Source organism: Pituophis catenifer, unplaced genomic scaffold (genome assembly GCF_029215685.1).
Source record: "Pituophis catenifer annectens isolate HBS135680 unplaced genomic scaffold, rPitCat1.0.hap2 SCAF_4, whole genome shotgun sequence".
Lineage (NCBI taxonomy): Eukaryota > Metazoa > Chordata > Lepidosauria > Squamata > Colubridae > Pituophis > Pituophis catenifer.
In genome coordinates, this window is record NW_027256884.1 from 119221919 (window position 1) to 119483370 (window position 261452).

The 261452-nt window shown below is 43.2% G+C and overlaps 11 protein-coding genes and 6 non-coding genes across 25 annotated transcripts; 11 read left to right on the plus strand and 6 right to left on the minus strand.

Moving 5' to 3' along the window:
* The first annotated feature begins 217 nt into the window (after window positions 1–217).
* On the plus strand, window positions 218–23022 carry WDR73 (WD repeat domain 73). The gene is made up of 8 exons (XM_070944001.1): window positions 218–330; window positions 9517–9584; window positions 11027–11115; window positions 13220–13308; window positions 17088–17155; window positions 18900–19064; window positions 20622–20993; window positions 22530–23022. Exons 1-8 carry the CDS (start codon window positions 218–220, stop codon window positions 22769–22771), a joined length of 1206 nt encoding a protein of 401 aa, XP_070800102.1. The 3' UTR covers window positions 22772–23022.
* Window positions 5244–7030, minus strand: LOC139316411 (transmembrane and coiled-coil domain-containing protein 5B-like). Its single transcript, XM_070943123.1, has 2 exons — window positions 6861–7030; window positions 5244–6168 (listed from the first exon to the last, which is right to left on the minus strand). Exons 1-2 carry the CDS (start codon window positions 7028–7030, stop codon window positions 5244–5246), a joined length of 1095 nt encoding a protein of 364 aa, XP_070799224.1.
* A 1257-nt stretch (window positions 23023–24279) lies between the features above and the next one.
* Window positions 24280–25185, minus strand: LOC139316830 (transmembrane protein 191C-like). The gene has a single exon (XM_070943670.1). The coding sequence runs from the start codon at window positions 25183–25185 to the stop codon at window positions 24280–24282; it is 906 nt and encodes a 301-aa protein (XP_070799771.1).
* A 4282-nt stretch (window positions 25186–29467) lies between these two features.
* On the plus strand, window positions 29468–45876 carry LOC139316831 (high-affinity choline transporter 1-like). Its single transcript, XM_070943672.1, has 8 exons — window positions 29468–29642; window positions 30448–30561; window positions 33008–33163; window positions 35400–35548; window positions 37122–37265; window positions 38948–39101; window positions 43068–43285; window positions 45343–45876. Exons 1-8 carry the CDS (start codon window positions 29468–29470, stop codon window positions 45874–45876), a joined length of 1644 nt encoding a protein of 547 aa, XP_070799773.1.
* Window positions 45877–58013: 12137 nt separating this feature from the next.
* Window positions 58014–70281, plus strand: VSTM5 (V-set and transmembrane domain containing 5). Its single transcript, XM_070944002.1, has 4 exons — window positions 58014–58104; window positions 66082–66414; window positions 69637–69774; window positions 70200–70281. The coding sequence occupies exons 1-4, from the start codon at window positions 58014–58016 to the stop codon at window positions 70241–70243; spliced, it is 606 nt and encodes a 201-aa protein (XP_070800103.1). The 3' UTR covers window positions 70244–70281.
* A 1380-nt stretch (window positions 70282–71661) lies between these two features.
* MED17 (mediator complex subunit 17) lies at window positions 71662–86710 on the minus strand. The gene is made up of 12 exons (XM_070942903.1): window positions 86426–86710; window positions 84617–84783; window positions 83453–83672; window positions 81651–81787; window positions 81465–81549; window positions 81069–81221; window positions 80379–80509; window positions 77723–77907; window positions 75771–75908; window positions 74621–74738; window positions 74187–74346; window positions 71662–72776 (listed from the first exon to the last, which is right to left on the minus strand). Exons 1-12 carry the CDS (start codon window positions 86664–86666, stop codon window positions 72568–72570), a joined length of 1944 nt encoding a protein of 647 aa, XP_070799004.1. The 5' UTR covers window positions 86667–86710; the 3' UTR covers window positions 71662–72567.
* A 2104-nt stretch (window positions 86711–88814) lies between these two features.
* CUNH11orf54 (chromosome unknown C11orf54 homolog) lies at window positions 88815–103640 on the minus strand. Of its 2 annotated transcripts, none has more exons than XM_070944005.1 (9): window positions 103575–103640; window positions 101705–101798; window positions 98779–98877; window positions 97366–97439; window positions 96142–96243; window positions 94470–94646; window positions 91847–91996; window positions 90375–90491; window positions 88815–89132 (listed from the first exon to the last, which is right to left on the minus strand). In XM_070944005.1, the coding sequence occupies exons 2-9, from the start codon at window positions 101760–101762 to the stop codon at window positions 88959–88961; spliced, it is 951 nt and encodes a 316-aa protein (XP_070800106.1). In that variant the 5' UTR covers window positions 101763–101798; window positions 103575–103640; the 3' UTR covers window positions 88815–88958. The 2 variants fall into 2 exon arrangements, with proteins under 2 accessions (XP_070800106.1, XP_070800105.1); XM_070944004.1 differs by having other exon boundaries at window positions 103527–103615.
* Window positions 103641–103785: 145 nt separating this feature from the next.
* TAF1D (TATA-box binding protein associated factor, RNA polymerase I subunit D) lies at window positions 103786–112878 on the plus strand. The gene is made up of 7 exons (XM_070942904.1): window positions 103786–103817; window positions 105269–105322; window positions 106447–106840; window positions 109188–109363; window positions 109850–109892; window positions 112028–112231; window positions 112788–112878. Exons 1-6 carry the CDS (start codon window positions 103813–103815, stop codon window positions 112097–112099), a joined length of 744 nt encoding a protein of 247 aa, XP_070799005.1. The 5' UTR covers window positions 103786–103812; the 3' UTR covers window positions 112100–112231; window positions 112788–112878.
* Window positions 112555–112627, plus strand: LOC139317318 (small nucleolar RNA SNORD5). The gene has a single exon (XR_011600450.1). It is a non-coding gene; the product is annotated as a small nucleolar RNA SNORD5 (small nucleolar RNA).
* An 8-nt stretch (window positions 112879–112886) lies between the features above and the next one.
* Window positions 112887–138636, plus strand: LOC139316284 (uncharacterized). 8 transcript variants are annotated; one of them, XM_070942905.1, is made up of 16 exons: window positions 112887–112972; window positions 113768–113909; window positions 116980–117770; window positions 119299–119349; window positions 121627–121686; window positions 122191–122710; window positions 126963–127048; window positions 129488–130666; window positions 130765–131149; window positions 131258–132320; window positions 133323–133405; window positions 135325–135572; window positions 135680–135758; window positions 136177–136233; window positions 137838–137920; window positions 138340–138636. In XM_070942905.1, the coding sequence occupies exons 8-10, from the start codon at window positions 130482–130484 to the stop codon at window positions 131345–131347; spliced, it is 660 nt and encodes a 219-aa protein (XP_070799006.1). In that variant the 5' UTR covers window positions 112887–112972; window positions 113768–113909; window positions 116980–117770; window positions 119299–119349; window positions 121627–121686; window positions 122191–122710; window positions 126963–127048; window positions 129488–130481; the 3' UTR covers window positions 131348–132320; window positions 133323–133405; window positions 135325–135572; window positions 135680–135758; window positions 136177–136233; window positions 137838–137920; window positions 138340–138636. The 8 variants fall into 8 exon arrangements, 1 of the variants encoding a protein (XP_070799006.1); XR_011600362.1 differs by having other exon boundaries at window positions 129488–132320; window positions 137841–137920; XR_011600359.1 differs by having other exon boundaries at window positions 129488–132320; window positions 133323–133390.
* LOC139317310 (small nucleolar RNA SNORA8) lies at window positions 119725–119862 on the plus strand. The gene has a single exon (XR_011600443.1). It is a non-coding gene; the product is annotated as a small nucleolar RNA SNORA8 (small nucleolar RNA).
* LOC139317309 (small nucleolar RNA Z40) lies at window positions 124927–125002 on the plus strand. The gene has a single exon (XR_011600442.1). It is a non-coding gene; the product is annotated as a small nucleolar RNA Z40 (small nucleolar RNA).
* Window positions 128202–128337, plus strand: LOC139317313 (small nucleolar RNA SNORA18). The gene has a single exon (XR_011600445.1). It is a non-coding gene; the product is annotated as a small nucleolar RNA SNORA18 (small nucleolar RNA).
* LOC139317312 (small nucleolar RNA SNORA18) lies at window positions 135971–136106 on the plus strand. Its single transcript, XR_011600444.1, has one exon. It is a non-coding gene; the product is annotated as a small nucleolar RNA SNORA18 (small nucleolar RNA).
* A 669-nt stretch (window positions 138637–139305) lies between the features above and the next one.
* On the minus strand, window positions 139306–196260 carry CEP295 (centrosomal protein 295). The gene is made up of 29 exons (XM_070942907.1): window positions 196186–196260; window positions 190994–191120; window positions 188316–188516; window positions 188039–188163; window positions 184611–184704; window positions 182549–182662; window positions 180075–180215; window positions 175744–175927; window positions 174190–174348; window positions 170818–171051; window positions 169500–169606; window positions 166714–166881; window positions 164687–164787; window positions 163566–164550; window positions 161286–161466; window positions 160358–160510; window positions 159275–159505; window positions 154994–155073; window positions 153927–154074; window positions 151562–151786; window positions 150572–150726; window positions 149222–149363; window positions 147233–147876; window positions 145811–145936; window positions 144134–144251; window positions 142173–142373; window positions 141757–141853; window positions 140710–140809; window positions 139306–139488 (listed from the first exon to the last, which is right to left on the minus strand). The coding sequence occupies exons 2-29, from the start codon at window positions 191093–191095 to the stop codon at window positions 139441–139443; spliced, it is 5364 nt and encodes a 1787-aa protein (XP_070799008.1). The 5' UTR covers window positions 191096–191120; window positions 196186–196260; the 3' UTR covers window positions 139306–139440.
* Window positions 154386–154467, minus strand: LOC139317315 (small nucleolar RNA U2-19). The gene has a single exon (XR_011600447.1). It is a non-coding gene; the product is annotated as a small nucleolar RNA U2-19 (small nucleolar RNA).
* Window positions 196261–198203: 1943 nt separating the features above from the next.
* CMTR2 (cap methyltransferase 2) lies at window positions 198204–203737 on the plus strand. Its single transcript, XM_070944006.1, has 2 exons — window positions 198204–198274; window positions 200463–203737. Exon 2 carries the CDS (start codon window positions 200481–200483, stop codon window positions 202770–202772), a length of 2292 nt encoding a protein of 763 aa, XP_070800107.1. The 5' UTR covers window positions 198204–198274; window positions 200463–200480; the 3' UTR covers window positions 202773–203737.
* Window positions 203738–261452: the final 57715 nt, after the last annotated feature.

Consider the following 261452-nt stretch of genomic DNA (forward strand, 5'->3'; position numbering starts at 1 on the left):
CGAAGAAGTCACTTTTTGACAGTCTCGGTTAATGTTGGCCCAGGACCGGATCGCAAACCCCCATCGTCCACAGCCCAACGCGCAAGCGACCCCTGCATGGCCGGGACGGGCTCTCTGCAGACCCCGCCTGGCCACGCCTGCAAGGACCAGCGAGGGAGGGGGGGTTGGAGAGAGGGGGGCGGAGCTTGAGTCCCCGCCCCGGAATTCCCCGGAAGAGATGACGTCACTCGTTTCTCCAAAGGCTCACATGGCCGCAGCTGCTTCCGCGGCGGCGATGGAGGAAGAGGAGGAAGAAGAAGAGGAAGCATGGTTGATGGACTCCCTGAGACTGTGAGTCGCCCTTCCTTGGCCCCGGATGGGAGAATGCAACTTCCGTCCTCCCCAGCCGATTGCGCTCCCCCACCTGCTCCAGCGCGATGGGAGTTGCACCTCGTAGACTCTGCGCTGGAGAGGCTTTTGCAACCCTTTGCATCTTTGCCTGAGGAGGGAGGGGCTCTTGGGGGACGGTGAAGCCTGCCCCTCCCGCCTCTCCTCCTCCCCACCGACTTCAATCCCTCATTTTAGCCAAGCGGGGTTTTCTTTTCCAAACTCAAGCAATCTTGGATCCCTTGAGGAGCCGTTCCATGGGCAATCCTGAGAAAGAACAGGCTGGTGGGGTGAGGGTGGGAGTGGGGGGGATGTCTGTTGCTGGCTTTACCATTGCATTAATCGTTGCAGTATTGTTGGATTTAGAATTTATGTATTTGTCAAACATGTACAAGATAACAGGTATAAGTATAAACATGGACATGAGCATAGGAAATGAGTCAGGGATAAAATCCAGCAGGTTCTGATAGGTTCTGGAGATCCGGTAGCGGAAATTTTGAACAGTTCGGAAAATCGGCAAATACCACCTCTGGCTGGCTCCAGAGTAGGGTGGGAGTGGAGATTTTGCAGTATCCTTCCCCTGGAGTGGAGTGGGAATGGAGATTTTGCCGTATCCTTCCCCAGGAGTGGGGTGGGAATGGAGACTTTGCAGTATCCTTTCCCAGGAGTGGGGTGGGAATGGAGATTTTGCAGTATCCTTCCCCAGGAGTGGGGTGGGAATGGAGACTTTGCAGTATCTTTCCCCAGGAGTGGGGTAGGAATGGAGATTTTGCAGTATCCTTCCCCAGGAGTGGGGTGGGAATGAGGATTTTGCAGTATCCTTCCCCTGCCACGCCCACCAAGCCACCCCTACAGAACCAGTAGTAAAAAAATATGGATTTCACGACTGAAATGAGTACAAATAAATGGGGACAGTAGGACAGGGTGCAGGAGACTAAAGCACTGTTATTAACAGTGCTGTTCTTAACATCAGCTGCCTGCAATTACTGCAAGTTCAAATCTCAGCAGGCTCAAGGTTGACTCAGCCTTCCATCCTTTCTAAGGTAGGTAAAATGAGGACCCAGATTGTGGGGGCAATAAGCTGACTTTGTATAAAATATACAAAAGTATGAAGGCTATTGCTTAACGCATTGTAAGCCGCCCTGAGTCTCCGGAGAAGGGCGGCATATAAATCAAATCAAAAAAATCCCCAAAAAAATGGTAGGCACGCTGGTGCGCTTATGCACGCCCCCTTTACGGTCCTCTTAGGAATGGTGTCCACGGTAGACAGTTTAAGGTTGAAGCTGTGAGGGTTAGAGCAGTGGTCCCCAACCCCTGGTCCGCGGACCGGTGCCGGGCCGTGGAGTACCTGGCACCGGGCCGCGCAGCGGCCGGAGGACATGAACGCTGCAGCGCAAAGGCTCCTGGGCCGTGCGCAAAAGCTCCTGGGCCGTGCGCAAAAGCTCCTGGGCCGTGTGCAAAAGCTCCTGGGCCATGCGCAAAGGCTCCAGGGAAGAGAGCCCCGCGCAGGTACGCACGTGTGGCCCAAAGCCCCCATCCCTGCGCGCGCTCAGCGGGCCACGGTAAAATTATCAAAGGCTGATTGGTCCGCGGCGATAAAAAGGTTGGGGACCACTGGGTTAGAGGATGTAACAACCGAGTCAGGTAGTGAAAAGTGATTTATTCTATTCGGTAATATGTATTGATTTACTTTTCTAAACGTTTAAGCTTAGTAATACTTAATTTTTGCCTTGGAACAATTATAATGCTAAACAAGCAAGGCAAAAAGGCAATAGCTGTGTATAACCATGATGATAATGATAATCCTATTCATTCAATCAAATCCTGTCTATGCACCAGTTGTATTACGAGACCGCCTTCTGCCACCAGTAGCCTCTCACTGGCCAGTACGGTCCCATAAAGAGGGGCTCCTCAGGGTGCCGTCAGTCAAACAGTGTCGACTGGCGGCCCCCAGGGGGAGAGCCTTCTCTGTGGGGGCACTGCCATTTGGAACGAGCTTCCCCCGGAGATACGGAGGATCCCGGATTTATGCACTTTCCGCCGTGCCCTCAAGACCTTTTTATTTCAGCAGGCTGGCCTGGCCTAACTTCCTTTTAATTGTTAATTTTAAATTTGTTTTAAAACAATAGGGCTGTTTTAATTTGTATGGGCCAAATTATTTAATGTGCCTTTACATTGTTTTTTAAATTTTGTATTATGTGTGTTTTATCCTTTGGCTGTTCACTGCCCTGAGTCCTTCGGGAGTAGGGCGGTATATAAATCCAAAATAAAGTAAAATAAAGTAAAAGTATAACAACAAGTATAACAACTATTGCATTGCTTGCAAATTTGGCTGTTTAAATGGACAAGCTGCTTAATTAATAAATAAATATCTCCAAAAGAAACCATAAAATTTGACAGTAAGGATATATATTGCATAAAATATATGCAATGTATGTTATCTTCCAACATCAGATGACCATTTTCATCCTCCTGATAACAGATCATCCTACAAGATAACAGATATAGGTATAAACATGGACATGAACACAGGAAATGAGTACAAATAAATGGGGACAGTAGGACAGGGACGATAGGCACACTGGTGCGCTTATGCACGCCCCCTTTATGGAACTCTTAGGAATGGGATGAGGTCCATGGTAGACAGTTTAAGGTTAAGCTGTGAGGGTTTAGAGGATGTAACAACGGAGTCAGGTAGTGAAAAGTGATTTATTCTATTCGGTAATATGTATTGATTTACTCTTCTAAACATTTAAGCTTAGTAATACTTAATTTTTTGCCTTGGAACAATTATAATGCTAAACAAGCAAGGCAAAAAGGCAATAGCTGTGTATAACCATGATGATAATGATAATCCTATTCATTCAATCAAATCCTGTCTCTGCACCAGTTGTATAACAACAAGTATAACAACTATTGCATTGCTTGCAAATTTGGCTGTTTAAATGGACAAGCTGATTAATTAATAAATATCTCCAAAAGAAACCATAAAATTTGACGGTAAGGCTCAACAATTCCATCAGTTCAGAAAATGAATAAAGCTATGTTACTTAACCATGTGAGTTATTGGATAACAGCTGATTAAAGGATGGAAAACTCTATAAACTATTTAAAAACCTGACATCCTGTACGCAGGGCTGGAAGTCTTATGAATATCTACCCTTAAAACACATTATCCAGAATATGTAAAAAAAAAAAAAAAAAAAACCCTACAGCCATTTGTACAGTCAAATGTCCAAAACGGAAAGGTGACTCAGATTATTGTGGATGAGAGCATCAAACGTGAATTGAACCTTGAAATAGATGGAGCTTTGATTACACTGCCATCTTGATTTTTTTTTTAACCATGCCCTGCAGATATTTCTGATTGCCAGGGTGGATATTGGCAAGGATTTCCAGGTCAGATCAGTACAGAGATTGAACCAGACCTGCTAAATTTCTCTAAATATCTAGTCCCCATTAAAACTGGTATCTCGCAAAATTCCATTTCAACTATAAATGATGTTGTCAGCTGCCACTTTATGATTGTGTGTGCTTCGCTATGATTCAGTGACAGACTGCCACGAACTCTGGGGAATGGAGAAATGTAGCAGAGAAAGCTTGGGGGGAAACGAAAGTAAGTGCTGTATCTTCTCCAGATGCTGCTTCAAGGTCAATTGGCATACCAGTTGCATACCAAACTGTGCCTGGACCCTCCATTAGGAAAACATCTTGCCTGAACCTCATTTGTTGCCTAGGGATAAGTAATGGGATGTAGCTAATGTGGGGAAAAGTTGAATTTAGGGATTTTGACGTGCGATTCTCAGATCTGGCTTTGCATTACTGCGATACGTTTGACTCAGCAGCAAAATCCACTTACCTTCGCTACTGGTTCAGGAATGGGAGCGTACGGAAGCACGTGCGTGCACCTCTTCTGCGCATGTGCAGAGGGTCAAAAACAGGACGTAATGACGTCCTGGCGGGTGGGGAGAGCCTCCCACCGCTGACGCTACTGGTTCGCGCGAGCCAGATAGACCCAGCCGGATTTCACCACTGGCTTGACTTCTAATAAAACTATATACCCTTCTCAACAAATGGAGCCAAGGATTATTTCCATTTAAGAGTTTAAGCTGGGGCAGGTCTGACAGATATGGAGTTGCCGGCAGATTAAAAAAGCAGGACACAAAACAAATAAGGCACATCCTTCACGATCAACCAAAGTCTTCAGCATGCAACAGAGCATACTAGAAGAGAACGAGCAAGGGCTAGCAGCACGTCGTGCCTTCATTCAACTGGACAAAAAGGAAGAAGAGCTTTTGTTCTAACCGGATCCTATGAGAACCAGGTTTGCTCGCCAGGACTTGCTCTTGAGCATATTTTCTGCCCTGCTAAGAAAGTTGCACAAGGAAAACATGCAGGATTCATTATTATTTTTTTTATTTTTGACTTCCTTTAACTAATCAAAAGCTAATAGAAGGAAATGAAACAATAGAAAAAAGCAGAGTCATTTATTTTTTATTTATTTTTTATTTGATTTATATGCCGCCCTTCGGAGACTCAGGGCGGCTTACAATGCGTTAAGCAATAGCCTTCATACTTTTGTATATTTATACAAAGTCAGCTTATTGCCCCCACAAACTGGGTCCTCATTTCACCTACCTTAGAAAGGATGGAAGGCTGAGTCAACCTTGAGCCTTGGAGAGATTCGAACCAGCAGTAAATTGCAGGCAGCTGTGTTAATAACAGGGTGCGTAGACCACTGTACTATCAAGGTTTTTTTTTTTTTATATACAACTATAAATAGATACATACACATGCACACACACACATATATATACATATATAAGGGTTCAATATGAGGGTTCTTCAAATATACAACGCAGGATTCCTTTTGCTTGTCAAAACGGTAAAAGGGCATCATTTCTCCAGTCGAGATAAGGGGAGAAATGGTGGACAAGTCTGTCAATGCTCTGGTCACTCAGGAGCACCAAAAGTGTGTCAGAGATGAACAGCGGATTTAAAAAGTGTGTGTACGCCAAGACAAGGCCAAGGAATAGAGAGCAGCCAAACAAGAACATCATCAGAATTTTGGCTGCCGCCCATAACCAATGCAGAACCTTCCTTTCCTTTGACTTGTCCCCCATCAGCCTGGTCTCCACTTGTTCGTGCATCAGGGTGCCCGTTGGCAACTGGTTTTCCTGGTCCAGCCTCACCAAGGAGGCCTGCTGCACACAGAGGTCCTGTTGGTTCTGCAGGTCTTTGATGCGCTTCCTCCTGTTTTCTCTGACTGCCTGAAGATTTGTGACTTTCTCCTTCAGTTGGCTGGAATGGATCCTCTCCACGTGGTAGCTGTGCTCCATCTTAGCCAGTTTATCCTCCAGGTTACGCAGGTACTTTTGAACCTCCGACGGAAGGTTCCGCATCTCCTTGAGGTTATCCTCTTGGGCAGGCTTGTCGTCTCTGAAGAGGGCCACCTGGCTGGTGACGGCGTGCATTTCCTGGTTGAGGTCTTCGTTGGCTTTCACCAAAGACTTGTTCTGCAGTGCTAAATCTTGGATCACCGTGTTGGCCTGCTCCAACCTTTCTCTGATGTCCTCCACAGTTATCTGCAAGTGTTCTATGGTGGACTTAAGGTAATCCATTGTGTTCCGGAGAGATTTCTGCTGCTCTTTGATGCATTCCTTGTCTTTGAGGAACATCTTGTTCTCAGAGTCCAAGCAGGCTAAAGTCCCCCTCAGTTCTTCTATCTGGAGACGGAGACTTTTTTGGGTTGCTGAGATGTCATCCAGGGGTTCTGTCTGCTTCCGAGTTGTTTTCAGGATGCTGGGTTGTTTGAGAAATGGAGAGACACAATCACACCCTCTCCTCAGTCCTGGGGGTGGGGGTGGGGGTGAATATGCTAAACTGCTTTGATGCATTCCCTTTCTCTCTTTCTTTCAGCCCTATCCACCTCATAGAGTTGTTGTGGTGGGGAAAATTGGAAGAGGAAGAAGAATTAGATCAGGGTGTCAAACTCAGTTTCATTGAGGGACGCATTAGGAGTATGGTTTACCTTGGGGTGGGGGGGCGTGCAGGCATGGGTGGCTGGGTGGGTGTGGCCAACTGAGTGGGCATGGCCAGCTTGATGCCACTCACTGGGCGTAGCTGACTGGGTGGGTGTGGCCAGCTTGATACCACTCCCCAAACTGCTGGCTTGTTAGGGTAGACCAGGCCAAAGCCACGCAGGCCCAATGTTTCCTCTTTGCAGTGAGTAGATTGAGTAGATTGAGTTTGTAATTTTTTGAACTTTGGTGATAAAGGTAATGGGCCATGTTGTTGAAAACAGTTTCAATTTCTAAAGATAAATTTACATTAGTAGATAAAGACAAAGAATGATTAGTTTCAATATTTAAATCATTAGAGTTTACAGTAATAGAAGGCTGAAATGAGTTACTGTCAGCAGAGATAGGTAATTGAACGTCAGATTGCTGATTGGAGTCGTTTGGTGTGAGAGAAGATGTTGCAGATGATTCAACGATAGGAGGAATAATGGAGGTGATGGTTGTAGTTTGATTTGGAAGAGCTGCTGCAACGGCGTCGGCTGCTGTAGAAGGTAGGTTGGCTTTTGATGCAAAAGCTGCAAAAATCGTGTGAATTTGTTGTTTGGACGGGGCATCTGTAGTGTTGGAGGCGGCAGCGGCGGCATCTTTGGCGATAAGGGGGGAGTGAGGCGGCGGCTGCAAAGACTGAAAAGGATCTTTTTACATTGGAAACAATATTGGTATCAGTAGAAATATATGCAGCTGCTGCAGCTGCAGCGGTATAGATGGGGAGGTCAATAGAAAAGTTCTGAAAATTTAAAAAAAAAATTGGGAGGATTCGAACTCGGTGCTCTGGATGAAGAAGGTAGGGAATCAGTCTGAATATCTCCAGTTGTGGGGTGGGTAGTAGGATGTATGGGGGTAAGGGGGTGGTTGAGACCTTGTGGTCTGAAGTGGTAGACGTCATTTTGTTTAAAGTGTGGTCATATAAATTGTCGGCCATTTTGTGGAGCGCGTGGTGGAGTGTGGGGGGCGGCCATTTTGTGGGCCATTTTTGAAGCCATGCTTTCGGGGAAGGTGGAAGCCATATTGGAAGCAACAAAGCCAATAGGTGGGGAGGGAGGATTTTTAATAAAATGGGTGTTTAAAAGGTCAGTCTGGGAATCTATGGGTTGAAGCAAAAAATTGTCGCTTACCAGGTCTGGTGAGGTTGAAAGGGTGTCCAACAGTTCAAGAGTCCTTTGAGGAGTCCAGCCTGCATTTAGCAGGCCTGTCGCATGTAAAGCTTGATATAAATGCTGTTTTGGAGAAGCTTGAGAAAATAAAAGTTGGTCTGAAGTTATAGGGTTGGAACAGACAAGGGATTCAGAAGGTTGAAGTCCTTGATGATAGTCATACGATATGATAGTCATTTCACCTACCTTTGAAAGGATGGAAGGCTGAGTCAACCTTGAGCCTGGTGAGATTTGAACTTGCAGTAATTGCAAGCAGCAGTTGTTAATAACAGTGCTTTAGTCCGCTGTACTACAGGCTCTTTATACAGTTTTGGTCACCTCACTATAAAAAAGATGTTAACACTCTAGACAAAGTGCAGAGAAGAGCAACCAGGATGATTAGGGGACTGGAGGCTAAAACATACGGTGAACGGTTGCAGGCACTGGGCATGGCTAGTCCAGTGAAGAGAAGGACCAGCAGAGACATGATAGCAATCTTCCAATATTTGAGGGGCTGCCACAGAGAGGAGGGGGTCAAGCTATTTTCCAAAGCACCCGAAGATCAGACAAGGAATAATGGATGGAAACTGGTCAAGGAGAGATTCAACCTGGAAATGAGAAATTTTCTGACCTTGAGAGCCATCAACCAATGGAACAGAAATTGCCTTCAGAAATTGTGAGAGCTTCATCACTGGAATCTTTCAAGAAGAGACTGGACTGCCATCTGTCAGAAATGGTATAGGGCAGTGATGGCTAATCTTTTTGCCGTCACGTGCCAAAAGCGGGGGCAGTACGGGGGGGCCACATGCCCGTCTGCCCACAGCCATAATTCAGTGCGCCCTGCCCCCCTGCGCTACCCCCGCTTTTAGCCCGCGATGGCCTGGGGAGGGCGATAACGGCCTTCCCCACCCCTCCCGGAGGCCCTCCAGAGGCTGGAAACATCCTGTTTTCCAACTTCCTATGGGCCCGGAAGGCTCGAAAATCACGTGGCCGGCACGCGCATGCACGCTGAAGCTGAGCTAGAGCAATGCTCGTGTGTCCACCGTGCCATAGGTCCGCCATCACGGGTATAGGGTCTCCTGCTTGGCAGGGGGTTGGACTAGATGACTTACAAGGTCCCTTCCAACTCTGTTAATCTGTTAACAGGGATGCTGTTATGGCTGTAAATTTGAGGACTGGTCATAAGTGCCTTTGTTAGTGCCATTCTCATTTTAAAGAGTTGTAATTAATTTAATTTAATTTAATTAATTCAATTTATATGCCGCCCCTCTCCGAAGACTCAGGGCGGCTCCCAATACATTTTAAAAAATTATTATAAAAAACATTTAAAAATTAAAAACATTAAAAACTCATTCACGCCATTCATGGCTGGATCTCGCCAGATCACAAGAGCGAGATCAACGGCCCCAGGCTTGCCGGAAGAGCCAGGTCTTCACCGCTTTTCGGAAGGCCAATAGGGAGGGGATGGTCCGGCCCTCAAGAGGTAACTGGTTCCAGAGAGCTGGGGCTGCCACAGAGAAGGCCCTCCCCCGCGGGCCCACCAGCCGGCATTGTTTAGCTGACAGGACCTGGAGGAGACCAACTCTGTGGGATCTTACCAGTCGCTGGGAGCTATGCAGCAGAAGGCGGTCTCGAAGATACCCTGGCCCTGACCCATGTAGGGCTTTAAAGGTAATAACCAACACCTTGTAAGCCAAGGACTACATATAATTATCTCCCAACCATGGCTCTTGGGTGCTTCATCCCCTGATGGCCTTGCTTATTATTGCGCTCTTCAGACAACCCCAAGGTTTGCAGATTCAGGCGACACTCCCCCTATTTTGGCCTTAAGATGGAGCATTGCTGCCTTCATTGGGACACTAGAGTGGGGCAGACCATTGACCTATTCCTTTCCCCTTCTTGAATGTGCCCTCCCTCTCCCCATTCATCTTGCTTAGATACAACGACCTGCATCTCTTTGAACTCCCCGGGCCCACCAGAGTCATCGAATGGACAGGAGACCAACGTGAGTGACCGTTCATTGCCTTTCAAAGTTTGACTTGGATGAGTTGGGGGCAGCTGCGGTGGGGAGGGTCTCCTGAGGAGGGTTTTTTTTCCCCTGGGCTCCACATTTCCATGCCATGGAGAAGGATCGTGATTTCCTCTAGGACAACCATCAGCCTCTCTGGTAGAGCAGATGAGGAAACCAAATTTGTGGGAAGGCTGAGTTGAATGTCGATGAAGATTCTCAGTCATCCAGGCCAGGGGTGGGCAAATGTGGCTCTTTTACAACCTGTGGACTTCAACTCCCAGAATTCCTGAGACAGACAATTCCTGAGTCAGCCAAGCTGACTCAGGAATTCTGGGAGTTGAAGTCCACAGGTTGTAAAAGAGCCACATTTGCCCACCCCTGATCCAGGCCATAGTTGTCCCAAAGGTGCATTTTTTTCAAGAGGCCAACTGGACTTTCTGGTTTTTTTTTTTTAAGACGTTTCGCTTCTCATCCAAGAAGCTTCCTCAGCTCCCCACCATCCAGTCAGAACTGAAGAAGCTTCTTGGATGAGAAGCAAAACGTCTTCAAAGAAAAACCAGAACGTCCAATGGCCTCTTGAAAAAAATGCACCTTTGGGAAGTCTAAGTTGAAAATAATTGCTCCAATGGGTTAGGTAGGGAGAGGGCTTAGAAAAAAATGTGGGTTCTCAGTAAATACAGGTAGTCCTCAACGTATAACCCAAAATTGGATCCAGAATGATTGTTGCTAACAAGGTATTGTTAAGTGAGTTGCACCCAATTTTATGAACTTTTTTTTTTGCCCTGGCTGTTAAATGTAATCCCTGTATTGTTCATTGAGTTATGCAGTTGTTAAATGAATTTGGCTTCGCCCACTTGCATAGCTGACTGGCTGGGAATGTGAGGACTTTTTCAGTGCTGTTGTGACTTCGAATGGTTGCTAAATGAATGTTTGTAAATTGAGGATTACCTATAGCCGTGATGGCGAACCTATGGCACGCGTGCCACAGGTGGCACGCGGAGCCATATCTGTCAGCACGCGAATGTTGCCCTAGCTTAGCTCCAGTGTGCATGCGTACGCCAGCCAGCTGATTTTTGGGCCTTTCGGGCCCACCGGAAATCGGGAAACGGGCTGTTTCTGGCCTCTGGGGTGGGGGAGGCTGTTTTGGCCCTCCCCAGGCTCCTAGAAAGCCTCTGGAGCCTGGGGAGGGCAGAAAACAGGCCTACAAGGCCCACTGTGCCACCATGGGCCAAAAGTGGTGGGAGCGGGGGGGGTCGTGTGTGCATGCACGGGGGCGGGTACATTGAATTATGGGTGTGGGCACGCGCACACTCAACCCCCCGCACTCCCCCCCCCGCTTTTGGCACGCAACGGCAAAAAGGTTAGCTATCACTGACCTATAATATGGCTGTTTGCCTGTTTGCAACACTGAGATTGATTGTGATGTTTCTCTCCAGGCATTTTTGTCGCTGGATACGAGAATGGGAGCAGGAACGAAATTCTGCAGCTGCTGCTGCCTCCGAGGCTGCTCGCAAAACAGAATAAGGTAAAGTAGAGATCACAGTGGCAAGGTTGTTTGCAAGATGGTGGCTCTCCGGGGCAAAAGTGTCCTGTGGAACTCACCTCCACTAGATGTAGGGACTGCTGTTAACTAAGCTGTTCCCTTAGATGGCTTTTGAGGGAGATTGGATAAATTCACCCAGGATAGAGAACCCAATATCTGGATTTGCATTACAAGGCGGTCCTCGGCTTACGACCGCAATGGAGCCCCAAATTTCTGTGGTTGTCAGGATAGTTATTAAGTGAGTTTTGCCCCTTTTTATGATGTTTCTTGCCACGGTGGTTAAGTGAATCACTGCAGTTAAGTAACAAGGTTGTTAAGTGAGTCTCGCTTCCCCCTTGATTTTGCTTGTCAAAAGGTTGCAACGGGGATCACGTGACCTTAGGACACAGCGACGGACGTAAGTATGAACCGGTTGCCAAGCATTTGAATTTTGATCCCATGATCATGGGGAATGCTACAAAGGTGTTAAGTGTGCAAAATGGTTGTAAGTCACCTTTTTCGGTGCCATTGTAAGTTTGAACGGTCACTAAAGGAATTGTTGTAAATCGAGGACTACCTGTATATAGGAAGTATAAGAAGACAGAAGCACCACCACAAGCTTAGCTGCATCCCAGAGCCTCTTGCCTGCCCTGACCCTCTCCAAATCTGAGGATTACAACTCCCTTCATGCTGAATGGTTATTGGTCCAGTGTATAGCCCAGGGTAGATATAATAGTCCTCATGGTCATGTGATCAAAATTTGGGCACTTGACAGTGTGGTATTTATGACAGTTGCATAACTGTCCATATGATTTCTGTTTGCAACCTTCCCAACTGGTCTCTGACAAGCAATGTCCGTGGGGGAAGCCAGATCCACTTAACCCGCAGGTGAGTCACTTAACAATGCAGTGCTTCACTTGACCATGGCAAGAAACGTAAAATCAAACGTGACTCGCTTGTCAACCCGCTTGCTTGAATACAAAGAGTATAAATTATGGTTGATTTTAAATTTTGATATGGATTTTAAATTGACAAATTTTAAACTATGGGCCAAATTTAATTATTTTAAATTTATTTTTAATTGTACTTTATGTATAAATGTTTTCTTTTGGCTGTTCACCGCCCTGAGTCCGAAAGGAGAAGGGCGGTATAGAAATTTGAATAATAAATAAATAAATAAATAAATAAATAAATCAGGGATGAAGTCCAGCAGGTTCTGGAGAACCGGTAATGGAAATTTTGAGCACTTCGGAGAACCAGCAAATACCACCTCTGGCTGGCCCCAAAGTGGGGGGGGAATGGAGATTTTGCAATATCCTCCCCCCTGGAGTGGGGAGGGAATGGGGATTTTGCAATATCCTTCCCCTGGAGTGGGGTGGGAATGGAGATTTTGCGGTATCCTACCCCCTGGAGTGGGGTGGGAATGGAGATTTTGCAGTATCCTTCCCCCAGGAGTGGGGAGAAATGGAGATTTTGCAGTATCCTCCCCCCTGGAGTGGAGTGAGAACGGAGATTTTGCAATATCCTACCCCCAGGAGTGGGGAGGGAATGGGGATTTTGCAATATCCTTCCCCTGGAGTGGGGTGGGAATGGAGATTTTGCAGTATCCTTCCCCTGCCACACCCACCAAGCCACGCCCACAGAACCGGTAGTAAAAAAAAATGGATTTTACACTGGTTTAAATCCATCCATTCCCCCACCATTCAGTTAGAACCAAAGAAGCGTCTTTTCTGAGAAGCGAAACGTTTTCAGGAAAAAAGCCATGCAAATCCTGTTGCCTTTTGGAAAAGCACCTTTGGGACAACCTTGCTTAGCAACAGCAGTTCTGCTCTCAGTTGTGGTCATAAGTCAAGGATTGCCTGTACTCAACCGTCCCAGTGATCCAAGGTTGTCTCTGCTTCTCTTTTCCACAATCAGCTGAATGCTACCAGGGAGCTGGGCACTAGCCAGTAAGATCAGCAGGGAACAGGCAGTGCAGATGTTACCTTTTCCCTTTATTTTTTTGTTTTAAAATAGTTGTGGCCAATGTTATTTTGCTGTTCTGGTCTGTTTTATTTTCTTTCAATATGACGAGTGGATCCTTGGATTTTTGTTTTTGTTTTTGCAGGGCTTATGTCCGGAGAGAGATTTCAAGGTTGAAAGGGGTGGAATCTGTGATCGGCCCATCTACAGACTCAAACATGTCCCGGGAACCAGGTAGGAGGTTAAAAGCCTTGTTGAGGACATAAGTTGAGTTAGGAAGGCCTAAAAGGAGAAGCAAAAACTATATTTAAAGGAAACATTACTGGCCCATTGACAGCCGACTGGAGCACTAATCTGGGCCAGAGATGTGGTGTTCTTGTCTTTATAATTTTTTTAATCAGTGCTTTTTATTAGTTCATAATATAAAATACAGAAGCAAATAATAGGAAACATAGGAGAGTGAAAAGGGAAGAGAAAAGTGTAAAGAAGGGAAAAAGAAAGAAAAGGCATTGACTTCTGACTCCCTTTGGTGCAGGAGAATAAGTGACGTTGAACCAGTGGTGAAATCAAAATTGTTTTTACTACCGGTTCTGTGGGCATGGCTTGGTGGGCGTGGTGTGGCTTGGTGGGCATGGCAGGGGAAGGATACTGCAAAATCTCTATTCCCACCCCACTCCTGGGGGAAGAATATTGCAAAATCCCCATTCCCACCCCACTCTGGGGCCAGCCAGAGGTGGTATTTGCCGGTTCTCCGAACTACTCAAAATTTCCACTACCGGTTCTCCAGAACATGTCAGAACCTCCTGGATTTTACCCCTGCGTTGAACATCAACTTCTTACTTTTACATAGTAGTATAAACTAGTCAAGGGTGGCTCAGCGGCTAAGACTCTGAGCTTGTAGATAGAAAGGTTGGCAGTTCAGCGGTTCCAATCCCTAGTGCTACGTAACTGGGTGAGCTCCTGTTACTTGTCCCAGCTTCTTCCTACCTAGCAGTTCGAAAGCACGTAAAAAATGCAAGTAGAAAAATAGGGACCACCTTTGATGGGAAGGTAACAGTGTTCTGTGCGCCTTTGGTGTTTAGTCATGCCGGCCACATGACCACGGAGACGTCTTCGGACAGCGCTGGCTCTTCGGCTTTGAAACAGAGATGAGCACCGCCCCCTAGAGTCAGGAACGACTAGCACATATGTGCGAGGGGAACCTTTATCTTTACCTTTATAAACTAGCAATTTCTGTAACAACACATCTAATCAGTAAAACCCAAAATCAAAGTTTCATTTTTTCCCACCTCAAGCACAAAATCCAGAAGCGGTTTCCAAGTAGAAACAAAAGTATTTGTGTTTTTATTTTCTTTGATCAAGCGGTTAATTTAGCCACATATACCGCTTCACAGTGCTTTTACAGCCCTTTCTAAGCGGTTTACAGAATCAGCCTATTGCCCCCAACAATCTGGGTCCTCATTTTATCCACTACGGAAGGACGAAAGGCTGAGTCAACCTGGAGCCTGGTGAGATTCGAACTGCCAAATTGCAGGCAGCCGGCAGTTAGCAGAAGTAGCCTGCAGTACTGCATTCTAACCACTGCACCACTGCAGGTCTCATTAGGACAGGGGTGGGCAAATGTGGCCCTTTTACAACCTGTGGACTTCAACTCCCAGAATTCCTGAGACAGCTATCTCAGGAATTCTGGGAGTTGAAGTCCACAGGTTGTAAAAGGGCCACATTTGTCCACCCCTGCATTAGGATACTAATGTACAATCAAACAGAGACCCGAAAAACCAACAATCAAGGCTCTCTATAGTATTTATTTAACACTGTGCACTGTAGGAACTCCTACAGACAAAAGAATGCACTCATATTGATATATTTCAGAAAAGGAGGAGAAAATGAAACACTCACACATATACATACCGTATTTCCCTGAAAATAAGACAGGATCTTATTTTCTTTTGACCCCCGAAATAAGCTTTTATCACCTCATGGCTGCGGCTGGTCATCAGCTGTTCACCCCTGAGGCCGTGCACACGCTTCCAGCCATGCTTCCCAGGACTCTGCACCATGCCGTCACTGCGGCCACACTGCAGTGACCGGATGTCCCGTCACTGCCATCGCCTCCCTCTTCTTCACTAATGGCTTTTGCGGCGGCCATTAGCGTGACAGAAGGGGCGTGGTGGTTAGGGTTGCGGGAATGGCCATTAGGTAAGGGCGTGATGTGTGTGGGGGGCATTTCCCCGTCTCCCTGCCCCCCGGCCTCGCCTCCTCACCTTGTGTTGTTTGCAGGGCAAGCAATCAGAGGAAATGGCGGGGACCGGCTGCGCAGGCATTTAAATATTTTTGGGGAGGGCTTATTTTCAGGGGAGGGCTTATTTTAGTGCATGCGCTCAAAAGCCTGATTGGGCTTATTATCTGGGGAGTTCTTATTTTCAGGGAAACAGGGTAGGTAATAGATGATGTAAGCATGAACATTTATAATCAGCAAGCCTAAAGTTACAGGTAAATAACAGTTCATTTAGTGACCGAGGTTCAGGGGTGAAATGCTCCCGGTTCAGACCGGATCGCCCAATCCGGTAGCGATGGCGGCGGGTGGTTCAGAGAACAGGTAGTAAAAATCCCTCCCCACCCCCATGCCCAGCTGAGCCACGCAATCATCAGAGGTTTTTTATTTTATTTTTAAAAGCATTTTTTCTACAATCTCTTCGGCCGAAAAAATGCTTTTAAAAGTAAAAAGAAAGCCTCTGCCGATCAGGCAAGTCAGCTGGGATTGTCAGAGGTTTTTAAAAGCATTTTTTTACAACCTCTTCAGCCAACCTCTGACTTGGCCACGCCTACTCAGTCATATTACCCCACCACCACCAAGCTACACCCACAGAACCGGTAGTAACAAATTTTACATTTCACCACTGCCGAGGTTACAACGGCAATAAAAAAGGTGATTTAGGATTGTTTTTCACACATACAACTGTTGCAGCCTCCTCATGATCACGTGATTAAAATTCAGATGCTTGGCAATTGACTCGTATTTATGACGGTTGCAGTGTCCTAGGGTCATGGTTGAGCACCTTTTGCTACCTTCTGAAAAGCAAAGGCAGTGAGGAAGCCAGATTCACTTAACAACCTGCGTTACTAACTGAACAACAGCAGTGATTCACTTAACAACTGTGGCAAGAAAGGTTGCAAAATGGGGGGGGGGAAATTCACTTAACAAATGTTTTCATTTAGCAACAGAAATTTTGGTTTCAGTTGTGGTTGTAAGATGAGGACTATCTGTGCTTCCCCAGCCTTCTGCTGTTACTAATCTGAAGCAAGAGTTGTAGTCTTCATAAAAAGAAACATTGCCATAGAAGTTTTGATAAAGCGTACAGAGAAATAAGGACTCCAAGGTTACCTCAGTTACCGCAAATTCTTTCTGTGTGTCTTATCTGTTTTCCCTCATACTCATCCTGGTTCAAGGATACCTAGCATGAATCTCCATGGCCCTCTGTGAATTCAATAGACACCATGTCAAATCTTTCTGGGGCCTCTTCAGAAGGTCACCAAATTCTCATGTTTCATGGGATGGAAGTGAGTCATTATAAAACAGATAAGTTGCTTTCCCACTGTTTTCTGAACTCAAAGCTCAGGTTAATCTGAAATCATTGCCACGTTCACATGTTTCTGAATAATATTGGCCCTAGTGACTCTCTGCCGCGTCATTGCCTTTGGAATTCATTGCCACAAGATCTGAGGATTGTTAAAGCTTGGATGGCTTTGAGAGATGTGGAACCAAGGAAAACCTACGTTGGATCTTAGTAGGCTGGTGTGTTTTATTGTGTTCTCATCAACATCCTGACCCGCCAATTCGGTTTAGCCTTGTTTATAGCAGCGTTTCTCAACCTCACAAACTTTTAAGATGGGTAGACTTCCAACTTCCAGAATTTTGGGAGTTGAAGTCCACCCATCTTAAAGTGGGTCTTTTGTGTTATGGAGAAGGAATTATTTTCACTGCTCTGTTTCTTCTTGATTTGTGCTTTCAGCTTGTTGGTAACCAGTGGGCCACCGGACAGCATGCTGCAAATTTGGCGAATCGAAGCAGATGAAACAGGTGTGCGTCCAAGAAACTACTCCACTTCCCAACTGGGTTTCAACTTTGGGATGGCCAGACCCCACTCACAGTTTGCAGGGACAAGGACGAAAAAGTTTTCTTGCTCCCAAAATTTAATTAGTTGCTCTTCTAAAGAAGACACTCCGAGTCCTTTTCCATAAAGTAAATTCCTCACAATTGTTAGCATAAACCAGTGTTAGAAACTCGAAAATGAGTGGACTTCAAGTCCCAGAATTCCCCAGTTAACTATGAGACACACTGGCACAAACAATGCTAATTCTGTGAATTTTGAAGGAATATCTGGGTTGGTGAAATTGAATGAAAGCTACCTTTCAAAAAAAAAAAAAACCCTTCCTGAAAGAAATTTTACAGATTAACAGAGTTGGAAGGGACAACCTCCCGTTCTGTTTTGATGATACAGAGGTTTGATGATGTTCGTACATTTCTGACATCTTTGCCATCCTTTGAAGACACACGCACACAAAACAGAAATTGCTTTTCCTCTTACCTTCCTCTTATAATTCTTGACTTAGAGACAAAGGTGCAGCTCACCAGTGCTCAGAAGCTGGCACTTTTCTCTTCTTCTTTTTTAAAATAAATTTTATTTATATATTTTCTCTTTGTATACAATATGTGCTTAATGAACAGCGTACTGTCTGAGTCAGTTTGTTTACATAACTCCTAGTTTCTTCCTCTATTATCTAACCATTGGTAAAACAAGTCCCAAGTTCGAAAATATTCAGTGCCTTTTGTTTTATCTTCAGTGTTAGTCTATTCATTTCTTCACAGTCTAGTATTTTTTAAATTATTTCTTCTGTGGGTATTTCCTCGTTTTTCCAGTATTGCACAAATACAATCCTTGCTGCTGTCAAAATATGTAAAATTAAATATACATTCCCTTTATCATATTTCTCTGGTAATATGCCTAAGAAAAATAATTCTGGTTTATAATCTGTATGCTGCCTTAACAATTTTTCTAACCACGTATGTATTTTCTTCCAAAAATTTTTGGTTTTGGACATGTCCACCACATGTGATAATATGTACCCGGAGTTTGATTACATTTCCAACATTTAGTGGACATGTTTTTAAACATTTTGGCTAATCTGACCGGTGGTAAGTGCCACCTATAAAACATTTTGTACAGGTTTTCCTTATATGTAGTGCCAGAGGTTGGCACTTTTCTTGATGCTTTCAGCCAGGCACCCAGTAGAATACCCAGGAGAAAAAGGCTGAGCTACAATTTCTAAAAGGAGAGAATTTGGAGAAAAGCTACGCTTTGGAAACTACAGGCAGTTTTTAACTTACAATTGTTTGTTTAGCGACTATTCAAAGTTTCAGTGGCACTGAAAAAAGTGATCTACAACCACTCCTTGCAGTTATGACCATTGCAGCATCCCCAAAGTCACGTGATCCAAATTTGGATGCTTGGCAGCTGGTGTGTATTTATAACAGTTTATGGTATCCCAGGGTAACGTGATTGCCATTTTATGACTTTGCCAGACAGCTTTCGACAAATAAAGTCAATGGATTTGCTTAATGATCACGTGATTTGCTTAACAATTGCAGTGATTCGTTTAACAACCATTGCAAAAATTATGATAAAATTGAGCGTGTCTTACTGAACAACTACTTTACTGAACAAAGGAAGTTCAGATCCCAATTGTGTTCGTAAGTCGAGGACTACTTATAACGGAAATGAAGTCTTGTGGAAATCTTTATTTCTTCCTCTCCCCCACTCTAGATGTGATTAAGCTGCTGAGTGTCATCTCTCCCACAAAGACAGAAGATACTTCCTGGTCCAAAATTGCAACCAGCTGTGCCAAACCGGCCTGCGTCCTCCACGGGCAAAGAATCTGCAATCTCCAAAAGACGGAAATTGAATCGGAGAAAAGTCCTTGGGTGGCTGGTAGGCAGTTTGTTTGGAAACCCTCTTCAAAATCCTTGCATAGGAAGAGAGCTTCCCAAAGGGTTAGAAATAGAGAGAGATACTGGTTTTTTTTTCCTATTTCTGCTCCTCATTTTAATAATAATAATAATAATAATAATAATAATAATAATAATAATAATAATAATAATAATAATAATAATAGCTGTCATTGTATGTATATACACAGTATACCCATACAACAAAATTCACTTAACACCCAAAGACCAGGTCCAACACACATAACAATCCCCAAACACACCCCCACCCACCACAAATTCCCCACCCCTAAACCACCCAAACATCCACACAACAGACCAAGTAATACTATCCAACAGCTCACTGATGGTGGCCCTTTAGTTCATTGTTGAGTGCAATTATAGCTCTGGGATAAAAACTATTCAGAAAACGTGTGGTCCGAGTTTTAATTGTTCTGTATCTTCTGCCAGAAGGCAACAGTCCAAAAAGATTGTAAGCAGGATGGGAAGAGTCTCTGAGAATGTTATGCAACTTCCTCAAACAGTGAGATTCGAAGATGTCGCCCAGGGCTGGTAGCTGAAGTCTGATGATATTCTGGGCAGTTTTAATGAATCTCTGTAGAGCTTTTCTGTCCGCTACAGAGCTGCTCCCATACCATGCAAGAATGCCGTACGTCAGGACACTCTCAATGGTGCTGCGATAGTAGGACAGAAGTAGATGCTGAGATAGATTTATCTTCCTGAGCATTCTCAGGAAGTACAGCCTCTTCTGTGCCTTCTTCACAAGCATGTCAGCATTCATAGTCCATGAGAGGTCCTCCGAGATATAAATGCTTTTTGATCTCAAATTAAAGTCAAAGAAACAGGAAGGGGATTTATAAATGTGTGATTTATAGATTTGTTTATTTATTTGATTCTTATCCCACCTTTATTACTTTATACTTAACTCATGAGAACTAACTTTCTTTCTCCTATTTTCCTCACAACAATCCTTTGGGGTGGATTGGGCTGAGAGAGAGTGACTAGGCCAAATCATCCATCCGACTTTTCTGCCTAAGGCAGGACTAGAACCAGAGGGGGTATTCAGCCAGTTTGGACCATTTGCCCGAACTGGTAGCAGAATTGGGCCTACCCGCCCTGGCATTATGCCATCCTACTTAGGCACGTTTTTGAGGTCGGGCATGCGCGGAAGGTGCGCATGCAAGCATACCACTTATGCGGAAGGCAGGCGCACGAACTGGGCACGCACACGCACAAAGCGGGGCAAACCAGTAGTAATATAATGAGAAACGCTGACTAGAACTCAGAGTCTCCTGGTGATTGCCCCAAAGACATCCAGCCAGTTTTCTCACCTAATGTGGAACTTGAATTCACAGCCTCCTGGTGATTGCCCCAAAGTCACCCAGCTGGCTTTCATGCCTAAAGAGAGACTAGAACCCATCGTCTCCTCATGATTGGCTCAAAGTTACCTTTTTTGGGAAGGCATCATGTGAACTCCAGTTTCTCGTGGAAGAATTCTCTCTCACAACCCAACTCAATTCTTTCTTCTTTCCTCCTCCAGCCTCTGCCAGCCCTGATAAAATTGCCAGTCTGGACTTCTTGGATGAAGCCACCGCTGTGGCGTGTGGTACCAAAGGGCAGCTATTCCTTGTGGATTTCCGGCAACAGCAGGGGATTCTGGGAACTCTCGAGGAGGCTCGGACCCCTTGGGCCCAGGCAGAGGGGCTGAGCTGGTGTGCAGGAGTCGGCTCTAAAGAGACGCCACTGATTGCCCGTCTCTCCTCGGGTGGCCTCGTTGTGTTGACGGACATCAGACACCCTTCCAGCCCCCTGAAAGTGGCCCAATGCTGCGTTCCCATCCCTAATCTCTGTGGGACAGAGTTCCTGTCCATCAGCTTGGCTCCTGTACTAGCCGACAGCCTGGCGGTGTCAGGTAAGCCGTGATGGTTCTTAATCTTTGCAATGCCGATTGCTGCCATAATCCTTATGGAGTTGCATCAGGGTGAAATTCAGCCGGTTCTATCCGGTTCAGGTGAACTGGTAGCGGCGGCTGCGGGAGGCTCCGCCCACACACGTGGACGTCATGATGTCGCTTTTTTACGACATTTTAAGCTTCTGCGCATTTGCAGAAGGCTTTGCGCATGCGTGGACGACTGAGCTGCAAGGGTGGTTGGTATGCAAAGGGTAAAAGGCCACCCCAAGGAGCAACCTATATGAAAATCAGGCACAATTTGCAGAGGGGCTCAGCTGGGTCATGTCACCTGTGGGTCACAACTTCCTTCCCCTGTTGTCCCCATAAGAACAACTCTATGAGGTGGGTTGGACTGGGAGAGAGGGACTGGTCCAAGATCACCCAACTGGCTTTCATGCCTAAAGTGGGACTATAATTCCCAGCCTCCTGGTAATTGGTCCAAAGTCCACCTGGCTTTCATGCCTAATGCAGAACTAGAAGTCACTGTCTCCTGGTTTCTAAGCCAGCACCTTAAACCACGGGGGTCAAACTCGCGGCATCATGTTGCCATCACATGATGTTTCACGACGATTTTTCCTTCGCGTAGCTGGGGTGGGTATGACCTATGTATGATGCATCCGGCCCACAGGCCGCCATTTTAACACCTCTGCCTTAACCAATAGATCAAATGCTGCCTTCTCTTGCTTTTTTTCCATAACCTGGGTTGGGACTTTGGGTTTAATAAAGAACCCATTTTTTCCACACTATTTTTCACTTATGTGCCACCCCCAGCTTCAACCCACTTCTCTGTCTCTCCTGCACCCTTCCAATAAAGCATTTGACCCAGCTTGCTGGGGGGCAATAGGCTGACTCTGTACACCTCTTAGAGAGGGCTGTAAAGCACTGTGATGTGGTATGTACCTTATTTTTCGGAGTATAAGACGCACTTTCCCCCCAAAAAAGGGGGTGAAAATTTGGGTGTGTCTTATACATAAAATGTAGCCCCGCCCACCAGTGGTGAAATCCATTTTTTTTTCTGTGGGCGTGGTTTGGTGGACGTGATATGGTTTGGTGGGCGTGGCTTGGTGGGCCTGGCAGGGGAAGGATACTGCAAAATCCCCATTCCCTCCCCACTCCTGGGGGAAGGATATTGCAAAACCTCCATTCCCACCCCACTGTGGGGCCAGCCAGAGGTGGTATTTGCCTGTTCTCCAAATTACCCAAAATTTCTGCTACTGGTTCTCCAAATTGCTCAAAATTTCTGCTACCGGTTCTCCAGAACCTCCTGGATTTCACCCCTGCCGCCCACCCACCGGCCCCCACCCTTCTGCTCCGCCCCCTCTCAAACGGAGCTTTTGGTGGCTGCAAATGCAGCCTCTCAAGCAGAATTTTTTTTTTCTTCTTATTTTCCTTCCCCCAAAATAAGGTGCGTCTTATAATTCGGAGCGTCTTATACTCTTAAAAATATGGTAAGTCTAAGTGCTGTTGCTATTTACTTGCATTTCTCATTTCTTCAAGGTTTTGACGCGACCGTTCAGGTCTACAACACACAGGACTGGGACTCCTCAGGGCAGGAAGCCAAGCCGGTGTTCATTCACAAAGGACACATCTTCAGCACCCCAGGCAAGGATGGGGGCAGTCCGATGGTCACCACCCACACTTGGCACCCTTGGAAGCCCCAGACATTACTCTCGGCTGCAAGCGATGGATCGCTACACGTGTGGGACTGGTCTGACCCTCGAGCAAGCGAGCCAGTTTGACACCCTCCGGCCCCCCTCCCTTGGAGACTGCCCTCTGAGATCCCCTGCAATCTCCACCCTTCATAGCACATCCTGGAGTCTCTGGATATAATGATATTTGTGAATAACCTTGGGAAACAGAAAGAAGAGCTGTAGACTAACCGACAGTCAGATAAAAGGTAGTTGAGCCTGCAGCAGGAATGAGGCTGTGCAAAGCATCTCAAAAGGGACCCTCTCTAGTTTCATGGACTGTAAAAGCGAGGGGGGGGGGGTGTTTCAGGGATGTTGTTATCTTGCAAGATGGTTTTAATGTAACCTAGAAAGAAAGAAAGGAAGGAAGGAAGGAAAGAAAGAAAGAAAGAAAGAAAGAAAGAGAAAGAAAGAAAGAAAGAAAGAAAGAAAGAAAGAAAGAAAGAAAGAAAGAAAGAAAGAAAGAAAGAAAGAAAGAAAGAAAGAAAGAAAGAAAGAAAGAAAGAAAATATTTCTGGGTACGCCTCTTATTTGGAGTACCTTGCAAAGCTGACCTCAGTCTTGCAGGTCTAAAAGTACAACAATCCCTGTCCCACCCCTCTTTACAGTCCAAGAAATTAGGGAGGGTCAAAATAGATCAAGAGGGCTCAAAGAGGCCATCTATGTCAAAATTGAACAGCCTTCTCTTAACAGAGGGGGAGGGAAATGACATCATCAATCTACAACACAGTCCTTTCAACAGTTCCAAGAAGGCTTCACACCCATTAGCACCACTCAGGTGACCTTAGCAACTCGCTGAAAGGATGCAAATGACCAGCTGTCTGCCAGGAGTATAAATCCTTCCATTCCCCACCATCCAGTCAGAGCTGAAGAAGCTTCTTGGGTGAGAAGCGAAACATCTTCAAAGAAAAACCAAGGAAGTCCAGTTATCTGTTGAAAAAAAAACACCTTTGGGACATTCAGTTTGAGATAGCTAAGATTCCCCAAATTTAACTGGTACTATAAGCAGATAGGTTCTCTTGCAAATGATTTCATCGAGTGAATTGGATCCTACGAGAATTGGGGAAAGATGCTCCCTTTTGTGCATCTTCTCCTCTCACTTTGGAAAGCTGTAGAACAGTGTTTCTCAACCTTGGAAGCTTGAAGATGGGTGGACTTCAACTCCCAGAATCCCCTGCCACTGCTGCTGGCTAGGGGATTCTGGGAGTTGAAGTCCAACCAAGGTTGGGTGGACTTCCTGGGAAGTCCACCCTTGAAGCTTCCAAGGCTTCCAAGGTTGAGAAACACTGCTGTAGAAGGAAAACACAATGTTTATTTTTGATTGTCTTTAATTAAGCAAAAGCCAAAAGAAGAAACAAGAAAACAATACAAAGAAAAAAGATAGGGCCAACAATGGAAAAAAGATCTATATACATATATCTATGGATTATATGTTTCCAACCCTGGAGACCAAGACACAGAATCCATTTTTGCTGTCCACCAAATTCAATTATCAGGTATGCTCTTCTACTTGCATCCTAGGGAGTAAGTCAAGGGAGAGAGAGAGAGAATTTCATTTCTCAAAACGGTAAAAGGCCATCGTTTCTCTGTACAAGATACGGGGAGAAACGGTGGACAAGTCTGTCAATGCTCTGGTCACTCAGGAGCACCACAAGTGTCTCAGAGATGAACAACGGATTAAAAAAGTGAGTGTATGCCAAGACAAGGCCAAGGATTAGACAGCAGCCAAACAGCAACATCATCAGAATTTTGGCTGCCACCCATAACCAACGCAGAAACTTCCTTTCCTTTGACCCGTCCCGGGCCACTCCCACCAGCCTGGCTTCCACAAGTTCATGCATCAGGATGCCCGTTGGCACCTGGTTCTCCTGGTCCAGCCGCATAAACGTGGCCTGCTGCACGCAGAGATCCTGTTGGTTCTGCAGGTCTTTGATGCGGTTCCTCAGGTGTTCTCTGGCTCTCTGAATAGCCGTGACTTTCTCCTTCAGTTGGCCGGATTGGGTTTTCTCCACACGGTAGTTGTGCTCCATCTCGGACAGTTTATCCTCCAGGTTACGCAGGTACTTGTGAACCTCCGACGGAAGGTTCCGCATCTCCTTGAGGTCATTCTCGTGGGTAGGTTTGTCGTTTTTGAAGACGGCCACTTGGCTGGTGACCTCGTGCATTTCCTGGTTGAGGTCGTTGTTGGCTTTCACCAAAGACTTGTTCTGCAGCGCTAATTCGTGGATCGCCATGTTGACCTGATCCAAACTTTCTCTGATGTCCTCCACAGTTTTCTGCAGGTGTTCCATGGAGGATTTAAGGTGATTCACTGTCTCCCGAAGACACTTATGCTGCTCTTTAATGTATTCCTTGTCTCGGAGAAACTCCTGGTTCTCGGAGTCCAAGCTGGCTATGTTCTCTCTCAGCTCCTCTACCTGGAGACGGAGATTCCTATTGTTTGCCGAGAGATCCTCCAATGACATTGTCTGCTTTTTCTGATCTTGCCCCTTTTTTAAATAAATACTAAATAAAATAATTTTGGAGTCGCTTTTCTTCCGATCCAGGTATTTTGAACTGGGTCTTGCGGTGCTGCTGTCCAACAGAATCAACAGTGCTAGAAATGTTGACATTTGCCATGGCAACCTCCAGCCAATGAGGTTAGGAGAAGCCCATGATGTCATTAAGAATGGCTGCTTTGGCTTCGACGTGGAGTTTGGAAAACAACAACAGTCATCCTACACATCAGGGCCCGGCCCTTTAATTCATTAGTAAATTATTAAACAGGTTTTTGCAAGTGAGACATGCATTAACTTCAACCAAATCTAGTCCATCGGAATCGCTTTCTGTAGGCTTTGTTACAAGCCGGCTCTATCATGCTAACTGAGGGATTCTGGGAATTGGAGTCTAAGGTTGTAAAGGGCCCATAGTTGCCCACCTCTGACCTAGACAAACCCCTAAAGATGGCTGGCTCAGGAATAGTCCTACACATCCAATACCAACCATCTTTAGGGGTTTCTGTGGATCAGGGGTAAGCAGCTATGGTCCTTTTATGACCTGTGGACTTCAACTCCCAGAATTCCTAGACCAGTATGGCAGTTGAATTCAATTCTGGGAGTTGAAGTCCACAGGTTGTAAAGGGGCCATAGTTGCCCACCTCTGACCTAGACAAACCCTTAAAGATGGCTGGCTCAGGAATAGTCCTACACATCCAATACCAACCATCTTTAGATGGTTTCTATAGATCAGGGGTAAGCAACTATGGTCCTTTTATGGCCTGTGGACTTCAACTCCCAGAATTCCTAGACCAGCATGGCAGTTGAATTCAATTCTGGGAGTTGAAGTCCACAGGTCGTAAAGGGGGCCATAGTTTTCCACTCTGGGTCTAGGTTGTAAGTCGTCAAGTCGAAATACGAGTCACATTTCCAACAAAAAGTTGCCTTTGAGATACACAAACATTATCGAAAAAAGAAGTAAGGGTCCAGATATCCGTCTGTTTTAAGGACAGTTTGGTGTTGGAAGGACAATATACAACAAAAAGGGTAATTAGCATGCTGTCAGGTGCAACTTTGGAGGGTAAAGCTGCAAGGTTGGAGGGTATATTATGAAGAAAATTATCCTTCTAACATAATTGGTGATCTTGGTGTAAAAAGCAAAACAAAAAATAAACCAGGCCCAGTTGAGATCTCTGAAAGGCACAAGAGATGCTCCTTACAACAGTATAGTTTGTGGTAAGAGTCTTAGGCGGGGCTTAAATCATAGTTCTTTGTTTTCTGTGTGAAGGAAAAAACAAGAATTTAAGAGTCAATGAATAAAACAAGTAACTCTATTGACCTATAGGGGATCATCTGAGACAAGAGTGTCAGGTGTAAATTCAACAGCAGGACTTCAGACAGTTGTAGGTCAGAGGTGGTATTCAGCAGGTTTTGACCAGTTCTGGAGAACCGGTAGAGGAAATTTTCAGTAGTTCGGAGAACCGGTAAATACGACCTCTGACTAGCCCTGCCCCCATCTATTCTCTGCCTCCCAAGTCCCAGCTGATGGGGAGGAAATGGGGATTTTGCAGTAATCTTCCCCTGGAGTGGGGAGGGAATTGAGATTTTACAGTGTCCTTCCCCTGCCACGCCCACCAAGACATGCCACGCCCACCAAGCCACACCCTCAGAACCGGTAGTAAAATATTTTGAATCCCACCACTGTTGTAGGTGTCACTCTCAAATAGCACAGTCTAGAGAGAAAGTCCTCTATAACACACAATGACCTGAAAAGAATGGAATAGAGCAGAATGAATGAGCTGGAAGAGACCTTGGAGGTCTTCTAGTCCAGCCCCCTGCTTGTAGGAAGTTAGCACCCACCCCTCTCCTAGAAGAATGAAATATTTTAGGAAATATTAAAAAGGCAGAATATTATATTTCCTATATGAGAAATGGAGAAACATGGTTTAAAGACAAAGCAGCTTCCTGCCTCCCTCCCCCCACCTTTGTCAATGGGCGATTAAGGCCTCAGCCAAGCTCGCTCATTCCCCCCCACCTTTGTCAATGGACCATCATCAGCAACACAATAGGACCCATCTAGCAACAGAAACTCCCCACATGGCACCTGGGAAGATTACATCAGCCAGCAAGGCTAGCTAAGACCCCCACCTCCTGGGAGTCTGATAACCAATCAGGATACCCTTCCTGGGCCCCAGGAAGTTCAAAGCTCAGCGAGAGTATAAAACCCAGGGAGTCGCAGCATCTCTGCCCTATTTCTGTTCAGGAACTCAAACCATGTGATCCTGCCCACCATTAAACCATCTTTCCAAGCAGTCTCCATGTTTCCAGTGTCTTTTTCCCCACTTGGGGCTGAACCCAGAAGGATATTTCTTCCAACATGCTCAAGCAGGAAAGCCTATACTATTTCACATAAGAAAAAGTAGACAGAGAGATTGAAATACAAATGTCTAGTCAGTCACAAGGACCAAGTGACTGGCTAGAAGTAGCTTCTACTAGACCTAAGGATGAACAGTCGCAATCCATGTCAGGTGGATCTGCTGCAGCCTTCAGAATGGAAGACAGGTAGTCCTCCACTTACAACAGTTCATTTAGTGACTGTTCAAAGTTACGGCACTGAAAAAAGTGACATGACCGTTTTTCACAGTTACCTTTGTAGCATCCCCTACATCAGTGTTTCCCAAACTTGGGAACTTTAAGAAGTGTGGACTTCAACTCCCAGAATTCCCCATCCAGCATGGCTGACTGTGGGATTTTGGGAGTTGAAGTCCATACATCTTGAAGTTCCCAAGTTTGGGAAACACTGCCCTACATGATCACGGGATCGAAATTTAGATGCTTGGCACCCGGTTCATATTTATGACGGTTGCAGTATCCCGGGGCCATGTGTTTCCTTTTGCAACCTTTTGACAAGCAAAGGCAACGGGGAAGCCAAATTCACTTAACAACTACGTGACTAACTTATCAACTGCAGTGATTCACTTAACAACCATGGCAAGAAAGGTCGTAAAATGGGGCAAAACTCACTTAACCGATGTCTCACTTAACAACAGAAATTTTGGGCCCAATTGTGATCATAAATCAAGGACTACCTGTACTGAATCTAGGATCTAATTCCTCGAACTTTCTACACGGGAGAGTAGTATTTGAAGAAGGTCTATACTTTTACAAACACCCAAACTGATCCAATCCAACAAGTGCAGTTTCTTGCAAATGTTTAACAAGCAAAAAAAAAAAAAGAAGAAGAAGAAGAAGAAAAGAAATTACAGCAGAGAACCATTCCACACAAGCGCACCTAACATAATTTACAATTTGAGGTGGATCAGAAACTCAGTCAGGAAAAAAAACTGGGAAAAGAAAAGGAAAAAAATCCATTATGGCTGGATACAATCTCATTTTTTTAAAGAAAAAACAGATCTAACTTTCTCCACTTCATATAAAGAAATACCATGTTTTTCAGAGTATAAGTCGCTCCGGAGTATAAGACGCACCTTAGTTTTTGGGGAGGAAAATAGGGGGGTGGGGAAATTCTGCCTCTGACCTTAGCCGGGTCAGCTTCAGCACATTAGCTCACTGGTTGTGAGTGCGTGCGTGCGTGCTCCTCATTGGGGCTGATAAGCAGCTTCAGAAGATCAGCTGATTGTTGTAGGGAGCCCCATTGAGTCAAGCAGGCGAAGCACGGAAGCGGTAAGACAAGGCAGCAGCTGTTCCGGGTTGCCATTTTGGGCTGCGTGCCTCGTGTTTTCAGCCTCCAAATGCTCCGTTTGAGAGCCGTTCAAGGTTATGGGGATCGGCAGTGATGTGCTTTGGCGATCCCCGCAGCCTGGAACGGCTCTCAACGGAGCGTTTGGAGGCTGAAAACGCAAGCCATTGTCTGTGGCAATCTCTGCAGCCAGGAAGAGGATGCGGGGAGGCCAAAGGGTGGGGGCCGGCGGGTAGGCGGGGCTACATTTGGAGTATAAGATGCACCCAAATTTTCAGCCTCTTTTTTTTGGGGTGGGGGAAGTGCGTCTTATACTCCAAAAAATACGGTATATTGGTGGATGAATTTGGAGCAGCCAACTCAGCAGCAAAAGAATGATCCTTATCTAATATTTAAAGACTCGAGAGATTGTTTTGTCTAGGGAGGACACAACTGTCTTTATCACAAGGTCACAGTTCTACTTCCTGGTTTGTACAAGGCTAGGGAGCATTCTGTAAGACTCTTCTGAACGGCTAGCATCGCTTGCTAGCTCCCCGGATCCATTTTCAGTCCATTCTTGAGATTTTATGAAAAATGGCATTGAATATCAGTGGCTTAGTAGTTCTGCTTTTATTCTATGCCCTGACTTTAGCTATTGGAATATGGGCTTCTCAGAAAACCAGACAGAAGGAACATCAGAAGCCCAGTGAAGTAGCCATGGTGGGACGCAGGAACATGAATTTTTGCATTGGGTTGTTCACGGCAACTGGTAAGTACGAAGGCTTCAGAATGATAAATAGCATCCTTTACTCTAATTCTTACTTTGGACTGGGGTGATATGATAGCAAGTGTTGCTAGATATAAGGGGCTGAAACAAAGAAGAGTAGAGTAGAGTAGAGTAGAGTAGAGTAGAGTAGAGTAGAGTAGAGTAGAGTAGAGTAGAATAGAATAATTTTATTAGCTAAGTGTGATTGGACACACAAGGAATTTGTCTTCGGTGCATATGCTCTCAGTGAACATAAAAAGAAGGGGTCATTATTCCCTGAAGCACTTGAAGGCAGGACAAGAAGCAGTGGATGGTAACTAATCAGGGAGAAAACCTGAAAAGTAAGGAGTAATTTCCTGACGGTGAGAATAATTAACTAGAGGAACAGCTTGCTTTTAGAAACTGTGGGTGCTCCAACACTGGAAGTTTTTAAGAAGAGGTTGGACAACCATTTGTCTGAAATGATATAGGCTTTCCTGCTTGAGCAGAAGACCTCCAAGGTCCCTTCCAACTCTGTTATTCTGTTATTCTCTTACAGTGAATGCAGGGCTGGTGTGCCAACAGGAAATGATCTACAGCAGCTTTAGTCAAAATCTGGGGATTGGGACCAACATGCTTTTAATCATGAGTGATCTGATCCTCCCCAGCTGACTAAGAACATCCCAACTTAATAACTGCAGTGATGCACTTAACAACTTACCTCGCTCAGCAACAAAACTTGGGGACTTTGGTTGTAAGTCAAGGACTGCCTGTAATTATCCATGTATCTTTTATTAACTTCATTTTCCCTTTCCTCGGTTTCTTTCAGCAACATGGGTTGGAGGAGCTTATATCAATGGCACGGCTGAAATTGTCTACCACCCTTCAAAAGGACTGGTGTGGGTTCAAGCTCCGGTTGGCTTTGCTTTGTCTCTCCTTGTTGGTAATGATTTTACCGTAAAGGATTCTTAAGCTAAGGGGTGGAGTGGGGGACAAATGAAGAGATACTAGAATCAAAATCACGTGAGGTACTAATAAGGTAAAAGTTCCCCTCGCAGATATGTGCTAGTCGTTCCCGACTCTAGGGGGCGGTGCTCATCTCTGTTTCAAAGCCGAAGAGCCAGTGCTGTCCAAAGATGTCTGGCATGACTAAACGCCAAAGGCGCATGGAACGCTGTTACCTTCCCACCAAAGGTGGTCCCTATTTTTCTACTTGCATTTTTTAATGTGCTTTTGAACTGCTAGGTTGGCAGAAGCTGGGACAATAACGGGAGCTCACCCCGTTACGCGGCACTAGGGATTCGAACCGCTGAACTGCCAACCTTTCAATTGAAAAGCCCAGCGTCTTAGCCACTGAGTCACTGCATCCCTATGAGGTACTAATATCACTCTATAAAGACTTAGTAAGACCACACCTAGAATACTGCATCCAGTTTTGGTCACCACACTATAAAAAAAACAAAAGATGTAGAGACACTAGAAAGAGTGCAGAGAAGAGCATCCAAGATGATTAAGGGACTGGAGGCTAAAACATATGAAGAACGGTTGCAGGAACTGGGCATGGCTAGTCTAGTGAAGAGAAGACCAGGGGAGACATGATAGCAGTCTTCCAATATTTGAGGGGCTGCCAGAGAGAGGAAGTGGTCAAGCTATTTTCCAAAGCACCTGAAGGCCAGACAAGAAATAATAGATGGAAGCTGATCAAGGAGAGATTCAACCTAGAAATAAGGATAATTTTTCTGACAGTGAGAACAATCAACCAATGGAACAGCTTTGTCTTCAGAAGTTGTGGGAACTTTATCACTGAAAGCTTTCAAGAAGAGACTGGATTGCCATCTGTCAGAAATGATGTAGAGTCTCCTGCTTGGGTGAAGGGTTGGACTAAATGACCTACATGGTACCTTCCACTTCTGTTGTTCTGTTCTGTTGAAGGTACTTAAATATCTCTCCATGTTTAATTTTACCTCAAGTTATCTACTCCAGTTTGTGCATTTGTCAATGATCAGAAGCAAAATTTCATTCGGTTGGAAAGTACACGAGTGGCTTCCATCCTTAGCTCAGAATGATAGAATATCTCAATAAAGGAGAATATTTGTATCTCAGGGTTGAAATGAGGAGTCTTCGGTGCTCTTTGAGCTTGGTTGTTTTATTGTGGACATTTTATTATCCGAACTAGGGAACATCATCAGTGCTAGTACAGAATGGGGTTTGTTGTCAATTTACTGTATATTCTAGTGACTTACCCTGCCAATGTGGGGGAATTCTTTGGTTGGGCTGTTTACTATTAGCTTGTTTGGCAGTTCCTTGATTGATTGACTCCTTTGTTAATAAATAAGACTTCTTATGGAATAAGAGGGAACCTGGGGTACACTCGACCTGTCAAATCAGATGAGATGAACAGAAATACTTGGGGAGTATTCAGCAGGAAATCTGATCTTGTCCCTTGCAAGATAATAATCACCATCTTGTACTGCAAAAAAAGGGGTGCAGAAGGCTGGCAGTTTGAGACCCAAGTACGTGCAATGGGGTGAGCTCCCATCCTTGCCCCAGCTCCTGCCAACCTATTAGTTTGAAAACATGCAACTCCAAGTAGTTAAATAGGTACCACTTTTGTGGGAAGGTAACAGTGTTCCGTGTGCTTCGGTGTATAGTCATGCTGGTCATATGACCACGGAAATGTCTTGGGATTTACATCTGGGTCCCTCAGGTAGGAAACAGAGATGATTACTGCCCTCTAGAGTTGGACACAACTGGATAGTGCAGGGGTCTGCAACCTTAAACACTCAAAGAACCATTTGGACCCGTTTCCCACAGAAAAAAAAAAACACTGGGAGCCACAAAACCCTTTCCGTGCCTAATTATTTCTTGAGCGGCCACAAAACTAGCATATATAGTTGAATTAAACATTCAGTTTTTTTCTGAAACTGTTCTTTTCTTGGATTTATCCATGGTTGGCCTAACGGGGGTTGAAAAACTCAATAAATTGTGTGCTGGCGGGTGTAGCACATTGGCGGTTGTGATGCAAATTTTGAGTGACAGGGAGTTGCAGCAGAGGGGTGAAAGAGCCACATGCGGTTCCAGAGCCGGGATAGAGGAAATATTTACCTTTACCTGAACTATTTATTTTTAATTTTTTTATTTTATTTTGAATTTGTATACCGCCCTTCTCCCTGAGGACTCAGGGCGGTGAACAGCCAAGTAAAAAACATCAAGTACAAATATTAAAATACAATTAAATATATATATATATATAAATTTGGCCCCATTAATTAAAAACGATAAACAAAACACTTAAAAACACTTAAAAAATTAAAAAAAACTATGAAGCATTATGATTCCTTTCATTTCATTAAGACAACTGATTGTAATCAACTTTTTTTAAAAAACAGGAGGGTTCTTCTTTGTCAAGCCAATGAGAATGAGAAATTACGTGACACTGATGGATCCAATCCAAGAGATGTATGGGAATGTGATGGGCTGTCTACTTTTTATTCCTCCGTTAATTGCGGACATATTCTGGTTTGCTGCTGTTCTTGCTTCTTTAGGTAATATTTGTGTCTTTCACCTGTCTTGGCAGAAACTAAATTTAGCCACCTGGAAACCAAGGGAAGACAGCTGAGATTAGCTTTCCATCCTATGAATGATTTATTGATTAGTGAAGGCATGTTCAGAATAACTACTTTAACTGTCATCCTCTTTTAACTACCCCATAATCCCTTGCAGGGCGGAGTCTGGGCAATTGAATGGACCTAGCAAAGTGTTTTAATGGCCAGATGTCCTTCCTGTCACCAATGCGGAGTTTTGTTCAGTTTATATATTCTCAGTGTGCCCAGAGAGAGAAATATCTGCTTCTACCTAGGATCGAACTCACAGCCTCCTGATTGTGAGGCGAGAGCTCCACCTCTAGGCCTCCACACCACTCCAATAACTACTTTAACTGTGAACTGAGGATATTTGTAGCTCCAATCTCCATCTGCTTCACATTTATGAAGTCTGGTATATAAACAGGAGATGAGGAGATGATGAAAGGATTTCCTTTAAATAATTTAGAAACACCACAGAAATCTGTAATTCAAATTTAGAGGGGAGGTGAAAGCACTTTTACATATACAGAAACTAGAATATCAGAAGTTTTAAAAGTACTTTATTTCTAATACTAATATTTTAGAGGAATATTTAGTTACGCTGAAATTCCTCCCTGCAGTCTTGAGTGTAAGAATAGTTTTGAATAGCATACTTGCCGTTTTGTATAAAGTATGAATATGCATTCGAATATTTCATCTAAATTCGCTCATTATGACAACCGTTTTAGGAACGGAGATCATAGAACCGTGATGGCGAACCGAAGGCCATCTTGTGGGCACATGAGCATTGCCTTAGCTCAGCTCCAGCTCGCAGGCATGTGCCAGCCAGCTGATTTTCGGGCCTTCCGAGCTCAGGGGAAGTCAGGCAACAGGCCGTTTCCAGCCTCCGGAGGGCCTCTGGGGAGGTGGGGAATGCAGTTTTCGCCCTCCCCAGGCTCCAAGAAAGTCTCTGGAGCCTGGGGAGGGCAAAAAACGGGCCTACTGGGCCCACCATAACATCACGTGCCAAAAGCGGGGGGAGCTTGGGGGGGTCATGCATGCATGCATGCATGATGGGGGAGTCACGTTCACACGTGCAAGGGGCAGGCCGCATTAAATTATGGGTGTGGGCATGCGCGTGCGACCCCCCCCCGCACTCCCCCCCACTTTTGGCACGTGACGGCAAAAAGGTTAGCCATCACTGTCATAGAATATGATGTCCATTTAACCTATGAAAATAGAATTGATGTGTGACTCTTTGACACCAGAGATTCATAATTCATAGATAAAACCTGGTCCCCTCCTAATGGGTCAGCTTCACCTTCCAGAATTTCAGTGGAATGGCCAAAGAGTGATAATCCTAGGAATAGAATTTTTATAACAATGACTATGCTTTTGTTACAAATGCAAGTTATTTTGTCTATCGTATAAAGGTAGTCCTCGACTTACAACAGTTCATTTAGTGATTGTTCGAAGTTATGACGGCACTGCAAAAAGTGACTTACATGACCATTTTTCATAGTTATGACTGTTGCAGCATCCCCAAGGTCATCTGATCAAAATACATGGCAACTGGCATGTATTTATGACTGTTGCATTGCCTCGGGGTCATGTGATCAACTTTTGCAACCTTCTGACAAGTCAAGTCAATGGGGAAGCCAGATTCAATTAACAACCATGTTACTAACTGAATTGCAGTGATTTACTGAACAATTGCAGCAAGGTTTGTAAAATGGGGGGGGATTCACTTAATAACTGTCTCACTTAGCTACAGAAATTTTGGGTTCAATTCAGTGGTTGGTTTCAAAAAATTTTACTACTGGTTCTGTAGGTGTGGCTTGGTGGGCAGGGCATGGCTTGGTGGGCGTGGCTTGGTAGACCTGGCAGGGGAAGGATGCTGTAAAATCTCCATTCCCACCCCACTCTGGGGGAAGGTTACTGCAAAATCCCCATTTCCTCCCGATCAGCTGGGACTTGGGAGGCAGAGAATAGATGGGGGCGGGGCCAGTCAGAATTTTTACTACCAGTTCTCCAAACCATTCAAAATTTTCACTACCGGTTCTCCAGAACTGGTCAGAAGCTGCTGAAACCAACCTCTGGTTCAATTGTGGTTTGTAAGTCAAGGACTACCTGTAAATTAATATATTTGGGTAAGAGAAATAGCATTGCACAAAATGTATTACTGCATTTCAGTAGTAATTACTGCATCTTTTCCTAGAAGCAACCATGAAGGTCATTTTGGACATCCAGGGTTATGTTGCCATCATTCTTTCTGCAAGTACGGTGATATTGTATACTTTGCTAGGAGGTTTGTATTCAGTGGCCTATACAGATGTGATACAATTGATCTTTATATCCCTCAGTCTGGTAAGTTCCTATTTTGTTATATTACCCCACACTTGAACTATTGGGACTGACTGAAAATCCAGAAAGAAATACCAGCATACTTTCATTGATTATAACAGGATTTGTCAATCCTGACAACTTTAAAATACAATATATGGACTTCAACTCCCAGAATTCCCCCAGCATGCTAGCTTACATAGCTTACAGTTGCCATGGTTGAGAAGCGCCAATCTATGAGATCCCAATAGATTACAAACTTTAGGGCATGCTATTCAAGGAATTGGGAGATAATCTGAACCAATAAAGAAGAATATTTATAGCTCGGGGTTGAAATGAGGTGTCTTTAGTACTCTCTGAGCTTGTTTTTTTTTTTTCTTTCTTGCAGATGTTTCATTACCCAAACTATGTTCCTGATGATGTTACCAAGTTTGGATAATGAAGCATCAGTAAGAAAACAGCTCAGAAATCAAGGATAATCTGAATCAGTGGTGGGATTAAAATAATTTAACAACTGGTTCTCTGCCCTAATGATCAGCTGGGTGGGCGTGGCCATGGTGGGCGTGGCCAGGGGTGTGACAGGCAGCACTCAGCCTCCTGCACACACCCCTTGTGCCTCCCTGCAGCCTTCTGGGAGTGAAAACAGGCTGGGGGAGTGCTGCACCCCTTGCACCCTGTTTTGGGCCTAGTAGGCCTCCCTGCAGCCTCCTGGGAGTCAAAATGGGGTGAATGGGGACTCCTGGAAGGGGCGGGGTGGGAAGGGGCCAGCCAGCAATTTAACTACCGGTTCGCCCGATTCGGCCCAAACCGGCTGAATCCCACCACTGATCTGAACATTCAATAGCGTGAACCAGTGGTGAAATGTAAAATTTGTTACTACCGGTTCTGTGGGCGTGGCTTGGTGGGAGGAGGGTAATGTGACTGGGTGGGCGTGGCCAATTTTTTTTTTTTACTTTTAAAAGTATTTTTTCTACAATCTCTTTGGCCAAAGAGGTTGCAGAGAAAAAAAATGCTTTTAAAAGCCTCTGATGATCAGGCAACTCAGCTGGGATCATCAGAGGCTTTTAAAAGCATTTTCTTCTGCAACCTCTTTGGCCGAAGAGGTTGTAGAAAAAATGCTTTTAAAAGTAAAAAAAAAAGCCTCTGATGATTGCGCGGCTCAGCTAGGCATGGGGGGGGGGCTGCAAAGATTTTTGCTACCGGTTTACCGAACCACCCACTTCCATCGCTACTGGATCGGGTGATCCAGTCTGAACCGGGAGCATTTCATCCCTGGTCTGAACCCCATAGAATACAATAGAGCACTATACATTGAAAAAGGGACACTGCATGAATAAAATAGTGAGGTAGCCATGATACACTCAGAGTTGAGACAGGATCTGATTTAAGTGGGAGGGCCAAGTACAAAGAAGTAGGTGGAGTCATAACACAGAAGTGGGTGGGACTAAGACACGAAAGCAGCAAGTGATGTAGTTTCAATTCATTTACATTTTTAAAATTCAGTATCATGATTGTAGAAGCACACGGCATATTTTGATGACCAGAAATCCTTCAGAAAACATGTTAATTCTAATATTTCTGTTTTTTTTGCCACCAGTGGATTTGTATCCCTTTCGCCATCATGAACCCTGCTACAGAAAACATTTTTTATACAGCTACCCACAATATATCCCAAGCCCCTTGGACAGGAACAATAGAACCAGAGTTTTATGGAAGATGGTTTGATGATTTCTTATATTTGGTAAGATCTATTCTTGAAAGGGATGGGAAATTGGGGGCTTGGTGCACTTACAGTATTCAACGACAATAATAAAAATAATGGTTCTTCTAAATTAAGGGCAAGATATGTTCTTCTCACCACAAAGAACATGATTGATTGATTGATTGATAGAAAAGATACGTGGGGTATGTTGCTGATATGGTAAATTCACTCCACAAGAAGTGATTAAAACTAAATAGTAGTGTAATATAGGCAGCATGCCTTAGGTCCAGGTGGCACACGGAGCCATATCGGTGGGCACACGAGCATTGCCCTAGCACAGCTCTGGTGCGTATGCATGTGCCGGCCAGCTGATTTTCGGGCCTTCAGGGCCCACCAGAAATCGGGAAACAGGCTGTTTCCAACCTCCGGAAGGCCTTCAGGGGGTGGGGAAGCCCGTTTTTCATCCTCCCCAGGCTCCAAGAAAGCCTCTGGAGCCGGGGAGGGCGGAAAACGGGCCTACCAGGCCCACTGTGCCATCGCGTGCCAAAAGTGGGGGTCGCGTGGGGGGCAGATCATGCGTGCATGCGCGGGTGTGTGTGGCACATTGAATTATGGGTGTGGGCCCGCTCGTGCGCGACCCTCCCGTGCTCCCCCTGCTTTTGGCACACGACGGCAAAAAGGTTAGCCATCACTGCCCTAGGTAGTGTTGTAGCCCCCTAGCGGCCAGTGGAGCTGGCAGCAGATTCAGGCAGTGAGGGGGTTGGGGAGGAACATGGGCCAGTCCTGGAGTTGGCTCTGATGAGGGCGCTGCGTTGGAGGCAGAGAGGGGACCAGGGCCGTATGCCAGTTATCAGCCACCTTCAGAGGCAGACATCAGTGAGGCAGACGAACAGCTGAAACCTGTTCCCAGTGTGCGCATGCGCGGAGTTGCCAGACGAAGGGAACGGCTAAGGAACAAGGATCGACTTGGGAGTAAAGCCACAGTGGACGGTGAATGGCCCCTCTCACAGGAAATAAAGAGGAGCGAAAGGGGAGGGGAGTTTGCAGGAGACAGTTAGTTCACTTAATTGGTTCGTGACTCTCAGAGACTTCTTGCCAAGTTTTGAAGATATCAGCCTGGCAGCTCTCCAAGCCAGATAAGGTCTGTGACTGTAAATTCTCCCTTGAAAGACTTTGCTGGATGTGAATGAGAGGAATTCACAGTAACTTAATAAAAAGGGGGTTTTGTCGGGACAAGGAGTCTGCTTCATGCTCTTGGGAAGCCTAGGTCAGAACAGGTAGTTGCAAAATGGAAAGGGAGATACACATGCAACCCCTTCTCTTCTAGGTGGCTGGAAAACTGCTTTTCCACAGGACATTAAGAAAAATACACTTCTACATTAAAGATGAAATGCAATTAATAATGTCAGGTCTGACATAATGTGCATCAGGCTGGGATGAGGTGCCAACCTAAGGTGGCAGATGTTGGAAGACCATTTCTTTGGTTTAAGGAAGGCAAATGGAGACCAGAAATTCTAGAATGATCCAGAGAGAAAGCTATGGAGATGCTCCATGAGTTGTCCATCATGCCTTATGTTAAATTATGTCCCCAGAGTCATCCCCATTCTTAGGTTAAAGGCAACCTGGTTTAAACTTAAATTTTGACTTTTTGGCTAAGATCAAGCCAACAGTCCTATCTTGTTTTTATTTCAGTTCAGTTCAAGATTCTCCTTTCCTTCCAGGTGCTTGGGGCCATCCCATGGCAAACCTATTTCCAGCGAGTTCTCGCAGCTTCCTCCCACAAAGAAGCCAGATTAATTTCCTATTTTTCTGGACTGGGCTGCTTCATCATGGCTATCCCTTCTGTATTGATAGGAGCAGTTGCTGCCTCCACAGGTAACCATGGCTGAACAAGAACTGGAAAGCCAGAGCCACAATTTGGGTGGTTCAGTCCAGGGGTGGGTTCTAAATTTTTTTACTGCCGGTTCTGTGGGCGTGGCTTATTTTGTGGGTGTGGCTTGGAGGTCATGTGACGAGGTGGGTGTGGCTAGCTGGTCAGAGTCATTTCTGGAAGGTCCTCGCACTTATGACCAGTCCTCGCACTTACGACCCGACTCATTTGTTTGCTTTTAACACTGATCAGCTGTAGGACGGCCCTTTGAAACCCCGCGGCAAGAGTTTAAACAGTATTTTTCCCTCTAGTCATCAGCTGGGATTCAGGAGGCAGCAATAGATTGGGGGTGGGACCAAATAAAAGGTAAGAATAACGTGGGTGGGGAGGGTGGGAGGGCGGGGGGGAGAACCGGTTCGGTGACATCATATCATCACCGCTACCGGCTCGGCCGAACTGGACCAAACCGGGAGGAACCCACCACTGGTTCAGTCTCAGTAATGTTGTTGCCATACTATGGGAGGGTCATTCCTCTATGTCGGTGTTTCTCGACCTCAGCAATTTTAAGATGTGTGAACTTCAACTCCCAGAATTTTCCAGAATTCTTCCCCTATTCTTGGAGTTGAAATCTTTACATCTTAAAGTTGCTGAGATTAAGAAACACTGTTTTGAATAAATGTTGAATAAACTCTTATAAACTACACTATCTACCGGTAGTGTAGATTGCGGGGGCGGCCATCCACCTGCCCAGGCTCCATGCCGTCCTATTTAGGCACGGTTTTGAGGCTGGGTGCATGCACGGAAGACGTGCGCATAAGCAAAGCGCATGCACGGAAGGCCAAGCCCATGAGTAGAAGGTGCGCGCACGGAGGGCGAACCAATAGCAACAAAATGTGAAACCCACTGCTTGAGCCCTGGTATAAAAATAATTATTAATACAAAACAGTATTACATACAGTATAAAGGAATATGAAGCTGGCTTTGAGGAAGCTAAAAATACTTCTATTACTTGGCATTAGTTTTTTTTTTCTTTGTATTTTTAAATCTCAATTTAAAAAAACAGGATCAAGAACATAGAATCTCTGAGAGAACTAGCCTACTCATTACTCCTCTGGTAAACTCAGAACATTTTTTGATTTTTTTAAAAAATTAATCTTGCTTTGTCATTGCTTTCACTAATGAAAAATGTGGGGAAGAAATTACACACATTTCACATGTGCAAATTCCACATTTCAAAAAGGTTTCCAGCTTTTTGATGCAGCTTTGTTTGATATGGTGCACGAGTAGTAATATCTCATGCGAAAATGCTGGTGTGTCATCAAGGGTGGGCTTCAAACATTTTAGCAAGGGGTTCTCTGTCTGGTTGCTGGGTGGGCGTGGCCATGGTGGGTGTGGCCTAGTCGGCCTCCTGCACCATGGTGGATGGGGCGTTTTTGCCCTCCCTGGGCTCCAGAGCTTTCCTCAAGCCTCCGGGAGGGAGAAAACGACCTCCCCAGGCTCCGGAGGCCCTCTGGAGGCCAGAAACAAACTTCCAGTTGTCAGGGTGGCAATTAATCCCATTCTGCTTTGGTGTAATTGCACCTTGATTAGAGAATGGATCGTGACCTTTCCTTGAAGTATACTTTAAGAAAATAAACCCGAAGATATGTTTTCTAAGAAAAACTCATTTATTTGTTATAAAGAAAATAAAACATCTTACTAGCTAATTAGTTACATCTTGGCAAAGCTTTCCCGGCCACCTCTCCTGGCCGGAGAACAAAGGAAGTTAGAAGAAAGTGAAAGAATGTGGACATGCGCAATTAGCTTAGAGATAAGAACTTGGCAAGCTACGGTAAGTCTGAAAGTTCAAAAATAAGAGCTCATCTGGTAAATACAAAAACGCAGTGACACCGGTAGGCCCATTTTTCACCCTCCCCAAGCCTCCACGCGCACCCTGCACTTACCTGCATCCAAAACAGGCCGCATGGGGACTCCTGGGAGGGGTGGGGTGGGATGGGCGAGGCAGCCAGGAGTGGGATTTGGGGGTCTCCAAACTGCACAGAATCTTAACTAGAGGTTCTCCCAAAACCCTGTGAATCCCCAGCAGCCCACCTCTGTGTGTAATCAAATTTTAGCATTCTTGACATAATCTACATGCTCAAAGGTACAATTTCATGTTATCTGGTGATCCTGTGAACTGTCTATCATTTTGTAAAAATAATTTTGAGAAGATGCTTAAGCCACCATGCATATGGTCTTAGATAGCTGCCCAGAAACCTGCTCAATGTGTATATAATATTTCACAAAATATATTTAAAGCAGCATATTAGAAATATATTAAATATTAAAACTACTATACCTCAATCAATAAAAGAAGACCATAAATAGAATCACTTGCATCAAAATAGAACTTCAAAGGTCACCTTGCCCAGCTGAGCCCATAAAGAAGCTAAACTTTTCGTTCAAATATTAAGGATGAAGTATGAATAAACATATATTTAAACAACTGTAACCTTGACCCTAATTCAACACTTCTCTAGTCAAATTAATTCCCAAAATCAAAAAATGATTTTTTTTCTCCTTCTCTTGTAAGAAATCTAACAATGTCTTTAAGTCAAAAGAAATTTATTCCTGTCCCTGTTTTGTCTCTTAGCAAAGCAGTCAATTCTTGCCATTCATTTCAAAGTCCATACTTCTATTGTGAATAGCGTATATACCAAGGGTCTCCAACCTTGGCAACTTTAAGACTTGTGGACTTCAGGAAAGCTGGCTGAGGAATTCTGGGAGCTGAAGTCCACAAGTCTGAAAGTTGCCAAGGTTGGAGACCCCTGGTATATACTACAGGTAGTCCTCAATTTACAACCACAGTGGAGCTCAACATTTCTGTTGCTAAGGAAGATAACTGTTAAGTGAGTTTTGTGCCCCATTTTACAACCTTTTTTTGCCACAATTGGTAAGTGAGCCACTGCAGTTGTTAAGTGAATCAGGCGGACTTTGCTTGTTGGAAGCCAGCTAGGAAGATTAGAAATGGGTGGGCAATCACCCAGGGACAGTCCAACTGTCATAAATACGTGCCAGTTTTTTGTTTTTTTTTAAATTTGATTTATATGCCGCCCTTCTCCGGAGACTCAGGGTGGCTTACAATGCGTTAAGCAATAGCCTTCACACTTTTGTATATTTATACAAAGTCAGCTTATTGCCCCCACAACTGGGTCCTCAATTTACCTACCTTAGAAAGGATGGAAGGCTGAGTCAACCTTGAGCCTGGTGAGATTCGAACTTACAGTAATTGCAGACAGCTGGTGTTAATCACAATGCTTTTAGTCTGCTGAGCCACCAGGCCCGGTTGTCAAATGCCTGACTTTTAATCAGTTGTTAAGTGAATGCGGCTTCCCCATTGTCTTTGCCTGTCAGATGGCTGCAAAAAGTGATCACCTGATCCCAGGACACTGAAACCAGGGGTGCTATTCAGCAGATTCTGAAGAACTGGTAGCGGAAATTTTGAGTAGTTCAGAGAACCGGCAAATACCACCTCTGGCTGCCCCCAGAGTGGGCTGGGAATGGAGATTTTGCAATATCCTTCCCCTGGGATTGGGGAGGGAATGGGGATTTTGCAGTATCCTTCCTCTGGAGTGGGGTGGGAATGGAGATTTTGCAGTATCTTTCCCCTGCCACGCCCGCCAAGCCACGCCCACCAAGCCACACCATGCCCACCAAGCCACGCCCACAGAACCGGTAGTAAAAAAAATTGAATTCCACCCCTGATGACAGGGGTGTCAAACTCCTGGCCCGCAGGCCGGATGCGTCATGCGTCGGTTTAGCAAAGGAAGAAAAGTCACAATACTTCATGCGATGCTGCCGTAACGACACGAGTTTGACACCCCTGGCATATAACAACCTTAGAGCCGATGTCACGTATAAAAACAAAGCCCACCGCTGATGGAATTCCGAAGCAACCTTTGAAAATGACACTTCTGTGTTTCCTTTTTGAGACTGGAACCAGACCGACTATGGCCTCCCCACCCCGTATGAACGAAACGAGTCCGCTCTCATACTTCCGTTAGTCCTTCAGCATCTCTGCCCGATGTACATCTCCGTCGGTGGTTTGGGTGCCATCGCAGCCGCTGTGATGTCCTCTGGAGATTCTGCTCTGCTCTCCGCCAGTTCCATGTTTGCTCATAACATCTATAGGAAAATATTCCGGAGAAAGGTAAGGGGTGGATTGTTAACATTTGTCTACCACAAATGATACAGGAACATTATTATAGCAATAGCAATCGCACTTAGACTTATATACCGTTTCGCAGTGCTTTTACAGCCCTCTCTAAGCGGTTTACAGAGTCAGCCTCTTGCCCCCAATAATCTGGGTCCTCATTTTACCGACCTCGGAAGGATGGAAGGCTGAGATAACCTTGAGCCAGGTGAGATTCAAACTGCCAAATTGCAGGCAGCCAGCAGTCAGCAGAAGTATCCTGCAGTACTGCACTCTAACCACTGCGCCACCGCAGCACTATAGTTAGTTCTCGACTTACAATCATTCATTTAGTGACTGTTCCAAGTCACAATGACACTGAAGAAAGTAATTTATGACCGTTTTTCACGTACGGCCGTTGCACCATCTCCCTGGATCTGTTATATCAAAATTCGGATGCTTGGCAACTGACTCATATTTATGACGTGTTGCAGTATCCCAGGGTCATATGATCACCTTTGGCAATCTTCTAACAAGCAAACTCAATGGGGAAACCAGATTAATTTTACAAGTGTGTTACTGATTTAACAACTGCAGTGATTCACTTAACAATGGTGGCAAGAAAAGTCATAAAATGGGACAAAACTCACCTTACCACTGACTCGCTTAGCAACAGAAATTTTGGGCTCAATTGTGATTGTAAGTTGAGGACTACATGTAGAGCAGTGTAAGAGAAATTCCTTTTTCAAAAAAAGTATCTCCTAATATTTAAAGGTTCCTCGATAATCATATAACTTTTGTGTCTGAAAGAATTTAAAATGGTCATAAATGTTGCATGTCGTCCCTAATCTCATAAAAAAGAACGGCTCTACATTTTTTTCAATTCTTTTTTCATTCATAAAAATGTGCACTAATTACAAACCTGATGTGTATAGGTAGACCTTGACTTCTGACCAAAATTGACCCCAAATTCCTGTTGCTAAGCGCGCCGGTTGTTAAATGGGAAATCACTACTGAACTTTTTGCTCGAAACAGAAAAAAAATGAATTCCTGACTTTCTGTTTGGCTGATTAGACTAGTTTGTTATGGAAATGGCTAGTAATTCCTAAGTATGTAATGTAAAAGTTAAAGCTGTAAAACATAACATATTTTATATTTTATTGCAATGAAAATAGTTGGAAGTCAATGCCTCCTTTACTCTATACTTCTTTCCCTTTCTTATCCTTTCTCATGTCCTTATTATCTTTACTTTCATTTGCATTTACACTTCTACAATTTCAATCAATTTTTTTAAAAAAATGGTCATTAATTGGAAGCATGGCAGATATGTTAAACCCCCAACCTGCAAAATGGCAGTGCAAAGTACCACATTCAAAACCCTGCCATGTACGAAGGGGGAGAGGCTTCAATCACAATACCACAACTACCTTCACACAGGCTTTGATCCTCTCCTCTGGGCACCCAGGACTAGTATGTTCATTACACAGAGGTGCAACGAGTCTAGTCATGCAGTTTGAAACTAATTCAAAATAAAGAGCAAGACCACATAACTAGAAGCCTCAACTTTCCTTCCAATTCCTTTCTTCTACTTTTCACAATTTCCTAGTGCAGTGATGGCTAACCTTTTTGCCGTCGTGTGCCAAAAGTAGGGGGAGCGTGGGGGGGGTCGTGCGCGCACATGCCCACTCCCATAATTCAATGCACCCCACTGCCCTGCACATGCCCGTGCAACCCCCCCCCCGCACTCCCACACTCCCACACGCGATGGCACAGTGGGCCCAGTAGGCCCGTTTTTTTTGCCCTCCCCAGGCACCAGAGGCTTTCTTGGAGCCTGAGGAGGGTGAAAATGGCCTCCCCTCCCCCCCCCGGAGGCTCTCTGGAGGCTGGAAATGGCCCATTTCCTGACTGTTTTTATGAATGAAATTATAATTTTCTAAAAGTGTAGAGAATCTCATTCTTTTTTATGAGATTAGGACCAAAACGCAACATTCTGCCTGTTAATGAATTTGCACCTATTTTAATTTGAAGGGAATTCCCCTCCCCCCCTTTCCTTCCTTCTCTTTGATTTCCTACAGGCAACAGAGAAAGAGGTCCTATGGGCAATGAGAGTCTCCATGGTGGTGTTTGGGATAATTTCAGCAGTTCTGGCTTTCTATTCCCATTCGATTTATGACCTTTGGTTCTTGAGCGGAGAGCTAGTATACACCCTCCTCTTCCCCCAGTTGTGCTGTGCTCTGTTTCTTCCCAGCACCAACACCTACGGCTCCGGGGTTGGGTTCTTCCTTGGCTTTCTTCTACGGCTATTGGCAGGAGAACCATCCCTGAAGATCTCCCCTGTGATCTGTTACCCGGGATGCTCGGGGGTAGAAGGTGTCTCCGTCCAGCTCTTTCCATTCAAGATGGTCACCATGCTGATCACGCTACTCACCATCTTCTCCACTTCCCATCTGGCCAGCTTTATGTTCAAGAGCGGAATCCTTCCTGCTGAATGGGACGTCTGCCAAGTTATTGTGGATGACGCCGTGCCCGTTCCCTTCTCCTGGGGAGAAAGGCAGATGGATGTGCGAAAAGATCCAGAATTGAGAGCAAGCAGAGGAAAGCGGTTATGAAAGATATTTGACGGTATCATTCTTCCGTTACCACCGATTGTTGGGAAGCTCCTTTGAGCGGTAGGAAGAAAATATCCATCTGGTTCAGTTCCAAGCTGGAAACATGGAGGCTGATTGGAAAGATGGTTTATTGATGAAGCAGAACCACCTGTGATTCTGGGCAGCTGACAAAATGGAGTTGAGAGTGTGGGGGAGTTATATCTTCTTTGGGCTTTGTATTTGAACTTCCTGTTCCTGTGCAAGAACATGCCCTTTAATATTCTTTTGGCTATTGTCAGATTCCTATGGGGTCATGTAGGGGTCATAGCTGGCTCTATAGGCAAAAGAGGAAATGCAAATCCTAGGTGCTTGTCTGAGCTAAGTTTGGTTGAAGTTTGGACTGCTCTGAAAGGGTGTTGGGCAATTCTATTGTGGCTTAATGGCTTTTGCCCTGTGTTGGATCTTGAGTGAGGGCTAATCCTGTCTTGAATGGATTACCAAATCTACATTTCTAAAAGCTGCCTCTTCAGTGTCTGCTGGAGCTATTAAGAGAGGCTGAGTCGGTTTCCTGCCTCAAAATAAGAAAAATGTTTCTCCATTTTTCATTAGGGAAATATAATATTCTGTCTTTTTAATATTCCTCAAAATATTTCATTCTTCCAGGAGAGTGGTAGGGGCTAACTTTCTACAGAGCAATGAAAAAAAGTTGGCAGATAGGTCAGAATTCAAAATCACAGCAGTGTCTTTACATTATAGCAGCTGAAACACTTTTGCAAGTACCTCTGATTGTATAGCTGAGCTCTTTATACACCAAAAACATTAATTTAGATGTGGTTATGGAAGTGCTGCTTGCTGTTTTTGTTGTTGTTGTTGTTGAATATTTATTTTACTTAATATTTCAATTCTGAGGCTACCTGACTCCATAGTGATTCTGGCAGTGATTGTCTTACAATTAAAAATTTAAAAGAAATGCATGAGGAAACCACAGAGAATGTTACTCTCCTTTGATCCTTGCAGGGAAATCATACAGAAATAGCAACACTGATTACATAGCACATTTAACAACCCATTCTATGGTCTTTGTTGTTATAGTCCAGAGTCCAGACCCTACTTTATACTTCCCAACAATTAGAAACTATATATTGGGCAGCAAAGATCTTCGTATCAACCCAGTCATCAAAACCATCCTTACATTTTTAATAAATCCATTGAAAAAGTACAACTTGCCATAAAAATGTTCCCAGGTTGCTCCATTCCATTAGGATTTTGTGTTACACTTGTATAACTATAACAGTGTTCCACAACCGTAGCAGCTTGAGGATATGTTGACTTCAATTCCCAGAACTCCCCAGCCAACATGTCTGGCTGGGGAATTCTGGGAATTGAAGTCCACACATCTTCAAGTTGCCAAGGAACGTTATTAAAAATGTAAGGATGGTTTTGATGACTGGGTTGATACGAAGATCTTTGCTGCGAGTCCCTGTTGTGGCTCCGTCCTCCGAGCCTATCTTATCGGAGGGAGAAGGCTCCGAACATGAAGGAGAGGAGTCGGCCAGGCCTCCCTCTCCAGGCCCCTCTTCTCTGGCACTGCCTCAGGTGCCGGCCGAGGAAGAGGAGATTAGCCAAGAGTCAGGTGTCTCTGATGATAGTGATGGAGGTGATCTGTCGTTCCTGGATCCACGCCAATGAAGGCGTGATAAACGGTTGCAGTAGTTGAGGAGGCGTGCCAGGGATTAGGCTGAGTCACTGGACCACACCCCAGAGACTATATAAGAGAGTGTGGTGGCCATTTAAGACTCTGTGACGGACAAAAACTAACTCTGGCTAGTCACTTTGAACAACGCTTAAATCTGCCGAAGGTTTCTTGTTTTGAACTGGACTATTTGCAAACTCTGCTGAAGGTTTCTTGTTTTGACCTGGACTATTTGCAAACTGTGTGTATTTCTGTTTATCTGGTGAAGGGATATTAAGTAAAAGCACTTGGCAGTCAGTGCTCGTCTTGCTGCCAAGTTTTTGATAACAAACTGTGCGTGCCAAGTGCTTCCTTTAACCCTCAGCTGGCTGTGTGTGTGTGTGTGTGTGTCTGTGTGTGTGTGTGTGTGTGTGGAGACGGGGACAGAACAGTCCCTGGGTTTTATGTCCTCTCTGGCTTTGAACTTCCTGGGCCCCCGAAAGAGTATCCTGATTGGTTGTCAGACTCCCAGGGGGTTGGGGTCTTAGCTAGCCTTGCTGTCTGATGTAATCTTCCCAGGTGCCATGTGGTGAGTTTCTGTTGCTAGATGGGTCCTATTGTGTTGCAGATGATGGTCCATTGACAAAGATTGAGTTTCTGCCTCTGGCCCATTGACAAAGGCTGGGGGAAGGAAGATGGGAGCTGCTTCATCTTTAAAACATGCTTCTCCATTTCTCATCCAGGGAAACATAATATTCTGCCTTTTTAATATTTCCCAAAATATTTCATTCCTCTAGGAAAGGGGTGGGTGCTAACTTCCTACACTTTCTCATATTGTTTCGGATCTGCCCATATCACTGAAGTACAAGTACCATTGTAGGAAGTTAGCACCCACCCCTCTCCTAGAAGAATGAAATATTCTAGGAAATATTAAAAAGGCAGAATATTATATTTCCCTGGATGAGAAATGGAGAAACATGTTTTTTTTAGGCAGGAAGCAGACTCACTCTTAATAGCCCCCACCCTCAATAGCCCACAGCAGATGTCAGCACTTAAGAGATAAAGAGATAGCTAGGTCTATTCATAAGCAAATACCCTCACCCAAAATCCAACTAAGATAGGATTAGCCCTCTACCCATCTAGCAACAGAACTCACCACATGGCACCTGGGGAGATTGCATCACCCAGCAAGATTCAACCAAGCCTGGGACTCAAAAGACAACCTACAAAGTTACCCCTGCATGGCCCCATGTGAGTCTGACAACCAATCAGAATACAAGCTCAAATTCAAAGCCCAACAGAGGGTATACATCTCTCTCTCTCTCTCACCCATGTGCTTTTTTGCCGAGGACCTCAAAACCATGTGGTCCTGCCCACCATTAAACAATCTTTTCAAGCAGCCTCCATATTTTCAGTGTCTTTCTCCCCACTTGGAACTGAACCCAGATGGACATGTCTTCCAACACCGTTTTGTCAATGTACATTTCTCCTTCCTTCAAGAGCAGACATTTTTATGATGGAATCTTCAGCATTTTCTCAAGGTTTCAAATCTGCCATGACACCCCCCCCCAAAAAAAATATTCAAATTGGATATTCTGCTTTCATTGTCATTCCAGACAGAAAATTTAACAACAACCACTCACCCCCTCAATTTCCAATGTAACTTTCTGGATGCATCCTTTTTTTACTTACAACTGGTAGAGAATATCCATCCATATCCTTACAATAATGAGAAGCGCATTGATCTGCCATGCTGTTCTTCAAAATAACATACCAACTTGGAGTCTTTACTTTAATGCTTATAAGCCTCACGGCTGACATCAGGGAGACCATGCATTTTATACGTCTGTTCTGAGCAACCCATCAAAGTAACCTGTACATAAAAATGTTACGTTTCAGCAGCCTACATTTTGTGGTTCAACATGGATATGTGTGTCTAAAAATGATCTTCTACAAGAATCTTCTGATAAAGCACAATATGAAAAAAAAAATCCTTCTGCCAACAACGTGAAAGGCAGACAGTTTAAAGTAAGGTAAAGGTTCCCCTCGCACATATGTGCTAGTCGTTCCTGACTCTAGGGGCCAGTGCTTATCTCCGTTTCAAAGCCGAAGAGCCAGCGCTGTCCGAAGACGTCTCCATGATCATGTGGCCGGTCTGACTAAATGCCAAAGGCGCACAGAACGCTGTTACCTTCCCACCAAAGGTGGTCCCTATTTTTCTACTTTGCATTTTTTACGTGCTTTCGAACTGCTACGTTGGTAGAAGCTGGGACAAGTAACGGGAGCTCACCCCATTACGCGGCACTAGGGATTTGAATCGCTGAACTGCCAACCTTTCTATTGACAAGCTCAGCGTCTTAGCCACTGAGCCACCGTGTCCCTTTTAGACAGTTTACTGTTAGTCTAATAAAATAGTCTCAAACAGTAAGCTGCAGACAGTTTACTGTTAGTCTAGTAAAATAGTCTGAAAGCCAGATATTGTGTTAATAAGAAGATGGAAACTGCCATCTTTGGGTAAATTTCTAATACGCCATGTGGCAGATAAGAGCTTTTTGGCTCCTGTTAGTCTGATGCTCTTTTCTAAGTATATTCTTAATTCTATTATTAATGATTTCAGATCCCCAGAGAAATTTTAAAACCTCACAGGATACAAAGGTGGGAGGAAAACTGAGCTGCTGATACCTAAAGAGGGGAGATATAGAAGAAGTGGAAATACAGTTCCTATTTTTGTTTAATTCTGTGTAACCAAACTAAAATAATAATATAACACAGGAAATATGAAAAAATATAAAAAATATGTATACTGGATTAAAGCACACATTCTTTCACAATTAATAAAAGACTCTTACTGTCAATATTCCTATGGCAGGAACTTTAATAAAATCAATTATAAATTAATAAAAGACTCTTAGTGTCAATATTCCTACGGCAGGAACTTTGAGGCATATCATTTTTAGAAAATACAGTCAGGTCCATAAATATTGGGACATCGACACAATTCTAACATCTTTGGCTCTATACACCATCACAATGGAGTTGGAATGAAACAAACACAATGTGCGTTAACTGCAGACTGTCAGCTTTAATTTGAGGGTATGTACATCCAACTCAGGTGAACGGTGTAGGACTTACAGCAGTTTGCATATGTGCCTCCCACTTGTTAAGGGACCAAAAGTAATGGGACAGAATAATAATCATAAATCAAACTTTCCCTTCTTAATACTTGGTTGCAAATCCTTTGCAGTCAATCACAGCCTGAAGTCTGGAACACATAGACATCACCAGACGCTGAGTTTCATTCCTGGTGATGCTCTGCCAGGCCTCTACTGCAACTGTCTTCAGTTCCTGCTTGTTCTTGGGGCATTTTCCCTTCAGTTTTATCTTCAGCAAGTGAAATGCATGCTCAATGGGATTCAGGTCAGGTGATTGACTTGGCCATTGCATAACATTCCACTTCTGTCCCTTCAAAAACTCTTTGGTTGCTTTTGCAGTATGCTTTGGGTCATTGTCCATCTGCACTGTGAAGCGCCGTCCAATGAGTTCTGCAGCATTTGGCTGAATGTGAGCAGATAATATTGCCCGAAACACTTCAGAATTCATCCTGCTGCTTTTGTCAGCAATCACATCATCAATAAATACAAGAGAACCAGTTCCATTGGCAGCCATACATGCCCACACCATGACACTACCACCACCATGCTTCACTGATGAGGTGGTATGCTTAGGATCATGAGCAATTCCTTTCCTTATCCATACTCTTCTCTTCCCATCACTCTGGTACAAGTTGATCTTGGTCTTATCTGTCCATAGGATCTTGTTCCAGAACTGTGAAGGCTTTGTTAGATGTTGTTTGGCAAACTCTAATCTGGCCTTCCTGTTTTTGAGGCTCACCAATGGTTTACATTTTGTGGTGAACCCTCTGTATTCACTCTGGTGAAGTCTTCTCTTGATTGTTGATTTTGACACACATACACCTACCTCCTGGAGAGTGTTCTTGATCTGGCCAACTGTTGTGAATGGTGTTTTCTTCACCAGGGAAAGAATTCTTCAGTCATCCACCACACTTGTTTTCCGTGGTCTCCCAGGTCTTTTGGTGTTGCTGAGCTCACCAGTGCATTCCTTCTTTTTGAGAATGTTTCAAACAGTTGTTTTGGCCACGCCTAATGTTCTTGCTATCTCTCTGATGGGTTTGTTTTGTTTCTTCAGCCTAATGATGGCTTGCTTCACTGATAGTGACAGCTCTTTGGATCTCATCTTGAGAGTTGACAGCAACAGATTCCAAATGCAAATAGCACACCTGAAATGAACTCTGGGCCTTTTATCTGCACATTGTAATTGGGGTAATGAGGGAATATCACACACCTGGCCATGGAACAGCTGAGAAGCCAATTGTCCCATTACTTTTGGTCCCTTAACAAGTGGGAGGCACATATACAAACTGCTGTAAGTCCTACACCATTCATTTGAGTTGGATGTACATACCCTCAAATTAAAGCTGACAGTCTGCAGTTAACGCACATTGTGTTTGTTTCATTCCAACTCCATTGTGGTGGTGTATAGAGCCAAAGATGTTAGAATTGTGTCGATGTCCCAATATTTATGGACCTGACTGTATCCAGGATGATACTTCTTTCATAGAATTATAAACTTATATTTGATAGCGATACCTTTTTGGTAAGATTTTAAATTTTATTAGGAGCTGTGGTAGTGCAGTGGCTAGAATGCAGTATTGCATGCTGACTCTACCCACAGTCAGGAGTTCGATCCTGACCGGCTCAAAATTGACATCCTTCTGAAGTTGGCAAAATGAGGACCCAGATTGTTAGGGACAATATGCTGACATTATGAATCACACAGAGAGTGCTGCAAAGGACTATATAACTCTATTGCTATTCAGAGGCTTCAAAGAGTGAGAGTTATCCCTTACTTTTCCCATCCTTACAGTTAACTTCTCCCTTTGATTTAACATTACCTAACTTCAGACACATTATGCGAGGACCTACCTCTCTAGAGAAGGTTCTAATCCTGAAAAAGGTGGAAGGAAAGAGAAGAAGATAACCAGCAGAAAGATGGACGGACTGAGCTACAGTGGGGATGAGTGTACCATTAGAAGACCTCAAAAACCAGGGCAGGGACAGATCATCATGGAATAAATCTTTTTAAGTGGTTGCTAAGTGTCAACAATGATTTGATGACACACAATCAAGGTGCTTTTATCCCCAGCAGAAACCTAGAGTGGAACACCTCATTTCCAATGTGTCCCAATCTCCCTCATAGAGATGTAGACTGTTTTATGGAAAAATGGATATGAGAGCTGGCAGCTCCTTTGCATTCATAATAGCAATAGCACTTAGACTTATATACCGCTTCACAGGGCTTTTACAGCCCTCTCTAAGTGGTTTACAGAGTCGGCCTATTGCCCCCAACAATCTGGGTCCTCTTTTTACCCACCTCAGAAGGATGGAAGGCAGAGTCAACCTTGAGCCTGGTGAGATTTGAACTGCTGAACTGCAGCTAGCTATCAGACCTTACAAACAGACCTTGAGGTACAACCCTAATTGAGACTGAGAGAGATAATAGTAGGCCATGACAGTCATAATACAGGGCACCACGTGACAGGATTCGCTTTTACAACTATTTTGCAGTAGTCCAGGGGTGTCAAACTCAACCGGCCCATAGGAAGCTTAGATCCGGTCCACCGTGCTGGCCTGGAAATAGCAAAGGACCGGCCTGCGGTGCCTCTGCTAGCGAAAACAGGCCGTGGAGTGTTTCAGTAGGTTCTGATCACTTCTGGAGAACCGGTAGCGGAATTTTTGAGTAGTTCGGAGAACCAGTAGTAAAAATTCTGACCAGCCCTGCCCCCATCTATTCTCTGCCTCCCAAGTCCCAGCTGATTGGGAGGAAATGGGGATTTTGTAGTAACCTTCCCCTGGATTGGGGAGGGAATGGAGATTTTGCAATATCCTTCCCCTGCCATGCCTACCAAGCCACGCCCACCAAGCCATGCCATGCCCAGCAAACCACACCCACAGAACCGGTAGTAAAAACTTTTGAAACCCACCACTGGCGGGCACCCCCCCTCCCACCGTGCCCCGTTTTGGCCAGCAGGGTGCTGTATGAGGCCGGCCATCCTGTCTCCCTACCCCTGGCTCACAGAGGACAACTACAATGCTTGGAGGACAACTCCAGCCCTCCAAGAAACCCAGTTTGACACCCCTGCAGTAGTCGATAAGTGAATATGGCAGTTGTAAAGCACCACAGTCATTAAGCGAACCCATTGTTCGCTCTGGGCTTGGTTTTTTTTTTTTTTTTTTTTTGCCAGAAACCAGAATAATTCCACTTTCTGGCAAAGCCATCACAAATCACAGTCACGTGAGCCTGAGGTGCTGCAAACAGCCATAAACTCAGGCCAGTTGTTGAGCACCCCAAATGGGGGTCATGTGACCAATGTTGGAACTTCAAAACTGGGTCTTAAAGTCTTTTTGGGAGAATCTCTATCATGTCTTTGAACCAGTGGTGGGTTCCAACCGGCGTTACTAGCGTTTCTCTTCGTGCACACGCTCCGCGCAAGCGCATTAGCTATCTGCCCAGCTGAGGTGCGGCAATCCACTTTGCCGCACCTATCAGCTGGGCTAAAAAAGAAGAACTAAAGGTAGGAATAACACGGGGGCGGGCGGGAGGGCCAAGCTCCCAGACAAAGAGAACCAGTTCGGTGACGTCACATCGTCACTGCTACCGGCTCGGCCGAACCGGGCTGAACCGGGAGGAACCCACCACTGCTTTGAACGATCATTAAGCTACGCTAACCGATGTTCTCTGGCTGTTTTTCTGTTCTTGCTCTTGTTGATGCCAGTGAGTAGTTCACGTCAGTCCCTTCAAAGCTCTCCAGCATTTTATTACAGCTTGTTTTCCTGCCAGGAACAGACGTCCTATTAAGATTTTATCGTACAACTGCAGAGATTGCCCATGAAAGGTTTTCAATAAAGCAAATAAATGCATTTGTGTGAATTCTGATCCAGTAGCGTTCCTATTTCAGCAAACGCTGTTTCTCAGGGTACTCTTATTTTTCTACAAATCTATCACACATCAGTGGTGAAATCCAATTTTTTGTACTACCGGTTCTGTGGGCCTGGCTTGGTGGGCGTGGCAAGGGAAGGATACTGCAAAATCTCCATTCCCACCCCACTCCAGGGGAAGGATACTGCAAAATCCCCATTCTCTCCCCACTCCTGGAGGAAGGCTATTGCAAAATCCCCATTCCCTCCCCACTCCTGGGGGAAGGATACTGCAAAAAGAGCCTGAGTGGCGTAGGAGGCTAATGCCTCCTACTAAGGCAGCATTTAACATCCAGCTGCCTGCAATTACTGCTAGTTCAATTCTCACCAGGCTCAAGGTCGACTCAGCCTTCCATCCTTTCTAAGGTGGGTAAAATGAGGACCCGGTTTGTGGGGGCAATAAGCTGACTTTGTATAAAATATACAGAAGTATGAAGGCTATTGCTTAACGCCTTGTAAGCCGCCCTGAGTCTCCGGAGAAGGGCGGCATATAAAAATAAATTAATAAATAAATAAAAAATCTCCATTCCCACCCCACTCTGGGGCCACCCCACTCTGAAGAGGTTGTAGAAAAAATGCTTTTAAAAACTAAAAAAAAAAGCCTCTGATGATTGCACGGCTCAGCTGGGCATGGGTGGGGGGGGCAGGGATTTTTGCTACTGGTTCGCCAAACCACCCGCTTCCATCGCTACCGGATTGGGCGATCCAGTCCGAACTGGGAGCATTTCACCCCTGGCCACATTGGTCTTTTTTATTAGAGGTATTTAGAGAGAAGTTGCACAACCATCTGATGAATACGCTGCAGTAGTGAACCCCTGCATTGTATGGGGTGGGGGGGTTTACACTAGATGGCCTCAAGAATCCTTCCAACTGTTTCAGAAAAGCCTTTCACCAATTTGGCTGGCTAAAGTATAACTGAGCATGTGGTGCACTACCAAACAGTGTGCTTAATTTATGATTTGCAATATTGTGCTATCAAGGCAACTGCATTATTCATAAACTGGCTACACACTCATCATACATTATAGGTGGGAGCTGTTCCTCCTGAGTAGCTGCTTATCCAGTGCCATTGATAATAATTTGAAAATTACTAGATGGCATCCAAGCTCAATATGGAGCAATCTAAGTAATTAAATATCCTAGCCAATATTTATTTATTATATGGAAAAATATAGGAAAAATAAGTTGTAGCCCAATCGGGTTGGAAATGTGAGAGATTGGATGAGAGAAGATTTAGCAAATCCTCAAGTTTTAGAATAGAATAACAGAGTTGGAAGGGACCTTGGAGTTCTTCTAGTCCAACCCCCTGCTTAGGCAGGAAACCCTAAACCACTTCAGACAAATGATTATCCAACATCTTCTTAAAAACTTCCAGTGTTGGAGCATTTACAACTTCTGGAGGCAAGTTGTTCCACTGATTAATTGTTCTCACTGTCAGGAAATTCCTCCTTAGTTCTAAGTTGCTTCTCTCCTTGATTAGTTTCCACCCATTGCTTCTTCTCCTGCCCTCAGGTGCTTTGGAGAATAGCTTGTCTCCCTCTTCTTTGTGGGAGCCCCTGAGATATCGGAACAATGCTATCATATCACCCCTAGTCCTTCTTTTCATCAAACTAGGCATACCCAGTTCCTGCAACCGTTCTTCATGTTTTAGCCCCCAGTCCCCTAATCATCTTTGTTGCTCTTCTCTGCACTCTTTCTAGAGTCCCCACATCTTTTTTACATCGTGGCGAATTAAACTGGATGCAGTATTCCAAGTGTGGCCTTACCAAAGGCATTATAATGTGGCATTAACACTTCACCTGATCTTGATTCTATCCCTCTGTTTATGCACCCTGGAAATAACAGTATTAAAGGATGGGGTCCTGAGCACCAAAGACTAGCTAACATCCTCAGTGCTACCCTGTTTTCCCCAAAATAAGACACCCCTGATAATAAGCCGAATCGGGCTTTTGAACGCATGGCAATAAGGCCAAGCACTTGTTTCAGGGTTCAAAAATACATAAGACAGGGTCTTATTTTCGGGGAAACACGGTAGTAAGGATTGGGGTTTGCTGCTCCCACTCCTCCCTAGCACTGATGACATTACCTAATTTGGGTAATGAAATGTCTAGGTCTCCTCCGTGAGTAGGGGGCTGGACTAGATGACCTCCAAGGTCCCTTCCAACTCTGTTCCTGTTCCTGCATGAGTAGGGAGCTGGAGTAGATGACCTCCAAGGTGCCTTCCAACTCTGTTCCTGCGTGAGGAGGGGGCTGGACTAGATGACCTCCAAGGTCCCTTCCAACTCTGTTCCTGTTCCTGCGTGAGGAGGGGGTTGGACTAGATGACCTCCAAGGTCCCTTCCAACTGTTCCTGTTCCTGCGTGAGGAGGGGGTTGGACTAGATGACCTCCAAGGTCCCTTCCAACTCTGTTCCTGCGTGAGGAGGGGGCTGGACTAGATGACCTCCAAGGTCCCTTCCAACTCTGTTCCTGTTCCTGTGTGAGGAGGGGGTTGGACTAGATGACCTCCAAGGTCCCTTCCAACTCTGTTCCTGCGTGAGGAGGGGGCTGGACTAGATGACCTCCAAGGTCCCTTCCAACTCTGTTCCTGTGTGAGGAGAGGGTTGGACTAGATGACCTCCAAGGTCCCTTCCAACTCTGTTCCTGTTCCTGCGTGAGGAGAGGGTTGGACTAGATGACCTCCAAGGTCCCTTCCAACTCTGTTCCTGTTCCTGCGTGAGGAGGGGGCTGGACTAGATGACCTCCAAGGTCCCTTCCAACTCTGTTCCTGTTCCTGCGTGAGGAGGGGGCTGGACTAGATGACCTCCAAGGTCCCTTCCAACTCTGTTCCTGTTCCTGTGTGAGGAGAGGGTTGGACTAGATGACCTCCAAGGTCCCTTCCAACTCTGTTCCTGTTCCTGCGTGAGGAGAGGGTTGGACTAGATGACCTCCAAGGTCCCTTCCAACTCTGTTCCTGTTCCTGCGTGAGGAGGGGGCTGGACTAGATGACCTCCAAGGTCCCTTCCAACTCTGTTCCTGTCACTATAAAAAAAGCAAGCTGAGAGAGCACCAAAATCCCCTCAAGAGTCCTGATCCAAGGCGCTCTAAGGCGCGAATCCATCTTCTCACCAGGCCGCCCAACAAAAGGGCGGGCGGCTCCTGGCTGGCCGTGGCTGGTCGCTGGCCCTGTGCCAGCCGCAGCGCAAAGCAAAGAGCCGGCGGGGCTGGCGTGGGCGGGAGCCGAAGGACGGAGGCCGGCCTTCCTCTCCGGGTTCTGCCTCTTGCAAAGGGGAAGAGCCCGGGGCCAAGAAAACGCTCCTTTGCATGGAGCCTCGGGCGTCTCAGACGTCTCCATGCCGACGACGCGGGAGCGGATCCCGTCTCCCTCACGACCCTCGTATTCTGCCCAGAGGATCGTCTGAATGAACCCCAGCGGCGTTTCCCCGCTTTCTGATGAGGCCCCTCGACCGCCCGCAGCGCTGCCGACCGGGGGTCCGACTGGCTTGGGTGACTTTGTCCCTGGCCGCCCAGTGGGCTCTGCAAAGTGAGTGCCTGGCGCGCCTCTCCTTTCAAGTCCGGGGTTGGGACCGGGGTTTTTTTTGGCGGGAGAAACTATTTCATAGCCTATTCTCCCCCCCCACCCCCACCCTCCACCTCTGGACGCTGAACAGGTGTCGTTTCCCTGGCGCAGGGCAGGCAGCGAGGGGAAAGTGGCGCACCTGTTGCATTTCTGCCTTGACTGTCCTCAAAAGCTGGGTTGCAGCAAAGCTATTGGCAACCATATGGGGATTGTGTGTGTGTGTGTGTGTGTGTGTAGGGGGGGAGAGAAGGTATTAGCGATGATTTTGCTTCCCCCCCTCCCTCTCAGCTAGTCAGTTATTGGCATGTAAAAGCAACAAAGATGATTAAGGGACTGGAGGATAAAACATGTTATTGTTTTTAATCATGGGGCCAAATTTATATATATCTTTTTAATTGTATTTTAATGTTTGTAGTTTATGTTTTTATTTGGCTGTTCACCGCCCTGAGTCCTCAGGGAGAAGGGCGGTATACAAATTTAAAAATAAATAAATAAATAAATAAAATATGAAAAAAGGTTGCTGGAATTGGGTATGTCTAATCTAATGAAAAGAAGGGCTGGAATAGAATAGAATAGGATAGGATAGGATAGGATAGGATAGGATAGGATAGGATAGGATAGGATAGGATAGGATAGGATAGGATAGGATAGAATAGAATAGAATAGAATAGAATAGAATAGAATAGAATAATAATAACTACAACTTTATTGTCATTGTACGTGTATACACAGTATTCACATACAACGAAATTCACTTAACACCCAAAGACCAGGTCCAACATGCATAACAATTCCCAAACATCCCCCCACCCACCCACCACAATTCCCCACCCCTAAACAACCCAAACATCCACACAACAGACCAAGTAATGCTGTCCAACAGCTCGCTGTTCATTGTTGAGTGCAGTTATAACTATGGGATAAAAAAACTATACAGAAGACGTGTGGTCCGAGTTTTAATTGTTCTGTATCTTCTGCCAGAAGGCAACAGTCCAAAAAGATAGTAAGCAGGATGGGAAGAGGAGTCTCTGAGAATGTTATGCAACTTCCTCAAACAGCGAGATTCGAAGATGTCATCCAGGGAGTCCGATGATATTCTGGGCAGTTTTAATAATTCTCTGTAGAGCTTTTTTGTCCGCTACACAGCTGCTCCCATACCATGCAAGAATGCCGTATGTCAGGACACTCAATGGTGCTGCAATAGTAGGACAGAAGTAGATGCTGAGATAGATTTATCTTCCTGAGCATTCTCAGGAAGTACAGCCTCTTCTGTGTATAGAATAGAATACAAAATAGAATAGAATAGAATAGAATAGAATAGAATAGAATAGTCGGAAGGGACCTTGGAGGTCTTCTAGTCCAACCCCCTGCTTAGGCAGGAAACCCTCCACCACTTCAGACAAACTTCCAGCATTCACAACTTCTGGAGGCAAGTTGTTCCACTGATTAATTGTTTGAAACATGATAGCAGTATTCCAATATCTTTGTTGCCACAAAGAAGAGGGAGTCAAGCTTATTCTCCAAAGCACCTGAGGGCAGGACAAGAAGCAATGGGTGGAAGCTAACCAAGGAGAGAAGCAATCTAGAACTAAGGAGAAATTTCCTGACAGAACAATTAATCAGCGGAACGACTTATTTCCAGAAGTTGTGGGTGCTCTAACACTGGGATTTTTAAAGAAGAGATTGGACAATCGTGTGTCTTGAATGGTTTTGGGTTTCCTGCCTGAATAGCGGGTTGGACTAGAAGACCTCCAAGGTCCCTTCCAACTCTGCTATTCTATTCTATTCTATTCTATTCTATTCTATTCTATTCTATTCTATTCTATTCTATTCTATTCTATTCTATTCTATTCTATTCTTTCTTCTCCTCCTCCTCTTCCCTTTTTCCTCTGTGGTGAGACATCATGCTTAGCTGAATTGGGCAATGTGGGTAGGCCATGTTTTATGTATTACACTTGCTTGCATTTGGCATGGAAAGGAATACAAGTCAGGAGCTTATTTTCATTTGTTTGCTGGACTGCAGTAATCCAGAAAAAAATTGGAACGCAGTGTCCCATTTTGGAAGATTTGATTTCTGGCGGAAAATGGCCATTTGATACCCTGGACTTAGTTAACATGTGATTTGCTTAATTATCATCATAAAAGTGGTTGTAAAATTGTGCCCGGTCACACGTTGACCTGCTTAATGACTGCAATGACTTAAAATCAAATTTCTGGGCTCAGTTGCAGTTGTAAGTTGAGGAGTACGGTACTTGTATCTGTTAATCGTTTTTAGTTGTCCATTCTTAGGGAAGCTGGGGCTAGCCAAGGGAATCAATTAACAGAGATAAGCCAAACACATCTGAGTGGCTTTTCTATGGCAATAAATTTACTCGGTGCCTGGCTGAAAAAGAGCAGATATAAATAACAAGCTAAAATGTAAATCTGTAAATTTTCATAGAACAGCAATGAATAGCAAAAGGTAGACAATAGCAGATAAAAATGTTTTAAAAAGCAGTACAGATAATTCTTGTTTAGTAACTGCCTTATTCAGCAACTATTTGCATTTACAACAATGATGAATTTTATGATACAATCCTCGCATTATGGTTTTTGTGGGTCTGTTAAGTAAAGGAAAGATGAAGTATGTTTTGGGACAAGATTAACAATTAGATTAATTAAATTACTGATTTTCCTGGCTTTGCTCTTGAATTTTCCTTTGTAAAGCAAAGTTTATAAACCTACATATTTTTTTTATTCTAATGTCCTTCTGCAAATTTGCCCTTTTCAGTCTTGTCCTTTTCTCTTTTCAAGAAAATATGGTCGCTGTACCCATGCATGAATAAATAATAAGGCAATGTTGAAAATTAATATCCATTGTGCTAATAATATAAGAACTGTCTGGTATTCTTGCCTTCTGTTTCCTGATCTCAAGTCCAAATAACTGCTGCTTTTACATTATTTTAAGAGCAGAGAGATAACTCTGGACTGATTTTCCCAGTCGCTGACAGGCCGAATGATCAGTTGGCTGGGAAAGTAGGATTTATTGAGTCTCTCATCTGCACCTCTATAACTGTCTGGTTTGGTTCTGCAACCCAACAAGACAGACACAGACTTCAGAGGATAATTAGAACTGCAGAAAAAAAACAATTGCTACCAAACTGCCTTCCATTGAGGACCTGTATACTGCACGAGTCAAAAAGAGGGCTGTGAAAATATCTACAGACCTCTCGCATCCTGGACACAAACTGTTTCAACTCCTACCCTCAAAATGAGGCTATAGGGCACTGCACACCAAAACAACAAGACGCAAGGATAGTTTTTCCCCTAACGCCATCACTCTGCTAAACAACTAATTCTCAAAACACTGTCAAATAATTTACTAAGACTGTATTACTATTATTCTTTTTATCCTTATTAGTACCTATCTCTTCCCACTTATGGCTATATCCATGTTGCTTGTATCTTTACAATTTACATTGTTTTTATTGTTTCCTAGTATGATTTGATTGCTTATTAGTATCCTATGACTATCACTAAGTGTTGTATCTTATGATTCTTGACAAATATATTTTATTTTTTCTTTATGTACACTGAGAGCATATGCACCAAAGACAAATTCTTTGTGTGTCCAATCACATTTGGCCAATAAAAGAATTCTATTCTATTCTATTTAAGAGAGGGAGAATCTCTTCCTTCTCAAAAAGCCCTTTCTCCCTCTCTGAGATATTTGTCTTAGCTCAAGCGAAGCAAAATGTCTCGTCTTTTTCTGCACACGGGCAAAACACGCAGAACCATTGTTTCATGGAGAAGAGTTGCAAAGAAATTTATTGTTAGTCGCGAAGGTGTGTGCGACTCATCGCGACCCCATGGACAACATTCCTCCAGGCCTTTCTGTCCTCTATTATCCTCTGGAGTCCCTTTAAGCTCCCGTTGACTGCTTCAATGACTCCATCCAGCCACCTCGTTCTCTGTCGTCCCCTTCTTCTTTTGCCCTCAATCGTTCCCAGCATTAGGCTCTTCTCCAGTGAGTCCTTCCTTCTCATTAGGTGGCCAAAGCATTTGAGTTTCATCTTCAGGATCTGGCCTTCTAAAGAGCAGTCAGAGTTGATCTCCTCTAGGACTGACCGGTTTGATGGCCTTGCCGTCCAAGGGACTCACAGGAGTCTTCTCCAGCACCAGAGTTCAAAGGCCTCAATTCTTTGGCGCTCAGCCTTCCTTATGGTCCAACTTTCACAGCCATACATTGCAACTGGGAACATCACAGCAAAGAAAGTGCTGCAGGCCAATTCTGACCACTCTTCTCTTTTCCCAAAGGACAAGTGTCAGACCTGCCGACACTCAAAACCTCTAAATAGAAACAAAACCAAGCTGGCACAAAAACTAACTAGCTGACTTTTGAGAAGTCATTTGCTCACCTCTTAGGAAGAATGGCAAATGACATCCAAGGATGTTGCTAAGAAAACTTCATGAACTTCTTACGAAGTCAAGATTGACTTGAATGTAGGTGTGTACACATATACACAGAAATATCCTTGGCCATCCAAAACTGGCCTTGATTTGAAGTGCAGATCAAACATTGGTTTTGAATCCACCATTCAAGAGCCGCAGTGGCACAATGGTTAGAATCAGTGGTGGATTGCCCCCAGTTCGAACCGGTTCTATAGAACCGGTAGTAAAACTGGCGGGAGGCTCTGCCCACCGACCCTGACGTGCAGAAGAACATGTGCGTGGCCCCGCTGCGAACTGGTAGTAAAGGTAAGTAGAACCCACCCCTGGTTAGAATGCAGTACTGCAGGCTACTTTTGTTGACTGCTGGCTGCCAGCAGTTCAATTCTGACCAGCTCAAAGTTGACTCAGCCTTCCATCCTTCCGAGGTCGGTAAAATGAGGACCCAGATTGTAAATTGCCTACACTTATTGAGAAAGATATAATTTTATTAGAAGTTAAATGTATTTCAGTAATGCCTAGCCAGAACTGAGAATTGCGCTCCCAAATCCCAAATTTCTACTTTTCCTTCCCTTAACTGCCTCCCATCGCTGAGTGCCCCCCAAGTATCCCCCCTCCCCTCATCTCCCCAGAGTTCATGGCAGACTGTCACCACATGATAACGAAGCACACAAGCAAGTATCTCTAAGAGCATAGTTTGCATCTTGCAAACTATGCTCTTAGAGATAAGAGTCCTTGGCTTATGACCCATTGCCTAACGACCATTTGAAGTTCTGACAGGTCTACCTAGGGGGTACTCAGCAAGGAGGCCTGCTTATCAGCTCCTTGAGTGTAGCTCTTTTGAGACATAGAATCTCCACCGTTGTTTAAACTCCATTTTTCTATCTGTTTCCTTTTTTAAAGGGAGCCCTTCACTCTTGCCTGCACGGCTAATGCTCGATTTACAAACGGTCGTTTAGCAACCGTTTGAAGTTACAACGTCACTGAAAAAAAAAACGGTTGTTAAGCATGCAGTTGCTACATGAATCTGGCTTACTGCCCTTGTAACTTTACACGGTCACTAAATGAACTGTTGTAAGTTGAGGCCTATGTGTACTAGGCTCTCTCTTGAGAACTGGGTGCTCAGAGAACCTCTTTATTGCTGTGCAGAATAAAGAGGCTACAATTTCCTTCTTGGTGTGATAATTGGTGCCTTTGCAATCAGGTCACAATTCTAGGATTTGACTGGGCCAGTCCATGGTTTGACTGACAGATGTCTGAAATTCCATTCTGTTCCCATAACTTTTACATAGTACATTGAGCCAGAGATGGGCTTCAAAAATTTTAGCAAGGGGTTCTCTGCCTGGTTGCTGGGTGGGCGTGGCCATGGTGAGTGTGGCCTAGTCGGCCTCCTGCACCACGGCGGGGGTGGGTGGGTGGCATTTTTGCCCTCCCCTGGCTCCGGAGGCTTTTCTCGAGCTTCCAGGAGGGTGAAAACAGCCTCCCCAGGCTCCAGAGGCTCTCTGGAGGCTGGAAATGGGCCCGTTTCTGTTCTTCCCAAACTTCCGGTAGGCCTGTTTTTTGCCCTCCCCGAGCCTCTGCACACGCCCTGCACTTACCTGCATCCAAAACGGGCCCCATGGGGACTCCTAGGAGGGGAGGAGAGGGGTGGGCAGGGCCAGCCAGGAGTGGGATTTGGGAGTTCTCCGAACTGCACAGAATCTTAGCTAGAGGTTCTCCCAAACCCCTACAAACCTGCAGCAGCCCACCCCTGCATTGAGCTCAACTTCACAACATGTCCCTGTAATTTTCCTAAATTTCATAAAAGAGGCAATCCTGTTTTTCTGTGTAATTTGCTGTGTAATTTTCGTAAAACAGGCAATCCTCAATTTAGAAGTATTTATGTTTAATGATCATTTGAAGTTACAGTGGCACTGAGAATAATTATTTGAGACTGGTCCCCACATTTATGATCATTGCAGCATCTTCACAATCACGTGATCAAAATTTGGGCACTTGCCAGTTGGTATCTCTTTATAACCGGGAGGTCCATGCAATCACCATTTGTGACTTTGCCAGCTGGCTTTGACTAGCAAAATCAAAGGGGAAAGCCAGTTTCACTTAACAACTGCATGCTTCATTTAGCAACCGCAGTGATTGGCTTAACAAACAGGGCAGAACAGATTGGGCAGGGCTCACTTAACCGCTGCCTTTCTTAGCAATGGAAATTCTGCTCCTAACTGTGGTCATAAATTGAGGATTAGCTGTATGGAAGTGCTTTAACATTGACTTCCTCCAGAAGGTTTTTTCAACTTCTCAGTCAAGGCTCCAGCCCTGATATTTCTTAGGCTCCCCCACACAGTTATTAACCAGGGCCAACTCTGCTTAGATGGGTATTGCCCTGTTTAGCTGAATTCCAAAGAATAACTGATTAAGCTTGTTAGGGTGGTTTCCTTAACTGGCAGTTTACATTGGCACCGTTCTCTCTTTGATCAAACATAGCAGGCCTTTCCTTTTAAAAAGTCGTACAATGATCTTCAATTTATTGGTTAACTAATAAGGTCCTATTACAGCAAGAACGTGTGTGTGTGTGTGTGTGTACGTGTACGTGTGTATGTGTACAAGGTATTTGTGTATATGTATGTGTATACACATAGAATGTAGATAGCTAGATAGACAGAGAGAGAGAGAGACGTAGCTAGCTAGCTAGATATGTAAATAATGGATGGATGGATGGATAGATGATACCGTGTTTTCCCGAAAATAAGACCCCGTCTTATATTTTTTTGAACCCCGAAATAAGCACTTGGCCTTATTTTCGGGGAGGTCTTATTATTTTGGGGTGCGTGAAGCAAGATGGGGCTCCTTTTGCCATCTTACCTGATTTCCAGCTCTGCGTTTAAATATTTTTGGGGAGGGCTTATTTTCGGGGGGGAGGCTTATTTTAGCGCATGCGCTCAAAAGCCTGATTGAGATTATCAGGGGATGTCTTCTTTTCGGGGAAACAGGGTAGAGATAGATAGATGATAGATAGATAGATAGATAGATAGATAGATAGATAGATAGATAGATAGATAGATGGATGGATGGATGGATGGATGGATGGATGGATGGATGGATGGATGGAATGATTGATTGATTGATTGATTGATTGATTGATTGATTGATAGATAGATAGATAGATGATAGATAGATAGATAGATAGATAGATAGATAGATAGATAGATAGATAGATTCAGCCCGTTTTCGCTGGCAGAGCACTCAGGCCACCACAGGCACCCCCGACATGAGTGACGGCAAGCTGGCCATGCCTACCCTGGCCACTCCCACCTGGCCCTCAGAGGTCAAACGCAACCCTGATGTGGCCCTCAATGAAATCGAGTGTGACACCCCTGGTTAAAGGGATATGAGATGGGCCTGTCAGTCCAAAAAAGAAATGGGAAAAACTTAAAATACTGTAGTAGGTCATCAAACTGACGGGGACCATTGGTGAAGATTGTTTTAGAGTAATGCCTCTGTTTGATTTCTTTTCAGCTCAAGGAGGAGAAATATCCTTACTAGTCTCACAGCCAAACATCAATAGTTCGGTGGCCGAGAACGTTTTGCTGTCAGTGGCCTATACCGGCGAGACAAGCCCGGTGATTGAGTGGAAACACACATCGGCAAGCGGCACAACCAAAATCGCCGAATGGAAGTCTGGCTTTTATGCCAATATATCCAGCAGTTACAAAGACAGAGTAAACATTTATGACAATGGCTCTCTGCAGCTCCTGAAGGTGGATTTTAAAGACTCCGGTTATTACTTAGTCACGGTGAGAGACGAATTGGGAATCATCCTATATGGGACCATCCTGTTGAATGTTTATGGTATGGAATGACAGGACCTCATCTTTTCTTTAATATGTCTGATGTCCAGTTTTAGCAGATGTGGGCCCGTTTAGCAGATGTGGGCCCAGAGTTGTGAGCTTTATTTTTCTAATAGAACTTCAAGGTCCATCTATTGAAAGCCAAGTTCTCAACGTAACAGCTACTAAGCCCAAAAGCTAGATGGAAATGCAGGCTGTCCTCAACTGACGACCACAACTGAGCCCAAAATTTATGTGTTGCTAAGTGAGAAATGTGTTAAGTGAGTTTTGTCCCAATTTTACGACTTTTGTTAAGTGAATCACTGCGGTGGTTAAATGAGTAACATGGTTGTTCAGTGAATCTGGCTTCCCCGTTGACATTGCTCGTCAGGTCACAAAAAAGGAACACACGACGGGATGCTGTGACCGTCATAAATATGAAACCACTTGCCAAGCATCTGAATGTAAATCACATGATCGTGGGGAATGCTGATGGTCATAAGTGTGAAAAATGGTCATAATTGCAATAGCACGTAGACTTATATGCCGCTTTACAGTGCTTTACAGCCCTCTCTAAGCGGTTTACAGAGTCAGCCAACCCCGACAATCTGGCTCGTCATTTTACCCACCTTGGAAGGATGGAAGGCTGAGTCAACCTTGAGCCTGGTGAGATTTGATCTGTCAAATTGCAGGCAGCCGGCAGGCAGCAGAAGTAGCCTGCAGTACTGCACTCTAACCACTGCACCACTGTGGCTCACTTTTTTCAGAGCCATTGTAACTTCGAACAATCACAAAGCAAATTATTGTAAGTGGAGGACTATCTGTAGTGGCTTGATCTGATAACCAGTGTCAGTTTGTTATTTTCAATTTATTTACAAGCTTATAGATCCACTCCAATCAACTGATCTTGAGTGACACACGTCTCCCCGAAGTTTCAGTGAACAGATAGATAATATTGATATTCCTCAACTTACAACTGTTTGTTTAGTGACTGTTCAAATTTACAACAGGTCTCCCCAGGGATGCGTACAATCTGGTTCCCAAGTTCTGACAACTAGCCTCTACCCCCGCAGTCATGTGATTGCAAGCCAAGCCCTCAGCAACCAGCGGCCTGCATTTATGGCCGTTTGCGGTATCCTGTGTTGACACGACCAAGTTTTACAAGTTTTGCTGAAAGTTGGCATTTACTTCTGGTTTTTAATAATGTCAAATCATAGCAAGTTCGCTTAGTGATGTCAGCGTTTGCTTAACCACAAAAATGGTTGTAAAATTGAGTTGGTTGTGTTGAATGATCTGATTTATGACTGTCACAACTTAAAATCATGACAGGCAGGCTCCAATATGGTCATAAGTCAAGGGCTACCTGTAGTCAAAAATCAAAACCAAAAGCATGACGTATAGGAATCAGGTATTCCTGGGATCAGGTATTCCAAATAATAATAGCAACTGCTCATCCGGAAAGGGAGGGATAAAAACTCTGCTGCCGAAGCCTAGTGAGATAATTTTTTTTATTTTAGAACAAACCATGGAAATTTCCAGGAATAAGAAGCCACAGTCAATAATGACAGAGCTTAGAATAACTTTAAAGGTAAAGGTTCCCCTTGCACTTATGTGCTAGTCGTTCCCAACTCCAGGGGGTGGTGCTCATCTCCGTTTCAAAGCCGAAGAGCCAGCACTGTCCGAAGATGTCTCCGTGGTCGTGTGGCCAGCATGACTAAATGCCAAAGGCGCACGGAACACTGTTACCTTCCCACCAAAGGTGGTCCCTATTTTTCTACTTGCATTTTTTACGTGCTTCCGAACTGCTAGATTGGCAGAAGCTGGGACAAGTAATGGGAGCTCACCCTATTACGCGGCACTAGGGATTCGAACCGCTGAGTGGCCGACCTTTCGATCGACAAGCTCAGCATCTTAGTCACTGTGCCACCGCATCCCTTCTAGAATTTTACTGTTACTTTAAATGTACAGCATACATTAACATGAAATTTCGTTGCATACAGCTCTCCAAGAGTCACCACTTTCAATATACACTACATAAACAAGACAAAATAAATTTAAAAAAAAGATTATACACATACCCATGTATATTGTAGCTCTCAAGTAGGTACTTAATCATTTCAGAGAATTGTAGACAGAGGTTGAGCTGTGGAGACCTTGGTGCTCTCCGAGCCAAGTTGTTTTCTTGCAAACATTTCATTACCCATCTAGATAATATAAATGCTGGAAGGGAATGTGGTTTATTCTGTTTATATACTAGTGTTTTGTCCTGTCAGTGTTCTTGGTGGTTCCTTGATTAGGCTGTTGTTTACTGTTTGATTTTTTGGGGGGGTTTCCTTTTTATAGTTTACTGCTTGTTTGTCTGATTTTAATTCTGGCGTTAATCTCTGCTTATCTGGTTGTTGATTGCTGGTGAGGTGTTTTATTTCCTTTTCAGCTTTTTGACTCATTTCTTTTGGATGGTATGTAGATGTTGTTTATCTTTGTCTGCCTGTTGATGGCTGATTTGTCTGAGTGCCAGGCTTCAAGCAATTCTCTAACGTTTTTTTTTTATTTAGCTTTCTAGAATGCTTAGTTTCCCAGTTAAAACTATGGTTACAATGATGTGTTGTGCAGTTAAGGAGTTTTCAGGCTAGGTCTTATTTTTTGGGAAACAGAGTGTATGTGTATATACGTGTGTGTCAGTGGTGAAATGTAAAATTTACTACCACCGGTTCTGTCGGTGTGGCTTGGTGGGGGGGGGGGGTAATGTGACTGGGTGGGCATGGCCAACTTTTTTTTTTTTACTTTTAAAAGCATTTTTTCTACAACCTCTTCGGCCGAAGAGGTTGTAAAAAAATGCTTTTAAAAGGCTCTGACGATCCCAGCTGAGTTGCCTGATCATCAGAGGCTTTTGTTTTCTTTTAAAAGCATTTTTTCGGCAAAAGAAAAAATGCTTTTAAAAGTAAAAAAAAAAAACGCCTCTGATGATCGCGTGGCTCAGCTGGGCATGGGGCAGGGATTTTTGCTACCAGTTCTCCGAACCACCCACCACCATCGCTACCAGATTGGGTGATCCGGTCCAAACCGGGAGCATTTCACCCCTGGTGTGTGTGTGTGTAAGTGTGTGTCTGCAAGAGAGAGGAAAGGTAAAGAAAAAAGCAAAAAAAGGCTGACGGAAGTCTGGAATTGCTTTTCCCAGCAGCTAAAGTGAAGCCGATGCATTTGTGTGGTCAGACCTCACTGCATTATGTGTCTCCTTCCTTAGAAATTATCTATGAAGACCTTCATTTTGTGGTCGTCTTCTTTGCCTTCCTCGCCGCTGCATCCGCTGTTCTGATCTGCTTGATGTGGCTGTGCAATAAATACGTGCACTTTCTGCAAATGGAGAGGCAGCAACTCCGAGGTAATGCCTATTTAACACCGCAACTTAATGATCTGTGGGAAAGGAAAATCCCAAGTCTATTTTTTTGCCGGATTTTGTTGTGCTTGTTTCCCTTTCACGTTTTTTTAAACTTTGGAGGGTATCTTTATAATGTTTCTGTAGATGTGTGTGTGTGTGTGTGTGTGTGTGTGCGTGCAGCATGCATGCCTTCCTGTCAAGTGTTCAATCTGAACTGATTTGGAAAGACATGCGACCCAGAGTAGAGCCAGCCCTGTCAACTCTAGTTCATTTTTACTTAGCGTACCAACTAAAAATTTACATGCTTTTCCACTATCCTCAAAGAGGTTAGTGTACAATCCGTCCAACTACTGTAGATTTTTATTTCTGACTGCTTCCTTGTCATCTGATCCAGTCTTTAATCAACAGGATTCTTCTTTCATTTACAGTAAGCGAAACTGAAGAGACCGAGCTTCAAACAATGGGGTGTTAGCTGTGCAATGCTGTAGAATCAATGCAAATCCGTTTTCTACCTCAAGGAGCAAAGCATGAAAAAAAAAATGGTTGGTATACAAAAGACTGGGCATATCCACTTTGTCAAATGCTCTTTTCTGGAGCAGAAAAGGCAAAGTGATAACAGAAGGTTCGAGAAATGCGGCCCTTTTCATATCTTAATTTATAATGGACTCATTTAAAAAAAAAAAGACCTGCAGTTCCTACAGTTGTGCCCACACATTTGTAAGACATCTAATTTTCTCTGAGAATATCAAAGTGTTACAATTAATTCAAGAGAACATGCCAGAAGCAGAGCTACAAAAGCTATAAAATAGGAGCCAGCAGTGTGCTGCAGCTGCCAAAAAAGCCAACACAGTTCTAGCCTGCATAAACAGAGGGATAGAATCAAGATCACGTGAAGTGTTACTACTACTTTATAATGCCTTGGTAAGGCCACACTTGGAATACTGAATCCAGTTTTGGTCGCCATGATGTAAAATAGTTGTTGAGACTCTAGAAAGAGTGCAGAGAAGAGCAACAAAGATGATTAGGGGACTGGAGGCTAAAACATATGAGGAACGGTTGTATGAACTGGGTATGTCTACTTTGATGAAAAGAAGGACTAGGGGTGACGTGATAGCGTTGTTCCAAACTCTCAGGGGCTGCCACAAAGAAGAGGGAGTCAAGCTATTCTACAAAGCACCTGAGGGCAGGACAAGAAGCAATGGGTGGAAACTAATCAAGGAGAGAAGCAATTTTAGAACTAAGGAGAGATTTCCTGACAGAACAATTAATCAGTGAAACAACTTGCCTCCGGAAGTTGTAAATGCTCCAACACTCGAAGTTTTTAAGAAAAGATTGGATAACCATTTGTCTGAAATGGTATAGGGTTTCCTGCCTAAGCAGGGGGTTGGACTAGAAGACCTCAAAGGTCCCTTCCAACTATTCTATATTCTATTCTATTCTGTTCTGTTCTGTTCTGTTCTATTCTATTCTATTCTATTATTCTATTCATTACTATACTATACTATACTATACTATACTATACTATACTATACTATACTATACTATACTATACTATACTATACTATACTATTACTATACTATACTATACTAATTACTATACTAATTTCTATTGCCTTGAATCCATACAAGTGGTAGAAGCCCACACCTTTTTTTAAAACGACCCTGTGATCCCTTTGAATCAGGGTGGAGTCGGGGAGATTGAATGGAGCTCAAGCGTTTACTGTCCAGATGCCGTTCATGAGATGTACGGAGTTAGCAGCAGACAATAACTCATTGCGCCGAGAGAGAGAAATATCTGCTACTACCTAGGATCCAACGCACAGCCTCCTGATTGTGAAGTGAGAGCTCCACATGTAGGCCACCACGCCACCCAGTAGAAGACCACACTGCTTTTAGAAAAACTGCAATTCTTTATTAAATTATATTTAAAAATACATTAGCATGGTTTACCCACTACCACCACTATCAAAGAGTCACTGATGGATTTATTTTAAAAAATCCAACAATGATTATATGGAAATTTGTGGTACTGTTAACTTCCCAATATTTGATGAAGGCAATCATTCCATTTATTTTTGTATTTTCCCTCATTGTTTCCTGTCCCCCCTCCCATTTTCCCACAGAAGAATATGTGGCAGGCCTGAAGGCCCAAATGTAAAAGATGGCTTCCAGGTCTGACATCACCAAGTTGTCGCCAAACAGATATCTATTTTTATTTCACTAGCAGATATTAGTCCTGGGTCGGTTGAGCACGTTTGAAACTTTTTACACTCATTTTTAAGTGTAAAAATGAAGGGGGGGGCGGAACCTTACCCAAGCTTGCAAGTGATTTTTCAGTAATGCCACCATTTCTGCTCTTGAGCGAGCCAAACCAAGAATAGCTATGGCAAAATACTATTTTGACCCGAATAAAATTCTGGATTCTTCTTGTGAACGGTATTATTAGTCCATTTGTTCAAAAGATGTAACCAGGCAATTTAAATAGCACTTAAAGGCAAAACATAAATGTAAACCTGATGTCCTTTGTACAAAGTTGCCAATGAAGTATTTAATAAAATTTGAACTTCGGTAACGTGACTAATTATTTCAAAAGCTGTCACAGTTGGACTGAATATTCAGAACTTGTAGGGCAGACGGTGTAGAGCATAGGTGATAAAAGATGCAATCAAAAATCACTGAAGAAAAATCCATGGAGTTACCAGAAAGAGATGACTTCCAGGAATGTATGTGCTATTCTCAATCACTTTGCTTACACGCTGGTCTCAAAATCACCTCCTTGGATTGTTGTCCCTTAACCTAGGAGCAAGGAGTCAATGCGGCCATGAGGAGCTCCATTTTGTATACAAAGTTACGCCCTTCCATTTTGTTCCACTGGACTTCCTTGAAAGGGCCACGCAGGTAATTCCATTTGTTGTCTTGCAACACGTCACTTTTTGGGAGATCTTTGCACTGGCACCGTGGAAATTGCACCATGATTTTGCTGCCACTTTCTGGACCGTTCCGTACTGCGCGAGAAGGGGAAAGTACATCGTCATTTCTTTTAGCGATAATACTTAGACTTGTATACCACTTCATAGTGCTTTACAACACGCTCTAAATCAGCCTATTGCCCCCAACAATCTGGGTCATCCTTTTTACCGACTTCAGAAAAATAGAAGACTGAGTTTCAACCTTGAGCTAGTCAGAATCGAACTGCTAGCAGTCGGCAAAGTCAGCCTGCAATACTGCATTCTAACCACTGCACTACCATGACTGTTTTAGACTGTTGTTCTTCAACCAAATCCTCTCTTAAAAGTTTTAATTTTAGAGAATTGTTTGCTTTACTATTTTTCGCCTTTACTGTTCTTTTACAAACTGTTCTGGATTCCTCTGGGAAGAACATTGGTATAGGAAATAATGCCATCCTGTACCATAGTACAGGCAGTCTTCAACTTACAACCAGTTGTTTAGCCACTGTTCAAAATTTCAATGGCACTGAAGAAAGTAATTTATGACTGGTCCGCACACTTTCAACTATCACATGTTGAACCTATGTCATGTGATCAAAATTCAGGTGCTTGGCAACTGGCACGTATTTATGAAGGTTGCCACATCCTGGGATCTTGTGAGCGCCATTTGTGACCTTTCCAGCCGGCTTCTAACAAGCAAAGTCATTGGGGGGGGGAGGAGATGGATTCGCTTAACGACCGTGTGATTCCCTTAACAACTGCAGTGATTCGCTGCTTGCACGGTAACTAAAATAAATCTGTAAATAAAAATTAAGACTACTGTACCTAAAAGGTTTTCTACAAGCCTTACAATTACGGAATATACAGTAGTGCATTTACTATTTTAGGAAATAACATTCCATTCTATTTAAGCGATGCACAGGAAGAAGTATAATTCTCCATGAGTTAAATTACTACTCGTGTTTCCCCGAAAATAAGACCCTGGCTTATATTTTTTTTTGCCACCAAAAAAGGCACCAGGTCTTATTTTCGGAGGATGTCATCCACTGACTCGCCTCACTTACATGTGTCGCCCCTGGCCTCCTTTTTGCTGTCAGAGGCCTTCAAGAACTTTTTCTTTTGCGGCCGGCAAGGCTTTCCTGAAGGCCTCTGCAGCCGATAACAGAGCTCCAGATTGTTATCAGCTGCAGAGGCCTTCAGGAAAGCCTTGCCGGCTGCAGAAGAAATGGGCCGGCAAAGCAAGTGTCAGGGTGTGCGAGGCCTGGCTGCAACTGTCCAAAGGTAAGTAGTAGGGCAGCTCCACCCCCACACTAGCGTAATTTTTATCCGTGCACCCTGGAGTGGGCGCGGTCTTAATTAGGGCTCATTTTGCGGGGGAAGGCTTTTATTGGGCGCACATGTAAAAATCAAGCTAGGACTTACTTTTGGGGTAGGTCATATTTTCAGGGAAAGATGGTAATACAATACCTGAAACAGCGTAGTCTCCATTAGGTGATGCTACTGTTATGGCAGATGCGTTGCCAATGCTTTCTACTGGGCCCAGCCCCACATGGTTACTGAAACTGAGTACATGCCAGCCCATAACCTTTGCCAGCTGTTGAACTGCAAGAATCTGATGTTGTGACATCTGGATTTTTTTTTTAAAAAAGAAAAAAATTGTGTTTTAGCTGTTTTATTTTTTTTAGCTTCTGCTACATTCTCTCAAAATACCAATCGCTTATTTTGTGAGCTATACTAACATAAATAACTCTTGGTACTTTAGTTAACCTCTTTAACCCTTGGCATTTTAATTAATCTCTTTTACAATAATAATGGAATGAGGACTTTGCTGTCTTAGTAAGTCAGTTCTAATAAAAAGAAAGGTCCATGCAAACCAGAATGGGAAAAAATATTGTTTTTACCTGAGAAAGAAGAAAATCTTGTAATTCTTGTTCTTGATGGGACAGTGTGATCACTCTTCCATCTCTGTGTACTACTCTGATCTGTTCAATGCCAATATTCAATTGCAATTGAATAGACCTTTGAAAATCACAAGGTATTATTATAAGTGGAGTTGTAGTACATGGTGCTAATGTCAAAAACAAATTTCCTTGCTCTCTAATAAAAAGTGTTCATTTAAGCATCATTATCTTTAAATCAAAGTGAAATAAAATCAAACATAGTCAAACACTAACATAGTAGGATAAAAAATGTCCATGTGAGAAGCATTCACTTGCTAGATAGTATTGCAAATTGCTGTTGTGGCCGGCAAGCGGAGCTGGCAGCAGATTCGGACAGTGAGGAGTTTGGGGAGGAACATGGACCAGTCCTGGAGTCTGGGAAAGGCTCTGATGAGGACTCTGTGTCAGAGGCAGAGATGGGGCCAGGGCCGTATGCCAGTTATCAGCTGCCTTCAGAGTCAGACATCAGTGAGGCAGACAAACAGCTGGAGCCTGTTCCCAGTTGCCAGATGAAGGGAACAGCTAAAGAACAAGGGTCGACTTGGGAGTAAGGCCACAGGTGGACGATGAATGGATGAATTCCCCCAGAGGGAATAAAAGAGGAGCAAAAGGGGAGTGGAGTTTGCAGGAGACAATTAGTTCACTTAATTGGTTCATGACTCCTTGCCAAGTTTTGAAGATATCCGCCTGGCAGCTCCCCAAGCCAGACAAGGTCTGTGACTAAATTCTTCCTTGAAATTCACATCCCTTGCTGGCTGTGAATGAGAAGAATTCACAGTAACTTAATAAAAAGAGGTTTTTGTAGGGCAAGGAGTCTGCTTTGTGCTCTTGGGAAGCCTAGGTCAGAAAATCGCCTTCATATCCATAATGAAAGCAATTTGCAATACTATCTAGCAACTGAATGCTTCTCATGTGGAAATTTTTATCCCATTGTATTGGTTTCAATGCAGAATATTCAGAACCATACAGCTACGGTATTTAAAAGCATAGTGAAATAAAGAATAATAAAAACACAAGGCAAACTGGCATTCCAGAATGGGTCGCCCCCCATTTGTGTTGCAAGTGAAAAAAAAAGGCACGGCATAGACGTGGCCCCTCTTTTCACGCTTACTTGCATATCTGTTCGTAACCTTGGGAGGTGATGAGAACCTTGACACTTGACTCATACACATCATTGATGTTGGACCAATGGGCTTGAATCTGGGGATCCTCGATACGGCTGGCAAGACTGTCGATCGTCCGAGCGGTCCTAAAATGAAATAAAATCCCATCATAAAGTTTTAGTTTAGAACAAGGCAAAGCTGGCTGGGGAATTTTGGGAGTTTAAAGTCCAACACGTGACTAACCCACCGTAGCTATTTTATACAACAAATGTGGCAAAACTTTTGCATTGCCATTTCTTTGCATTTTAGTATTTAATTGACTAAGGGTCTCACAGTTATGGATTGTTATTATAGTATAGTTAGGCCATGTGTAAACTGACAGACTGGATTTTAATATAGATTTTATCTGTTTATTTTATTCTAGAATTTTTAACTGAATATTCACGGAGTGTTTTTATTTGTTCTGGTCTTTGACTGTAATAAACTTGATTTGATTTGAGTCCATACCTCTTCACATTGCCAAAGTTCAGAAACTCTGGCTCAGATATATCCTGCAAAGCAACCAAAACCTGCCATTGTTTTATACTAAGTGTATTTGCTTCTTAACAGATATTCCCAAATCGATCATGGTTCCTTTTGATGCTGAATACTTCATGGCATTCCCTAGCTTTGTCATGTATGGGTAGTCCTCGACCTACAACTGTTCATTTAGTGACTGTTGGAAGAAAAATCCATCTGGTTCAGTTCCAAGCTGGGAAAAAGGCGCTGGAGATAACATGGAGGCTGTCTGGAAAGAAAAATTCTGTTTATTGATGAGCAGAACCAGCCTGTGATTCTGAGGCAGTTGACCAAATGGTTGAATGAGTGGATGGATCTTTATAGATTTCTGTGACTTTGAAGTTTGAACTGTTTTGAGGATGGTGCAATGAAGGGGTTTTTTGTGTCTTTTGCTAAATGGTGGTGGGTTAATCCTATTATCCCCTAAAAAGTCATGTGGTATTTTTTTTAATCCCATCACCCTGGAGCTGAAGATGTTTTTGTTTTGACAACCAGCCCCTCCCAAACCCCTCCTATTTATTTCCCAGCCAGGGATGGGCTGGCTAGCACCCATGTCTGCTTTTCCCTGAGAGCCGGCTTATTGTTTTCCTTTGCTCTCCTCTCCTTTCCTCTCTATGCATACATGCATCTGGAATGGGCCCCATCTGTTCCTCCCCCTCACTCAACTCAGGCCCTGAAGATAGCTACCTCTCCACCTGGGGGAGGACGGAAGGCCCCGACTCTGCCTCTTGTCTCTGATGCTGTTTCCTTATCTGCAGAACTGCAGAAAAAACAATGGCTATCAACCTGCCTTCCACTGGGACCTGTATACTGCACGAGTCAAAAAGAGGGCTGTGAAAATATTTACAGACCCCTCGGATCCTGGACATAAACTGTTTCGACTCCTACCCTCAAAACGACACTATAGAGCACTGCACACCAGAACAAATAGACACAAGAACAGTTTTTCCCCCGAACGCCATCACTCTGCTAAACAAATAATTCCCTCAACACTGTCAAACTATTTACTAAGTCTGCACTACTATTAATCTTCTCATCGTTCCCACCACCCATCTTCTTCCACTTATGACTGAATGACTGTAACTTTGTTGCTTGTATCCTTACGATTTATATTTTGTTTCCTGATTGCTTATTTGTACCCTATGACTATCATTAACTGTTGTACCTTATGATTCTTGATGAACTTATCTTTTCTTTTATGTACACTGAGAGCATATGCACCAAGACAAATTCCTTGTGTGTCCAATCACACTTGGCCAATAAAAAATTCTATTCTATTCCTTATCAGAGCCTTCCAAAGTCTCCGAAGCTGGCCTGGGCCTTCCCTCAACCTCCTCCTTGTCTGACTCCACTGCTAGCTCTGCTGGCAGCCGATGGGCCACAACAGCAGGTGGCTACTTACGCGCGTCTCAGAAAGATGTGTTTTGCCTGCTTTATGATCTTCTCCAGCAGCCCCTCGCTGGGTTGCAAGGAGCCGATTTCATTTTTATCAAAAGCCTGAGGTCCTGCCAGCCTCATTCTTTTGTGGCCGAAAGGAGCACTTGCCGGATGAGGCATCACATTGCTGCTCAGGGTCTGCTTGTGGAACTGTTGGAGGGAAAAGCAGTTGAGAGGTCACCATACTAATATGAACAGCCATTTCAGGTGAACTGGTAGCTTTAGCAATAATTGCATACAACATTAATTGGCTTTTACCATACAGGTAGTAGACCGGAATTTCCATTGCTAAACAATGCAACTGTAAAATATTCTGTTTTACAGAACAGCAAATCCTCCCAAGCCCTAGACATTCTGATCTAGTTAGAGCTGAGATATACAGGTAGTCCTCGACTTATGACAATTGAGCCCAATATTTATGTTGCTAAGTGAGAAATTTGCTAAGCAATAGTTTTGCTCCATTTTACGATCTTTCTTGCCTCGTCTATTAAGTGAATCACAGCAATTGTTAAATCACTGCAGTTGTTAAACCGTTGTTGAGTAGATCTAGCTTTCCCATTGACTTTGCTTCTCAGAAGGTCGCAAAAGGGGATCACACGATCCTGGGACACTGCAACCGTCATAATTATGAACCAGATGTCAACTCCCCCAAATTGCTAGGACATTCCTGGAAGATTAGCACTCCCACAATCAACCATCAATAGACACAGAGAGATAAAGCACATGTACACACCACTGAAAAAGAGATAATAAAGGGAAAAAACAAAAAACAAAAAGACCAGAGCATAACCTTTTCAGCAGCCAACACCCAGATGAGCAGGGGCTAACATGACACAAGTAATCAGGCAGAAAACAATGCCCTAATCAAAGAACTACCACGGAGGAAACCCAACCCATACCAACACTGTCAGGGCAAGCTACTGCTAGTCCTTGAGTTACAATCACAATTGAGCCCAACATTTCTGTTGCTAAGCAAGACAATTGTTAAGTGAGTTTTGCTCCATTTTACAACCTTTCTTGTCTACATCCAAGAATTACGATGGCTTTTTCTGGATGACCCATAGGGTTTGCTTAATGACTGCTACAATAAATGTCATAAAATTGGACTCAGTCAAATGGATGCCCTGATTTACTAAATCTAAAATAAAAAATATTTACAGACCCCTTGCATCCTGGGCATAAACTGTTTCAACTCCTACCCTCAAAACGACGCTATAGAGCACTGCACACCAGAACAACTAGACACAAGAACAGTTTTTTCCCGAACGCCATCACTCTGCTAAATAAATAATTCCCTCAACACTGTCAAACTAGTTACTAAGTCTGCATTACTATTAATCTTCTCATCGTTCCTATCACCCATCTCCTCCCACTTATGACTGTATGACTGTAACCTTGTTGCTGGTATCCTTACGATTTATATTGACTATTTCCCTATGACTATCATTAAGTGTTGTACCTTGATTCTTGACGAATGAATCTTTTCTTTTATGTACTCCGAGAGCGTATGCACCAAGACAAATTCCTTGTGTGTCCAATCACGCTTGGCCAATAAAGAATTCTATTCTATTCTATTCTACTGTCACGACTTACGATGAAAATTCCAGGCTCCATTGCAGTCATAAATCGAGGACTCTCTGTATATGCAAAATGCTTCATGATATTAATCTTGGGACTTGATCGTTAAGAGATAAATCTGTAGAGATTCACAGTCGTCCAGGTCATGGTTGTCCCAAAGGTGCTTTTTCAGGAGGCAACTGGACTTTCTTGCTTTTTCTTGCTCCTGGTTCCTGTAGTCTGCAATTTTTTCTTCTGGAAATCCATTCCTACTCCCACACCATTCAAAGGGTGTTCATCCCCAATTGGGTAGCTAAAAGTAGCTAAAAGTATGTAGAGATTCTCAGTCATCCAGTCATCCCAAAGGACAACCATGACCTGGAGAATTCAAAGAAAACGAAAAAACAAGAAAGTCCAGTTGCCTCCTGAAAAAGCACCTTTGGGACTTAAGAGATAAGGATAGTTGATGTCTTTTGTTTGAATGGCAGTGCTCTATGCCAACTTGGTTCTTCTACCCACATAATGGAACATTCTGCATTGCAAGTATCCTGGGCTTCCCTCAGGACAAAGCAATTTTGGTTTCTCCTAAATATTGGTTCTCTGGGTTGCTCTTCAATTGCTCACTGCCCTGGGATCACTGCTGACAACTTGGCTAGTCACTCAGCTATGTTGATGTTCTTCAACACTCCCATTTTAAAATCTGCCACTATACTGCTGGGTCTCTTTTTGGCTTTTCCTATGTTCATTCTTCTTTTTTTCCCTTCAGTTTACTGATACCATTATGCACTCAGTTGTACAAACGCTTTTTAAACAGCCAGCTCATAATGCTGGGAAAGAAAGGCATAAGCTGCAGCCACACATCTATCTTTCCACGTCCGATTTCATGGCTGAGATAAACACAGGCTGCTCTGAAGTCATGCCATGTTCAGCACCTACAAGAGCTCCAGTTTTTAGGAACATGGTGAACATGAAATATTTTTGTACCCCTAAAAGCCTCACAAGACATTCAGTGAAAGAAGGGGGAGAATCTGAACTCAAAATTCTGCGGTAGTAAAGTTCTTTACCTCTCTGATCAGTTGGTGCAGATTATGCTCTAGAACGTAAAGATGATCTTCTGGACCTTGTTTCTCAGAAGTAGATTTTTGGGATTTCTTGTCTTCTGAGGAGTGACACAAGGAAATGCAGAGCTGCAATCCTACAAAATGAAATGCAAAAATGTGTATGTGTGAATTGTATCTTGTAGTATTATTACATTCTGGTTGTCTATACATAGCCATTGATTTTTTAAATATAAGGGTAAACACAGGTAGGTACGTAGATAGGTGGGAAGGAAGAAGGGAAGGAAGGAAGGAAAGGAGGGAGGGAGGAAAGGAAGGAAAGAAGGAAAGGAGGGAGGGAAGGGAGGGAGGAAGGGAGGAAGGAAGGAAGGAAGGAAGAAAAGGAGGGAGGGAAGGGAGGGAGGAAGGGAGGAAGGAAAGAAAGGAGGGAGGGAGGAAAGGAAGGAAGGAAGGAAAGAAAGGAGGGAGGGAGGAAAGGAGGGAGGGAGGGAAGGAAGGGAAGGATCAATGGTTTGGTTAAGATCAGTCCATGTCATGTATGAGTCATCTACACGGATAGAAACAGTAGCGTTGAGGAGCCAGAAAAATGGACATAAATTTGAACTAAATAAAATGCTTCAAATGCACTTCAAACGGAATCTTGTCTATTCTTTCAAACAAACAAGTGGATCAAATCCATCTTTTTCATACTCTTACCTGGGAAGGGCTGGGAAATGATTTGGTTCTTCACAACAACGTGAGGAATTTGTGACTTGATTTGCACGGCTTCCCGAGAAAGCTGAGCAAATATTTCTTTACACAATAGAACATTCTGGGCGGTCTCCAGCTTGGTTTGCCAATGCAGAGCCCCTGAATAAGAGAATTGTTGTTATTTACATATCAGTAAAAGCGGAAAATGAACATATGCCAGCTGGGGAATTGAAGTCCGCATGTCTTAAAATTGGCACGGCTATGACTCATTTAACAACTGTCTTGCTTAGCAACGGTAATTCTATTCCCAATTTGTGATTGTAAATTGAGGACTACCTATAGGACATCTTTTTCAAAGTATGCTTCTTTGAAATATAACAATTAACATTCTGAAACAAATACCTGGCTTAGATTTCAAGATAGGTTTTTTAAACAGATTGACTATTCCAAGGTCCCCTATATCTGGTGCTTGTTTCTGAATAGATACCTAAACATTAAAAACAAAACAAAACACAATTTTAGGTTCTGGGTTTTTTCTTCTAGGCATTTTAACCAAATCAATGCATAAAACAGATCACCTTGACAAACCTTAATATAGGCAGAACCTTCCAAATCACTTGGAATCTGAACAGCCAGAGGGCAGTAATCATCGGGAATCTTTTTATCCAGATCAATGTCGGTGTTTTTTATGACCTCAAATGTGCCGTGGTGAGGAAACAGAGACCCTTGATAAAGGAGAGAAGTTGGAACAGTGCTTTATATTTTACATTAAGCAGATCTGAAATATCCAATGCATATTTGCACCTTCCCCTGTGTGCATACACTGTAGGCATAATTGTTAAAGCATCAAATACTGCTTCAAAGAAATTTGCCTTGGATTAAAGCAACTCTATATAATCTCTAAAGGGACAAGGAAACATTGAACAAAACTACAATCAGAGCAAAACAGATTAACAGATTAACAGAGTTGGAAGAGACCTTTAAGTCAGCTAGTCCAACCCCCAGCCTAAGCAGGAGACCCTACACCATTTCTGACAAACGGCAGTCCAATCTTTTCTTAAAAGTCTCAAGTGATGAAGCTCCCACAACTTCCGAAAGCAACTTCTGTTCTACTGGTTGATTGTTCTCACTGTCAGAAAGTTCCTCCTTATTTCCAGGCTGAATCTCTCCTTGATCAGTTTCCATCCATTATTCTTTGTCTGGCCTTCAGTTGCTTTGGAAAATAGCTTAACCTGCTCCTTTCTGTGGCAGCCCCTCAAATATTGGAACACTGCTATCATGTCTCCCTTGGTCCTTCTCTTCACTGGACTAGTTCATTGTATGTTTTAGTCTCCAGTCCCCTAATCATCCAGATTGCTCTCCTCTGCACTTTTTCAAGAGTCTCAACATCTTTTTTATAGTGTGGTGACTAAAACTGGATACAGTACTCTAGGTGTGGTCTTACTAGGGCTTTATAGAGTGGTATTAGTACCTCACTTGATCTTGATTGTATCCTTCTGTTAATGCAATTTAGGATTGTATTGGCTTTTTTGGCTGCCGCTGCACACTGCTGTCTCATATTTAGCTGGTTGTCCACTAAATCTCCTAGATCCCTCTCACAGTCACTGCTATTAAGCCTGGTTTTACCCAGTTTATATGTGTACTTTTGGTTTTTCTTACCCAAGTGTAGGACTTTACTTTTCTCTACACTGAATTTCATTTTATTAGATATTTTGTTAGAAAACATATTGGTTTCTACTTTCTTCATCAATTTATATTACGGTAAAGCTGAATTTAAACTAATTTAAATTTTTGCCTGCATGCACCCACATTATCTCCATCAACAGTTACAAAATGTAAATGATATGTACAGGCAGTCTTCAACTTAAACACAGTTCATTTAGTGATTGTTCAAAGTTACAGAGGCACTGAAAAACGGGACTTATGACCGTTTTTCACATTTAAGACCACTGCAGCACCCCACGGTTATATGTGATCAAAATCCAGACGCTTGGCAACTGCTCATATTTATGACGGTTTCCCCAGGTCACGTGATCTCCTTTTGTGACCTTGTGACAAGCAAAGTCAAGGGGAAGCCAGATTCACTTAACAACCGTGTTACTCACTGAAGCAGTGATTCACGTAACAACTGTGGCAAGGTCGTAAAATGGGGCAAAACTCACTTAACAACCATCTCCCTAGAAATGTTGGACTTAATTGTGGTCGTAAATTAAGGACTACCTGTACATATATGAATAACAGAGTTGGAAGGGACCTTGGAGGTCTTCTAGTCCAACCCCCTGCTCAGGCAGGAAACCCTATGCCATTTCAGATAAATGGTAGTCCAATGTCCAATTCGTAGGTCCAGCACTGTAAATAACAGTACAGAAATTATGCCCTGCTGGGTTCACCTGCACTCTTGTAGCTCAAATCTCCAAGGATTTTATCTCCCACTTTCCTCAGTTTCCAGTGCTGCCTCAACCTGAGCAGTTCCGAGTTGAAATCTCTTTGCCGCTTATTTTCTTGGTTTTCCGCAACTGATTTAGACAACCTTTCTGCTCCTTTCAGAAGAATCTGGGCTGCTCCAGCTAAGGACTTTTTCTTGGACATCAGCTGCAAAACCTGAGGGTTCTAGAAATGAAGAAAAAACTAAAATAAATTTAAATGCAATCTTCTCCGTCAGATTAACAGACTGAAAGGATATTTCTACATTTGCTCCTGTCATGAATGCGAAGGGCTGCAGTAAACTGATATTTATTGAATACAGTAATATGAAACCAGATGCCTCCAGATGTTTTTGACCATCAAAGGCAACCACCATGGCTAATGGCTGTTGTATTTATTGTCCCCAAACAGAAAACACACAAAATCAGCCAGCCCTGATTTAGGATATATCTGGAGTAAGGATCCTTGTTTATTGGTATCATAATAATTATAGTATAGTAAGGTAAAGGTAAAGGTTCCCCTCGCACATATGTGCTAGTTGTCCTGACTCTAGGAGGCGGTGCTCATCTCCGTTTCAAAGCCAAAGAGCCAGCACTGTCTGAAGACGTCTCCGTGGTCCTGTGGCCGGCATGACTAAATGGCAAAGGCGCACGGAACGCTGTTACCTTCCCACCAAAGGTGGTCCCTATTTTTCTACTTGCATTTTTTAACGTGCTTTCGAACTGCTAGGTTGGCAGAAGCTGGGACAAATAATGGGAGCTCACACCGTTATGCGGCACTAGGGATTCGAAATACTGAACTGCCAACCTTTTGATCGACAAGCTCAGCATCTTAGCCACCGAGCCACCACGTAATACTATTTAAATGTATATGCTGCTTCAGTCCCGATGACTCTGGGCGATTACAAATAAAAAGTGTTAAAAACCAGGACCCACTCCTTCAAAAACAATAAACACAATGCATGAATATGGGATGTGATAAAAAAAAATGGACAGAAACCTACCAAATAAATCCATATAGCCCAAAAAGGGGATTTCACCCACACTTTGGAAAGTGTAACTCTTTACAAGCCAAGATGAGAAACGTGGAACAAATATTTGAACAGAATAAAGAGAAATTATGCCTAGTACCTGCTTTTGAGTAAGTGGTTCTTGTACAACTGGGTCTAGAGTCATAAACTTTTTATCTTTGACTATGCTGAGGACATCATAAAGCACACACATCTCCGTCAAAGCACTCCTTAAGTTATTCCTCACTGAATCCCAAGGCCAGAGAGAAGGCTGAAATTTTATCAGGCCTGAAAAACAAGAATAAAAGAACAGAGTTATGGAGGTTTTTCCCCAATTTCCAAGTGTTGAGATCTCCTAGTGGTCTCCCATCCACATGCATAAACTCGGGTTCAACTGCTACCAACCCTTGTGGAATCCCAGTTCCTCCAAAAAGACTCCCTTGGGACAGCTCTGAAAGGCAACATACACTGTCCGTCCTCAGGTCAGAATTCAAGCAAATGTACAAGCTACCCACAATGTTTCCTTTTAGTGGTGGGTAAAACATGTATTTTTTGTTGCCCCCACCCTGAAAAAAGCTGGTGGTTTTTCCTTATGTTGCATAGAATTCCCTTTGTATTTTCCTTTGTTTTCAGATTGTCAAGGGTCATCTGGGAGCTGGGTGGCTAAGAAAAATCCTATAATTAATGGAATTTAGGGAGGCTACTCCTAAACAAGATCATGGAACATCTGCTTTCAAGCCGAGATGGCCTTGTTGAATGCCTCCATGCAATGTTTTTGCAGAGTAATGGAGTTTTTTCCCCGATTTCCTAGCGTTGAGATCTCCTAGTGGTCTCCCATCCACATGCAGTGCTATTGCTAAGTGCTATTTAAACCTACCTCATTTTCTTTTAGTAAAAGCCACCCAGGGTCATCTGGGAGGTGGGGGCGGGGGGGGGGGCTAAAAAATTATCCTATAATTAATTGAAATTAGGCAAGCTGCTCCTAAACAAGATCACAGAAGAGTTCCTTTTAAGCCGAGATGGCCTCGTTGAGTGCCCCCATACAATGTTTTTTGCAGAGGTATGGAGTTTTTTTTTAAAAGAACTTCCCCATTGCTGAGATCTCCTGGTGGTCCCCCATCCAAGTATGGACCAGATCCGACCCTGCTTAGCTTCCTTGCCGAAGGAAGCTCCTCCTACTTTCCCCTTGAGGAAGCTTTTTTTTCCAACTTCCAAGCATTGAGATCTCCTAATGGTCTCCAATCCACATGCAGAAACTCAGGTCCAACTTCTACCCACCCTTGCAGAATCCCAGTTCCTCCAAAAAGATTCCGGGGGGGGGGCATCTCTGAAAAGCAACATACGCTGTCCATCCTCAGGTCAGGATTTAAAGCCACGGCGGTGCAGTGGTTAGAGTTCAGTACTGCAAGCTACTTCTGCTGACTGCTGGCTACCTGTAATTTGACAGTTCGAATCTCACCAGGCTCCAGGTTCACTCAGCCTTCCATCCTTCCGAGGTGGGTAAAATGAGGACCCAGATTGTTGGGGGGCAATAGGCTGACCCCGTAAACTGCTTAGAAAGGCCTGTAAAGTGGCTTATAAATCTAAATGCTATTTAAACCTACCCCAATCATTTCCTTTTAGTAAAAGCCACCCAGGTTCGTCTGGAAAAGGGAGGGGGGCTATAAGAATAATTCTGTAATTAATTGAAATTAGGGAGGGTACTCCTAAACAAGATCAGGGAAATGTGCTTTCAAGCCGAGATGAGGGCCTCCTTGCAATGTTTTTGCAGTTATGGAGGTGTTTTTTTTTAAAAAAAAAGAACTTCCCATTTCTGAGATCTCTTGGTGGTCCCCCATCCAAGCATCAACCAGATCCGACCCCGCTTAGCTTCCTCGCCGAAGGAAGCTCCTCCCACTTCTCCCCCAGCTGCTCCTGCTTCTCTCCCCACCTTCCTCCTCCTCTTCCTCGTCCCTGCCGGGCCATTCGCGACTCTCTCCGGCCGGTGCGGGCTCGTCCTCTTCGGAACCGGAGCTGCCTTGGCTGAAATCGATGCGCTGCGCCAAGCGGGCCAGGTTCTGCGACATGGACAGCGGCTGCAGGTAGCTCTCGCTGCCATCCAGGCCGACCTCCTGCACATGTTTCTCGCAGGCCGACTCGATGCTGATCCGCACCGCCTGGAGACCCGACATCTTTTTTTTTTTTTTACCTCAGCGGCGCTACAGCCGGAGCCGCCGCTGAGGTAACCCGGATGGAGCATGCGCAGAAGAAACTACGGGGGCCCGCAGAGGGACAAAGCAGAAAACCCGCGATTCCAAGGGAGCGTACCGGCGGGAACCCCCCTAGCGGTCAGTAGGAAAAGGCTCGGAGATGCTGGGAGTTCTGCGGGCGCGAGGGGAACGGCGCTTGTTGCTGGACCATAAGGGATAACAACATACGGGTATTTTACATTGACTTCTCTCCCCCCCCCCCCCATCATCCTGTCAGAGCTGAAGAAGCTTCTTGGGTGAGAAGTGAAAGGTCTTCAAAGAAAAAAAAAATAAAGTCCAGTTGCCTTTTTTTTGCAGCAGCCCAAAAAGTGAATACAATCCTTGCTTTTATAAATAAGAGGCAAAGAATCAAAATCACATGGGAGTATTTAGTACTGCTTTATAAATCCTTAATAAGACCACAACTGAAATACTCCATCCAGTTTTGGTCACTATATTACAAAAAAAAAAAAGATATTGAGACTTTGGAAAAAGGGCAGAGAAGACCAACTAAGATGATTAAAAAGCCTGGAGACTAAAACATACGAAGAACGGTTGTAGGAATTGGGTAGGGCCAGTCTAGAGAAAAGAAGGACTAGGGGGGACATGATAGCAGTATTCCAGTCTTTGAGAAGCTGCCACAAAGAAGGGGGGGTCAATTTATTTTCCATAGCACCAGAAGACAAGACAAGAAACAATGGATGGAAACTAATCAAGGAGAGAAGCAACCTGGAATTAGAGAAACTTCCTAACAGTAAGAGCAATTAACCAGTGAAACAGCTTGCCTTCAGAAATTGTGGGTGCTTCATCAATGGAGGCTTTAAAGAAGTGGGCAGCCACTTTTCTGAAACAGTATAGGGCAGTGATGGCTAACCTTTTTGCTGTTGCGTGCCAAAAGTGCGGGGAGCGTGGGGAGGTCATGTGTGCCCGTGCCCACACCCATCATTCAATGCCCCCATACCCCACCCCCCATGTATGCACACGTCGACCTCCGCACTCCCTCTTTTGGCACGCAATGGCAAAAAATTACTGGTAGGCCTGTTTTTTGCTCTCCCCAGGCTTCAGAGCCTTTCTAGGAGCCTGGGGAGGGCGAAAACGGCCTCCTACACCCGCCCAGAGGTCCCCCGGAGGCTGGAAACAACCCATTTCCCAACTTCTGGTGGGACCGGAAGGCCCAAAAATCAGCTGGCCAGCGCACACATGCACGCTGGAGCTCAGCTAGGGCAACGCTCATGTGCCCACAAATATGGCTCTGGGTGCCACCTGTGGCACGCGTGCCATAGGTTCGCCATCATGGGTATAGGGTTTCCTGCTTGAACAAGGGGTTGGACTAGAACAGGGATCAGCAACCTGCGGCTCTGGAGCCGCATGTGGCTCTTTCACCCCTCTGCTGCGGCTCCTTGTCACTCAAAATATGTCACAACCGCCAATGTGTGATACCCGCTGGCATGTGATTTATTGAGCTTTTCAACCCCCAATAGGCCAACCATGGATAAATCCAAGAAAAGTTTCAGAAGAAAACAGAACGTTTAATTCAACTACATATGCTAGTTTTGTGGCCGCTCAAGAAATAGTCAGGCACGGGAAGGGTTTTGTGGCTCCCGGTGTTTTCTTTTCTGTGGGAAACGGGTCCAAATGGCTCTTTCAGTGTTTAAGGTTGCAGACCCCTGGATTAGAAGACCTCCAAGATCCCTTTCAGTTCTATTCTGATTAATATAGATGACTGGACTCTTGATTTCTCTTGAACAAGGGGGAGGGATCTTGGACATCATTGTTTTGCCTCTCTGCCACAAGGGTGCAGCAGAGAGCAGGAGGGCCAATTTAGGCAATTAACCCATTGCCCATTGAGGGCTATGCTAATTAATGGTTTCCTTTCCCTGATGTAATGCAGTGACAGAGGACAGAAATTGCAGTTCAGCAATCTTGGGATAGGTATAGAGTTCCCATCCAGATTGCAGCTGAAATCTAGATGCTAAGGACAGAAAGAAGGGGAACCAATGATCTAAAATGTAAATATATTAAGTAAAAATTGGGCTCCTGGTTTTGTTTCGCAATCAGCCAGAATGTGCTACATTTCCAATCTGAAAAAAATCAAATTTTGCCATATTTTATTTTTAAGTGCCAAAAAAAATAATACATTCAGGTTGTGATTAGACATTAGTTGAACCTAGTGAAAAGCAAATTTAATCATTTCTTGATTTTCTGCTTCTTCATTAACATCAGCTGGGTTCGACTTTAATCCCGACCCACCATATGCGTCTCCTTTGGTCTGTCGATCCGAAAGAGGAATTCAGCAGGGACAAAATACCCCAGATATTCTACAGTCTCTGGAGTTGTGTCCGTGTGGTAGTGGCCACCTTCACCGTGATGGCTGAAACAGTGGGTGTGCTCCACACGCAGATCAAAACCCTGGGGAAAAATCCAAGAACCCATAAATTCCTGTGTGTCCCAAGCAGCAAACATTTCCTTCAGTTCAGATACATCGCATGCAAATGTGTTATTTTGTGTTATTTGGCAATATAGATAGTCCTCATTTAGCAACAGTCTCATTTATCTACTTTTCAGTTATGGCGGTGATTTAAAAAGTAACTTTTTCACAAGTTTCACAGGTCTATAAAGCAAAAGAAAGTTGCAATAAAGACCATAAGTTTGGTCATGGCTTCACAATGACTGCTTTGCCGAACAACCTAGTTGCCACTCGCAATAGTGGTAGCTAAATGAGGACTATTTGTGTAGTTTGGGTGAGATGAGTCATGACAAAGCTGCACCAATAGCTTTGTACACTCAAGATGGGGAACATTTATATTTATTTATTTGCCAACAAATACAAGGAAACGTAACAGTATAGACATAGACATGGAGACATGAAAATTTTTTGGTACAAATAAAAGGAAATAAATAAGCAAAACATAGCCATAAACACATAGAATGAATACATATAAATGGGGACAGTAGGACAGGGACGGTAGGCACGCTGGTGTGCTTATGCACGCCCCCTTAGGGACCTCTTCAGAAACGTGAAAGGTCCACGGTAGACAGTTTAAGGTAAAAGGTCTGGGGATTAGAGAGACTAACAACAGGATCAGGTAGAGTGTTCCAGACATTTACTACTCTATTGCAGAAGTCATATTTCCTTCAATCAAGATTAGAGTGAATTACATTGAGTTTGAATCTATTGATAGCCCTTGTGTTAGTGCGGTTGAAATTAAAGTACTCATTTACAGGTAAGATGTTTGGTAAATAATCTTATGAACTAAGCTTAGGTTGGAGGTAGCCATACCCTTACTAGGATTCAAATTTGGGCTGCCTGCATATTAGGCAGTTGTATTAACCTCTGAGCCACAAGTTCTCCTCCCTTTATCAGCTGAACCAGGGGAGAGATTAAGTGTTTTTCTGTCCAGGTACCTGGAGCTGAAAGGCGACAATCCTGTGACATGAGAGAAAGATTGGCCCAAGAATTTAGTCTCCTGGTTTCTAGGCCAGCACCTTAACCACTACACCAAAATGGCTCTCGCTGGGTATTCCCAATTCTTTGCATGTTATGATAACTTGGAGCAAGAGGAGTAGATGATTGTTTAAAATAATGACCACTTTGCATCCAGGCCAGTAAGTTGGGATCTCCCTTGAGAAACAGCAATAGAATTTACTTACTGGATCTTGAGAAACAATCACAGGCTGGCAAATGAGCGGAGCTGTCATTTCAAAAAACTTCAGCCAATTGTTCACCTTCTCATCAGTTTCCAAAGGGCAGGCAGAAAATTCAGAAGGCTGCAATTTAAAAACAAACAAACAAAACACGTGGCTGTACTTGAATAAAGAAAAGCACAGGAACTCTTAAGTCATCAGAGTCCATTTCCCTCCTCTCCAGATCGGAACATGACACAAATTTTGCTTTGACACAATTCTGCGCCTTCTGGTAGTATCTCAATGTCTTTTGAAACGTAAGCCAGAAAATTCTCCAGCCGGCACAAACAATTAAAATTTCAACTCTCCATCAAAATTGGGACAAGAGTTAAAGTAGCTCAATGAGAGCTTAATCGGCTGTTTTGAATGCACAAATTTGCTAGTCTGGCTTCCCCCCAATATAAGTGAGAAAGACCCCTGGCTGAAATCTTGGAAAAATCCTGCCGATCAAGGGCTGTGTTCATGTATTGAGGGAGCCAGCACTATCCGAAGACATTTTCCATGGTCATGTGGTCAGAATGGCTACACACCAAAGGCAAACAGAATAATGTTACCTACCCACCCAAGTGGCATCTATTTACCTATATTTTTCAGAGTATAAGATGCTCCGGAGTATAAGACGCACCTTCGTTTTGGGGGAGGAAAATAAGAAAAAAAAATTCTGCCTCTGCCTACCAGCATCCATCGGTATTCATCTGGCTAGCGTCCTGTCAGTGTGTGAGACTGTTTGGCAACTGAAACAGTATTTGTTGTGTGAGCAACAAGGGAGGAGACAGCAAGGAGCCTGGGCGTGGCTTAGGTCAATTGTTCTAAAGCTGCATGCTGTGCTGATCTCAGTGAAACCGAAACTCCTCTCCTCTGCTTGTGTTTTGCTTGCTGCTGCAAACTCTGACAGTTCTTGCAGCAAATAGCGAACAGCCAGGTCAGCTTCAGCACATTATTGCAGCCTGATTCAGCATGAGCAGCCGATTGGCCAGTGGATCAGCTTTCTGGAATACTCCCAATCAGCTGTTCCAGGCTGCAGGGATTGCCAGACGATCGCCTCCTCCATGCCTTGCATTTTTGGCTACATTCAGTGTATAAGATGCACCCAAATTTTCACCTTCTTTTAGGGGGGAAAGAAAAATACAGTATCTATTTGTATTTTGCATGCCTTTGAACTGCTAAGTGGGCAGGAGCTGGAGCAAGTAACAGGAATTCACCCTGTTGCACGGAGCTCAGGTCTCGAACTCAGGCTGTCAGATCTCCAGCTGACAAGTTCAGCACCTTTAACCGCTGAGCCATCGCACATCTACTTGATAGCACACCATAAAAAAGCAAGTTTGCAAATGTTTACGGAAAGACTTTACTGTTTAATGTGTATAGACTTTTTTTCTTCTTTTTGCGTAACTCATGCTTCCAAAGAAAAATGGAAAATCATCTTCTTGTAGCTGACTTACCATAATATGAAGTTTTGCATTTCCTTTCTGGATAATGAAGGTACCTCCCATTCCTACTGTTCTGTCACCATAATGCTTATCTAAGGCTTTCCGTATGCAGGATATGAAATTCTGCTCACCAGTTCTTTTCTTTGCTCTCACTTCAATGACCTTAAAGGAAGGAGGCAGGTTAATATTGTCATGTGAAGCAGAGGAAATTCTGTGCAGCAATTTGCAGTTGAAATAAAAACGAAATGACTAAGCTTCATGTAATGCATTATGAGTTGAGAATTACACACTTGTAAGATTTCATTATGACTTGGAGCTCCCTTCTTAACACATTTTGTGTTTGTGATCTCTCCACCTGACAATTCTAATGGTCAAAATCATTATTCCCACATTAAAAGCACAAGGCCAAGAGCTCATAGATTGAATGATTCCTCTCAGGAAATTTGTGTCTTCAGAGAAAGTTGATCTGGGAAATTTAGTTTTTTATATTTCCCTTTTAATCTAGTTGTAGGTAATAAAATGTTTGTGAATTCTTGGCATCCAATATGCTCCCTATCGTCAGTCCTTATTTTTAATGTATTTTTTTTTAATGGCATCTTTTTATGACTGAAAAAAGCATCTAGGTGTTATATAGTCTGATAACATTATTAGAAGATACAAAGGACAGGGCCTAGAATCTATAGAATCTTGGTTGCCATGATGTAAAAAAGATGTTGAGACTCTAGAAAGAGTGCAGAGAAGAGCAACCAAGATGATTAGGGGACTGGAGGCTAAAACATATGAAGAACAGTTGCTGGAATTGAATTTGTCTAATTTAATGAGAAGGACTAGGGGTGACATGATAGCAGTGTTCCAATAACTCAGGGGTTTCCACAAAGAAGAGGTAGTCAACCTATTCTCCAAAGCACCTGAAGGCAGGACAAGACGCCATGGATGGAAACTAATCAAGGAGAGAAGCAACCTAGAACTAAGAAGAAATTTCCTGACAGTTAGAACAATTAATCAGTGGAACAACTTGTCTCCAGAAGTTTTGAATGTTCCAACACTGGAAGTTTTTAAGAAGAGATTGGACAATCGTTTGTCTGAAATGGCATAGGGTTTCCTGCCTGAGCTGGGGGTTGGACTAGAAGACCTCTAAGGTCCCCTCCAACTCTGTTTTCTTATTCTATTCTATAAACTTGTTTAGAACTGTGCGCGCTACTTTAAAAAAAAAAAGATACAGCAGACAAAATCTTATGAGTGTAGAAAGACAGGAACCACCTTTCTTAGAGTGTTCCTGGGCTTGTGGAGTTGCAAACCTGTTCTCTTACTGTAGCCGATTTGTGAATTGTTACCATCCAAGCATTCACAAGGGCCAAATATATTGTCTTTTTTTATTAGAGAAACATAGGTCAATTAAATGGGCAAAACTGTATTCAAATTTAAATGACATTGGTAGTGTTACAGCAAAGGGATCAGTGTCTTCTACATACAATAAAGAAAGTCGATAGGATGCTAAAAGAAGAAACTCCCTTATAAGATTTGTGGATTCGCAAGATATAGGGAAATGTTAAATAATGTCTGTAGTGTTGTTCTGTGTAAAATATATATATATATTTTAATTTATATGCTGCCCTTCTCCGGAGACTCAGGGCGGCTTAGAATGCGTTAAGCAATAGCCTTCATACTTTTGTAACAAAGTCAGCTTATTGCCCCCACAAACCGGGTCCTCATTTTACCTACCTTAGAAAGGATGGAAAGCTGAGTCAACCTTGAGCCTGGTGAGAATTGAACTTGCAGTAATTGCAGGCAGCTGGAAGCTAAATACTACCTTTAACAGTAGCATTAGTCTGCTGCGCCACTCAGGCTCAATTCTTGAATATAGCTGTGGGACACAGTTATATGTGTCTACATATCCTTACATATATCTTTATTGTAAGCAGGTAGTCCTCATTTAACAACCAATTGCCTAGCAACCAAGTTTCAACAGTCACATGATTGCATTTTGAGTGCTTGGCAAGCAGCCTGCATTTATAGCTGTCCATAGCAGGGGTCTCCAACCGTGGCAACTTTAAGACTTACAGACTTCAACTCCCAGAATTCCTCAGCCAGCTGGCTAAGGAATTGTGGGAATTGAAGTCCACAAGTCTTAAAGTTGCCACGGTTGGAGACCCCTGGTCAATAGCATCTCACAGTCATGACTATGAATTACGTTTTTTGCTGGAAACTGGCATTTACTTCTGGTTTTTGGCAAAAAAAAACAAAACACGATGCAAACAATGGTTTTGCTTAACAACCTCTGCAAAAAAACAAAAAATTGTTGTAAAACCAGGTTGATTTAATAACCCACCTAACAATCGGCATAATTTACGACTGTAATCCTGGGCTCAATTATTGTTGTAAATTGAGGACTAGCTGTAAATATATGTATTTATACCAGAGGTTCCATTGGTAATACGTGTGGCTGTATAAATTTGTCAATAAAATGAAGCATAACAAAATGAAAGAAAGCATGTTCACATGTAGAAGTTTGTTTGTTTGGGCTTTGTTAGCTTTTTAAATTTTCTTTTAATTGGTTTGGGGTTTTTTTGGTAGACCTTGCATGGATGTTTGGTTTGTAAAAAGCCATTCTAATAAACCTGACCGAGCCACATACCTTACCAGGAAGGCCTTCACTTGCATATAGGTTAGCCAGCAGTCCAAATTCACAATCCTTATGTAGGGAGCTGTATTTTTGGAGCAGACAGGTGCCATCCTCAGGGTTGATCTTGGCTAGGTAACTTCCATTGATTGCTGCCTTTTCTTCCTTTTCAGTTTGAACAATTGGGATAAACTAGATAGAAACAGATAATCATCTTCCAATAGATCAGCACGGTCTACCATCATTTCACAATGATTAAAACAAACAGCACGTTTTGTTTATAGCTTATTCCATTGTAGAAAGTCAGCTACGCGATTTGAAAATCATGGTTCGTTACCGTACAGTATGAACCTACCCAATGATGGTTTATTCAGTAAATCCTTTCACACATACTATGGCTCAGAATGAGGTGGGGTTAAGACCTCATCTTAAACATAGAGAAAGTCCAGAAAAAAACCAACAACAGCAGAGGTTTTGGAAGTCTACTAAAACAGAGATTTAAGCAAGATCTGAACCTGATTAAGTGAGGGGTCCCCAATTCTCCAGGTAGCAGTACCGGTACCGGTCTGCAGCAGGGATGAAATCTACTTACCTTCCTTACCGGTTCGGAAGTGCACGCACCACGCAAATACTCTGCGCATGCACAAAACCTTCTACACATGCGCAGAGGTTAAATAGCACAACACCTGGGTGGGTGGGCAGAGCTTCGCATAGCCATCGCTACCAGTTCTCCGAATTACCGGCCACAATTGCTACCAGATTGCCTGATCTGGTCCGAACTGGGAGCATTTCACCCCTGGTCTGCGGCCTGTTGGGAACTGGGCTGTGAAAATGGCGGGAAAGCGCATGGAGCTTCATTTGCGCATGTGTGGGATCTAGGTTGCAGATGTGAAACCATCCCCTCCTTCCCCCTGCCGGTCTGTGGAGCCAGAAAAGTTGGGGACGACTGGATTATGTAAATCAAATTTTAAAGGGAATTTTATAGCCTAAATGGTGCAATCCTTGCAAGAAAAACTGAGATCAGCTATGCTGGCTAGGGAATTCTGGGAGTTGAAGTCCACAAGTCTTCACGGTGCTGAGATCGGATAGTTAATACTCCAAGTATAAGGTAAAGGTTCCCCTCACACATATGTGCTAGTCGTTCCCGACTCTATGGGGCGGTGCTCATCTCTGTTTCAAAGCCACAGAGCCAGCGCTATCCGAAGACGTCTCCGTGGTCATGACTAAACGCCAAAGGCACACGGAATGCTGTTATTTTCCCACCAAAGGTGGTCCCTATTTTTCTACTTGCATTTTTTACATGTTTTCGAACTGCTAGGTTGGTAGAAGCTGGGACAAGTAATGGGAGCTCACCCTATTATGTGGCACTAGGGATTCGAACCAGTGGACTGCCGACCTTTCGATTGTCAAGCTCAGCATCTTAGCCACTGAATCACCGCGTCCGATATAGATATATATCAGTGGTGGGTTTCACTTACCTTTGCTACCAGTTCGCTAGTGCACGTGCCACTTCTACGCATGCGCAGAAGCTTCTGTGCATAGCGTATTTGATGACGTCTGGGCGGAGCCTCCCGCCACTGCCGCTACCGGTTTGCCTGAACTGGGGCGAACCGGTAGCAACCCACCACTGATATATATCTATATTCCATATACACTCAAGCTAATATTTTCTTATCCATTGTCTTACCTCAGCATTACTTCCAACTACTCTGGAAGAAATAGCTCCAGCACCAAGAAAAAATGCTCCGGGTAATTGTATATTTTTCGCTATTATGTTCAGGTCATAAACCTAAATGAGAAAAGAACGGTTAAATTTGCTCATCTGCATGTTGTCCAGAGGGCAGTGCTTCTTAAAGCACTGTTCCTAGGACTCCTTGGCCTCCTCCCAAGACCCACTCTTAGGAGTCTTTAAATTTAAAGTTTAAAAATTTAAAATTGCCATCCTATGTTGAAAAAGAATACAATATTAAAATCTCATCCAATGATCATGAGAAGTGGCAGTGAATGCATCAGTTTTAATTTTTAATATTGTAAATATAAACATAAGCCATACAAACAAAAGCTTTTTTGGAGTCCTCCATAATTTTTAAAAGCAGGAAGAGATCCGCAATTTATGTTTTTGCCAAAAACCAATATTTACTTCTGGTTTCCAGCAAAAGAAAAAAAAAAACAACTTATAGAAAATAATTAGTTTGCTTTAATAACCGCAGTGATCAGTTTATGACCGCCAAAAAAAGGGCTGTAAAATCAGTCAAACTTACATGGTGACTCACATTATAACCATCATGACTTACATCTGAAATTGCAAACTCAGTTATGGTTGTAAACCAAGGATTACAAGATTAAGAACTATGGTGGCACAGTGGTTAGAATGCAGTACTAGTAGCAGGCTACTTCTACTGTCTGCCGGCTGCCAGCAGTTTGATCCTGATGGGCTCAAGGTTGATTCAGCCTTCTATCCTTCCGAGGTCAGTAAAATGAGGACCCAGATTGTTGGGGGCAATATGCTGACTCTGTAAACCACTTAGAGAGGGCTATTAAGCTATGTAAAGCGGTATATACATCTAAGGGCCATTACTGTTGCTGGCCATTACTGTTGCTGTGAATTCAAATAATACAACCATTTTGTGTGATTTATTAACTACTAATCGAAACCTACCTGCATTTTTAAATTGCGGAATTAGGATCTGAACCAAATCTCTTTGAAAGGATTAAAAAAAGGTAACCAATTAACACAGATGCAAAATGTTAGAATGGACTAATCTGACTTTACAAGGATCACTGCGATATTAGCAAAAATGATTTGATTCCACTCCAAAAATGGGAATTATTGTTTCTGATCAAAATGGGAGGTTATTGGATGAAAGACTACCTTTTGCATATGGTTGCAAATACATTACACTTTATTTACCTTGTCTTTCTGTACAAGTGGTAAAAGATATGGAACACCTCCCACATCTGCAATTCTAGGCTTGCCACAAATACCTGTAAAAAGGGGAAAAAAAGAGCAAATTCATTTTTTTTCCAGATTTTTTTTTTTTACTAACCCAAAACAATATAAAAGCAGTCATGGTTTAGTTCGGTGGTCACTAAATGGTGGTCTATGGACCACTGGTGGTCCGCAAGAAAATTTTGGTGGTCCGCAGAAAAATTATTTGCATTTTTTATATTGCACTAAATACTATTTATCTTTTTTAAAAAAATCATATTAGTGGTCCGCAGGATTTAAAATTATGAATTTAGGGGTCCTTAGGTCCGAAAGGTTGGTGACCCTGGTTTAGTAGACTCCAAACCCAATTATTGTGGGCTGCATTATGAACCAGGCAATGGTGGCTTGTATAACCATAGCTAAAGCAAACCATCATTTAGCATAGCATCCTTACGACCTATATAAGATCACAGGGAGGCACGGCCAGCAACCCTGTGACGTAATGGCAAAGGTGGGGCTGCTCTTTTTGAAGTCCTCCAAAAGTAGGAAAAAATAGGATTTTTTAAAGGAGCATTCAGTATTTTAAGGTATGCGACAAGGGCTTTTAGCTTGCATAACCCAATCTTGAAAAGGCTTAAGCAAATCTACTCCATTCTTTAAAGAAAATCTATTCTGCCAAAAATAATCCTGGCAATTTTGTCCCTGTTTGACCTGGTGGCCCACATGTTACCAAGATAATGCCTTGGTAAGGCCATACTTGGAATACTGCATTCAGTTTTGGTTGCTGTCTTTTGGTAAAAAAGATCTTGAGATTCTAGAAAGAGTGCAGAGAAGAGCAACAATGATGATTAGGGGATTGGAGGCTAAAACATATGAAGAACGGTTGCAGGAACTGGGTATGTCTAGTTTAATGAAAAGAAGGACTAGGAGTGATATGATAGCAGTGTTCCAATATCTCAGGGGCTGCCACAAAGAAGAGGGAGTCAACCTATTCTCCAAAGCACCTGAAGGCAGGACAAGCAGCAATGGGTGGAAACTAAACAAGGAGAAGCAACCTAGAACTATAGAGAAATTTCCTGACACTTAGAACAATTAATCACTGGAACAACTTGCCTCCAGAAGTTGTGAATGCTCCAACACTGGAAGTTTTTACGAAGATGTTGGATAACCATTTGTCTGAAGTGGTGTAGGGTTTCCTGTCTAAGCAGGGGGTTGGACTAGAAGACCTCCAAGGTCCTTTCCAACTCTGTTATTCTATTCTATTCTATTCTATTCTATTCTATTCTATTCTATTCTATTCTATTCTATTCTATTCTATTCTATTCTATTCTATTCTATTCTATTCTATTCTATTCTATATATTGCCAATATTTTGTCACAGGTATCATGCGTTACCTTTAGCAGGAAAACAAAAGGGTTCTTGAGTCATATCAGGACAATCCACCACAGATACCTGGACATCTGCAAAATTTCCTTGAAGTCCATTCTGTAGAACTGGAAGGAAAATAGATTATTGCAAAGAAAATTGAAGAATGGAATATGTTAAAGCTGACCACGCTGAAGTCAGGGTGAAGCCCCTTCAGTTGAGTATTAATGCTTCCTGGTAGTTTTCTTTAGATTGAAACTCATTGTGTATGTATGCCCTAGCCACACTCTAAAACAAAGGCAAAGCCATGACAAAAAATTGATATTAATTTAATGAATTACCACTGATTCAAATAAATTGCATGTAAAGTAAGGCACTGCCTTTGTAAAACAATGGATTGCCCTCCTGCATATACTTACATAGATAGTCCTCACTTATTGCCTCATTCAGTTATAACAATGCTGAAAAAATAACTTTACGACCAATGCTCATATTTACAACTCACACCGTTCCTCAGACATATGATCACCATTAGTCAGTATGTGTTGTCCTGTGCCTGACTTGTTTTTCATTTTTCCTCCTCGCAAAGCAGAGATTGGAGAGGAGGAGATTGCAAGAGAGTAAGCACACAACGGGAAATATACATGGAAAGCATGGCACTAGCAACTGCAAATGTACTATAGAATTCTTTATTGGCCAAGTGTGATTGGACACACAAGGAATTTGTCTTGGTGCATATGCTCTCAGTGTACATAAAAGATACATTCGTCAAGAATCAGAAGGTACAACAATCAAATCCTATTAGGAAACGGTCAATATAAATCTTAAGGATACCAGCAACAAGGTTACAGTCGTAAGTGGGAGGAGCTATGCAAATAGCTCGGCATATTTCCCATTGTGTGGCTGTTTAGTCTCTTGTAATCCCTTCCACTGCAATCTTTCTGTTGTATGGTGGAGGATGCTGCCCTAAACTCCTCCCGACCAGACCCAGTGAATGCCCTTTGGTAGATGAGACTCTGTCGCACTTGGTCCATGCATCCCAGGGCTGTGTCCTTGTCTAGCATCTCGATCATGGATCACCAGCGGAAGACACAGAAGATCAGCTGGGACAGGACACCAGCAGGGGTAGGCGATGGCAGCAGAGTGCAGGGGGCCAAAAAGGTAGAAATGGGGGGGGGGGGCATATATCAACAGCACAAAGATTTATATATCACTCCATAGTGCTTTAGGGCCCTCTCTGAGCAGTTTACAAATGTTAGGATATTGCCCCCAACAATCTGACTCCTCATTTTACCAACCTAAGAAGGATGGAAAGCTGAGTCAATCTTGAGCCAGTCAGGATCGAATTCCAGGCTGTGCATAAGAATTAGACTGCAATACTGCATTCTAACCACTGCTCCACCACGACTCCTCCAGTGCTATGGTTGTAAGTGCGGGCTAGTTGCTAAACACTCAAATTTTGATTCTGTCACTGCAACAACCATAACTTGGCTGGCCAATGCTAACTATCGTTCACTCAGCTGCTGAACAAATGGTTAAGCAATGGTTAAGCAAAGACTATCTCTAACGAGATCATCCGTGGTTTCGGGGTGAAGTACCACCAGTACGCTGATGACACCCAGCTGTACATCTCCACCCCAGACCACCCCAACGATGCCCTTGAAGTGATGTCCCGATGCCTGGAGGCCGTGCGGATCTGGATGGGGAGGAATAGGCTCAGGCTCAACCCATCCAAGACCGAGTGGCTGTGGTTTCCGATGTCCCAATATAGTCAGTTGGTGCCATCACTGACTATCGGGGGCGAATCATTGGCCCCCACGGAGAGGGCGTGCAACTTGGGCGTCCTCCTGGATTCATGGCAGTCTTTAGAAGAGCACTTGATGGCCGTGACCGGATTTTTCATCAGGTTCGCCTGATTCGCCAGTTGTGTCCCTTTCTGGATCGGGACTCCTTACGCATGGTCACTCATGCCCTTGTCACCTCCCGCCTGAACTATTGTAACGCTGTCTACATGGGGCTCCCCTTGAGGAGCACCCGGAGGCTCCAACTGGCGCAGAGTGCGGCCGCGCGGGTGGTAATGGGAGCGACATGGCGCTCCCATGTAACATCCCTCCTGCGCGAGCTGCACTGGCTCCCGGTGGTCTTCAAAGGGGGGGGTTCAAGGTTTTGGTTACCACCTTTAAAGAGCTCCATGGCTCAGGACCCGGGTACTTGCGGGACCGCCTACTACCACCAATATCCTCCCACCGGCTGGTACGCTCTCATAGAGAGGGGCTCCTCCAGGTGCCGTCGGCCAAACAATGTCGACTGGCGGCCCCCAGGGGGAGAGCCTTCTCTGTGGGGGCACCTACTATCTGGAACAAGCTCCCCCAAGAGATACGGAGGATCCCGGATCTGCGCACCTTCTGCCGCGCTTTAGAGATCTTTTTATTTCACCAGGCGGGCCTGGCCTAACTTTCTCCCTCTTTTTAAACAATTTTAATATTTTAAATATTTTAATACTCAAAGTTTAAATTTGTTTTAAATTGATTGGGGTTTTAATCTGTCTGGGCCAAACTATTTAATTCAATTTTATTTCTGCTTTTAAATTTTGTATGTATGTATTTTATTGTTGGCTGTTCACCGCCCTGAGTCCTTCGGGAGTAGGGCAGTATACAAATCAAATAAAAGTAAAGTAAAGTAAAGTAACTATATTTTACCGAAATAGCTACAGCGACAGATTCTCTTTGCGTTGATGGGAGTGTTCTTGAAACTATTACCTTTCCCAGGGATTAAGGAGTGCTTCTGCCCTTGTTTCTATAATGACTTCCAAGTGTTCCCTTCAAGGACATCTCTACATGTTCATAATTTGGGGGAAGAAAGCTTCGGGCCCTATATCCTGCTTTTCTAACTGCTGCTGTTATACCGATTCTTCTCTGAGAGTTTTTCTAACACAAAAGAATCATAGTTGCTTACCATCAGCCACTTCCTCCAGAGTAGGTACGTGAAAATCAAATTTTTCCACTCTAGCCATGTTTTATTCCAGGCAGCCAACCAAGCAGGCCAGCTCCTAAGAGATCAAAGTACATCAAGAATAAAGTTACAGGCCTGTTAATGAACATACTGGTTTTGCAATTCAACCCAAGCTTTTAACAGTGCAGATGTTCACGGTCATTTCTGAGAGTGTTACATGTTAAAAAAGAATCATGGACCGAATTGTGCTCTGCTGTACATTTCACTATTTCCGTCTTTTCTTCCATTGTTAATCTCGGTGGCCACATCTGCTCTTTTTGATTATTCAAAGGGAAAAAAACCCCAGATGATTCAACAAGCAATATTGTTGATGAATCAGCACCCACAGTATCTCAACTACTTTTGGACAGGAAAAAAAATGTTGTTTTAGGCATACAGTATAAGCCAGTCATTTCATTGTAAAGGAATAAACTTAACTGAATATTTTTCTACAGTTAATATAAGTAAATCTGTTCTTACTTTAAGCCTGGATTCCCAAAAGGTGGTTTGTTTGGATATAGTTAAGCCTTTAGTATTTTGTAAACTGTGGTTTATGGTTTAATGCAATATGTGAATGTGCAAGTTTACTCAATAAACCAGAGTTAGCTATTCACATATAGCATGTAACACTTAGAAACAAAGTTCTCAACTGTTGACTATTTATAGAAATTAGATTTGAAAAGTTTATTTGCTGGTTGCTTCATACCAAACTTTAACAACAACGAAAGGAAATTAGGATTAATTTTCTTCACCAGCTGACATTATTTGGAAGTAAACTCCAATTAACTACTGTCTACGAACCAGATGGAGGATTTGAAATGTATTAAGTTCTACAGGAAAACGGTCAAGGGAATTTATTTCGCAAGAAGAAATTATATATAATAGCAGGTGAAACCACTAATCATGCAAATTGTCCTTTATCAGGCCTACATTTTTCCCCAAGTTTTTGAGAACAGCTTGTTTAAAATATTAGCTCATTTCTTAGTATGAATTTATCAATTCCTCTTAAAGTTCAGTGATAAACCTATCACATTAAAAAATATTATTGATCTTGCTAATTTTTTTTCTAACAATCACATAACATTTACACTCTTGCTTCCTAGAAACTTTCCTGTGTATTATTTATAACCAATACAAATTGCCATCTCAGTGTTTTATAGTTTTTAAGTTAATATTTTTATTAGGAGCAACTTGTATCAAGCCCTTTGACATTTCATAAAGCAGAAATTCTGAGATGAGTAATAAAAATGCAACCTATTCAGAAGTGTGGTTTCAACGGCTTGTTTTAAGAGCAGTGATTTTCAAACTTTTTAAGATGTGCGGACTTCAACTCCCAGACGTCCCCAGGTTTGGAAAACACTGTTCTAAAAAACATCCATTTTCTGGATTCACACACCCTGGAACCCAAAAGTACTGTAACTACCCAGGCTGAGCCTGCACAAGTCGTTGACTGCACAAGCCTACAAACAAAACTTTCTCTTAGCGTGTGAATCCCACCACCTATTTGCAACAGAAGCGTCTCCAAAGTAAAAAAGCAACCTCAAAATTCTGCAAATTTTCCTGGAGTCCAAGATACAAGCTTTATTGCTCTTATATAATAGAAGCTCCATTAGCTACAATAGGCATTACTCCCGGGTAAACACACCTTGCACTGAAGTGGGTGGCGTTCCGCGTTTTTTCCCCCCACGATTTCCCAATGTGTTAAATAAATCCCATCAGGCACAGCCCACAGCCGAGGATTGAGCTGGGACCACCACTTACGGAAAGTATTAAATCGCAGCCTTACCGTGCAAATCATGCAAAACGCGCCTTTGCTTGCATTGCCTTTACTTACAGCACTAGAAGGAACGCGCGCGCAGGGCGTTAGCCTCCACCCGGACCAACTTCTCAAAGGGTTAGGCTCTCGCAAGCCACGCCCAGAGCTCCTTTTGACCGCTTTCAAAAGGGCGCGCCCGGCCTCACCCCATCCCTCTTCCCGTTCTGCTGACGTCCATTTAACGAAGAGTCGCGAGATCAGAAGCCGGTTATATAAGCGGCCCGCCGGGGCTTTCGCGGCCTTGGTGATACGCGCGATGAGGTGAGTAGTTGTGCAATCCGTTGCCATCCGTTCGGTTTCCGAGCTCGGTTCGGCGCGGCTCGTTGATTTATTTATCCATCAAGCCTCTGTGCCGCCATTTCGATAGAAAACCTGCATCTGATGGACGACTGTGGCGCTTAATTCGCCCGTCGTGTTAAACCGTAATATGGTTGGATGGGTGGATGGATAGATTTAGGATGATACATTTTTTATTATTGAATTTCTATACCGCCCTACTCCCGAAGGACTCAGGATACCAGCAACAAGGTTACAGTCATAGCATGCTATGTAAATTTGGCAGCATGTTGATGAAGATTCATAGCCATCCAGGTAGAGTTGACTGGAAGTTGGGGCATAGCAAACTTGATTTCTTTTTCTTTTCGTTTGAAATGTTTCACTGCTTATCCAAGTTAGCTTCTTGGGTCTGAGCAAGTTGGTTAGGGGGACCCCCATCTACAGGTAGTTCTCTACTGCAACCGCCCCAAATGAGTTTTGCTCTATTTTATGACCTTTCTTGCCACAGTTGTTAGTAACAAGGTTGTTAAGTGAATCTGGGTTCCCCATTGGCTTGTCAGAAAAGGTGAACACATGACCTTGGGCCACAGTGCACCGCTCATAAGTATAAACCAGGTGACAAGCATTTGAATTTTGATAACACGATCCTCTTGGGGCTGCTATACAAAGGTCGTAAGTGTGAAAAATGGCCATAAGTCACTTTTTTTCAGTGCAGTTATAACTTTGAACAGTTACTAAATGAACTGTTGTAAGTCAAGGACTACCGGTATGTCCTCCATAGTGGTTTCATTTCCTGCCTAATAGGGTGAATAGGATTGTTTAAGGAAGGAACGAAGGGAGGGATAGGGGTGGATGTTCCCAAGGTTTCAAACCAAAAAACAAATGCACTTGCCATGACTTGACTTCCAGAAAACTCTATTATTGTTATTAAACCCTTATTAAGGGAGTCAAGTCTTCTAACTTACGGATTCACATATTTGATCTTTAAGATATCTATATAAATTCTGGCACGTGCTTCAGAACATAAGGGAGTAGATTTTTTGTTGCATATTGACAAGATCTGGAGTGATCTTTTTAAAGAAAACGAGCTGCTGGAATGCAAATATTGAATACTGCCTGTAAAGCTATACCATTCAGCTCTTTTTGTCTGATGGATGCTAATTGTTCCTATAAATTGCAATGCTTTTGCTGTTCATTGATTTTAACTGAAAGATTTTTTTAGATTACTGGGGAAAAAAGTCCAGTAAGCTTATTAAAAACACTTTTGGTATATCAGATCTGTAAAGAAATCTTTTTTTGCTATGAAGTGTTAAGTAAATCTTGATATTTTGTTTGTTTCTTGTATTGGTTTGCTTGGGATTTCATGGTTTATAGACTGCTTTTGGTATTTCAGCCTTGAATCCGCCGTGAAACTTAATTTTTGTTATCTTTTCAAGGTCGAAAGGAACGTTAGCAGCTGCAGCTCTTCCTGATAACCAACTTACAGAAATGTGAGTGCTTTTTATCGAAGTCATGAAATAGTCATATCTTGAATAATAAATTAGTTCTGCATTTCGTTGCATATATTCAGCAAAAAATACTTTAATTAGGCATATTGGATAGCTGCATCTGAATTTTGATCATGTGACCATGGAGGTGTGACAATGGTCATAAGTGTGAAAAACGGTCACAAGTCACTTTTTTCAGTGCCGTTGTAACTTCAAACGGTCACTAAACAAACTAATGTAAGCCGAGGACTACCTGTACTGATGATTCTGGATGGCTTTTATTTTTTTAAAAAAATCTAAAGAACAAAACATCAAAACAGGGCTTAAGCATCAGCCTATCCCAAAGCCTGGAAGGATAGGCAGAATATACCGTATTTTTTGGAGTATAAGATGCTCCGAACTATAAGGCGCACCTACCTTTTTTGGGGAGGAAAACAAGAAAAAAAATCGGCCTCTGCCTCCCAGCAATTTTCCTCCTTGCAGCAAACAGCCTGCTTTAGTTTCATTTTCATTTCCAGCACAGCCTGATTAGCACAAGAAAAAAAAAATTGCCTCCCAGCAATTTGCCTCCTTGTAGCAAACAGCGGCAATAGGCAATAGCAATCCCTGCAGCCTGAAACAGCTGAGGATCAGGAGGTCGATCCAACCGACAATCAACTGCTTGTGTTAATCAGGCTGTGCTGAAGCTGAAACGGGCTGTTTGCTGCAAGGAGGTAAATAGCTGGGAGGCAGAGGCCAAGGGGTGGGGGCTAGTGGCGGGGCTACATTCCGTGTATAGGATGCACCCAAATTTTCACCCTCTTTTAGGGGGGGAAAAGTGTGTCTTATAGTCTGAAAAATATGGTATATATAGAGGGAGGGAGAGAGATACAGTATATTGATATATATTGATTTTGTATATATCTTTGGCTCGTGTGCAATTTTACGCAGAGATGGGTTCTACCATGCTTTGTGGGTGGAACACCTCCAGGTAGTTATTTTGCATCCACCTTTATTGAAAAGTCATTGACCTGAGTAAAAAATGAATCATCCATGTTCAACATTGGTTTGGACTTGCTGGGAGTGGAGGAGAGATGGACAAATCTATAGTGCTACTAGGGAGTAATTCTTACCTTTCATGACTTCAGATCTGGCCCACATTCATCAAAGCACTCGAGGAAAAAAGCTTCGAATTCAGCAAAAGATGCCGGACGGTCCTCTTCTGTGGCTATGCAGAGTGGTCCTTCCCCAGCTTGTATGAAGGCTGAGAGTCAGACAAAGTTACCCAAACCTAAAATTAATCTTCGAGCCCTCTTTGATTACCACTTCACACGAAAGCAGCACCGGTTCCGCAAAAGATGGAACCCTACGGAGACAAAACCACGCACATCTCGCAGATACGTCAGGAAATGGTCGGCTAGGCACAGAATCCCAGAAGAAGAACAAAGGAGGAGAATGAAAGAGAGGGGAATTGTATTTCCCTTCGTGGAGAAATACTATGGCAGGAAGCATCTCCCTTTAAAAACGGTGCGAGAATATGAGGTAAATTACAATTTCACACTATTTTTTGGGGGCGGCAGGGAAATGCTCAATAGTGTTTTTGAGGCTGTCATCCACCCTCTTGCTGACCTCCAGATGTTTTAACGATGGTTAGGGCCAATGGTTCTGAATAACATCAGTTGGGAAGATTGATCTAGGCCCGTGATGGTGAACCTATGGCATGTGTGTCAGAAGTGGCACGCAGTGCCCTCTTCTGATGGCACGCAAGCCGTAGTCCCAGTTCAGCTCTGCTGCGCATATGCCCATGCCTCCCACCGGCCAGCTGGTCTTCGGGTCTCTGCCATGCCTTCGCGGGGGCTGGGCGTGTATGAGGGGCCATGCATGCATGCATGGGGATGCAGTCTGCGCGGGGGGGGCGCATTCGCAGGGGCTGCACATGCATTACATTTTGGGGGTTCAGACACACGCATGTGATTTGTGTTTGCGCTTTGGACACTCGGTCCAGAAAATGTTAGCCATCACTGATCTAGGCCATGGGTCGGCAACCTGCGGCTCTGGAGCCATCTGCAGCTCTTTCACTCCTCTGCTGCAGCTCCCTGTTGCACCGGTTCAGTTAAACCAATAGTTAACATTTTCTGCAGTTTCCAGCTAATCTCACCACCGGCTGACCCCGCCCCTTGCCCCTCCCAGTCACTCCTCACCTGACCTGAGAAGGTAAGTGTTCTGCCCCAGGTATGGACCCCAAAGAACACAGCACACACAAAGTTTGTACAAAACTTAATTTACTAAAATAACTCAATCTTTTTCAAAACAAAGGTTGTTAATAAACTTTCTTAACAGCCTACAAGAAACCAAAGATAAAGTAATCACAATCTTAATAAGGTTGACAGAAAGCCCAGAAGCAATTTGCAGAGAATCCAGACGCGAAGGAGAGTGAACTAAAGTTGTTCCCTACAAATTGCTTCAGTCGGTGTTCCTCCTTAAATAGGCTAAGGGAGTGGCCAATTAGCCCCAAGCCTTACTCTCAAGGAGACCTCCTCCTGAGGAGCCACTCCTGCCTTTTGGCAGGTCTGTGCGCCCGTGCATCGAGAAGAGGCTCCTCCTCTTCTTCCTCTTCACTTAAAGAAGGTTCTGAAGGCCCTGGCTGAATCCCTGCCTCTGGCACCACATCTCCATCCTCCTCATTGTCTGACTCGAGTGCCAGCTGCACAGGCTGCTGGCGCAGCACCACACCAGCCTCCTTGCTGTCAGAATCGGCTACAATCCGCACAGGCCGCTAACGGGCCACAACAGTAAGAGACTTGCCCCAGGCTCCCCATGCTCGGCCATAGGGCCGTGCAGTGGGGAACACGGCGAGGCGATGGCCGGAGTCTTAGTGCGGGAGCGAAGGTGCACTGTACTTGCCTTTACGTGGCAATGTCGCAGTACATTTGCGCTTAAGGCAGCCCTCGCCTCCCGCCGCTTTGGGCTCAGAGCTGTAAGCCGCGTGCTGTTGCTAGGAACGAGTGGGGCAGGGTCACATTGTAGCTCCGTGTCGTAATGGGGTCCAGGAGGGACCCCGTCTTCCCCATTGTGAAGCACACTAAATTTTTGCTGTGCTGCAATTTTTGGTTTGCTGCAGGTGGGTCATTTAAGTTCAGCTTTTTTATTTCATAAAAACGAGGACTCAAATATTTTTGCTTGAAAGTAACCTTCCACCCAGCGTCTTTTTTTTCCAGAGTTCAAAATGTTTTTGTTGCATGCAGAAATACAAATTTGTTTTCTCTGTAGCAGTTCATTGATTTCATAAATGCAACACACTATAGTTTTTTTTAATACATAACATAAAGGTAAAAAATGTTATAATGCAGTATTGCCTTCATTTTAGATGTCAAAAATGTCTAAATTTCTAAAAATGTCAAAAATGAGTATGAATATTCATATACCGGAATAGATCAGCCAGTGGGGGCTGTTTGGATAGACATGGTAACAGGTCAACCAGGGTGGATTTGATTTAAATCGAGTTGAATCAATTTAAATCATGATTTAAATCACTAGTAAAAAGGCTTGATTTAAATCAACTTGATTTAAATCATAATTTTTAAAGAGCAGCTGTCATCTCTGCTACTCCTTTGACCCTCTGTTGACTCACCGATAGTCCCAGTGTTGCAGAATATACAGCCTCATGCTACATAACTAAGCTCCATTTCATGCTGAATAAACTAAATTATTTATGTATCTTAAATAGAGAACTATCTTACGATAGATTTTTACCCCAAAAGCTTTTTATTAAAATAAATTCGATAAAAATCAAAAAATCCGATTTAAATAAAAAAAAATGTGATTTTTTTAAAAAAAATCATTGATTTTTATCCACCCTGGTCTGAAAAAAAATACCCTTCTCTCCCAGCATGCGGCTTTGAAGGGGTTTTTCAAATACATTGAAATGTTGAAATATGAAGATCATTTGAAGAAGTCCTTGACGCGGTTGAATGCTGGGGGCGATCTTGAAAATGAATGTCTGGAATCACGGAGGCACAAATACATGGATGACGATGGACCCATTTCTCCCATTGCAGAGACCAGGTAGGTATTAATGAGACTTTCTAAATTGGGTTTTGCAATCCAAAGATCAGAACTTGCGTCCACAATTGTGTGATCATTGAAATTGGCTCTTTAATGTCAACATATAATCCTGACAGCCCATATTATTTTATCTAATACCTTTGGAGTAATGCTTCTGATGAAATTTTACTCAAAGGCCATTTTTTCCAATTGATAAAAGCATCCAAACATTTTCAGGAATTAAGAATTTAGCTGCCAAAAGCAAAATTGTAATCAGCTTTGTCCCTATTCTCTCCATTGAACATAACATAGGTATGGATAGTCCTTCACTTAAATAAATGGTTTTAATGACCATGGTTGTCATTTTTAAACCCCTTCATAGCTTGGGACCAGGTTATTGTTTTTATTTTTATAGTTTGGAAGCCGCCTAAGATCTCTTTGAGCAAGTAGGCAGGTGTAAAAATTTTCTAAATAAATAAGTCTAATAGGATCATTGTTCTGTTTCAGCAACGAGGATTCTGGTAATGAAAACATTGGTGCCAAAATAGTGGTAAGTTGCCAGTAACCAAAGCTTGTTACATCAATTCTACTGTCACACTCTGGTTTTTACTTCTCCCTCCTTAACTTGAGAAATGCATTAGAAGTGAGACAGTAACACAATCAGTCATGTACAAAACTGTCAAAAAGGAGCCTTCCTATTGTCCATATTCCTACAGGTATCCCTTTACTTACGACCACAAATTGGAACCAGAATTTCTGTCATAAGTCATTGCCATCTCACATTGAAACAGACCTAATTTTATGATAATTTTTACATCGTTCATTAAGCAAATCCAGTTTCACCGGTGTCTATTTTTGCTGGAAAGTGGCAAAAAACAAAACAAAACATTGGAAATCATGATTATATAACCACCAGCTGTTGCAACTGGTGGTACATGTGAGCCATTTACCAAGCAGGCAAATTGTGATCATGTGAACGGAGAGGTAGTGCAACTGTTGTGAGTGCAACTATAGCTGTAAATCACTTTCTCTAAGGCAGGGGTATCAAACTCGTGACGTATCGAGACTTTTTCCCCCTTCGCTAAACCGTGCAGGGGTGTGGCCAGCACATGACGCATCCGGCCCATGGGCCAGGAGTTTAACAGCCCTGCTCTAAAGTGTAAATGGTTGTAACTTGAGGTCTATCTACTTGAAAGCCATCCTGTGGCTCAGTGGCATCATTTTGGATCCTGCAGAATAAGGCTGCAGAGCTTGTTGCAAAAACTACAAGTTTCTGCGTTCAGAGTTTTGTATTAGCTCAGGGTCCTGTAGAAATAAGACCTTTAAAGACACAAAGGAAATGGAGTAAGTTGGAAGAAGGTAAAATAAATGATAAAGCTAATGAAATCAAACATGCAATGTAATAAAAATGTAAGAACTGATGGGAGTTTGGATAACTAAACCCCCCACTCGAAGCGAATTGACAAAGGCTCCTGTAAGGAACTGCCTCAACTAATCCCTCAGGAAAGTGTCTATGGAGATTCTTGTTTCAAGAAGTTTAATCAAAATGCGGTTAACAGTGATAAGCCATCATTAGGGATGTGTGTGTGTGTGTGTGTGTGTGTGTATCTATACATATACATATACATATACATATACATATACATATACATATACATATACATATACATATACATATACATATAAATACATATGACAGGAACCGGAAATACCTCACAGGAGCAGCTGAAGGCAACTCCTAGAGAGGCAGGAAATGCTCGGAATAGAGCTGCCTACACAGCAGACATAACCACTGTAACATCTTCCCTTTTCATATTACATAACATAAGCATTGTAAAACATTGTAAAAGTTCCAATGAAAACAACTGTAACATTTCCCCCCTTTTCATATTAACCCAAACTAACACATATTAGAAACATTATGAAACATTATAAACAATGTAAAAGTTTGGATGAAAAAGCAGTTTTGGGTCCCTCAGAAAAGCCATACTCTTGAATCCATTAAGCTGAATCCAAAGAACTGTGAACTGTGAGAAATCGATTGCAGGAAAGCATGGCGAAATCTGAAAAAGCCCCGTGTGCAGCGCACAGCAGTTTTCCCCAAACCCAATTCCCACTCCGCCCCCAGTCCACTGACAGCAATGTGATGACCGGAACTCCCAGTGCTAGGCAGATAACAGGTCACCCTCATGACCGGCCTTGAAATGAGACTGGAACCAGCTGGGAGGGAATCTGCTCCATCTCAGAAGATAGTCCACCTTCCCTAATTCCCAAGCGGTTACAGTCTGTTTAACAGTAATAAGAGTTGGAAGGGACCTTGGAGGCCATCTAGTCCAACCTCCTGCTCACTCAGGAGACCTGTACTAGGGATTTGAACCGCTGAACTGCTGACCTTTCTGATCGACAAGCTCAGTGTCTTAGCCACTGAGCCACTTAGTCAGGCTACTCAAAGCAAAAGCTTGCGAAAAATGCCAGCGAGCCCAACAGAATGGCAGGCCATGATGATGGACCTCAGAGCTCCAACCACTAACCCAGGGCATGCCAGGTTTCCAGAATGCAGCAGATCTGCCTGCCTGCTTGTTCCCAAAACAACATCCTAGAAATGAATTTCAAAGATTCTGCTTAATTGCTCTGATTTTAGCATTCTTTTTTTTTTTAAATGCCCTGCTGGTTTCTTTTTTCCAGGACAATAGTTGTTTCATACTGAGCAGCAAAATTCCCAAGAAAAAGAAGAAGTTGAACTCGAGGAGAAAATGAACGGCAACTTTTGTTAGAATTCAGGACATTTAAGTGGATTGCCTAGAACGCATGCAAATAAAGTTTTAATGTTCTGAAGATCCAAGCTACCTTAAATAAAGTCTCTTAAAAGCAAGCAAAATATAAGACCAGGTATTTAAATACAATTTTCCTTTCTTTCCTCTCAGCGCTTTGCTGTATAATTCTTTCTGAACATCAGACAGTGGCTTTTATATCTGTATAAACTGCTTTTCAGAGTACATGCACAGATTTTGCATGACAATGAGTATTAATCTGTTTTTTTGCAATGACTGTATACTTTTCATTCACCCTCTTATACTAATATATTAAACGTTGTTAGATCATTCAAAATTTGCATTTATGAGGTGTGAGTTTTAAATTCTTGGTAGTGCTCCCTAAATCCAGTAATCCAGATAACTAGGATATTTATAATTGGATTAAAAACCTGCACTGCTGTTCCCGTGATGACTCTTTTTAGTTCAACTGCTAAATGATTCACAAATGAACTAAATCTTAACACTGATTGGAACTGGGTGCAGGGGAAATTGTTAGCCTGAGGCAGTTCAACAAATTGGCTACCTGAAGAAACGTCGATAAGGAAAAAAAGGAACACAGTAAATGATGCAGAACCTGAGATAATGCTGCAAATTGATGTGCGCCTGATGTGTTTTTTCTGTCTTTGAACTAGCAAAACCACTGAATGTCCTCCATGATGTGCATGTATTTCAAATGAAGGCTCAAGGATGACTGCATGAGGCAAAAAAAAAAAAAATGAGGCTGATTGTTCTTCCGCAAGAAGTGTTTGTGATTTCCCCATTCCTGAAACGCCTCAGCTTGGAAAATGGATGCATTCAGCCTCTCGCGTCGACTGTGGTACTTTAGATTTGCTCAATTTCTCCTCACTCGGATCAATTTCATTGTGTTTTCTTGGCCTCCTAAAAATTTTGATGAAGGGCAACGGCGGCCACAATGCCCCCCCCCCCTCCCTTGATGGATTACACTTGGAAATCTCTAATCTGGTAGCAGACTAAGAAAGGTTATGGGGGAAAAGTGTTGTAATTCGGCTAAAAAGCATACCGGCCTTGGTCTCTGCAGCCAAATGAAGCCATTGTGAGTCAGCTGGATTTTTTTAATTGGAGCCTGTCCCCTCTATCTGCTTGATGATCTGCTTTGCTCAGAGCTTCCCCCCCCCCCAAAGTTTAAACATCATGTCCATTTCTGCAGTTAGTTGTCTTTCAAGCAGTGGTGGGTCATACCAGTTCAGGCGAACCGGTAGCAGTTATTTGGCCTGGGTCGCTGAACTGGTAGCAATAGCTGGCGGACCAAGCCAGAAACAGAAAGGGGTTTTTAAAAAATGAGCCTCATATGTTCAGTACAGAGAAGTCGCCTGTTTCCAACATAAGCACCCTGACGACCATTAGTGGCAATGGCCTACCTGTACAAGAATGGGACCCTATTCCCTCTGTTAGCTTGACATAGAGAGTCAAGATTAAGAAAAGTGCAAGTGACGAGGGCGGCAGTGAAAGAACAATGTGGAAACATCTTAAAGTTAAAGGCAAATAACACTTTTATGTAAGTACTTGTGTACCTCTTTTATTGTTTTATTCTTATTTAAGTAGTAAGTGCACAAAATTAAAAACTTCCTTTTTGTATTGCTGCTTTTTTCAGGTTTCATTAGGGCAAAGAATTCAGTGACTTGGCCACTTGAGTCACATGACTGACAAGCCACCCCCCCACCTAGTCACATGACCGACAAGCCACCCCCAGAGAACCGGTAGTAAAAGATTCTAAAACCTACCACTGCTTTCAGGTACTTGATCTGCATCACGTAGTGACTTAAGATCTGAGTCGAATTGCTTCCTTTAGTTTTCAAGAACAATTGAGCTGATTGACACCTGAGCTTTGGCTTTAATAGAACATAAACTGGACAGAAATTCAGAAGGTGGCTTGGACTGCTGTCCTCTAGCACATAGTGCAATGCAATCCAGTTGCAGCTACGCTAAAAAAAAAAAAAGCTGGTTTTCTTGTTTTGCTTTGTAATTGGCCATCAATGCTATCTGGAAAAGAACAGGCCTGCCATTCAGCTTAGGCAGGAAGTGAGTTTGCATTATTTCCTTCCCCCCCAAAGAAATCTCTCTATTTTAAAAAAAAAAAGTTTTATATTAAATAAACATTAAAAACATTGGACACAGTGTGACCATCCTGCTTTTGTCATTTCCATACATGTTTTTAACATAAATATAATTACTACTTGTCATACTTCGCTGTTTTGATCTTATAAACATATCTCTTGTCCTCATTTGTATATTTATCTAAATATTGTCCATTTTCTGTTCTACAAACCCTAAATCTTTTCTTCTCCAACTCCTTTTCCTCCTTTCCAACCATTGGTACAATTTATTCCATATTTCAAAGTATTCTGTCTCGCTCTTATTTTTAAGTTCTAATGTCAGCCTGTCCATTCCTGCACAGACCAAGATATTCTTTATTATTTCTTCTTCCAGGGGGATTTCTTCATTTTTCCAATATTGCGCATAAACCAGTCTTGCTGTAGTTACAACATGCAGCATTAAGTATATCTGTCCTTTGTCATATTTCTCTTTTGTGATTCCTAGTAGGAATAATTCTGGTTGCAAATCTATATTTTGGTCTAGTACAGTGTTTCTCAACCTTGGAAGCTTGAAGATGGGTGGACTTCAACTCCCAGAATCCCCCAGCCAGATTCTGGGAGTTGAAGTCCACCCGTCTTCAAGTTTCCAAGGTTGAGAAACACTGGTCTAGTATCTCTTCCAACCATGTCTTTATCCGATGCCAAAATTCCCTGGCTTTTGTACATAGCCATCACATGTGATAAAAGGATCCTATCGCTGAGTTACATTTCCAACATTGCGGTGATAAATTCCTGCTCATTTTTGCTAACCTTGTAGGCGGAAGGTGCCACCTGTAGAACATTTTATATAAATTTTCTTTATATGCAGTGGCTAAGGTTAGTTTCCTGTTTCTCCCCCATAAGTCTTGCCATTTGTCCAGATCAATATTATAACGAAAATTTTGGGCCCCCGCTACCATGGTTTCCTTCACTTGTTCTTCCGCCATTTTATATTCCAATAAATATTGATAAGTTTTCTTTATCGCCTTTTCATCCGCTCCTAATAAAATTTTGTCTAATGCCGTTAATTCTTAATATCCCATTCTTTTCTATTTTTCATATAGTGTGATTTAATCTGTAAGTATGCCCACCCATTCCAATTCTATCCCTTCCTCTTGTAGTTCTTTTCTAGATTTTAGTTCCCCTCTTTCGTTTAGAATATCCTTATATGTAACTACTTTCCCCAAATTCATGAAATTTGGATGCACCAACACCTCTAACACCCCTAATTCCAGGCTGGAATTTCCATGTAGTTCTGTTGCTTAACTTTTGTCCAAACTTCAAAAATAGCTAGTCTGACATGATGCCTTTGGAAGTACTGGTGAGCTTTATGTCTGCCATCCTATTTGCATATCATGTCCTTCCAATGTTAATAACCTCCTATTCTTTAAATTTATCCATTCTCTTGCCCAAGTAAGTGTTGCAGCTTGATAATATCTTTCCCAGTCAGATAGGTTGAATCCTCTTTCTTTAGCCTCTTGTAATAATTTTAATTTAATTCTAGGTCTTGCCAGATAAATTTAGATATTGTCTTGTTCAAATTTCTAAAATATTCTTTGTCTAATTTTATGGGTATATTCTGAAATAGGAAAAGAATTTTTGGCAAGATGTTAATTTTTACGGTTGCGATTCTCCCCATGAGGGAGAGTTGCAACTTTTTCCATCTTTCCAGATCCGCCTTAATTTGATCATTTAATTTGTTGTAATTGTTCTCTTTGTTATACATCTTGCTGTTAATAATATTCCTAAATATTTCACTTTTTTTGTTATTTAAAGACTTATTCTCTCCTTCATTTCCTTTTTCTGTATTTTGTAGATATTTTTGGCTATCATTTTGGTTTTTTCCTTATTTACTCTCAATCCAGCTACTTCCCCATATTCTCCCAGTACTTCCATAAGCCGCAGACTAGATTGTAGTGGCTCTTCTATAATATACTGTTCAAAAAAATAAAGGGAACACTAGCAGAAGACATCCGAGATCTAAATGAATGAAATAGCCTTATTAAATACTTTGTTCTTTACATACAGTAGTTTATACACTGCTCAAACAACTAAAGGGAACACAAAACTACTTTATGTAACGAACAAAATATTTAATAAGGCTATTTCATTCATTCAGATCTCGGATGTCTTCTGCTTGTGTTCCCTTTATTTTTTTGAGCAGTGTATATACAAGATCATCTGCAAAGGCTTGCAGTTTATACACTTCTTTCTTAATTTCCAGTCCTTTAATTCTTGTTAATGCCTCTAAAGTTAATATGAACAGTAGCGGCGATAACGGGCATCCTTGCCTCGTACCTTTCTGAATCGGGAAACTTGGTGTTACTTCCTCATTTATTATGACTTGCCTCTTGATTGGAGTATATTGCTTTAAACAGATTTATAAAGTTTTCACTGAATTCCATATATTTTAACTCTCTCAATATAAAATCCCAATTCACCCCAAAGAAAACTTTCTGATTCAAAGTAGAGGCTAATGAGCGCCTTTAAAACATCCAAGCAGGAAAATAAAAGAGTTTTGATTTTTCTGCAACTGGTTGGTTAAGATATAGACCCGGGTGTAGGCAACTCTGGTCCCTTTACAGCCTGTGGACTTCAATTCCCAGAAGTCCCAGGGGGTTGAAGTTCACAGGTCATAAAAGGACCAGAGTTGCCAACCCTTGAATATAATCTGCATTTTGTAGTTTTCTATGATATTCTGATATTTAGAATTTTTCCCATTTTCATTCAGCAGCACAACTCCACAACAGCCGGCCACTGTCTACCGCCGAACACAACATACTACTGAAAGGCCTAAACTATCACCCAGGGGAATGCCAATCAACTAGAATTCTTTGCCAGCCTTAGAAGGAGCATTTAAAACCCCGGGATTCCCCACAGAGGCTCAAGAAAGCATCCGACAAGAAGAAGACAAGTACAGAACCAACTCGGAGCAGAAGACAGAGCAGCCCTCAGAAACCTAAAGAGGTATCAAATTATCAACATCCTTCCAGCAGATGAAGCTTGAACCCAGGGTTGTCATGGATACATTAAAATATATACAAAAAGCAAAAGAATTATTAGAAGAGAAACTTACATGAGTCCCACAGAAAAATGAATCCTCTGGATCAAAAGAAAGCTCAGCGACCTCACCAAGAAAGGGCAAATCACCAAAGAAGACCAGGGAAACCCAACATACAACATGGCTGACTAAAAAGCTCAGATACCTCACAGAGGGAAGCAAATACTCCAACAACTCAGTACAGTGCCTCCCAAGTAATCCAAGACGTAGGCGAAGACAAAAGCATCTTTGTCGTTTGACGTCACAACTCGTTTTACATCCGTAGATCCAAAATTAGCCCAAAGAATCCGTGACAGCACTAATGTCTGTTAAAAAAAAAAACCAACAACCTTGGATTTTCTTGCTTTGCTTCGTAACTGGCCATTTACATACCATCCAGAGAAAGTCTGCAATTCAGCTTATGCTTATTCTCTCCTTCGGGAGAAGGGCGGTATATAAATCCAAATAAACATATGCAAGAAGTAAGTTTGTCATTATTCCATTTTCCTACCACAAAAAAAAAATCTTGTTTCAGATTCAAAGTGGGTGCTAGTAGGGTGCTTCTTTAAAACCTACAGAAGGAAAAGAGTTTTGATTTTCTGCCACAGATTAAGATAAAGACCAGGGATGGACAACTCCAGGCCTCTTTACGACCTGTGGACTTTTAACTCCTAGAAGTCTCGGGGTTGAAGTCCACAGGTCGTAAAGAGGGCCAGAGTTGTCCACTCCTGATACAGATCGTGTTTTGTAGTTTTCTTATGTATTCTGACGTTTAGGATTTTTTTTCTACTTTGGTGCAGCACAACTCCAGGTTTTGCCTGGCCTCTCAGACAGAAGCCGTGGAGCCAGTGCTAAGAATATAACCTTCTTTGCAACCCACAGCTAATTTGTATTTGCTGTGTTACTTAAATGAAGGGACATTGTAACATCTGGGCTTTTAGACTAATCTGAAAGAATGAAGTTGGTTGAAAGCTACAAGAAACCTTACAGGTTGCCCTTGACTTATGATGAGCCCCTGAACATAATATCTGGGGTCTTGGGTTAATGTTAGAGTAATCTGAAAACACGGAGTCTGCTGATTGGTGTGAGAAACTTTACAGGTGTTCCTTGATTTATGACCAGTCACTCTGGGACTTTTACGGCAGACCTCCCTGGGGTTATAACCCAAGGCCCAAATAGAGCTTTGGTGGCGCAGCAGACTAAACTGCTGTTAAGTAACACCAGCTGCCTGCAATTACTGCAAATTCAAATCTCACCAGGCTCAAGGTTGACTCAGCCTTCCATACTTTTGAGGTAGGTAAAATGAGGACCCGGTTTGTGGGGGCAATAAGCTGACTTTTTTTAAAAGCCCTACTAAGCAGGTATATACAAAAGTATGAAGGCTGTTGCTTAAAGCATTGTAAGCCGCCCTGAGTCTCCAGAGAAGGGCGGCATATAAATCGAACCAATAAATAAATAAATAAATAAATAAATAAATAAATTCCAATAACTCCTCCCCCCTCCCACAGTCCCATGACTGCACTTCAAGCCCTTGACAGTGGGTCACATAGAAGTATAGAATAGGATAGAAATGCAAATAGAATTAATTTTGTTATGAGATCGAATTGTAAATAGAAGTTACGATAATTTAAACAAGGATGTAAGTTTAAGATAGAGATATTTTGAGTAAAGAGATTAAATAGGTTAGAGATACCGATGCAGAAAAGTTACTAGTATTGAAAATTTGATGTTTGTTTTTGTTTGTTTATATTTTTTGTGTGTCTTGTTTTTTTGTGTATTATGTTTCTTTTTGTACTGTGTATTTTAATTGGAAATTTAATAAACATTTTTAAAAAAATAACAGAATAAGAATGGAATAGAATAGAATTATAAAGCTTCTCTATTCTAAGTCGCACAACATCAAACAGTTTCTGCTAGTAAAATTAAACCTTTCATTGCTTTAACATAATGCACTGTATTTGCGATATTGATAAGAATGTTTCCTGATTCATGGACAATTCTTGATTTCAGACTCTTGGAAAATCAAGGTTGGAAAACCCAATTTTGGGGGAAGATAAAAAGGTACGTTGGCACCCATTAGTACTTGGGATATGTGAAATAATTGGTTTTGGAGATGAATAACGAAGGGATGCAAACTGCTTATTCGTGAAATGTTTCACATCCCTTAATTCAGTGGTTCTCAACCTGTGGGTCGGGACCCCTTTGGGGGTTGAATGACCCTTTCACAGGGGTCGCCTAAGACCATTGGAAAATACATATTTTTAAGGGTTTTAGGAATAATTTTATGGTTGGGGGTCACCACAACATGAAGAACTGTATTAAAGGGTCGCAGCATTAGGAAGGTTGAGACCCACTGCCTTAATTAATATGTGGTTTGGGGCTGTGCAATATACATGTGTCTTTGTAGCTCTGAAAAAAAAAAAAGGAAACGATAACCGCACTGTATGGTATCTGCAACCAGCAGTTGTTCCTGATGGCTTGTTCAAAAAACAGTGCAAGATGAGTTCAGCATGTGGCATCGTTGGTTCTCAAGCTGCCGTGCTTGGGCAACCTGGTATTTTTGTTGAGACAAATGAGAACAGTGAAAAGTGTTGGTTCAGGCCAGTGGTGAAATCTAACATTTGTTACTACCAGTTCTGTGGGCGTGGCTTGGTGGTGGGGGGTAATGTGACGGTGGGCATGGCCAATTTTTTTTTTTTACTTTTAAAACCATTTTTTACATGTAAAACCATGTAAAAAAATGCTTTCAAAAGGCTCTGACGATCCCAGCTGAGTTGCCTGAGGGTTTTTTTTAAAAAACCCTCTGACGATCAGGCAACTGAGCTGGGATCGTCAGAGCCATTTAAAAGAAAAAAATGCCTCTGATGATTGCGCGGCTCAGCTGGGCATGGGGGGCGGGGGCATGGATTTTTGCTACTGGTTCTCTGGACTGCCCTGCCGCTATCGCTACCTACTCACCCGAGCCGGTCGGAACCGGGAGCATTTCACCCCTGGTGAAAAGTTCACCAGTGTGCACAAAAGGAAATTCAACATTTTAGAACTCACAGTTAACACTACTGCGCTATTGTGATCGGTGTAACAAGCAGCTCATCTGTTGCTGGGTTTTCTCTCCCATCACAAGACAATTCCTGGGACAAACCAAGTGTGGTATTCCTCCATTTACGACCACAATTAAGCCCAAAGTGTATGTTGAGTGAGTTTTGCCCCATTTTTCTCACCCTGTTTGTTAAGTGAATTGCTGCAGTTCTTAAATTACCGTTTCCCCCAAAATAAGACATCCCCTGATAATAAGCCCAATTGGGCTTTTGATTGCATGGCAATAAGGCCAAGCGCTTACCGTATTTTTCGGAGTATAAGACACATTTCCCCCCCTAAAAGGGGGTGAAAATTTAGGTGTCTTATACACCAAATGTACCCCCGCCCACCCACTGGCCCCCACCCTTTGGCCTCTGCCTCGCAGCAGTTACCTCCTTGCAAGCAAACAGCAAGAAAAAAACAGCTCCTTTCAGCTTCAGCACAGGCTAATTAGCACACCTTGATTGGATTGGCCTCCCAACTCTCAGCTGATTTGCTCTCAGCTGTTTTGCGCAGGGCTCTGCTGCTTGCTGCAAAGAGGTAAATTGCTGGAGCAGATTTTTTTTTTCCCTTGTGCTAATCAAGCTATGCTGAAAACGAAAATGAAAGTAAAGCAGGCTGTTTGCTGCAACGAGGCAAAATTGCTCAGAGGCAGAGGGAGATTTCTTTTTCTTTTCCTCACCAAAAAAGGTAGGTGCGTCTTATACTCTGAAAAATACGGTATTTCAGGATTCAAAAAAATAGAAGACAGGATCTTATTTTTGGGGAAACACAGCAACATGGGTGTTAAGTAAATCTGGCTTCCCCATTGACTTTGCTTTTCAGATGGTCGCAAAAGGGAATCATGTGACCCCAGGATACTGCAACCGTCATAAATGTTAGTTGTCAAGCACCTGGATGTAAATCATGTGACCATGGGGATGCTGCTACCGTCCTAAGAGTGAAAAACGGTCATAAGTCAGTTTTTCAGTGCCATTGTATGTTCGAACAATCACTAAATGAACTGTTGTAAGTCGAGGACTACAGGTAGTCCTCGGCTTATGACCACAATTGAGTCCCAAACGTGAGATGTTTATTAAGTGAGTTTTGCCTAATTTTACAACCTTTCTTGCCACGGATATAATAATAATGTCACTAATAAGTTAGTGACACGGTTGAAGCAGTGGAAATTCTGGGCCCAATAGCGGCCATATGTCAAGGACTACTTGCATTATACAGCCTCTATTCTTGAAAAATATCATCATAAAATATTTTCTATTCCAGAAAAATCCCGACAAGGAACAACTAAAAGCAAGCTGCAGTCATTTGAGCAAATCTTTGAAGGTAATACTGTCTTTTTTTTTTTAAGGGAATACCGTTTGTACTGTGACTCAGATTTAAATTCTTGCCTCATCGAAGTACTCGCATGTGGGCACATCTCATTTTGTGTCTGCCAAGCGGTGCAATGAGGCTACAGAAAACACAGGTTGTGCTTCCATCATTGTAAAACAAGTTATATTGGTGACAATGAGACCTGGGATAAATTTATTCTGCAAGTTTCGTTAGCAAAAGAATGATATCGGAAGGTTATACGAGTTAGCGCTAGAGTCTTACATTGCCAACTCCGCAGGGTTGCTAGTCCCTGTATCAGATCTTTTGATGCTGACTGGTGATGATAAGATATGGTAGCTCATAAATTAAGGGTTGGTTTATGCCGCTGGTACCCAAAAGTAACATGGTAAATCAGTTCAATAAAACACATTCATTGAAGTGGAAAAAAGAAACTACATTAGAGGAAAGCTTACCAGATTTAGACAAAGCAAACCTTTTCTCTGTCTTTTTTTAAAGGAATCCAAAATATGCATCTATGGCTCAAGCTGTCGTGCTGTTGATCCCAGAAGATCCCAGGTCCCAGATGCACCTTTCAGACTAAAATCTCAAGGAACAACTAGGACAGATCACACCAGAGCATATAGAAAGGCTGACAAGCCACAGTCAAGATTCCTTCCCCAAGATAAGCTGGAGAAAGAGAAGCCAAACTAAACCCTAGAATCAAAGATGAACCGGAGCCCAAATGGCTGGTCAAGATGTCCAGGCTGCCCACTATCTTCCGCAGAAGACAACATGCTACACTAAAGCCTAAACTATAACCCAGGGGATGCTTATTGCTGTGAGCCACCCCGAGTCCTTGTAAATAAATAAATAAATAAATAATGCCAGTCAACTAGAATTCTTTGCCAGCCTTAGAAGGAGCAGTTATAAAACTACCGGATTCCCTACAGAGATCCAAAAAAAAAGCATTAGAAAGAAGAACAAGAACAAAACAACTCAGAGCAGAAGACGGAGCAGCCCTCAGAAACATAAAGAGGTACCAATCATCATCCTTCCAGGATCATCAATCTCTTCTTCCAGGGTTGAAACCAGGGTTATCATTGGCTACGTCAGAAATGCATACAAAAAGCGAAAAGAATTATGAAAGAATACAAACTTACATCCTTTCGCCGTGCCCTTAAGACTTTACTGTTTCAACAGGCTGGGCTGGCTTAAATAATGAATTTTAATGGGTGTTTTAGTTTTAGGGCCAAATTATTTAATATGTTTTAAACTGTTTTTAAATTTTATGGATATATGTGTTTTATTATTGCTGTGCAGCGCCCTGAGTCCCTCAGGAGAAGGGCGTTATAAAAATTTAAATAATAAATAAATCATGGCGAACACCGATCCAATAGAAAAACGAATCATCTGGATCAAGGGAACGCTCGGCAACCTCCCCAAGAAAGGGAAAATCACCAAAGAAAGACCAGCGGCCAATTAAAAGTAGTGGACCGGTCCTCCTACACTTCTGCGCATACTTCTCCATTAAGTTGTATCAGAGATCTTCAAACTTGGCAGCTTTAAGACTTGTGGACTTCAACTCCCAGAATTGTCCAGCCAGCTGGAGAATTCTGGGAATTGAAGTCCACAAGTCTTAAAGCTGCCATCAGGAACCCCAACATACCACATGGCTAAAGAATTGACTAAAAGGCTCACCGAGGGAAGCAAATTCTCCCAACACCTACTCACTACAGTGCCTCCAAATAATCAAAAGACGTGATCGTAGGTGAAGACAAAATCACCTTCGTCATTTGATGCCACAAGTTCTTTTTACATCCATAGATCCAAAATTAGCCAATGAACCGTGACAGCGCTGACCTAACCAAATACACCAACATTGAAATAACCAGAAATGTGGACCTTGCCAAACTTTGCCTAACCCACGTACTTATAGTTCGGCTGAACCCCGCGGGTTCACTGCTTTCCGAACTAATAGAGGTACCATAATATCGACCGTAGTCATATACATACAACCCAAAATATAAATTGGGTACGTATTTATTTATTTATTTTATTGAATTTCAATACCGCCCTACTCCCGGAGGACTCAGGGCGGTGCACAGCCATGAAATAAAACACGTAGATGACACTTTTGTCATTATTTAAACGGGCCAAGTAGGGACCACGCAAAGCCCCCTTCAACAACATCTTCAAAGGATTAAAGTTCACTAGGGAAGGGTGTTTGGGGGGGGGAAACCCTCTACTACCTTTCCTTGGATATCTTCATTCCAGATGGCAAATTAGAAATACACATCTGTTGTAAAAGCTACCACACCAACCAACAACAGACTTGTTAACCACCACATGACGTCACTGCAGCACGCAAACCGACCAAAGCCTTCCAAAATAGAACTAAACCAAAAGACTCAGCAGCCCCCAGAAGAAGAAAAAAACCAGAAATAATCTACAACATATATTGCAAAGGCCCATAACAGCCACTCTGGATAAACAGACACAGAAGACTATCATATCATGTCTATAAATGCCAATTAGCAACTCAAGACCTGAAAACTCACCGTCAATAAACATCCAGATGAACGGAGATGAACACAAAGATTAACATTAGACCGACCATCAAGAAGCAAACAATACCCCAGTCAAGGGACCGGCAAGCTAACAGCGATCCACCAAGGTCACTCCTACCATCTCTGATAAGGCAAGCCAGTCTAGTGTATAAAATGAGAACAAAGCCTACTCCCTACTAGAACTGATGCTATTACTTAGTTCGGTAATGGGATATCTGCAAGAAAAACAGCGAAGCCCAGAAAGCGCCAAAGACTCCGCAATTCAACCCTGAGCTACAGATATTCTCTTCCATTGAGATCTATGGCTGATTTGGTAAGATATTGAAGTAACTAATTCTGAAACCTAGCAGAAAGTTAGCTTTGGAATCTACTGGTTTATCCTAGAACAGGGGTCAGCAACCCGCAGCTCTGGAGCCGCGTGTGGCTCTTTCATCCCTCTGCTGCGGCTCCCTGTCACTCAAAATATGTGTCACAACGGCCAATGTGCGATGTTTTGTGGCCGCTTAGGAAATAGGCCCAGGAAGAGTTTTGTGGCTGCCGGTGTTTTCTGTGGGAAACTGGTCCAAATGGCTTTCTTGAGTGTTTATGGTTGCCGACCCCTATTCTAGAAGGGCTTTTAAAATTACAAATAACATCACGCCAAAGCCTGGCATGAAAATTGAGGTCGTTTTCATAAGACTGTTGGGATTGTCATGATGATTGGCAAGATGTTCAACTGCTCTGAAAAGAGAAAATGAATGTAACAGCCATTCTGAACAAAGTGACCGAAGTAGCCTTTTAACAATAGCTTGTTGACTTTCTGGGCGTTTGCTGTGTAGAAAATTTATTTTATTTTTTTATTTTATTTCGAATTTATATACCGCACCTTGTCCCGAGGGACTCAGGGCGGTGTACAGCCAGCTAAAAACATACAATACAAACATTAAAAACAATTAAAAGGATATATATTAATTTGGCCCCAATTTAAAATGACAAACCAGTTAAAAATGTTTTTTAAAAAATGTTATGTTAAGCCAGCCCAGCTTGCTGGAAAAAGAAAGTTTTAAGGGCACGGCGGAAGGCACTGAGGTCTTAAATTCTCCTTATCTCTGGGGGCAGCTGATTCCAGAGGGTAGGTGCCCCCACAGAGAAGGCCCTCCCCTGGGGGGTCACCAGCCTACATTGTTTGACTGATGACACCCCGAGGAGGCCCTCTCTGTGGGAGCGCACAGGTCGGTGGGAGGTCATCGGTAGCAGCAGGCGGTCTTGAAGATAACGGTCCTATGCCATGGAACGCTTTAAAGGCGGTGACCAACACCTTGAAGCGCACCCGGAAGACCACTGGGAGCCAGTGCAGCTCACGCAGGAGCGGTGTTATGTGGGAGCACCAGGCAGCTCCCATAATTACCCACACGGCCGCATTCTGGACCAGTTGGAGCCTCCGGGTGCTCCTCAAGGGGAGCCCCATGTAGAGAGCGTTGCAGTAGTCCAGGCGCGAGGTGACGAGGGTATGAGTGACTGTGCACAGGGAATCCCGATCAAGAAAGGGCCGCAACTGGCGGATCAGGCGAACCTGACAAAAGGCCCCCCTGGCTACCGCTGTCAGATGTTCTTCTAAAGACAGCTGCGTATCCAGGAGGACACCCAGATTGCGCGCCCTCTCCGTGGGGGCCAAAGACTCGCCCCTGATAGTCAGTGATGGGGTCAAAATGACATTCCTTGGAATTTTATATTGCTGAACAAGTGATGAGATTACCAAGGGTCATAATTAGTTCTCAATACAATGGGAAGCAATTGATGAACCCCCTGAAACTAGCGTGGGTGGACAATGGACTCCCTTATTGGCGATGACGGACATGGATAGAATGCAAACTCGAGATATTTTTTTTTCCCTCTGGAATCAGATGTTTTCTTTTGCTGCCATTTTAGGTGAAATAAATGGAAGCTGTTATATATTTTCTTGAAAACAAGCTTAATCCAGCTTTTCCTCTGTCATTTAAAAAGAACCAATTAGGAAGAGGATGATCAGGAGAAAAGGAAAATCCTGAATGTTTGAGTAGCGTAACCTTTTTGCCATCGCGTGCCAGGAAGGGGTGGGGTGTTTGTGCTCGCATGCCCACACCTATAATTCTACGCACCCCGCCCCTGCGCATGCAACGCTCCCCTCACCGGAAACGTGTCGTTTTTGGCCTCTGGAGGACCTTGGGTTGGGGTGGAGGCCATTTTCACCCTCCCCAGACTCCTAGAAAAGCTCTCGAACCTGAGGAGAGAGAAAAACGAGCCCTCCCCACCATCCCCCGAAGCCCTCCGGAGTCAGGAAACAGCCTGTTTCCCTTCTTCTGGTAGGTCCAGAAGGCCCGAAAATCAGCTGAGCTTGCGTGCCCACCTATATGTGGCACACATGCCATAAGTTCACCATCACGGGTCTAGTCTTTTCTCCCCAGTTTAAGAACAGGAGAAAGCCTTATTAAAAGTTTGTTTCAATGGAATATATTTTCCCTGATGATTGGTCCCTAAAAAACCCAGAGCCGTTACTTAAATAAGGAGTCTGTGGTAAATAAAATTTTCTAGAAAAAAAATAGTTTGGCAGTGGGGTGAAGGGAGTGGAGCTGGTATATCTCAGCCCAGCTGAAACTTGCAAGGTAGTTGAAATTTCATAGCTGAAGTTTTCTATGACTCTAGGAAAAGAAGAACGCAACTGTGAGAGCCTTGCACACTTATTCATTGTATGTTTTTCTGCAGCTGCAAGTTGACAGCTGGTTTTCCCTGGTGAGCCCAACGCATAAGTGAACGGCAGCCGCTTCAGATGAAGAAACGGGCACGGCATGGTATGGAATCTCATTTCCTTTTCATCTTTCAAATTATGAGCACATTGAATGTTGTCTGGGTATTTATACACTTGCTAAGACATTCTTAGCTGATGAAATACTTGAGTTCAAGGTCTTTGGAGATTCTCAGTCATCCAGGTCGTGGTTGTCCCAAAGGTGCTTTTTTTCAAAAGGACTTTCTGGTTTTTCTTTGAAGACATTTCGCTTTTCATCCAAGAAGCTTCTTCAGCTCTGTCTGGATGGTGTCAGAGCTGAAGAAGCTTCTGGGGTGTTAAGGATATTGTTGTTGTGTTACCAACCAGCAGAGTGTAGAGCACAGAGAAACGTTGCTGAGAGCAATGAATAAGAGATGTGCAAACTGGTTTATCAAAAGCTTACTTTATAGTGACAAAACAATCTCATAGTCTTTAAATCAATCCAAGTCTTTGCCAGTTAAATCAGTCCAGTGATACAAAAATCTTACCACACAAACAGTAGTTGGTTAGAATAACAAACTCACTCTGGTTCACAAACTACGATGGTAGCAGATCCATCCAACAATGATAGCACAATGATAGCAACTCCACACACTATGGTACCTTATCATCAACTGAATACTTTACAGTACCTTTCTTAAATACGTTTACAACTAGTGATTATCTAATTACAGCACACAATGAATCAGCAGTAAAACTTTAAAGTCAAACAATACATATTCATATTAAAGTCACAGAACACATATATTGCCTGGACAACTTGTTAGGCTCAAACCATATCCTAACATGGGGTGAGAAGCGAAACATCTTCAAAGAAAAACAGGAAACTCCGGTTGCCTCTTGAAAAAGAACCTTTGGGACTCTGACTGGTCCAGGTGAGGATTGGAAGGGTTTATATTTCTTGCAGACAGCTGGTCATTTGCAACCTTTTAGAGTTGTTGAGGCCACTTTGGGAGGTTTATTTGTGTCCTCAGGGTTCCCTGAATGGTGCAAATGGGTGTGGGAGCCTTCTTGGAACTGTTGAAAGGACTGTGTTGTAGACTGGAAATAAGATGATGTTGAGTTGGGGGTGATAAAATGTATGAAGTCCTTGTGTCATCGATATCTGATTCTGATAAAACGGAGTCCCAAAATGGTAGCTAGAACCTGTCTAGATATAACAATATTGAAAAACCAATATTGAGGTCTATCCCGATGGAGCCTAACTATAGGTTCTTTATCGTTGGAAACGCCTCATAAAGTGACCGACTTGTGATTTCGTTTTACCCTTCAATCTCTGCAGTTTGATGGGTGCAGTAAAATTGCAAGACAATTAGGATCTTAGGAGAGTCCCAGGATTCCTCCTAAAGAACGGCCATCAAGAAATGCTTTCTCCCTCTGCAGGTGGAGGGACGGGACATCTGTGGTGCTGACCCTTCTGAAAAGTGTCAGTGAAATTGGATTGGATTGGGGTCTTTTAAACACTACCTATAGTGTCAGACCGCGGTGTCTCAGAGGCTAAGACGCTGAGCTTGTCGATCGAAAGATCAGCAGGTCAGCGGTTTGAATCCCTAGTGCCGCATAACGGGGTGAGCACCCGTTTCTTGTCCCAGCTTCTGCCAACCGAGCAGTTCGAAACACGTAAAAAAATGCAAGTAGAAAAATAGGGACCACCTTTGGTGGGAAGATAACAGTGTTCCGTGTGCCTTTGGCATTTAGTCATGCCAGTCACATGACCACGGAGACGTCTTCGGACAGTGCTGGCTCTTCGGCTTTGAAACGGAGATGAGCACTGCCCCCTAGAGTCGGGAACGACTAGCACATAGCCTTTACTTTTACCTTATAGTGTCAGACACTAAGAGTGACTAAGTATTACTGATCTCTGCTCCTTGCCAACTTTCCTCGCTTGCCAGCTTTCACCGCTCACTTAATTTTTGGCAAGTTGCTCTGTCCAGGAACTGTGTGACACCTCCCCCTCCTCCCACCCATGCTCTGAGAGCGATCAACCCATGGAACAGAAGTTGCCTTCAGAAGTTGTGGGAGCTTCATCACTGAAGGCTTTCAAGAAGAAACTGAACTGCCCTCTGTCAGAAATGGTGAAGGGTCTCCTGTTTAGGCGGGGGTTGGACTACATATACCGACAAAACGGACCTGTTAATCTGGTAAAATAAGGAAAGGGAGGAATGAGCCCAGTAGTAGACCCAGAGTTGGAAGGGACCGTGGTGGTGTTTTAGTTCAACCTCCTGTTCAGGCAGGAAACCCTATACCATTTCAGAAAATTTTTGTATTTGTACATTACAAATCGTTCACAGCAATGGGTGAAAAGACTACATTGTTAGGTGAAAATGGGCATTGGTCTTACCTTAAATGCCAGATTTCTTGAGGGGGGTGACATTGTCCAGATGAGGGTTGTATCAGTCGGATCTGATGCTGGCTGAGTCATAATTTTTGACCACTCCCCTTGCTCCGCCCCTTTCATGCTCAGTTTTGACGAAGGAAGGCCACCAGAAGTATCTCCAACAGGAACCACCGTTATCAGGAGGAAGTAAATCGGTCCAACGGGACAACTGGAAAAAAACTACTGAACAAGAACAATAAACTGTACAGGCACTGAGACAGAGGGAGGGGCTGGACAATGTCACCCCCCTCAAGAAATCTGGCATTTAAGGTAAGACCAATGCCCAATTTCCTTGATGAGGGTGTGACATTGTCCAGATGAGGGACATACCAAAGATTTGGCTGTCTCAAGGGCGGGATGTCGAAGGGCCTGGAGAGACCCTCGCACGATGCACCTGCTGCAAAACCCTCCTGCCAAATGACGCTTCAGCGGAAGCAAAGGTATCTATCTTGTAATGACGAATAAATGGCGAGGGGGTAGACCAGGTGGCTGCCCTACATACCTCCTCAAGGGAGGCCTGAGTCGCCCAAGCTGCTGAGATAGCAGCACTCCTAGTGGAGTGGGCAGTAATGCTATTGGGAACAGGAATCGCCTGGGCCTGATATGCCGAGGCGATGCAAGCCCTGATCCATCTACCAATTGTGGCAGAAGAGACTTTGAGCCCTAGGGAGCCTGGCAAAAAGGAAACAAACAAAGCCTCTGACTTCCTGAAGGGAGCAGTCCTTTTGATATAAATCTTTAGGGCCCTCCGTACATCTAAGGTATGCCACCTTCGTTCCAAGGCATGAGAGGGCCGGGGACAGAAATTGGGCAAAATAACCTCTTGGGCCCTGTGAAAGGGGGAATTAACCTTGGGAATAAAGGAAGGGTCCAATCTCAAAATAACTGTGTCCGGCCGGAAAACACAGAGATCCTCCCTAACTGAGAGGGCTGCCAGCTCCGAAATGCGACGGGCTGAAGTTATGGCTATAAGGAAAACCACCTTAAGGGTGAGAAAGCGAAAGTGAACCGTGCGGAGGGGTTCAAAGGGAGTCTCAGTTAAAGCGTTAAGGACCTTGGGCAAATCCCAAGTAGGGTATCTATGAATCGAGGAGGGCCGCAAGAGCCTGGCTCCTCGCAGGAACTTTTTTATCACAGGGTGCTGAGTGAGTGGTCGGCCGGATGGACTGGACAAGGCCGTAGACAGAGCCGCCACATGTCTCCGAAGGGTACTATGGGCCAGACCACGGTCAAACCCATCTCTGAGGAACTCCAAGATCTGGGCAGGTGAGGCTGAAACAGGATCTATCTGCCGGGAGCGGCACCACCTATAAAAGGCGAGCCAGGAGATATTGTAGAGTCTGACTGTGGATTTACGTCTGCAGGCTTGAACAATGTGAATCACCCTATCTGAATAATTGTCCTGCCTTAGACGGGCCCCTTCAAGCGCCATGCAGTCAGTTGGAGCCACTGAGGGTCCGGATGAAGAAGGTTCCCCTGACGCAGGACAATCTCGTCTGGTGGAATTCTCCAAGGGTGAAATGTGGAGAGACTGACCAGGTCTGCGAACCACGGACGGCGTGGCCAGTGGGGAGCCACGAGGATAATTTCTGCTCTGTCGGCGATGACCTTCCGAATCAGGGCCGGAATCAGAGGCAGCGGTGGAAAGGCATAGTGAAGACCCGGCGGCCAGGTGAGACGGAGAGCGTTGACCCCTTCCGCCCCTGGCGTCGGGAACCTCGAGAAGAAGCGAGGAAGCTGATTGTTCAGGTGTGTGGCGAAGAGATCTATGGCTGGGATGCCGAACCTGTTGCAAATCTGATGAAATATGTCGGGATGAATCTGCCACTCGCTGTTGTCCACCTCTGTCCTGCTCAGGAAATCCGCCTGTGTGTTTTCCGACCCCGCAATGTGGTCCGCTCTGATGGAGACGAGGTGTTGTTCTGCCCACTTGCCCAGGCGAAATGATTCCTCCATGAGGCGCTTTGAGTGGGTGCCCCCTTGACGGTTGACATGTGCCTTCGCCGCTATATTGTCTGTCAACACCAGAACATGACGGTGTTGCACGAACCGGTGAAAGTGCGTGAGAGCGAGACGAATGGCCTTCAGCTCCAGCCAGTTGATAGAGTTGGCGAGGTCTGATGCAGACCAACGGCCCTGAGCCACGTGTGATGCAAGATGAGCCCCCCATCCGTGAAGGCTGGCGTCTGTAGTGAGTACAAGTCGGTCGTGATTCATGAAGAGACACCCCTTGTCGAGAGAAGGCGATGTCCACCAACCTAGCGATCGCCTGACTGAGAGTGGAACTTTGACTGTTGACATGGTGTGAGCTTGGCGTTTCTTTTGAAAAGGAAGCAGGAACCACTGCAAGTGGCGAGCGTGAAGGTGTGCCCATGGGACGATCTGGACGCAGGAGACCATCTTGCCTAAGAGCTTGGATAGAGTGGCCAATGGAACTGATGGAGTTCTGCGAATGAGAGCTACTAGGTCCCTGATGTCTGACCGTCGTTCCAAGGTTAGGTAGACGGTCCCCTGGGCTGCGTCTATGATGGCGCCAAGATGTGTGATCCTGGTGACTGGCACTAACTGACTTTTTTTGTAGTTGACCAAGAACCCATGGTCGTTCAGGGTTTGAATCGTGAGGTGTAGGTCGTGTAAGGCTTGCTCTTGAGAGTGAGCCTGAATCAGAATATCGTCCAGGTAAGCCTGGATCCTTACCGGTTGTTGTCTCAGGTGAGCCGCCACCACCGCCAGGACCTTTGTGAAGACCCTTGGTGCAGATGCCAGTCCGAAGGGAAGAGCCCGGTATTGAAAATGCTTTCCTGCATAGCTGAATCGGAGATACTGTCGATGCTTTGGCAGGATGGGAATGTGAAGATAAGCCTCCATGAGGTCTATGGAAACTAGAAAATCGTTGGGACGAATCCCTTGAAGAATAGAGGTTAGTGAACACATTTTGAATCTGCGATACACTATGTATGAGTTGAGATTTTTTAAGTCCAGAATGGCTCTCCACCCCCCTGACCGCTTTGGAACTACGAACAGGATGGAATAATACCCCTGTTTCCATTGATCGTGGGGGACCTCCTCTATGGCGTGAATCTGTAGTAGGTGCTGAACTGCTTGGTTCATTAATTGACGTCTGGATTCGCTTTTGGAAGTTGGACATTGAAGAAAGCGGGTTGGAGGCCTGGAGAGAAATTCCAGGGGGAGGCCGAATTTCACAACTGAAAGAACCCAAAGGTCTGAAGATGACCTTTCCCACCTGTCCGCAAAGAGGGACAGGCGACCCCCTACTGGAGGATTTGGTAGTGAGTCACTTACGACTGCGGGACTGGCGGAAACCAGAACCCCGAAAGGACCGTTTGGGCTGGAATTGTCTGCTCCTGTCCCGAAAATATTGACGGTCCGAGGATCGATAGGATCCCTGAAGATATTCCTGCCTGGAGGGGCCTCCCTGGGGGTAGGAACGAAAGGAAGGCCTTCTGTAATATGGAGGGGGTCTTCCTTCAGCCCGTTTGTATGTTGAGGGCAAAATTTTTCGCTTGTCCCGTGTCTCTACAAGAAGAGGGTCAAGTGATTCCCCAAATAGTTTGTTTGCAGAATATGGAGCTGCAGCCAAGCGCCATTTGGCCTTAAGGTCAGCAGGCCATTGGCGAAGCCAGAGCATCCTGCGGGCTGAAACTGTAGAGGCTAAGGCTCTGGATGCAAATTTGGCTGAATTCAAGGTTGCATCAGCCGAAAATTGAGTGGCAGCAATGATTTTATTAATATCCTGATGAAGGCGAACCTCACTGGGGGGTACCCTTGCCTGTAACTGTTGAAGCCAAAGGATGGTAGTTCTATTAAAAAATGAGGCTGATGAAGCTGATTGAATTGCCCATGCCGAGGCCTGATGGTTCTTTTTAAACAGAAATTCTAACTTTTTGTCTTCTGGCCTTAGACCTTCAGAAGTATCCCCAGTTACGTATGAAGAAGAAGAGGAAAGGGCCGCTACAGGACTGTCTACAGGTGGAACTTGCAAGAGTTGAGCAAACTTTGGAGCAACAGCATAATATTTCTTATCTGAACCATGTGCAGATGCCATGGTTGCAGGCCCAGCCCACTGTTTCTTTACCACATCTATGAACAGTTGTGGAGTTGGTACATAACAAAGTTCAGGGGGGGGCTCAGAAAAAGGTCCCTGTAGTCCACCCTTTTGAGCCTCCTGCATCTCTTGAAAGTATTCATCTTCCTTTAAGGCGGCTGTTAAGCGAGCCTTATGCAATAAAGACTTGAATTTATTGGGGGGAAATAATCCTGTAAAGGCAGGTTGATCTTGGATTATCCCCTCATCATCTGATAGGTCAGAATGTCTCTCTTCCTCAAACACAAAGGCTTCACTAACTCTGGAGGCTGCAGGAGAATGAGAGCCAGTAAGACTGACTGCAGGAGAAATTCTAATACAGGCAGATCGCTCTGAAATAGCAGAGCCAGAGTGGTGACCATGAATATTGGCTGCCATTCTAGAAGCAATGGCCTGTTCAATCAGAATTCTCAATCCTTCTGGCACATTTTTTAAAGGATCTTCGGGGGTTAACACAGGCATAGAGGATTCACCTGTTGAAGCAGCTGCAGCTGCATGGCCACCAAATACAGGAGTTGCAGGGGTCATTAATTGACTTGCAAAGGGGTTTTGCAAATTGCTTTGGTCTTGTTGAAGAACATTACCCTCTCCCTCCGAAGACCAGGCCTGGCTAACAGTTGAAATGGGAGGAGGGGGGGTAGATGGGGGGGGGGGTCCCCTTACCAGGCTCAGTTGCAGGCACCTCACTAACTTGCTTTTCTAGAGATTTATGCCTCTTTGTTAAATCCTTCTCCTCAGGTTTAGAAAGGTGCTTACGTTTGGAAGTTGATTTCTTCCCAGTGTACATAGTATTTTCCTCCCCATGGGAAGAGCGATCTGCCATCTTTAGTATACTCACTGCGACCACGATGTCGACTGGAGAAATAGCTTTTGGTTTCAGTTTCGCCACGTGGTTGAAATTTGAGATGGCAACGACTCTGGCGTTAAGCACGATGGCTGCCAGGTCACACGTGAGCAGGAGGAAACTCTGCTCCAGAGGTATCTGTCTAGGCAAGCCTAGAAACGGACCTCCTCAGCGCCCCCACAGCCACGATGAGAAAAATACTGGCTGGAAATGCCACAGGGGGAGGCAAGAAGAAGCTTGCTGCCCCCCCCCAAACTTGCAGACTCGTTGGTGGCAAAGCGGCAAAAATTTTTCTTTTTAAAATTGCCGCGGCGCTTCAATTAACCGCTCTACAGCTGATCAGCGGTTTTGGGATCGCTGTAGCGTGGGCGGCGGCCCGATTTGGCGATTTCCCTTAAAATTAGGGAATCGCTATTATTGTTGGTGGTATTGTGGTCTAGGGCCCCTTAAACAATCGTTGGTGGGATAGATCAAAAAAATCCCCCCCAAAAAAGACAGGAAAAAGAAAAAGGAAAAAAGTTCCCTTTTAAAATGGGGCTTTCAAAATGGCCGCCGCCAGGAGCGAAGCAAAGCCTGCAGCTTAGGACGCTCTAGCAAGGCAAAACCGGCAGGCTACAATAGAAGGGGGGGAAAAAAATTTAAAGGGGAAGTAACAATTTTAAACTAGAGAAAATAAAAGGTGGTCAAAAAGACTTACAATTCTGTGAAATTGAACAGACCTGGGCTGTATAGCCAGATCTGTAGGAGATGTTTCTCTCAGGCCGACTGAGTCTAAACTGGGCATGAAAGGGGCGGAGCAAGGGGAGTGGTCAAAAATTATGACTCAGCCAGCATCAGATCCGACTGATACAACCCTCATCTGGACAATGTCACACCCTCATCAAGGAAATCAGAGATCCCTTTCCGTTACCTGTAGTCCTCAACCTACAACCACAATCGAGTCCAAAGTACAGTATTGTTTTATTTCTTTTGCAGTAGTAGCCTTTAACAGGATGAACAGGCAACAAGAGTTTGACCACTTTTTTCAGCAAGAAAACAAGATTGGAACCAGATACAACAGAATTGGCCTTGGATGATCCGAAACCCTAATAAGTACCACCAGAAGCACCACCACTTGAACTTGGGGAAAACAGCAAGTCAATTATTGATGACTCCGAAATTGAAAATAATCTTCCTGACTGCTAGAAATACCTTAAAGACAAATAACACTTTTATTTTCTCATGTAAGTATTTGTGTATCTCTTACTGTTTTGTGTACTTCTTTTATTCTTATTTAAGTATTAAATGCACGAAATAATAAACTACCTTTTGGTATATCTTCTTTTTGTAGGTCATTGGGGCAAAGAAGTGACATCGAATTGGCCACTCCCACCCAGGCACATGACCACCCAGCCACGCCCACAAAACCGGTAATAACATTTTTTGAATTCCCATCACTGGTGTGGGAGCCATCTTGGAACTGTTGAAAGGACTGTGTTGTAGACTGGAAAAATAGATGATGTTGAGTTGGAGGTGATAAAATGTATCAAGTCCTTACATCATCGATATCTGATTCTGACAAAACGGAGTCCCAAAATGGTAGCTAGAACCTGTCTAGATATAACAATATTGAAAAACCAATATTGAGGTCTATCCCGATGGAGCCTTAACTGTAGGTTCTTTATCGTTGGAAACGCCTCATAAAGTGACCGACTTGTGATTTCGTTTTACCCATCAATCTCTGCGTTTGATGGGTGCAGTAAAATTGCAAGACAATTAAGATCTTAGGACGGTCCCAGGATTCCTCCTAAAGAACGGCCATCAAAGAAATGCTTTCTCCCTCTGCAGGTTGGGGGAACGGGACATCCATGGTGCTGACCCTCCTGAAAAGGTATCAGTAAAAAGGTAATGTGGTAAAATTTTGCCTCATTTAGTTTTGATTGTAGCCTTCAGCGCCTTGATGGCGCATAATCTCACCTTCGGCCTGAAATTTGCATTGCTTAAAACACTTCAAGATGATGAAATAACATAAAACAAGAGACCTTAATTTCCTTGAAGAAAATACGATTGGACCGTCCTAAATTCTGGGAAGATACCGCAAGGATGGAGAAGATGAAAACACATTCTTGTGTTACATTTCAAATATCTTAAATGGATAATAGTAGGACCTTGCTCTCAGTTTTCACATTGAAGCTGGCAAGTGAAAATCCACCGCTCAATCCTGAAATAAATACACCTTTATTTTAGATTGTAGTATTTTACAGGTAGCCCTTGATGAATGACTGTTAATAGCCCATCATGGTTGTAAGTCATGACAGTCGTAAATTGGATCACTCGTCTGTCCAGCCTGACAGCCACGAGGTGGTACAGTGGTTAGAGTTCAGTACTGCAGGCTACTTCTGCTGACTGTCGGCTGACTGCAATTTGGCAGATTGAATCTCACCAGGCTCAAGGTTGACTCAGTCTTCCATCCTTCTGAGGTCGATAAAATGAGGACCCAGATCTGTAAACCGCTTAGAGGGCTGTAAAAAGCACTATGAAGCAGTATGTAAGTCTAACTGCTATTGCTATTTTACAACTTTTTTTGTGGTGTAGGTTAAGCAAACGCAGCAGTCCTAAAGCGGCCACTACAGTCATTAAGCAAACTTAACTGTTTGACTGGTTTTGTCGAAAATGCTGACTTTTGGCAAAACCATCATAAAACGGTCATCTGACTGCAGGGCACTGGAGACAGCTATAAATGTGGGCCTATTGTCGAGTGCCTAACAAGTGGTCATAAGGCGAGGATTATCCGTAGAGGTAGTCTTACAACAGTTCATTTAGTGACCGTTCAAAGTTACAACGGCATTGAAAAAAGTGAGTTATGACCATTTTTCAGTGTTTCTGTAACCTTCCCATGATCACGTGATCAGAATTGAGATGCTTGGCAACCGATTCCTACTTACGGACATTGCTGTGTCCCAGGGTCATGTGGTCACATTTTGCGACCTTCAGATAAGCAAAGTCAAAGGGGAAGCCAGGTTCACTTAACAACCGGGTTACTAACTTATCCACTGCAGTGATTCACTTAACAACTATGGCAAGAAAGGTCTTGAAATGGGGCAAAACTCACTTAACAAATGTCTCAACGACAGAAAATTTGGGCTCAATTGTGATCGTAAGTCGAGGACTACCTAGTACTTGGTCTCTACCAAGGCTGCTAGAAAATCTTATTTCTGGTATGCTGTGGACGTGACCGCAAAGTAACTCCTCTAGATTTTTTACATTGCTGCCATGGTAGCAAAGAAATCTGGTGGGAACATTAGAGAAAAATAATAATTGAGGCTTGGAATCTAAAAGCTGCAAACTGAAGAATGTCTGTCACTTTCTATATCTTCTTCCCTCGCATCTCGGCTCTCATCTGAAACAGCTTAATGTTGCGTTTTTATCTGAAACAGCTTAACAACTCAGAACTTTAAAATCCATTTTCCATAACTTTAATGCTGAACCATGTTTCACCCTGTTTCCAGCAGGGAGCCTTTATCGAAATAACCCCCAAGGAAATCTCTGTGGGACTCTGCAAAGTTGGCTGAAAGTGGACTTCGAGCCAAAGGTAAAAAAAATGGAAGGTCGTGGAGAAGATGCTGCGCAGAAGGTCACTTCAAAGAGGGCTGCGTTGCTGATGAACAGGCAGCTCTTAACGCGGCGACCTTAGATGGAAAATCCTCAGTAGGATATCAAGGGGGTACCTGGAGCGCTCTGTGATCTGTACGAGAGGAGACACGTTCATTGAGTCAGAAGCGGGTGGAAGGCTCCCTTGGGTGGCATTTAGGATGAATGACTATGAAGGTGGTTCATTGTGGGATGAGATTGGAAAAAAGTCTGTTACAAATTGCAATCGCTATTTAGAAAAAGTGTCCTTCGTGGGGCTGCAGTAGATAGCTAAGCAAGCTTTCTAAATCTCCATTGAGGGCTGGTGGAAAGGCCGATGCATTGGATTGACCTTATGAGTATACTTTGCTTCCGTTTCAGGTTGCTGGCTCTTGGAAGAATGCCAAGGGGAAGACATGGAACAGAATGGTCTCTGCCAATAAATATTTGGGCATTAAGTTAATGCTTGAAAAATTGTGGAATCCGCTGATTAACTTAAAAAACTGTGAGATGTGTTTCTTGTAAGCAGCCATATTCTTGTATGCTTCTAATTGTTAAGCAGATATTCGTTTGAATAATCTAGCGCTCTCAAGACGACATTTGCAATTTTGCTGTACTGTGGTTAATAATGGCTTACTTAATAAAATCAGACTGGGCATTAGTCCCACAACCTGTGAAGTCTTGTTTCATGATCCTGTATCCTCTGAATCTTTTACATCTTTTTACATTTCCCATGTGCTTCTAGAAAACAACACAGTAGACTTGGACTGGTACTGCTCATTAATGCAACATTAAGCAGGTTAAGAAAAATCACAGATTGGGCTCAGGGATTTTCTCTTAGTGGCAGCTGAAATTTCCAAGGTACCTACCGTGTTTTCCTGAAAATAAGACCTAGTCTTATATTAATTTTTGTTCAAAAAGACACATTAGGGCTTATTTTCTGGTTAGGTGTTAGTTTTTTGGGAAAATATGGTACTAATTACATCCATCTGGCTGACAGTCTTAACGGGCTTATTTTGGGGGTAGGGCTTATATTACAAGCATCCTGAAAAATCATGCTAGGACTTATTTTCCGATTGGGTCTTATTTTTGGGGAAACAGGGCAGCTATTTTTCCTCAATTACTTTCCTTTCTCTATCTTCTGGGTCCTTTGGCAGGAGGCTGAGAATAACTCCCTTCCTCATTCTGCTGACGGCACAAATTTTTAAAGGCAAGAGGAAAGGAATGGGGCTTTTGAATAATCTACATTTTTGCAAATATTTTATTATAAATAGGTAAAATAGTAGTACAAAAAGCAAACTCGTGACATTTGAAAATAAAAATCTTTTTGAGTTGAAAAGCCATAATTGGAGACAATGGTCCATACACAGCATTGGGCATTTTGCAAATATATTCATACCAAATGTGAATTATCTCAAATTCTGCCGCATAATTTAATTATTGCAGAGATCTCAAATACAATGCTGATAAATCTGTAAAATACTAGGTTTTCAAATTGATTTTTCTGGCTCGTAGTTTTTCCAATGTTTTCTGTAAGAAAATGGGAAAGAAAATAATGAATAAATGGCAGCAGTATAACAGCAATAGCACTTAGAAGTTTAAAAGTGACCAAAATGTGGGACGGGTGGTTTCTGACAAAAAAATATACTCCTGGACAGCTACAATGATTTGGGGGATATTGCCCATTTTACCTGCTCTGCTTTTAAATAACCAGTAGCCTTTGCTTAATGAAAATTGGCACTGGAACTGCTAAGCAATTGAGTTTCTAAAGTGCAGTGACATGATCACATCAGTGGTGGGTTGCTACCGGTTCACCCTGGATTGGGTGAACCAGTAGCGGTGGCAGTGGTGGGTGGGCGGAGCCTCCGTGCATGTGCAGAAGTGGACGCTTTGCACATGCGCAGAAGCAGTGAGTGTGCAAGCACCCACGAGCAAAACAGTAGCGACGGGTTTTGAAACCCGACCCTGGATCACAGCAATGGCGCTCCCAGCAGTTCTTGCTAAGCAAGTTCTTGCTAAGCAAGAACCTCATGTGACTGTGACTTCTAACTTCCTGTGGCTTCCCTCAAGCTGTCAGTAGGAAAGCCAGTTGGAAGTGGCTCCAAAGGAGACTGGAAGGTGGGGTAAGTATTTGAGTGAAGCAGAAAGTGCTGTGGCAATTGCATGCGGGCTGGGGCGTAGTTACTGGTAGTGCGAGAGTGGAGTATGAGATCCCTGGAATTTTGTATTCCAGGGCTCGGGAGAAAAAGTGCCAGAAGCAACTTGCAAGCTTCTCTGCAGGCTTCCCCACTGCCTTTGCCTGTGGGAAACTGGCAGGGAAGGTTGCAAATGGTAATCCTTAAGGTGTGGTGAGTGGAACTTTTGAGAATTGAGTGCCACTTGTTCAGCACCATTACCACCTCAAGCTATTCACTGTTCGCTGGGGTCTTCACACATTCTATCAATACTGGTATCTTTCATGAACTACTCACATGGGACAACATGCTCTTGGGACACAATAATAGTTGGGACACAATAAGGAACAACATGGTATTAAAATGATTTTACTTCTGACACTTCCTGCCAGCCATTTAATTTTTTGAACTGCAAGCAGGATGAATTCTTCTCGTGCTAAATATGGTTTAAGTCAATGCCTAAACTTTCAGTCAATTTGATTCACAATTAAAAGAACCAAATACAACCAGCAAAACAAGTGTGTTTTTAAAATTAGGTCCCGAGATGGAATATTACAGTGTGTTGCAGATGTTTTACCTTTTGAAATTCTTTTGCTCTTTCCCTGTTCTTGGCGTAATTTTCTTTTCTGTCTTTCTCTTCCTTTCTGTTTTTCACTTCCGCCAGATTATTATACAGTCTGCCAAAAAAAAAAGTTGTTCCAGTTACCATTAAATTATTCAAAAAGGCAAAAGTAGTGTTTAGGGGACATTTCCAATCTCAAGTCAAGACATCAGCAGAAATAGTAATTCTAGACTTAAGAGCCAGATTTCCCCATGGAAACACATGGGGACCAACTCTCTCCAATTGTTTCTACCTGTTGTACCCAATCTGGCAGGAAGGGCATTCTCTAAGCACTCTTGGTGTAATCCAAGAGACCTTTTTCTGCTGCCTCACCTGCTTCTTGGTGCATCATCCCCCTCCTAAGATTACGTTGGCACCGTCCCTGTTGGGCTTTTGTAAGGCCTTGAAAATTTGCCTTTTTGCCAAGTGTGTGGGGCCCTGGATGTATATAGCAATAGCACTTAGACTTATATACCGCTTCACAGCCCTCTCTAAGCAGTTTAGAGTCAGCCTATTGTCCCCAACAATCTGGGTCCTCATTTTACCCACCTCGGAAGGATGGAAGGCTGAGTCAACCTGGAGCCTGGTGAGATTCTATCTGCCAAACTGCTGGCAGTTGATCAGCAGAAGAAGTAGCCTGCAATACTGCACTCTAACCACTGCGCCACCCCGGCTCTAAACTTGGATATAGAACTCATCTGGCTGGCTGACTGATCAAATTATGGCTTGTGCTTTATTTTTTATTTTGCTTTTTTATGCTGTGTATTTCATGTTTTACTCTAGGCTGTGTAGAACAAAATAAAAATGAGATGGGCAACCGTGTAAACCAAATCAATATACAACACGTGTTGATGTGACACCTTTATAAGCTGCAACCGATTGCCAGTATGCTTCAGGGGCAATTCAAAGTACTGATTATGGCCTGCAAAGCCAAAATCAAAGGCAGTTCTCAGGAGAAAATGACACGGCTTGTTAAAAAGTAGATTGGTTTAATTTCTCTGAAGTTGAGGGAAGGTACAATACCTTGAAGTCCGTTGCTGCATTTGTGCCGCGGCCACTTTCCTGTCAAGTGAAAGGCACTTTTTTTCTTCCCCTTTCTTCAAAAGATGGACAGCTGCCCCTTGAATCCAAGCAGGACATGAAAACACAAGACTTAAATTAGAGAAATCTTTCAGGACAGGAAAGCTAGAGGTAAAAGCATTTCCTCCCAATGTTTACATAAAACTGAGGCACGAGAACTACAGAAATACTTGGGGGGGTGGGGGGGTTTGCCGATGTTGTTCCTGCACACACCCACTCTCCTCACAATGTTTACAAATCACAACATTCCCAAATTAATTTTAAGCAATTTATTGTTTGGCTGATAGCAAAGGCCACAAGCAGGGGGTTTACATTTCACACTCCTCTCCCTCAATTTATACTTGTTTACTGACAATTACCAAGAGGTGCCTGGTTTACTTTTCGTTTATGGAGTTGTGGTTTTTTCAGTGGTAATTCCTTAGACTGGGTCTTTTCAGAGCTCTGCTCTCGGTTTTTTACTTTCTCCACCCTTTTCAAAGATCTCTCAATGAAATCTTTCTTCTGCTTCAAAAACGATTCCTGCAGGCTGCCGTGGACAGGTGCAAGCTCCGACAATATAACTGTGGGGAGGGGAAAAAAAGATGCGTTTTGAGAAATGGGAACTGTGATTTTCAACAGCCTCAGCCCCAGCCCCACATGGCACGGTTATGTTCAAAAAATATATATAACACACTGAGCAAACAATAAGTTTGAGGGCAAGAAACATTTTCGAAATGCAGAAGACTTTTACAGAGCATGACCATTTAACATACGGAAAATAAGGGACAATGACCAGACGCCTCATCGGTAATGGCTAATGGGTGTACAAATGTTTAAATGCAAATATTTGGGGCCTGAAAGAGTTGTGTGAACATAAAACAGTTTGTTTAACCACAGCAGAAGTGTTCCAACCCCAAATCTGTACTCTTTCATGCTTGGAACATTTCTAGCACAGCTTTTGAGTTCAAAGCCTTTTGCATACTAGTAAGGGCCAAATCCTGCAAGCATTATAGTCAGGCTTTTGATTGAACCCACAAAAGCACACTCTGAATCCAAAAGCATGCAAGTATAATTAAGTCAGTCTATTAAACGTGCTTGGTGCAGTCTTCCTTTACTGGTGTGGCATACAAAGGCAGGGATTCAATGAGGTCTGATACAGGGGTGGTTAATAAAATATTTTTTAGAAGAGAATGAATAATGCCATTTTACTAAAATTCCTTTTTTGGGGGGTCTATACAAGAAGGGACGCGGTGGCTCAGTGGCTAAGACGCTGAGCTTGTCGATCGAAAGGTCGGCAGTTCAGTGATTCGAATCCCTAGTGCTGCGTAATGGGGTGAGCTCCTGTTACTTGTCCCAGCTTCTGCCAACCTAGCAGTTCAAAAGCAGGTAAAAAGTGCAAGTAGAAAAATAGGGACCACCTTTGGTGGGAAGGCAACAGCGTTCTGTGTGCCTTTGGCTTTTAGTCATGCCGGCCACATGACCACGGAGACGTCTTCGGACAGTGGTGGCTCTTCGGCTTTGAAACGGAGATGAGCACCGCCCCCTAGAGTCGGGAACGACTAGCACATATGTGCGAGGGGAACCTTTACAAGATTGCAGACAATGACACCACTTCCTCAGAGAACCTTTCTTCTATATAAGCTGATTTAATAGCTAGCCATCAACCATCCTAATTAACAACTAAAAGCTACACACAACTAGGCACCATATAAACACAACATGTAGAAGAGCCCAGTGTGCACATTCTGGAGAGAGAGAAGTTCCCTGAAGATGGGCTCCAGCATGAGCCCAAAAGCTTGGAAGAATAAACCTTCGGTCTTGGCGAGGGATTCAGGTTGGACGGCTAGTCCTCAACAGTAGTTCATTTAGTGACCATTCACAGTTACAATGGAAATGAAAAGTGACTTGTGATCATTTTTCACACTTTATGACCATTGCGGCATTCCCTAAGGTCATGTCATTTACATTCAGATGCTTGACAACTGATTCATATTTATGACGGTTGCAGTGTCCCGGGATCATGTGATCATCTTTTGCGACCTTCAGACAAGCAAAGTCAATGGGGAAGCCAGATTGACATAACAACCATGTTAACCATGCTAATTTGACAGCTGCAATGGTTCACTTAACAAATGTGGCAAGGAAAGTCATAGAATGGGGCAAAACTCACTTAACAAATTTCTTACCTAGCAACATAATTCTGACCTCAATTGTTATTAAGTCGAGGATTGCCTGTATTATCTATCTGGGCATTACAGTTTTTAATTCAAGCTGCTATGATCTCTGAATATCCAGAGGCTCTGATTTACATTCATACATTTGCAATGTACCGCTTACATACCACCTCTTGGCTGGTAGTTTATATCTGGATCATTTTGGGAGCTTGGAGTTACTGGTGGGTAATCCAGCTGAGTGAGAAATTCATCCATTTCTGGGTTCAATGGGAAAAATCCTCTGCTCTGTCAAAAAAAAAAAACACGTAAATACAGTAAGTAAGGTGTTGTTGGCATAGTAAGGGTTGATGCACTGAAAAGAACAAAATCACTAAAAAAGAGGCATACGCACCAAGAGCCTTGGTAGTACAGTGGTTTAAGGCACCTTGTTATTAAGCTGGTTATTAAAACCAGCTGCCTGCAATTACTGCAGGTTCGAATCTCGCCAAGGCTCAAGGTTGACTCAGCCTTCCATCCTTTCTAAGGTAGGTAAATTGAGGACCCAGTTGTGGGGGCAATAAGCTGACTTTGTATAAAATATACAAAAGTATGAAGGCTATTGCTTAACGCATTGTAAGCCGCCCTGAGTCTCCGGAGAAGGGCGGCATATAAATCAAATTTAAAAAAAAAAAAAAAAGAATAGCTGAATTTAAAAAAAAAAGCACTTTTTAACTGGAATAGATTGGCCTTAATTACAGGTAGTCCTCAGCTTATGTCCATTTGTTCAATGATGGTTCAGCGATGAAAAAATGGATATACAACTGGTCCCTGAAGTCTCAGCCATTGCAACAGCCCTCACATGATCACGATCCAGTCAACTTGGGCGCCTGGCTTATTATTACGTTGCAGGGAGCCATGGTCATATGAAGCTCCTTGGGATTTTCCACAAGCAAAGTCAAAGCTGGGAGGGATGGTTATAAGTCATTCCTGCTTGTTGCAGTGCAGCTGTCTGCAAAGCTTGTACTGGGTCTCCCATGCACTCTCTAGCCTTCCTCAACTCAAGCGGTGCATCTTAAGGTTTCAACAGCAATCAGGATTGCCATCGCTAAGAGATGTGATCACGTGATGTTGCATTTTCCTTAGTGGCAGCAATCCTGGCCTCAATGCGCGAGCTGCACTGGCTCCCGGTGGTCTTCCGGGTGCGCTTCAAGGTGTTGGTTATCACCTTTAAAGCGCTCCATGGCATAGGGCCTAGCTATCTCCGAGACCGCCTGCTGCTACCGACGACCTCCCATCGACCCATGCGCTCCCACAGAGAGGGCCTCCTCAGGGTGCCATCAGCCAAACAATGTAGGCTGGTGGCCCCCAGGGGGAGGGCCTTCTCTGTGGGGGCTCCCACCCTCTGGAATCAGTTGCCCCCGGAGATAAGAAGAATCCATGACCTCAGTGCCTTCCGTCGTTTCCTGAAAACCTATCTTTTTCAGCAAGCCGGGTTGGCTTAAGAAGAAATTTTTAAATTCTTTTAATTAGTCTGTGATTCTTAACTTTCGGGCCAAAATTTATATATATTTTTAAATGTTTTAATATTTGTATTCTATGTTTTTTATCTTGGCTGTACACCGCCCTGAGTCCTCAGGGAGAAGGGCGGTATATAAATTGGAAATTAAATTAAATTAAATTAAATTGTTATTGTAACCAGTTTCTCAACTATTATCTTATTAAGCAGCCAAATGGCCTGCAAATTCAAAGCACTCTATTCTTTAATACTTCCACCATGCCTCATCTTTTGTAAATTCGTAAATTCATCTGGCCAAATCAAAATGTGTCTATTATCGCTCCACGTACACCCCACTCCACGTTTTTACCTGGGGACGGTCCTTAACTTCCAAATGATCACCGGGTACAAGCTCTGATTCTGCAGTGCTGATGTCATTAGAGCTTACTAGTGTCAGGTCCGGTTCTTCCATGATGCCTCTTCCTGTAAGGGTCTCCTAAGAAATTAATTATAGGAAACAGTAAATACCGTGTTTTTCGGATTATAAGAAGCACCTTTCCTCCCCCAAAAGGGAGTGAAAATTTAGGTGCATCTTATACACGGACTGTAGCCCCGCCTACCCACTGGCCCCCACTCTTTGGCCTCTGCCTCTCAGCAATTTACCTCCTTACAGCAAGCAGCAAGAAAAAACAGCCCATTTCAGCTTCAGCACAGCCTAATTAGCAGAAGTTGATTGTCCATTGGATCGACCTCCCAACTCTCGGCTGTTTCAGGCTGCAGGGATTGCCATTGCCTATTGCTGCGTGGGCCTCTGCTGCTTGCTGCAAGGAGGTAAATTGCTGGGAGCAGATTTTTTTTTCTTGTGCTAATCAAGCTATGCTGAAAATGAAAATGAAAGTAAAGCAGGCTATTTGCTGTTTGCTGCAAGAAGGCAAAATTGCTGGGAGGCTTTTCCTCACCAAAAAAGGTAGGTGCATCTTATAGTCCGGAGCGTCTTATACTCCGAAAAATTCAGTAATCAGAATTTCTGCATTTGTTCAAGAACTGCATCATTCTATCCCAAACCTTTAGGACAGGGGTCTCCAAACTTGGCAGTTTTTAGCCATGCTGGCTGGGGGTTCTGGGAGTTGAAATCCATAAGTCTTAAAATTGTCAAGTTGTGAGACCCTTGCTTTAGGGCAAAAGGTCCTATCATGAGCCATACCACAAAAAGAGCTAAGATGATGGAATAGTACCGTCACCTTGGCAATACCCCATTACTGAGTCCTACGGGAGAAAGGCGGTATAGAAATATAATAAATAAATAAATAAATAAATAAATAAATAAATAAATAAATAAATAAATAAATAAATAAATAAATAAATAAATAATGGACCTTCCTCTTAGGGAAATCAGAATATTCTGACCTTATTTAGCCTACGTCTATTAATTTGTTGTTCTTTCTTCTGGCATTTGAGCAATTGTGAATTAAACGGTGTTATTTTTATACCTTTGTGTACCACTATATTCCTTTATGTTTTAATTAGGCAAAACGGCTTTTGTTATCTGAAAATGCATTTAATGTCTCCTCTGTTTTTACTGGCAGAGGGTTGCAGGAGGCTGTGGCAGCTGAAAACGGAGCTCGGGAGCCTGTTTTTACTGGCAGAAGCACCGCGGGCCAGTCCTTTGCTATTTGCAGGGCAGCCCTGCGGGCCAGATCTAGGCACCCCGGGGGCCGAATCCAGCCCCCAGGCCTTGAGTTTGACACCCCTGATTTAAACCACTTCCATCTCAGATCTCTTTAAGTCTTACCCAAACAGGGACACTGTACTGTGACAAACGGGAATCCGAGCTTTTAGCCTGGATGGCATCCATATTTAGTTGTGGAAACATGGCGGGCTGACTGATATTTTCCTCAGCAGAATTCTGAAAGGGACTGCCAGAGTTCATTTCTTGAGGCCAACCCAGAAGAACTTTTGCTTTTGGAAAACTCTGCTCTTGCGTGGAATTTAAAGCATATTGTGCAACGTCAGTTTCTATCAATCTGTTCCTGGTCCCCGTTTCATTGGTTTTGTTGAACGACATTGTGGCTAGTTCAACGAAGCAGAGGCTCTCTGTCGTTGAGCTCCTGTCCTCTTTTGCCGATTCTGTCCTCTCGTGAGTACTTTTCTTTGGGCCAAAACTCGGAATGATCTCGTACGTGGAGGTCTGATCTTCAACCGGAGTAAGGGTGCGAAAATTTTCAACGGACGAACAGAAATAACGAAAGTCGCTGTCATCCTGCAGGTCCTCGCGTGATCCAGTCTCAGGTGTCTCAGGGTCCTCAACGCAGTCCCTGTTTAGCTCAAGGTTTTCTTCAGGGTTGAAACTAAAGGCTCCGGATCTACCAAAACTATTGTGCAAGTTACTTTCCAAGGACAGCGATTCAGACAATTCTTCAGCAACGAGTTGAACAGCTGCGAAGTGGCAGAAAACTGTTGTTAGGGCAAGTTAAGTACGCATAAATTCAGAACGTAACTAAAGTTTTAGACGACCAAAGCAGAGGAAGGAGCAATTATTATTCGTATTAAAAAATAAATAACGTAGCCTTCCACCAGGTCTGACCATCTGCTCATCTAAAGCCAGATGGCTGCTTCATTCAACATTCTCAAGCAAAGGCCTTACCAGAATCTTCAAGATCTGAGAGACTGAAAAAAGAAAATAAATCACTCTCTACTACCATGTTTCCCCAAACATAAGACCCAACCAGAAAATAAGCCCTAGCATGATTTTTCAGGATGCTCATAATTTAAGCCCTACCCCAGAAATAAGCCCCAGTTAAGATCATCAACCGGACGCATTTAGTACTGTATTTCCCCCAAAATAAGACCTAACCAGAAAATAAGTTCTAATGAGTTTTTTGGAGCAAAAATTAATATAAGACCTGGTCTTATTTTCGGGGAAACATGGTACTAAGCTATAATTCCTCACCGAAAAATATTTTTTTCCTAAGGCATAGAATCTGATTAACCAAATCATGATGATTATTTCTCAATAAGGTAAAGGTCTCCCTGTCTGGTCATGTCTGACCCTAATTGGGGGGGGGGTGCTCATCTCCGTTTCTTAGCCAAGGGAGCCAATGTTGTCGGGTGGTCATATGGCCAGCAGGACCATATGCTGAGGCTCATCTAACGCTGTTACCTTCCCACCGAAGTGGTACCTATTTATCTACTCACATTTGCATGCTTTTGAACTGCTAAGTTGGCAGGAGCTGGGGCAAGGAACAGGAGCTCACCCTGTTGCGCAGAGCTCGGGTTTCGAAGAACCCAGGCTGTCATCTTTCCAGCTCACAAGCTCAGCATCTTTAATGCCAGATGCAAATGTCATGGAAACCATGAGATGCAAACAAAACAATCAGCACAGCTGGTAATTGGTTTGTCATCAAATGTTTCTTCTATATCTTGCTTAGCAATATAATATTGTTCTATTGTTTTAAAATGTTTTTAAGATTTTAATTTAATATATTGTATGTCTCTGAGGTGAGCCGCCCAGAGTCGTTTGCTGAGATGGGTGGCTATAGAAATTGAGTGAGTGAGTGAGTGAGTGAGTGAACGAACGAATGAATAAATATCTTTGCTGGGGAAAATCTGCTGAGGAAAATCAGAAAAGCATGAATCAAACTGAACGTTTGGAATCTAAACTTGAAAGTTTAATAGACATAGGTCAGCACGTATTCAAATATTCTCCCATTTGTTAATACAGGAAATTATTACTTTTAAAAACATTTTCCCAACTACAAAGACCACGTGAGTAAACAATTACCTTGCCTTAGCTGATTTATCTTTTCATCACTCTGTTCCTTTAGCTGAGAATTGCTTAGGTTTCCTCTGCTAAGGAATAAAGTACTGTTCCTTCCCTCTTCTATGGTAGATGTTAAATCTTGACTCTTAGATAAATCTGAAACCTATAGAATAAAAATGCATGACGGGTGAATCAAGGTGTAGCCAGAGGTGATATTCAGCCGGTTCGGGCGAACCGGTAGCAGCGACTGTGGCTGGGCCCGCCCATTCGCCCAGATGTAATGCCATTCTATTTAGCCAAGTTTTCGAGGCCGGGCGCATGCATGGAAGGCCAGGCGCATGCGCAGAAGGCAGGTACAGTGACCTGGTGGCAAGAATATGTGAAACCCACCCCTGGGTGTAGCATGAAAATTTCATGACAGGTGGGTAAAAACTGTTGGGAGTTTTCTCATCTTAACATATGGAGTCTAGTGTTACTAATGATTTGGTAGAATCGGAACAACTGGGATTGAAATGGTGGCAGAACAGTTTTGCAACCATCATGCAGCAACAAAACTGTTAGTCCACTATACAACCATGTTACGTACTTCATTGTGACAACAAGTTACCTACCTACCTAGATACAGGTAGTCTTCAGTTTACGACCGCAACTGAGCCCCAGATTTATGTTGTTAAGCGAGACAGTCAAGTGGGTTTTGCTCCATTTTACGACCTTTCTTGCCGCAGTTGTTAAGTGAATCACTGCAGTTGTTCAATGAATAACACAGTTGCTAAATGAATCTGGCTTCCCCCATTGCTTGTCAGAAGGTCATAAAAGGTGGATCACATGACACCCCCCGGGACACTGAAACCGTCATAAATGTGAGTCAGTTGCCAAGCAGCTGAATTTTGATCACATGACCATGGGGATGCTGCAGTGGTCGTAAATGTGAAAAATGGCCATAAGTCAATTTTTCCAGTGCTGTTGTAACTTTGAACGGTCACTAAATGAATTGTTGTTAAGTCGAGGACACTTTGGCTAAAGTGTCACAGCCTTAGTTACCTATTTGCCATAATGAATGTACTTTTGAAGATAATTAAGCCAGAGCTGACTTTTCAAAAGAATACCGTTTCCCCAAAAATAAGACCCAACTGGAAAAGAAGCCCTAGCATGATTTTTCAGGATGCTCATAATATAAACCCTACTCCCAAAGTACGCCCCGGTTAAGATTGTCAGCCAGATGGATGCATTTAGTACCGTATTTCCCCCCAAATAAGCCCCAACCAGAAAATAAGACATAATGCATCTTTTGGAGCAAAAATTAATATAAGACCAGGTCTTATTTCCAGGGAAACACGGTAATAATTCTCAATTTTCTTCATTCAAAAATACCTTGCTTAAGTCTTTGCTGCCATGAGATATTCTGCACTGAGAAAGAGTTGAGGAGAGATCAAAGTCAGAACTCGGTTTCAAAGGCTGAAAAAGTTCACGGTGGAAATTTGGAAAATTTCTTTCAATATCAGTAGCATCGAGTCCAACTGCTGGATCTAAAACAAATGAAATGGAATTTCAGACAGTACCACACACATTTATTTGTGGATTGTTACTTTGCAGTCCCTATGAGAACTCTGTAAACTTAGGATGACCAAGTTGTATAGTAGGATGGAATCATAAAATTGGAAGTAAAACGACATGTGGAGTAAATAATAGGAATATTCGGCCAATACAAAAAAAAAAAAAATCTAATATTGTGTCAACAGGAAATACCAATTTGATGCAAATTTTCCCAGACTGCAAAATTCAGAGAGACAGCGACTTTAAAATGTAACATTAAAACAATATTTTTTCACTCACATAGTTTCAGGTCTATTGTGTAACTACAATTCTGCTGATCCACTACACATTGTGTGTGTGTGTATGTGTGTGCGCACGTATTTCGTACTGTGTAACAGAATACAGCATTAATACGTAAAAAATTCACAAAAACAGCATATAGAGTGTCTATCAAAATAGAAAATCTCAGAGCAGTGAATTATTTTAAAAACACATTTCATGAGTGATGAATACAATTATGCATAAAATTAAATTATGTATGAGCAGTTACTGGGGCTGCTAAGACCATGGCCGGATATCTAGATCGTTTAGTAATTGGACAGTAATGCCTTCAAAATGATGGAGTTCATGCAGAAATTCAGGGAACCTCTCGGGGAGGGGGGGAGATTGGATTCCATCACAGTATGATGTAAATTTTGTGGGACGTTCCCATAATCCCAATCAATGCACATAGTACAAACAGTATATTGCATGGGGAAATAATGAACAGAGTGTTAATTTTTCTGAATGCTTTGGAATATTCCATTTATTATCTTCCAATTCCATTACCATGGCCAGAAGATACATTACTCAGTGATGACCAGCTGAAATCCTTTCTGTATTTGTTTATTATTTGCTGGATTTTGCTTCCATCGTACTCCATTTCTTCAAAAGAGAGGTGAGAACTGGGATGCTTTGAGGAGTCATCAGATTTTTGTAGAAATGAAGGAGCGCTTGAGCTCTCCTTTGCTGGAAAGCTGAAATGGCTGATCTGTTCCTTGGCTGCACAGGAATCTGCAAAGCAATTGAAAATAATTCTCAACCTTATTCCAGTCAAAAAAACCCCAAACGTTTCCATTTGCAAGAACTGGGTGGTTAATGTCTCATATTTTCATATCAGGTAGAGCAGGGGTGTCAAACTCAAGGCTCGGGGGCCTGATCTGGCCCATGGGGTGCTTAGCTCTGGCCTGTGGGGCCGCCCTGGAAACAGCAAAGGATCGGCCAGCGATGCCTCTGCCAGTGAAAACGAAGCTCGGGAGGGCCACAGAGGGTTGCTAACAGAGGGTTGCAGGAGGCCATTGCAACCAAAAATGGAGGTCATGAGGACCGCAGGTGGCCGTCCCGAGCTCCGTTTTCACTGGCAGAAGGTTGCAGGAAGCCGTCACAGCCGAAAATGGAGCTCAGGAGCCAGTTTTCGCTGGCAGAGCTCTTGGGCCACCACAGTCACCCCCAACACAAGTGACATCGTGCTGGCCATGCCACTTGCCCCCCCCCCCAGGTCATACACAACCCTGATGTGGCCCTCAATGAAATGGAGTTTGACACCGCTGAGGTAGAGCTTCACAAAAATAGGTCCTAGCTCACTGCCTGTGGAGATTTTCAGTTCTCCTGGTCATAATTATCTCAAAGGTGCTTTTTCAAAAGGCAACTGGACTTTTTTTTTCCTTGAGGAAAAATAAGAAGAGTTTCGGTTTCTCATCCAAGAAACTTAATCGGTTGTGATGGCGGTGGGAATGGAAAGACAAGTACCGACAGTTGAGAAAAAACAGTCCAGTTGCCTTTTGAACAAGCACCTTTGAGTTCTCGCTCATTCTATTTTTTTATTTATTTATGCAAAATATATATATAAAAAAAGAGGCCAGGTCATTTTATTTGAACTTGCCACAAATTTGCTGTCATGCCCCAGCATATAACCTTTATATACTGTTGTTGCTCTCTTGCTCCATCTAGTGGCCGGAGGGACAAATATGCCCCAACATATGATCTTTATATACTGTTGTTGCGCTCTAGCCCCATCTAGTGGCCAGAGAGACAAAATACCAAGTATATTGTTTGAAGCTGACCCAACCCATTTTACCCATCAGCTCGCACTCTCAAACCAAGTGCACGCTGGGAAGCCAGACTCCATTTTCCTTTAGCATTTGAGAAGACAGAAGCACAAAGAAGAATCCATCTTAATCTGTGGCACATGGTCATCCAAGGACAAACCCGCATCCCACACACAGAGCATCGCTGGTGAGATTTAAATTACTTGTATTTATTCATTGTTATGTCCAGCAGTAACACAATACTGCCTATCTTGTATTTGGTTCTCATTGTATGTATCCCTATTTTCCACAGTTTCACCATATCCTGTTCTTTCAATAAAGCATTCAGATCTACGCACACGGTCAGTTTTATTGGAGGATAGGTGGGTTCAGCAGCATGTCAAACTGCACACATAATTAACTTTAACTTTTATTCAATTTGTATACTTTAACTTTTATTTCAATTTGTAATTAAAATGAATAATGTGAATAATATAATAATGTGAATAATGTGAATGGTATAGGGTCAGCTATATGAACACTGGAGGACCCTCTTTATTCACATTATTATAAGAAAGAAAGGTGCTTGTTTAGAAATTACACTAGGTCAGCTAAATTCCATTCTGGGTAATATATATATATATCTTCTGAGGGGCCTAGCTGTCAAGGATACAAGGACGTCTATATGTAATATATATCTTCTGAGGGGCCTATCTGTCAAGGATGCAGAGACATCCATCTGAAACAAAAAGTTACTTATTAATCCAAGGCCAGCCATGAATTTATGCATCAGTGATTACAGAAGAGGAGGATGTTTAGCTAAGATTATCTCATGTACTATAAATTAATGTAGGAATTTAGTAATTAAAAAGTGTCAATTATCATGTAATAAATGTATGTTAACCATATATGGAAAACTGCTCTGCCAGCAGAATCCTTTGTCTTGGATATGTATAAAAGCAGTTGTATCAGAACTCTTTGTTCAGAATTGCAGATACAAATCTGGTTCTGAAATTGCGCAATAAAACTGTCTCTGGCTGACCAAGGAATGTTGTTCAGTTTTCTCTTTCTACAACATAATTCTCTTTCTACAACATAATAACATGTAGTGAGGACAGAACATTTACCTTTACCAGCAGGACTATTATCTACGTTGTAATTTTTTATAAAGTTGGCCGCAGAAGGAGTCACTGAAGAAAAATAGCCAGGGGCTACCTGCTGTGTACAAGTTGTTGGAGTTAACAAACTCGGAGACCACGCATTTGAAAGTATTACCTAGGGGTGAGAGTATTATACATGAGTATGAGTACTGATTACTACAATCACAAGTGCCTCAAATCAAAACGTATTTCATTCTGAGCTCAGTTCAAGTGTAGAAACCTCCATGTATTCAATTGTCAGTACATGTCAGGTTCATCACTGCTCAGAACAGTCAATCTCATTCTTGCTCTCCTCCTCCGTTCCCCTCCCCTCCACTTCCAGCAACACCCCCCCCCCTTTCTCAGACTACACTCACACACTCATTCATCACACACAAAACTCACAAATCATCAAACACACAAACACAGGTTCAGATTTGAATTGCTTCCCAGAACAGTATATAAATCACGCACCGCAGATCAGCTGATCATTTTAGTGCTCATATTTGGCTATTTTTCATCACAGAGCCACAGTGAATAAGAGGCTCTCAGAGGAATAGTAAAGCAATTCAAGACACTTTTAGGGCTATTAAATGATTAAAAAAAATATGTATTTTGTACTATTATAAAATGCAATACGTCTTAGCTGTGTGTCTTTTAAAATGCTTTCAAGAAATGTAGTACTTTGTTTGCAAATGACTTAATTGAATCGGAATAAAGCTTAACATTTTTTTAAATATGACACTGTACTTCCATGCTGTTATTCACATAATATCAAATAATACCGTCTTTTCTGTATTATTTTTGCCATCTAAAAAAAATCTTTTTTTAAAAAAGGAAAATTGTAATGGAAAATATATGCAAATTAATGTGCAAGATGGAGCTTCTTAAGTAACATGAAATGTAAAACATGAACAGTGTATCGTTCATGTGACTTTCAGGTTCAGAGTACTAACGAACAGTATTTAAAATACAAAGATTAAAAGAGAACGAGATTGTTTTAAAGTAAATGGTACAATTATATAACATACTAAGCACTAGTTTTTATGACTTACTTGGCTGTTTGGCCTCAACGATGGATCAGGAGATGTAACTCTTCTTCCATTATCAGCAGAATAATTTGATAAATTTCGATCTGTAGAAATAAATTCTTTGGAGTGGACTGGATATAAAGAAGAGGAAGCAATGTGAAGCAGCTGGCAAGTAGCAAAACATGATGTGCTCAAGTTTAACTCTATATGGTCACACAGACATACCATACTTTTCGGCATATAAGGCGCACTTTTTATCCCCCCTAAAAGTGGGTGAAAATTGCGATGCGTCTTATACACCGAATGTTGCTGAAGCCCTGCCCACCTGCCGGCCCCCACCCTTCAGCCATTTTCGGCCTCAGTGTGTCGCGTTTTCAGCCTCCGTACGCCCACTTTTAGACCTGTTCCAGGCTGCGGGGAATCGCCACTGCTGCTGAAATGTGACATACGGAGGCCAAAAATGAGGCGTGCAGAGGCCGAAAACGCGATGTGTGGAGGCGATTCCTGCAGCCTGAAATGGGTCTAAAACAGAGTGTGTGAAGGCCAAAAACGCGACGCGCGGTGGCCAAAAATGAGACAAGCGGAGGCGGCGATGAGCTCTGGTGATCCCCGCAGCCAGGAGGGCGATCCAACCGCCAATCAGCTGTTTGTGCTAAATCAGACTGCGATAACATGCTGAAGCTGGCCAGGCTGTTTGCTGCAAGGACGCTAGCCAGATGAATACCAATGGATGCTAGTAGGCAGAGGGCAGATTTTTTTTCCTTGTTTTCCTCCCCAAAAACTAATGTGCTAATTAAAACTAATTTTATAATCTGGAGCGTTTTATACTCTGAAGGATATGGTAATTCTATAAGTGATAGTCAACAATAATTGCAACAGTAACATACAGTACATCTAAGCAATGTTTCTCAAGCCTTGGCAACTTTAAAATATGTGGATTTCAACTTGTCTTCAACTTCAATCCCACTCTGCCTGGGGAATTCTGGGAGTTGAAGTCCACACATCCTGAAGTTGCCAAGATGAGAAACATTGCTCTATAGAGCTCTGAGTGTTCTGTTCCTATGTTTGCATAGAAAATTATCTAAATAGGGTTTAGAAATAAATGCAGGATATCCTCAGAAACAGGCCCTTTCAACAATTTTGATTTACACTAAGGTAGATTAAAAAAAATAATGTTTACCTTAAAAAAAGAGGAGCTAAAACAGTGATGGGTTGCCCTCGGTTCAGACCGGTTCGCAAGAACCAGTAGTAAAACTGGCGGGAGGCTCCGCCCACCACCCCAGATGTTGTCATCGGCGATCGCTTCACTTGTACACATGTGTGATCCCGTTCGAACTGGTAGTAAAGGTAAGTAGAACCCACCCCTGAGCTAAAGGTGTTTTATCTACTTACAATGGAAGACGTAGTTCTGAACTTACACCCACATTTATTTATTTATTTATTTATTTATTTTCAATTTATATACCACCCTTCTCCCTGAGGACTCAGGGTGGTGCACAGCCAGAATTAAAAACATGAAATACAAATATTAAAAACAATTAAAATCTATATAAATTTGGCCTAAAATTTAAAAAACCACAAACCAATTAAACATTTAAAAATTTTAAAAAATTTCTTCCTAAGCCAGCCCGGCTTGCTGGAAAAAGTGGGTTTTAAGGGAACGGCGGAAGGCACTGAGGTCTTGGATTCTCCTTATCTCTGGGGGCAGCTGATTCCAGAGGGTAGGTGCCCCCACAGAGAAGGCCCTCCCCCTGGGGGTCACCAGCCTACATTGTTTGGCTGATGGCACCCTGAGGAGGCCCTCTCTGTGGGAGCGCACGGGTCGCTGGGAGGTCATCGGTAGCAGCAGGCAGTCTCGAAGATAGCTAGGCCCTATGCCATGGAGCGCTTTAAAGGTGATAACCAACACCTTGAAGCGCACCCGGAAGACCACCGGGAGCCAGTGCAGCTCGCGCAGGAGTGGTGTTACATGGGAGCGCCATGCTGCTCCCATCACTACCCGCGCTGCTGCGTTCTGGACCAGCTGGAGCCTCCGGGTGCCCCTCAAGGGGAGCCCCATGTAGAGAGCATTGCAGTAGTCAAGGCGAGAGGTGACGAGGGCGTGAGTGACTGTGCACAGGGAATCCCGATCAAGAAAGGGCCGCAACTGGCGAATCAGGCGAACCTGATAAAAGGTCCCCCTGGTTACAGCCGTCAGATGTTCCTCCAAGGACAGCTGCATATCCATGAGGACTCCCAGATTGCGAGCCCTTTCTGTGGGGGCCAAGGACTCGCCCCCAATAGTCAGTGATGGAGTCAACTGACTATATCAGGATGCCGGGAGCCACAGCCACTCAGTCTTGGAAGGGTTGAGCTTGAGCCTGTTCCTCCCCATCCAGATCCGCATTGAGACCAACATTTTTGTTGTTAAGTGAGACATTTGTTAAGTGGGTTTTGCCTCATTTTATGACCTTTCTTGCCACAGTGGTAAAGTGAATCACTGCAGTTGATAAGTTGGCAACCTGGTTGTTAAGTGAATCTGGCTTCCCCATTGACTTTGATTGTCAAAAGGTCGCAAAAGGGGATCACACGACCCTCGGACTCTGCAACCGTCATAAGCGTGAACCAGTTGCCAAGCATCTGAATTTTGATCACTTCTTTCTGCGCTGTTGTAACTCTGAACGGTCACTAAGTGAACTGTTCTAAGTGGAGAACTATTGGTACAGGTAGTCCTTGACTTACAACCCTTCATTTAGTGACCCAAAGTTAAAAACACAGCTGATAATTATTGTGATAATTTTTCACATACTGTTGCAGCATGGTCATGTGATAAAAACTTGGACGCTAGGAAACTGGTTCATATTAGACACAATCCTTATTTATTTATTTATTTATTTATTTATTTATTTATTTCATGTATTTATATGCCGACCTTCTCCCGAAGGACTCAGGGCGGCGAACACAAGTTAAAAACATGTACAACAAAATCCCATTTTAAACCAAATTAACTAATAAATAATAAAACCCAGAATCAGAGTCAGCCTAATTGCTTGAACAGCCAAGTCTTCAGGTCCCAACGGAAGGAGCGGAGATCAGGAGCCGTCCGGAGCTCAGTAGGCAACTCATTCCAGAGGGTGGGAGCACCCACAGAGAACGCTCTAACCCTGGGCGCCACCAGACGACATTGGCTCGCCGTCGGAACCCTGAGGAGAGCAGCCCTATGTGAGCGAACAGGACAGTGAGAGGGAGGCAGGCAGAAGGTCCTGCAAATATCCCGGACCTAAGTCGTGTAGGGCCTTATAGGTGAGAACCAGCACCTTGAAGCAGACCCAGAGAACCACTGGTAACCAGTGCAGCTCACGCAGGAGGTGTTATATGGGAGTAACGAGGGGCTCCCGTAACAACCCATGCGGCTGCATTCTGGATCAGCTGGAGTCTCCGGGTGCATCTCAGGGGCAGGCCCATGTAGAGGGAATTGCAGTAATCCAAGCGGGAAGTAACCAGGGCATGAGTGACAGTGCGAAGGTCATCTCGGTCCAGGAAAGGGCGCAACTGGCGCACCAGGCGAACCTGTGTGAAGGCCCCCCTGGTCACGGCCGTCAGGTGGTCTTCTAGGGACAGCCAAGCATCCAGGAGGACACCCAAGTTGCGAGCCCTATCAATGGGGGCAAGTTTTTCCCCACCCATCAAAAGTGATGGGGTCTCTGAAACCCGAGATGCCAGCATCCAGAGCCACTCAGTCTTGGAGGGGTTGAGTCTAAGTCTGTTTCTACCCATCCGGGCCTGCACCGCCTCCAGGTTTTGCGACCTTCTGAGAAGCAAAATCAATGAGGAAGCCAGATTCATTTAACAACTGTGTTGCTAACTAAACAATTTAACAACGGTGGCAAGAAAGGTTCTAAAATCTGGCAAAATTCACTTAATTGTTTCGCTTAGCAACAAAAATTTCGGCCTCAATTGTGGTTGTAAGTCAAGGACTACCCTGTGCTAGTATTTATTTACAGGGAAAATTGCTATCTTTGGTGAAATCTGCTTATTCCCCTTTATTGAGATTTTACTCTTGTCTGTACCAAGTCTATAAAGAAAGGAAACGTTAAGGAATACGGTATAACCAGTTGTTGGAGCTTAATCGCTTACTAAAAGCGATGCCAATGCTTGTTAATTTTCTCTGGCAGTGATTACAGAATATTTCTTAAACATGGAAATACGTGCATGGATGTTTCAGAGAGTTCATTTTGATTACCGTTACTGACTTGATAAAAAATTTAATCCCACCACCACTCCTGCTGAAAAGGAATCGTTCTCTCAAAAGGGAACTCTTCTCACCTGAGTCATACAAACCATTAGCCTTCCACATCGATTCATCGTGGCATGATCCTTGTACACTCTCTGGGCTTTGGCCAGAATCTAATTCTTTATCATCAGCCATAGAAATAGTTCTCAGCAGATCTATTTCTTCCTGTAAAGACTTAATTGGGCTTTTACCAGGCTGTAGTTTATCAATTTGGGGAGTGAGGAACATATCTCCAGTAAGATGCTCTTTGTATCCTGAAATTTCTGTAGCAACAAGGAAAGGTGTATTAGAAAACAGCTGTGTTTGCTGCTCAACTGTCCCACTGGATTGGACAGAGCGGATATGCTCCAGATCCTCTCCTTTAAAATTGCCACCTAGAGTGATTTAGGATGCATATCTTTTTCAGGATCCCTACCCTAATGGAACGTTCTTCCCCTTGAGATACATTAAGACCTCACTAAATGTCTATGGAGATTCTCAGCCATCCAGGTCAGGGTTGTCCCAAAGGTGCTTTTCCAAGAGGCAACTGGACTTTCTGTTTTTTCTTTGTTTTAAAAACTAGTTAAATGTTGCTTTTCACAAGTTGCCAATAGTGTATCTATGCCAATATTTTATGAATGATGCATCAGTTATCAACCATCAATAATATATTGTATCTTATGTTTTTTCCTTGTTCTTGACAATCAATATAACTAATGAGAAAACGAAGGAGCATGAGACAAATCAAGGTATCCTAAAACGTGCGTCATAGCAAGGCAAACCTGTCTTTTTTCCTATCTAAAGGAGCATTTTCCCATGTACATGCACAAATCTTTTATATAAACCATCTTCAAGCTACCACTAAGGCACAGTAACTGTACAGAATGAGTCACAATGTCAATCTGAGAAAAACACTACTAAGGTATTCCAAAATGAGCTGTGTTTAACATAAGGCAAGCTGATGGACAGGAAAGAAATAGGAAGGATAGAATTGAATTGAAAGAGATATTGGTGATCTCTTCCAGGGTGCCCATCACTGTTTCAACAATATGTTTTTGCAGTTAAATGAAATGAAGTAAGTGCTTCAATGCAGAAAGAGACGTGATTTTGATTAGCGGTACGCTGTTAAAACTCACCTGCAGTGGAAAATCTGTCGCTCCTTGGTGTGTCAAGTTCTTGTATAGCACTGAGTTCATGCTGCTCCAAATTGAGTCCTGGTTTTACTTTGACCAAAGGTGGTTTTGAAATTCTCTGTTTCTCTTCTCTAGACCACATGCTCTGAAATGGCCCTACAAGGTAAAAATCCAGAATTGATGTGACTGAGACTTTCCTAGTTAAATATATATATTTTTGTGATGAAGGCTGTTCTCCCTGCAATATAAGGATAACGATATTGATATTGATTTGTGTTATCTATGTGCATTTACCCATGTGGTATGGCTGTAATATTATTTATCCTTATTATCTTCTTTCTTCCCCCCACTTATTGGTATGATAATAATAGTGATGCTATTGCTTTGCATGAGAGTTTCTGCGCCAGAGATAAATTTATCACCAGCTATAGAAATAGTTCTTAGCAGATCTATTTCTTTCTGTAAAGATTCAGTTGGGCTTTTTACTTTTACTGAACTGTAGTTTATCAACTTTGGGAGTGAGGAATACATTTCCAGTAAGATGCTGTTTGTATCTTATTATTTGACCAAATAAAGCATTCATTCATTCCACCATTCCTTCCATCATTCATTCATTTCATCATTCATTCATTCATTCATTCATTCATTCATTCATTCATTCATTCATTCCACCATTCCTTCATATGCTGTACTGACTGTGAAGACAAAAGTGACAATGGTCTGACCTGAACTCAAACCATTATAATGTATCTCCAATGAAATTGTCTTTTATGAAGGCTCTTCAGTTTCAAAAGGAATTGGACAGGACAGGATTACTGGGCTAGAAACACAAATTTACACTTGTCCATTTCCATTAGAAGAACCTCAGCCAAAATATTTAAGAACCACCAGTAAAACAAAGAAAGCATCACAACATTCAACAAGCTCTTACCCGTTTGTTCCACTGAATTCACTTCTTGAAACAAAGAATCACTTTCCGCCTGGCTGTTCATATCATCGAAGTGAACCTGCTTTGGGTTGCCATCTTCTGCTTCGTTAAGGAGGACACTCAGCAAACTGAGGCTGTCGGGTTTTGCCTCTGTCACATCGCTGCATGGTCTTAACTGCGAAACCTGTCAAGAAGAAAATGACGTCTTTTCTGATGTAAACACCCAATGTACTGAGAGTAATGTCCAATCACGCAAGGCGACTTTCCTTCATTCTATGCCATGTTGCAAAACCAGGTTGGGTTAAAAAGTCATCCAACATTCTCGAGACCAAGATGATGGTGGGTTTTATTAGAGGAACCTCTAGTTGTTGGTTTTTTTTTTTTAAAAAAAATGTTCAAAGCTTTAAACTTAAAGAGTATGGGCAATTGGATGACCATAACACTAATATAGGGGTGTGAAACTCAAGGCTCGCGGGCCGGATCTAGCCCACGGGGTGCTTAGATCTGGCCCGCGGGCCCGCCCTGAAAACAGTGAAGGACCAGCCCGCGGTGCCTCTACCAGTGAAAAGGGAGCTCAGGAGGGCCGCATGCAGACCTCCCTGGCTCCATTTTCAGCTGTTACGGCTTCCTGCAACCTTCTCCCAGTGAAAACGGACCTCAGGAGGGCCAAGTGCAGGCCTCCCGGGCTCCATTTTCGGCCGTGACAGCCTCCTGCAACCCTCTGCCAGTGAAAACGGAGCTCAGGAGGGCCATGTGCAGGGCTCCTGGGCTCCATTTTCACTGGCAGAGGGTTGCAGGAGGCTATCATGGCCGAAAACGGAGCCTCAATGAATGACATCAAGCTGGCCATGACCATCCTGGCCTCTCTCCCCCCCGCCCCCCAGGTCAAACACAACCCTGATGTGGCCCTCAATGAAATCAAGTTTGACATCCCTGCACTAGTATATGAAGCTATCTCCAAGACCTACAAAACATTTTAAAATATACAATGAATTTTAAAAACGCCTCACATTTCATGGGCAGCAAATATTGTTAAAACCTGTGATCCCAGATAAAATCTTTTGAAATATTGGCTGTTTTGGATTTTGTTTGAAAATTTAGCACCCCACATGTAATGCAACACCCAGGGACTGAAAGAGTAACCGACCCTGGAATTAAAATATAGTTGTTGCATTTAACAGAATTTCATAAGAAGTGGTTCTAGGGCTGCAAGCTAAGCATCAGATTGAACTCCCTCTGCTGATTTGTTACTCAAACTACGATCTGTCTTTTCTGACAGTCGGAGAGAAAATACACTAGAGGTAACCAGTTGTTTCAAAAATGCAATGGATGAGTTTGATAATTGCTTCCAAAAAAGTTAACTTTGACTGGAAGTTAACTTGGAAGACCAAGGAAAATGGCATTTCTCTATTTCAAAATATCCAGAAATTGCAGAGCACTATGGCTAACTGAAGTCAGTGTCAGCGTTCCAGAAAACCATTAGGCCGGAAGCTTTCATGCTGCCAGTCAGCTTTTCAATTGAGCAGGAGTGGCCAAAGTTGTGGAAACCTTTTGGGAAAAGTGTATTTTTGAGGTTTGATGGCTAATAACACTAGGGTTTTTTTTGGAGTTTCAAGATAATCCTATTCCATTGCTGGAATGGCCTGGGAATAGCCCAGACCTTAACCCAATGGAAAATCTATGGAGCTGACTAAAGAAATTTGTTAGTCAGAAGCGACCCAGCAATAAAACCCATTTAATAGAAATAAACATTTAATCTTGGTTTCACATTAGAACAGCTGCAGAATTAAAAGACTTGATTCACTCCATGGGAAGACTTTGTTAAGGCCGTAATTCATGCTAAAGGTTACCCAACTAAGGATTAACTGACATGGTGATAATTTTTGTATATCTCGTTTTTTTCTATGGTGATCATTTTTGTATATCTCATTTTTTTCTACGTGTTTCACTTGTCTTCTTTATACTGTAACTGTTATTCTAATAGCAAATCCTTCATAAAAGTTATCACATTACATTCTTGATTAAATTATCTTTCCATTGATATATAATTTTATGGTACTACTCTAAAAAAAAAAGTGGTGTTATTAGCTAGTTTTAGAAAATACACTTTTCCCAAAAGGTTTCCACAATTTTGGCCACTACTGTATGGAGGACCCATTAGAAGCAAATGAGTTTTACGTGTCAACTAACAATGGAAAGACAACTTAGAAAGGAGAGTTTCTCTTTTAGAATTACTCTGATGAGACACCTGAATGTTTTTTTGTCTTGCGCTAAAAAGCATACCCGTTTAATAATGTCTCTTAACGCTTCTTGCTGTTGCTCCATTTTTTCTTTCAGCTGGGCATGCCTCTGGAGCAGCACGTCCTCTTGTATTTTCTGGCGAAACAGAAGGGTTTCCCGTTGCTCATCCAGCTGTTCCTGCAGATGTTTCAGGTGCTCCTGCTGAACTTCAATGCTCTCGGAGGAAGCCAGCAGGTGGTCTCTTAGCTCTTCTATATCGGAACAACTGGACAAAACATCACGTCCCTTTTTCGATGCTGCAGAGGACTCCTGGAGGCCCTTGATCTGAGCCGTTATGGGAGGCAGCGAGGAAGAAGTCGAATGCAAAGGAAGATGGCGGCTCTGGTTAGAAACTGTGTTTATCCTGCTCTCCCCGGGAATATCTTGGTGCTTTAAGAAGGTTGGCAAAAGAAGCTTTTCAGCTGGAGGTTTGTCAGGCATAAGAGCTTTGGACAAGAGGGTTTCTGAAGGCCCCGGAGCATCACCTGCAGGTAAAACGAATCGGGCATTTGGAATACAAGCAACAGGTTGGGTGATAGCCGAGGTAGCCTCAGGTCTTGGCGATAACGATCCAGACATCTTGTGAAATTCCAGTGAATGTGCCACAGTTGTTCCCAATATATCCGGTTTATCTTTCTCTTGAGGTGAAGAGGATCCTGGCGCCAAATGAAAACATCTTTGATTTGCCTGCATTTGCTTTTCGGAATCAACCGTGGGCTGGGCTTGCCCCTGCTCCTCGTTTGTCTGCCACGATGGTGCTGGTTCTTGAACGGAAACCGTCTCGGGTGGCTTGTAAGCCGTTGCTTTCATTCTCTCCGGTTGATGCAACTCCTGTGCTTGTGACAACGGAGCAGGGAGAGAATTCAGGTGTGCAAGTCTGTCTACAGGATTTAACAGCGCCCTGGAAACTGACTGAAATCTCTGTTGCAGTTTATTCTGATATTCTTCTAATTTTCTTCTGGCTTCGTCCACCGATTCTTGATGCATCCTGAAACAACATGCATATTATTTGATCAAAACAGAACAGCATTCTAAGTGTCAAAGAAAAAGTGTTAATAAGCAAGCCCAGAATTTACATTTTGACACATACCCCCAATACCCCACCCCCTCAAAAAAAACCCCACCTGTTTTGCACCAATAGACGTTGCTGACAATCATGAATCCTCTTTAGATGGTCATCCTCTTTGGGAAACCAGGATACCTGTGGCTCCAGGGCAACATCAGTCTAAAGAAAAATTAAATTAAATTAAAATAATTAATTGCTTAATTAATTAAAAATGAAATCAAGTAACTTCAAACACTATTCAAAAAAAAATAATGCATTGCAATAGGCCTGTGGAGAAATATAATTTTTCTACCAAAGCAATTTCCTAAAGCAAAGTGAGGTTGGCTTCATCCAGTGGTGGAATTCCAATTTTTTTACTACTGATTCTGTGGGTGTGGTACGGCTTGGTGGGCGTGGCAGGGGAAGGATATTGCAAAATCTCTGTTTCCACCCCACTCTGGGGCCAGCCAGAGGTGGTATTTGCCGGTTCTCCAAACTACCCAAAATTTCTGCTACCAGTTCTCCAGAATCTGTCAGCACCTGCCTGGCTCCATCCCTGTTAATTCTTTGTAAGTTCCCTCAAAACGTGATTATGCCATCAAGCGTGGGAGTCCCAAAGAAATGATGAGTTGCTGAGGTGACTCCAATGGTCCAATATTTGTTATCCTCTTCTTGCTTTATAATAATAATTTTAGTATTTTTTTTTACTTGTTAATGCTTTTAAAATTATTGTTTTATGCTTTTCATTGTATGCTGCCCAATCATGACTGATGGGCAGCTGTATAAATATTATAAATGAACTGTCACAGCATACAATATTCTTGGGGAATGTTCCAGTGAGCAGGAAACTTACTTTACTCTCTCATTCATTCATTCATTCATTCATTCAATTTCTATAGCCCCCCCCCCCATCTCAGTCACTGCCAGACTCTGGCAGTGTACAATTCAAAAAATATATTACAATTAAAATACTAAAAACAACAAAATAAAAACATCCAAAATAAATACACATAGCAGCCAATATACTTGGCAAGTTAGTAAATACAGCCAGCAAACAGGTGCCTTAACGCATTCAGCACCCCAGGCTCAGAAACATAATAAAGCTTCCTTGATTGTTACATTATTCCATCCTAGTTTACGTTGCAAGTTTCCATCTCTCTTTATTAAATTCTAGTTCTAGCACATCCCAAAGAATGGTTTAAAAAGACAGGTCTAAAAAATCTGCTGGAAATGCACTTATTAGGTTATTCTTCCCCATCGAATGACAATATCACAAAGTTTAGCAGTTCTGGAACATAATTCATCATGGGATGCAACAAATTTTAAATACTGACTTTATCAGTTTTTTAAAAAAATTAAAACATGCTTAATACGAAGGCTCTAAAACTCATGTTAATAATATATTAAATATATATGCCACCCAATTCCAAGTGGGTGCCATGAAACACGTCTGCAGATGCACTAGCATCCCTGGCTGTGTTGTCAACTCAAGCACTAGACCAGGTGTCAGCAACCTGCGGCTCTGGAGCCTCATGCAGCTCTCTGGGCCCTCTGCTGTGGCTCCCTGTCGGGTGATCCCACCACTGGCTGGCCCCTCACCCTCCCCTCCCAGTCATTACTCACCTGGCCGGTGAAGGTAAGGGGGACGGCGGGGGATGGAGAAGCAGTCGGGGCAAAGACCGAGATATACAGAGAGAGGGGGAGAGAGAGAAACATAGAGAGATATAGAGAGAGGGGGGGGAAAGAGGGAGAGAGAGGGGGGAGGGAGGGAAGAAGTGATGTCAAAAGGGTTTTGTGGTTTCCGGTGTTTTTTAGCTGCCCTAATGACCAGCTGGGTAGATGTGGCTACCGGGGGGGGGGGGGTGTCATGTGATTGGTGGAAGTGAGTGACATTGAGTTGGCCACTCTCACCCAGGTGGTTTGTGGCTCCTGGTGTTTTATTTTCTGTGGGAAACAGGTCCGAATGGCTCTTCGAGTGTTTAAGGTTGCAGACCCCTGCACTAGACTTACAAAAAACCTTATCAAATCTGGCCACTGGTTTATAAAATTAGCACGAGCATACAGAATAATCTCTACGACCCCATTATCTCCTTGTATTATTTGTACCTTGTATTCTGTTTCCTGTTTCTGACGCGCAACAGAATCGAAAACATTTTGTCCTGTCTGACATTCTTGCTCTGTCTTAGTGTCCTGCTCTTGCACTTTGGCCTTCAGAAAATCACCTTCTGGTTGTATTTTTTGCTCTGTTGTTTGCTGCAGTTGTTGCTGAGCAGTCTAGTCAAGCAAACAGTAGCCCTATGTTAATGGCAGGAGGACTCAAGGTTTCTCCAAATAATACATGGCAGAAATGTTAAATATATTGCTAGGAGAGCATTAATGCTTTTTTTTTTTTTACCATTATTAATCCAGATTCCCAGCTTGTTTTAACAAGAGGCTACAGAAGACTCATATATAAACAGGCGATTGTTACAGATAAGTCCTCGATTTACAACTATTGGTTTAACAGCAGCTCAAAGTTAGGATGGCACTGAAAAAAGTGACATGGCCCAGAGCCAAAAGTTAGGATTACTGCATCACCTTGCAGTCATGTGATCACAACTGGGATGCTTGGCAAACCAGCTCATATTTATGACAGCTGCAGTGTCTTGTGGTCACGTGATCACAATTTGCCATCTTCCCGGATGGCTTCCCACGAGTAAAGTCAATGGGGGAAGCCTGATTCATTTAATGGCTGCAGAGATTCACTGCATGGTAGTAAAATAGTAAAATCCAGTGAGGTCACATGATGCCTCACTTAACGACAGTGTTGCTTAATGACAAATTTTCTGGACCCAATTGTGGTCATAAATCAAGGACAACCTGTATTACCTTCATCTTTTATGACAACGATGCACAAAAGACCTATATTTGGATTCGCAACATTCAGCTCCTTTAAAATAATTGTTTTAATTTAATTAACCTACAAATTAAAACATATATACAATTCAAACAAAGCAAAAGGTAAAAGACCTAAATAAAATTTAATAGAATTTCATAACGCATGTGTTATGCAAAAAAAAAGAAAAGAAAAGAAAAGAAAGAAAGCACGCATAGAAACACACAGCTTGGCTATGCATTGTTTATATTTATAACATTCATGAATTGTGGGAAGAAATCTTATGAATTAAATATGGCTGCTTAAATCGGATCTCTGTCTATAAAGCTTGACTTTCGCATTTGCTAACCTTGCACGATCACGACTTTCAAATGTGCAGATGCAAGATTTATATTAACTAATATTCATCGTTTCTTCAAAAACTGCGTGGGCTGCTTTCTTCGCTTATCTAATATTGCCAAACGGATAAAGGTATCTGCAGGCTACTTTAGACTGCTGTTGGGATTAATTATTCAAGTGTTTAAATATTCCCTGCTTAAAATGTAGCTGCTAAGGCAGTTTTCCTGAAATAGGAAATCACAGGACATTCTATCATAGGCAACTTCAGTTACTAAGGAACCCAAAGGACGAGGCTATCACTTTCATGCCACTTTTAGATTACAGGAAACGGACTGGCCTGATCCAGTAGAGGCCTTATCTTCACCTATTTAAAATCTGTATTATTAAGGTATTATATTTTTATTTTTGAAGAATTCTGTACTATTGATTCAAACATTCAATATTTGAGGGCTCCTTTCCAAAGCACCAAAAAAAGAAACAATGGTTGGAAGCCATTGAGAGAAGCAACCCAGAACTAAGGAGAAATTTTCTAACGGTGAGAGCAACCAACCTATGGTATAGCTTGACTGCAGAAGTTGTGGGTGCTCCATCACTGGAGGCTTTCAAAAAGAAACTGGACAACCATTTATCTGAAACGGTATAGAGCAGGGGTGTCAAACTCGATTTCATTGGAGGGCTGTATCAGGGTTGTGTTTGACCATCGGAGTGGGCATGGCCAGGGTGGGCATGGCCAGCTCGATGTCACTCATCAAGGGCGCCTGTGGTGGCCCGAGCACTCTGCCAGCAAAAACGGGTTCCTGAGTTCCGTTTTCTGCTGCCACAGCCTCCTGCAACCCTCTGCCAGTGGAAATGGAGACTGGGGGGGGGGGACGCATGTGGCCCTCCCAAGCTCTATTTTCACTGGCAGAAGCATCGCAGGCCAGTCCTTCGCTGTTTCCAGATCAGTCCTGCGGGCCAGATCTAAGTACCCTGCGGGCCAGATCTGGCCCCCGGGCCTTGAGTTTGACACCCCTGGTATAGAACCTCCTGCTCCAGTAGTGGGTTGGACTAGAATACCTTTGAGGTCTCTTCCAACTCTATTATGTTCCATACAATAGTATCGATAGATCTTCAGGTAAAACATATCGCTATATGAAAAATACTATGTCTTCTGCAGCCCCCAAAAAGGGGAAAAAGGGAATTAATGCAACTTGAAAATAATAAGGTAAATGTAAAGATTCCTCTCGCACATATATGCTAGTCGTTCCCGACTCTAGAGGGCAGTGCTCATCTCTGTTTCAAAGCTGAAGAGCCAGCGCTGTCCGAAGACGTCTCCGTGTTCATGTGGCCGGCATGATTAAACGCCAAAGGCGCACGGAACGCTGTTACCTTCCCACTACAGGTGGTCCCTATTTTTCTACTATTTTTTTTTTCGTGCTTTCGAACTGCTAGGTTGGCAGAAGCTGGGACAAGTAACGGGAGCTCACCCCATTACGCAGCACTAGGGATTCGAACCGCTGAACTGCCGACCTTTCAATCGACAAGCTCAGCGTCTTAGCCACTGAGCCACCTCGTCCCTGAAAATAATAGCGCTAAATATAATTCCTAACCAAAGTAACACTTAAAGTATTTCAAATATGAAATAAAAACAATCTTATAAAAACTCTTAATGCATTGATATTGCTAAAAATTGTTGTACCTGTGTGAATCTTTCTAACTCCTTTCTAATTTTAGTGGTTTGCTCTTGCGCTTGTTTTATAAGTTCATTTTCAGCAACAATGGTATGGTCCAGTATTTCTGGAAGCTCTAAAATATATAAACAAATATTAGATTACAGACAGTCTGAATAATTTAAGCAAACCATACATTATTAAACATTTAAAATGGTAGCAGAATACTAAGATATGAAGGAATTTACGGAGAATATAGTAAACAGCATATAAATGCATGTAAATTCTTTATATATAAAAGAAGTTCACCATATTGAGGTTTAATAATTAATACTTCCGATTTTTCCTTATAAAATCCAACTACAATGCATCAACATTCTATATATATATATATATATTTACTTCTCCAAAAGTCTTTGTGAATCTAAGTTGCAGAAACCCAATTCCTTCCCTCTGCAGCATGAACAAAATGGGGATGCCATTGGCTGGTGGATTTCTTAAAAAGGCATTATCATTATATGTCTCATGATTCCATATTCTTTCTAGCATTCCCCCCCCCACCCGATCTCATTCTTTCCAGCATTGATCCCCCCTGTTGTCGATCTAAGCGACAACAATGGACAGTTTGAGAGTGGAATCAGATTAAACACACCATGGACTCGTAGAGATCTGCCAATACATAAAATTTTAGACACCCTGTCTCTCAAGGAAACCAATTTGGATAGCATACCACTGTCTTACAATCTAGATCAGGGGTGTCAAACTCGCGGCCCGGATGTGTCATGTGCTGGCCACGCCCACCCCCAGTTGAGCGAAGGGAGGGGGAAGTCACAATACATCATGTGACATGTCATTGTGAGTTTGACACTCCTGATCTAGATGAAGAATGGTGCATAAGATGGCGACATTTTAATAACCACAACCAAATGCATCACACAGATCCAACAAAACCAGTTCCGGGAATGCAGTTGCCCTGAAAAATATGGAGCCACCTGAATAGAATCAGGATAGGCCAGGCCAGAATTAAGGCAAAGCTCTTTAAATGGGGATGGCTGAGAGCCCACAAGGCAACTGTAGTGCATCAGAACAAACTATATAGCTTGAACATATAGTTCAATGTCCCCTCAGCAAATTTCAAGGCGCTGGGACTGATTTCACCACAGCCACACCAGAAGCAGTTAGACAGTTAGCTTCCTTAGCTATTGAATTAGAACATCTATCCCACTGCAATTCTATTTGTTGACACTTTATTTTGCTAAATAAATAAATAATACTAAATAAATCAATCATTATGGTCAGTTTTGCAAGTCCGATGTACAGACAAAATAGGGATTAAAAAACCTGTACCTTCAGAAGGTTTAGCAGTAGGATCCTGCTTTGATTCAGGTTCAGGCACAGATGCTAATCCAGCCGTTTTTTCTCCTTCATTAGAAATGGTCCCTGACTCAATTGTCCCAATGTCACTTTGAGCCTCTGACTCACATCTTGATGTCCAATTGTCTTTTTGGTTCCGTATCTTGTTTAGCAATTTTTTAAGAGCTAGTTTTGCCGAAGGCTGACATGTCTTGTCCACTTCACTACCTAAAAAAAAAAAAAAAAAAATGAAAATGAACTGCAATAGTAATTTGAGTTTTCATGGTATATGAATAGTACTTTTCTTGTTTTCCCTCTTCTAAAGCTAATGTGCGTCTTATAGTCTGGAGCGTCTTATAGTCTGAAAAATACAGTATTAAGGATTTTATCCTGCAGTCCTTAAATACTGCAATCCACAAAAGCTAGTCACAAAAAGATGAATGCAAACCGCCACAGCCATAGAACGAGCATTTTGTTTTGTTTTATTTTAATTAGTTTTATTTATATGCCGTCCTTCTCCGGAGGCTCAGGGCGGCTTACAATGCTTTAAGCAATAGCCTTCATACTTTTGTATATATCTGGTTAGTAGGGCTTTTTTGGGCCCCCCTAAGCAGTGTTCTATTTTATACAAAGTCATCTTATTGCCCCCACAAACCGGGTCCTCATTTTACCCACCTCGAAAGGATGGAAGGCTGAGTCAACCTTGAGCCTGGTGAGAATTGAACTCGCAGTAATTGTAGGCAGCTGGCAGCTAAGTGCTACTTTAACAGCAGTTTTAGTCCGCTGCGCCACCAAGGCTTATTTATTTTAAATAAAACTTGGAGAATCTATCAGTTCAGAAAGATTTATCCCAAATGCACAGCTTAAGTTCATTGGGTATTGGCAGAACTCACACAACTTGCTAAGCCGTGCACCATACTGAGCAAACAAACAATGTCACAAATTATGCTATTTTATGAATGAAACCAAGTGTGTCTGCTAAGCCTTGCCGCCGTGTTGTCTAGTACTGCACAGGATCCAACTGGCTCAATTTAAGCTTGAGCTAAGCTTGACCTCTGCTGACTACTTGGCCCCATCCGTGGAGTTTTCTTGGTAACAATATGGAAATGGTAGTCCAGGGTATTATCAAGATTTGACAACAATCAGTTTCTGAGCAGGATAAAGTTGAGGGTCAACTGAGCAGAAAGCACTGAGGCCAGCAAGACCCATGCAGTCAGAGATAGCTTCCTGCACCATGGGAGCAAATTCGCCTTGGCTTTCCTCCTATACAGCTGACTGGTAGGGAAGGCCCTGCTTAAATTTTCAATGGAGCTTTGTTGCTGTCCCACTAACCTTTTAAGCACGTCCTGCATTAACTTCAAAACAGAGGAACCCTGGGCTTTATTTACTGATTTTATTGAGGTTTCTATCCTGCTTACAAGGGATGCGGTGGCTCAGTGGCTAAGATGCTAAGCTTGTCGATCAAAACGTCGGCAGTTCAGTGGTTCGAATCCCTAGTGCCGCGTAATGGGGTGAGCTCCCGTTACTTGTCCCAGCTTCTGCCAACCTAGCAGTTTGAAAGCACATAAAATATGGAATAGAGGGTACCAGTGGATAAATCAAAGGAGGCCAAATGGGTTGAGATGAAATTTAGAGGAAATTATCGTAACTAAAGAAAAATGCACTGTCAGATAGATAGAAAATGAAATATGTCACTGTAGGTTTGTATATATGTTTATATAATAATAGAAATTAGTTAGTAGTTGAAGTTGATTATTGTATATGTATATGCAAATTTGTTTCTTGATTAGGTTAACTTTTAACTTAATCAAGCTTTTGTATGTTTTAAATGCTTTTTTTAAGAATGAATAAAGTTTTGCTTTTTAAAATAAAATTAAAAAAAAGCACGTAAAAAATGCAAGTAGAAAAATAAGGACCACCTTTGGTGGGAAGGTAACAGCGTTCCGTGCGCCTTTGGCATTTAGTCATTTAGCTCTGAAGACTTTTTTATTTCAGCAAGCCAGGCTGGGTTAAAAATCTTTTAATTGGTGAATTTTATGGGTAAGGGGTTTTAAATTGGGGGAAGCCAATATAAATTTAATTTTGTTTTTATAGTATTTTAATGTTTATATTGTATGTTTTTTAATTTTGGCTGTTCACCGCCCCGAGTCCTTCGGGAGGGGGGGGGGGGATAAAAATTTAAATAAATAAATAAATAAATAGTCATGCCGGCCACATGACCACAGAGATGTCTTTGGACAGCGCTGGCTCTTCGGCTTTGAAATGGAGATGAGCACTGGCCCCTAGAATTGGGAACGATTAGCACATATTTATTTATTTATTTATTTATTTATTTATTTATTTATTTATTTATTTAATTTCTATACCGCCTTTCTCCCGTAGGACTCAAGGCGGTGTACAGTCAAGAAAAATATAGACACACAAACATCATAAAATTGCTAATTAAAATTATTACTTAGTTTGGTCAATTAAATAAAACCCAGAATTAGATAACTTTTAAAAAATCATTCACATGTTCGTATGTTTAGCCCCGCCTGTTGGAACATCAGGGTCTTGAGGGCACGGCGGAAAGCACGGAGATCAGGGATATTCCGTATCTCCGGGGGCAGTTCATTCCAAAGGGTTGGAGCCCCCACAGAGAAGGCCCTCTCCCTGGGAGTTGCCAGTCGACATAATTTGACTGATGGTACCCTGAGTAGTCCCTTTCTGTGAGAACGAACTGGTCGGTGGGAGGCTATTGGTGGCAAAAGACGGTCTCGTAGGTACCCAGGTCCTAGGCCATGGAGCGCTTTAAAGGTGATAACTAACATATGTGCGAGAGGAACCTTTACTTTTACCTTTATCCTGCTTAGCTAAGAACATAGCCAGTTCTCAAGCATGGGCTGTAATCACAAAGGGCTGGATTGCAACCTTTGGTTCTTAGTAATAACTTTTACAATTGGTTCACATAAACTGGCATGAAGTGACCAGTTGGCACTCTGAGTTAATTGTGGTGGCCTAATGATTTGTTGGCTTGTTTGTTTTAACTTCCCAAACTAATCTATAGCCCTGAGATCTTTTAATGGCCTTTTATCCTAGATTAATTATATCCAATTCTACTTAGTCAGAGATCAGCCAAAGTTGGCTTGTTGCTTCACTGAATTATATTGCCCAGTGTTTATACTCTGACACACTGTCTCATGCATTTGACAATAAGACTAATCTGAATGTAAAAACTGCAGACAGGTTTCTGGAAAAAGTATGAAGAACACCGTAAGTTTCTCCAGCTGCTGTTTTATACTGTTTTAGAAAAGTCTCACTGACAAACAGAGCTGTTGCATGCTGCTGTTTTAGTGAACACAGACATGGTTTTGGAATTCTTCGTACCGCTTGGCTCGTCGTTTTCTATCTCATTTGCCAACTTTGGAGACAATTCACACACAGGTTCTGGTTCCTGGGAAAGTTCTAGTTCATCATCCTGAGATGCCTCGGAGAGAGCTGGCAAAGGCTGTGGATCGAGGTGCAAAATAAGATCTCCCTTCATTTCTGTGTAAAGAAAAAGCAAAATGAAAGCAACAATGCATATTATGATGTTCTAGGATACAGACTAAAAAAACAAACAAAAAACCCCCCCTACCTTTATTTCTGATCGTGGCCAACTGTGCCAAGATAAAATTATGTTGTGGTGAGGCAATTTATAACAAGCGCGTCAGCCATATGGTAATTTTAATTATCTGCTGTTAAGAATCAGCATGTGAATAACACTGTCAAACTATGCCCTAAATACATTTCTGTTAAAAATGTGAAGCACCCATCCACCTAAAAGCAAACAGGTGGGATTCCCAAATGGAGTTCTTTTCCAAATCTTAAAACATTAGAAGGAAAGGATGAGGTAAGAAAACCAGGTGCTTCTTAGTTCCTTCTTATTCATGGAGAAACAAGGCAGAGAATCATGAAGGTGAACCTATGGCATGCAAGCTCAGCTCCGGCACACATGCGTGCACCGGCCAGTTGATTTTCGGGTCTTCTGGGCCCACCAGAAGTAGGGAAACAGGCTGTTTCCTGCCTCCGGAGGGCCTGGGGTGGGTGGGGAAGGCCCGTTTTCCTCTCTCACCTGGCTCCAGGGCCTCTCTAGGAATCTGGGGAGGGCAAAAAACGGCCTTCCCCGCCCACCAGAAGTTGTCAAATGGGCAGTTTTCGGCCTCCGGAGGACCTCCGGGGGGGTGGGGAAGGCTGTTTTTGTCCTCCCGACTCCTAGATAAGCCCTGGAGGCTGGGGACAGCAAAAAACAGGTCTTCCGGTCCCACTGGAAGTTGTCAAACGGGCCGTTTTGGCCTCCGGAGGACTTCCGGGGGTGGGGGGGGGTGGGGGAGGCTGTTTTTCACCCTCCCCAGACTCCTAGAGAGGCCCTGGAGGCTGGGGACAGCAAAAAACAGGCCTTCCGGTCCCACTGGAAATTGTCAAACAGGCCATTTCGGCCTCCGGAGGACCTCCAGGGGGGTGGGGAAGGCCGTTTTCGCCCTCCCCAGTCTCCTAGAGAGGCCCTGGAACCAAATGAGAAAGAAAAACGGGCCATCGCGTGCCAGGAGTGGGGGGAGCATGGGGTAGGTTGCGCACTCATGTGCGGGGTGGGGTGCATAGAATTATGGGTGTGAGCATGCAAGCGCGTGACCCCCTACCCCACCCTCCTGGCACGCGATGGCAAAAAGGTTAACCATCACTGGCATAGAACAACAATGGTGATTATGTGATACTGTATGGAAAGATACTGAGAAATACATAAATGAACCCTGCACTGCAGAAATTTAATGCTCATTCTGGAGTACAGAGACAATTTATGTGAAGCAGTGACTGGACTTCACCAGTGTGAAATGGTATTTTCCTCAGACAATTTCTATATTTGTATATAGTTAAAAACCTAGAGTTCTAAATTATGCTTACTCATATTTCCAGTATACATGTCTTCGAAGGCACACTCCAGCTCCCTCTGCCATTCTTCTTTGATTTCCACACGCCTATAGCTGGGTTCAAACAGCTGCGGGGGCATCTGGGAGACAATCCGCCTTCTGTGGGCCAGGTCAACGTTCTGCATCTGTTCAAGCTCTTTCATTAACTTTTCCTTGTCCTTTTAAAGCAGAGATATTTTGTTAAAAAGTCATTCCTACAAACATCCGTTTATTGACATCACGTCACTTTGGTGCAGTTTGTTTTGTAAAGAAAATCGCAGAAAGTAATCAATTAAAATGTGAAGAGGGCATATGTATTAATGAGAATGCAGCATCAGCTGTGTAATTCATAGTGTAAGTTTTAATACATGTGTAGATGTTAACATAATGTATACGGAAATGTAAGTTACTTTGAAGCAAATGATTTTGTAGAACTTATGGCTTCAAATACCAACGTGTAACTTTCTTTAAAAAGTGCCCTATTTCAAGATGATTTATGGTCCAAAAGCAGACTTTTATTAGTCATACATCATTATGAAATGATAGCTTCAGTTCTGATGATTTTCTTGTGTGCTGAATACATATATTGTTAATTGCTACTCGAAATGAAACATTAAAGTTTTCCTTTTTCTGCAACATTAGGTACATTAAAATTACATTAAGCATTCTGGGAAGGTAAACCCATGTACACTCTCCTTTACTAGCTCAATTTTCTAGTGTTTCTCCCGAATTAGTAAAATATCACAGATAAATTAACCCCTAATAGAGAAAATGAGGAAACGTCTAAACTTCCATTTTAATCAATTTATGAAAAAGAAAGCAAAGCTTTTATATACCACAGAAAGGTATTTCTACTTAAAACTAGATGTAAGTAATGCAGCCTACCAAATTTAGGTACAAGTTGGAAGTAATTCACGCATTTCACTACTACTGTTTGGTTATATAACGGAGGGGATTGTAATTAGCTGGTGCAAACTGGTAGGGGATTACTATGAGAAGCAGAGACATAACTTGGGTACTAGGAATCTGAGTGTTCGGGCTTAGCAGAACAGATTAGAGGTTATATACTAGGAAAAAGGAGGATAGGATAGGATAGGATAGGATAGGGAATAGAGAAGAATAAATAGAATGGAATGGAATGGAATGGAATGGAATGGAATGGAATGGAATGGAATGGAATGGAATGGAATATAGAGAAGAATAGAACGTAGAGTAGAGTAGAGTAGAGTAGAGTAGAGTAGAGTAGAATGGAATATAGAGAAGAATAAAACGTAGAGTAGAGTAGAGTAGAGTAGAGTAGAGTAGAGTAGAATAGAATAGAATAGAATAGAATAGAATAGAATAGAATAGAATAGAATAGAATAGAATAGAATAGAATAGAATAGAAAAGAAAAGAAAAGAAAAGAAAAGAAAAGAAAAGAAAAGAGAAAAGAACCAAATTCTTTATTGGCCAAGTGTGATTGGATACACAAGAATTTGTCTCCGGTACATAAGCTCTCACTGTACATACAAGCAACAAGTGATAAACCATGATCATAATCATAAATACAACCATCATAAATCATAAGATACACTACTCACTCATAAGGTCAAAGTAAGAGAAAAGGTTTACTATTATTACAGGTAGTCCTTGCTTAGTGACAGAAATATGACATCGTGTAACTAGGCCAACTTACGATGGCAATGATAAGAGAGATAGAAAGCCTGATTTTTTCCCCTTGGGACCAACATTCATTCTCTCTTAGTTCAACAGCTTCTGATCAGAAAAGTTTTCTTGCATTTATGCACCTGTATGAATATTGTTTCTTGTCCCTATGGTTATTACTTTGCTATAAATAGCCAAAGGAATTGTTCATAATTGATACTGAATGGCAGTAAGAAGTAAATCTCATTTGCTTTTCTCTATATGACAAAACTACTTCTTTTATACTGGTCACTCACTTCTGTAAACAAGCCACATTCATTTAATAAAATGTTAATACCACTTTATAATGCCTTGGTAAGGCCACACTTGGAATACTGCATTCAGTTTTGGTCGCCACGATGTAAAAAAGATGTGGAGACTCTAGAAAGAGTGCAGAGATGATCAACAAAGATGATTACGGGACAGGAGGCTAAAACATATGAAGAACCATTGCAGGAACTGGGTATGTCTAGTTTAATGAAAAGAAGGACTAGGGGTGACATGATAGCATGTTCCAATATCTCAGGGGCTGCCACAAAGAAGAGGCAGTCAAGCTATTCTCCAAAGCACCTGAGGGCAGGACAAGAAGCAATGGGTGGAAACTAATCAAGGAGAGAAGCAACTTAAAACTAAGGAGAAATTTCCTGACAGTTAGAACAATTAATCAGTGGAACAACTTCCCTCCAGAAGTTGTGAATGCTCCAACACTGGAAGTTTTTAAGAAGAGATTGGATAACCATTTGTCTGAAGTCGTGCAGGGATTCCTGCCTAAGCAGGGGGTTGGACTAAAAGACCTCCAAGGTCCCTTCCAACTCTGTTATTCTATTCTATTTGGCATACATTCAATCTTGATTATATATCTTCTTTCCTTACTGCACATATATCTTATCTAAAGCCATTTCCAGCACATCTAACATATTTTATGCCTCTCTTGGCATATCCAAGCCTCATATCCATAAAACACCACACTCTTATACACAACATTTCTACTTCTTTTGACAAACATTTCTTTTTTGCAATAGATCACTTGTGTTTTTTTTTCCATGTCAGAATCTGGTGGTGGATATTGATGAAGAAATATTTGAACAAGGTACACAAAATAAATGTTATTCAGTTGCTGTAGCTTTTCTACAGGCTACATACAGGTATAATTTGCAATTCTTTACTGCATTTTCATGACCAAGAAATATATTTTAATATATTAAAAATCTTGTTCGTCAATGCATTAATTTATAGATTAATGCATATTAATCTTTATTACATAATTTATTACCTAATTTAACTAATTTTCACAGCAAATTATTTGGGTTCTCAATCAACAGCATCATTTGCATACAAAAGTGTGTGTAATTCATATTCTCAGCCTCCACACATCTTTTGCATATTTATCTCTCAATAAAGAACCACTGGGCATCACATATCTTTTTCATAATACCAGTATAATGCTGAACCCTTCGCTAAGTATTTCATACTAGTTTTGGTTATTGTCATGAGGTAAAAATTGCCAGAAAGTAAAGTCATGTTGAAAAGATTGCTAACTTTATTTAAGATTCAGTTTGCACTGCTTGCAAACGATTCAACATACGGTGTCAGCTGCCATCTCAATGCTTGCTTGTGCTTCACTACTGTTCGGTGACAGACTGCTATGAAGTAGAGGAAGGGGAGCAGGCAAAGGGGTAAACGAAAGTAGGTGCTGTATCTCTTTGAAATGCTGCTTCAAGGTCACCAGGCAATACCAGCTGGATACCATCCTGTGCTTGAACTGACCTGTTAGGAAAATATCCTGCCTGAACCTGACTGGTCACATGGGGATGGGCGATGGGAGGTCGCGAAGGGAGGGAAAAGTTGAATGTAGGGATTCTGGCTCTGCATTCCTGCAATACACTTAACTTCTAATAAAACTATGCCTTTCTCAACACATGGAGCCAAGGATCTTTTCTATTTAAAGGTTTAAATTGGCAGGTCTGACAATACAGTAGTTAACAGCCAATAGATACTGTTTGCGTTTCGTCACTTTTATAGCCTCAAACGCCAAGCCTCAACCTTCCTCCCTGCCTAAATTACTGCAGAATGGTAGAAAACAGAATGGTTTTCAGATCTTCAAATATATTTCTCCTTCAACAACAGAACATTCCTACTACAAATCTGGAAGCTAAAGGTAAAGGTTTCCCTCGCACATATGTGCTAGTCGTTCCTGACTCTAGGTGCTCATCTCCGTTTCAAAGCCGAAAAGCCAGCGCTGTCCGAAGATGTCTCTGTGGTCATGTGGCTGGCATGACTAAACGCCAAAGGCACACGGAACGCTGTTACCTTCTCACCAAATGTGATCCCTATTTTTCTACTTGCATTTTTTGCTTTCGAACTGCTAGGTTGGCAGAAGCTGGGACAAGTAACGGGAGCTCACCTCCTTACGCGGCACTAGAGATTCGAACCGCTGAACTGCCGACCTTTCGGATCGACAAGCTCAGCATCTTAGCCACTGAGCCACCGCGTCCCATGAAGCTAAAGGTAAAATTTTTCCAAAATACTTTACAATGTTAAGATTTTTTTAAAAATTATTGAAGCTAGGATATCATTTGCAATTATTAATTCTCCTTTTATTACATGTGTTTGAAAAGGCAGAATGTCTATGTTTTACTTACCCTTGCCAGTCGAACCATCTTCAAGGCGTGTTTTCCTCTCAAATACGCCTTTTCCAGCTGCTCTCTCCTTTCTCTTTCTTTGTCATTTTGCAGCTCTTCCTTTTGTTTGGCTTCCTCTTTAGCGAGTAACCGAGCATCTGGCTGACAACCAACCAGCAACTAGTTAGCAACCAAGTTCTGTGGTGCCTCAAAGAAAATCATAATTAAAAATTCTATGGCTAAAACTTATCAAACCAAAACAAACTGGGGCCCAACCTCAATACCGAAGAGATGTACTTGTATAACCACCATGAACCTATCAGCTTTAAACCAATAGAGCAGAGGTGTCAAACTCAAGGCCCGTGGGCCGGACCCGGATGCTTAGATCTGGCCCACGGAGCTGCCTGGAAACAGCAAAGGATTGGCCCCCGCGATGCCTCTGCCAGCGAAAAAGGAGCTCGGGAGGGCCGCGTTTTCGCTGGCAGAATGCTGGAGGAGACTGTCGCAGCCAAAAACGGTGCCCCCAAAATGAGTGACGTCGAGCTGGCTACACTCCCTGGCCACACCTCCACCCCCCAAGGTCAAACACAACCCTGATGCAGCCCTCAGTGAAATTGAGTTTGACACCCCTGCAATAGAGTATCAAAACTCTATGGCAGGAGAGGAGGGGAATAACTACCCCCTTCCCCATACCTAGCATGTGAACCAATGATATGGTCCCAAAGAGTAGTTACTATTTGCCCTACAGGAGAAATGCATTTCCTGGAAATAGCATAGTAATACATTCTCCTAACATTGAAACCGCAAAATGGTTCCCATTCAGTTTTGAGCCATGCACAATATCTATATTTAGTGTAATCTTAATGTATAAGGTAAAGATAAAGGTTCCCCTCACACATATGTGCTATTCATTCCTGACTCTAGAGGGTGGTGCTCATCTCCATTTCAAAGCCAAAGTGCCAGCGCTGTTCAAAGATGTCTTTGTGGTCATGTGGCCCGTATGACTAAACGCCAAAGGCGCACAGAACGCTGTTACCTTCCCACCAAAGGTGGTCCCTATTTTTCTACTTGCATTTTTTACCTGCTTTCGAACTGCTAGGCTGGCAGAAGCTGGGACAAGTAATGGGAGCTCACCCCATTATGCGGCACTAGGGATTCGAACCGCTGAACTGCCGACCTTTCGATCGACAAGCTCAGTGTCTTAGCCACTGAGCCATCGCGTCCCTACAGAGTAGGTACAGAGTGCATATTTCCTTTTAAATTTAATGCAAAGTGGTCCCAATTTTTCTACTTGCTTTTACGTGCTTTCGAACTGCTAGGTTGGCAGAAGCTGGGACAAGTAACAGGAGCTCACCCCATTTTTCTAGACTTCTTCCATCTTGCTACAACTGAGACAGAAGGAAGTGGGCCACCATTAATACATCAAGAAGCTACCTTGATAACTTCACCTGAGTTTTTTTTTTCTTTTCTCACAATGTGATCCATCACTGTAACTTTAGGGCACAACAGAAGGAGAAAAGGACAGCCACTCCATTAACTCAACTGAGATAAAAGTGATTATAGGAAGGTCTTTACTTTTTTTAACTATTTCAGCTAGTCATTTCAAGGAGAATCTTTGGTGCATTATCAGAGAACGCTTGCATTTCAACCAGTAAATAGGAGATGATTATAACTTTATGAATTGCCAACTTACAACAATTGCTGTATTTTTCACTCCATAAGACGCACTTTTTTCCCCTCCCAAAAGTGGGTGGAAATGTCTGTGCGTCTTATGGAGTGAATATGGGCGACAGGCAGCAGCGCTGAATGGTGGCAGCAATACCCGCCGCCTGGAACAGCTGATCGATGATACTCTGGAAAGCTGATCCAACTGCTGATCAGCTGCTTGGAGGCGAAGGCTCCAGCATTCCCTGGCAGAGGCAGCAGACACAGAGGAGGCAGGCTGTTTGCTGCAAGGACACTAGCCAGATGAAAACCGGAGGGACGCTGGGAGGTAGAGGCAGATTTTTTTTTTTTTTTGTTTCCTCCTCTTAAACCTAGGTGCTTCTTATAGCAATAGCACTTAGACTTATATACTGCTTCATAGTGCTTTTACAGCCCTCTAAGCGGTTTAGAGTCAGCCTATTGCCCCCAACAATCTGGGTCCTCATTTTATCCACCTCAGAAGAATGGAAGGCTGAGTCAACCTTGAGCTAGTGAGATTTGAACTGCTGAACTGCAACTAGCAGTCAGCTGAAGTAGCCTGCAGTACTGAACTCTAACCACTGCACCACCTCAGCTCTGGTCTTATTGTCAGGAGCGTCTTATGGAGCGAAAAATACAGTAATTTTCATTGTTTATCTTCCCTGCTCCAAACTATAAACCTGAAAACAGACACACTTTATTGGTATGTTCTATCCTGGCGAATCCTGGTGGCTGAAAAGCAAGGTATAAATATGTGTTCAATTTACAGAGAAAATACATACAGAATAAACCACATGCAACCTGAAAATCACCTGTTCTGTGCTCATTTCTCTGTCCACATGTGGGTCAAAGATATGGTGTCGACTAATCGAAAAATGATCAACATCACTAATTTTCACTGCAGGTACATCCTTCAGGTCAATATTCTGAAAAGTTGAAATATTGTGTTGTTTTTACAAGGGTGAATTTTTCTGAGGTTACGATCGCAAAACAAACATTACATGACTATCTCTTGTACATAAGATGCCAAATCTTGCCAGGGATAAAATATCACAAGCTATCAACAAAAATAAAATACCCCCCCCAAAATAGTGCAAATTGCAAATACATATTCATGATAATAATAAAACAGTTTTAGGAAGATAGCATCCCTAGGAAGAACCCTACATTTTCAGTAGATTCCAGTCTGTAATATGCTGCAAATTGATGCATGACAATAATGTCATACTTTTTATGGACTGAAAACCAAACGTAATTAGATGGCGCAATAAATAATAAATATGCGGTGCTCAAATATAAGCTCAGGGGTCCTTATAGCAGTAGCCATTAAGATCCTCACCACCATTCCCACTTCAGTGAAGGATGACAAATAGCAACTAGGCTAGAGAATTTCCAGCTGCGATTAAATTTACTTATGCATCTTTCATCTTATAGCTCATACTTTTTAATATTAAACAACATCAAAATGTTCTAAACGTTTATCAGAAAAGGAGATTAACTGCAATATATAATATTCTGAAGCAGGAAGAACACTGTGTACAAAAAAAAAAATAAAAAAAAATCCAAAAGCTCTCGCTTTGATCTAAATTAGTCATGCTTAAACTTCCCTGAAATTAAGGAAGTTGTGATAATTAACTTGTTCGATCAATTTCAATGCATTTAAGAACAACTAATTATCTCTGATTAGGACTGCTGAATACAAAGGAGGCTGTGCCAATTCTTTTAATATTATGAGTCTGTACAATTTTATGTGTGTGTATGTACCATAAAATATATTTTATAGTAAAGGTAAAGGTTCCCCTTGCACATATGTGCTAGTCGTTCCCGACTCTAAGGGGTGGTGCTCATCTCCATTTCAAAGCCGAAGAGCCAGCACTGTCCGAAGACGTCTCTGTGGTCATGTGGCCGGCATGACTAAACGCCAAAGGCGCACGGAACGATGTCACCTTCCCACCAAAGGTGGTCCCTATTTTTCTACTTGCATTTTTTATGTGCTTTCGAATTGCTAGGTTGGCAGAAGCTGGGTCAAGTAATGGGAGCTCACCCCCTTACGCGGCACTAGGGATTCAAACTGCTGAACTGCCAACCTTTCGATCGACAAGCTCAGCATCTTACCCACTGAGCCACTGCATCTCATGAAGCTAAAGGTAAAATTTTTCCAAAATACTTTACAATGTTAAGATATATGAATTTTCTTTCCAGCAGCCAGCCAGGATGGATTTTTCTTGTATTGTTTAATGTTAAGACTTATTTGATATTTGGGTCATTTTTTTCTCTTTTTTGTACACAATCTTTTTTGTTACTGTTGGATGCATGTTTTTTCTGTTTTTGCATTATATAGTTAAAACCATTTTTGTACATTCAGATTAAATTATACATGCTTCAAATATACCTTATGGCACTTTCCTAGTACAGTATATGTATACATAAGTATTCTAAAAATGTGGCATAATATATATTTAATGTTATGTACTAATTGCTGGGAAAGATTGAGGGCAAAAGAAGAAAGGGACAATAGAGAATGAGGTGGCTGGATGGAGTCACTGAAGCAGTTGGCGTGAACTTAAATGGACTCCAGAGGATGGTAGAGGACAGGAAGGCCTGGAGGAACATTGTCCATGGGATTGCAATGGGTTGGACTCGACTTCGCAACTAACAATAACTACTAATTAATCCGAATGGACAAAAATGATTTTAACAACTTTGGCTTTATCTCAATTAGAAGATCACCCAACAAACCCTGACAATCAACCAACTGGTATTAGTCTTATGCTTAGGCCTATTATAAATTCTTACATTAGCCATTATCACAAGATTGCATTTCAAAGTGTTAGAATTCCAGCAGTTTGTAAACTATTTGGAAAGAATACTCACTTCGAAAGGGTGGGGGGGAGGAGGCGGCAGGCTTGCAACTCTGGTCGCTCTTTCTCTTTCCACCTCAAATGCATGCTTTCGCGCATTTGCTCGCCTTGTTTAGACAATAAGAAAAAGTAGCAAGAAACAGAACAGGTTAACCAAACCTCTGCTCTCTTCCAAGACTTTGAAACTACAAACGCCACAAATGTAGAAAAAAAATTTTTTTGGGCTGTCTTTGCTTCTGGACTGGGTCATGCTAGAACTGGTTAATCTTGGTTTGCAGCTCCTACTTGAGGTGCAGATAACAAGCGTGGTTTGGAGGCTTTCAGACAATTAGATACTGGGCATCACTTACAGCAGAGATGTCAAACTCAAGGCCTAGGAGCTGGATCCGACCCGCAGGGTGCTTAGATCTGGCCCGTGGGGCCACCCTGAAAACAACGAAGGACTGGCTCGCGGTGCCTGCCAGTGAAAACGGAGCTCTCAAGGGCCATGGGCGGCCCTCCCAAACTCCCTTTTCACTGGCAGAGGCTTGCAGGAGGCCATCGCAGCTGAAAACTGAGCTTGGGAGCCTGTTTTCGCTGGCAGAGCGCTCGGGCCACAACAGGCGCCCCTGACAGGAGTGACGTCGAGCTGGCCACGCCCACCCCGGCCCCCCAAGGTCAAACACAACCCTGATGCGGCCCTCAATGAAATTGAGTTTGACACTCCTGACTTACAGTCTTACCTGGACCAAGAAGCCCTACTTACGGTCACTCAAAGCTTAGGCACCTTTCATTTTGACTACTGCAATCCAGTCTACGTGGGGCTACCCTTGAAGACCACCTGGAAGTGATCCACTTCAGAACGTAGCAGCTCAAGTTGTGATAATTACCATTAGATAATTACCATTATCATGCATTCAGAGCTGTGCTCATTACTAGTTACTTTTTGGGTATCAGTTCTAAGTAGGTTTCCCTACTTAAATAGAGACCAGATATCTTTGGAGCCACCAATTCTTAGTGGTTTCTGCCTGTCCAGTAAGACAGTAATTTTTTTTCAGGGTCTTTCCTTGAGGCAGTGCCATGTGAAGTGATCTAGAAATCTTCTCATTCAGAGCCTCCTTTTTTGGAACAGTATCTCTACCAGGATTACATAGAACAGGGATCTCCAAACCTTTTTGGCACCAAGGGCCAGTTTTATATAAGTCAATTTTTCCACAGATTGGCTGAGGCGGTGTGGGGGGGGGGAGAGGAGCACACAACCTAGACAGCGCAAATGTGCAATTTCACTCAATTGGCTGCTCACCTCCAGCTGTGCGGCCTGATTCCTAACAGTCACGGATCAGTACCGGTCCATAGCCCAGGGGTTGGAGACTCAATGTAGAACATAGAACCACAGGGCTGGAAGAGAACTCAAAGGTCTTCTAGTCCAGCAGCCCCTAACCTTTTGGGCACCAGGCACCAGTTCCATGGAGGGCGGGTTTTCCATGGGTGTGGTTTTGAGCACTGCTTGGATCCCGTATGCGCATGGATGGTGCTTCATTCACCTATGTGGCCCGATTCCGGTACTGGTCCACAGACTGATCCCTGTTCTAGTCCAATCCCCCACTTAAGGCAGACCTTATATACCCATGTTGGCGAACCTATGGCACGTGTGCCACTGTGGGCACGTGAGCATTGCCCTAGCTCAGCTCCAGTGTGCATGCGTACGCCAGCCAGCTGATTTTCGGGCCTTTTGGGCCCACCAGAAATTGGGAAATGGGCCGTTTCTGGCCTCCGGGAGGGGTGGGGAAGACTGTTTTAGCCCTCCCCAGGCCCCTAGAAAGCCTCTGGAGCCTGGGGAGGGCAAAAAACAGGCCTACCGGGCCCACTGTGCCATCGCATCACTGTGCCGAAAGCAGAGGGAGCGTGGGGGGTTCACGCGTGCATGCATGGGGGGCAGGGCACATTGAATTATGGGCGTTGGCACGCGCGCACTCGAGCCCCCGCGCTTTTGGCACGCGATGGCAAAAAGGTTAGCCATCACTGTTATATACCATCCCAGTCAAATTGTTGTCCAGTCTATTTTTGAAAACTACAACTCTGGGAGGCGAGCAATTCCACTGATCAATTGTTCCGTCATAAAAATTTCTCGTTACTTCTAGGCTGGATCTCTCTTTAACAAGCTGCCACCATTTACTTCTTGTCTTGCCCTCTGGTACTTTGGAGACTAAGTCAATCCTCTCTTCTCTGTGACAGGTGCTCAAGTACTGGAAAGCAGTTATCATGTTCCCCCTTAATCCTTCTCTTCGATAGAGTCAACATCCCTCCCTCCCTCAACCGTTACGATTTAGCCTCCAGACCCCTTATCATCTTTGTTGTTTTCTCTGCACACTTGTTAGGGTCTCAGCATTTTTTTTAATATTGTGGTGACTAGAATTGTACTCAGTATTCCAAGGGTGACCTCATAAAGCAGTACTATCGCTTTCTCGTGATCTTGATGCTATCCCTTGTTGGATAGGGCCCAAAGCTGAAATCTGCCAAGATCCTTCTGAGTCTTGAGTCTATCTTCCGAAGTCTTAGCAATTCCCTCCAGCTTGGTGTCATCTGCAATTGATGAGTTCTATCCCCTTCATCTAAATCATTTATGAGATTTAGAGCCATGGTGACGCAGTGGTTAGAGTGCAGTACTGCAGGTTAGTTCTGCTGACTGCCAGTGGCCTGAAATTTAGCAGTTCGGATCTCACCAGGCTCAAGGTTGACTCTGCCTTCCATCCTTCCGAGGTCGGTAAAATGAGGACCCAGATTGCTGGAGACAATATGTTGATTCTGTAAACTGCTTAGAGAAGGCTGTAAAGCACTGTGAAGCACTTTATAAGTCTAAGTGCTATTGCTATTGCTATTGCTATTGCTATTGCTATGAAGATATTGAAGAGTACTGGGCTCAAGACTGAATATTGAAGCACAGTATGCTTCTCTTCTATGTTGACATAGTTTCGTTAAGGATTACACTCCTCCCTGTTTGCATTCTGAAAAATCATTACGCCTTGATTATAGTATGTTTCCGGATACACCCTTTTTTTTTTTTTTGCTTTAATTTATATGCCGTCCTTCTCCGGAGACTCAGGGTGGCTTACAATGTGTTAAGCAATTGGCTCTAAAAGTTACAATTTATTTACTTGTTTATTTCTTTGCTATTTTGTTGTAGGTTTTATAAATCACTCAAAATTTATGTATATTGGAGCTGCATACAAATCCAAGTCAGCCAATCAGTCAGTCAATAATTAAATAAATGAAATTTTTTAAAAAACTGTGGAGGTAGTCCCCAATTCTGGCAATTTTTCCTAATAGCCCAGTTCAGAATTTTCAGGTTGTGCAAGTTTTGCAAGAAGAGGGAAGGGCAAAATTAACACGCTCAGTTGGACGCTCACATTAATGCCAAATTCAAACTTAAATACTTCACAAGGAAAAAACTTTTATTATTACCTGGTTTGTTCTCTCAGCGATTTCTCCTTCTGGCTTTTCTGTTTTTTCAGGGCTTCTTTATACCTCTTTTTGGCTGCTTCTTTCCTTTCTTCTGCTTGCTTTGCCAGCGCCTCCAAATCAGGCTCCTTTGAAATGACAAACAAGCAGACAGGGGTACCATGTTAGGCACTGCATTAATTTAAATAAGAAAAATAATTGAAAGAACTGCTTTTTAAAAGTGGCTAGTATGTTTTCTTTCTCTGCAAAAGCATTCAATGACCCAAGATCATTTACCTACATTTTCCTTTGCTTCTTTATGCCCTTCTCCTACAGCTCTTAAACTTGACAGGTAGAGATTTTCCAGAGCTTTAATCTTCTCATCCTGGGTTTTCTGCCATTCTGCTTCCAATTCTTCAGCCAACTGCTTCAGGTGCTCATCTCTTCGCTGCTTAACATCTTGTCTTATCTGCAAAGCAATATTCCGCTCCTGTTCCCTGACCTGGAGGAAAAAAAACATTGATAGTCAACAATTCCATAGAACAGGGCTCACCAACCTTTCGGACCTCAGGGACCACTAACTTCATAATTTTAAATCCCACGGACCACTAATATGATTTGCCCAATGATCAGCTGGGTGGGCATGGCTAGGTGGTCATGTGACTGGGTGGGTGTGGCCAACTCAATGTCACTCACACCAGCCTCCACTCACCCCTCCCCTCCCCTCCCCCTCACTCCTCGCCTGCCCACCTGGGCTCCTTAGGGCCCCAACAGGAAGCAGTTGTTGGAGCTAAGCAGCCATCATGAGAAAGAGTTGGCAAAACAGCTGACTCAGTTCAAATTGGATCTGACGGAGAAGGAGGCTCAGCAGAAGCACCTCACTGAGGACTACTAGCATAGGCTTTCCAAGCAGAGGGAAGACCTGCAGGAGTGCAACTCCAGGTAGCAGCGCCTGGAGGCTCAGTGGGCTGATGGTCAGCCATTCTAGGCCATGATGCAGTCCCACTGGAACAAGGCCCTCCGGCTCTTCGCCACCAGCTGCACTTCCCTCCAGCCTTCGCCCAAAGCCCCGCACCAGGAGGCCAAAACAGACCCCAAGTCAGAATTTCTGGCCCCCTCCAACCCGCACAAAGACCCCGAAGAGGGAGACTCTCTGCAGCAACACAAACGTTCATTGCATGTATCCGTCCCAGGGGCCGTAGTTTGAGGACCCCTGATTTAGTGCAATATAAAAAATGCAAATAATCTTTCTGCAGACCACCAACATTTTCTTGCAGACCACCAATGGTCCATGGACCATCAGTTGGTGACCACTGCCATAGAAGGTTTTACCATACAACCCAGCTGCTATATCCCGATTTCCAGTTGTTATTTTACTTCAATTGACTGTAAACAGTCTGCGTACATGATGGAACACCTATTTACCATAGTATATCTGGCTGATGCAATCTAAGCAGGGTTGGAATATGTTGGCCTCATTTGATTAAACACCAACATTAACTAGGACCCATGTTATATCTGTAGCAGCACCTGCATGCACCATGAAGGTGTTTTGAAACGTCTTGAAGGTAAGGTCTCTTTTTTCATGCCTGTCTGGTTTTTAACACTTTTTTACTCCTCATTCTTGACCTGAATGCTACTTCGGTACTCGTTAATTGGTTATGAAAGGCGTGACAAGTATTAAAAACGAGTACCACATGATTTACCACATGACCCTTTGTTTCGGCCGGGAAGGACTTCCTGTCTGGCCCTTTTTCTATGTCAACTATTTTCCCAGCACGGCTGACTTCCTGTCTGCCTTCTGCAGCCATCTCCCGCTTCCTTTCCGAAATGGTCAACTTCCTGTCCATTCTCCATGGCTGTCCCCCACTTCCTACTGCAATGTGTCAAGTACCAAACAATGAGTACCAGGACACAATTTTCACATCAAAATGCATCGAGGACCAAATTCGATGAGTTTTGAAGCAGTCGAGTATTGAGGTACTGAAGTATTTCTTTTTCACTGTTTTAATTTTTTTTTAACTTATGAACCACAAAGGGATTGAGTCAGGCAGTATATAAATTAAATAAATAACTGAGTTATGTCATCCCTTTATTTTGGTGAAAAGCAATTCCCTGCTTTCTAATCCTATCTTCATGTCTCAATTGGATTTGCCAATTTAAGCCTGTGCAGGAATCTTAGCAATAAAGAAATCAGTGTCATATACCGTATTTTTCGGAGTATAAGACGCACCTACCTTTTTTTGGTGAGGAAAAGAAGAAAAAGAAATCTCCCTCTGCCTCTGAGCAATTTTGCCTCGTTACAGCAAACAGCCTGCTTTAATTTCATTTTTGTTTTCAGCATAGCTTGATTAGCACAAGGAAAAAAAAAATCTGCTCCAGCAATGTACCTCTTTGCAGCAAGCAGCAGAGCCCTGTGCAAAACAGCTGAGAGCAAATCAGCTGAGAATCGGGAGGCCGATCCAATCAACTTGTGCTAATTAGGCCGTGCTGAAGCTGAAAGGAGCTGTTTTTTCTTGCTGTTTGCTTGCAAGGAGGTAACTGCTGCGAGGCAGAGGCCAAAGGGTGGGGGCCAATGGGTGGGCGGGGCTACATTCGGTGTATAAGACGCACCTAAATTTTCACCCCTTTGGGGGGGGAAAGGTGCGTCTTATATTCCAAAAAATACATTATTCCTTTCTCAGAGCTGGAAGTTTGGACTGGCTGATTATGATCTAGTACATTTTATCAACTTAGCTGGCATGGAAACAGTGAACAGAAAATCCCAACCATCTTCCTAAAAGTCGAGCCAGGAAGAGGTTAAAGATCACTGCAAAACATATAGGGTTATTCCCAAACGCCTCTGCAGCTCTTAGGGAAGTTTAGACCTTGCCCCACTCCTTAGAATGCCCTGTCGCCATATGCTCATTTAAAAGCTGAATATAATATCCGTTTTTTAAATTGCTCAAAAACAAATGACTCCGGCCAATGCAAACACACCTGTTGCAGCCTTAATTTTCTTCTTCTTTCATGTTCTTCTTTCAACAGCTGAGCTTCTTCGTTAGGACTAAGTCTAAGTCTTCCTGTCACTTTTCTTCTCATTGTTGGTTATAATTACTATTCAAGGCTGCATTTCCAAAGACAAAGGAAACATGCTTAGTATCAATATATATCTCAGTCAAAAATTAATAGTTAGTAGTATATGCAGTATATGTATAATTATATTATACTGTATATACACGTTATAGTAAAGGGGAAAAGGTTATCTTTAATGGTATATAGCAGGGGTCTGCAACCTTAAACACTGAAAGAGCCATTTGGACCCGTTTCCCACAGAAAAGAAAACACCAGGAGCCACAAAACCCTTCCCGTGCCTGACTATTTCTTGAGCGGCCACAAAACTAGCATGTGTAGTTGAATTAAACGTTCTGTTTTCTTCTGAAATTTTTCTTTTCTTGGATTTATCTATGATTGGCCTACCAAGGGTTGAAAAGCTCAATAAACCACATGCTGGCGGGTGTGATGCATATTTTGAGTGATAGGGAGCCACAGCAGAGGGGTGAAAGAGCCACATGCGGCTCCAGAGACGCAGCTTGCTAGCCTCTGATATACAGAATGATTATGCAAGTTTTTTAAAAAAGCTATTGGCTTTGTAGCTTTTCTCTTAGAGTTTATTTCATGGATCGTAGAGGTTGTTTTGTTTCTCATCAGCAACCTTTCAACCACTTCAGTGCTGTATATGAACACCTGTATCCAAGGAAAAATACACTGAAAACATAGCAGTCCATTTTACTTCATTATAAAAGGCAATCTGGGAGAAAGGCAAAAAGGCTTCCGACCTTTCATACAAAATGCTTTTAAAGGTATTCAAAATGCATAAAAATGAAAACATAAGGAATGGGGGTATTGAATTAGATAGTGTTTTTCCATTCTGTTTTCAGCCAGACTTCTCGTGTTTTCAAATTTCTCAGTTCAAGTAAAAGGCACAGAAATGCTGTTCTGAAAAACAGAGTTTTGAGGGTGGCAAATAGACACAATTTAAAAGCATCTCAAGGACATGTGGATTTTAAAAGAATATGTTCCCCACAACTTCAGCACACTGCTACAGATAACTTTTATGGACAAATGGGCCCAGGATAATTTAATATGTAGTTGAAAAGAAAAAGTGCTTCAACAACAGTTTCAAAGGAAAAGAGCTCCTGAAGAGGGCACTAATGGATATAATTTTAAAAAAAACCTTTAATCAATAAACTTCTCAAGATCTTGTTTAATTAATCCTTGAGGCATTCCGAGCACTCCAACAAGAGTGCCTAAGCAGCTTCCTAGCCTCATCTGATTGTCTAAAAAAAACCCGCAGATATATTCCTTGATATTACAAATATAGTTGGATCTTTCAAAAACATTATTTTCTACAATTTTGATTATCTATTACTTTGTAATGCAATACTACCATATAGTTAAGAGATGAGTTAAATTCCCTTTCAGAGAAAACAGCATATTTATCACCTTAGGAAATTATCCTGAAAAATATCTCCACAAATGCAAATGCAGGTAGTCCTCAGGTTACAATGGCAGTTGAAACGGGGATTGTGGTAACTGAGCAATACAGTTGTAAAATGTGATATCATGAGACTGCATCAGAGGTGATATTCAGCAGGTTCTGACCGGTTCTGGAGAACCGGTCACGGAAATTTTGAGTAGTTCGGAGAACCAGTAAATACCACTTCTGACTGGCTCCGCCCCCATCTATTCTCTGCCTCCTGAGTCCCAGCTGATCGTGAGGAAATGCGGATTTTGCAGTAACCTTCCCCTGGAGTGGGGAGGGAATGGACATTTTACAGTATCCTTCCACTGGAGTGGGGTGGGAATGGCGATTTTATAGTATCAAGACAATGGGAAGGTCTTGAAAAGGCTAAACAGAGTTGGAATGGATACAGTATCACAAGCAAAACCTTGTGAAGACTAGATTTCACAGTCCTAAAAGCATAATGCAAGTGGGGAAAAAGAAGCAATTTCTATACTGTTACCCAGAAAATGGTAACCAGGAGCTGAGCTCAATTTCTAAGAGACTTTGCTTTCACTTCATTCTATACAAATTCCTTCCTTTCTCTGCTTCCAATGCGCATTTGGCAGATGCTATTAGTACTATCCAGCAACCCAAATTTAAATTAGAAAAGGTGATTTGGCACATCACACCTGAAAGCAATTATTTTAAAAAGCTACATCTTGATTTAATACTAAAGATGGAATGTGTGAACCAACATGTGTTACAAATCACCTTTCCCAGATCAAATAAGGTTTCCTGCAGAATCCATTGATTAGTCACCAATTCCAAACAAAACCATGAAGAGAGTGATCTATATTGGCTGGGACATTATCCGTTCAACAATTCTATAGTTTTTTGCTAGTTCCATGAAATGACCATGTCATGCATTTAGATTCTCTTGTAGAAGATTGCTAGCTTTAAAGATATTACTTTTTAAAGATCCTCTTTACCATTGATAGAAACAAAAGATGTTATTTCACTCAAACATCTCCAGTATCAAGTGTATCCAGATTACCATTTTGTACTAAAGAAAATTATAAGTGTGCTGGTGCCCTTACCATCTTAAAAATGGCTGCACGCACACAACTCAAGCCTCAATTGGATTATTAAATGTTGCATTTGAGATTTATTAGCCTTAGTAACGCCACAAATTTCAATTCTGCAACTGATTTAAAGGGATACCCTTTCAACAACAAAAAAGTACATTATAAAGCCAAACTTGATAATGGGCACTTGTATTGTTTAGTTTTAAGAAACTCCGTATATACTGTTTTATTAGATTTATATTTCACCTTTCTTCCAAGAGGTCAAAGGAGGATACACAACTCCCATTTTTCCCAATAAAAATCCTGTGAGGTAAATTAAACTGAGAAAATGAGCAGCCTATAATCTTCCAGGAAAACTTCCATGGTTGATGGTGAAACTATACCTTGGGTCTCCATGACAACACTGCAACATACTTGACTACAAATGGCTATTATTAGTTTTGACTAAAGTTAACAGACTTTCAATAAAATCTTCTTTTTCTTTCACTTCGCTGTAAACCAGGGATGGGGAACTATGGCCCCCTTTACGACTTGTGGATTTCAACTCCCAAAATTCCTGAGCCAGCCATGCTGGGATTCTGGGAGTTGAAGTTCACAAACCATAAAGGGGCCATACAGGTAGTCCTCAACTCACAATAGTTTGTTTAGTGACCATTCAAAGTAACGGCACTGGAAAATGTGACTTATGACTGTTTTTCAGTTATGATCTTTGCAGCATCCCCATAACGTGATCAAAACTCAAATGCTTGGCACCTGATTCATACTTATGACCATTGCTGTGTCCCAAGATCACGTGATCCCTTTTTTCGACCTTCTGACAAGCAGTCAATGGGGAAACCAGATTCACTTAACAACTGGGTTAGTAATTTATCCGCGGCAATGATTTGCTTAACAACTGTGGCAAAGAAGTCATAAAATGAAGCAAAACTGACTTAACAGATGTCTCACTTAACTACAGAAATTTTGGGCTCCATTGTAGTCATAAGTTGAGGATTCCCTGTAGCTCCTCACCTTTGCTATAATTTTATACAGTTTTTATACGATTTTACTCCATTTCTTGGTGTCGCACACAACCCAGTTCACGGTAAATCAGTGTGGATCTCACAATATTGTAAAACCAGCATTGGTTATGTAGGAAGCTCACCCCCCACCAAGAGAATGAAATATTTTGGGGAATGTTAAAAGAGGCAGAATATTATATTTCCCCAAAGGAAAAAAAAATCTTAAGGAAGGCAGAAAGCAGACCCAACAGCCTCCAGCACATGCCTGAAGTCTTTTAAGAGATTGGTATTTTGTGCCCATTAAGAAATCTGGGCCAACCTATTCACAAACAAAACACCTTCAACTCCAGTTGATGGGATTAAGAATTTACATCCCCCTCCACCCAAATTCTAAGAACAGGACATGAATGGCACAGTTCTGAAGTCACAAGACCAAAATCAGCCAACATGGAAAAGATAATAAAGATTATCTTTATTATCTATATTAATATTAATATAGATAGAATAGAATAGAATAACAAAGTTGGAAGGGACCTTGGAGGTCTTCTAGTCCAACCCCCTGCTTAGGCAGGAAACCCTGCACCACTTCAAACAAATGGTTATATCAATCTCTTTTTAAAAACTTCCAGTGTTGGACCATTCACAACTTCTGGCGGCAAGTTGTTCCACTGATTAATTTTTCCTTAGTTCTAAGTTGCTTCTCTCCTTGATCAGTTTCCATCCATTGCTTCTTGTCCTGCCCTCAGGTGCTTTGGAGAATAGCTTGACTCCCTCTTCTTTGTGGCAACCCCTGAGATATTGGAACATGCTATCATGTCTCCCCTAGTCCTTCTTTTCATTAAACTACATACCCAGTTCTTGCAACCGTTCTTCATGTTTTAGCCTCGTTCCCCTAATCATCTTTGTTGCTCTTCTCTGCACTCTTTCATAACATGATCCTTTAGGTTAGGATTAACCCACCACCAGGCTGGCTCACATTGCACAACCCCCTGCAACATCTCAGAACCTGTATAAAAATCCATGCCAATTGGTCAGCTGTCCCAAAAACTGCATGCTGTTGTTGGTTCTGCTCATTAATAAACGGGGGCTTACTATGATAATATAATTCTTAATTATAATTTTTCAATTATAATTGATCTTTCCAATCAGCCCCCGTTTTACTTCCAGTGTCTTCCCCCCCCCCCCCCGGCTTGGAAGCAGACCGGATTTTTCTTCCAACAATTATTGCTTTCATTTACCTTCCCCCCACTTTTTGCCCAAAAGGAGCTTAAGAGGAAACTCTTACACCAGAGCTCTTAAAACTTGGCAGTTTTAAGACTTGTGGACTTCAACTCCCAGAATTCTCCAGCCTGCTATGCTGGTTGGAGAATTCTGGGAGTTGAAGTCCACAAGTCTTAAAGCTGCCAGGTTTGAAGACCTCTGTCCTACACCCTCCTCCGATTTTTTTCACAACAACCCTGCAGTGTAGTCCACACTCAAGAGAATGTGACCGCCCCAGCTTCCATCGAAGGGAGCATCGCCGCTCAAGCAGGCCTCAGACACGGTCCCGGGTTCCCCAGCTCCACAACCCCGTAAAAGACGACAGACCCACGTACTCACCAAGACCCACACTCTCTCTTCCCCGTCAGGGTCATCTCTCTCTCTCTCTCTTCCAACAGCTTCTTGGAAAGCCGCTTCCGGCTGCGTCACATCCGCTCCATCAACTGCCAGCTCATAACGCGCGCCCTCCCGCCTCGCAAAGTCTCTCGTCCAATTAGAAGCGGCGGGGGACGCGGGGAGAGGGGGCGGAAGGGACTCTCGCGGAGATCGTCCTTCTGCGCATGTGCGTTGTTTAAAAACCTAGAGTTTTGTTTTCACGCCCCAACACCAGGCTGCGGATGACGCACGCGCAGCGACAGCCACCCCTTGAGGCGCGCCTGCGCTCAAAACCCTCTGAAGAACTTCGGGAACTGAACAGGGCGGAAGTGCGCCTGCGTAGCAGTTGGACGATGTTTCAGTCTAGGAATTGGGTTTTTTTTTAAAAAAAGGTGAAGTTGTAAAATAAGGTGGTTTTTTTTTAAATTTTATTTTCTCCCCTAGGAGAGGGAGTCTGTTGACGGGGAACGGTGGGAGACGAAGTTGAGGAGTTTTGAAAGTTGGCAGGTTTAGAAAAGCTGAAGAAGGATTCGGTTAACGGGTGGTGGGTTAAGACATGTCGAAAAGGGTGGCTCATATTTGTAGGATGTTTCGTATATATTTTTTAAACTTTAAACATCCTTTAGGAGATGCTCTCTCTTCATCAACAGGCTGCTGAGATCTGATCAGATGCTGTGAGATCCCAAAGCATTAGAGCAGGGTTGTCCAATCTTGACATCTTTAAGACTTGTTGGACTTCAACTCCCAGAATTCCCCAGCCAGCCATGCTGGCTGGAGAATTCTGGGAGTTGAAGTCCACAAGTCTTAAAGTCGCCAAGGTTGACTACCCCTGGATTAGAGCATCTATCAGGAGAGCCTGAAGCTATTTGATCTTGTCATATTTTCTAGGCCATAGATAAATTCCCCATGCTGGTATAGTTCCCATAATCCACAACCAGAATATGCTTAATTTTTCCCCCTTTGTTGGTATGCCTGAGGGTAAAATCTAAAAGACAAAAATCTCTTAATCAAACAATCGTTAGTTATTTTTCTGCTTCATGTGCTGTTTTTGTCTGAAATTAGGAAGTGGGTGTCATGCTGTTCTCCTGCATCAATGTGGCAGCCACCTTCTTAATCATGATAGGATCATTCTTAATTATAATAATTTTGATATTTGTTGAAATGTCTCTTGCGCCTTCTTTCTTATCTCTTCCATGTTGGCTGATTTTGGTCTTGTGACTTGAGGACTGTGCATTGCATGTTTCTTTTTCTTCCCATATTCTGCTCTTTGCAATGACACTGATATATTTTCTGAATTTGCTGTGCCTCTGTCAATTTTTTTTTTTCAAGTCTCTGAGGATTCTCAGTCATCCAGGTCATGGTTGTTCCAAAAGTGCTTTTTTCAAGAAGCAAGAAACTGTACTTTTTTGGTTTTTTTCCTTGAAGATGTTTCGCTTCTCATCTAAGAAGCTTCTTCAGTTCTGACTTGAATGGTGTAGAAAGGAAGGATTTATATCCCTTGCAGTCATCCGTAGTTAGCACACTCTGTAGAGTGCTTTTTATTATAAAATATAGCTTTTTTGATGGCTTTTGTAGTATGATACAATTTGGGTTAGCTGCCTTAAGAACCTTCAATTGAAAGGAATCAGTAAAAGTAAGTTTCTTTGAATTGAGCTGAACTTCTCGTCACTGTGGACAACTTCATGTTGTGATTTCGTGGGCAACAAGATAAATTGATCTGCCTTCTGATTTTTATTTAAACTTCCCAATTTAGTTTATAGACTTGATATTTCCTGTTAGTATCTCATCGTATTAAACCAGGTGTCACCCTGCTTATCTTTTTGAGATCAGAGAGGGTAGGTTTGGTGCCGCCAATCAATAAAACAGTGGTAAAAAAAAGTCCACTACAGCAAAGTTAGTGTCATACATTGAAAATACATTATAAAAATAAAAACTGTCTTGATTATTTCTTGCAGAAATTGTGGAATTTTTCTCCATAATAGGTAGAACTTGGACCTACCTACAGCATTTGCAGCCAGGTTCCGAAGAGTAATCAATGCATTCCTTCTAACAGGTAGGTACTTAAAGAAAAAAACTTCTTCTTTTGCAGTAAACCAAAATTCATGTATCTGTGAGTAAATCATTGTACTTTCTGAAAGCTTATTTTTAATTAGATGCACATAGCATTTTACAGCCATAGTGTCTACTCGATGTCTGCATATAAAGTTCATTGAGTTCAGTGGTATCTATGACCTGGTAAGGTTTGGTTTTATTTTTATTTTTATTTTGCCTTTCTTATTTTTATTAATAATCTAAGGTGGTGAACATATCTAATACTCCTTCATCCTATTTTTCACACAAAAACAATCCTGTGAGGTGAATTGGGCTGAGAGAAAGTAACTGGCCTAAAGTCACCCAGCCAGTTTTCATGTCTAAAGCAGAATTAGAATTCAGTCTCCTGGTTTATACCTTGATGCCTTCACCACTAGACCAAAATGGCTTTCCAGTTTCTTTCATATTTGCATCCTTGTTTTGAAATTATTCTAGAAGTAAATGGAAAGCTATTTTAAATGTGAGGTATAAGCCTTGCTATTTTAAATGTGAGGCATAATGGGAGCTACAGAAGTTTTAAATTAGTGCGCTGTAAATGATTTCTGAATGTCATTTCGAGATACATTAGAATACCGTGTTTTCCCGAAAATAAGAACCTATCTTATTTTTTTTTTAACCCTGAAATAAGCGCTTGGCCATGCACTCAAAAGCCCGATTGGGCTTATTATCAGGGGATGTCTTATTTTGGGGGAAACAGGGTAGTTATAACAGAATATATAGAGATATATACCAATTATAGAGCATCACTTTCCTAAATGAATTTCCCATTGATTTCAAATACAATATTATTTTAAATAGCTGAAAGGATGAGATTTGGTACCTTTTTTGTCATGTGTAAAAATGCTGGAAAGGTTTCCTAAACAATGAGTTAAGAGCAGTACTCTGTGTCTTTTAAAACTGACCTTTGTTGGGGTTTTTTTTTTTTTTTGTCATTTAGCATATTTAATTTCGTATTGGTAAACTACCTTTGCTCAAAAATATTTCATATTTCCATGTCATCCCAGCTGGCAACATTTTTGTTTTAAATTCTTTGAAGTTGGAATCTCTTGAAGAAATGGACATTGGCTGGTTAGTTAGTTTTTATCCCAATGTGGCATTTGCAAAATCCAATAAATTTAATCACTTGGGAATCCCATTATTTCAGTGAACAAATTTAAATGCTTTTAAATCATGAGGTAACTTCAAAATACTTTTAGAGTAATTGTCCACCATGGAGATTGTTTTAATGTTTTACTTATTGTGCTTATTTGTACCCTATGACTATCATTAAGTGTTGTATCTTATAATTTTTGATAAACGTATGTTTTCTTTTATGTACACTGAGAGCATATGCACCAAAGACAAATTCCTTGTATGTCCAATCACACTTGGCCAATAAAAAATTCTATTCTATTCTATTCTATTCTATAAAATGTATTATTTAAAAATCAGGAGACTATGAATTCTAGTCCTACCGTAGGCATGATAGCCAGCTCGCTGATTTTGGGCCAGTCACTCTCTCTTGGTCCAATCCACCTCACAGGGTTGTTGTGGAGAATATAGGAGGAGGAAGAAGTATTATATATGTTCATCGTCTTGAGTTATTTATCAAAATAATAAAGGTGGTAATTAAATAATAAATAAAAATTGCAATAACTTTCTGCAATGTTGATATGATTTCCTTTTATCCTCCATTTTTTATTCCATTTTTGGAAAAGAAAAATAGAGATCTCATAAGTTTTCTTTACATTGAGAATAAATGCTAAATTCTCATTAGAGGGTTTCAGTCTTTTCTGGTGCTTAACATACTTTTCATTCAGAGTCAGCCTTCCCATTTAAGTATATACTCTGTGTACTACAACTACATCCCCCAGCATTCTTTGCTGTTCTTGAATCACAGTACTTAAAATATCGGGATTTCTTAACCTCAATACACAGATTGGAAAAAGGTGTTTTGAATAGCAATAACACCTCCTCTGCCTGATAACTGGCAGAGTTTTTAAGTTGTTGTTTTCACATTTGTTTCATTTTTTCTTGCAAGATGAAATGCTCAGCATAAGGGAAATCTCTTTTTCTTTCTACGCCAAATGAAAAGTTAAGGAAGTGTTTTATTGAGTTCTTAAATCATTACTTCATTTCTTTGCTTTTTAGACTCTCCCTTTTCTTTGTAGATATTCCTGGATCTGAAAATGAACAAACAAAAGGCCATGTCTGATGAGCAGGCTATAAACTTTGACCAGTTTGGCCCAGATATCCTTGCTGAAATTGAAAAACTGTTCCAGAAGACCTTTTCGTACAGCAAACCAGCCAACAATGAATGGCAGCTGCCTGATCCCAACCAGGTTTTCACCTCCCCTCACAAAGCGTTCGGTTCTCTTGAGGCGCTCAAGGATTCCTTGAACGAAGTCAAGAACAAACTCAGCGATAAGCAACTGGATGAGTGGCACCAGCACACTTCCTTCACCAACAAAGCCGGGAAAGTTATTGCCCATGTCAAGAAATCGGTCAATGCTGAATTGTGCACTCAGGCGTGGTGCAAATTCCACGAGATCGTTTGCAGTTTTCCTCTTCTCCCGAGCGATGCTCTTCAGAACGGCGAACTCAACTCGGTTCATCTATGCGAGGCCCCCGGCGCTTTTATCGCCAGCCTCAACCACTATCTGAAGTCTCACCGCATCCCTTGCGATTGGAACTGGGTGGCCAACACCTTGAATCCGTATCACGAAGCGAATGATACCCTCATGATGATTATGGATGACCGACTTATTGCCAATACTTTGCCCTGGTGGTATTTTGGTCCGGAGAACACCGGAGATGTCATGAGCCTGAATCACCTCACAGGACTGCAGCATTTCATAAGCAACATGGCCACCGTTCATTTGGTCACCTCCGATGGGAGTTTCGATTGTCAAGGCAACCCAGGCGAGCAAGAGACGCTGGTTTCCCCGTTGCACTACTGTGAAACGGTCACTGCTCTCATGACGTTGAGTCCTGGGGGCTCTTTTGTCCTGAAGATGTTCACCTTGTTTGAACATAGTTCGGTGAATTTGCTGTTTCTCCTCAACTGTTCCTTCGAGGAGGTTCACGTTTTTAAACCCGCGACAAGTAAAGCAGGGAATTCTGAGGCCTACGTGGTTTGCCTGCGCTATTTGGGCCGGGAGGCCATTCACTCTGTTTTATCTAAGATGCTGCAGAACTTTGGGTCAGAACTGGTGGCCAAAGCCCTGTTTCCCCAGCACTTGATTCCAGAGTCATTCCTCAAGGTCCATGAAGAATGCTGTTTATTCTTTCACAGGCAGCAAACCGAGACCATTTCAGAGAACCTCCAGCTCTTTGACCATATGGACGAGGCGGAGCAGGCCAGGTTAAACGCTTTGCGGGACTGCTGCGTCAAATATTTCCTGCAGAGGTTCCAATTGAAACCCCTGACCCGAAACAACTGGCTGGTGAAGAAGCCTTACGCTGGCTACAGCATGAACTCCAAATGGTTTGGACAGAGGAACAGATATTTCTGCACCTACAATGAGAGGAAACTTCTGGAATCCCTCTCCTGGGAAGATAAGGTGGTAAAAGGATGCCTTAACCAGTGGATTGATGAACACGTTCTCAGTAATGTTGGGAAGGGCTGTGTTTTAGAAGGAGCACCTGGCAACCTCGACTGTCATTTATGGTATATCTTAGAAGGCCAGCAATTGCCCAGAGTTAAATTTTCTCCCTTCTGTGGCGGTGAGGTATTGAAGAGCCTCAACGAGGCCATTGAAAAATCTTTGGTTGGCCAAACTATTCACGGTGACCTTATCCGGACGACGTATGCAGAATGCCAATTTTGCTGTGTTCTTACCGCCTCATCGGTGCTATCTGAATTATCAGAACTTATGGAACATCGTGAACCTGCTCCAGATAAAGATAGCGCAAGCCAAAGAAAGTGCTTGGTTTTAGGTTTCCCGCTGTTTTACGATGATGAAAGTCGGTCTGGCTTGGAAATTAAAAACGTGGAGTCAGCCCCTCTCTTGGCTTTTAGCTGTACTTTACTGCACGACGGAGAACCAAAATATCAACTGCATTTCCTAGAATGCCTCTTGGGTGCATTTCCTCAGCTTGAAAAAGGAGATGCGTTGGCTTTGCCTATTCTTTCTTGCTTCACCCGCTTTATGGCTGGTTTAGTCTTCATATTGCAGAGCTGTTTCCAGCGTATTTCCTTCGCTTGCCCCACATCATCTCAGCCTCTGAGAACCAATGCCGTCTTGCTCTGTGTTGGATATCAAGGTCTTCCAGACTCAGTTTTCCAGTACCTGCAACAGCTAAATGAACTTATGAGAACCCTGCTCGACTCAAAGTCCCCACAGCAGGTCTTACAATTTGTACCAATGGAGAACCTGCTGAAGGGATTACTAATGGAGTTCCTATGGGACCTCAATACTGCCATTGCAAAAAGACAGTTGCATCTGGTTGTCCAAATTGAACAGCAGAATATGACATGAGGAGGCTACAGCTTTTCTAGTTTGGCTAGTTAGACATGTATTTTTTACCTCTAGGGAACATGTTTATATCTCATGAAGATATGTCATGAACTGCTGAGGAAAAGGAGAAGTCTAAACAGGAATGGATAATCCATGGACCCTGAAGCACTGTTATATTATGTCTCTCGGCTGCCCCATCCAGCCTGGTCAATAGTAGATACCAGTGAGAATTGATTAGGCAATAACTGGAGCACCGTATAAGTTCCCTACTTTTCATTTCAGTCAGGGCTGTCAAACTCCCGGGCCCACGGGCCGGATGCATCATGCACTGGCCATGCCCACATCTGGTTTAGCAAAATGGAGGAAAAGTCCCGATACATCAGGTGACACCGCTGTGACACCGTTGAGTTTGACACCCATGATTTAAGTAACATTAGGAGCCCTGGTGGCGCCAGTAGTTGGAATGCGGTATTGCAGGTTAACTCTGCCCACAGCCTGGAGTTCGATCCTGACAGGTCTCGAGGTTGACTCAGCCTTCCATCCTTCCAAGGGCTGCAAAATGAGGACCCACCTTGTTGAGGGCCATATGCAAATAATGCTTCTACATTGTAAACCACCCGGAGAATGCTATAAAGCATTACAGGGTGGTATGTAATTCTAAGGGCTATTGCTATTGCTATTGCTAGAAGAATTTCTATCTGTAATCCAGGTTTCTCCATATATGGTGTTTTCCATGTGTGTTGGAATGACAAGTCTCGGAATTCCCAACAAGAGGCCATACTGACTGGGACATCTGGAGCTGCAGCCGTGGCATTTATGGAAGAGGGCTAGGAAAAATTGCTTTTGACAGACCTTGCTCAAGGCTGCTTTTATGGAACCTCTGGTTGCAGAGAACGTATTAATTGGGCACATATTCAAGGGAATTAGCTAGGTATGTTAAATAGACCAGAGCTTTGCGGTGGGAGCAAGTACCATAAATTAAAGTTTCACTTTAATTAAACTGAGCCGCTATTTCAGAATAATGGTTTTGTATAAGAAGTAATCAATCAGAATAGAGCTGGAAGGGACCATGGAGGTCTTCGTCCAACCGCCTGCTCAAACTGGAGACCCTAACCTTTTTGCCATCGCATGCCAGGAGGAGGGGCAGCGGGGGGGTTACGCGCGCGTGCCCACACCCATAATTCTATGCGCGCCTTCCCCCTCTCTCCCCCGCTCCCGGCACGCGATGGCCTGGTAGGCCCGTTTTTCTCTCACCTGGCTCCAGAGCGCCTCTGTGAGTCTGGAGAGGGCAAAAACAGCCTTCCCCACCCCGTCCGGAGGCCTTCCGGAGGCCAGAAACTGCCCGTTTCCCAACTTCCAGTTGGCAGGAAGTGACATTTTTTGCTGTCCCCAGCCTCCAGAGACTCCTAGAGAGGCTCTGGAGCCAGCTGAGAGAGAAAAACAGGCCTTCCCCACCACCCCCCAGGCCCTCCGGAGGCAGGAAACAGCCTGTTTCCCTACTTCTGGTGGGCCCAGAAGGCCCGAAAATCAGCTGGCCAGCGTGTGCATACGCACCGGAGCTGAGCTCGCGTGCCCGCTGTTATGGCTACGCGTGCCACCTGTGGTTCGCCATCACGGCCCTATACCATTTCAGACAAGTGGCTGTCCAGTCTCTTCTTAAAAACCTCCAGTGATGAAGCACCCACAATTTCCGAAGGCAATCTGTTCCACTGGTTAAATGTCCTCACTGTTAGGAAGTTTCTCCTTAATTCCAGGTTGCTTCTCTCCCTGATTAGTTTCCCATTCATTGTTTTTTGTCTAGCTTTCTGGTGCTTAGAAAATAAGTTGACCCCCCCCACCTCTTCTTTGTGGCAGCCCCTCAAATACTGGAAAACTGCTATCATGTCACCCCTAGTCCTTCTTTTCAATATAGTCCAAGGATGACTACAAGAGCCACTTAAACCTAGCCACCGACCATGAACCTGGTAGCTTTGTTCACATGATATAACCGTGGAACGTAGTTGATGTGGTTGTATTTGCATGCTTGTAAAGAGCCTGCTCCCAAGTCTGTGTGTAGCTCTTTAGTAAAACACTGTCGCGTATCCCGTTGCGGAGGCTTCAGCGGCGGCCATTTTGGATGTTGGAAAAGTTGCCGTGTAGCTTTGTTGTAGGTTAGGATGTGAAAAATGTTTTGAACCAAATGCTTGCATGTCTGCAAATTAATTTTGATAAGTTCTTACATTGCTTTTTCTTACATTGCTTTTTTTAAAAAAGATACTGCTGTTGCTTTAGGAAATTTTAAAGCACTAACACCTATTTTTCATGCTGCTTGCTTTCAGACCTCCTTAAACAAGGAGGTCTGAAGCGCTTCTGGCATACATTTTTTCAAATATGTGCACAGATCTAGAATTGTGACAATGCCTGCCAATTGCCATATTTTTCGGAGTATAAGATGCACCCGAGTATAAAACACACCTTAGTTTCTGGGGAGGAAAATAAGAAAAAAGCTGATTGGCAGGTGGATCAGCCTCCGGAATACCCCCAGTCAGCTGTTCCCAGAGGTGAATTTTAGCAACAGGTTCCTTGGTTATGAGCTTTGTGCCTTGTGCTTTTTTTTTTTTTTGCTTTTTTTTCTACCTCTGAAACTTCTGAAACTCTGTTTCAGAAAAAACTTTTTTTCCGGGTTCTGAAAGCTTCCGAAACAGAGCTTCAGAAAAAAAGCTTCTGAAGCTCTGTTTGGGGGCTTCTTTTCTGAAGCTTCCTGATGCTTTTTTCTCTGAAACCTCTGTTTGAGAAGCTGGGCAGGGCTACATTCAGAGTCTAAAACGCACCCAGATTTTCACCCTCTTTTTGGGGGGAAAAAGGTGCGTCTTATAGTCCAAAAAGGGAAGTGTTGGAAAATTAATTGCAAACTGTGGGTAGTGATAAAGGAGAATGTTTGTAGCTCAGAGTTGAAATGAGGGGTCCTTGGTGCTCTCCGAGCTTGGTTGTTTCCTTTTAGACGTTTTATTACCCATACTAGGTAACATCATCAGTGCAATTAAAAGGTTATCTAGTTTCGGTGATGGAACGTCTGCAAGAAAGCAACTGAGCAAAGAGGGCACCAAGGATCCTTCAAACCAGTAGAAATAATATTGGGTAACATTGCAAGAAAAAAAATATTGGCTGGTTGATAGGCATCTGCTCAGCTTTCTGCCTTAGGTGGTCACTACTCATAGTGGTGAGTACAGGCAGTCCTCGATTTACAACCACAATTGAGCCCGAAATTTCTGTTGTTAAGCAAATCATTTGTGAAGTGAGTTTTGCCCCATTTTACGACTTTTTTTGCCACCGTTGTTAAGTGAATCACTGCAGCTGATAAGTTAGCCACCCAGTTGTTAAGTGAATCTGGCTTCCCCGTTGACTTTGTTCGTCAGAAGGTCGCAAAATTGGATCGTATGACCCTGGGACATTGCCATCGTCATAAATACGAGTCAGTTGTCAAGCATCCATATTTTAATCACGTGATCATGGGGAAGTTGCAAAGGTTGCACCTATGAAAAACGGTCTTAAGTCACATTTTTCAGTACCGTTGTGACTTTGAGTGGTCACTAAGCGAACCGTGGAGGACTACCTGTATTCAGTGGGTCTATAAAGCTGCATGTTCGACTTCTAAATCATAAGCTTCCTTTTGGTTTTTATGCCTTGAGCGAGAATTCCTGTGCATTTTAAAACTCAAATATCTAAATTGTGCAAGATGAGGCTTTTGCAAGGATGTTACTGTGATTTGGGGAAAAAAAAAAACTACTGCACAAGATGTTATTTTATAACATATAAAGGGACCAAGGGAAGCGACTGAATGCTTGATCTCAACAGCACCTTACATTAAAAAATAGCTCACTAATGAGTCTTATCATTGGTCCATCTGGCATGCTACTGTCCACAAAGATCAGCTCTTCAAGCCGCCAAGCAGAGTGTGCATATTAGCCACACAAATTTTGCGCTCTGTGATTACGTAGGGCAGAGTTTTTAAACCTGGATGCTATCAGGGCATGCTAGACCACAACTCCCAGATTTCTTAGCCAGCTGTTGTGGCCTGTCGGCCGCAGGCCCCTCCAGCAGCTGAATCAGAGGAGGAGGCGTGGGAGTCAGAGTGAGTGTAAGGGCAACCTGAGAGCTCCGAGGGGGAAGAGGGAATGGAGCTGGCAGAGAAAGAGACAGAGGCGGAGCCTGGGTCGTCCGTCAGCCCTCAAATGGAGAGTCAACAGCCCGCAGGTTTGGAGGTGGCTGATGAGGAAGAGGAGGAACAGCTGGGTCCAGTGCCTGATGCACGGATGTGCAGAAAGCAGAGGAGAGGAGAGCAGTGGAAATCCATGGGCCGATCCTTGGGATGGAAGAGCTGCTAGCGAAGCCCCACCCTAGTTCTGGGGATAAAAGGCAGAGGGCGGAGATGAATAGATGTGGCAGACAACTATTCATCTCCCTGCTGGACAGGCTTGGTAGCCTGAGGTGAGAGAGAAACTTTTTGCCGGGGCTGCTGGCACTCCTAATAAAGGAATCATTGATTTAACTCCAGAGGGTTTGTCCTATTTGGAGAGCTGGGTCAAAACACCAGCACAGGCATAGGTACCTTGGCAATTCTTGCCTATTCTGTTAGCATTGTCAACAGTTGGGAATAGTGTATTACTGCATTAAGCAATTTCTTGATCAAGCCTTTTGCCTTGTGCTAAGGCGGTGTTTATCCAACTTGGCCACTTTAAGATGGGTGGACTTCAACTCCCAGAATTCCTCAGCTAGTACGCTATAGACGAGAATTCTGGGAATTGGAGTTTACAGCAGACCGGGGAATTCTGGGAGTTGAAGTCCATACATCTTAAAAGTCGCTGAATTGGAGAAACAATCTGTTAAGGCCCGTCGTGATTTACATCAAGCAATGCTGCGTGGCGCAGATGTTTTACTTCAAATCTGTCGATGACGTTTAACAAGAAGCTTGTGCTCTTCCTCTTTAGTTTGGAGTTTTTAAACGCCAAATCACACCGCTGATATTTAGCCACCACACTACCAAGTTTGGATGGATTGGTTTTGATTCCGTTTTCAGGATTGGGATAGTGGTTAGGATGGGAATGGTGGCTCAGTAGCTAAGACACTGAGCTTATCGATCAAAAAGGTCGGCGGTTCAAATCCCTAGCACAGGTCTCCTGCGTGAGCAGGGGGTTGGACTAAATGACATCCAAGGTCCCTTCCAACTCTGTTACTGGTATTCTTAGCTGCCTAGGGTTTCTGTTCCTACTTTGGGACACTTGTTCTTTCAGCCTGAACTCCCACGCAGGTTTTCTATTATGTAAAGCACCCTGAACTCCTTCTGATAGGCATTTTGTTAAAAAATACAAAATAAAAAAATATATTACTTTTATAGTCTCTCTCCCTCCATCCCAAATGGCTGTTAGCGCAGCTAAGAATAATAACATACTTTAAAACATAAAAAGAGATTCATTAAGCGTATAAAGAAACCTTCCCATTTTAGGGTCCTCAAATTAATCTGCTACCTTTTTTTTTTATTACAGCATTAAGAGTTTTGTGGAAATAAACAGACAAACCGTATAAATATTCTCAGTTTCTGGAGGCCAATCGGCTAGCAAAAGCTAATTGTTTCCTTCTCTAACCGTGTTTGCCCGTTCTTCCCCAACAGCCACCTTAAAGGCTGGAAAACTGCATAGCAACCATAAAAAAAAAATGCTTCTTTAATTATAATAATGGGCCCAATTATATGCAATAAATAGGTCAATTAACTCTCCATGCACCGTGCTTGCAGCTGTTAGAAGTTGTTGAATTAATGCACTCGGCAGTATGTTTTGCTGGGCTGGCAGGCTACTTAAATTAGAGGACCCATTTTTGAGGGATTATGTAGATCCATTCTTAGCCATCATATTGATGAGGTTTTTTTTTTCCGGGAGGATCTGTCCCCAACCTGATCCCTCAAGTCTTCCAACAGTGTCCTCATTGTCGCAGTAATTGACACCATACACCTTGCTGCTGGCCGTCCCCTTCTCTTGCCTTCCACCTTTCTCAACATTATAGACTTCCCTAGAGGAAGTCTATAATGTTGGATTTGGATTATGTGTCCAAAGTAAGTTAATTTGAGCCTGGACGTTTGTGCCTAGAGGGAGATTAAAAAAAGGCCTAGTTAAGAAGAAATTCAAACTCTATGGCAACAGCAAATGTCACTTACCTAGATGAGCGTGAAATTATTTTTATGCATACTTCTATGAAGTGAAGGGTACCTACTCCATTCAACTTCTATGAGGATACAATATCTGGACTGCATAAACTCAGAGAGCTTTACTGGTCCAGTATCTAGTAAAGGTAAAGGTTCCCCCACACGCGTGCTAGTCTAGGGGGCAGTGCTCATCACCGTTCCTAAGCTGAAGAGCCAGCGCTGTCGGAAGACGTCTCCGTGATCATGTGGCCAGCATGACTAAACGCCAATGGCGCACGGAGCACTGTTACCTTACCACCAAAGTGGTCCCTATTTTTCTACTTGCATATTTAACGTGCTTTCAAACTGCTAGGTTGGCAGAAGCTGGGACAAAGAACGGGAGCTCACTCCGTTAAATGGCACTAGGGATTCGAACCGCTGAACTGCTGACCTTCTGATCGGCAAGCTCAGCATCTTAGCCACTGAGCCACCGCATCCCTTTCGGTCCAGTATCCAGAGGAGCCCAAATGTTTATAGCCATTTTGCTTCCCCCCCCCAATATTTTGGATTATTATTTTTATTTACTGAACATTTTCAATAAACATCTGTCAACTCAAAAAGAGCATAAAGTAGCAACACTGTCACCAAATAGGTTTTGATTTACAAGTAGAAAGTTTTCTTGCTTTCGCAATGTTAGAACGTTGAGAGATTATTAAAAGAAGGGCGGGTTATGATGCAACATTTTAGAAGATAACATTTTAATGCATTTATAACTGCTTGAAAGAAGATTGGAAGGCATTTTCTTCAGAATTCATCCTGTTTCTCTTCTCTTTCTCTCCTTATTCTTTCATTTCTTTTTTTTTTTCCTCACCACTTTCCCCTTGGATTCCCCCCTCCCGTTTAAATATTTTATTTTGTAATTTTGCTTCAATAAAAATTAACTTAGAAAGGTTACAATTTTGGATTAGCCATTGAATCTATACGTGAGGAGATTCAGAATGGATAAAGACTTCTTCATAGGTAGTTCTTGACTGATGATGACCATAATGGAGCTTGCCTATTATGGTTGCAAGTTGTGGCAGTCATTAAGTGAGACAACCATGTGATCGCCTCCCTCTCCCCGATACAGTTGTTAAGCGAGCAGAGGGTGCCTCAAGGGGTAGGAAAGGCCCTAGGAGGCCTACTGTAGTCTGAAGTCCATCTGTCCTGGACCTGCCCTCTGAAGAACCCTGTGCTATGTTTCCCTCTCCTTGGATTCCTGGCAGACCTTGGACCTGCTTCCCGCCCCCCCACCCCCGGAGGGAACATCATTGAGAGAACTGGTGACAGATACAGGTAATCCCCCGGTTACGAGCGTTCCCTTAGCGAACATTTGAAGTTACGCGATCAGCGCTCTCTAGTGTTTAAGAACAAGTCCCAAAACTACGAATCTTGCAGCACCACGGCAGTTGTTTGCCCTTACAAACAACCACAGAGGCTTTGCAACATTCGTCCTGCACTTCGCAGGCCTAAATGGAGCATCAGAGGGGTGGGCCTGCCCCCGCCCCTCCGACATTCTGTTTAAGCCTGCACAGTGCCAGGAGAGGCTTAAACGGAGCTTCATTTTGGCCGGCAAAGTGGCAAGCGAGGCCTACGCACACCAAAACGGAGCTGCAGAGGGGAGCATGTGGCTGAAAGTCCAAAGGGGACACAGCTTGCGAGATCTTTACATGGTAAGTTTGCGTGGCAGGTTGGGTGGGGGGGGGGGCAAGCAACTGTGGGGAGCATGAGGCATTTCAGTGGGTCGGGGAGGCCTTGGGTGATCTTAAGCAAGAGGCCTGTTCCATCACTAGCCCCCCCCCCACATGGCCTCCCCCACCCTAAAATACCTCACTTAACGAACGGCGCATTCGATTAGCAAATGCATGGGCGAAAGGAGGGAGTGATCCCGTTCAAAGTACAAGATTCACCCCCACAAATCCTCGAATGGATTACAAATCCGTTTATGGTTACGAATGGAATGGGCAGGTTACATTCGTAACTCGAGGACTATCTGTACAAGAATGGTAAGAGGTATAGAATGTGGATCATATTATTTGATAGGGTCAAGAATAAGGCTGAGCAATTAATTTTCCCAGAGGGTCACATGAGAAACTGGGACTGTTTTTAGCCCAACTGCCAGAGGTGCAGAAAAGCTCTTTTTCTTGCCAGTTGACTAAAGGAGGGCATTCGGCTTCTGCCCCCCCCCCCCCCCCCTGCTGATTTTACATTTTATTTTCAACTTTTAGGACCCAGTTGTGGGGGCAATAAGCTGACTTTGTATAAATATATACAAAAAAAGGATGAAGGCTATTGCTGAGCACATTGTAAGCCGCCCTGAGTCTTCGGAGAAGGGCGGCATATAAATCAATTTTTTTTTAAAAAAAAAAAATCTAACGCAGGCCCAATAGGGACATCCAGCCAAAGAGCAGGATGTAAAATGCCCAGGTCTGGATACGACTGAATTTAGGAAAAATGGACATGGAAGAAAAAGAAGAAAAAGGAACAAAAGTAATGGTTGAATGACCCTATAGCTTGAGGCAGTGTAATGTTTTTGAAGTTGTTTAAAAATCCTCTCATTTCATCTTCACAAGGGGTCTTGGTTCAGATATAGAGATTGGTTATATATTTTTTTTCTTTTAAAAACCGTTTTAATCCCTTGCATCAAAGTAGAATCAGGGATACTGAACGGAGTTGAGCGTTTACTAGCCGAATGCCCTTCCTGATGCCTAGATATCCAGCAGATATTTTCTTTTTGTGGCCTACTAGAGAAAACATCTGCTGCTGCCTAGGATTGAACTCTCAGTCTCCTGAGGGCGAGGAGAGTGTCTTAACTTCTACCGCTCAGAGATTGGTTATAATTCATAATTATAATTCATTTCTTGGCTAAGCAGAGATTTGACCACAAAGCAATGTTTTTCATTTTACTCCGTGACATTGATAGCCTATATATTTGTTATGGCAGCAGTGCATTTATGACAACTAAATAAAAAATTCTTTTTAAAAATTGCTTCAAATTACACTGTCTCACTATAGACTGTGCTGTGTTCAACTGTATTTAACATTTCTGCTTTTTCATTTGTTAAAGGATGGGGAGAAAGTTCCTTTTTTTCCCGTCAACCACTTTCATTATTCTCTATTATAATCAACTGAGGGGCATCAATAATAGAAATAATATTTCATTCTGCGTTCATCGATTTGGCTATTATTTACCCCCAAGACAGGAAAAATGTCAATAAACATTGAAGTTTCTGCCAACGTTTGGTTGCTTTTAACAAGCTGAGCTCTTAAATTATTTCCTTTAACAGATGAGTTCTCATCTGTCAGGGCCAATTCCATTATGAAATTAATTAATCTAACTGATGTGGACAATTGAGTTTAAGTTTGGGCAAAAAAGCAATAAACCAAACCATGGTACTGTATTGGTTATACTTGAAATACCTTCTCTCCCCATAAGTCCGGTAAGGGTCAAATAAGAAGAAAAGTGAAATGAATGCTAATTTTTTAAAACTTGTTTGAAAGCATATAAATATATTTTGTAACGCAACTGCTCTCTGTGAGCTTTAAAGGGAAAAAGAAAGAATGAGCTTCCTAAGGGTCCAAGACCGTGATGGCGAACCTATGCCACGCGTGCTGGAAGTGGCACACAGAGCCATCTCTCCGGGCACGCGAGCCGTCGCCTGTTGCTCTTCCAGGTTCCGGCACACTGGCCAGTTCTGGTCTCCACGAGCGGGAGTGCCGGAAACCGGAATAGCAGCTGCCCGGTGCGCATGCGTGCGCTGGGAATATGATCTTTGGGTCTCTGCTGTGCATGCAGGGGGGGCACTCGCATATGTGCAGGGGGGGCAGGGCATGTGCGGGGGGTTCACACATGCATGTGCAAGGGGTGGGGCCTGTGCAGAGGAGCCATGTGTACATGTGTGGGAGGCTGGTGCGCACATGGGGTGGGACGCATGCGCGGGGACCATGTGCGCATTGCATTTTGGGGGTTCAGACACATGCGCGTGCTTTGGGCACTCGGTCCGGAAAAGGTCTAGTTAGCCGTCACTGATCTAGTTTCTACCCTCTTTTTTGTAAAGGTTAACATTGTTCCGTGTCAATTTAACGAAGAAGGCTTCCTAATCTTGACCTTCCCATTCTCTACTTCTTTGTGAAGCACTAACTCGACTTGTGGTTTTCTTCATTTTTGTAGAACTCAAAATGTTGGCAATGCACAGAAAGCATCATGAATCAATCAGTATTTCTTCCGAATGATTAACAGGAGCATGTGAAGAACAAGGATTTCTTTAGTACCTTGTTTCCAACCATGTTCATGGCTGGAACCAGGGGTGAAATGCTACCGGTTCAGATCGGTTCGAGTGAACTGATAGCGGATATTGGGGCTGGTTCACCGAACTGGTAGCAATCTCGGGCTGGCCATACCCCCGAACCAGTCCACGGCCCGCAGTCCTACTGTGCTTCCCTGCCTTCCACACTGCCTTCCCGGTGCCCTGGTGTCCAGCTTGCGAAGGCAGGCAAGCGGAAGGCCACATGGAAGGTAGGCAAGCATGGCAGGGCTGCGGGGAAGGGAGCTAGCAGCCTACTCCCTTCCCCGCAGCCCTGCCATGCTTGCCTGACTTCCACACTGCCTTCCCAATGTCCTGGTGTCCAGCTTGTGAAGGCAGGCAAGCAGAAGGCCACGTGGAAGGCAGGCCTGCATGGCAGGGCTGCGGGAAAGGGAGCTAGCAGCCTACTCCTTTCCCACAGCCCTGCCATGTTTGCCTGCCTTCCATGCTGCCTTCCTGGCAATCCCCCACGCCTGCTTTTCTTCTGAGGTCGCCTTTTGGGCCTGGAATGCTTGGCTTCCCCAGGGCCTTTGGCCGACTGCCGCCCGCTTGCCTTCCCCTCTGCCTCGGGTCCTGCCTATTCTCCCGGAGCACCCCTGTGCTGCCACCGTTCGCTTTTTTCCTTCTCCCACCCTCAAAACAAAAGTGAATGGCGGCGGGGTTGCTTCAGGAAGGTGGATGTCTGCAGCCATGCAGAGAGGGGAGGCAGTGAGAACAGCAGCGGCAGGCAAGTAAGTGGCAAGATGAAGGGCTACCTGCACTGGCCCATCTGGGTAAGTGCCGCTGCACAGGCCGAAGAGAAAGCGCTGTGGGCTCTGTGGTGGTGCAGCCAGGCCTGGCCCTATCCCCATGGGGGGGGTGGGGGGCTTCTGCCCCTCTTGCTCTGCTTCCTCACCGCTGGCAAGAGGTGGCGCGGCTGAGTATCCTTCCCCTGGACTGTTGGACTCCGCGGGCTGAGTTCCTGGAGTAGCGCCGGCGGTCAAAGAAAGCAGGCAGGTGGCTAGGTGGGTGGGAATCCACTGGGCTGCTTCAGAGCCCCAAGCCCCACGGAGCCGGCACAGGAGGCACAGTTGGAAGGCGGCCTTTTCTGCAGCATCCCCCTCCCCTCTTTGGATCGCCCTGCGACGGGGGGGGGTGCTCTGCCTTTACAGAAACGGGGTGGGCAGTTTGTATGGAGGATTGGCGGGGGGGATGTGCGGCCCTCCAGGATGGAGAGCAGGGCAAGAGAAGGCTCCGAGTTTCGCTTGGCCAGTCAAGCCAGACGGCAGAAGGAAATTTAGGGGCGTTGGGGGCTTCAGAAGGGCAGAATGTACTTCAGAATGTGCAGCTCCTGGCTCTTAACAGTGAGTGACGTACGTGACCTCAAGTTGGCCATGACCACCAGGTCACATGACCACCAAGTCACACCCACAGAACCGGTAGCAATAATTTTTAGATTTCACCACTGGCTGGAACCACCAAAATTCCATCACCCTCATCCCACTTAAAAAGGAAGAAAAATACAACCTTCTTTACGGGTTAAGTGCGTTTGTTTGTTCAGTTGTTAGATTTATGTCCCGTTTTTATCTCCCAAGATCTGAAGGTGGCTCTGCTTTCATTTCATATCCTGACAAGATAAACTGAGGTGAGAAACAAAAATTGTATGCCAATGCACATATAAAAAGTGGCATTGTGAACTCCATCCAGCATCTTCTTGGTTTTGATTTTGATTTCTCCGTCAGACATTGCTGCATGTAAATTAAATCTATCTTCCTTCCTTCCTTCCTTCCTTCCTTCCTTCCTTCCTTCCTTCCTTCCCTCCCTCCCTCCCTCCCTCCCTCCCTTCTGTTCTCTCCTCTCCTCCTTCTCCTTCCTTCCTTCCTCTCCTTCTGTCCCTTCCTCTCCTCTCCTGTTCCTTCCTTCCTTCCTTCTTTCCCTTCCCTTCCCCTCCTGTTCCTTCCTCTTCGCTTCTCATTCCTTCTTTCCCTTCACTTTCCCTCCTGTTCCTTCCCCTTCCTTCCTTCCCTTCCTTCCTTCCCTTCTGTTCTCTCTTCTCCTTCCTCTTTCTTCCTTCCTCTCCTTCTGTCCCTTCCTCTCCTCGTGTTCCTTTCTCTTCCTTCCTTCCTTCCCTTCCACTCCTGTTCATTCCTCTCCTCTCCTCCTATTCCTTCCCCTTCCTCCCTTCCCTTCCCTTCTCTTCCCCTCCTGTTCCTTCCCCTTCCTTCTTTCCTTCTTTCCTTCCTCCCTCCCTCCCTATAGGGTCATAGCCTTGCAAGGAGTTCATAGCCCTCCTAATGCAGCATGATTTTTCATTGGCTGTATTTGCAGAAATAATGAAGCAAACCGTCCCTTTAAAAAAAATCACGCGGAAAGCAGCAAGGCAGTTCTGGTTGTATTGAGTAAAACCTTTGAGTAAAGCAGAACTAAGGCTGCTTATATTTAATTAGCTAATGTATTTCTGTATGCACCTGCGGTAAAGGAGAACTAAAAGTAAGAGGTTGACAGAGCATCCTCAACGTTGGCTTTGAAATATATAGAAGCCTTTGCCATATGTCTTCTTCCTAAAGGAGAGTGACAGCTAGAAAACCCATGACAGGTGTGAATGAAAGCTAACAGCTTTTAGTGCATTTCACCAACATTACATAATCATAATTACCCTACAGGTCAACGCTACAGGAACAATCTTAAACAGATTTTCTGTTAGGTGCTGTAGACCTCTTTTTCCGAGAGAATCAAATCCATAGAAGAGGCTCTTCCAAGGCTGATGTTGTTAATTGCAAAGTCGTGTCTAACCCATCGCGACCCCATGGACAACATTCCTCCAGGCCTTCCTATCCTCTACCATCCTCTGGAGTCCATTTAAGTTCACGCCTACTGCTTCAGTGACTCCATCCAGCCACCTCGTTCTCTGCCGTCCCCTTCTTCTTTTGTCCTCAATCGTTCCCAGCATTAGGCTCTTCTCCAGTGAGTCCTTCCTTCTCATTAGGTGGCCAAAATATTTGAGTTTCCTCTTCAGGATCTGGCCTTCTAAAGAGCAGTCAGGGTTGATCTCTAGTACTGACCGATTTGATCGCCTTGCCGTCCAAGGGACTCGCAGGAGTCTTCTCCAGCACCATAGTTCAAAGGCCTCAATTCTTTGGCGCTCAGCCTTTCTTAGGGTCCAATTTTCACAGCCATACATTGCAACTGGGAAAACCATAGCCTTGACTATATGCACTTTTGTTAGCAGGGTGATGTCTCTGCTTTTTAGTATGCTGTCTAGATTTGCCATGGCTTTCCTCCCCAGGAGCAAGCATCTTTTAATTTCATGGCTGTAGTTCCCATATGCGGTGATCTTGGAGCCCAGGAAAATAAAATTGTTTCTACCTCCATTTCTTCCCCATCTATTTGCCAGGAACTGAGAAGTCCAGATGCCATGATCTTAGTTTTCTTAATGTTGAGTTTCAAGCCAACTTTTGCACTTCCAAGGCTACCAAAGCTCTAATGGTATTATTACAACATGCATCCAGGAAAGACTTTGGATCTATCCAGTCTCACGCTTTCTTGTTTCATCTCGTTTGCGTTGATAAATATGGAATATAAAAATTAAAAAGAAGTTAAGAAAGTCACAATTTCTTCAGGGGAGTGTTGAGGCATCTGTGTGGTAACCATATTTTCTGACTCCCTCTTCTTTGTGGCAGCCCCTGAGATATTGGAACACTGCTATCATGTCACCTCTAGTCCTTCTATTCACCAGACTAGACAAACCCACTTCATATGTTTTATCCTCCAGCCCCCTAATCATCTTTGTTGCTCTTGTTTGCACATTTTGCCGACATCCTTTATTATAGTGTAAGTTATATGCTTTATTATGAAGGCAGTCCTTTAGTATAGAAAGTTGTTGTTTAAATGTATTTATTTTTGAAACTTCCCTATTGTCCTTTATTTTTCATCATTTAACTTTTACTGTACAAATGGTGCCCCTTAATGCACACTGTCACATTCATTGCATAAGCAGTATATAAAGAATACATAAATAAAGATAGATAGATGATAGCAGTGGTGAAATCCAATTTTTTTACTACCAGTTCTGTGGGCGTGGCTTGGTGGGCGTGATGTGGCTTGGTGGGAGTGGCTTGGTGGGCATGGCAGGGGAAGGATATTGCAAAATCCCCATTCCCACCCCACTCCAGGGGAAGGATACTGCAAAATCTCCATTCCCACCCCACTCCTGGAGGAAGGATACTGCAGAATCTCCATTCCCACCCCACTCCAGGGAAAGGGTACTGCAAAATCCCCATTCCCACCTCACTCTGGGGCCAGCCAGAGGTGGTATTTGCCGGTTCTCTGAACTACTCAAAATTTCCGCTACCGGTTCTCCGAACTGCTCAAAATTTCTGCTACCAGTTCTCCAGAACCTGTCAGAACCTGCTGGATTTCACCCCTGGATGATAGATAGATGATAGATACACACACACACACACACACATATTTATTGGTTTGTTTAGATATTATTAAAATATGTATTTTTAAAAAGTTTTTTCCTGTTTTTCCTTGAATTTTCCTTTATAAAACAAAGTTATAAACATAAAGAATAATCTTGTTTTAATCCCTATGAATCTTTTTCAGATTTGCCCCTTTTTCAGGTTTGTCCTTTAGTTCTGCTTCATCATTAAACCATCTTTCCAATCAGCCTTCAATGTTTCCAGTGTCTTTCTCCCAGCTTGGAACTTAATGAGATAAATATTTCTCCCAACACCACCATGCCCTACCACTCCATCATTCATTGTTCATACTGGCTTCAAGCACCTCGACCTGGCTAGGCATTATTCTCCGGGCAGTAGTGAAATCCAATTTTTTTTACTACCGGTTCTGTGGGCGTGGCTTGGTGGGCGTGGCTTGGTGGGCGTGGCAGGGGAAGGATGCTGCAAAATCTCCATTCCCACCCCACTCCAGGGGAAGGATATTGCAAAATCTCCATTCCCACCCCACTCTGGGGCCAGCCAGAGGTGGTATTTGCCGGTTCTCCGAACTACTCAAAATTTCCACTACCGGTTCTCCAGAACCTGTCAGAACCTGCTGAATAGCATCCCTGTCTCCGGGCCTGCAAAAGATTGCAGTGGGTTGCAGAAAATAACTCTGCGGGCTGTAAAAGTGAGACCTCTGAGCTGCACTAAAATAAGAACACATTTTCTCTTCTTCCCTTGCTTTCTAAAGGAGTTGTATTGTATGTGATTAGGCTCTTCAATAGAACTAGATTTTTATATCTCCTCATAATGGAAAAAGTCCGTTTCTTGCTTTCTTATCCAAATAGCCCCAAATGTATCTGGATAATCTAATTACCTAGCTCAAAAGTGTATCAAAAACTCCTTCTAAAATTTATCTTAGGATGGTTATAAACCAGGAGTGAAATCTAGCAGGTTCTGACAGGTTCTAGAGAACCGGTAGCGGAAATTTTGATTAGTTTGGAGACCCGGCAAATACCACCTCTGGCTTGCCCCAGAGTGGGGTGGTAATGAAGATTTTGCAGTATCCTTCCCCTGCCAGGCCCACCAAGCCACACCATGCCCACCAAGCCACACCACGCCCACCAAGCCTCGCCCACAGAACCGGTAGTAAATAAATTTGGATTTCACCACTGTTATAAATTATAGGCAGTAGTTTCCCAGCTGCTATTTTCTCTTGCTATTTTGCTTAATATTTTTCCGAATGAAGGAGTCTGAAAACCTCAAAAGGCGTCTGCTTTATCCCGTAAATACCTGGTTCCCAAATTGAATGCAAGGCAGTGGTAGCTGTTCATCTTAGGTTTTAGTTAAAATAAGATTCCTCCCTTCCTTACTGCTCAGTCCTGCATAAAAATCTGAATACAGAAATAGTGCAGACAGAGTGCAGACTTATTACTTGTAAAGTAATAGAAAATCCATCTCACATTAGATTCTATCAGTATGTAAGTTCCCCAAGAAAACCAATTACGTAAAACTGATTGCAAGGCATTTGTGGAGTTAGAAAATTTAATCCACTTGGACTTTTAGCAGAACTTCTGGCTGCATGTTTTTAAAACAGTACAGAATTTCCTACAGAGATTTAGAGCATAAAAACAGCTCCATGCCTAAAGCAAATCTCTCTGTGTCTCTTTGAAAAAAATGGAGGCTACAAGGAATTGACGACTTAGAACCATAATGGAACCTAAATCTATCTATATAAAAATGTGTGTGTGTATGTGTGTGTGTGTGTATGTTCCAGCATAACTCCGGAACGCCTCAAACAATTTCAACCAAACTTGGTACAGAGATGACTTACTCTTTGGAAATAAATTCTGTGGGGGTAAGACACCCCTAACACCGCTCGGGGTGGTGGTGGTGTTCTGTTAAGATACAGCCTGTTGTGCCTTAAAATGGCTTGTACTGGACTGCCTTAAAATGGCTTCTATTGTACAGCACAATGGAGTTGCCATGGTAACGGCTTCACAGTACTCCACAAGGGTGCTATGGTAAGGGGGAAAATCCAACATTAGAAATTACGTTTGGTCCGGACATTTTCAACAAGACTTTGATTATTCTTGAGGACAAATGTATGGCCATGATCAATAAAACATTACTGCAAATCGGCCTGCCTGCACCACTACGAGACCCACACTACGTACTTCACACAGATTACATACGAGAAAAGGACAACGTCGAACAGCTTAGTGCATATATAGCGGACAAAAAGCCACCTCTAAATCAAGATCAGAAAAAAGCATACCAAATGATCACGGATCAGCTACCAAAACAACAAGGTGGTATCATTTTACCTGACGCTTCTGGGGACACAGGGAAAACATTTTTAACTAATTTAATTCTTGCCGAAATCAGGGCTCCAGGTGAAGTTGCTCTTCCTGTCTAACACAGGATTGGGATAAATAAATACCCAGGCAACGCCGGGTTTTCACCTAGTTATTCAATAAACTATGGTTTGGCACAGGGCGGTTTAAGGCAAAGTTCCAGAATAAGAATTACAGTATACTTATTTATCTCTTACCAGAGAAAAAGCAAGACAAGCTATGTTGTAAAATGTGTTTGGACATAATATTTGTAAGATTTGTATTATGTTAATTTAAGATTACAAATGCCTTCGTCAATTGATAAATGCAAATTATGTTTAACCAATTTCCTCCATAGTTGCCTTTGTCTTATCACTAACTTGCCTTAAGTTAGTCAACCTTGATTTTGCTTATGTAATTATCTCCTCAAATATTTTTGGATGTCTTCTGAGAAACAGAAATCTGCCCATACATGACCCCAGTAGATTAATTTAAATATAGGCCAACTTCTCAGTGTTTTTCCTTCTCTCGTAAGTTCCTCCAACTTGATGTTATTAGACATATTGGACTACAACTTTCTTTATGCCCATGGAGATGTGTTCTTATTTTTGTCTGTAGGTAAAGTAACGTTGGAAGAAATATCCAGGTCCAATTCCAAACCGGGAAAAAGGCACTGGAGACAAAATGGAGGCTGATTGGAAAGATGGTCAGTTTTAAATCCCATTCATGTTGGTCCCAACTAGTGGTGAAATCTAAAATTTGTTACTACTGGTTCTGTGGGCGTGGTTTGGTGGGAGGGGGGTTAATGTGACTGGGTGGGTGTGGCCAATTTTTTTTTTTTTACTTTTAAAACCATTTTTTCTACAACCTCTTTGGCCGAAGAGGTTGTAGAAAAAATGGTTTTAAAAGAAAAAAAGCCTCTGCTGATCAGGCAACTCATCTTGGATCGTCAGAGGCTTTTAAAAGAAAAAAAGTCTCTGCCAATCAGGCAACTCAGCTTGGATCGTCAGAGGCTTTTAAAAGAAAAAAAGCCTCTGCCGATCAGGCAACTCAGCTGGGATCGTCAGAGGCTTTTAAAAGCATTTTTTCTACAACTTCTGAAGAGGTTGTAGAAAAAATGCTTTTAAAAGCCTTTGACGATCACAGCTGAGCTGCACGATCATCAGAGGCTTTTTTTTTTACTTTTAAAAGCATTTCTTCGGCCGAAGAGGTTGTAGAAAAAATGCTTTTAAAAGCCTTTGACGATCCCAGCTGAACCGCATGATCATCAGAGGCTTTTTTTTTTCCTTTTAAAAGCATTTATTCGGCCGAAGAGATTGTAGAAAAAATGCTTTTAATTTTTTTTAAAAAAAAGCCTCTGATGATTGTGCGGCTCAGCTGGGCATGGGGTGGGGGGCAGGGATTTTTGCTCCCAGTTCTCCGAACCATCCACCTCCATCACTACCGGATCGGGTGATCCAGTCCAAACTGGGAGCATTTCACCCCTGGTCCCAGCTGAATGGCTTGAGCTCAGGTGAGTCCACTCTGCATCCAGTCCCCTGCCTACCATGTTGGGTGGGGGGGCAGATGATTCTGGACAACTGAATCCTGGCAAAATGTGGCTATTGGCAGAGAAGAAAGCATCTCAAATAGTTCATATTAATAAAAGATATGAAATCTTTTTCTGGGTCTGTAGCTAACTAAAGTGTCTGGCAGTCTATTGTTGGAAGAAATATTTTATTTTTATTTTTTTTTTATTTTAATTTGATTTATATCCATCTGGTTCAGTTCCAAGCCCGGAGAAAGGCACTGGAGACATTGGAGGCTAATTGGAAAGACGGTTTAATGAAGCAAAATCACCAAGCACATGGTCCTGGTGCAGCTGACCACATGGAGTTGAGAGTGGAGGGGTATTTATACCTTCTCTTGGGCTTTGCACTTGAGCTTCCTGTTCCTGTGCAAGAACATGGCTCGGCTGAGGAGCTGGTGGCCACCTGGGATAGGGCGGCCGCTGATGCTTTGGACCGAGTTGTGCCTTTGCAGCCTCTGACCTGTCGCCGAGTCTACCTGGCCCCTTGGTTCTCCAAGGAGCTGAGGGGGATGAAGCGCCAGAAAAGACGCCTAGAGAGCAGTTGGAGATCTAGTTGCTCCGAATCCGACCGAACACGGGTAAGATCTTATATTAAGACCTACCTAGTGGTGATAAAAGCAGCAAAATGTGATTATTTTGCCGCTCTTATCGCATCGGCAGATAACCGCCCGGCCGCCCTGTTTAGGGTGACCCGCTCCCCCCTCCACCTGGGAGCACGGGAGGATCCCTTGCAGGGTCGTGCCGAGGATTTTGTTCAGTATCTGCACAATAAAATCACTCAGATTTGGGAAGGCCTGGTCTCTGACTGGGTAGGTACAGGCAGGATGATGGGTGCCGGTCTTGAGAATGTCATTTGGGATGAGTTCGATCCTGTTGCTTCCGAGGACGTGGACAGGATACTGGGGCGGCTGAACACGACCACATGTTTACTGGACCCGTGTCCCTCCTGGTTGGTGCTGGCCTCCCGGGAGGTTACGCGAGGCTGGCTCCAGGGGATTATCAATGCTTCGTTGAGGGAGGGTATCTTGCCGTCTGCCTTGAAAGAGGCGGTGGTGAGGCCCCTCCTCAAGAAGCCTGCTCTGGACCTGGCTGTTTTGGCTAACTATCATCCGGTCTCCAACCTTCCCTTCCTGGCGAAGGTTGTTGAGAGTGTGGTGGTGTGACAGCTTCCTGGGCACCTGGATGAAGCTCTCTATCTAGATCCGCTCCATTCCGGCTTCCAGCCTGGGTACAGCACGGAAGCGGCATTGGTCGCGTTGGTGGATGATCTCTGGAGGGCTCAGGATAGGGGTTGCTCCTCTATTCTGGTCCTGTTAGATCTCTCAGTGGCTTTTGATACCATCAACCATAGTATCTTGCTGCACCAGTTGGAGGGGTTGGGAGTGGGGGGCACCGTTTTGTGGTGGTTCTCCTATCTCTCTGACCGGTCGCAGTCGGTGTTGGCAGGGGGGCAGAGGTTGACCCCGAGGCGCCTCGTTTGTGGGGTGCCACAAGGGTCGGTCCTCTCGCCCCTTCTGTTCAACATTTATGTGAAGCCGCTGGCGAGATCATCCGTGGCTTTGGGGTGGAGTTCCATCAGTACGCTGATGATATGCAGCTGTACATCTCCACCCCAGGCCATCCCAACGATGCCCTTGAAGTGATGTCCCGGTGCCTGGAGGCCGTGCGGATCTGGATGGGGAATAACAGGCTTCGACTCAACCCTTCCAAGACCGAGTGGCTGTGGCTTCCAGCATCCCGATATAGCCAGCTGGTGCCAATGCTGGCTGTTGGGGGCGAATCATTGGCCCCCACGGAGAGGGCTCGCAACTTGGGCGTCCTCCTGGATACACGGCTGTCTTTGGAAGAGCATATGACGGCTGTGGCCAGGGGGGCTTTTCATCAGGTCCGCCTGATTCGCCAGTTGCGGCCCTTTCTGGATCGGGACTCCTTATGCACAGTCACTCAGGCGCTCATCACTTCCCGCCTGGACTACTGCAATGCTCTCTACATGGGGCTCCCCTTGAGGAGCACCCAGAGGCTCCAACTGGTGCAGAATGCGGCCGCGCGGGGGATTATGGGAGCAAGAGGGCGCTCCCATGTGATGCCTCTCCTGCGCGAGCTGCATTGGCTTCCAGTGATCTTCCGGGTGCGCTTCAAGGTGTTGGTTACCACCTTTAAAGCGCTCCATGGCATCGGACCTGGGTATTTGCAAGACCGCCTTCTGCCGCCGATAGCCTCCCACCGACCAGTACGCTCTCACAGAGAGGGACTCCTCAGGGTGCCGTCAGCCAGGCAATGTCGGCTGGCAACCCCCAGGGGGAGGGCCTTCTCTGTGGCAGCTCCTGCCCTCTGGAACGATTTGCCCCCGGAGATACGAAGGATACCAGATCTCCGGGCCTTTCGCCGTGCCCTAAAAACTTTTCTTTTCCATCAAGCAGGGCTGGCGTGAAACCCCCCCCCCCTTTTAAGCTCTTTTTAGTTTTTTAGCTTTTTAAGTGTAAATTGGGTTTTAATTGGATTGTTTTAAATTGTGGGCCAAAGCTGTATAATTCTTTTAATTGATTTTAAATTTTGTATTGGTATGTTTTTTATCCTTGGCTGTGCACCGCCCTGAGTTCAATAGGAGAAGGGCGGTATATAAATTGAATTAATAATAATAATAATAATAATAATAACAACAACAACAACAACAACAACAACAACAACAACAACAACATGTATTCTATTGGCTGTTGTCAGACTCCCATGGTGCCATGTACAAATCCTAGGAGTTTCTCTGAGCTAGGTTTGGTTGAAGTTTGGTCTGCTGATGCAATGAAGAGGCTTGTTGGGCAATTCCTATTGTGGCTGAGGGCTAATCCTACCTTTGTTCAGACCTTGTTGCAGGGAATTTGCTTATGAATAGAGCTATCTATCTCTTTATCTCTTAAGTGTGGACATCTGCTGAGGGCTATTCAGAAAGGTGGGGGCTATTACGAGTGAGTCTGCTTCCTGCCTCTAAAAAACCATGTTTCTCCATTTCTCATCCAGGGAAATATAATATTCTGCCTTTTTAATATTTCTCAAAATATTTCATTCTCCTTGGAGAGGGGTGGGTGCTAACTTTCTACAGCATCTTGTATTCATTACTGGATTTGGATGCAAGGGATCAATATGAATCGATAATAACAATTAATATTAATGTGTGTGAGAGATGTACTTATTATCGGAACTTCCCTGCAGAAATAATTCAGTAATTATCTGGTCCTTCCTTTAATAATAACTGCAGGGAAGCCAGCACTATTTATTACAAGAGGGAAAATGTGTTCTTATTTTAGTAGAGCTGGACTACAGTTCAAATCATCCTTGATGGATCCCTGCTGACTTGCAACCCCTCTCTCCAATCTTTACCATGCATAGTAAACGTAATCCTCGCTTTACAATTGTTCACTTAGTTCAATGGATTCCCAAAAGGGACTCACGATCTGGCTTCAAAGTTCTGATGTTGCCCCCATCCCAAAGTCACATGATGGTATTTTGGGCATTCAACAACTGGCCTCATTTATAGCTGTTTGCGGTGCCCCATGGTTATGTGATTACTGATTACAATACATGGCTAGCAGGGGTGAGTTCTACTTACCTTTACTACCGGTTCGCAGCAGGGCCACGCGCATGTGCAGAAGCGTTTTGATGACGTCGGGGTCGGTGGGAGGAGCCTCCCGCCGGTTTTACTACCGATTCTATAGAACCGGTGCGAACCGGGGGCAACCCACCACTGATGGCTAGTCCAGTGAAAAGAAGGACCAGGACAGACATGATAGCAGTGTTCCAATATTTGAGGGGCTGTTACAGAGAGGAGTGGGGGGTCAACCTGTTTTTCAAAGCACCTGAAGGCCAGACAAGGAATAATGGATGGAAACTGACCAAGGAAAGATTCAATCTGGAAATAAGGAGAAATTTTCTGACAGTGAGAACAATCAACCCACGGAACAGAAGTTGCCTTCAGATGTTGTGGGAACTTCATCACTGGAAGGTTTCAAGAAGAGACTGGACAGAAATGATAAGGTCTCCTGCTTGGGTGAGAGAGTTGGACTAGATGACCGACTACAAGGTCCCTTCCAACTCTGTTATTGTATTGTATTGTATTGTATTGTATTGTATTGTATTGTATTGTATTGTATTGTATTGTATTGTATTGTATTGTATTTATTGTATTGTATTGTATTGTATTGTATTGTATTCTACTCTACTCTACTCTACTCTACTCTACCCTACCCTACCCTACCCTACCCTACCCTACCCTACCCTACCCTATCCCACCCCACCCCACCCCACCCCACCCCATCCCATCCCATCCCATCCCATCCCATCCCATCCCATCCCATCCTATCCTATCCTATCCTATCCTATCCTATCCAGGGGTGGGTTCCACTTACCTTTACTACCGGTTTGAAACGGGAGCGCGCGCGCAGACTTCTACACATGTGCAGACGCTTCTGCGTTTGTGCAGATCACCCATGATGATGTCGTGGCAGGTGGGCAGAGCCTCCCGACGGTTTTATTACCAGTTCTATAGAACCGGACTAAACCAGGAGCAACCCACCACTGATGCTATCCTATCCTACTTGACCAGGTGGTTGGACTAGAAGACATCCAAGGTCCCTTCCAACTCTTATGTTATGGGCATATTCTATTCTATTTTCTATTCTAAATAAGATTTATAATAATTTTGCTGTACATGATTTACTTCTAGTTTCTGGCAAAAAAACCCCGAAGAAGACTCCATAATGAACAATGGATTCACTTAAGGACTGCTGCATTTGCTTAACAAACACGAAAATAAAGTTGTCAAATCAGGTCTGATCACAGGGATCACCTGCTTTACAACCAACGCAAATTACGATGGTAATTACTAGGTCATAATCTGAGGACTCCCTGCATGCATTTTTCCTTTAAAAGCAGAGATGTGAGAATTATAGGGAAGATCAGCTCTATTCTTGTCAGGCTCAGAAGATTTCAGGAATCTTGAGCAGAAATGATTAACATAGATTAAAAGCACTGCTGGAAAGCCGAAAGGAAGGTCACAGTACATAAGATAGTACCACAAGCAAGTAGAAAAATAAACGTGGAAGGCATGCAGTCGGTTATTCTGCATTCTCCATGTCAGGCATAAATGTAAAGTAGTCACTATTTGAAAGGCTTTCATCTGCAACCGTGTCTCATTTAACCCCTGTCTTCCATTCCTAACAGCCACACATGCATACAAATAACATAAGGGAGAGATTTACGGATGCGCTGAATGTCATGTATGAATCTGCCCCAGGTAAAGATAGGTTGCCTTTCAGGATTGTAAGCACAGGCAATTGTACCGACTGATCTTAGCAGGATTAAGCAGGTTTAACTACGCTGGGTTTCATCCCAAAAAGTATAATTATATACTATATAACAGCAGTTTTTTTCTCCCCGTCAGAGTCTCTCTTTCTCTCTCTCTCTCTTATTTTTACATTTGACGACACTTTCTTACATCTTAACTTTCAGCGGAGATATAATAAACACCGGTTGGATACATGCAAATAGATGGATTTATACGTCGTGATAACCCAGGTTTTTGAAAAAGCATTGTCCATTAAAGCAGGGGTCCACAACCCCTGGTCTGTGGCCCAGTGCTGGGCCGCAGCCTGCTTGGAACTGGGGCCACAGAAGTGGTGGGTGAACGCACGCATAGCTACATTTGTGAATGGCGCACACACATGCGTGCACGAAACCATCCCCTTCAGGGGTGAAATTCAAAAATTTCCCCTACCGGTTCTGTGGGCGTGGCTTGCTGGGCATGGCTTGCTGGTCATGTGACTGGGTGGGTGAGGCGAGCAGCCAAAAGGGCCAAGCGAGCTGCTGGAAGGGCCGAGGAGCAGCCGGAAGAGGTGAGTGGCGAGCGGGCAAGTGGACAGGCATGGGAGGGGCCAACCAGGGGTGATTTTTACTGGTTCAGTGAACCAATTCAAATCATCCCTACTAGTTCACCCGATCCAGTCGAATTTCACCCCGATCCCCTCCCTCCCCGCCACCGCCTCTGCCTGTCCACTGAGCCAGAAAAGCTGGGGACTGCTGAATGAAAGGTATCACAAGACATCGTCTCCATAATCATACACAGCCCCTTCCATAGTTTTTGTTTAAGGGCTTCAGTCACAATGATGCAGCCATCCCTTTGTGGATGTTGTCTCTTCCCGGATGCCGCTCTGTGTGGTGTCTCTGCATATGTGAGCAGAGAGCATTAAAACTGATTAGTCTCCTAATGACATTAATTCAAAGTAATGATACTTAATTTCATATTTTCCCCTTCTCTTGCATTCAGAATCTTTCTTCTGTGGACCTGCCTCTTTTGCTGTGTAATCTTTCAATTTGTGTTTTGTAAATGACAGGGGCGCTAACTTCCAGGCTGTTGCACCCAATACACTTCCAGTTGATCCCTAAAATGATAATTCTTTAACAACAGCGATTGAGACTGAAAGTTGCATTGCTAAGCGATGGCGTTGTAATGGAATAGCAATAGCACTTAGACTTATATACCGCTTCACAGTGCTTTACAGCCCTCCCTAAGCGGTTTACAAAGTCAGCCTATTGGCCCCAACAATCTGGGTCCTCATTTTACCCACCTCGGAAGGATGGAAGGCTGAGTCAACCTTGAGCTTGGTGAGATTTGAACTGCCAAATTGCAGGCAGCTGGCAGTCAGCAGAAGTAGCCTGCAGTACTGCACTCTAACCACTGTGCCACTGCGGCTCTTCAATGTGTGGATAATGGAATGTGTGGATAATCTTGGGAAATTGGGATACTGTTTCAGAAACCATCAAAGAGATGTAGGAGCCCCCCGTGGCTTAAAGGTTAGAGAAAGAAACTAAGAAAGGACCCACCCTAATGGATCCTTTGCAAGATTCTGTTAATGTAACCTTACAATAAAGTAGAATTAGTTCATCTAGTTGTGTTTCCCACCTAGTTTATCTGTGAGAGCTGACAACAGTCTTGAAAGTGTGAAAGTACAAGCTTCCTATCGCCGTTTTTAACTGCTTGATCCATTATGGCAGATTCTTCTTGTCATTCTCTCACACACACCCCATTCCCCAAGATCATCCTCACATTCCATTACATTGTCATGTGACTGCATCCTTAGTGAGGGCAGTTCCCAGGTACTGTTGTTAAGCGAGAATCTCACAAGACTGTGACTTCTGATTTCCTGACGGCTTCCCCATTGACTTTCCTTGTGGGAAGCCAGCAGGAAAGGCCGCCAATACCGTGCTTCCCTGAAAATAAGACCCTGTCTTATATTTTTTTGAATCCTGAAATAAGCGCTTGGCTTTATCGCCATGCGCTCAAAAGCCCAATTGGGCTTATTATCAGCGGATGTCTTATTTGGAGGGAAACGGTAGCAATCAGGTGATTTAATTTAATTTAATTTAATTTCCAATTTATATACCGCCCTTCTCCCTGAGGACTCGGCGGTGTACAGCCAAGATAAAAAACATAGAATACAAATATTAAAACATTTAAAATATATATAAATTTTTGGCCCGAAGTTAAGAATCACAAACTAATTAAAAGAATTTAAAAATTTGTTCTAAGCCAACCCGGCTTGCTGAAAAAGATAGGTTTTCAGGGAACGACGGAAGGCATTGAGGTCATGGATTCTTCTTATCTCCGGGGGCAACTGATTCCAGAGGGTGGGAGCCCCCACAGAGAAGGCCCTCCCCCTGGGGGCCACCAGCCTACATTGTTTGGCTGATGGCACCCTGAGGAGGCCCTCTCTGTGGGAGCGCACGGGTCGATGGGAGGTCGTCGGTAGCAGCAGGCGGTCTCGGAGATAGCTAGGCCCTATGCCATGGAGCGCTTTAAAGGTGATAACCAACACCTTGAAGCGCACCCGGAAGACCACTGGGAGCCAGTGCAGCTCGCGCAGGAGCGGTGTTACATGGGAGCGCCATGTTGCTCCCGTCACTACCCGCGCTGCTGCATTCTGGACCAGCTGGAGCCTCCGGGTGCTCTTCAAGGGGAGCCCCATGTAGAGAGCGTTGCAGTAGTCAAGGCGAGAGGTGGCGAGGGCATGAGTGACTGTGCACAAGGAATCCCGATCAAGAAAGGGCCGCAACTGGCGAATCAGGCGAACCTGATAAAAGGTCCCCCTGGTAACAGCCGTTAGATGTTCCTCCAAAGACAGCTGCCTATCCAGGAGGACTCCCAGATTGCGAGCCCTTTCAGTGGGGGCCAAAGACTTGCCCCCAATAGTCAGCGATGGAGTCAACTGACTATATCGGGATGCCGGGAGCCACAGCCACTCAGTCTTGGAAGGGTTGAGCCTGAGCCTGTTCCTCCCCATCCAGCTCCGCACAGCCTCCAGGCACTGGGACATCACTTCAAGGGCATCGTTGGGGTGGCCTGGGGTGGAGATGTACAGCTGGGTGTCATCAGCGTACTGGTGGTATCTCACCCCAAAGCCACGGATGATCTCGCCCAGTGGCTTCACATAAATGTTGAACAGAAGGGGCGAGAGGACCGATCCCTGCGGCACTCCACAGATGAGAGGCCTCGAGGTCGACCTCTGCCCCCCTGCCAACACAAACTGCGACCGGTCGGAGAGAAAGGAGGAGAACCACCGCAACACAGTGCCTCCCACCCCCAACTCTTCCAGCCGGTGCAGCATGATACCATGGTCGATGGTATCAAAAGCCGCTGAGAGATCTAATAGGACCAGAACAGAGGAATAACCCCTGTCCCGAGCCCTCCAGTGATCATAGGACATGGTGATAGTCAGACGTCTGGGCTATTCATTTAAGCATACAAATTGTGATCTTGTAACAGTGGGGATGCCGAGATGGCTGGAACTTTGAGGACGAGTTATAACTACCCTCTATTCAATGCCATCACAAGTTGAAATGGTCGCTGAACAAGTGCTTGTTAAATGAAGACCACCAATATACAAATCAGAGCAAACATACAACCACTCAGTATCGCTAGCAAAAACAAAACATGAGGTTTATTGATTAAACCAGCAAATATCAGAATGTGCAAGTGGCAAAGCAGGATAAGATCAAGTTAGATAAACAACACAGAAATTTCCAGACTCACTGGAAACAATATTGTAGGCTGTTAGCATGGACAGTACCGGAAGGAGTGGCTTTAATCCATTTAATCCATTTATGTCCCTATGGCAGCATAATAGAGATGGAGAGTAGGACACCAGGTGATCCAACCTCTATTCTGCAACATGAAGAAACAGTTCAGTGAATGGGGATGATCCAGTATATCTGCACTCCAAAATTAATTTGGTCCTCAGTGTGACAAAAATTGTGCGTTATTGGATAAGGTCATTTCTTTACAATGAAACTTCTCTAAAATATACCATGGTCAAGGGACAGTGGCTCAGTGGTTAAGACATTGCGCTTGTCGGCTGGAAAGTCAGCAGCCCAGGTTTGAGATCCAAGCTTCATGCAATGGGCTGAGCTCCCACCCTCACCTCAGCTCCTGCCAACCTAGCAGTTCAAAAGCATGCAAATGAAGGAGATAAATAGGTACCACTTCAGTGGGAAAATAACAGCGCTCTGTGACATGCTGGCCACATGATTGTGGAAATGTCTTTGGACATCATTGGCTCAACGGCCTTGAAATGGAGATGAGCATCGAGCCTTGGTGGCACAGCAAACTAAAGTGCTGTTAACTAGCACCAGCTGCCTGCAATTACTGCAAGTTCAAATCTCACCAGGTTCAAGGTTGACTCACCCTTCCATCCTTTCGAGGTAGGTAAAATGAGGACCCGGATTGTGGGGGCAATAAGCTGACTTTGTATAAAAAAAGAACACCACTTAGAGGGGGCCAAAAGCCCTACTAAGCAGGTATATACAGTACAAAAGTATGAAGGCTATTGCTTAACGCATTGCAAGCCTCCCTGAGTCTCCAGAGAAGGGCGGCATATAAATCGAACCAATAAATAAATAAATAAATAAATAAATAAATAAATAAATAAATAAATAAATAAAAAATATAGTTGGAACAACTAGTGGAGTAAAATCCACAGGGACTCCTTTGAAAATATACCGTAGAGAACATTGTACCTTAAGCCTAAACATGAACCCTATTTAACAAAGAAATATTATTATGTTCCCATTGCTTATTAGTTCCATCAAGTGATTATTTAAATCATTTTTACCTTGCCTTTTATCTGAATTGGCTCTCAGGAGTTAAGGGAGGAAGGAGGGGACAGATAAACAAACAATTTCAGACAAACTGAAACAATTCCTTACTAATTAATGTGCAATCATGATAATACAATGCATTTTCAAACTGGCGTTGTAGCCCGGAAGCTATAATTTGGAACATCTAGAGACATTATTCAAGGTAACTCAGCAGGATTGTCTGACAATAACATTAGCCAGGGAGTTGATAGGTATTTAAAGTGCTAGCTGTCTGTAAGAATGAAAAGCTCCATGTTAAAATCACATTTTTCACATTTGCACTTCACGTTCCGGAAAAACGTTCGGGCTAGAGCTGCAAGCCAAACACCCCATATTGGCAACACTGGAAAATATAACTCCAAGGATTGGATTTTTCAAAGTGACCTTTTATTTGGTTTATTCTTTCCACTCTGATACAAAAGCCAATCTTATTAATCTTTGCGCCACTCTGCTAGAGGTTCCCCCACTGTTACACTAGACAATGTAGTTTTGATTGCTTTGCATCCTGCTAAGTCTTCCTACTATAAAAATACATCATCTAAAATGAAAAGAGATGTCTAAGGTATAACGGGATGAGTGTATCGGAGAAGGTTTTCTTTTTTTAAAGTTGAAGTAATTAGGGACCAATGAAGGAAATTAAATGGGGGCTCAGCACAAAAGCTTTGATTAGCACGGCAGGACTATGAACAGCTGAAAAATGGCTCCTAAAGAATACAACTAAGTGAAGATAGGAAAAATAATGTTTAAATTAGAACAGTATGGAATGGTAGGATAGAAAGGAGATGGATTTGTGGAATATTTCACATTCATAGCAGTAGTGCATAGTAAGAGTCCCTAAGCTGACTCTTTTCTCCGTCTTTGTTTTGTAATTATTATTATGGGCCTTTCCTGGGCTGTAGATCATAAAGCCAGAAGGAAAAGAAAGAGCCAGAAAAAAATGCCAACAATTAAATTCGGGGCAAATTAAGGTTTTTATAAGGACACGATCTGATGTTGGCAATGTGAGGTGCTAAGGAAAAAAAAACCTGTTAGAAATTCTGTATATAGCCCTACGGAACAAACAAGGTGCACAGTCACCATGTGCTTTACTGTTTAACTGCTACATGAAACAGGAATCTTTACTCAGAACAAAAAAACAAAGAGTATATACCCATAGATACAAATTCATTAAACACTGCCATCTACTGGTTGGCTGTAGTTGTTGCACAAAATATATTCCAACAATGTATTCCAACAAAAACTTCTCTACATGACAATAATCTGGTGCAGTAAGTTGGACTAAGTGACACTAACCAGGAGTGTCTAAAATCAATGTAGAGGGTAAGGAAAAGGACCTAAACAGAGATATATACGTTCTGTTACCAATGCAATGAGGGAGTCATGGTTCCCAGTCCTAGTTCTCTTCTAACCATGCCCATCTCTCTTATCTACCTCCAAAAATTCTATGGGTGCATGAAGACTTTTTCACAGTTGGATGCCCTGTTGTAGAGGTTCCTGATTGTTAGAAGAAACTTATACAGAATCCTTGACTTCAACCACAATAGGAACTGAAACTTCTGCCGCTAAGCAATGCCATCTTTAAGTGAGTCGTATCGAATTTTATATCCTTTTTTGCTGGGGCTGTTAAGTAAATCATGCAATTGTTAAGTGAATCTGACTTCTCCCATTGATTTTGCTGGGAAGGCTGCAAGTAGCAATTGCATTACCCTGGAATACCACAACTGTTGTAAATACAAGCCAGTTGACAAGCACCTGAATTTTGATCATGGATGCTGTGATGGTCTAATGCAGGGCTGTCAAACTCAGGCCCGCAGGCTGGATGCATCACGGTTTAGCGAAGGTGGGAAAAGTCACAATACTTCATGTGATGATGCTGTGACGATGCAAGTTTGACACTCCTGGTCTAACGGATGCTGAATGGACTAACCATATTCATTTGTTTCGGCACCATAGTAACTTCTAATAATAGAATAGAATAGAATAGAATAGAATAGAATAGAATAGAATAGAGTAGAGTAGAGTAGAGTAGAGTAGAGTAGAGTAGAGTAGAGTAGAGTAGAATAGAATAGAATAGAATAGAATAGAATAGAATAGAATAGAATAGAATAGAATAGAATAGAATAGAATAGAATTTTTTATTCGCCAAGTGTGATTGGTCACACAAGGAATTTGTCTTGGTGCATATGCTCTCAGTGTACATAAAAGAAAGTACATAATGGTCATTAAACAATGCTCATAAGTTAAGGGCTACCTATATTCAGATGCTTGGCACTGACTCATATTTATGATGGTTGCAAAATAATAATAACAACAATTACAACAGCAATCATCATCATCATCCTGGCCATTGAAACTACATGGGTATGGATGAAACATGTGACAGTGATACCCATTGTCATCGGCACACTTGGTACCATGTCCAAGAATTTTACAAAATACCTCAAGAAATTGCAGCTTTCTGCAATAACATCAGCAGAACTGCAAAAAACTGTGCTACTCGGAACATCATATATTTTAAGAAGATACTTGGTTGATACCTAGGACGCTGGCAGCAACCCGTACCAACCATTAGCACCAGTCAGTGGTATTTGTGACACATTTTTAAATGTTCAGTTGACTGAGTTTCATGTTTAATGAATAAAAGAGATGATAATAATAATAACGCTGGCAGCAACCCGTATCAACCATTAGCACCAGTGAAAGGTATTTGTGATGCATTTTTGAATGTTCAGTTGACTGAGTTTCATATTTAATGAATAAAGATAATAATAATAATAAAGATAATAATAAAGATAATAATAATAATAATAATAATAATAATAATAATAATAATAATAATACCATGTTTCTCCAAAAAGAAGGTCAGGTCTTATTTTCTTTTGACCCTCCAAAAAACGCCGATGGATTCTAATTATTGACTCACCTCGCGGCAGTGGCACCGACAGCCCCATCCAGCAAGAGCCCGCTGCTGGCCGACTTTTTCTGTGGCCATTTGATGCCACTTGTATGCATCACCCCGGCCTCTGTTTTGCCTTCAGATGCCTGCCGGAAGGTATCTGCAGCCAATAACAGAGCTCCGGATCTCTGTTATCGGCTGCAGATGCCTTCCAGCAGGCATCTGAAGGCGAAACGGAGGCCGGGACAATGCGTGCGAGTGGCAGCAGGCAGCCGCAGAAGAAGTGGCCACAGAAGAAGATGAGGCAGGTATTGGGGTGTGCGAGACCTCGTAAGTAGGGCAGCTCCACTCCCCACATCCCCATCCTTGTTTATTTTTCACCTATGTGCCTTGCCCCATACCGTGCACCCTGGGGTGGACGGAGTTTTAATTAGGGCTAATTTTGCGGGTGGGGCTTAATTTGATCACATGCGCTCAAAAACGTGATAGGATTTCTTTTCAAGGTGGGTTGTCTTTTTGGAGAAACATGGTAACAACAACAACAATAACAACAACAAAGTAATGGTAATCATAATAATGATAGCAATAAGAGAAGGTAGTGGAAAAGATGAGAAAGATAATGGTCATACTACATAGCAGGGGTGGATTCTACTTACCTTTGCTACCGGTTCGCAACGGGATCACACACGCGCGATCGCTTCACTCATGCATGCGCCTTGCTTCTGCGCATGCGCAGATTGCTTCTGATGACGTCAGGATCAGTGGGTGGAGCCTCCCACCAGTTTTACTACCGGTTCTATAGAACCGGTCCAAACCAGGGGCAACCCACCACTGCTACATAGGTAAATATACTTAGATTCATGTGATGCAGTAGTGGGTTTCAATTTTGTTTGCTACCGGTTCGTTCACAGGCGCTCACACACATATGCAACGCTTCTGCGCATGTGCAGAGATGTCTGGGCAGGTGGGTAGAGCCTCCCGCCACCGCTACCAGTTCGTCTGAACCAGGATGAACCGTAGCAACCCATCACTGATGTATTGTCATCTAATGTGCCACATGAGATGGTAACATGTAGAAGGGAATCACCAAGGGAGAGAGTTAGAGCCCTGTCAGGAAGTAAAATTCTTTAGGATTGTCAATGGTGTAAAAAAAAAGTCTCCCCAGGTCAGCCAAGGAAACAGAGCTGCAAAATGACTTACTTCACCTTTTCACCCAATAAATTAAGGACCATTCAACCATGTGCCAAATCAGCAGAACATAATTAATGGAACGTCGAAAGACTATTTACACTCACAGTGCCATCCCAGCTATATAGTGACACAGATAGGGAACAGGGCCGCTAGTGCCTAATAGCCATTTAAGTCCTTATTACCATCCCTTGGAGTCTCAGTTTGTATTAAGGGTCTGATATATAAAAAAACCTCTTTGTTTTTAAAGCACGCTTGCTCCTTTAGAGAGACGGTAGATTGAAATGTCCTCAGTCATTGTAATTCAAACATCAGGATGGACAATCGCACATATGTGCTAGTCGTTATCGACTCTAGGGGGTGGTGCTCATCTCCGTTTCAAAGCTGAAGAGTCAGCGCTGTCCGAAGATATCTCCATGGTCATGTGGCCGGCATGACTAAACGCAAAAGACCCACGGAACCCTGTTACTTTCCCAGCAAAGGTGGTCCCTATTTTTCTATTTGCATTTTTTTAATGTGCTTTCGAACTGTTAGGTTGGCAGAAGCTGGGACAAGTAACGGGAGCTCATCCCGTTACGCGTCGCTAGGGATTCGAACCGCTGAACTGCCAACCTTTCGATCGACAAGCTCAGCGTCTTAGCCACTGAGCCACCACGTCCCTTAATATGGACAATAGCTCTCCATAAAAGGGTTTCCAAAGAGTGTGTGCATAATTCCCCCCCCACCCCAGTTTAGTGGTCTGTAGAAAGTAAAGAGAAACTGCTTTGACCTCCTCAGTATCGAGCAGTTTCTATTTCAATCTGCTGCTCTAGCCTCTCTTCTTTTTAGGGCAGCGGTGTCAAACTCGATTTCATTGAGGGACTCAAGGTTGTGTTTGACCTCGGGTAGTATGGGTTGGACAGGGGCATGGCCAGGGGGCGTGGCCAGGATGGGGATGTCAGTCATTGAGGCTCCATTTTTGGCCATGACAGCCCTCCCGCTCCCGGGCTCCATTTTCGGTTGCGACAGCCTCCTGCAGCCCTCTGCCAGTGAAAATGGAGCTCAGGGAGGCTGTGCCTGGGCCTCAACAGCCTCCTGCAGCCCTTTGCCACGCGGCCTTCCCGAGCTCCGATTTCACTGGCAGAAGGTTGCAGGAGTCTGTCACGGGCCAAAACAGAACCTGGGAGGGCTGCCTGTAGCCCTCCCAAGCTCCCTTTTTGCTGGCAGAGGCACCGTGGGCTGGTCGTTCACTGTTTTTAAGGTAGGCCTGCAGGCCAGATCTAAGCACCCCATGGGCCGGGTCGGCCCCCGGGCCTTAAGTTTGATACTCCTGTTCTAGGGGAAATATTTTCAAGGTACCATCTCCAGATCATTATCACAATTTGTGAGACAGATTTCCCCATCCTTGGAGCAGGATATGATGAGACAATTTGCAAAGCAAATCCAACAATGTAAAATTGGAATCCTGAACTTTACAATTTCAGAAGGTTTCTATTCACCCAAAGATAGGGAAAGTGACAGCTAGTATAATATTAAGGTGACCAATCGTCCTCCTTTAGGGAAGAAAGTCCTTCTTTTGTAAGTTCTGTCCTCTCTCGAAAAGTGTCCTCCTACATGTCCTCCTTTTTGATATTTGAAGACTAATCTGTAAATGTCCGTATTTGATCAATGCCAATCTGATCCGTTGCATGTGATGTGACGTATTTGTATTTGACATGATGATTCATCAAGGCTCGGTACAGTGAGGTGAGACGCGATTATGAGACGCATGCGCTCCGCGCAGGAGAATTGTTTTGAGAAAGTGTGCTGCACGCAAGTGGCTTTGTTTACTTCTTACCGAAACACGACACGGCACACATGCACGCATTAGACTCATTGTTGCAAAGAATAAAATGTTTATTTTATTTATGATATTTTTTTCTACAATTTATTTGTGTCCTCCTTCTCATTGTAAAAAAGTTGGTCACCTTTATAATATCTATAGTCACCAAGATGTTCCCCAAGCACATTTCTTGGTACCCAGATTCCTTGGCCCACTTGATTTTTAAAGAACGTTATTTTAATAGGGCAAATTAAATAAGAGGTTTGCGTGAAGTTGCTAAAGGCATCTTCAAGAGGCAGTTCTCCGTAACAGCCATTTTGATGTTCACCTGAAATATCCTTTTGAAATTTCAAATGTGTCTCCGGTCAAAGGAAAGCTCCCTACTCTGAAACAGCTGAGGCAGATATAAAAATGGAAATTCTTTTGGGGTCCCTCTCCCGCATTCCTCATTCACTTTCAGTCTGGCTCTTCCATAACCGGAAGACCAAAAAGATCAGAACACCCAGTGGTTGGATTCAAATAATTTAACAACCAGTTCTCTGCCCTAATGACCGACTGGGTGGGCGTGGCCATGGTGGGTGTGGCCAGAGGATGTGACAGGCAGCACTCAGCCTCCTACGCCCCCCTGGGAGCAAAAACGGGCTGTAGGTGGGATGCACTGTACCACCACCCCCGTGCCATATTTGGGCCTAGCAAGCCTCCCTGCAGCCTCCTGGGAGCAAAAATGGGCCCTGGGTGGGCCGGGCTGCACCCCCCCCCAGCAGGGGTGAAATCTAAAATTTGTTACTACCGGTTCTGTGGGCGTGGCTTGGTGGGGGAGGTAATGTGGGGGAGGTAATGTGACTTGGTGGGCGAGGTAATTTTTTTTTCTACAACCTCTTCGGCTGAAGAGGTTGTAGAAAAAATGCTTTTAAAAGCCTCTGACATCCCAGCTGAGCCGCACGATGATCAGAGGCTTTTTTTTTTTTTTTACTTTTAAAAGCATTTTTTCGGCCGAAGAGGTTGTAAAAAAATGCTTTTAAAAATAATAAAAAAAAACAGCCTCTGATCATCGCACAGCTCAGCTGGGCATGGGGGGGGCAGGGATTTTTGCTACCAGTTCTCCGAACTACCCGCCACCATCACTACCAGATCAGGCGATTCGGTCCAAACCGGGAGCATTTCACCCTGCCCCCGAGCCCCATTTTGGGCCTCCCTGCACTTACCTGGGAGCCAAAATGGGACTCCTGGAAGGGGTGGGGAGGAGCAGGGCCAGCCACCAATTTAACTAACAGTTCACCCGAACCTGCCCAAACCGGCTAAATCCCACCACTGAGAACACCTCCTCACCAGCAATCAAAACCCAGATGAGGAGAAATTATCACTAAGATTAACGCTAGACCCACAATCAATAGGTAAACAATACCCCAATCAAGGAACCACCAACTCAAACAAACAAACAGACAGACAGACAAACAGTAAACAACACCCCAATCAAGGAACCATCAAGAATACTTCTACCAATACTGACAGGACAAGTCACTAATATATAAATAGAGAGTAAACCTCACTCCCTTTTAGCACTGATGATGTTACTTAGTTGGGTAATGAGATGTCTTCAAGAGAACAACCAAGCTTAGAGAGAACCAGGGATGCCACAGTTCAACCCTGAGCTACAAATATTCTCTTCTCTCTTCCAAAAACTGCCAGCATCCTAATGAATGGTAATGGTATAGCTGAACTGCCTTCCTACCCCTTCCACTGAAGAGAACTTTAAACCAGAATGAGATGCTAGGAAATCCAGAGATGGGATAACTGATTGCCTTGCTTTTCTTTAAGTTAGCTCTTCCCCGCAATTTACACCAACACTGCCCAATGTGCTGTTTTCACAACACCCAGCACTCCTTTTGATATGGGGAAAATAGGAGGAGGAAATAGTATTAGGTATGCTTGCTGTCTTGAGTTAATTATAAAAATAATTAAGATGGGATTAAAAAATCAAATCAAATCAATAAAAATAAACCAGTACTTTGATATGTCGCCCAAATTTGGGTGTGACTTAAAAATGGATTCCTGGAAAAAGCATAAAATCAAAATACAGTTGGAACTTATTTCTCCCAATGAATATTTGTATGAATTATATATAAAATCCATGGAACTTTAATTGCATTATTGCAGCTGCCATTTGACTTTTTTGATCGCCTTTCTTACATTTCTTTTTATTTTTAATCTGTTCGATTATGAGCTTCGGGCCAGAAATAATTTAATCTCTGTACAATACTGTTTTAGATTTCCCATAAATTAATAAGAATAAAAGAAATGAAGTTTTACTACTTACTTCTACCAATACTTAATACCAGATGGAATCTCTTCTTAATTTTTTATAACTTACATGGATTTTTAATATTGTGCCCTTCCTAACTAGCCTTTGGAAGACATAAATCATGAATCTAAATGGAAACAACTGACTTGTTTTTAATATAAATGTGGGATTAACTAACTATTGTACTTGGCTGCTGAATTGTGCTGAGCTGATGAATATTAAATTGGCAAAAAACATAAAACAGCAATCATGGACACTTGTAAACTACTTATCTGAACATCTGTCACCAGTAACATAAGCATGAATGATGGATGATCTTGTAAAAGCCACATTCTGTGTCTAGTTTAAGCATTTCAAAACAAACTTTCTGCATGGATGTAATCACAGACGGGAATTAAGGAGAAGAAAGGCGAGTCTAAGAGGAAAACAGACCTCCCTCAAATCCAGCATTGGAAACCAAAATCTAACTGAAGTAGGTTTTACTGCAGAGCTAGAAAAATACAAATTCCTTTTGAAAGGAGTTGATGTCATGAAGGAGATCTGGTCCAATTAAAGATCTTGGAGAGCTAAAAAAGAAAGTCAAAATGGCAGCCACAATTACACCGTGATGGTAATCTTAATGTCAGCTGCACTTTATGCTTGCTGTGCTTTGCTGCTATGCGGTGACTGACTGCTGTGAACTGTGGGAAGGGAGAATGTAGGGGGGAATGCTTGGGAAATAGAAAGTAGATGCTATACTTTCTCGAGAGGCTGCCTCAAGGTCACCCAGCTGGAAGAAGGAGGGACCTGCAGACCGAATTGTGCTTGGACTGATTGTTATGAAAATATCTTGCATGGACTTGATTGGTTACACTAGCGTGGGCAAGAAAAAAAAAACATCATGGCTTTAAAATCTAAGGGACTGGTTTGGACAAAACTCAGCAGCACTTTTTTGTGCGGCTGTTGATAAAAATAGGCTCGCCAATATGATTGCCAACATCCGATGACGGATATGGCACAAGAAGAAGAAGAAGCGTGGGCAATGAGATACAGTAAAGGGTGGGAGTAGAACTTAAGAGATTTTGGCACATGATTCTCAGTTCTGGCTATGCAATGCAGCAATACTATTGCTTAGCGCATTGTAAGCCGCCCTGAGTCTCCGGAGAAGGCGGCATATAAATCAAATTAAAAAAAAAAAATACACTCTGGAAAATACACATGGAGCTAAGGATTGTTTCTATCTAGAGCACAGGTGTCAAACCTGCCGCGTCATGTTGCCGTCATGTGACATGTTGTGATGTTTTTTCCCCTTCACGGAGCTGGGGTGGGTGTGGCCTGCATGTGACGCATCCGGCCTGCGGGCCGCCAATTTGACTCCCCTGATCTAGAGGTTCAAGTTGTGGGCAGTCTGATACTTAACATTTAGAACCTTCTGCAGATGTTCCTGGGTTTAGCCACAGAAGAGAGAAAGGGTCCTCAGGAGAGAGAGATGGATAACAATTTATGTTTCAGTCTGGGGAAAAAAGGAAATTGAGAGGGGATATGATTATAGGGTTGCCAGGTCTGCTTCCCAAAAATAGTGGACAAGCCGGGGGGGGGGGTGTTAAGTAGTAAAAAAAAATAAAAAAAATTTACAATTAAATTATATATTATTAAAATATTAAAATAATCACTTCAAAACTTTACTTAAAATTCAAAACATCAAATATATTATAATAATATGTAATAATATGTAAAATATTAAATTACATTTTACTTTGCTGTCGTGTGTATTTTTTATTTGACTGCGCAGCTTTGATCAATTCTTTGTGTTTAAGGAATAATTCTTTAATTTCAGTACAACGTTGAGAAATATTAAAAAATATACAATCATAAAGCTTTTGAATAAAAAAAATGTCCACTATTTTGTGAAAAAAAATAGTGAACATAATGTGAAAAAAGCGGACTGTCCGCTCAAATAGTGGACACCTGGCAACCAAGGATCTCATGCCAACACAGAAAATCAATGTTGCGATATTTTCAGGATCAGACTCAATAAATTATTTGAGAATTAAGAGTTCAAATATATCTCTCTTTATTTACATAAGGCATTCTATATTCACTGAATATTCACAGATAGAAGCACAGAATGAACGTATGCAGCTCCTTATATATACAATGGGTGGAGCTAAGTATGGGAGTGGTGAAGTATGAATACATTAAGAAGTGAAGAATAAGTTAACCCCTGATACTCTGTTCATATACTATTTACATAATGGAGAATAAGGCATTTACTTGTGACAATCAATTTCTTTCCTCATTTCAGAAGAGAATGGACTTAAACTGTAGGAAGGCAGATTCCACTTGACTGATAGGAAAAGTTGCTTAACAAAGTTATTTATTAATTTGAATTATAGCCCCCTCTTTTATACAAGAATTTTTGGCAATATGATTGATGCTCCCTTCTCCGATTTCTTCTCTATAACCACCACCCTCTGAGGTGGTGAAAATGGGCTCCCGAGCTCCGTTTTTGGCTGCGACAGCTTCCTGCCAGCCTCTGCCAGCGAAAACAGAGTTCAGGAGGGCCGCATGCAGCCCTCGTGAGGTCCATTTTTGGCTGCGATGGCCTCCTGAACCCTCTACCAGCCTTGAGTTTGACACCCCTGCTTTAGAGTCTCATTATGTGTGGAAGTAACTATCAGAAAATAGTGCCACGGCCTTTCTTGGTTTGCTTTCTTTGCTGAAGCGAACTCAAGCTTCACCTCCTTTTCAGTTCCTCAAGCTTGACGCTCTCAATACCCTTCCCTTAGTGCTAGACACTGAGTGCTGCTTCCTACAATCATGGTTAAAGCTCTGGTTAAAGCAATGTCTGGTTGCTAACCTGCCATTACAGTGTCTTTGCACGCATCAGAGTCAGCAAAGGCTTTTTAGCTAAAACAGAAGGATTGGTGCCTTCAGAGCAGCATACTTCCTTGCTCAAATTTCTTTTTTTGTTTACAAGGGGTAAGAGGAACACAGACATCATAAAATGTGGAAGAGTGGACCCTGGCAATTTATTTTGTTCTTTTATTGCATGAAAAGGGCAACACTTTAGGGAGTAGGACACGTAGCCTATCTTTTAAAACTATCTTATTACGGGTAGTCCTCGACCTATGACCCCAACTTCAGTTGCTAAGCAAGGCAGCTGTTAAATTTTACGACCCACACCCAGTGATGGGATTCAAGTAATTTAACAACCGGTTCTCTGCCCTAATGATTTATTCCAATAACCAGTTTGCCAAACTACTCAGAAAGTTAACAACCAGTTCTCCCGAAGTGGTGCGAACTGGCTGAATCCCACCACTGCCCACACCCGATTTTCTGACTTTTTTTTGCCCGTGGTTGTTACAGAACAACAGAATAACAAAATTGGAAGGGACCTTAGAGCAATGGTGGGTTTCAAATTTTTTTATTACCGGTTCTGTGGGCGTGGCTTGGTGAGCATGGCATGGCTTGGTGGGCATGGCAGAGGAAGGATACTGCAAAATCTCCATTCCCTCCCCACTCCAGGGGAAGGATACTGTAAAATTTCCATTTCCTCCCGATCGGCTGGGACTTGGGAGGCGGGGCCAGTCAGAATTTTTACTATCGGTTCTCTGAACTACTCAAAATTTCCGCTACCGGTTCTCCAGAACTTGTCAGAACCTGCTGGATTTCAACCCTGCCCTAAACCATTTCTGACAATTCATTATCCAATCTCTTCTTAGATAAGGAATGGGTGGGAAAAGAGTGGAAAGTAGATGGGGCTATCATTCTAGCATTTCTTACTAAAAAGTTTCTCACAATCTCTCTCTCTCTCTCTCTTTCTCTCTCTCTCTCTCTCTCTCCCCTCTCCCCTCTCCCCCTCCCTCCCTCCCCCCCCTCTCTCTTACACACACACAATTTTATATAAAGCAATTAAGACCTGTTTCTTTGAGTTGATTGTCATGGTCTTAAAAACCTTGTTCTTTTCTGGAAGGTGAACATTTATGCATCTTGCTGTAGTTTTGTAGTGTTTGACTATTTTGTTTTTAACTCTATTACAGTCTGGAGGTATGTAAGATATGTTGGAGCTGTATAGAAGCCAAGTAACTAAGTAAATACATATGTTTTTCATTAATAAAAATGGAAACTGAGAAGCCAATGGAGCCTGCGGCACTTAAGAATGTATTTTATTTACATTGGCCTAACTCTTATTTTCTTGGAGCTGATACCCAAGAATTTTTTTTTCACTCCAATTAGCATCTACAGTATTTTAACAACTTTGGTAAACAAAATCAGACTGAGATATACCTACATCCACACTCCCATCTATATAGGTAGTCCTGAACTTACGACCACAATTGAGCCCAAAATTTCTGTTGTTAAGTGAGACATTTGTTAAGTGAGTTTTGCCCCATTTTACAACCTATCTTGCCTCTGTTGTTAAGTGAATCACTGCAGTTATAAGTTAGTAACCTGGTTGTTAAGTGAACTTGTTTTCCCCATTGACTTTGCTTGTCAGAAGGTCGTAAAAGGGGATCCCATGACCTGGAGACACAACAACCGTCATAAATATGAACCAGTTGCCAAGCATCTGAATTTCGATCACATGATCATGGGAATGCTGCAAAGGTCGTAACTGTGAAAAATGGTCATAAGTCACCTTTTTTCAGTGCCGTTGCAACTTTGAACTATCACTAAATGAACTGTTGTAAGTCGAGGACTATCTCTACCTACCATAAAGATGCTGCCCAATTTACAACCATTTGCTTAGGAATTACAACAGAACTGAAAAAAGATGACCTATGATTGGTCCTCACACTTTCCACCATCAGAACGTTCCCATGATTGTCTGACTGTTCTGCCCCAGCTACGGACCCCAAAGGACGTAGCACACACAATGTCCATACAAACCTTAGTTTACTAATTAAGGACTACTAATGAGCTTTCTTAGTAGTTGTTCGAATACAAGTACAGTTTAAATCAGTCTTTTCTGAACAAGGGCTGTTAATTTAACTTCATTAACAGCCGACAAGAATCCAAAGAATAATAACTCAATTCTGAGGCACAGTATTTCAGATAACCGTAATCTTACTGTGGTTGGCAGAATGCCCAGAAGCAATTTGCAGGAAAACTGACAAGAGAGAAACAAGAGCCGAATCAAATGTTTCTGGAATCAAGACGCGAAGGAATATGAACGAAGTTGTTTCCTGCAAATTGCATCAGTCGTCGTCCTTCCTTAAATAGGCTAGGGGAGTGGCCAATTAGCCCCAAGCCTGACTCTCGAGGAGACCTCCTCCTGAGGAGCCACTCCTGCCTTTTAACAGCTCTGTGCGCTTGAGCATCGAGAAGAAGCTCCTCCTCTTCTTCCTCTTCACTTATGGGAGCTTCTGGAGGTTCTGAAGGCCCTGGCTGAATCCCCGCCTCTGGCACCACATCTTCTCCAGCCTCCTCATTGTCTGACTCAAGCACCAGCTGCACAGGCTGCTGGTGCAGCACCACACCAGCCTCCTCGCTGTCGGAATCAGCTACTAATTGCACAGGCCACTGATGGGCCACAACACTGACCAAAATTCAGGTGCTTGCCACATCCTCTGGTCATGTGATGGCTTTTGCAATTTTCCCAGCCAGCTTCCAACAAGCAAAATCAATGAGGGAAACTAGATTTGCTTAATGACCAGATGGTTCACTTAACAACAGCAGCATTTCACTTAATATCTGTGGCAAAAAAGTTCGTAAAATGGGGCCTAACTCATTTAACATCTTGATTAGTCATGGAAATTCTGGTCCCAATTTTGGTCGTAAGTCGAAGTCTACCCAGTGGTGGGATTCAGCTGGTTCGGATCGGTTCGGGTGAACCGGATTTTAATTTTAATCTGCTTTGCTGAACCGGTTGTTCCAAGGGCTGGTTGACCCCACCCACTCCACCCCTCCCCTCCCAGGAGTCTCCACGTGGCCCGTTTTGGATGCCAGGTATTTGCAGGGTGCGCACGGAGGCTATGGGAGGGCGAAAAACAGGCCTACCAGAAGTACCAGAAGTCCGGAAACGGGCCCATTTCCAGCCTCCGGAGGGTCTCCGGTGCCTGAGGGAGGCCGTTTTCACCTTCCTGGAGGCACCAGGAAAGCCTCTGGAGCCTGGGGAGGACAAAAAACGGGTCTACCGGAAGTTCGGAAACGGGCCCATTTCCGGCCTCTGGAGGTCCTCCGGTGCTCGGGGGAGGCTGCTTTCGCACTCCTAGAGGCTTGAGGAAAGCCTCCGAAGCCTGGGAAGGTGAAAACGCCCACCCCACAGTGCAGGAGGCTGAATAGGCCACGCCCCCATGGCCATGCCCACCCAGCAACCAGGCAGCGAACCGGTTGCTGAAATTTTTCAATCCTACCCCTGGGTCTACCTGTACTTATCGCTATATATAAATAACCTTTGGGGAGTTTGGAGCTGATTGTTCCACTCCGATTCCAGCATCTGTCATTTCTTTCAGCAAAAAGATTTAGGCATGTGGGCCAGACAATTAAACTAACTAAACACAATCAAATGCTTTGTTTGCTTCTTCTTCTTCTCTCCCTCCCTCCCCCCCCCTCCCTCCCCCTCCCCTCCCCTCCCCTCTCCTCCAGCTTCTGAGGTAACCACAAAAGCTGTAGTAGTCTCTTGCTGTGAGTTGAATTTAGCAATTTGGGACGTCTATCACAGGAAGGAGACAGCTTATATTTATTCTGCTTAGTGAAATTAAACCTTAGAATCAATTTCCTCATGTAAGAAAGGAGGGGGGAAAAAAGGACTATTCGCATAGTCCTCATTGAAGAGAACAGAGCGTTTAATCATATATTCTGCATGCATTTTCAGATGGCACACTTCCAAAGCATTATATCATTTGATTTTAGAGGGCGGGAGAAATACTAGATCACCTCCGTCATCTTACACATTCTTCGAACTGATCTACCTCATTGTTGAGTGTTGGAAGAAATATCCTTCTGGGTTCAGTTCCAAGTTGGGAAAAAGACACTGGATTCAGGAAAATTGCTTGGAAAGAAGGTTTATTGATGAACAGGATCACATGGCTTGAGATCCTGGGCAAAAAAAGGGCAGAGATGCTGAGAGTGCCTGGGTTTTATGCCCTCTGTTGGGCTTTGAATTTGAGCTTGTGTTCTGATTGGTTGTCAGACTCCCATGGGGCCATGCAGGGGTAACTTTGTAGGTTGCCTTTTGAGTCCCAGGCTTGGTTGACTCTTGCTGGGTGATGATGTAATGAAGGGGCTTTGGGCAATTCCTACTATGGCTCTGCCTGAAGGAGGTAGATCTTTGTTATGTAGAATAGACTGGCCCAGGCCTTAATGGCCCATTGACAAAGGGGGGGGGCTGAGTTTCTGCCTCCCTTTTAGGTGAAATATTCTGTCCTTTTAATATTTCCTAAAATATCTCATTTTCCTAGGAGAGGAGTGGGTGCTAACTTCCTACATGAGCCTACAGTCTCTACATCTAAGCTAGACATACTTAGATGTTCATATGTATTGGAAACTATCCATCCTTGGCAGATCTTGAAAAAAGCTAAGTAGATTCGAACCAGGTTCATACAAAAGAGACTGACACCTTTGTGAGCCACAAAATATGTTCCATGTATGCGCTCATTCCCATAGAAGTCCCAAATTACATGGGCACCGAATGTAAACTAAACGAATCACTTGAAGAAAAAGTAAAGTAACAGTAACATTTTATTTATTTATTTATTTATTTATTTATTTATTTATTTATTTATTTAGTCGAGTACATATTAGATAATATATATAAGTATAAGCATGAATTGAATACATAAAATGAACACAATTAAAGGGAACATTAGGACAGGGATGGTAGGCATGCTCCAGCTCTTATGCACGCCCCTTACAGACCTCTTGGGAATGGGGTGAGGTCAACAGTAGACAGTCTTAGATTAAAGTTTGGGGGGGTTTCGGATGAGACCACAGAGTTTGGTAGTGCATTCCAGGCATTGACCACTCTGTTGCTGAAGTCAGCGAATTAATCAAGGATTGTGCCCTGCCCAAGCTCTCCTCAGGGATTTGTTGTGGTCCGCCAGCAGCCTGTGGAGCTGGCAGCAGAGTCGGACAGTGAGGAGGCTGGGGAGGAACATGGGCCAGTCCTGGAGTCTGGGGAAGGCTCGGATGAGGGTTCTGCGTCAGAGGCAGAGATAGGGCTATCTGGGAGGTACGTGCTGCCTCTGGAGTCTCCAGAATCGGACCTCAGCGAGGCAGAGGAACAGGGTGAGCCTGTTCCCAGTGCACACATGCACAGAGCTTCCAGAAGGCAAGAACAGTTAAAACAAAAGGGATGACTCAGGAGTAGGGCTTGGAGGTGATTGGCCCCTCCCATAAGACTTAAAAGAGGAGCAAAGGTACGTGGGCCTTTGCAGGAACATTGTTAATTCTGTGCAGTTTAAAGTCTGAAGCTCTGTTTGATTCTGGACTCCGTGTGACTTTGCCAATTAGGTCTTTGGCAGCGTGTCAAGGGAGATAAAGGTAGGTGATTATTAGTCTTATCCCGAAGGACTCTTTACAACTATTTGGGACTTATCTGTGAATGAACAGAATTCACAGCTGTTTAAATAAAACAGGTTTTTGGGACTATTTGTGTGTTTTACTGACTCAGGAAGCCTAGGTCAAAACAGGATTGCGCTTTCCCTGTCTGTTCTGCCAGCTGCACTGCCCTTGCTGCCCACCAGAGCTGGATGGATTTCATCAATTTATCCCCCTGATTGCCTCACATAGAATTGATGGAGCAGTGCCTTCTCCTCCTCCTCCAGCCAAGTGGTCTCCAGATAGACTCGGGCTCCATATCCACTCTCTCCTGCCCTCCCTTTCCCCTTGTAGCCAGGAGGTCCGCAAAGTGAGCTGGATTTAGATCGCTTGTGAGCGCAAAGGGAGTTGAAACTGATGACGCATTTGACTCCTCCCTCGGGCTCATCTTAGTCCCCTCCTACAGGTTCTGCCCAGGGGTGGGTTCTACTTATCTTTACTACCGGTTTGCAACGGGGCAGCGCAAGCGCAGAAGCTTCTGCACATGCACAGAAGCATTTTGATGACGTCAGGGTCAGTGGGTGGAGCCTCCCACCGGTTTTACTACCGGTTCTATAGAACCGGTGCGAACCGGGGGCAACCCACCACTGGTGCTGCCACAAAGAAGAGGAAGTCAACCTATTTTCCAAAGCAAAAGAAGGCAGAACAAGAAGCAACGGATGAAAACTAATCAAGGAGAGAAGAAATCTAGAACTAAGAAGAAATTTCCTGACAGTTAGAACAATTCATCAGTGGAACGACTTGCCTCCAGAAGTTGTGGGTGCTCCAACACTGGAAGATTTTAAGAAGTGATTGGATAAACCATTTGTCTGAAATTATATAGCCTTTCCTGCTTGAGCAGGGGGTTGGACTAGAAGTTTATGGAGATTCTCAGTCATCGAGGTCATGGTTGTCCCAAAGGTGCTTTTTCAAAAGAAGATTCTACACCCATTTCCACTACTCAAGTGAGTAGTGTCCTCTGGGTCACCTGAGTAGTGCAAATGGGTGTAGAATCTTCTTTTGAAAAAGAAGATTCTACACCCATTTGCACTACTCAGGTGACCCAGAGGACACAGATAAACCTCCAAGTGGCCTCAACGACTCTCTGAAAGGGTGCTAACGATCAGATGACTGTAAGGAATAAATAAATCCTTCCTCCATTCAGCCAGAACTGAAGAAGCTTCTTGGATGAGAAGCGAAACATCTTCAAAGAAAAGAAAAAAACAAGTCCAGTTGCCTTTTGAAAAAGTACCTTTTGGGTTGGACTGGAAGACCACGAAGGTCCGTTCCAAACTCTGTTATTCTGTTAGATTTCTGTTGTTAGATGGTCTTAAGAGAACTGCGAGCCCCAGTGACATTGTCATGCGGATGCAATGACCAAGACTTAGCTTCCTAGGTGGTTACTGTAAATATATATGGAAGCATCAGATAGGAAGTTTTTCCCAGTGGGAAATGGGTAATGGGTTGTATTACTGCTGCAAGACGGGTCGCAGAAATGTTATTTATTTGCCCTGGAGCATTTAAGTAAGAATCAGTCCGGTTCTAGCACCGCCAATAGACAGCTCAGCTTCTTCTTCCATTTTCCTTTCTTTTTTTTTTTTTCACTGACTCTAGAATTATATCTATATAGCCTTTTTTCACATTTTTCCATGACAACAGCCTGTACTTTCTCCACTTTTCACCAGTGGCATTCCAGCAAACAGAAAAGTAGAGGAAACACAAAGAAACTCTCCTGGCAACAGAATGGCAGTAAGAATTTTAAAAAGGCAAAATTAGGTAATCTGCAGAGCAGCGACGGCTGTTCGTGTACATAATTGCATTAGCATTGACTCTGAGCAACAATACCGGCACGGTAAACAGAATTCCTCCATGTGCTAACTTGTCCTGGGGGTTAAATGCAATGCATTTAACCTTTCTTGCTGAATTTGAGAGAAAGCAACTCCTTGTGGATCCAGCCAGGTGAAGAAACCCATTTTAACTGACATCGAATGTTGATGTAACATCCAGCCATGTTACAAAGTGTTTAGGAATACAGGTAGTCCTCAACTTACAACAGTTCATTTAATCACCGTTCCAAGTTGCAACAGCATTGAAAAAAGTGACTTATGAAAAACAAAATGCACAGGTACCATATATGTGGTACCTTGCTCAATAGTAGTAACTGTGAAAGGAATCTTGGAGTCCTAGTGGACAAGCTTTTAAATGTGAGCCAGCCGTGTGCAGCAGCTGCCAAAAAAGCCAACATAGTTCTAGGCTGCATAAACTTCTTGATAGAATCAAGATCCGGTGAAGTGTTAATACCACTTTATAATGCCTTGGTAAGGCCACACTTGGAATACTGCATTCAGTTTTGGTCACCACGATGTAAAAAAGATATTGAGACTCTAGAAAGAGCGCAGAGAAGAGCAACAAAGATGATTAGGGGACTGGAGGCTAAAACATATGAAGAATGGTTGCAGGAACTGGGTATGTCTAGTTTGATGAAGAGAAGGACTAGGGGAGACATGATAGCAGTCTTCCAATATCTCAGGGGTTGCCAGAAAGAAGAGGGAGACAAGCTATTCTCCAAAGCCCCTGAGGGCAGGACAAGAAGCAGTGGATGGAAACTAATCAAGGAGAGAAGCAATTTAGAACTAAGGAGAAATTTCCTGACACTTAGAACAATTAATCAGTGGAACAACTTGCCTCCAGAAGTTGTGAATGCTCCAACACTGTAAGTTTTTAAGAAGATGTTGGATAACCATTTGTCTGAAGTGGTGTAGGGTTTCCTGCCTAAGCAGGGGGTTGGACTAGAAGACCTCCAAGGTCCCACCCAACTCTGTTATTCTATTCTATTCTATTCTATTCTATTCTATTCTATTCTATTCTATTCTATTCTATTCTATTCTATTCTATTCTATTCATGACCATTTTTCATCCTTACGACCCTTGCAGCTTTCCCACATTGACAAGATCAAATTCTACCGCTTTGCAACTGGTTCATATTTATGACATTCGCCATGTCCCAGGGGTCACGTGATCCCCTTTCGCGACCTTCTGACTAGCAAAGTCAACAAGGAAGCTGGATTCCCTTAACAACCGTGTTAATAACTTAACAATGGCAATGCTTCACTTAACAACGGCGGAAAGAAAAGTCATAAAACGGGGCAAACTCGCTTAACCAATGTTTCCCTCAGCAACATGAATTTTGGGTTCAATTGTGGTCGTAAGGCGAGGAGTACCTGTGTGCACATGAAGGCCAGAGAATTTTTGGCCAGGTGTCACCTGTCACGTCCTACTGCTTCTGTATCAGATTTGGGTTCAGCAAATCAGCTATTTTGAGAATGGTAGATTGTGGGTTTTTTTCCCTTTTAACTGCCTATATAGCAATATTTCTCAACCTTTTAAGATTTGTGGACTTGAATTCTCCTGGCTATGGAATTCTGGGAATTGAAGTCCACACAACTTAAAAGTTCCTCAGGTTGAGAAACCCTGGCCCACAGATTTTTCTCTGCCAGCTTGTGCCATTCTCAAATTACCATAAAATGCCAGGAGCCATGACTTCTTCCATGTCAAATCTCACATCCTGAAGTACAGGTAGCCCTTGATTTAGAACAGTTCATTTAGTGACTGTTCTACTGGAAAAAAGTAACTCATGGCCATTGTTTGCAATCACAATTGTTGTGATATCCCCATGGTCACACGATCAATTTTCAGATGGTTAGCAACAGACTCATATTCTGTATATGACAGTTGCAGTGTTCTGGGATCACAGGATCATCTTTTGCAACCTCCTGGCAAGCAATGGGGAAGCCAGATTCACTTAACAACCGTGTCCCTAACTTAACAACTGCAGTGATTCACTTAACAACTGTGGCATGAAAGCAATAGACTGCCAAATTGCAGTCAGCCGGCAGTCAGCAGAAGTAGCCTGCAGTATTGGATTCTAACCACTGCACCACCGTGGTTCATAAGGTCGTAAAATAGAGCAAAACTCGTTTAACAAATGTCTCACTTAGCAACAGAAATCTGGGGCTCAATTGTGGTCGTAAGTTGAAGACTACATGTTGTTCATATCAATATTTTTCCTTGACTTGTGGTCAAACAGTATGTTGAGAACTTTCTGTATTGATTTTACACTGTGCACCTGTTTTTTCTTATCTCCCGTAAGTGTAGAATCTGACATTTCTTGCTACAGAATAAATAGTATTTTGCTGGACAGAGCCCAATGTTCAAGTCTATCAAGATCTTGCTTCTGTCTTCTGAAGTGTTAGCAATTCTCTCCCCGCCCCCAGCTTTGTCTCAAATACAAACTTGATGAATGCCCCTTCATTTAAGTCATTTATACAAATGCTGAAGACTTGTGGACCCAGATAGAAGTCTTAAGGTTGCATACTTCCTTCCATGCACACATACATCCATGACTTGGTTAATGACATCATTAGCAAATTACAGTTGCTAAGAACCATCATTTTGGGAAGTTTATATATTTGAATTTTTTATTTTATTTTATTTTAATACAAACAATCCATCTTCTATTAAACAGTGTGTCGTCTGGGTACAAATGTCTTGTGCAATAACAATTGAAATTTACAGCAATCTTCATTATTTATCTATTCTTAAACTCAATGTATTAATATACATTGCATGTCTAATACTATAACAGTTCTCTTCTTTACTTATTTAATTCTATTAATATATATTTTATATTTCATTAGTCTACTTTTATTTCTAATTTTCATATTTATTCTCTAGCCATCAGTAGAATATTTATTTTATTTATTTATTAATGAGATTTATATGCCGCCCTATCTCCAGCTGGACTCAGGGCGGCTCACAACAGTTAAGAAACATCTAATAAAAAGTTAAAAATTAAATCCAAATCTCATAATTTAACAGTTAAAAGTACAATTAAGACTAACAAGTTAAAATTAAATTAGAATTAAAACCCCATCAGTCCAGGCTGGCCAAATGAAACAGCCACGTTTTCAGGTCGCAGCGGAAAAAGTGGAGGTCGGGGGCCACCCGGAGCTCCAGGGGCAGTTGATTCCAAAGGGTAGGTGTGCCCACAGAGAAAGCCCTCCCCCTGGGGGTTGCCAGCCAACACTGTCTGGCTGACGGCACCCTGAGGAGGCCCTCTCTGTGGGAACGCACCGGGCGATGGGAAGCTGTTTCTGGCTGCAGATGGTCCCCCAAATATCCCGGGCCTAAGCCCTGTAGGACCTTATAGGAAATCACCAGCACCTTGAATAGTTCCCATATATTATTATATTCAGTTTCTTCCTTCTCTTTAATTGCAAGCGTTAACCTATTCATTTCTGCACATTCTAATATTTGCCTAATCACATTCTCATCTGTAGGAATCGCTTCATTTTTCCATAAAAGATAATAGAAGATAATATATGTACCTCACTGTTGAACTGTGGAGCCCTTGGTGTTCTTTGAGCTTGGTTGTTTTCTTGCAGACATTTCATTACCCAACTAGCTGACATCATCCATATGGGTGAGTGTGGGGTTTGAAGGAAGCAAACCGTACACTCACTAACACTGAGGCTGTTACTAGGCAGGTAATGAAATATCTGCAAACAAATAACCAAGATCAGAGAGAAACAAGGACTCCACATTTCTGTTGTAAAATAACTTCGTTAGCATGATCTATGAACCAAACCAGTAACTGATCCAAAAATTCTGTTGGCCATTAGGATAAACCTGACATGAATTAATTAATTAAAGTTTGTTACACCACACTCTAACTAAAGCCTTTCCCCTTAGTTGTGAACTTCATACAAACTGGACAACAACTCTTAATGTACAGACCAATCTATTGATGAACAGTGTTCATAAGTTGTAAGCAACTGAGCTGGAGTTCAGAGAGAACGAAAGTATTAAGTCATTAATCATATATTTATTGCAACGAGACAACAATCTTCCCCCTCTTGGTCCCTTGGAGTATTTGGTTATTAAGGGACTAGGCATGAATTCGCTTTTTTGTTTCTTTACTGAGATTGCTGTGGTATCTCATATATTGGTGACATTAAATCCATGCGTTATTCCAATCATCGCAACAGCAGAAAGCACAAGAACTTCAATTTCATCGAGAAGTGCCACCATAGCAGGGCATCCCTTAATAAGGTCAACATTCACTCTTCACCTTTGACAGAATGGAACATTCATCTTAAGCAGAAATTGCACAGGAGACATCTTCCCGAGTTGTACTGTGTCAGATTGCAAGGAGGAAGTCATACTTTTAATATTCCACCTGTAAAAATCACAAAATCGGACAAAAGTTTTCTGGTGAAATTGAACACATTAAGAAAAAAATTCTTCTTCTTCTTCTTCTTCTTCTTCTTCTTCTTCTTCTTCTTCTTCTTCTTCTTCTTCTTCTTCTTCTTCTTCTTCTTCTTCTTCTTCTTCTTCTTCTTCTTCTCCTCCTCCTCCTCCTCCTCCTCCTCCTCCTCCTTCTCCTTTTCTTTCCTTCTCCCTCTCCCCGTCCCCTCCTCCCCCTCCCCTTCCTCCTCCCCCTCCCCTTCCTCCTCCTCCTCCCCTCCCCTTCCTCCTCCTCCTCCTCCTCCTCCTCCTCCTCCTCCTCCTCCTCCTCCTCCTCTACCACCACCACCACCACCACCACAGATGTTTACTATACACTGTAGGAAGTTAGCATCCACCCCTCTCCTAGAAAAATGAAATATTTTAGGAAATATTAAAAAGGCAGAATATTATATTTCCCTGGATGAGAAATGGAGAAACATGTTTTTTTTTAGAGGCAGGAAGCAGACTCACTCTCAATAGCCCCCACACTCCTCAATAGCCCACAGCTGATGTCTGCACTTAAGAGATAAAGAGATAGCTGCTAGGTCTATTCATAGGCAAATACCCTCAGATCTAACAAAGATAGAATTAGCCCTCTACCCATCTAGCAACAGAATTTATCACATTGCAGCTGGGAAGATTAAATCACCCAACAAGGCTCAAACAAGGTTGGGATTCAGCACAGTTTACAGAGTTGCCCCTGCATAGCCCCATGGGAGTCTGACAACCAATCAGAATACAAGCTCTAATTCAAAAGCCCAACAGAGGGCATAAAACCTGGGCACTCCGAGCATCATTCTCTTCCCTTTTCCCCCAGGACCTCAAACTATGTGGTCCTGTCCACCATTAAACCATCTTTCCAAGCAGTCTCCATGTTTCCAGTGTCTTTTTCCCCACTTGGAACTGAACCCAGAAGGATATTTCTTCCAACACCACCAAAGATGTGTTGTCACATGCAAAAGACATCCATTGAAATAAATGGGGATTAAGTCTATCATGACCTCTTTTATATCCCATCTCTACAGAGCCACACAGAACCCATGTTGAGAGAATCTTCCATATCTGAAGGGACTTTCTGCCCCTCACTTTACGTTCATGTGAAATAGGGAAGGACTTGTCTGATATGTTCTCTCAAGTCAATTTCTTGGCCTGGGATCAAATCTTTCCTATCTGGATGTTGCCTTGGTAGCAGTTTTTCTTCCTCACCTACAAGGCCATTCCATTCCTCCTTCCCTCTACACTGCCTTACATAGTCTAATCAATGTTATGGCTACCCTCAAGAGATCACGTGGCTAGCACTCCTCAAGAGATCAAAGGTGTTGGGGTCAAGAAGTTGACATACTCACAATGACAACCTTCAGGATGAGATCACTCCCTACCTTCTTATCTTTTAAGAAAATGGAGGAAACAATTCTCCACAGAGCTTTGAGAAAGAATGATTTTTAAATGTTGATAGCAACTGAGATAGTTAAGCTATGTCATGTTGTTTTAATGTTTGAATACTATAATTTGTCAAGCATCTGACACCTAGGCAGCACGCTAGTAACAGTAATACATAAGAGAGACAAGGATAGCCCAATTAACCATTGATTTGCTTATACTCCTTACCACTAGTACACAGTCACACTAGTCAGATCAAAATTCACTATTTTATGAGAATTCTGCCATATCCTCCAGAAAGGATACGTCGCCATATCTTGTAAACCCTGCATTGAAGATTACAGGCAAGATTCCATGTGAAATTGGCAGTATACAAATATTGCAATTATAAACTTGTATCAGAGATGGGTTTTAGCAGGTTCTGACCAGTTCTGGAGAATCAGTAGCAGAAATTTTGAGTAGCTCGGAGAAACTACTCCGAACTACTTAACTACTGTAAAAATTCTGATTGGCCCTGCCCCCATCTATTCTCTGCCTCCCAAGTCCCAGCTGATGGGAAATAGCGATTTTGCCATATCCTTCCCCTGCCACACCCACCAAGCCACACCCACAGAACCGGTAGTAAAAAGTTTTGAAACCCACCACTCATTGTATGATTGTATGATTGAACATCTCATGCTGGCTGGGGAATTTTGGGAGTTTTAGTCCACCTACCTTAACGTTGCTGAGAGTAAGAAACATTGCTCTACATTATTTCCTAATTTATTTAATCTCTATCTCCAACCTTTTTTTCCTGGAGCTGTGAGTTAGTAAAACCTTGGACCTCACTTGTGATTGTGTTAAGGTGTTTGCCTAAAATGCCCGAATAATGATTATGTGCCATCAAAGGAATGTGATGGCTCAGTGGTTAAAGATTCTAAGTTTGTCAACTGGAAAGCTGGCAGCCCAGGTTTGAGACCCAAATGCCATGTGATGAGTGAGCTCCCGTCGTCACCCTGGCTCCTGCCCACCTAGCAATTTGAAAGCATGCAAATGCAAGTAGATAAATAGGTACCACTTTGGTGGGAAAGTAACAAGTGTTCTGTGCACCTCGGCGTATAAATCATGCTGGCCACATGACCACGGAAGTGTCTTTGGATAATACTGTCTCTCTTGGCTAAGAAATGGAGATAAACATTGGCCCCTAGAGTCTGGCTTGACTGGAGAGGAGAAGCTTCATTTTCACTTTTACCTATGTGCCATCAAGATGGGGATACTTAGTATTCATATAGGTTGTCCTTCTGCAGGGCACTCACACCCAGTTTGGTGGCAGCAGTGCCTCAGATAGAAAGTCCATTCAGAGTGGTGAGGACACCAGAGATTATAGGAAGCTTGCTTCCTATTATTCAGGATACTGCTTATGTGCTTAGAGCATGAACCATTGTTAGAGACCCCACACACCCACTTTAAGGTCTGTTTCTGTTGCTCCACTCTGGGAGGAGGTTTTGAAGTATTTCTAGCAGGACTACCCGATTCTGTAACAGCTTTGTTCCCTATGCTATCCATCTGGTAAACTCGCAAGATTCGTTTTTCTCGCCATGAAAACTAGACTCTGTTGTTTCTCCGTGTCATATAATATATGTGTGTATATGCATAATTTTGTATTTATTTATTTGTCATGGTTATGTAGTATATATTGGAGGTGGTGACCTTTTGAGAGCTTTTATGCAACAAAATTTCATTTTAATGTATGTCAATTAGTGTACAATAAAGTTATTCCATTCCATTCCATTCTTCCAGTGATGCAACCATTGCTCTTGTAACTGAATCCATCCGACTTGATGCTGTTCATCTCTTATTCTTTCCTTCCATTTTTCCCAGCATTATACCTGGATTTCTCCAAAGATCTTAATCTTTGCACAAAATGTCTAAAATATGATAATTTGAACGTAGCCTTTTGTGGCTGACTGAGGACGAGGGCAGTTTTGTGTTAAAACTCAAAATCTCTCCTGCCCCATTCGATGGCACATTACAAGTGTAATGTCCCATTGATTCAAACGTGTTATCCAATCCCCATCTATGTTTCTCTAAATCTGAATCCAACCCAGTGGTATAATGAATTTTTTCTTAAGGTAAATCGTATCTATTATGCTAATATTAGAGTACAGCATATCCTCTTAAATTGTATTTTAAAGACTATCAAGTATCTTCATTCTGACTGAGACTATATAGCAGTGATGGCTAACCTTTTTGCCATCGTGTGCCAAAAGCGGGGGAAGTGCAGGGGGTTGTGTGTGCACGTGCCCACACTCATAATTCAATGCGCCCCGCACCCCCGCGAATGTGCACATGACACCTCCCCCGCGCTCCCCCTGCTTTTGGCATGCGATGGCATGGTAGGCCCGTTTTTTGCCCTCCCCAGGCTCCAGAGCCTTTCTAGGTGCCTGAGGAGGGCCAAAATGGCCCTCTGGAGGCCAGAAACGACCCGTTTCCCAACTTCTGATGGGCCCGGAAAGCCCAAAAATCAGCTGGCCAGCGCGGGCATGCGCGCTGGAGCTGAGCTAGGGCAACGCTCACGTGCCCACAGATATGGCTCTGCATGCCACCTGTGGCACGCGTGCCATAGGTTCGCCATCATGGCTAGGTAGGATGGAAAATGTTTTAACCCTCCTCTCGTTTTCTGAAAATTGATTCCCTCATTGCCTCATACTTCTGAACAAAATTTTGATGGTAAGGCTGTCCTTGTAGAGACTGCTAACTGATGCACAAAACTGAAAGTTTATTGTACAGATAGTCCTTGACTTACAACAATTCACTTAGTGACCATTCAAAGTTACAACAGCACTGAAAAAGTGACTTAGGACAATTTTTCACATTTATGACCATTGCAGTGTCCCGGGGTCATCTGATTCCCTTTTGCGACCTTCGGACAAGCCAAGTCAATGGGGAAACCAGATTCATTTAACAACTATGTTCCTCACTTAACAAGCGTGATTCACTTAACAAATGCGGCAAGAAAAGTTGTAAAACGGGGCAAAATTCACTTAACAAATTTCTCACTTGGCAATATAAATGTTGGGTTCATTTTGTGCTCGTAAATTGAGGACTACCTGTATACATTTTGTAAACAAACAGAGAAGACTTTAAAAACTTCCCAAAAGACCATCAGCTCTTATTTTATTATTGGAGAAATAACTATAACAATAAAAGAGGTTTTAGCTGCACCACTGCTATGGAGTGGCCATTTTTTCCCACATATTGAAATTTTGTGTGATTTTTTTTTTTTAATAAAAGAACATTCCATCAATTTCCAATTCAGGCCTGACTGCTGTCAGAATGCAACAGAATGGAACTATCCCACATGAGAAAGATAACAAGAGGCTCAGAGAAACCCCGAGCTTTGCAGAAGATGCATTAAATTTAAAAGGAAATATGCACTCTGTACTTACTCTGTAGGGACGCGGTGGCTCAGTGGCTAAGACGCTGAGCTTGTCGATCAAAAGGTTGGCAGTTCAGTGGTTCGAATCCCTAGTCCCGTGTAATGGGGTGAGTTCCCATTACTTGTCCCAGCTTCTGCCAGCCTAGCAGTTCGAAAGCAGGTAAAAAATGCAAGTAGAAAAATAGGGACTACCTTTGGTGGGAAGGTAACAGTGTTCTGTGCGCCTTTGGCATTTAGTCATGCCGGCCACATGACCACGGAGACGTCTTCGGACAGCTCTGGCTCTTTGGCTTTGAAATGGAGATGAGCACCACCCCCTAGAGTCGGGACCGATTAGCACCTATGTGTGAGGGGAACCTTTACCGTTACCTTTACCCCTCCTCTGAAGATAATCCAATGGGACGGAGTATTGCCTTTTTCAAACAGCCTCTTCATTCCCTCCTCTTTTCCATGCAGATTCCTTCTAGGACTGGGCCCTCACTGGTTGATGGCAATGGGACCAGAAACTTCCTATACAGGTAATTATCAACTTACAAGAAGTTCATTTAGTGACCGTTCAAAATTACAACACCACTGAAAAAGGTGACTTACGACCGATTTCCACACTTACGAGCGTTGGCAACTGACTCATTTTTATAACCGCTGCAGTGTCCAAGGGATCATACGATCACCTTTTGCAAACCTTCTGACAAGCAAAGTCAATGGGAGAATCAAGTTTCACTTAACCATTGTATTACTAATTTACCAACCGCAGTGATTCACTTAACAACGGTGGCAAGAAAAGTCACAAAACGGGTCAAAACTCACTTAACAAATGTTTCTCTTAGCAACAGAAACGTTGGGCTCAATTGTAGTTGTACGTTGACTACCTGGTATAAAGCAACAGGTCCACTCATTAGGTTAGTTTTAATGCGGGTAGTTCAGTGTGTTGTCTGAACTAGGTCTCCCGCAACGATTTGTTTGTTTTTTTTTGCAGGTCCTCAGGTGTATTTTGGTACTGTCCATGGAATTTTCCCAGTTGCAATGTATGGCTGTGAAAGTTGGACCACTAAGCGCCAAAGAATTGAGGCCTTTGAACTATGGTGCTGGAGAAGATTTCTGCGAGTCCCTTGGACTGCAAGGTGAAGAAACAAATCAGTCCTAGAGGAGATCAACCCTGACTGCTCTTTAGAAGGTCAGATCCTGAAGATGAAACTCAAATATTTTAGCCATCTAATGAGAAGGAAGGACTCACTGGAGAAGAGCCTAATGCTGGGAAAGATTGAGGGCAAAAGAAGAATGGGACGGCAGAGAACGAGGTAGCTGGATGGAATCACTGAAGCAGTCTGCGCGAACATAAATGGACTCCAGAGGATGGTAGAGGACAGGAAGGCCTGGAGGAACATTGTTCATGGGGTAGTGATGGGTGGGTCACGACTTTGCAACTAACAACAACTGTTGTATTTTATTCTGAACTGTTAAAAGTCAGAGGAAAAGAACACACTAACACAATGGATGAGAGAGGCAGACTGGGCTCCCCCCCTCTCCCACTTTTCGCCATTCATTTAATACCTCACTTTCCTATTCCAGCGGGACCATCAGGGCTGCTAACAGAAGCAAAGAGCTGCCATTACAACATTAATCCTAATAAACATTGAGACCCTATTTACGAGCATCTGGCAACCCAACAAGGTGTAAATCCCGGTCTGTAGCGTTCACTCCCAGGTTGGACTTGCCCCTATACGCCAAACGAGGCGAACGCAGCACGAGAATACTCGTTTTGGAGGTGGCGAGACCAGGCAGCCTTTTTTTTTGTTGTTGTTTTGTTTTGTTTTGCTGTTGACCCGGGTTAAGCGTGTCGTCGGAACCCAACCAGCGCGCGCGCGCGTCCCTCGGGCTCGTCCCGGCAGGGCCTTTGAAAAGAAACCCAAACCTTTCTCA

Coding starts and splice junctions, on each gene's coding strand:
- WDR73 (XM_070944001.1), top strand. CDS start 218: ATGACGTCACTCGTTTCTCCAAAGGCTCACATGGCCGCAGCTGCTTCC. Junction 331..9,516: donor TTGATGGACTCCCTGAGACT/GTGAGTCGCCCT, acceptor CATCTTGCTTAG/ATACAACGACCTGCATCTCT. Junction 20,994..22,529: donor CGACAGCCTGGCGGTGTCAG/GTAAGCCGTGAT, acceptor CATTTCTTCAAG/GTTTTGACGCGACCGTTCAG.
- LOC139316411 (XM_070943123.1), bottom strand. CDS start 7,030: ATGCCGCCGCTGCCGCCTCCAACACTACAGATGCCCCGTCCAAACAAC. Junction 6,169..6,860: donor CCTCCATTATTCCTCCTATC/GTTGAATCATCT, acceptor CAAACAACCCAG/CATCCTGAAAACAACTCGGA.
- LOC139316830 (XM_070943670.1), bottom strand. CDS start 25,185: ATGTCATTGGAGGATCTCTCGGCAAACAATAGGAATCTCCGTCTCCAG.
- LOC139316831 (XM_070943672.1), top strand. CDS start 29,468: ATGGCATTGAATATCAGTGGCTTAGTAGTTCTGCTTTTATTCTATGCC. Junction 33,164..35,399: donor TGCTGTTCTTGCTTCTTTAG/GTAATATTTGTG, acceptor ATCTTTTCCTAG/AAGCAACCATGAAGGTCATT. Junction 43,286..45,342: donor GGAAAATATTCCGGAGAAAG/GTAAGGGGTGGA, acceptor GATTTCCTACAG/GCAACAGAGAAAGAGGTCCT.
- VSTM5 (XM_070944002.1), top strand. CDS start 58,014: ATGAGGCCCCTCGACCGCCCGCAGCGCTGCCGACCGGGGGTCCGACTG. Junction 58,105..66,081: donor CGCCCAGTGGGCTCTGCAAA/GTGAGTGCCTGG, acceptor ATTTCTTTTCAG/CTCAAGGAGGAGAAATATCC. Junction 66,415..69,636: donor CATCCTGTTGAATGTTTATG/GTATGGAATGAC, acceptor CTCCTTCCTTAG/AAATTATCTATGAAGACCTT.
- MED17 (XM_070942903.1), bottom strand. CDS start 86,666: ATGTCGGGTCTCCAGGCGGTGCGGATCAGCATCGAGTCGGCCTGCGAG. Junction 81,788..83,452: donor TTTGAGCTACAAGAGTGCAG/GTGAACCCAGCA, acceptor TCCTTTATCAAG/GGTCTCTGTTTCCTCACCAC. Junction 77,908..80,378: donor TGCACCAACTGATCAGAGAG/GTAAAGAACTTT, acceptor TCCCTCCAACAG/TTCCACAAGCAGACCCTGAG.
- CUNH11orf54 (XM_070944005.1), bottom strand. CDS start 101,762: ATGGCTAGAGTGGAAAAATTTGATTTTCACGTACCTACTCTGGAGGAA. Junction 96,244..97,365: donor CACTTGTACAGAAAGACAAG/GTAAATAAAGTG, acceptor TTTCTCATTTAG/GTTTATGACCTGAACATAAT. Junction 94,647..96,141: donor TAGTTGGAAGTAATGCTGAG/GTAAGACAATGG, acceptor GTTTCTATCTAG/TTTATCCCAATTGTTCAAAC.
- TAF1D (XM_070942904.1), top strand. Junction 105,323..106,446: donor GATAACCAACTTACAGAAAT/GTGAGTGCTTTT, acceptor TCATGACTTCAG/ATCTGGCCCACATTCATCAA. Junction 109,364..109,849: donor TCTCCCATTGCAGAGACCAG/GTAGGTATTAAT, acceptor GTTCTGTTTCAG/CAACGAGGATTCTGGTAATG.
- LOC139316284 (XM_070942905.1), top strand. CDS start 130,482: ATGAATCGAGGAGGGCCGCAAGAGCCTGGCTCCTCGCAGGAACTTTTT. Junction 130,667..130,764: donor GAACTCCAAGATCTGGGCAG/GTGAGGCTGAAA, acceptor TTACGTCTGCAG/GCTTGAACAATGTGAATCAC. Junction 131,150..131,257: donor CGAGGAAGCTGATTGTTCAG/GTGTGTGGCGAA, acceptor TGTCCTGCTCAG/GAAATCCGCCTGTGTGTTTT.
- CEP295 (XM_070942907.1), bottom strand. CDS start 191,095: ATGAGAAGAAAAGTGACAGGAAGACTTAGACTTAGTCCTAACGAAGAA. Junction 145,937..147,232: donor AGTACAGTGTCCCTGTTTGG/GTAAGACTTAAA, acceptor TTAATTTCTTAG/GAGACCCTTACAGGAAGAGG. Junction 139,489..140,709: donor GAGCAAAAGAATTTCAAAAG/GTAAAACATCTG, acceptor ATTTTCTTACAG/AAAACATTGGAAAAACTACG.
- CMTR2 (XM_070944006.1), top strand. CDS start 200,481: ATGAACAAACAAAAGGCCATGTCTGATGAGCAGGCTATAAACTTTGAC.